Source organism: Chaetodon auriga, chromosome 12, assembly GCF_051107435.1.
Source record: "Chaetodon auriga isolate fChaAug3 chromosome 12, fChaAug3.hap1, whole genome shotgun sequence".
NCBI classification, from domain to species: Eukaryota; Metazoa; Chordata; class Actinopteri; order Chaetodontiformes; family Chaetodontidae; genus Chaetodon; species Chaetodon auriga.
The window spans coordinates 18,596,293-18,854,995 of record NC_135085.1 but is presented as its reverse complement, the minus strand read 5'-3'; the positions used below and the strand labels follow the sequence as shown (position 1 = coordinate 18,854,995).

The 258,703-nt window shown below is 41.6% G+C and overlaps 11 protein-coding genes across 18 annotated transcripts; 5 read left to right on the top strand and 6 right to left on the bottom strand.

Moving 5' to 3' along the window:
* Positions 1–1,003: 1,003 nt before the first annotated feature.
* LOC143329264 (MAM and LDL-receptor class A domain-containing protein 1) lies at positions 1,004–16,366 on the bottom strand. Its single transcript, XM_076745075.1, has 29 exons — positions 16,339–16,366; positions 15,637–15,765; positions 15,258–15,386; positions 15,042–15,135; positions 14,695–14,869; positions 13,539–13,602; positions 12,517–12,648; positions 11,645–11,791; positions 10,697–10,965; positions 10,007–10,097; positions 9,547–9,630; positions 8,730–8,855; positions 8,341–8,474; positions 8,084–8,255; positions 7,570–7,689; positions 6,202–6,356; positions 6,017–6,112; positions 5,819–5,909; positions 5,593–5,712; positions 5,404–5,506; positions 5,169–5,319; positions 4,809–5,028; positions 3,616–3,721; positions 3,105–3,234; positions 2,941–3,019; positions 2,680–2,835; positions 1,569–1,694; positions 1,247–1,462; positions 1,004–1,143 (listed from the first exon to the last, which is right to left on the bottom strand). Exons 1-29 carry the CDS (start codon positions 16,364–16,366, stop codon positions 1,004–1,006), a joined length of 3,783 nt encoding a protein of 1,260 aa, XP_076601190.1.
* A 2,871-nt stretch (positions 16,367–19,237) lies between these two features.
* Positions 19,238–35,117, top strand: mrc1b (mannose receptor, C type 1b). Its single transcript, XM_076745573.1, has 31 exons — positions 19,238–19,417; positions 19,894–20,250; positions 20,690–20,860; positions 20,979–21,134; positions 21,597–21,707; positions 22,464–22,601; positions 22,710–22,886; positions 23,245–23,399; positions 23,928–24,041; positions 24,306–24,421; positions 24,873–25,021; positions 25,117–25,316; positions 25,975–26,090; positions 26,756–26,828; positions 26,943–27,093; positions 27,519–27,557; positions 28,021–28,184; positions 28,327–28,388; positions 29,071–29,171; positions 29,313–29,455; positions 30,166–30,271; positions 30,430–30,557; positions 30,714–30,758; positions 30,966–31,068; positions 31,406–31,638; positions 31,978–32,143; positions 32,451–32,615; positions 32,701–32,817; positions 33,430–33,585; positions 34,263–34,292; positions 34,497–35,117. The coding sequence occupies exons 1-31, from the start codon at positions 19,315–19,317 to the stop codon at positions 34,742–34,744; spliced, it is 4,293 nt and encodes a 1,430-aa protein (XP_076601688.1). The 5' UTR covers positions 19,238–19,314; the 3' UTR covers positions 34,745–35,117.
* A 4,934-nt stretch (positions 35,118–40,051) lies between these two features.
* LOC143329263 (macrophage mannose receptor 1-like) lies at positions 40,052–54,216 on the top strand. Its single transcript, XM_076745074.1, has 30 exons — positions 40,052–40,310; positions 40,616–40,786; positions 41,069–41,224; positions 41,559–41,678; positions 42,433–42,570; positions 42,701–42,880; positions 43,306–43,460; positions 44,207–44,320; positions 44,952–45,067; positions 45,235–45,383; positions 45,475–45,674; positions 46,305–46,420; positions 46,825–46,897; positions 47,020–47,173; positions 47,347–47,385; positions 47,544–47,707; positions 47,840–47,901; positions 48,617–48,717; positions 49,409–49,551; positions 49,833–49,938; positions 50,479–50,603; positions 50,713–50,739; positions 51,026–51,128; positions 51,379–51,611; positions 52,101–52,266; positions 52,595–52,762; positions 52,852–52,968; positions 53,114–53,272; positions 53,814–53,849; positions 53,941–54,216. The coding sequence occupies exons 1-30, from the start codon at positions 40,052–40,054 to the stop codon at positions 54,198–54,200; spliced, it is 4,110 nt and encodes a 1,369-aa protein (XP_076601189.1). The 3' UTR covers positions 54,201–54,216.
* Positions 54,217–60,102: 5,886 nt separating this feature from the next.
* LOC143329494 (macrophage mannose receptor 1-like) lies at positions 60,103–79,815 on the top strand. Its single transcript, XM_076745412.1, has 33 exons — positions 60,103–60,223; positions 60,565–60,921; positions 61,306–61,473; positions 62,533–62,688; positions 64,646–64,756; positions 65,679–65,816; positions 65,934–66,113; positions 66,648–66,802; positions 67,153–67,266; positions 67,515–67,630; positions 67,749–67,897; positions 67,988–68,187; positions 68,913–69,031; positions 69,259–69,331; positions 69,436–69,589; positions 69,776–69,814; positions 71,070–71,233; positions 71,337–71,398; positions 71,805–71,905; positions 72,043–72,185; positions 72,365–72,470; positions 73,835–73,962; positions 74,084–74,104; positions 74,302–74,325; positions 74,548–74,583; positions 74,921–75,023; positions 75,884–76,110; positions 76,348–76,513; positions 76,750–76,920; positions 77,026–77,142; positions 77,695–77,853; positions 78,044–78,070; positions 78,160–79,815. The coding sequence occupies exons 1-33, from the start codon at positions 60,160–60,162 to the stop codon at positions 78,420–78,422; spliced, it is 4,311 nt and encodes a 1,436-aa protein (XP_076601527.1). The 5' UTR covers positions 60,103–60,159; the 3' UTR covers positions 78,423–79,815.
* A 2,556-nt stretch (positions 79,816–82,371) lies between these two features.
* On the bottom strand, positions 82,372–119,530 carry cacnb2b (calcium channel, voltage-dependent, beta 2b). Of its 6 annotated transcripts, none has more exons than XM_076744575.1 (14): positions 118,742–118,923; positions 95,521–95,586; positions 92,565–92,687; positions 92,263–92,402; positions 91,221–91,282; positions 91,092–91,117; positions 90,495–90,575; positions 90,291–90,349; positions 90,081–90,190; positions 89,061–89,069; positions 87,894–88,045; positions 87,642–87,737; positions 86,867–87,040; positions 82,372–85,194 (listed from the first exon to the last, which is right to left on the bottom strand). In XM_076744575.1, exons 1-14 carry the CDS (start codon positions 118,787–118,789, stop codon positions 84,436–84,438), a joined length of 1,905 nt encoding a protein of 634 aa, XP_076600690.1. In that variant the 5' UTR covers positions 118,790–118,923; the 3' UTR covers positions 82,372–84,435. The 6 variants fall into 6 exon arrangements, with proteins under 6 accessions (XP_076600690.1, XP_076600692.1, XP_076600694.1 ...); XM_076744577.1 differs by lacking the exon at positions 118,742–118,923 and adding an exon at positions 108,287–108,794; XM_076744579.1 differs by lacking the exon at positions 118,742–118,923 and adding an exon at positions 102,450–102,584.
* Positions 119,531–123,106: 3,576 nt separating this feature from the next.
* On the bottom strand, positions 123,107–127,414 carry tmem236 (transmembrane protein 236). The gene is made up of 4 exons (XM_076745742.1): positions 127,161–127,414; positions 126,270–126,342; positions 125,340–125,463; positions 123,107–123,747 (listed from the first exon to the last, which is right to left on the bottom strand). Exons 1-4 carry the CDS (start codon positions 127,412–127,414, stop codon positions 123,107–123,109), a joined length of 1,092 nt encoding a protein of 363 aa, XP_076601857.1.
* A 1,227-nt stretch (positions 127,415–128,641) lies between these two features.
* On the bottom strand, positions 128,642–139,630 carry stam (signal transducing adaptor molecule (SH3 domain and ITAM motif) 1). 2 transcript variants are annotated; one of them, XR_013077905.1, is made up of 15 exons: positions 139,229–139,630; positions 136,273–136,357; positions 135,935–136,010; positions 135,636–135,731; positions 135,371–135,517; positions 134,934–135,024; positions 134,573–134,768; positions 134,251–134,345; positions 133,444–133,532; positions 133,131–133,218; positions 132,931–132,985; positions 132,665–132,818; positions 132,340–132,461; positions 130,542–131,925; positions 128,642–130,509 (listed from the first exon to the last, which is right to left on the bottom strand). XR_013077905.1 is itself a non-coding variant. In XM_076745959.1 (14 exons), exons 1-14 carry the CDS (start codon positions 139,266–139,268, stop codon positions 131,694–131,696), a joined length of 1,566 nt encoding a protein of 521 aa, XP_076602074.1. In that variant the 5' UTR covers positions 139,269–139,630; the 3' UTR covers positions 128,642–131,693. The 2 variants fall into 2 exon arrangements, 1 of the variants encoding a protein (XP_076602074.1); XM_076745959.1 differs by having other exon boundaries at positions 128,642–131,925.
* A 733-nt stretch (positions 139,631–140,363) lies between these two features.
* Positions 140,364–169,517, bottom strand: colec12 (collectin sub-family member 12). The gene is made up of 10 exons (XM_076745956.1): positions 169,051–169,517; positions 166,143–166,193; positions 148,790–148,912; positions 145,227–145,313; positions 144,074–145,117; positions 143,197–143,796; positions 142,952–143,094; positions 142,704–142,813; positions 142,446–142,588; positions 140,364–141,666 (listed from the first exon to the last, which is right to left on the bottom strand). Exons 1-10 carry the CDS (start codon positions 169,055–169,057, stop codon positions 141,647–141,649), a joined length of 2,328 nt encoding a protein of 775 aa, XP_076602071.1. The 5' UTR covers positions 169,058–169,517; the 3' UTR covers positions 140,364–141,646.
* A 2,607-nt stretch (positions 169,518–172,124) lies between these two features.
* Positions 172,125–176,444, top strand: clul1 (clusterin-like 1 (retinal)). The gene is made up of 9 exons (XM_076745960.1): positions 172,125–172,226; positions 173,532–173,673; positions 173,834–173,982; positions 174,061–174,231; positions 174,728–175,166; positions 175,285–175,407; positions 175,493–175,707; positions 175,910–176,088; positions 176,258–176,444. Exons 2-9 carry the CDS (start codon positions 173,571–173,573, stop codon positions 176,271–176,273), a joined length of 1,395 nt encoding a protein of 464 aa, XP_076602075.1. The 5' UTR covers positions 172,125–172,226; positions 173,532–173,570; the 3' UTR covers positions 176,274–176,444.
* A 763-nt stretch (positions 176,445–177,207) lies between these two features.
* yes1 (YES proto-oncogene 1, Src family tyrosine kinase) lies at positions 177,208–203,052 on the bottom strand. Its single transcript, XM_076745958.1, has 12 exons — positions 202,666–203,052; positions 191,792–192,082; positions 190,016–190,115; positions 188,327–188,425; positions 187,084–187,187; positions 186,738–186,887; positions 185,294–185,449; positions 183,315–183,494; positions 182,105–182,181; positions 181,165–181,318; positions 180,640–180,771; positions 177,208–178,600 (listed from the first exon to the last, which is right to left on the bottom strand). Exons 2-12 carry the CDS (start codon positions 192,072–192,074, stop codon positions 178,392–178,394), a joined length of 1,644 nt encoding a protein of 547 aa, XP_076602073.1. The 5' UTR covers positions 192,075–192,082; positions 202,666–203,052; the 3' UTR covers positions 177,208–178,391.
* A 5,048-nt stretch (positions 203,053–208,100) lies between these two features.
* Positions 208,101–214,286, top strand: adcyap1b (adenylate cyclase activating polypeptide 1b). 2 transcript variants are annotated; one of them, XM_076744607.1, is made up of 5 exons: positions 208,101–208,538; positions 208,951–209,055; positions 209,998–210,132; positions 210,496–210,600; positions 211,207–214,286. In XM_076744607.1, exons 2-5 carry the CDS (start codon positions 208,952–208,954, stop codon positions 211,388–211,390), a joined length of 528 nt encoding a protein of 175 aa, XP_076600722.1. In that variant the 5' UTR covers positions 208,101–208,538; position 208,951; the 3' UTR covers positions 211,391–214,286. The 2 variants fall into 2 exon arrangements, with proteins under 2 accessions (XP_076600722.1, XP_076600723.1); XM_076744608.1 differs by lacking the exon at positions 210,496–210,600 and having other exon boundaries at positions 208,241–208,538.
* The last annotated feature ends 44,417 nt before the right edge of the window (positions 214,287–258,703 follow it).

The window sequence follows — 258,703 nt, the reverse complement described above, 5'->3', positions numbered from 1 at the left end:
CACAGTCAGGTGAGTACCAGGAATGACATAGTGACCTGTATGAGGGAATTAGTCAATATACTGGAGGATTAAAGTATAGCATTACTGATTACAGAAGAATCTCAATGAGAGGACATCAACCACCTGCTGAGCAAAGCTATTCTAAGTCGAGCAGCTCAGAGAGTCTGATACCTGCTGCAGAGTTTTCGGTGTGATCCCTGGGAGGTCCATGTTTGGGCCAGGCGTCCTGTCCCTTGTCACGCGTCCACTCAGCTCCAGGCGTGTCCACTGAACTTTCCGCCCAGGAACACAGGCCTTGCTCAAAGCTGCAACGCTCCGTGACACCATGTTGCTCTACATTGTAATGGTTATCAGGTAACAGGCAGCAAGAAACAGATGAGTTACAAACTACTAACCAAGAACATTAACCGGCAATGTGTAGTTATTTTAATTAACAACTAATCTGCTGATTATTTTCATGACTAAAAAATTGATCGGTCAGTCTATAAAACAGCGGAAAACATGTTTTGTGTCAGACCAACAGTTCAAAATCCAAAGATTTTCAATTTATTCTGTTGTAAAATGAGCAAATGCAGCAATCTCTCCAATGTGAGCAGCTGAAACCAGTAGATGTTTTCCATCACTTTTGTTTGAAAAATTACTTAAACGATTAGAAAAAATACTTTAATTTTCTTTCGATTTCGATTCAATTAATCACATAATGGACTAATTGTTGGAGCTCCACAAGTGTGTAATACAAAAAAAGCCACATGACTATGCAGAAAAATTCAAATTAGGATTACATACTATTATGTTTTCACTACAAAAATCATATGAATCAGGATAAATCCTCTTACCCAACATCAAAATATCAAAATTTACTTAACGCATACCCTTTTTAAGGGAAATTATGAAACAATGTTCAGGACTAGGGGAAGTACACTGGGAGCGCCTGTTCTGTGTGCAGGGACTTTACATTATGTGAATTTACTGCAACAGTGCACTCAGTAACATGTTCAACCATTCAACACTTGTGATGCTCACCGCAGCTGTTCTCATCAGACCAGTCGCCACAGTCATCGTTGAAGTCACACACTCGGCTGTGCTCTACACATACACTGCTGTTGCACAAGAACATATTCTCTGGACAAAACGGCTGGGGCTCTGATAAAGACACCAAAGATATTTTATGAATGTAAATCAGCTTTAAAAAGAGGACCAGCTGCAAAAAACATGCTGAAGTTTGCAGGTCGAGCTGGTAGTCTACCAGGCAGGCTGCAGTTGGTGAAATCTATGTCATCAATGGCGATGTGTCCAGGCTTGATGAAGGTCCTGGAGGCTTCAAACAGGATGGTGAAGTCCTTAGGCACTCGACTGACCGTTACCTCACCGTGATGCCACAAATCTCCATGGTTACCAGAGAGCCACCACAGTGTTGAGGTCGTAGAACCCTCCTTTAGCACCACATTCAGCTCCTCCGAGTCTGTAAAGGGGATGCAGACACATTCATGCTACGTATACGTACAAAGGGAGCGAGAGCATGTGATTTTAACGGCTGCACACACACGTTTTCACATGCAAAAACATACCGTCTCCAAACATGTTGTAGTAGAAGTGTAGCGTGCAGGTGGCGCTGGCCTGTGTCATGGTGGGACTCTGCATGGCAGCAGGGCTCACCTGATCTCCTCGGTCAGACTTCACTGCCATGTACCAACCTGGAACAATCAGATAAGAACCCCAGGACAACCCAAAGCACTGCTCTTTATTCTTTCTATACACAGTCAGCAGTGCAAAACTATGGTGGCAGAAAGTATTGAGACAGAGTGGAACAGCGGAGGCAGGAGGTTTTATCAAGAGCAGCTTGAACATAATAAACTTGAAATGGAGATTAGTCTGAATGCAGGTAATGATAAGATGTCTTTTGCACTGTTTTCTTGCTGTGCTCTGAGGGACTGATTATTCTGGCTTGCAAGCACCATAATTCGTGGATTTACACTGTTCTTTGATGCCTTTTTCAGAGATGTAGGCAACATAAGGACATGTAGTACTTAAGGATGGTGGTGCTAAATAACAATTTGAATTATAATATTAGGTGTGATGGCAGTTCAACTAAGAGCATAATTCAATACCAAATCACAGAGGAGCAGATATCATGTTTAGCATTAGCATTAAAATCAAGGAAGCCCAAGGCAAAACAAGGATGGGGATGTAGAAACTGTGGGTAACACTACCCATAGACAGCAGTGGTACCATACTTATTGTAAAAGGGGAAACACAAGAGGAATCTCACTTCCATATTCAGCCTCTTTTAGCCTTGCAAAAGGCATTTTATTATAATTCCTAAAACATCTTTTTATGATCGAAAATATCTGATAAGAATGGAAACAAGATGGAAAAATGAACTCTTGTTGTCTCTCTTGTCTCTGTAATAATGAAGGGGAATTTAAGTATTCTATGCACACAGATTATTTTTGCTGTTGTATTTATTTGATTGCAGTGGAGCGGCAATGATTCTGGTAACCTCTGACTTCTGTTGCTGCCAAGACAAGAGGAAAGCCATTTATTTGAATCTATATAGTCTGAGAGAGTCACTGTGTTCGGTCACTGTGCTCTGCACAGCTATAACACAGTCAGGATGTTCGGAACCTATCCCATCATTAATAAGGGCAGGGTAAGAGGGGTTACTGTGTGTGGGCTCACCCAGTTCAGTGCCCACTGTGTGGTCCACAGAGGGTCCGGAGGTCTCAGACGTATTCCTTCCTCTCATCCACTGAGACTGGCCAACACTGATGTCCTCCCAGTCACATGTGCCATTTTCAAAAGAACAGCCCACAAAACCCAAACTTGTTTCATTTACTACAAGAAAAAGAAAACAGTTTTATTTATTATTTATTTCATTTGCATCAAACACATTTGATGTGTAGTTTTAATAAACTATAGAAATAAAAACATTGTCAGTACCTTGACAAAGGCCTGGTGTGACACTGATGTCATCAATAGCAATAAATCCTCTGTTGTTAGATTCTGCTTCAATCAGCAGCTGAGCATGAGATCATTGAGGGTATCAATGGATATATCTTGCTGATGTTATCATTAGTTGCAGCACAGAGCCTGTTTTGGGTTACCTGGAAAGGTTCATTCCTCTCGACAGACTGAGAGAACCTGGTCCAGTCGTGTCCACTGCTGTCACTGTTGAACATCAGATCCTCCTCAGAGGGCCCTGATCGCATGTACACCTTCAATGTGCCCGAGTCGCTGTCAAACAACAGACAAATGTCATGTTTTCCTTTAATCTAGCAAAGGAAAAATCCTGGATGTTGACACAAACATTGTGGATAACACTCTACATGGACCCTATTTTCAGGCTGTTGCCAGTTTTTTGGTAAAAATTGATCTGAGGTCTCTTTCATACAACAGATTTGTGCAAAGAGTGAACTCTGCCACAGAACATTCTTCGTCTTGCACAAAGTGGAGCAGGTGATTCATGTCTAAATGACATTTGTGCACACTTCCTGAGGAAGTCAATGAGGAAACTAAAGAGGATAAAGTGCATCCTCTGCATTGTCACATACTGTATGGTGTGAAAATGGTGGTGATTTGTACTTTTCTTTTGCTGACCTGTTGTTCATATGGTACCATAAGGTGAGACAGGAGGTGGCATCTTTTGGTTGGATCCATTCTGACAATATCTGTGCTACACTTCTGTCGCTCTGGTGCAACGACGAGCTCAACAAGAACCAACCTGAATGCAAAAATGAGGATACAAACCAAATGACAGACTTCTCATTTTCAAGCAGTTGTGAAAGCTTGTCAATGCTGCTAATTTTGGTTTCAAACTAAGTGCAGCAGGATCAACGTTAATTAGACAAAGATGTTCATTTTTAATGACTGAAGCTCTACAAACTAAAATAAGGAAACTGTAGCACAGGCAAGAGGATGTCAGCAACAGGACATAAGTTAGGGATAAAACGAGAAGTTAATCAGTAACAGTCTGTGTCAGTTAAACAGCAACTACAGTGGCTCATCTTGATCATAAACTGCAACATTTGCAACTGTTGAGCTAATTCGTCAGCAAACTTTATATTCAATTACTTCATGAGGCTTGTCACATTGTCAAACGAGAAGTAAAGATCTGATCTGTGTCTTGATGCATGAATAGTGTCCTTGACTTTGGTCATATTCATTGTGCTGGAGTTGTATTTCCAACAAATTAATTAATATAATACCTCTCATCGTTTTGTGCCCTCCAGTTATTGCCACCCTTAAAGGTGCTGTCACAGCTGAATGTGGAATTTTAAAGCTGCAATAATTTGTTTGTTTTGGCCACTTGGGGGCTGTGTAACAAGCTGTAAACAGCTAAAGTTTAAGTTATTCTGGTGAATGTCTGGATATGGAGCATCGTTCAGAGCATTTGCGGTCGTCTTTCTGGTCACTTGATGAATTGCTGGAATGAGCTTACAAACACTGAAATGCTCCGTCGAGCTGAGAAGAACTGTGGATTTGGGTGACAATCCTTTATGGGTTTGTCAGTACCCCTCTTTCACACAGTCATTTGACCTTTTAACATGAAATAATGACTAGTGCAGCTTTACAGTCACCCACCAGAGTTTAAATCATTACCAACATATTCACTACGTGTACTCCTGAGATGCTGCTGGGTACACTGTCAAGACTTCTTTGTTGATTTGTTTGTCTTGAAATAGTATTTTACTGGGGCTCAGTGATACATATAATGGGGACATCCTTCCCTGTGAGTGGGATATCTGGGATTTCTACCTCAGTGGCATGTTCATGTTTATCTTATTATACAGATATATCTAAGGTTGTACCCTCAGGGGTCTGAGTGGTGTGGTCTGTTGGTGGACCCTGGAAGCCCCCACGGGCCAGCACCCAGTCATGTCGATCTTCTTTGGGGATGTTGACCCAGGTGCACTGTCCGGACTCAAAGTCACAGCTGCCTGGAGGACTGCAGCCCCCATTCCTGATAGAAATATCATCTAATCTCACTGTAGAGTTAGTGCCTGGCACATGGACTGCCTTAAACGCCACCTGGTGAAAGACATGAAGCATTCTTATAGGAAGCAGCCTAACAATGAATGAAAAACAAGCAGTTTGATTTCTCACTACAAAAGAGACAGTTGGTTTGGCAGAGAGAGTGAAGACAATGTGCACTGTGAAAAACAGCTTACGCGGAATTTTGGAGGGGAAGACACAGTGACCTCTGCCACCTCCCAGCCTAAAGAGGCCTCTCCAGATCGCTGCCAAAGTGCATGACCCAGCTCTTCACTCCGCAGCACATGCACAGCAAGGATGTTAGAAGACCCCGCAGGTAACCAGTACCTGAACAAATACAGGAGATACACAAACATTAAAAACGGCACCAAACCACAGTGTATAAACGTGTGCTGGCAGGACTGGACTTACCAGAAGCGTACGCATATCTCTGTAGGTGAGGTAAACTCAGCTGTGAGCAGCTGAGCTATTTCAGTCTCCGTTGAGTTTGATTTCATCACAGTTGTGTAGAAACCTACAGCAAAGAGTGAGTTAGAGCTGTTTGCTCTGCTCTTTAAACCAGCAGGAAGTTGGTTGGCACAGCAACAGTTTTCTGCTCACCATTTTCAGTCCCATAGGTGTGATCGACCTCATGTTCTGTCCCTCTCTCACGAACCCAGCGACCACTGTGACTGACATCGTTCTCAAGGTCACACAAGCTGGATTCGAACCCACACACGTCTGAAATGGTGTAAGAAAAAAAAAAAAAGGTTAAATTGTAATAATCTCAAGGCTGTTTTGACTTCCTGTGAACATCAGGTAATGGTGGGTCCGTGTGTGTGTGTACCCTGATTACTGCAGGCGCCTTCCCTCACTGTAATGTCATCAAGGCCAATGAATCCTTCACTGTTGGTGTTTCTATGGCCAGTGAACATCACCTGTGGACAAACACTTTCAGCATATCCGATTTTTTTTTTTAACTCTAACTAAATATTGATATCCGCACTTAGTGCAAGCACAAATATGTGGTTGAGTTAAAATTTACCTGAATTGCGTTGTTCATGGTGATGGTTACTTGTGCATTAATCCATTCTGGATCCTGAGTCCCGCGGCGAGTCCAGATTAACTCTTCAGAAGATTTCTAGGACACAGAAAGTCATTATAACTGAAAAATGATGCAAGCGCAGCCTGTAACAGATGGTTTGAAATAGTATGAACTGAGATACATACTGTCTCAACCAGCAAATCCAGGGTGGACACTGAAGGTCCGAGCATGTGGTACCAGAATCCGACACAGATATGTGACGTACGAGTACTGACAGGAACAGAGACCACTGCTCTCTCCCAATCCTTCGATCCAGATCCATTCAACAGTAAGAAGAAACCTTTGTAGACAAAAAAAACAGAGACGCTGCCAGACTGTGAGGCAAGTCATTGAACACCACACGACACTAGAGGTGAGGCAGTGCTTCCATTCAACTCAGCTCTGGTTAGTTTTTTAATACTGACATCTGCTGTATAAGCCAGCTTTATATGGTTTGGAACAGCAATACAAAACTGATAATGTGAGGGGCAGCAGCTATTATTTTCATTATCTGTTACAAATTTTATTTCAGTGTTGATCATTTTAGTCTCTTAAAGCTACAGTAGCCAAGATCGAGAAGAGAGCAGACTTTTTTTGAACCAACACTAGTTCCATGTCACTCCCTCTCCGTCTCCGCTGCACTCATGCCCTGCCCCCAAGCGCCTCCTTCCTGTGGTGTCTGCACGGCTGCCGTGACAACCAGTAAGCCTTAGCATCAGAAACAAGCTAAACTCTGCCCGGCCGCTACATCACAGTCGCTAACATACTGTACGCGCTGGAGTGTTCCTGTAACAATCACCATATTAGCTTTATGGTTATTTGTTGTCTTAGCCATACATGCTGTTGTTGGCAGCGGCGGTCTGGGCAGTTTCTCCTTTGCGGGTGCTTGTTGTTCCGTCAGAGCTTTCACTAATCTCCTGACGCCACTCACAGAGCTGTCTGACTGAGCGGTAGCCGGCAGCATGAGCAGAGGAAGGGGCGGTTCGCAGCGTGTGCGAGTAGTGATTGACAGATGTCAGACACTCCCTCAGAGGCTCCTCTGGCTCTGATTGGCTGTTTTGTGTCGGGCGCGGTGGATTCTTGCAAATCGCAGTAGGAGCAGTAGGTGGGACCAATGGAGCGTTTTTTTTTTTCCCCACAGATTACACGTCTCATGTACTGCTGTCTGGGCATAAGGACAGTTTTAGCAAGTATGACTAAAAATTACTTTTATATAAGTTACCAACTGCAGCTTTAAATGTCAGAAAACTGAAAAATGCCCATCACATTTTCTAAGAACCAAAGGCAGTGTTTTTAAATTACATGGCATTTGAGGAGGTGGAATAAGCAAATTATTGATTACATTTCTGGTGATGTTTCTGCATCTTCACTAACAAAAACACACAGACAGTACAATGATCACACAGACTACTGATGTTCTTTACAAACCCACCTTCACTTCATGTTTTTAGGTCAAGTTTTTTTTCCCAGTTACTCCTTGTGTTGGTGCTTTTACTATCATCAATAGTCAATACCTTGGTTATTTCCAACAGTATGATCATACTGAGGTCCATCCCATGGCTGCTCCACATGAAGTCCACTACTGAGAATCCAGTTCAAATCATCATTGACCTCCTGGACCCAACTACACAGCCCTGTTGCACAAGACATAAAATGAAATCTTAAAATACTGTATTTGCAGCTAGTGGGATAAATAGACAGGTGAACATTTACTTGAAAGTATGCAAAGATCCAAATGAAAATGCTGTTTTCTTCTGATTTTATATCTTTATATGATCTGTTTTAGTTTGCTGCCTTATAAATAAAGGCTGTAAATAAAGATTAAAACTCAAATATCCACAAAACAATCGAAAGGAAGTTCACATTAATAGATATATTCAGATGAAGTCTGAATTAGGCCACTGTAGCTACAACAACATGCCGTGACTTTGACTCATGCGGCTGGAGGTTTCACTTTGTAATTCTCCTGAGGCAGGCACAATATTTTTGTGAGTACTAAAGAAATGTATTCACAATCCACAGTCTCACCTTGTTCAAAAGTACAGTCCATGGCAGAGGAAGGAGCACTAGTGGTCACGGTTGCAGGGTTTGGTGTGGTGGTTGGGATACTGTCATCACAGGACCTGTCCCTCATGATGTGGATGTCATCCAGGGAAAAGGTTTCTGTCCTTGGGTTTGACAACTGGGCTTGTAAAATAATCTGTGATGATGGATGATAGTTCATTAAGAAACTGGTTTACTCAAGAGCAGGATTTATCAGGGTCTATTACTGTATGAAATGATACCTGGTGAGGCCCTGATGCACTGTAGTCCACCCTGGCTTGGATCCATGTGTCATTCAAGTATCCAGTTGTATTCCACACAGGACGCAGTCCAGCAGTCTCCTTCACAAACACTGTCAGTGTAATGACTGTGGGCCCTGAAGCAACAAAACTCTTCATCAAAAGACATTTTGATGAACATTCATTTGTGAACATTTGAAAAAAACAGACTGTGTATATATATTTATATTGTTATATTTTTTACTTTTTAATAGTTTATTTTTAGAAGATTGTCATGCATCAACATCACCAAAAAAAATTCCTTGTATGTGTAAAATCATACTTGGCAATAAAGCTTTTTCTTATTCTGATTCTGATCCTGATTCTGACACAGTAGAGAAGACTGTACTCACTATCGTCTAACCAGCCCTTGCTGTGGTGCCACAACTCCAGACAGGCTCGGTCTACCGCCTCCATCATCTCACTCTCCAGTTGAGCTACACTTCCAGACTCAACAGGCATGAAAATTGCAAAGTGGCCTATTGAGAGAAAAACATAAAATATCCAGAATAACTGTGCACCCTGCACAGGTGCATAACTCCACATTCATTGTGACTACAGTATATTCAGTTACCTGAAGTCTGAGCAAATCCAGTAATCACAAAACAGAAATTTTAGTTAATGAAAAGGAGCATCTTACACATTTGTTTATTTAAGTATTTAAAGATTGACTGAAGAATATTTAAAGGATAGATTCACACTTTCTCAAGTGTGACATATAAGAAATAGTCAGGCGGCCATATGATCACTGCAGCAGGTTGTGCTTGCTGTGATAATTCCTCCTGTTCATACTGGCCATTCAGAGTTAGTGAAAATGATGAGGCACAGGATCTACGGCCTTGTGCAAAAATCTATTTAAACACTGATCTGAAGTGAATATGAAGCTATAGCAGTAATGGCCAGAATGAACAGGAGGGATGACTGTAGACAACCAGAAGTGCTTTCTGACCAGAAGTGCCACCTGACTATCATTTTAAGACACACTAGAAACATTGTGAACCTGTATTTTAAGTTAAAGTAATCTATCTCTGATTCTTCTGTCTAAAGCACAGTGCTCCAGAATGTCACACTCACTATGATGCCAGTAGTTACAGTATGTATGTGATGACTTACCCAAAGCAGAATTTGTGGAGGCGTCCTTTTGTGGAACTAACTGACCATCACTCTCACCTGAGAGCCAGTCCCAGTCCACTCCGGACTCTGCTGGAGGATTGTTCACCCAACCACAGTAGTCCATTTCAAAGTCACAAAAACCTGCAAGGGATAATCCAGACACACATACAGTCTGCAATCATACAGTATCTCACAAAAGTACTCACTTTTGTTGCCAGCGGTTTAGACCTTAATGCCTGTGTGTTGAGTTATTTTGAGGGCACAGCAAATTTACACTGTTGTACAAGCTGTACACTGACTACTTTACATTGTATCAAAGTGGCACATCTTCAGTGTTGTCCCATGAAAAGATATAATAAAATATTAACAAAAATGTGAGGGGTGTACTCACTTTGTGAGATACTGTACATGCACACATTGAGAACAACCTCTTGCCCAAACACACACACACTCATTTTCATCTTTCATCCGTTTTCTTTTCCAGCGTTAAAGTTTGAAGATTACAGCAGCCACTAACCTGGCGGGGGACAGGCACCATTCAGGACAATGAGGTCGTCAATGGCGATGTCTCTTCTTGGTCCATTCCCAACCACTGCCTCAAAAATCACCTGTCAGAATGAAAAATCTCAATTTATAAGATGACCCGTGTTATTTCCACGCAGCTTTAGTGAATTTGATGTCAGCAAGTTGGTTGATTCCAACCAACGAGCTGGTTCAAGGGCAACAAAAGACTGGGAAAGTTGTGTTTCCACAGCAACGTGTGTCTTTGCTAAGCTGCAGCAGAGGAATACATTAGTATTTCATACTAAATTGAATGCAACTCTTCACCCATTTGATTTGTCTAACTGAGAGTGCTGAAACTTCACATTAGCTTCAACATTTCTGCACAGAATGAGGACCTCGGACTTTGTGTATCATCACTTAGACTGAAACTGCTTTAAGAAGGGATCTCTTTGCAGCCAGTGTGGACAGGAGGAACAATTAAAACCAACAGTACGTTCAATTGTCTTTGTGATAACACTGTTATTGATTTGATGCAGCCACACTGACAGTGTTGTATGCCACTACATACAACTGACCTTAAAAAATATTATGTCTACATGCATCTGTTTAATTGTCCTGTTAGTAAGTAAACTTTATTCATGGTGCGCTTTTCAAAGCTGCAGTTATAGAAGGAAGAAAGTGAAGAAATGAAAAAACACAAAACCTGATAGGGGGTATCGGGACTGTCAAGCGTCACTCTTCCGTGCCTCCAGTGCTTCCCCTGATCTCCACTTCTGGTCCAGAGCTTGGCAGAGCGTCTCTCGCTGTCAGGAGTTTGAAGGTAAATGCTTAGTTCCCCCACTTCACTTCCCTCCATGTAGTACCAGAATATCAGGCATTCCTTGTCAGGAGGGGTGGGCTCCATCACTGCAGTCATCACTGCACATCTGGACCCCACAGGGTGACTCCACAACTGGGCACTCAGGTAATAACCTACACATGAGGGACAGTTATGCGCACACTGACGTTATGTGAGAGTGTGTGTTTGTATATGTAAGTTTGTTTATATGCTGTTTTCAATAGCATGAGATCAGGTGCAGTTATCAGCAGTGACTAAATTGATCATTTATTGCATCATCTTCAAGAGAGGGTGCTTTTATAAACAAGGTGGATCATCTCTCTTGAACACTGTCCTTTAATTTTTTTCATTTTGTTGCTCAGACGTCCTTCAGATGAATCAGAGTATTGTTTTATAATAAAAGAATATAACCTCCAAATTGTTAATAAGCAATTCATAACAATTCATAAAAATATTGTCTTTTCAAATTATGCAATCCTTAATATATGAATTAATGTACGGTGTATCTGTTTTTCAGGTTTAAAACTCGAGACAAATTGAGACTGGTAGTGCCTGATGTCACACTTAACAGGCAGACCAATAGAGCCCAATGTGTAGTCTAGTCAGCCTTAAGCCCAGTCTTTCCAGTTTCTTTGTTAGGAGGAACTCAAAGCCTGAGCAAACATCCAAGAGCCGACATGAGATAACCTATATGCTGATGACTCAATGATTTATTCAGCTATAAAGGCAACAAACAAAAAAGCATGTCCTCTCTCTAGTTCTGACATGACATGAAGAATTCACAGCAGATCAGTCTGCTGAGACTGTATCAACCTTGATCTGTCCCCAGAGTGTGATCTGTGGCAGGGCCTGAAGAGTTGGCTGGCTGGGCTGTCCCCGTGATCCGGCTCCAGCTGAAGTCTGCCGATGACTGGGGCAGCATACCACAGAGGGAACCCTGGAAGGTGCATTCTCTCTCAGCTGGACAAGAGCCAGACTCACTGCTGGACACCATTATGTTATCAATGGCTATGTAGCCTTGTACTCCACCCAACACTGCTTCTATAATAAACTGGAGAACAACACAAATTAATTGAAGTGTGGGGTTTAAGATGGCAAAGAGTTTAACCTTCTCATGAAACACATTTACTGACACTCCTGTTTTTAAATGGCTATGGAAGTCGATGAGAAACAAAACCAAATGTACTGCAAGTGCATTGAAGCTAACTCTTCATTAGACTTCAACAACAATTAAAAGAAAATGGTAAAACATTATTAGCAGGAAGAAACACTGAGGGAGAAACAGCTTAAATTCTTGGCTATCATCGTCTTGATAACTGCTCTATACGATATGGCTCTTTACAGGAAATTAAATGTCTTATTTTTCTTTAAAAAATCCTCTAAAAATCTTTGCTGTGATCAGCAGAGGAAAATACACAAAGGAAGCTAAAAGAATACCTGGATTGGTTTGTCACCGTTAAAGGTAAGATCTGCAAATCTCCATTTGTTTCCCTGAGTGCCGCTTCTCATCCATACAACTGTCTCATCTTCACCCGAATGCTTTGCAATAAACTTCAATGAACCTGACAGTAATATCAACATCAATATCCATGGAACTTGTGCATTTGAGAAATGTATGTGTATTGAAGACAAAATCCTAAATTTGGGGTCTTAAAAAGTGCTGTAAAGTAGCTTTAGCCACGTACCGATGCTGCTGCCAAATATGTAGTACCAGAAGCTCACACATATGAATTGACCAGCAGATTGAGGGAAGCTGATGAGTCTGGCTGCTGATGAGACATCTGTGTAGGCATTAGCACTTACGAGCATGTAGTAGCCTGCGGAGAAAGAAAAAAGAGCAAAAATCATCAGAAATGTTTAATTTCTAAATAATCAAATACAAATTCAATCATATATGACATAAATAATATTTTGTCAACAGCATTTAGTATTAGAGAATGGCTGTACCTAAAGCAAATTCTATAACCAAATAAACACTTTTTCTCTGAGATGTCGCCGTAGTCTTGATTAACTATTGTTGGAATGATTAGCTGTCATGTGTTTGTGCTTCTCTGGCACACTGTTTACCTTTATTTGAACCATTTATTGTTATTATTAACAGGTTTCTGTTATTGATTTGGTTGGGCTGCATTAAGATCAGCTGCTTGTTTTATTTATCATCTTCTTTTTTGTCTTGCTTTCATGGTTCTATTTTGACATCTTTCAGTGTGCGGACCTCAGGAAGATTAGCAGCTGCTATGACAGAAACTGGTGGGGATTTAATCAATAAAATAAACAACAATAAAACGAACATGCTCATATGGGTGTATAATAACATGTAAGCAGTGCTAAGTTGATTACAAGGCTGGAACTGCTCCAGACCTTTAGGAGCCCTGAAGGCTCCAGGTTTACTATGTGGCAATTAGGCTGTGGAAAATTAACACCTAAGCACCACTAATTCACATTATACACCGAAATGATATTAATACCTGCATTATTTCATAACACTGAGTTTTGCAGAGTGTCCCTAAATGCAAATAAAGTTAAAAGGCCTTTGTGCTTACACTGGACATTTCACAAAATAGTGCTTAATCAAGGTGTTACAATGTAATTGCTAACGCTAAATTCTTGTTTACTGTCAATAAGATACTCACCATCCCCAGATGGATTATAATAATGATCACTTTTTGCCCATTCCCACAAAAAGCTGGCAGTGTAGTCATTATACCATGAACAGGTGTCCTTTTCAAAATCACATGAGAGTTGTTCTGATCCTGCAGGTACATCTCCCTCTACACAGTTCACAAAGCAGATATCATCCAGCATAACGTCCTTGGTTTCAAAAACTGAAAGCTGGTATGACAACAGCAGCTGTGAAAAGAGGAGTGTTTTACTGTTTGTTCTGAACATCAATATTCAAAATGACTTTCCTTCTTTTTTTAACCTCTAAAGAAGCAAAACTGGGGAAAGAAATGAAAAATTTGCCCCTAGCGCCCACCCTGTGCCCTACACTCAACTACAAAGAAGCTTGCAGACTATACGTACATACCAGCTTCATTTTGCCTTCACTTTGTATGGCAACGCAAGTCTACTGAGGAGTATGTACCAGGTTCAAGTAATGTCAAGTTATGTAATTAATCCAAAGGTGCTTTATTGATGTTCTAGGGGGAAATTAGTTTTTATGTATCTACAGGAAACAGAGCAGATAAAGAACCAATAAAATGTAGAGGGTCAATAAAAATTTACACTGAGATACACTGTGAATCAAAATTAAATTAGAGCTTAAAGCTCTGTCAAGATAGACAGTAGATACTAAAACTATTTAAAAAAAATCAGACCTTACTTCTTCCTTCTTCAGGGGTACTCAAAGTCTGGGCCCCCCATCAACCAAACTTATGACAGTGTGGGACATCTTGAACGCTGTTTTTTTCTTTTTTTGCTTTTATATTGAAGAAAACTTAAAGCTGTGATGATCTTTTTCCATGATTTCTAAGCAGACTGATGGCCATTTATTTGCCATGGACAGATGGCATAATGATATCCTCATAGGGAGCAAGTCTGAATCTGAAAATATGTGGACTGTTTCATGTATGTGTGCACAGAGTTGACTGAGTTATGACACTGCAAAGGAGTACAACTTTTGACATAAGTTCTGGCAACTGAGTGCCAAGGGTTTTAAAGTACCTTGTTTACCTACATGAGCTGCGTGTCACAGCAACTGCTGCAGCTCTGCGTGGAAAAGCGGCAGTAATTGACTACTGGTTGTCTCTCCCTTTGTACTTGCTGTGCCTCACAGTTTGACCACCTCTACTCTGAGTAAACAGTTTTAGAATACTTAAGTATGCCTGTGTGCAGTCTGAAAGCACTCTGCGTACTTCACTTACCTTGTATCCTCCTGGCTGATTACCGAGAAGGACTGTGGCTTTCTCCCAACCGTCTGTCTCAATTTTAGAAAAATGCATCAAGCGAGTCCTATCAGTGCCTCTGACCATTGTTACTTCAAAGTCTGACAATGATGATGATGATGATGATGTGTTATCATAAATATGGTACCAGAAGCTGAAACACATTGAGAGTCAAATCACAAAAACAGGCAACAGCTTGCACAGGATATACAACAAATGTGAAGTCATTCATACACAGCGTCAGAAAAGTGTAATGGGAATTCTTATTATTAAAAGAACATCTATTTGTAAAAGACATACAAAAAATGCACAAATTGTATTAGTACCTGAGCTGGCATCCCAGAGCTGCCTGCTTTTCAACAGAATACTCCAATGTAGCTGTGGAACCACGTCGTTTGCCATCTATATGCATGACATGTCCTGCATCCAGCAGACAAACATCCAATAATAAGATTATCATCACATGCTAGATCTTTCCGTTTTAAGTGAATTATCAACAAAGTAGTGACACAAATGGAACATGACTAAAGGTTCATTTCTACCTGTTGGACTTCCTGTGGTATGGTCCAGTCCAGGTATTGAGGTGATGTTGGCCATCTGCCGTTTCCAGTTGTAGGAGGAAAAACTGGTGTCATTCCAACCACAGGAGTGATACTCAAAGTCACACGATCCTTAATGGGGAGGGGGACCATAGAATAAAAAATCGAGTCAGAAAGTATTGAAATTCACAGATTTAGTGAAATAACCTAAAAGCATTATTGTTCCCAGTATAATTTTGTTTATTCTGTTTTGTTTAACTACTTGTATTATATTTCCTATTTGTTTGACTAAGTTGATAAAAGGTCTGATGTTCTTTGGTGACACAGAGTAAAAAATAAAGTTAACTTAATTTGACAATGTTTTCCTGAACTGTCAACATACCACAAAACGCCTTGTCTGAGCTATTTGCACAGTCCGTCTTAAAATCACAGACGGACGCAGCTGGAAGACGTTCTCTAGATGTGCAGTTGAAGTCCCCATCAGGACAAGAGGACACAATGACCAACAACACTGTAAAGAGAGGTTTATTAAAACGAGATAAGAAGAAAAGAGGCGGCATGGTGGCGCACCAGGTCGTGCGCGTGCCTCACAGCAAGCAGGTAGCCGGTTCGATCCCCAGGTCGGGTGGGGGCCTTTCTGTGTGAAGTTTGCATGTTCTTCCCGTGCATGCGTGGGCTCTCTAAATTGTCCTTAGGTGTGAGTGTGAATGGTGTCTGCGTATATGTGGCCCTGCAATCGACTGGCAACCGGTTCAGGGTGTACCCCGCCTCTCGCCCGTTGACAGCTGGGATAGGCTCCAGCGGGTATAGAAGATGAATGAGTGAAGAAGATAAGAATCTGAGTGATTTCCATCACCAGCAATCTTTCTGTTTCCAACATCTCCATCTCCAACATCTTAAAGCTTGGAGATAACACATAAACACAGTACAGGCATTCCACAATCACACGCACGTTTTCCAAACACCATTGACACTGCACACCTCAAGTGACGTCGCCCTCATCTTTACACCCTTATTTAACCAGCATGCACATTAAATAATGTACAAGACCTCAATGATAAATGATACTTATGAAGACTCTTACCTGCCACCAGAACAAAAGCCTGCTTCATGACTGATGAAAAAGGACGAAGAAAAGAAAATCCAAGGATCCTTAAAGCATGATTGCTACCTAGCAAACCCTCTGAGTGCCTGTATAACTGGAGTGCAACTTTTACTACAACAATCAAGCTAAGGATGTGAGTCCTTATCGGTAAACCGCAGCTTAAAGTCCAGCATGTACTGAGTGAACTGCATCCCATTTCCGTTGCTTGTCTTTATGACCCTCATTGCATGCCTCACGTCTGTTACTTTAGAACAGCAGAGCTCTGATTTCCAACAACATTACGTACTGCAAATTCTCCAGATGACGGCACAGATCCAGATTTTTGTAGTCTTTAGTCTTGTTGGTAAATATTAATGTGGGTAAACTTTTGCCTACAATTAAAAGCATCAACCTCATTGTGAAGTGAATATCAGCTAAAAGCATATGGAAGAGCATCAGTTTGGATTTTCATCTTAAAAAAAAAAAACTCTTTCAAGCGAATTCAAACACATAACACTACCTAAATGTATGTTATGATTTCACCACAAACATTTATATTAATCTTGCATAGGATCAGCTCTCATTTCTGTCAAATAAGGCTGCTTATCCCGTGAAGTACCGTATCTGTTAAAGGCCATGCTTTGCTGATCTTATCTGACTTATGTGGGAGATAAAAATACCTGTGGTTGCAGAAAGTGAGGTCAGCAAGAAAAACAGTCAAGTAAGTAGCAATTAATTTCCACTTAAACAGCCATCAAACAATTCAGGTGCTAGAGTTGTAAAGTAAGGACTTTTGAAGGGCTCAAATCCTCAGAAATGCCTTGACCCAAGACAACTTCAAAGCAGTTAAACGGAGGCAGCAGGAATGACGCTGAATCTCAGCTAATAATCAAACAACAGTGGCTGGAAAAGACGCGGCACTAAGCTTCCATTTCATCTTGTGCTGGCAGAGACATTACAGAGCTGTTTACAGAGTCTAACTGGATTCAGCCACGACAGGCCATGTGACATATCTTTTTATTAGTCTATATTGCTTACAATGCTCTTGGTGCCTGTGGTATTTTGTCTACTTGCCATACAGAGCCATCCATTCAAGTCATGTGCTGTTTTGCATTTGTAGTTATTTGGTGTTTGTCGAGTCTCCTAAATTGCAGTAGTTCATCTACTGCAATTACAAATTCGGGGAGCACACAAGGTTTTGACAGCAGGCACCAGTAGTACTCTTGTAAGGACTCTGAAAGTAAAGTGGGTAGTGCTATTAACACGTCGGTGGTGTTCTGAGGGTAACAGCACAGCAGTCCACTGTTTGTTCACGATGGTGAAGTCATGATACTGTAACTGTAGTTATGATTACAACATCTTAATGAATTCTTTACACCATTCACCATCAAAGTGAGAGTGACCCTTTGCATCTAGAACAAAGCTACACAGAAACTACACTTACAGACCTTATAAAAATAATCACTGCAGGCTCAAAGGTTCATATTTCAGCACAATCCTCCGCCCCAAAAAGGAGAATAACCAAAGAGGAAGTGAAAATACAAAATGCTATGATAGATGTGGAGGAAGAGTTGGAGAACAAACCTCAACATCTGAATGCCTCTGCCCCAAAACAGGATATTGTGTTGCTACACTCAGGATGCACAAAATTTTCTCTTCATCAGCAACAGTGCAATATCACTCTACTCTAATAACCTCACAACAGCCTCCTTCCAGCTACCATAGTACTTCTAATGTATAGACTATGAGTAAATTATTGTTTTTAGCATTCCTTTTCGTGCATGCTTGCTAAAGCTCACTGGCTTATTGCTAGCTTCTCATCTGAAGTCTGAAACTTGTGTGTTTGCACTGAGCAAATAATCTCCATACTCTGCTCTGATTGTACAGTTATGTCCTCATGTTGCCACTGTACCAGGGTACAATGAAGTGGTTGATTTCCATAGCCATGCACACCAGCAGTTCCTTAAAGTCATTTAATAGAGAACTGGAAAGCCACTGATTGCGACAATCTTCGATTTTATTTGAAGTGCTTCCACAAAGTTGGGCACAGAAGAAAAGAAGTAAGGGATTTCATTTCATGAGGGAACCAAAACGAAGGCAAGTGATTGTCACCAGGCTGGTGCTGCCATTCATCTGAGGACTTTTGAATTAAGTTGAATCTTTCTAAACTTCAAAATGTAATACAGTTTAGTGCGTTTTAAATTTAAGAAGTACATAATCATGCAGTGGCAGTGTGAATCAGATTGAATGACTCTGTTCAGATCTTGGCATCCACATTCAGCCCACCACACTGAACCATACTGTAAGTGTGCACAAGGGCAGGAGGTTGCAACTAATCAAAATGTGCCAGGTTATTAGTTGATAAGATCTCATGTTTTCTGTTCATCTACTGGACATAACAGACTACACCACACATTAGTGATTATGAAAATACATGCACATAACCAGGCTATCAGTGAGCAGAGTGCTTGTCTGCAGACTTATATCTCTTTCGGTGTTTATTCTCTTTATTGTTTCAGACCATCCACGTTGTCCCTATTTGTTACATTATAATGCGATGAAAAGTGTCACAGTGGGCAGGTCCTGAGTCCCTGCAGACAGATACTGTCAAACTCTGGAAGGCTGGATGCTGCACAGGATCATCAACTCTGATGAGTCATGTTTAGCATAAATCACTTACGCATCAGTTTTTTTCCAGGACGGGAAGTGAATGGGGCCACTTTTTGCCATTTCTGGAGAGTGATATCCGTGCAAGCAAGAAAGGGTGTGTTTGTGTGTGGGTGTTATTGTGTATGTTGCCCCTACTTCCCTCCCAACCCCCCTTTTTACCAGTAGCAAAATGTTGAAATGTGGCAATCTGAAACATGACACTTTCTCAATGAAAAGAAAAAAAAAAAAGTCACAGTGTCAGTAGTATTAAGATTCCTTCCTTTTCATGTTCATGCTCATAAGTCCTCTGCTTGCAATGCATGGACAATGTCTGCTGCTCTGAGACTTATCAGAAGAATGTTGACCCCAAGGATAACTCTAGCTGCCTTTGTGCTCTTCATCCCAGCATCTCAGTGCTTAACAACAAATGGTACAGTATGCACTCGAGTTTTCTTATGTGACATATTCTGTTTGTGAGGCCTTTCTTCCAGATACGTTTGAGAGCTGTTAGTATGTCTTGGTGCTGATGCAAAGATCAGCAGTTCTCATACATTTGTTTGAATAGGTATTGTACTAGAATCTCATTCGCTTTACTACAGGATCGTATTTTGTAAATTATGATTGTGATTAAGTGGACATGTCAATGTAGCCTTATTAAAAAAAACTTTCAATTTGGGCAAAACAAAAAGCTGGCACAGCTACAGCTACAGACTGTATTTCAAGGACGCTCTGAATGCATTTGTCAGAGTTAAACAGGAAACTGTGTTTTAAAGGGACAACGGCTCCAGTTGAAATGTACAAAGTTGTTCTAAATGCTGCACTCAAGAAAAGTCCTACAAAGAATATGCATGTGCAAGAATAGAACCACATGCAACATGATCTCAATTTTTTTCCATTTCCCTACAGATTCCCCATTCGCACTCTCTAACAAGGCCACTGGTTTTTGTTTGCTGAAAAAATCTACCCGCTGCCTTGAAGTGCGCTGGACGACGGGCGATAGACTTTTTGTTACCACAACCAAAAAGTGCCTGGGAGCGCAGGGTAAAAGTGTGGGGAGTGAAGTAAGCCTCTATGATTGTGACGACAAGAGTGACCTCCAAAAGTGGGAATGCAGGAATGAAACACTGCTTGCCCTCAAAGGCCAACAGCTCTACATTGAAGTAAAGCCTGATGAATCAATTGCTCTCTCCAGAAACGTTGGGCCGAACAACCAACTCACAATCACAGGGACATCCAGCGGTGCTTGCTCGAGAACATACAGAGGTACAGTATGAAAACCTGTGCTCCGAAGTCAATTGTCATTGAGAACCTCAAACTGAAGAACAAAGTCCAGCAATTAACTTTACAGCATTGAGAGCACTCTTCCTTTAAGCTGACTTGCATCATTGTATGGCTACTATCGATCACTGCTGCTGGTGGGCAGGTTGTTAGTTGACTTGTCCTGATTTTTACTGGGATTTATCAAACACCTAATCTCAAAACCTATTGACTACAAATGTCAGCTGAAGTATTGTCAAGCAGAATGATGCATCACGTTCCTTCTCATGAAATTTTGGTTGTGCATGCCTGGAGTATGGAGTATGGTGAAGAAAAAATACAAATGATTTTGAGCAGCCCTGCAAAAAATGTGTAAAACAATACATACTTGCAGCCAATTCAATTTTAGAAGATTTCATTTGATCAACCTCTTTTTCCCTTTCAGAACTTTATACCACTGAAGGAAATGCGTTCGGTAAGATCTGCATGTTTCCCTTCCTGTACAAGGACCGTTGGTTTGGAGACTGCACCACGTACGACTCCTCAGCGAAGCGTCTTTGGTGTGCAACTGGAACAAAATTTGAACACGAACAGTGGGGATACTGCCCGACTACTTGTGAGTACTGCATTTGAGAGCTCTACACAAACTTTCAGACAATTTCATCTGGTTTCACAGCACACATTAGATAAGCCGTCCTGAAGATTTATTTTCCATTTTCTGTACTGATGCACAGCCACAGACCACTGGGCGAAAAACCTTGTAACTGGAGCGTATTACCAGCTCAACACACAGTCAGTCCTGACGTGGGCTCAGGCTGAAACCAGCTGCAAACAGCAGAGTGCCTCCCTGCTCAGTGTCACTGATCCCCACGAGCAGGCTTTCATCTCAGGTAAGGTGCCAACTGGTGGATGTTTGCTGGCACTGAAACACTATTTTTGACAAGTTTGTTCTGGAGTGATATGAAGCCTCTGCACTTCAAATCTGAAGGTCTCATCGGGGCCTTAAGGGTCCCAACAATCATCCTCAGTTGATTTAGTCTAACTTCATAACACATTATTAGATACACAGATACATGCACTTGTTTATTTTGAGTTCAACTGCAAAAGATATTAACATCTGATACTCATTAGGGACATTAATCTAGCTAGATTTCTCTGCACAGCATATTACTTCACTTGTGTTTTCAAGCATTTGGACTATGTCCCCGTGTTTGTTTCACTGATTTTTGTCTTTTTGTGGCATTTTGTTATTAAGCAATGAAAAAGAGGAACAACGTGGAAAAGAGGAACAATTTCTTTACTCCTTTTCTGTTTTGTCCCTCTCAACCACACAAACACACATAAACACACAGCACTTCTGGGATCTGGGAAACACAAACTTTGGATTGGGTTGGTCCTGGACCCAGAACATGGGTGGCAGTGGTCTGATATGAAGCCCTTCCGTTATCTGAGATGGACAACAGGTAAGTCGCTCTTTGTATGTGACTGAGGTTACTCATACTTTGAAACCAGAGCCAATACGGTTCACCTCAGCTCTTTCAAGTGTTTTAATGTCCGCTTTCAGATCATTGTGTTAGATTTTATAGCCTGCAACTTTACTGTTTCATTTCACCATCATGGCACTCACCAGTATTGTTTCCAGACACTTTTTAGAGGAACAGCTCTAAAAACCCTCTGTACGCTACCTGCCCGACACCAAAAGCCAGGCAGACAAAGTTAGCAACTAGCTGGTGAACACAGTGGAGCATGAATAGCTTAAGAGCCAGATATTTCCCACCGGTGTTAGAGGAGAGCAAAATCAGATAAAAGGAGAGAACACTGGACTTGCGTTTTGCTGTTCTTCAGAAACACAAATCCAAATGGATGGAAACATTGCTTTGTATCTGCCGGATGTATAAATAAGCAGCTGCTCACCATATCAACTATAAGGCCCAACATGGCAGAGTTGTGGTTTCAATCTGTTGACACTGACCCCAAGTGGCTAACAATCAATTAATGCAAGTTAACTTCTTTTGAACAAGACATTTTCTTTCACCCTGTCAATCATAATTAGTATTTTCTTTCTGTGTACTTCTGTTAGGTCTTGATCAGATCTTATTAAATTTCAAACGGAACATCAGACCTTCTGATATGTGATATGTAATGATTTGATGAAACGATGGATGTGGATCTGCACTAGTAAAGAAGGAATCTCAAATTAAATCATCCTCTTGTTTTAGGAAATCCACTTCCTAATCCGGGACACAACTGTGCATTTCTGGACACTGCTGGGCAACACTCTTGGCAAAGTTCATCCTGTGGCAAGAAACTGGGCTACATCTGCTACAAAGACGGGGCTCCGCCAACTCATCCACAAAGTACATGGAAATATTCTACTCTCCGCTGCAGTATTGTTTCTTTCGGTAACACGTTCACTGTGTGATAGCAGTCATTCAACCCCATATTTCTTTTTGTTGTGTTGTCAGTTGAGCAAGGATTTTGTTCAAACCCTTGGATTCCCTACAATGGCCACTGCTTCCACCTTTATCGTAGTACTCAAACATGGTCTGATGCTCAGAGAGAGTGCCGCAAAGAAGGAGGGGACCTGGTCAGCATCCGCAATGTGGAGGACCAAAGCTTTGTCATTTCTCAACTTGGATACGGTACGTGAGGACAACAGACATGAAGACGGTCTAACCTTCCCCAACGACTGGGACTGTACTGGTCTGTGTTTGCTGTAGACTGGTTTTAAACCATAAGCTGCTTTTGTTTTCAATATGAGAATAGGAAGAAGGGGCACATGAAAACACTCAGACTGCAATAACTGTCAATATTATTGTTTTCATCATGCTAAACAATGGCTACAATTTAATTTACAAACTACTTGCCGACAGATTTTATGGTCTACAACTGTCCACATTTACCAGTGTTCAGATGGTCCCAATAAACCAATTCATTTCAGTGTGCAGAGCATGTTAATTGGTTAACATGGGGTACATTCTTAACCGTCCATGTCTGCAGCGTCCACCGATGAGCTCTGGATTGGACTGAATGACATAAGGACGGAGGGGTTGTTTGACTGGAGTGACCACGCTATAGTCAGCTTCACCAGCTGGGAGTCTGGGAAACCTGCCACATCCACCGAGACAGAGGACTGCGTTCTAATCAGGGGAGAGGTAAGATGCACCATGTGGACATGATGGTGCACATACAGTATATCCATACATGTGCAGTATAACTGGACACATCATGCATGCTGAAACACAGGTGGCCATTGATTTGTGCAACAAATATTCAACTGCATTACCACAGAGAAAATCAAAAGTAAGAAAACGAAACAAAAATCCAAATATTTCTGTGCAACATTCATGAAACATTTGAATGCACAGATTTTATCTGAAATTGGGTGTACAAAGAAGAAATCAAGAACTTTTAGGATTAGTATGAATATGACATTAGAGATATTATGGTTTGTGAAAGGTTCTACGTCATTAAGTAGCAAATAAATCACACCGGACTGCAGGAAAATACAAGCTATGCCGACAACTGTGAATAGTTCAAGAACAAATCGGTTGCTATGGTGCCATTATTTATGTCAGGTTGTTTTTAACCAAAATACTTACAAGCAAAAGAAGGAAACATAATCTATCCAGTACGTTCAAGATGTAAGTACACAGGTGTTTTACAGAGATGCTTTCTTGCAGAATGGGAACTGGGCAGATCGCTCATGTGATGAGAAACATGGCTTCATCTGTATGAAGCAGAGTGCCACTGAAAGCACCGGAGAGGAAGTACAAATGGATGTCGGCTGCAAAGCTGTGAGTGAAGTTTACATATAACCTATGAAAGAAAAGTATCTGGCCTTCATAAACGTCTGAATAACCAGGGTGCATGATTTAAACCCAGAAATTAGTCAGGTAAGCATGTAGAGCCAAACACTGTAGATTTTGCATTGGAAGCAGATAAGTAAGTAAATAATAATAATAATAAAACGTGACTCTTTGCCTGTGAACTGCAAACAAATGTCTTTTGTGAACAAAATGTATAGGCAGCATTTCTAACCAGAGTTCTGTTTCTCACAGGGTTGGAAAAGGCACGGCTCTTACTGTTACTTTGTAGGAACGGACACAAAGACATTTGATGAAGCCAAAGACGACTGTAAGGCCTCAGACTCCTACTTAGCTGATGTTTCAAACGGGTGAGAACATTTTGTGTTTTTGCAATTATGATTGCTGTTAACACTGATTGCATGTGAACGGCTGAGCCCTACGGGGGTGCCCCTTTCATTCCCAATCATGATACTATCACCTGTTACCAATGAACCTGTTTCCCTGTGGAATGTTCCAAACAGGTGTTATTAGAGCATTCCGCAACTTTCCCAGTCTTTAGTTGCTCCTGTCCCAACTTGTTGCTGCATCAGATTCAGAATAAGCATATATTTACAAAAATCAATGAAGCTAATGTCAAACATTAAATATATTGTGTTTGTACTGTTTTCAATTGACTATATGTCACAAAGGATTAGCAAATTATCACATTACGTTTTATTTACATTTTACACAGCGTTTCAACTTTTTGGGAATCAGGGTTTTGCTGTATGGTATATTTCACATGATTCAACGAGACAAAACTTGTGCAAATTCTTCCAGGGTGGATAACGCATTCCTCATCAGCTTGGTGGGGTTGAGACCAGAGAAATACTTCTGGTTAGGCCTCTCAAACCAGAAAAACATTGATGAATTTGTGTGGACCAAAGGAAATGCAGTGAGTTATACTCACTGGAACACTCAAATGCCAGGTATGGAGAAAGAAGCAATTCCACCTTTGAATTCGCAGGCATGAACTGCAGCTCCATCATTTAAATTTGACTATTTTTCCCTTGAACAACTCAAGGTTACGAACAGGGTTGTGTTGCCATGACAACTGGGATTTTGGCCGGACTTTGGGACCTGCTGCCCTGTACCAATACAGAGAAATACATCTGCAAACACCTGGCAGAGGGGGCAGTTTTGACGGTTCCACCACCCACTCAAGCTCCTCCCAAGTGCGCAGAAGGCTGGACTCGAGTGGGAACAAGAAATTTCTGTTCAAAGGTACAATCAGAGGTCAACTTCCACCGACCACTGCTGAAACACACTACCTGCTAGTAACAACAAAACAAGAGGCTCTCAAGCTGTCCAGTGTCCACCCACCATGAAATATTCAACATGAGCACTTAAGCTACTGCAGGCAATCCAAATGATGCAAACACGCCAATTGTGATAACATTTAAGCAGCACCAGTTGTTTCTACAACCTAACATGCTTGTATCCACACATACAGTACTGCTACCTGTAGTGTCAATTAATGCTGGGATCAGACCATATGACAGTTTTGTCTTTGACGATGGTCACTACGTCAGCTCTAATGATCGCTGTGCCATTAACTCCATGTTCATTATCACCTGTAATTCTTCAGCCAGGAGAAATCATTTCAAAATCCGATTTGTGTAGTCTGATCCCCCATGAGAGGCTATTGGTTTTTTATCTTCAAACATTTAAGGATATAACTACTGTTATTTTTTCTTATTGTCAACAATTCCTATGAATAGATTTAAAATGAATGGTGATGTTTAACTACAACTTGCTTTTGCCGCCCCCAAGTGGTAAAAAAAAAAAAAGCCAAATAAAATTCTATTCAAATTATCTAGTCGACTGCTGTACATATGTGGTCTGCTTTAATCTGACATTCACTTCTTGTCATGTGTTCAAGTTTTTCACAGGGCCTCGAGCTCATGAAAAGACCTGGTTTGAGGCCAGGGATTACTGCAGGGGCATCGGAGGAGACCTGCTCAGCATCCACAGCTCTGCAGAGCTACATGTGGGACGGTATGAGTTGGTTAAATGCAATTTTACTTAAAGGTCCAGCACCAGACGTCTGAAAAAACATAATTCTTGCAGCATTAAAGATGGCAACTATTAACATGTATCACTAGATCCATCTGTATGTCAGAGGATTGTAAAACACAAATATTGGTACACAGGGGGATACTCAAGGGTATTCCAGTCAAACAAGTCTACATTCATGTATTCTTTCTTAGCAGTGAATATATAAAAAGCTAAATGGAACAGAAGAAAAACATTTACTCTGCTATCCAGACATGTTAATTGCCTTAAAGACCACGTGTCCTGATGGTCAGAGTCTTTCAGACCTGTTCAGAACAGATTCAACATGCTGGAAGGCTCACGTCTCACACCCTGGTTGCATTTTCATACAGTGAAATCTGAAGCATTAATCCAGTAGTGAACCACAGACTTATTTAGCTCTAACCTCTTCTTTGTAATGGCTAATTCAGCTTCAGCTTCTTTACTGTAGTTCTCATCACTTCAGTAACTGCTTGCCTCTAAATAGCAACAACATGGATTAAGGTAGATATTTTAGTGTACAGAAGAGCAGCGGGACATAGCAACATCAGGGAACTGCAAAATTAGACAAAAGTATTTTGAAATAAGGTTGGACAAATGAATCAATAACGTGATTTTGTGTACTGCAGACATGGAAGAGCCTGGATTGGACTTCATGCTCCTGACCCGAGCACTGGTTATACATGGAGTGATGGATCCGCGGTTAGTTAACTGTGTTTTACTTTTTACCGCTAATCTGACTCCACAAATAATCTTGTGGAGTTTTTTGTTGTTGTTTTTAATAATGTTATTTATGTTGATTCTTTTTGTCCACAGCTAAACTTCCAGCACTGGCAGGAAGGAGAGCCAAACAATCATAATAATGACGAATCATGTGCTGAATTCACAATGTATTGGAATGAGGGTGGATCTTGGAACGATGTGAACTGTGAGACCTATAATGACTGGCTGTGTCAGATCCGAGCAGGTACAAATGGAAAAAATGACACTGAACATTTCTCTTAAGTCTTATTATTTTCAAACTTCATACATGAAAATCTGGCTTGAGCATGCACTCTTTTTCACGCTGGGTTTCAGTTTCAGTGGTGGAGTGGTTGCTTTCTCCCATGCTGCAAAGCTTCCCACAAGCCAGATCTGTCACAAACAGCAGGAATAAAGAGCTGGTGTGACTTTGTTACAGACTGATTTGTTACAGACAAGCTTATTTCTCCAAGACTGGAGAAATAAGCTTCATTTCTGTTTTGGTATAGATTTTGACAATAACAGACAAAAAACTGTAGACTGTTGAGGAAACAAATGAACAAATCAATTAACTGAAGACAATCCAGTAAAATGAGCAGGTTTGTTTGCTTTCTGTCTACAACAACCTGACATTCATTTGTGACCTTACAGGAGTGACTCCAAAACCACCTCCAAACAATACTGTTGTGGGTAAGTTGTATAACCACGTACCACAAAAACACACACCATGGGTATCAAAAACATGAAATGCAACATATTAAGAAAGTAGGGACCGCTGGTTAGAGTATAACTTCAGCACGTGACATTTAATGCCTTTTGATGGGTTTGGGTATTAATCCAAAGTTTCCCACTGTTCCCACTGTACTTATGAGCATCACTGTTGTAAGATTGACAGATCCGTATATGTTTTCCTAAACCCGATATGAACAAGTCTCAGTGAAATGTGAATACAGAAATGCATTGAAGGCTCATAAAGAGCTTTTTGAAATAAAAATGAATCAAAAATCTTCAGCAACACAAACAGTGACAAGCAGGTGATTGAAGTGATTTTCAGCTAGAGCCATTACAAAAAATGTTGTCTAACCTTTCATTAGACAGACAGTCAGAGTGTAAGCTGTGAGAGATTTATTTATCAGATCTAAAACCTTTGCAGATTATAACACCACTGCAGATGGTTGGCTTGTGTGGAGAGGGAACCAGTATTACATTAACAGAAACTCAATGGCCATGGAGGAAGCTCGTCACTTCTGTCAGCAGAGACACGGTGACTTGGTATCCATCAGCAGTAAAGATGAAAATATCTTCTTATGGAAACAGGTGGGTATTTTCATGTTAACATTCAAATTTTGCCACCACTGAAAGACGGTTTACTAATTAGAAAAATGTGTCTTTAAATTTAAAGTGTGTACTTCTGTGTGTGTGTGTGTGTGTGTGTGTGTGTGTGTGTGTGTGTTGACAGATTTCCAGAAGCTATGGGTCCTATTATTTAGGCTTGTCAGTGGATCTTGATGGGTCATTTTGGTGAGTACCAATGAACACGTTACAAAATGTAATACAATGAACCGTTGGTTCTGATGACAGACAAAGAGCGTTAATGGTCCTTACAGTAGAGAGGCTGATAGACTGAATAGCATCATTGATTTATTTGCTTCAGTATGACATTTTGTACACAGCCCAGTTTATTTAATCCTATACAGGTAAGTATCTATCAGTGCAACAGATTTCTCAGTTCATTCAAACAAGGATATTCAGCGTCATTTATATAGTGCTCTTCCAGTTTGACTACCACTCAAAATGCTTTTACAACACAAGTCTGCATTCACTCATTCACACACACATTCGTATGGTGGCTTCGTCTTCTGTCTATTTACTATGCCCCCCCCCCACATCAGCGTGGGCTTCCTCCAAAGTCCAAGTACATGCAGCTTAATTGCTAACTAGAAATCATCTTTAGGTCTGAATGTGAGCGTGAATGGTTGTTTATGCGTCAGCCCTGTGATCTGTCCAGGGTGCACCCCACCTCTCACCCAGTGAGAGCTGGGATCTGCTCTGCCACCCTCCAAAGAGTAAGAGGTTATAGATAATGGATAGATGTTTATTCACTATGCACGACAGCAACAAGACGGAAAAAAGGTGTCATGTCAAGCAATTATTGTTAACATGATTACACTTTTTAATTCAACTAAACTGTTTGTGCTTCAAGGTGGATGGATGGTACTCCGGTGGGGCTACAAAGATGGGATGAAAATCAACCCAATACCAATAGCTTTGATGAGAACTGTGTTAGTATGACTTATTATATGGGTGAGTAATCAAAACAAATAAAACAAAGCATTAACCTGAGATAACATGTTCTGGATAAGATTAACATGATGCTCTAAATTAAAAAAAAAAAGTAAAATGCTGCTGATGAAATCTTTCTCATTGTGTCTCTGCTGCTTCCAGGCTTCTGGCAAACTTGTAATTGTGGCCAAACGCACCAGTCCATTTGTAAACGAAGAGGCTCAGCACCTGTCAACACCACCGCAGCCCCCACAGTTCCTCCTAAAGGTGGCTGTCCAATCAAGTGGTCCAAATTTGACTCCAAGGTAAGAGATCAAACCTAAAGAGTTTCAGTTGCAGTGCAAAACCTTCTTTGACACTTGTCGGATCTAGGGTCTATGTGGGATTGGTCTGATTTTTACAGTGGCTCTCATGAAAGAAGCTTTGGAACTAATTTACACACACACTGCAACTATTGGGGTCTTGCAGAAAAAGGAAGGCTTGTCACAGTTTAATTTTGGAAACCACACATCCATAAATGGCATGATGGAAAAAACTAAAGATGAATCAAAGTTGCTGGGCTTTACAGGAAGTCCTACATATGTAGGACCAAGGACTGTAATGTCCCATCCTCCAGATAAAATTTGTACTTTTTAATTTTAGTTAATACTTTTGCCACCAATAATGGGTAGACACATCTTTGAAAGTATAACTAGTAATAAAATACTAATACTAATAAAAATACAAAAAAGCACAAGTCAATCTATCATATATGGAACACCAAACAACCAGAATACTGTATTTATAAATAGCTTTTATGCAACATTTACACAATTCTTCACAGTGCAAATACTGTGTTGATAAACAGAAAAAGATTACACTGATTTTAGGCCTACAAGAAATGTGAAGTGACCAGAGTTTGGTAGAGAACGTATAGACGTTTTTAAGATCACATCAAATGGTATCAAAGATTCACAAAGGAAAGCTAGTGTTTGTTTGTAGAGTGAAAAATCAGCATTTCATTTCTTTTCTGTAGTGTTACAATATCATTAATGACCGGGCGACCACCTGGGAAGAAGCAAGGAGACAGTGCATTACCATGGGAGGCAATTTAGTCTCAATTCCCACGAGGCGTGTGCAAGGTTTGTTCGACTGTTTATAGATATAGATTTTTCAAAACATAATCATAATCCTGTGTACAATGTTAATAAACAGTAAACCTGTGTCAATATTATGTTGGAAATGTTGCCAAAATTAGGAAAAATGGAAATTGCTAAATTTCTACTTTTGAAATTTTCAGCATTTTTGATCACCAGAATGGCAGCAGCACCATCTTCAGACCTGTGGATTGGTTTAAATTGTTTAAAACAAGATGGGTTTTACTGGACCGATGGAAAACCAAGGCGATACACCAACTGGGGCTATTCTGTAAGGACACACAATCTATGTACATCTGTAACATATCACATACATGAATATCTATCTATCTATCTATCTATCTATCTATCTATCTATCTGTTACATATAATTAAATATCCCTTGTGTTAATATTTAAATTTAAAAACATCTTGTTCTGCTCTTCAGAAACAACGACGCCGACCGGGGAGCTTTTATCAAAGATGGAATGAGGTAACACTTACCCTAACAATGATTTTAAAGTAATAATATAACTCCTTTCTGGTTTTGTCATGACATCAGGTCAAAATGTCATTTGCTAACAAACAAAGTGTTAGTCATCAAGTTAGTCAGTCAATCAATAAATGAAACACCACTATAAGTTCAAATTAGTTTTAAAAAGATCTTGAAATCCCAACCACTCCCACTGTCCTCCACCAGGAAGACTGTGTTGTGATGAGCACCTCTCCTACCCTTGGCACTGGTAAATGGTTGATTAAGTCCTGCAATGACACCAATGGATTTATCTGCCATCGGAATCTTGGTGAGTTCATCCTTTTCTCTTTTAGATATTGTCTTAGTCTTAAAAATGAATCAGACAATATCTTGTTTGAGTACAATATGCTGTCTTGCATTAAATAGTATATTAAAAAAAAAAAATATATCAACCCATAATTGCAATCAGTGCACAGCCCTGTTCTGCCCAAACAGCAGTTTTCAAACCTCATGTGGTTCTTCATTGTATACAGAACATGGTAATAACTGAATAGTCTGCAGTACTATAAAAACAGAATTTGTCAATAAGGGGCTTACAGTAGGTGTGACAGTAATGATGTCTGTAATAATGAAAAGAACGAACTGATTTTATTTCTTCTCAACAGACCCAAATATCCAGCCTAAACCAGATCCAGTAATTCCAAACATCTATGTAACCCTGGGAAATGACAGCATCAAGCTTGTGACAAAAAATCTGACGTGGGAGGATGCCAAGAAACACTGTGAAGGTGATAAAGCCAACCTGGCAAGCCTGCGAAACGACTGGACACAGGCCTATGTTGAGCTGCTGGCTATGAATCTTAAAGCTCCTGTTTGGATTGGACTGAACAAACAGCAGGTACAGGGCTGCATTCGTCTGACATCACTGTACTGCAGCACAAAAACTTCTACAGGCTAGTCCAGGGAAAATTGTAAGCTCAAAAAATACTTCAGTAAAATTTTAGGTCAGATATTAGACAGTTACAAATGACTAATGTACTATAAATGAATAGTTTTTATCCGTGACATACAACATGGGCCCTTCACAAAGTAGCTGACCATCCACTCTTACAATACCAGGGGTGCTTAATCCATTTGGTGGTGACACATTTTGTTATTGCTATTGTTGAATTTAAGTAATGCTGAATAAAAGTGTATATTCTCAATGCAAGTAATTGTGATTCATTCTTGCTTTCAGACTAACGGTTACTTTCGGTATATTGATGGCTGGCACCTGAACTTTGCCGGCTGGGCTGAAAATGAACCCAGCAGGGACCGACCGTGTGTGTACCTGGATGTGGATGGAAAATGGAGGACAGCTATCTGCAATCAGACCATGAACAGTGTTTGCATGCAGACTACAGGTAGGACTGTTAGCAGGCAATGGAAACGAGCACAGTCAGATGCACACAATGTACACGACAGGACTATAGCACGACTGATGCTGGATTGTACCGTAAACTGAATTACAGTCCATGCTGACACTAATAGCTGGAGGCCATATTGCATTGTGTCATTGTTGTCGTCGTAATTCAGGATCTGGATCAGAGCAAGGTCTTACAATCATCAAGCGCCCCAGTATACAAAGGTTTTATGCTCTCTGTATTCAATGTCACAGTAGGATATTTTGCAATTATCTGATCCACTCATCACTGTCTCTGTCACTCACAGATGTTCCACCAACACAGTCAACCAACTTCCCAGGAATCTGCCCTGAAGACACACGTGAGGAGTATCACGAGAGTTATTCCTGGCTGCCATTTAAGGGTCACTGTTATTTGTTTGTCACAGATGAAATTGAATGGGCTGATGCAGCTAGTAGCTGTGTGAGACATGGTAAGAGACACTCCGTTCAGAGAAAATAAGACACCAAGTAACGTGTTTCGTAATTCTAACAACCAGACTGATTGTTGCTGTAAAGGTGGAGTCCTGGCCAGCATTGAAGATCCTGAAGAGCAACAATTCATTAAAAGCAACGTGGAAATATTTCAAGACAGTCTCAACTCTTTCTGGATTGGCCTGTACAAAACTCATACAGGTATGATCACACGCTCCACCTCTGAGCAAATTAAACCAAAAAAAATGTCCCAGACAATGAACTTTTTTTTTTTTATTTTCAAATATTTTTCTGTTTTCAAATGAAAAATACATTAGTGATAAATAAATATTCATTGGGACCAAAAACAAAGAGGTGCTGCTGGGTGGACTCACATTATTTATCTATGTGAGTTTGCAAATTTACCTTCTAGCAGGTGATGCTGCTATCTGCTGATTATTGCTGGTGTTAAACTTTTAACTACCTAGACTTTTTTCATTCATAAGGTTTAGTTACAAAGGTTTGTTTTTTGATTTCCTGTGGATAAAAGTTTTTCTATTTAAGTGCACTGCAGAGTTTAGATCTACTTCAGCAAAGAGACAATGCAGACAAACATTACTGTTAAAGAAATGTTCATTTAGGTTCAGCAATTGTGTCTCATTTGTTAGTAATATTAAATTGCAGTATTTTATCAGATTTAAAAAAAAAAAAACATGATAGCATTTTGTATTGGCATTGGCCATCTGCTCTGTAAATATCGCCATCGACCACTGGAAAAACCCATATCGGGCGACTACGAGAAAAAAGTAACACTGAATTTTTACTCGGCTCTAGGGACATGGAAGTGGTTGGATACAACAGTCATGGACTACACCAACTGGGCTCTAGATGAGCCCGAAGACGACTATGGAGAGATCAACGCCGCAGATGGGACTTGGACGACAGGTCGCAGATGGCACGACAGAGGATACATCTGTGAAACACCCAAAGGTAAGATGTTCATATCCATGTAGCAGGGCTCGAGACTGCGACCAAAATGGTCGCATATGCGACTTTTTTTTCAGAGTATGCGAGTAAGAATTTCATCTGGTCGCGTTCGTGCGAGCGCATCAGTTTTATTGCTCCGTGTTAGACATTGTGGTTGAAAGTCATCCTTTTTTTCACTGGTTTAGTCAGCCGCCTCCACCTGCACTCTCTATAATTGGTAGATTTTCCCCGACATCCTCTAAAAAAGGTTCTGACATCAGCAACAACCCACGTAACCTTACTGTAAACATAGTAATGTCAGTATTTATATTGCAATACATTATAAATTTAGATTTTAGACTAGAATTTAGAATTAGACTACAATGGTGCATGTGAAATAACTGATGGTTTGGTTACAACTAGTCAGAATGTATAGAAGCAAGCTCAAAAAACTCTTTCATTACTACCCTCCCTGGAGTTTTAATATAATACAGTAGTATATAATAAGCATAAATACTTATCTGCACAGTGCAGTCATATGTAACAAAACAGTTACTTTGTACCAGCTTCTAGGACCTGTGGTCCTTTTTATTAACAGCAACCAAATTTTACAAGAGTAAGGGGTGAATGTGGAGCAGATAAAATCATACAGTTATATTCCTGAAAAGAGATTAGAGTTTTCTTCCTTCTTTTCCCAACAGTGATGCCCAATGATGCAGAGTCAAAAGCCGGTAAGTTACATCTTTTTATCTCCTTAAGCTGTGTAGAATTTGAATCATTTAATAATAATGTTTGAAAAAATGTTACATGTAATGCTACACTGACGGTGATATAAAACTTATGACAAAGTATAATAATAGCAAAAAGCAAACACTGCAATCACTTAAATTTTGTTTTGAATTTTGATCACTATGTGCCTGCTGAATGTTGTGCAGAGCCTCACGGAGGTCAGAATCCTCACAGTCGTGCCCACTCGAGTCTGGTAGTCGTGCTGATCATTACTGCCATTTCTACGCTCATCGCTGTTGGATTCTTCCTCTACAAGAGGTCTCCTCGTCCCTTGCCGACATTTGACAATCCACTCTACTTCGACAGTGAACGATCGCAGCCCGATGTGGTCGATACCAATAAACTGATAGAGAATGCAGAGGCAGAAAACCCTGAGCCGATAATAACTCTGTGATTTACAAAGTCGCAGAATCTCATGGGACATTAACTGTAACCCAAACTGATGTATTACACTTCGATGCTTCATTTTTGCTTTGTTATTTTTACTATATACGGTATATATTCAGTTATTTAACAATATGTCACTAAGTGCGAGTTTCAATGGAGTTGGCAATGTCCGACCTCATGGAACAGAACAATTCAGGCTCTAGGATGTCTCAATGGGAATGATTGGTATTTGATTTTTTCTTTTTATCTATGATTGAATGTATATAATTGTTACACGTTGGGCTTGTGCTCACTAGATGGTGTTCATTGCATATATTCTTGAATTGTGTAAAAAAATCTCATTGCCTGTCACTGTTAAATAAACATTAAACTTGGCACAAAATAAATGGTCATTCAGTGAGTTCTAGTATCTTGAAATAAAATAACATGAGGCATCAATTTACTTCCCATCATCCTCCCTTTCTAGCTGTTGTGAAGAAATTTTGTCACCCCTTTAGGTTCTTTAGAAATCATTGAAATCACATAACTGGATACAAGTTATAATTTGTGGACACAGAGGACGCTGACATGAAAATCTTACTGCAAAATGTACAGTCTGAGTTTACAGCAGTTTCCTTCTGTCTTTATACCAATTAACGAAAACACTCCCATACCCATTACCAGCTCAATCTGGTTACTGTACACACTCGACCAAGGTCAGTATAACAGTGTCTGCTGTCTCTCAGCAGGACAAAACAAGTTTATTCTCACATGGTAGGCACCCTGTCAACAGAAGGCAAGCATGTCTGCATCATGTGATAATAATTCAGTGAGCTTCTGTTCTTAATAAGCAATCAATAAGCATAAGCACGTGTTGATAACTCCTGACCAACTGCTGCTTGCGCTTGTTTATACATGGCAGGCACAACAGACTGACTAAAATGCACACATGAAATGCACTAAAATGCACATTGTTGTAGGCTCAGTTGAGTATGGTTGTATACCCACAGCAATAAACAGTCCTACAGGCTTGGCTATCGCTTTGGGAAGGACTCACCTTCCAGTCTGTTTGGGGGTGATGCCATCATAAATGAGAATCCCTGAAGAGTTTCCACAGATACTTCAACTGAACAGTCTGGCACCAATAGTTGTCAGTTTTTGCTGTAACTAAGCTACCAAAGGGGAAAGGAAGTGGGGAAGGTTTAATGGCAATTCAAAAGTTCTGCTCAAATGCACAGTTAGCAAGTAATATTGCTTCATGTAAATGTGCAGCCTCTTCCTATTTTCTTACTCTCTTCTCTGAGTGTGTCCACCACACAGTTCCGTGGAATAGACTGATTAACAATCTTGAATTGCTGAACTCAATTCTGTCAAGTTTCACTTCTCCGTTACAAATTCTGGTTAATGAACATTACCAAATACAAGACGGTGATGGTGAAAGCACAAGTATCAGGTCTTTGTAGACATTTAAATAGACTGAATGTATTTCTGCCAGTCTAACTTGGTCTGTCAGACCAGTTTTGATAATGGACTTTCATTTATTTTGATAAACACTGTTATACAGAACGCCACTTAAGTGCGGTAAAATGCTATGAAGCAAAGGCTGTAAAAAAGTATTAATGTGCATTATTATTGAAAGCCGCTATTAAATGTGCAAAGGTCACACTCCACAGAATAGAAATAAGCTTTTAAATTCAATCTTTTTACTTAAAAAAAAAAAAAAAAATGCATTTTCCAAAACCTTCTTCTTCTTTGACCATAATACTACAGGAAGCTTTGGCATTACATGATATTATTCAGTTTGGACAACAGGTGTTGGGAGGAGATGCTTTGGCCAGACTGTGCTCGCACAGACAGAGGCACCTACGAAGCCACTCATCATCCCACAACTCATCTGTTGAATGCCGAACATTTTATTCACCACAAGTGTTCTCAGTTTATTTCACAGATTCACACAAGCCACTTCCTGTTTTTGTACTACGATCCCCACCAAGGCCAAATCATACTCTTTCCTGTCAACTCTGATGGCAAAACACATCCCATACAGTAAAACACTTCCACTGCAGAAATACTTACTCATCAGTAACTTGTAGTCAGTAAGTATGTCAACATCAAATCATTACTACTACACTAAAATCACTGCTTTAATCAAAGTGTCATCTGAATATATGGTTCAGCATTAATGGTGCCTTCCAAATGTGCAGGTTACCCATACCATGTGTATCAGTGCACCCCCATACCACCACGGATGCTATCTTTTGAACTTTGCACCTATAACAACCCGGATGGTCCTTCTCCTCTTCAGCCTGGAGGATGCTAGAAGTTAAAATTTTGGCTTGTCAGATCTCAGGACAGCTCAGGACCGGAGAAGGTGGCGGCGTTTTTCTGGATCTGGTTTATATGCGATTTCCTCTTGTTTCATCTCGTATGTGTGGATGCAGTGACGAACTGTGTTCACAGACGATGGTATTTTGAAGTGTTCCTGAACCCATGCAGTGATGTCCTCTACAGAATCGTGTCTGTCTTCAATGCAGTGCCATCAGAGGGCCTGAAGTTGGCAGCCAGCTAATACTGGTTTTGGGTCTTGTCCCCTGCATACAGAGATTTCTTCAGATTCTCTAAATCATTTAAAGACATTATGTACTACAGACAACGGCATTCCCAAACTCTCTCTAATTTTATATAGAGAAACATTATTCCTTAGATTGTTGCAGTATTTGCCAGCAAAGTTTATCACAGAGTGGTGACCCCCTGCTCATCTTTATTTCAGAAAGACTCAGCCTCTCTGGGATGCTCTTTTTATGCCCAATCACGTTACTAACCTGTTGCCAGGCAACCTTAATAATTGCATTTCACAGCTGTTCCAGTCTTGTGTTGCCACTGTCCCAACTGTTTTGAAATGTGTTGCTGGAAACAAATTCTAAATTAGGACATAATTAGGAAAAAAAAATTATGAAATTTCTCAGTTTCAACATTTGATATGTTGTCTTCAACTTTCAATTAAATATGGGTTTCCATGCAAATCATCACATTCTGTTTTTTTTTACATTTTACACAGCATCCCAACCTCTTTAGGAGGAGCTGTCCCTCGTGTCATCTTCTTGAAATCCTCGGTTGAGGTTGGCTTAGCGAGTCAGGACCTTTAGCCCTCTGGATTTGTTTGCCTGGTCAAACTACCTCCTTTTGTGAGCCTGCACTTCATCCTTGTTAATTTTCTTTTGATCAAACCTGTATTGGTTTCTATGAGCTGAGTGTCATTTTAGACTGTAACGACTGAATTACCAAACAAGACATCTCATAAATGTCCAAGAATTATAGTACTTACACAACTCGGGACTTCATGCCAATCAGTTCCTATGAAGTTTGTGTTCACTCACAAAGACAAAATTGAAGGACAGGCCATCAGCATTATGATGGCTCCCTCTCTGTAAATGTTGCACAATACTTCATGCAGTAAAGAATGAAGTCAGACAGCCAAAACACTCTTTTCTCTAGAAACCATGTGAATCATGCCTGGCTTTCACACCTCAGTTTTACTCACATCTCCCTTCTGTCTAGGGAAAAAAAAAAAAAAAAAAAAAGTGTAGATAGCAGATACTGTAAATTGGCCACTTTGTTGTTCTTCTGATGTTTTCTATTAACATTTCCTCTTTGACTGAATTCTTGCTTGTTTGATATTTTGACAAAATGTCATTATTTCATACGCTATTCCCCACATGCCTTGTTGGAAAATAATCTGTAGGTTTTTGAGAAGATTAACAATAACAGCCTAAGATTTCGCTGAGCTATTTCAAGTGGGACACTTAATTAAACCCATGTGTTTACGCAGCCTGTGTAGTCAGCTGTATTGATTGTTCCATCAGACGAGTGTGAGACAGAAGATTGAAGAACATGGCTGAAACGTCTCCTGTGTAGAAATGCATTTAGAGCTAGGACACAATAAATCACTGGCTGAACAGTGTTTGTTACTGTTAAGAAAATCTAAGACATAAGACATACAGTTGCATAAGTTGAAATATAACGGAACAAAAATAAAATCAAATATTGTGGTAGACTGGTGTAAACTGCTAAAAATGAATAAACTATAATGTAGACAGGTTGTATATACATAAATAATGTGCTGTGTGCAGGCATATACTTATACACATAGAAATGCAAACAGGTCGTAACAAAGAAATATAGTATGCAGGTGTACCAATGCGGTGTGAGTAAAGTGACACATTAAGGAGATTCAGAGCTCAAGAGTTCAAGACTGATGGCCAACAGGATGAAACTTGCAAATTGTATTTTGGCAAAAAAGCAACATCGTACATTCCTCCTTTTACTCTTCTGGACTTTGTGCATGATTACTAGATCATTTACTGTGTTGTACCTTTTATGAGAACTAGAGTGTGGACACCTAACTCGAGCCCAACAGGACCCACTGGGACCTGACAGGTTGGGGTAGGTTCAGACAGAAACTGCTAATGTCAGCTGAGCTAGCCTCCTTGATATGGTGCTTTCAAGTTGGTGACACGTTAGCACAAAGTGTCACTGGTGACATTGTGTTTCTTCCTGACATGAAGCACAAAGTAACTAATTAGACAGCAAGTCTATATTTTTGTGAATCCAGCTCTCTTGTAACTGTACCATCTCATTTTTTAACTCATTAAAAGGTATAGTACCTTTATTTTAATTCTTGTTGCTGTTACTGAACTTGTGCAAGACAATTGTCACAGTTTCACAATTGTCACAATTTCTAAGTCAGATTCTGTTCAAGGGGAAAAAAGACTTACAGTAAATTTGCTCCTCCCTGTTCATCTGAAGTAAGTCTGAAAAATGAAGATGATTCATTAAAAAAGAATGAAAGAAGTCATGATGACATGACGTGTCAGGGTGGACCAAGTGGTTTTAAGATGCCCATCGTTCCGCAATCATTTACACACGCTTTAAATCCTCTGTTTGTGATGCATGGATAACATCTTCTGCTGTAAGACCACTAATGATGAAGATAACCTGTACAGCCTTTGTGCTCCTCATCCAAACACTGCAATGTCTGGCCTCAGATGGTACAGTATATTAATGTTGACTTTAAAGTTTCTTTGCAGGGTTTTACAAAGTAGGTATGTCTTGCAAAGTGTTTGATATATCAAATATATCAACTCTGATGATAATCTGTACCGTTTTTTAGATCATTTTCTGATTTCTGCTGCATTCGATCGTACGAACTGTGTATTAATTCTTATTCTTCTCCACAGATTCACCATTTCTTCTAATTAACAAGGCCACCGGTTTTTGTTTGGTTAAAAAATATGACTTCTGCATGGACATACGCTGGACATCTGGTGACCGAATTATGGTTGACTGGATAAGCAAGTGCCTGGGAGCACAGGGCAAAAGCGTGGGCAGTGAAGTAGCCCTCTACGATTGTGACGAAACCAGTGAACTCCAAAAGTGGGAATGCAAAAACGAAACAGTGCTCGCCCTCAAAGACCAAGAGCTTTACATTGAACTCACTGCAGATAACACTGCAGTTCTCTCCAAAACAATAGGACCCAATAACCACCTCACAATTTCAGGGACATCCAGTGGAGCTTGCACAAGAACATACAGAGGTACAGTTTAAAACACTGCTGTTTGTCCAAACTCTTTCATAATGAGGAATTAGTGTGGCAGCTTTTGTAAATCTTTTAAAGAACTATAATTTCATGTCAATTGAGAATGTTGTGTGAATCCAAGTGTGGAAAAATATAAAACAGACTCACTGAATGGACTCCAACTCGATTTGAATTATTTTGCATCACAAGTGGTGAAGTAATGTGTCATGTATGCTCTTTAAATGTAAATTACTACAGGTACAGACTCAAAATACTCAAGCTGTTCTTTGTTTTGGTCTTTTCTCCTTGTGTTGGCCATTCAGAACTTTACACCATTGGAGGAAATGCACATGGTAGGATCTGCATGTTTCCCTTCCAGTACAAAGACCAGTGGTACACATCCTGCACAATGTCTGACTCCTCACAGAATCGTCCTTGGTGTGCGACTGAAACAAAATTTGAACATGAACTCTGGGGCTTCTGCCCAACTAACAGTGAGTACTTCCTGTGAGAACTAGTCTTATTGTATTATACTGTAGCGGGAGAAGGGCATAGTTGTAGTGCACAATTTTTTAAGTGTACACAGTCTCTGAAAATGATGGCCGTATAAGCAAGAAATTATTTGACTGATAACCTGCCATTTGTTTGCATTAAAGTCAGCCTCTAACATTCAATGTAAACAAGGTGCAACTGAACATGCAACTTGAGGTTATACGAAAAAATAATTTCATCTGGAAAAGCATTGTCATGTGTTTGCTGTTATGTGTATTTCACAGCCAAAGAACATTGGAGCAAAAACACTGTAACAGGAGCGTCCTACCAGCTCAACACACAGTCAGCTCTGACTTGGTCACAGGCTGAAGCCAGCTGCAAACAGCAGGGTGCCTCGCTGCTCAGTATCACTGATCCTCACCAGCAGGCTTATGTCACAGGTAAGGTGACACTGACTGCACTGGATGTAGTGATAAGTGGGAGCATGTGTATGCCACCAAAGCTGTTCATCATCTGTCATTTCTTAATCATATAAAAGTAATCTAGTCTGTACAAAATAATTAGTCTAAAAGGGACATCAATAGGCTAGATTCAAACGTGTGCACGGATACTTTTTCTTTCATGACAGTAGTCCAGTTAGTGGTTAATGTTTGAACCTCACCCATCATACTTTCATCATCTTTGTTTCCTGCCTTTTTTTCCCTTTCTCTCTCTCTCTCTCTCTCTCTCTCTCTCTCTCTTTTTTTTCTTAAACACACACAAACACATTCACAGCACTACTATGGACAGAAGGCAGGAAACAGGACAAGCTTTGGACTGGGTTGATCCTGGATCCAGAGCATGGCTGGCAATGGTCTAATGGGAGGCCTTACCGTTACCTGAATTGGGACTCAGGTAAGTTTTCTTCCCACTTGCTATTCTGACAATGCTCAGATTAGTACACCTCTGATATCTTCCATCTGTCTTTTATACTTTCTACCTTTTACAGCCCATGTCACAGTCAGCAGTAAAACTGACAATTTTGATTATTACACCTCTACTTTGGAAGTACACTTCTGTGTGGTGAGAAGTTTGGATTCAAGACTTACATTACAGTAACTTAATTTGTCAAATGGACATGATCCTTTCTGTCTGCATTCAAAGCTGGTCATCATAATGTATAAAATAATGTGCAACTCCATTTCCATTGAAATTTAGTGTGTTTAAATCTTAGCACACTACACAGTGGCAAAGTATATGAAATACATTCCCAAAAACACCTGCCAACTAATTTTATCATTCTAATTATTTTCGAATCCAATTTATTTTTCATGTATCATGTATTCATTCATTACAATAATGGGTTTAGATGCATGTAAACATAAACTCAACCAAAGTCATGTTTAGTTTTTGGTTCAACTTTTGCTATTTCTACTCATATTGTTCCTTTTATTGTGTCTACTATTGTTCTATACCACTAACTTTACTATTTGTATTATTATTTTTAGGCCGACAATGGTGCTGAATTTATAATGATGTCATTTGATAATGCTGTAGTTTGTTTAGGTCCTACAAATAAAATTTGTGTGAATTTGAGGACTCTGAGAAACATCTGAGAACTGACAAAGAGTGTCTCATCATGTCAAGTTTAACCATTGTTCTGTTTTAGGACATCCATTTTCTAATCCTGGACACAGCTGTGCAATTGCTAATGGTGCTGTCCAGTTCTCCTGGCAAAGTTCACCATGCACTAAGAAACTGGGGTACATCTGCTACAGTGAGGGAGCTTCAACTCCTCCTACTGAAGGTAAAGTCGAAAATCTGTTTTATTCTCTTCTGCCTTAGCAAAGTTTTCCGACACTTAATGTATTGTCTTTGGTTAACTGAACGATAACAATAACTCAGAAATTAGACTTCTTTTTTTTTTTTATGATCAGAGGCTGAGACAGGATTTTGTTCAAGACCTTGGATTCCCTACAATGGACACTGCTTCTACCTCAATCGAACTCAGAAAACATGGTCTGATGCTAAGAAAGCGTGCCGCAAAGAAGGAGGGGATCTAGTCAGCATCCGCAATGTGGAGGACCAAAGCTTTGTCATCTCACAACTTGGCTATGGTATGTGAGGACACAAAAAGAAAGAGACCACTAGCCTTTCCTCTGGCGCCTTTCCTCTGGTGCCACCCTTTGGCAAATTGTTAGATAACTAGTGGTATGGATCTGAGAACAGCAATCCATGCAACAGTTTCGTTTCCTGGTATGTCATGAGCATTGCAGTCTCAGCCATCTATGGCACCAGCGTGGCTGTTGACTTTTAGTCCTGTTTTTTTGACATGTGACGAAAGGATTTCCCCAAAAAACATTTTAACACAGGCCCCGCTGGTCAATATAAAACTCCTGACTAAATTACACCTGATGACCAGCGATAATCTACAACCGACGCACAAAACAATGGACAGCATAATGAGTTGTGCAGAGTGCCACAATAAGGAAAAATGACTGATAACTGAGGGAAAAACTATTTCTTCTGCCCATGTCTGCAGCGTCCACTGATGAGCTTTGGATTGGACTTAACGACAAGAAGACAGAGGGGCTGTTTGACTGGACTGACCACTCTACTGTCGGCTTCACCAGCTGGGAGTTTGGGAAACCTGCTGTCTCCACTGTCCAAGAAGACTGTGTTCTAGTCAGGGGAGAGGTATGGAGCACCATAACCTTCTTGTAAAAGTATCATAAGAGATGAAAACTTAACTGCTTCAAAGCAAACCTGCACACTTGCGTCACTACATATCACACTTCAATTCATACCCTTTTTGACTAGAGTATATGGAAACTCCTGTCAACACACTTTTATGTACTTGTACTCTGGAGCTGTTTTTCATGGTTTGAGCTCGGCCCTGTAGTTTGAATCATGGGAAATCTCGATGATGCAGCAAACAATATTTTAGACACCAGTGTGCTTCCAACTGTGTGGCAACAGTTTGTGAAAGGCCCTTTCCTGTTTCAACATGTTAACGCCCCTCTGTACAAAGCAAGGTCAAAGAAGACACGGTCTTCCGAGCTTAGTGTTGAATAATATAACTGCCCTAGACGAAGCCCTGACCCAGTCCTGAACAACATCTACGGCCAATCTCACTCATGCTCTGGTGGCTGAATGGTCATCAAATCCCTGCAGCCAGGTTGCAAAATCTCATAGAAAGCATTCCAAAAAGAGTGAAGGCTGTTTTCAATATCTTTGGTTTTGGAAGAAATTCAATCACAAAGGAGTGCAATGTTTGGATGCCTATATATTTATTGAATTTAAATATTTATCTATGATAATAACGAATTTATTACATATTTAAGACAACAGGCTATTTGTTTGATGACATACACTGTAGTTTGCCTATCTGTCAGTACATCCAGTCTCTACACAGAAGATTTTACTGTGCTTCTTCCTTGCAGAATGGGAACTGGGCAGACCGTGTGTGTGAGGAGAAACATGGCTTCATTTGTATGAAGACGAGTGCCTCTGAACCATCTGGAGATGTTGTGGAACAGAATATAGGCTGCAAAACTGTGCGTGAACTTTACTCCTTCTAATTTATGAAAAAATGTCTGTATCTCTTTTATAATGGTTTATTCACCAAAGCTGAAATGTTGTCATACAAATCTGGGTTCTGTGCTTCAAAACTTTGAATGGGGCAATACAGAAAGTCAGGTCTACATGCTTGATTAAATTGCTGGTTTTGTTTCCTTTATATTGCATTTTGCCAAAGTTGTTGCGAAAGTACAGTACTATATACATTTCAAAGTAAAGCAACTGATGATATTTAGTGGCAGCTGGATCACACAAGATCAGCTGATCCAGTTTAAATATCTGGAGAGGACATCTTATATGTGCAGTATATGATACTGAACAATGCAACAAATTATGCTGAAATGCGATTATATTTGAATCACTGAAGTGACTGAAGCAGGATGCTCATTGTTTGCTCTAAAGAGAACACATGCTGTAAGGTGAAAGCCAGATATCTCAGCATGTGAAAGATTCAGTCAATGAACTTTTAAAAGCAACCAGGTCAAATCTCTGCAGATGTATTATGGTCATTTTGTTTTGTTTAACCTTTTTCTCAGAAAATCTATCTATCACACAAACTGGGGATGACAACCTAATGATATTTTCCCAATTTTGTTTTCCACAATCCAGGGTTGGAAAAGGCACGGCTCCTACTGCTACTTAGTAGGGACAGAGACAAAGACGTTTGACGCAGCCAAAGACGACTGCAAGAGCTCAGATTCTTACTTAGCTGATGTTTCAAACGGGTAAAAACAATTGTTTTGAGTCCAAACAGATTACACAAAACTAAAAATAAACATATTGGATTTTAGAAGTTCAAATGTAACGGGATCTGTTGGCTGATTATATAGACTTGTTACTGTCCATCATTCACTGATGTAAGAAAACCTGCAATCTTACTTAATACTTTCAGGGTGGACAATGCGTTCCTTGTCAGCTTAGTGGGGTTGAGACCAGAGAAATACTTCTGGTTAGGCCTCTCAAACCAGAAACACATTGATGAATTTGTGTGGACCAAAGGAAACTCAGTGAGATTTACTCACTGGAATGCTCAAATGCCAGGTATGGAGAAATTAGAGTTTCTCTCTGTAGGATGTGTCAGAAAGTGACTTCCCAATTGACAATTTTAAAATTTCTCTCTTGACAATGCAAGGTCACCAACAGGGCTGTGTTGCCATGACAACTGGTATATTTGCTGGCCTCTGGGATGTGCTGCCCTGTACCAATAGGGAGAAATACATCTGCAAACACCTGGCAGACGGTGCAGTTTTAACCCCTGCACCGCCAACTGTTCCCCCTCCCAAGTGTGCAGAGGGTTGGAGTCCTTTGATATCAAGAAAATACTGCTATAAGGTAAGAGCCAGCACAGTTTAACGTAAGTGAAACATGTACAGCTGCATTTCTGACATGCGCCAAAGACCAATTTTTTTGTCCCCATTCAAATAATAACAAAAAGAGCGTGGGCTCCCCCTCACACGCAATCGAGACAACTGCTGCAGAAGGAGTTTCAAATATAGGAGTTCAAATATAATCTAGTTTGGGGGTTCCCTTCACCACATCTCTGACATTGTTGATTTAGCCCCTGTAGTTTCAGCTATTAGCCAAGGACTAACTACGACTATTACTGACTAACTGCCCATTGATCTTAGAACACCAGCGTACACTTGTCCCTCTGTATGCTATGAGTTTTTGTGACCACATGATTGTACAAAGGATGCAAATGACTGCATTCTGTTTTTATTTATGTTTTAGACAGCATCCTCATGTTTTTGGAATCAGGGCTGTAAGTTAGTTTGAGTTTGTTTATTAGTTTGTTCTTGCTACCCAACAGTTTTTAAATATCACTAATGAACCAATAAATATGGATTTCTGAATTAATGAGTTACTATATAACACCTTTTCCTCACCAAACCACAAAGTAATTCAAATGAAATTGTCATTGGCATTTTCACCAAAATAACAAGCCCTTGCCTTGTGTTTAAGTTGTATGTACAGCCATCAAACAGGAAGACCTGGTATGAGGCCAGAGATTACTGCAGGGCCATCGGAGGAGACCTGCTCAGCATCCACAGCGCTGCTGAGCTTCGACTGAGAAGAAGGTACAGTCAGGCATGGTTTCATACAATTAGGGCTGCACTTGGCAAAATGTTCCCAGCCTAAATGAATACCTGAGCTCCATCAAATAAGACCATTCTCATTCTTTCAAATTAAGGTATCAAGGTTTAGTCATTGTTTTGCACAACACAAGGTTGCAATAGGAAAAGCCAAGCTGTTGCCCTGTCATGCTACACACACATAGAATATCTATGCAAATAATTAAATTAGAATAATTTCAATAAGATTCAAGGGACTCAAAAAACAAAACTGGGTGCTAAAAATAATGGTTTGTTAACATCCAGCAGTGACAGTGCATCATCAGATTAAATATAAAGTTAGGTTTGTTCTTGAAACATTTTACACAGGTTGCATATTTAAATCATTAACACGCATTTTTTCACTATAGCTATGACAAAGTCTGGATTGGACTTAGTGCTCCTGACCCAATCACTGGTTATGTATGGAGTGATGGATCCCCAGTGAGTAAACTGTTTTCTCTTTCTGCAATGGTTGAGTAATCAATCAATTACAGTTTATGCAACTCAAATAAAAATAAATCGCTTTTCTCATCGCACGTTTCATCGTTTCCTTTTGTTTACAGGTAAATTTTGTACACTGGGAGGATGGAGAGCCAAACAATAAAAACAATGTGGAATCTTGTGCCGAATTCAAAATATATAAATGGGAATGGACAAAGTCTTGGAATGATGTGCACTGTGAGACGATGCATGGATGGATGTGTCAGATCCGTGCTGGTAAAACATGGTCATTTGGTTCCATGGGTTTTAAAGAAAAGCATGTAATTGGTTTGTGTTGAGTTGTCTTCTTCATGTGTGTTCAGGGTGTATGTAATTTCAAACCAGAGGTGCTGACTATCACCTCAATAATGTATTCTACATATAGTTATCATCTGTCTATATCCTCACAGGAGTGACTCCAAAGCCACCTCCACCTCCTGCCACACCTGGTAAGTGGGATTGCATGTTTTTTTATGCTACATCATACAGATACAATCTGTAAATTACATTATCTGTGCTCTCTTTTGAAAAATAATTCTTTTTGCTGTTGAAGTAGGAGGGCATGGTGATATAACTAATCTTCATCATCTTTCTGACATGCTTTCAGATTACAATAAGACCTCAGACGGGTGGCTAGAATGGAAGGGAAATCAGTATTATATCAACACAAAACCGATGGCCATGGAAGAAGCTCGTAACTTCTGCCAAAAGAGGCATAGTGACTTGGTAACTATCAACAGTGAAGCTGAAAGTATCTTTTTGTGGAAACAGGTAAGCAGTGACATGTATACTTCATTAAACAATTAAAGCAAAGAACATTTAAAATATACATGGCATGTAACTTAAGCACAAACTGCAATGTAAGTACAGCTGGTTTTACCATGTACCTCTGTCTGTGTTTAGATATCCAAAACGTATAGGTCTTACTGGATAGGTCTGACAGTAGACCTTGACGGAACATTTGAGTGAGTATGAATTAAAAAATAGACTTCTTGGAATAAAGACATTTCAAAGCCTCATGACTATAAAATGCATATAACACATATGTCACCAGCTAAAAATACATTGATAACATCCCTGTAATTTTATTGTTGATTTTTAAAATAGCTACTGCAGCAAGAAGTAACATAGTGAAGATCCACACTGTCAGTTTTGTGTGTTCTTCAGACACACTGCTCAAGCAGCAGGTGCACAGGAATTTAGCCAGTGAATTCTTTTGATGTCAAATCAGTCTGTACCACAATTAAACAGCCTGCACTGTCAAAGACGTATATAGTCATGATAATGCAATGACAGATATCGTATGTGCCAAACTTTGGAATCAAAGGCCAAAAGGTAAAGCTCCAATTACAGTGTTACCAATGAAGAATTCAAGTAAAATGCACTCGCTGGATGTGTGTTTCATTGAGGATCTGATGGAAAAAGGCTTTCACTCTACATAGTAGAAACTAATGGCAGTTACTAGTCACAACATTAAATTGCTCCGTATCTTGTTCCAACATATAGCAAATTGGTTATTTGTCTTCAACACCTGAACCGGGAAGGAGAACAAACATAAGGCAGTTTCAGCCTTTAGACTTGAATCAGTATGTCTTAGACTTAGACTGAAATTCTTTATCATGCTAGTAATATTTTCACGAGTTTTATGGCAAAATCTCAACTGATTTGTGTTACATGAAGGTGGATGGACGGTTCTCAAGTGGTGTTTCAAAGGTGGAATGAAGGCCAGCCTGATTTCAAGAACTTTGATGAGAACTGTGCTGTTATGAATCATTATACCGGTGAGTAAACAAAAATATGATTAATACTGACATACAAGCAAATGGAAAAGTAAACACTGCTGAGGAGCTGGAGGTGTTCAACCTGTTGCCTGCAGTTCTTCATCTAACACTCTGGCTGCTCTTGTTCCATTACTGACTTGCAACAGTAACACATGATATGATGACAAAAAATGCCAAAAAAAAAAAACAAAGAAAAAAAACTACCTTCTCGTTTTGTAGATGCACTTTCATGAACTATATAGCGATCAGCAATAACTCCAGCAACAGATATGTTGTGTTTGGTGTGGCTGCTTCACAATAAAAGTCACCCAGTGTATGCCACTTGAACAATTTTAATGTGAAGCAATGGCAGCTGGATATTTAGGTTTTGGGAGTGCCTTAATGTAGCTCTGATAGGGTGAGAAGACAAGAAACAGTGAGGCTCTCAGTGAGAATGCACTAGATGAATCTCTCGTTCTTAAGAATAAAATCTGAATGAAGCGTAGATATGGAAGACTCTGCCACTACAAATAAAAACTATTAATTACTGAGAATGAATACATTGAAAGGCTGACCATTAATAGAATTACAAATAGGGTTTCATTATGTTATGTTAAGGAATTATGACTTTAACCCACATTTGATGTAAAATTTAAAAAAGTACATTGTATTTGCTAAAGTGCTGATTTTCATATCTTACATTGGTTCACAGGGTTCTGGCATGATTATAATTGTGGGTATGAGCACATGTCCATTTGCAAACGCAAAGAATCACCACCTGTCAACACCACCGTGGCACCCACAGTGGCCCCTAAAGGTGGCTGCCCACCGCACTGGAAAAAATTCAACTCTAAGGTCAGAGGTTATGTAGCCTTTAAGCATGTTGTGTTGATAAATAAATCCTGGCAGAAAACAGATGTAGTTCTTCATGCTTGCAATGACATGTGTCTTTGATTTGAAAATGCTGATCTTTTAGCATATAATTTCTTGCTAATGAAATTAATGCTCTTTTGAGATGTCACATTAAGCTGTTTTGTCACGTAAAATTGGTATTGATGTACTACCTAGGACACTCTCAGAGTGACTGTATTTGGTACATTTTCAGGAGTTGTAAATAAAATGTTTCTCACCTCTAGTGTTACGGCATCGTCAATGACCAGAAATTAACATGGGATGGAGGGAGGAAACAGTGCCAATCTATGGGTGGAAACTTGGCCACTATTTCGTCAAGACATGTGGAAGGTTTGTTTCACATATTCCCCGGTAAAATATCCACTGATATTCTCAATTTCTTCTCCTGTTCGTGGTTGCACGGTGAGGTTCATTTATAGCAGAACCCTGTTACCAATTAGATCAGCTGAGACAGTGCACTGCTTTAAAAAACTTCTCCAACCCAATTTCCAGTGACTTGCCTTCCCTGTAAATGGGCTGAAATGTATTTTTATTTATATAGGTGTATTTATAGCTGTATGTTCATTACTTGTCTGTATCAGTATCCTGTGAGGTACCCTGTAACTTTGCTTTAAAAGTTTCCACGTTAATAAATCCTGCTTATTTATGACTGATCAATAATCACCTTACAGGAAAACAGTTTCATTGGGGAAATAGTTTTAAAACGTTCAAAGCTCAGCTGGTGGTTGCTAGAGGTGATGTACTGAAAAAAAGGAGTCATTGTATATGTGTTTTATGCCTATTTTGGTAAAACAAACAAACAAACAAACAAACAAACAAAAACTTCCATTCAAACATCTGATCCTTCAATCATTATCTGTTAATTTTCAGTGTTTTTGATGACACAAATGGCTGACAGACCTCTTTCAGACCTTTGGATTGGCTTTCGCAGTTTAAATGGTGATTTTTATTGGACTGATGGGCAATCAAGGCAATATATCAACTTGGATTTTAAAGTAAGTAGACACTGAATTGTGTTTTACAATGTGATGCAGGCTGTGGTGTAGCACTCATGATAATTTGTGTGTCTGTATGAAAAAGTGACACTTTGTTTCTCCATTGTAGAGCCGCCGCCATGGTTCAACTATTTCGGTAATGTTCAAATTTAACATTATTTGAGGCATAACTGTGTTCAAGAGCGTAGTATGCATCAAGTGACACAATGTATAGACACAAGATTAACTTTGTCTATACATGGATGAGATGGCCTTAATGACATCATTTGTGATGACATCATTTGTATAAAAGGGGACAGCAAAAGTATCCTCCTATTTCTTTTTTTCATGGGACAGTAGCTAACAATCATGCCTCTGTAACTATGTTGGACCCTGACACAGTTTTCCCTTTTACTCAGTTTGCTCTCACTGTGGTTCCACAGAGAACTTGTGTGGTGATCAATACCAATCCTTCTCTTGGTGCTGGGAAATGGATATCAAAGTCCTGCAATGACACCAATGGATATATCTGTCATCGAAATGTTGGTGAGTCCATGCTCTGACTCTGTCTTTGATGCATTCCCTGTGGTATAAAATGATTTTACAGTAGTGGAGTAGTAGTAGTAGCAGTTGTAAGGACCAACATGTTTGCAATATTTTTACAAGACAAGACACTGAGTCGTTCTCAGGAAAACTGAAAAAAAAAAAAAGTAACTCTTAAGCATCTACACAACAAAGTGCTTGACCTTAAGATGAATGGAGAAACTAAACTGGTGTATTTTCTCACCCTGAACAGACTCTTCTCTCCCAGACTCTCCTGCACCAACAACTTCTACTGACTATGTCAGAATACTTAATGACTCTATCAAGGTTGTTCACCAACAAATGACCTGGGATGCAGCCAAGAAGCACTGTGAAGATGATGGTGCTAAACTCACGAGCCTGAGGAATGAGTGGTCACAGGCCTATGTTGAGCTGCTGACTTTGAATCTCAAAGCTCCTCTGTGGATTGGAATGAACAAAGTGCAGGTACAGGGCAGAAAGCCTCTTAAACAGCATATACCAAAATAACACACTCACCCCTGTTTTTTTTTGGTCGGAAACCAAGAAGACATTCTAATTTTGACCTGACGATCACACTTTGATTACAAAGTGATTACAACTCATCCTAATCCAATCCATCAAACATTTGTTCATTCACAAACACAAATGTCAACTGCAGTGAGGAAAGTCAGGGGATCACCAATATTAGTAAAATTCATCCTCTGGGGACTGAATGGCTGCACAAATTTTCTATTCAATGGTAATTCTTCCAATACTGTAGCTGATACAATATTTCTGTCTGGACAGAGGTTGTGGACTGACTGACAGACCGAGATTTCAATTCGTACATGCATGCCGCTACCATGGCAAAAAGTTTTCATCGTTTGTTGTTTTAAAAATCCCCAATGACACATTTTCTTGAAAAATATATTGAATAACAAAGTTGAATGCAGTTTTATCAATCTCTGCTTTCAGACCAATGGGTATTTCAGATTTATTGATGGCTGGCACATGAGCTTTGGACGCTGGGGTAAAAATGAGCCAAGCAGGGACAGACCTTGTGTCTACATGGATGTGGATGGAAAATGGAAGACCGCCCACTGTAACGAGACCATGAAGAGTGTTTGTATGAAATCCACAGGTAGGTACAATAACAGACTGGACTAAATGAATGTCACTCATCGAGATATCTCAACTTTAATTAGTATCCTGTGAAGGCCAGAATACCTCCTGTGCTCAATTGTTTCCACCACTGTTAACATCAGATGGTTTTAAGTTACTTTTTAATCATTGTTCAGAAATGTTAATTGTATAGATTGAAAGTCTTTACCTTAGTACACTTTTAGATGTGAGTTTCATTCAATAAAATACTGCAAAATGCAGTAAGTGTTTTTTTCAATGTACTGGATTGGAAAGTATGAAAAGATCTTATTAGTTGAGCCCTGTGTCACTGTCTCTCTCATTCACAGATGTTCCACCAACAGAGTCAACTCATTTTCCAGGGGTTTGCCCTGAAGACCCAGAGACACTGAATATAGGCCAGAGGTATTTCTGGCTACCATTTAAGGGTTACTGTTACATATATTTCACAGAATCAAAAAACTGGGCAGATGCAGCTGCCAGCTGTATAAGACATGGTAAGTTCTTTCCGTGAATTGTGTAAGATACTGCATTTCTTTTAACTAAAATGCATGTAGCTCTGAGTATGGACTTTTCTTTTGTGAAGGTGGATCACTGGCCAGCATTGAAGATCCCTCTGAACAAGACTTCATTCAAAGAAATGCACAAATATTTAAAGACAGTCAGGCCTTTTTCTGGATTGGCCTGTATAAAACTCTCAGAGGTAAAAAACTTGAATGGTTTCAAAATAATTTTTGAATTATTCATTTTCATTGTTATTTTTGATTGTTCAAAAAGTGTTATTGTTACTGTTGGGTTATGCACATCAAGAGACTGACTAAATACGAAAAAAATCTCTTTGACTCCAGGGGAGTGGTTTTGGTTGGACAAAACAGTCATGGACTACACTAACTGGGGTGAAGCTGAACCCAATTATGGCAACCACGGAGGGATTAGTACTTCAAATGGGACATGGAGAACAAGCAAACACCACTACAATAGACCATACATCTGCAAAACACCCAAAGGTAAAATAAGTATCCTTATCTGGACTCACTTTGAATCATAATGATGTTATTATGTCAAGGTCAGATTACATTATATTTTGTGGGTATGGGTAATATTTGGCTGACTGTGTTAGACTGGCAATCACAAGTTCCTGCCATCACTCAGCCAAGAGACACGGCAAACTACACACTGGTGCCTGACTATCCATAGCTTTCCGGCTTTCAAGACTTGCATGATGCATATAAATGATCAATAAGGTGCCAGGGACCATTGTTACTGTTCCAAGTGACACCGCTGACAACAAATGCTTGGATATGTAATTGGAGTTTCATGAATGAACCTGGAACAGTTCTTAAAAGTGCTGGGTGCTCCAAATGGCCAGTGTCACAGAGCGCTGTACAGAGAGAAAAGGAAGGAGAAGGAAAAATTTTGACATGATTGTCTGGAAGTCATGAGGCTTCCCAGATGCTGCGTTGGTTGTCAGGTTGGGCTATTATCAGGCTCATACATTGTAGTCAGTTTTTGGTGTACAATTGTCACATGTCCTTTGTTTCTCTCTAGTATTACCAACAATGACATCACCATCATCATCAGGTGGTAAGCAACACCTCTTTATCTTCTTTATTTCACTCAAAATTGTGACAAAATTCTTCTGGCAGCTCATCATCTGTTTTTTTATTCTGTGCAGTAACTGATCATCATCGTCGTCGTAACCACATCGCTTTGGCAGCTGTACTGGTCATGACTGCAGTTGCCATGGGGGCAGTCATTGCCTTCTTTCTCTTCAAGAAGAACAGACATCGCTTCACCATTCCTGACAAGTCCACCAACTTTGACAACCCACTGTTCTTCAGCAACAAGCAGTCCCAACCTGATGTGGTTGAAAACAATAAACTAGTAGAGAAAGCAGAGGAAGAGAACACTGAGCCTGATACAGCTATGTTGTAACATGCCCTCTGCACCACTTGTGCCCCCTGCTGTGTAAAGTGTAGAGTTGTAATGTTTAATTAACACTGAACAAAGCAATAAATAGAGATTATTACTTTACACTACTGTATTCCATCGTGCTTAAAGTTATATAAAACTTGGCTTTATCCATCTGGAAATCCTGTCAACATCCTAAGACAGGTCTTGCTCATAAAACAATGTTAAGAGAAAGAGCAAACAGTATCAATGTCTTTCAGTTTTGGGTGGCTTGGAAGCCCTCTGGTTTTGAGCTATTGTAGCCTGGCTTGTAGCTGTTAATATTTAGGCATGAGGAACTCTATATTTTCCTTATGCTGGGATCAGACTACATGATTTTTTTTGTCTTTGACGATGGTCACTGTGTCAGATCTAATAATCACTGTGCCATAAACTGTTGCCCTGTCTTTGTTGGGTGACTGGCAAGACGTATGACCGTGACTAATCACAGCACGTTTTATTTCTTGATCACACACAAGTTCAGATGTCATCAGGGAAGTGGGTGAAGCAGCTGTCAATCAAACTGACAGAAGCTTGTGTGTGATGCTGCCAGTTTTGTGTAATTTTATTTCCATAATTATTAATTCAACAAGGACCACACTGGGTGGTGTTGGCCACATCAAACAGGCTACTTTAACGTTTGATCTGGAATTAGTGATGATAAGTGCATTCCCACAGTTAGGCCCGGAATAATATTATGACCACATAGCCAGTTCCTCGCCAAGCTGCTGAGGTGCTTCTGCTATTTCTCACCACCATTTGTCTTTTTTGACTCGATCATGCTATTCCTTCCAGGAAACGTCAAATAGGGGTACTGTCCCAACAGCTCAATGAACTTTTCCTCTCTTTCACTATCCCACCTGACAGGAGCGACCTCAGCATCCCTCCTCTTCCTTTTCGCCATGGTTACCTGACTGTGCTCTGGAGAGAATACCTGTTTGGTAAATGCTCAGAAACATGTTGTGGGAGATGAAACACTAGGCGTGTCAAGACAAAAAAATTCTGATATGCTAGTCTTTTTAAGAAGAAGAAGAAGAAGAAGAATCAGGGGGAGACATTCCCCTTTATTTGTCACACACGTACATGCAGACACTGCACACGAGGTGAAATTTATCCTCCGCTTTTCACCCATCCTGGTCGTCCTTCCTCCGCGGCAGACCAGGAGCGGTGGGCAGCCAGACCGGCGCCCGGGGACCCATCTTCTTCGTCACCATTGGTCAGGTGGTGATCTTCTTGCATGTTTTTAGTGGGGGTATATTTTTGCGGAGGATACCCCAGGTGAACACGGAACATGAGAACATGCAAACTCCACACAGAAAGGCCCTCCTCGAGCAGCAGGCACCGAAGCATGGTGGAGGACACACCCAGTGCCCGCAGCGAGATTCGAACCCGGGACCTTCTTGCTGTGAGGCGACAGTGTTGCCACTGTGCCACCGTGCCACCGGTGGGGTGTCGTGGAGCGTCCCAGACGCTGCATGACAGGCTGTTACACAAAACACAGTTAGAAACTGAATACAATTAGCTGATAATTATCCTGATCAGATACCTTCAGTAATCTATACAAACACACATTATGAGACTATAAACCATTTATCAAACTAAAAACTAACAGCAGTCAATGACTGTCTGACACTCTTATAACCATTAAACAAACCACTAACTAACCACAATCAATGAACATCAGACAGCCTTGTTATACTTTAGCAGGTACCTAATGCTTCTATGGTGTTGACAAATCATTAAGTACAGTATACAGTGTCTGCAAAAACACATTACTCTAGGAACACAAGATAAAAGGTGTCATATGTCAACAATCTTTTTGTCAATTCTGCATCAATATAATCCATGAAGATAAACTGCACTGTATGAACTCAGATTTTGTTGCCTCAGCTCCTCTGTTTACAAAGAGTGGGAAGAATCTCGCACTACTGTGATGACAGAGACACTGGGAAATGAGTTTGTTTATTTGCCATGTGGTATGTAGTTTCAAATAGGGAGATCCGCAACTTTCTTTTAAGGGCACAATGACCAGCCATTGTGGAAAAAGGGCCATTATGACCACACTCTGCCCTTCCAATGAGAAAACATATATATATGTGTATATATATATATACACACACACACACACACACATATATATACACACACACACACACACACACACACACATACGTACGTACGTATATGTGTGTGTGTGTGTGTGTGTGTGTGTGTGTGTGTGTGTGTGTGTATATATATAATGTATTAAATGTTAACAATATTAGGAGTCTACCGTCAGGCTAGCTAGACAAATCTGTGCTTTCAGATAAACCCTAATAATAACATCAATAAAAATGAGTCTCTTTGTCCAAAATGATTACGCGCCAAAAGTAGTGAAAATGAAAATGTAGTGGATTTGTCATTCAGAGTGACAGAGTCTAGAAGTATCTGCAATGAAACTGCTTCCTGACCAGCTGCCCTCTTCAGATCTTAGATCATTGTTAATACTGCATTCAGGCAAGACACTTTATACAATTCAGCCAAAAGAGGCAAGAGATATATTTGGAGGAAATGCTTTGGCCAAATTGTGCTTAAACAAGCAGAATGATTTAACAATGATCTACGAAGGATTGCCAAACCCTCAATTTGAATTTGATGTTGCCCAATTGCTTTGTCTATGCAGCAATTTATACATGCACACCTGTTTACTTTGTGACCCCTTACTGACCACAAGTGTTTTCACAGCTCACTTCTCATATTCACAGAAGCCACTTCCTCTTGGAACAACAGTATTTTCAAAAAGGCTCACAGGCACATTTAATTTGGTCCAACTGACCAAATCATTGTTTTAAACCAGTACTAATGATCGCTGATGACACATACAATGTATAAACCAATTACTGTAACTATCATTGATACGTGTGGTTGTAAGTTACCATTTTAACGCCATATGGCTTCTTTAATAAAGCATGTTTCTCTCCTTTACGGCCATGCATGCAAACCTACTTCCTCTGCTGCGTCTGCAAGCCGAGGGTTAAGGGTGTGGACCAGTCAAGAGAGGTTTGTAACGTTTTTTGCCACTCCAGGAAGTGTTACAATCTTTTAGCACACAGAAAATATTGGCATGGGTTGTGATAAACTGACACTGCATTTGAAGTGCATGACTTAAACACTGGAGGCAGTGGGTGGGTGGACGAGTGTATGGATAAGGGATACAGACTGTAACCAGACTCCATCTTGGAGACAGTGCTACACAATTTTATAACTAGGAGCACCAGGGTGGCTTGCAAACATTGTTTATTAGATTTGTTTATTGAACAGTAGCACTGTAAATAATGTGAAGCTCCAGGAGCAGCGTTTCCGCTGGTAAGATTTTGCCATGACAGGCTGCCACAGCAGGGGGGGGAAAAAAAAAAATCACAAAACAAAACATTCCGCTTTCAATCATCTGATCCACTTCCCTAATACGATTCAGATGTTGTACAGATGTTACTGCTGTGCCATGCGTTTGTTACTCCTAGTAACCCCCTAGACCAATCTGCCCCAAAGTGAGTAAGAAGGAGTGAGTCGGCACCTGGACAGGGGCTGAGAGGTGACCCAGCATAGTGAGGATACAGCCAATTCATACATGAAGTGTGTCTAATGCAGACCAACCCATGCTTATTCAACTTGTCATGGATCCACTTACATGAACCAGCCATCACTCTGTTTGTCTGATAGTAGAGAATGCAGTCTGCAATGCAGTTCATATACTTAACAGACAAACCAGAGAACTGTAGAGTAACATTGGGCTTCGAGGGTTTGTGTATCACATGTACATTTCTGCTGATAGACGACCATACCCTCTCGTCCACGTGAGCACTCTATCCCTCCCAGGGTGTACAGTATGTTAGAACATTATTAAATGGATACTCTGACAAGCCTCCACACACAACCTCTAGTTGCAGTTCCTTATGAACTCTCCAGGCGCCTGTCTGTCAAACAGAAAAACAAAGCTAATCCTCTTCCCCACCACAAATATGAATACACAAATACACAAATATGTGTGCTACATGTGTAACTTGTATGCCGGCCTCCATGGAAGAGGACCCACACCTTCTGTAGATACAACAAGCACATTGAAAAAAACTAAAGCACAATCACTCTTATTTTTACCTGAGTCCCAGATCCCCCTAAATCTTACACACTGGCCCTTTAAAGTAGTACTTTTTACATTTTGTGACTTTTTCCTTAAAAATAAAACAGCACACTGTTGTGTGTTGATAGTAGTTATTCTTACATTTGAACTGGTGCTCCGAAGATGTATCCATCTATCCATCTATGTATCTATCTATGGGTATATGGATGCTTTTTTCTCATCCTGTATGTGGGTGGGATTAAGCAACTACAACATTTTGGTCAAGGCTGGCAACCCCGTGCTGATACAGATGATACTGATACTTCTAATTAGCAACAGCAAATGTGTTTCAAGCAAAACATAATGCCACATATGTTTGGGCACTCAAAGCACTTGTTTAAGGTCAGGGAGAGACCATTGTCTTGGTTAAACTTTGAAAACGTCAACCTGACTAAAAGTGCGAGTTGTGGCCTTTATCAGTGGATCAAATGTATTCACTTGTCATGCAGATGGTTCAATGATCTGAGCTTGGAATCACTGTCACATGATAACAGCCACTTGTTATCATGCGGCCACGTGATAACTGATTCTCAGCTGAGCAAACTCCATCTGCTGATGAAGACCAAAGCATGTTGTGCTTAGTTAATTTTATCACTTTTGTAACAAACATTAGAAGGTCTCGTTTTGAAGATATTAATAGTGTTATACTCAGTGTTATACTATACTACTACCTGAAAAGCAACAAGAATGAAAAAGGAGTGCCAGAGAGAGAAGTTCACCCCTGGCTCCTTCCTCAGCTCCACACTTAATGCCGATTCACATTGTGCCTTCAGTCCTTGTAAAAGCAGTTTTGTTTGTTGTTGTTTTTTTTACCACACCTGTACAACGGGCTTTTGTCTGCTGAGACGCATTCTATAATGTAACCATTAAATGATCAAACAAGCCATTCTCAGAAAATCAGTAACTTATGTTCAAAAGTTATTTAACCACAAAAAGACTTGGAAGAACTTTCTGGAGAAGGTCCAGCAGTCACTTTCGGTGACATACAGAGTCAGCATTATGATCGCTTCCTTGTTGTGAATATTGCACAATACTTTCTCTCGTGAAGTTGAATTTCCAAACGGCCAACCACAATGTTCTCTAGAATCTGTGTGACTCATGCTTGGCTGCTTCAACCGTGATTTGTATCACATCTGCTTCTCTGGCTTTACTTATGATAGCATGGATATCCTGGAAGTCAAGTTAACTGCATTCATATATAAATAATAAATGGATAATTAGAATGTCGAATAACTGGAGTTTACTTAAATGGCAACCGATGGGAGTGTTAATAAAGAATGTAAAAATTAAAAAAACTATCAAAATCAAAAATCAGGTTTGTTTCGGTGTTCGGTTTCTGCATAGACTGACTGTGATTTAAAAGGTCACTTACTGGAGCATGGTACCAGCACTTCCTGTTCCCCACATTGTCTGTATATTATGCAATGGCATCCATGTTGTACTGTGCATGTTGTTCTGGGTTTGCAATGTGTATGACAATAAAACAGCCAAGTGTGCAAATACAAGCGTTTGGGTTCCGTTTACTTGAAAAAAAAAAAAAAAGGGGGGGGGGGGAGACAATTGTTTGCCCCTCCTTGATTGTCTGAAGTAAAATGTTAAAATGTTGGAGAAAAAAAACCTGAGACAAGACAAAAAAAAAAAAAAAAAGTCATGACGACATGACGAGACAGGATGTGTCAGTACTATAAAGATTGACTTTCAACAATCATTCACACAACTCTTAAATCCTGTGTGAGAAAGGCATGAATTACGTCCTCTGGTGTAAGATATCTCAGAAGAATTCTAACCATGAAGATAACTTGTACAGCGTTTGTGCTCTTCATCCAAACAATACAGTGCTTGGCTTCTGATGGTACAGTAATGCAATATTTTTTGTTTTGTGTTTGTTTGTTTTGTGACTTTGTGTAGATGTGCACTCTACTCTGTATATGAGACTGTTGTGTCTTTTACCATGTGTCAGCGTGCACAGATCAATATTGAGGTGACTTGTTATACTTTTTCTATCTATATTTTACAGACATGGGATGGTTGTCACTTTGTTTGTTTATTAAATCTATTTGTTTTGTAAATATTGTCAGTATTATTGTCGAAGTAATATCAAATTTTATTACACGATGTACAAATAGATGTGAGAAAGACTTTCTGAATCCTTCTGAAATAAACAGTCAAAAGTGCGTAATTCTTTCTCTACAGATTCACCATTTCAACTGACTAACAAGGCCACTGGTTTTTGTTTAATTAAAACAAATAACCAATGCAATGACATCCGATGGACAACTGGGGACCGTATTCTGGTTCCACAGAGGAACAAGTGCCTGGGAGTCCAGGGGAAAAGCGTGGGAAGTGAAATAGCCCTCTACGATTGTGACGAAAAGAGTGAACTACAAAAGTGGGAATGCAAGAATGCGACAGTGGTCGCCCTCAAAGACCAAGAGCTTTACATTGAACTCACTGCAGATAACACAGCAGTTCTCTCCAAAACAATAGGACCCAATAACCACCTCACAATTTCAGGGACATCCAGTGGTGCTTGCACAAGAACATACAGAGGTACAGTACCAGTGTTGTTTTAAAAACTTGCACTGCCCAAACTAAATCCTAAGGATTTTCATAGTGCAAAATTGGAATAATGAAGATGACAATTTCAGAGATGATGCTTCAAAAAGTGTGTGGTTATGTTAAAACTAATATTTACATATCAGGTCCAACAGAAGATCAAACTGGTTAATAGCTACTTATTTACTGTATAAGCCATATTGTCATAAGTGTTCTTTGATCTTCATTTGAACTGTGGATAAAATAAAACATGTATATTCTCAGAATGCCATTACGCACAAAATACAATTGATTTGTTATATTTGTCGTATGTAGTTAGAAAGGTATATTGCTGCACCCACAGATGTTTTGAAACTAATTGTTGTTCTCATCTTTTAGAGATTTATGCCATAGGTGGAAATGCAGCTGGAATGCTGTGCATGTTTCCCTTCCACTACGAAAACAAGTGGTACTCAGACTGCACAACAGTTGACTTTGGAAATCAGCTTTGGTGTGCAGTTGAAACAAAATATGAAAATGAACGCTGGGGCACCTGTCCAATCACTAGTGAGTACTGCCTGTAAAACTGTGTTTTTTCTATAGTGCAGTGAGAAAGGGCCATATTTACAATGTCAGTGGAAAGTCATTAAACTTTCAGGAGCCAGTGTTACCAACTACTATATCATATCACTCCTACATTTGCATATAATTATGCCACAACTTCATTTGCATAAAAAATATGTCATAAAGTAAGAATATATAGCTAAACAGATCACTCTTGCAAATTCTGCATATTTGAGAAAACTGAAACTGAAGTAATCAAGTTAAAGCACCAGTGTGTATGATTTAGGGGGATCTATTGGCAGAATATGGTAGAAATGGAATATAACATTCATGTATGTTTTTATTAGTGCATAATCACCTGAAAATAAGAACTGTTGTGTCTTCATTACCTTAGAAAGTGCTCTTTATATCTGCTGAGTCCACCATGTTTCTACATTAGCCCAGAATGGTGCTCTAGTGTTTTTTTACAAGTTTCATTGCCACCTTAGCTTCTCCTACAGGATTGATAAAGGAGGGGTGAGATAGGCGTATTCAGTTTGTTGCAATTTGCAACCTCACTGCTAGACTGCACTGAATCCTACACACTGGACCTTGAAATTGTTAAGAATGAAAATAAAGGATATGAAGTTAACTAGAGGATTCGTGATGGGTCATTCAGTGCACACATTTATGTTTCTGCCTGGCTGATGACTACTTAGCTGAACTTGCTGCCCACCCACTGCACAGACAGTCAGTCTAGAGAGCCACAGCCACATGAGGGCACATTTGACACATAGTGGCCACTCTCTTCAGGACAGTGGAGTTAAGATTTCCCCCTTAAAGTTGCTAGATTTGTTGAAAAAGAACAAGAACAAAAAGCTGTTAAAGGGGTCTTAAAAACCATCAAATCTAGTAAGAAAGTCACTAATTGTTGTTCTCATCATCTTTTAGTCACTGTCCGAAGCTATCATTTGACTTAAACTAATGGTATAGTTTATGGTTGATTCAACCACAATCATTAAATAGAGACATAATAATACAACTTTGGGTTCACATGTCCATATTTTCTATATACTTTCATAGCCAAAGCAGGCTGGAATATACACCCAGAAACAGGAGCGTATTACCAGCTCAACGTACAGTCAGCTCTGACTTGGTCTCAGGCTGAAACCAGCTGCAAACAGCAGGGTGCCTCTCTGCTCAGTATCACTGATCCTCACGAGCAGGCTTATATCACAGGTAAGTTGACCGACTCTATACTGAATGTAGTAATAAAGGGAGCATGTATTTGACTACAAACAATAATTATGGACCAATTCATCTGTTTTCTACAAATAACTTCTTTCATTGCTGGATTGTATTTATAATATCAGTCTCAGTGTTTCCCACCAATTAAAGAGACTGTGGCGGCCCTCCACAGTCTCGTTTGGGCCCGCCACAGTCTCGTCCCCACCCCCCCGCTTTCCACCCTCCTCCCCACCTAAAAAATAATAATAATAACCAGATCCGTCAGTCAGCCGATTACACAGCTGTAGCCTACTCTACTCTATAGCCCGCGAGCGAGAGCGCGCGCGTGAACACACACGCACGCGCCAACAGGTCGCGTTCATAGACGGTCCTACTGTCTGCTGCATTTGGCGCGATCCGGCAACACCGCATCCATACAGTCGATGATCCATACATGACAGCAGGCCGGAACGGCATTTCAAGATTGTGTGACTTTGCTTGGTTTACGCTTCTGCGTCGCGGCGACGGCGTACCTACGGCGTACACCCTACGCCGTTACTGAGCATTCATAGTTCTGCGTCGAGGGAACGCGTTGCTCCGCAATTCACCGCCAAGCCGCTAGGGGGGTGCGGCTGTGTCTTTGTATGGTTTCGGGGGGCTCTTGCTGCCGCGAAGAGGAGTTGTAGAGGTGGTCGTAATTGCGTACCTCCTTGATAATTCTTTCTTCGGCTTGGTCCAGTTTTTCTTGTAGCTCTCACCACAGAAACTTTGAAAATGGCGGTGTTGTTGTGCTGCGACCATAGGACCAATCACAGTCCTCGAAGTTCACGTCAATACGCGTCGACGCGACGCGTAGTCAGGATTTTTTGGAGGTGCGCGTCAGGCTACGGCGTAGGGTCTGCGTAGGGGTCTGCGTCGACGGCGTAGGTACGGCGTCGCCGCGACGCAGAAGCGTAAACCACTAGCATAAAACTTCTCTTTTGGGCAGGTATCAAGTTCGATAACGGAGCAGTGTCGGCCATGTTGCTGATCTCATTGCACCAGTCAACTTCTAACATACCAAACAGAGTCTAACTTTCCGCTATCCCTGGTGCTGATTTCCCGGTAGCTAGCTACTTGTCCGCTATTTCTCCCTCTCCCGCTCGCGCTATTTCTCTCTCTCATCCCTCTGTCGTTTGTGCTCTCTCTCTACCCGTTTATAAAAATTAACATGAAATTAATTATTTAATATCTCTCGTCGGCGAGAAAGAAAAAGAAAAGAAAAAGAAAAGAGGGATCCGACAGCACTGAGTCAGTGACTCTGCCACAGCCTTATCGGTGAAGAGGGGTGAGGTTATGGCTTAAAAGCTGTAGCGGAGCTGGCGGGGGGGGGCAGAGGGTGCGGCTGCCCCGGGCCCACGGTTATGAGGGGGCCCATCGCAAGGCTGATGCCGAAAAAACAAAAAGGGAAAGTCGGTCTCTTACTGCTGTATTTGTAAAGATATAAGTGTAAAAAAAAAAAAAAAAAAAAAACGGGGAGAAAACAGTCTGAATCAGAGCGTTTCTGAAGATTAAGAGGACATGCCACCTCTCTTGCACTGTCTGGCGATCTCTCTCTCTCTCTCTCTCTCTCTCTCTCTCTCTCTCTCTCTCTCTCTCTCTCTCTCTTTTGTATGTTCTTAAGGATGATACCAACCTGTTATGTTCATATACAGCAATTTATATTACATTCAGTGGTCTCAAAATGCCCTAAAGAGATACATCAGGCTTGAAAACGTACACACACACCCAACCCCGAGGGTCAGAGACCCTGCCACCACAGTCTCCTAAAATCCTGTGGGAAACACTGCAGTCTTTATGAAAAAGATTATTTTTATGCATTAAATGTGTTACCTCTTGGTTGGATACTAATGTGTTTTTGAGCCTTACTAAAAACTACACAGGGAAAGTCTCATTATTTTGCCATTTGTGTTTCCCATGCTCCCAACAGCACTACTAGGGGAAGGGGGCAGTAAAATTTGGATTGGGCTGATTCTGGATCCAGAACATGGCTGGATATGGTCCAATGGGAGGCCTTACCGTTACATGAAATGGGACTCAGGTACATTCTTCCTCCACTCTGTTCTGATATATTACATATATTTACTATCAATAACTGCAGGGGCAAGCAGAGGGAAGCCGGCTGGTATAACATTTGCTTTAAACAAAGTAGAATCATGTGTGTTGAACACCCGTGACTGCAAGATGTAATTTTTTTCAAGCCAGCCAGCAGATAGAGGAAGTTGAAACTTTTTCTCCCTCATGCTCAAATTTGTACCAGGAAAATATGTACATTTGTGTAAGAGCTCTATCCCGTGTTATGTGAGTTTTCTCTACAACTTCATAACTTTAAATTAATACAGAGCTTTAGTTAATTTACAATCTAGTACATCTTCCAATGTCCTCTTAAACATTCATTGGCATTTTTGTTCTTTACAGTGTGTTTTTTTTTTTTACTTCATCCATTCATTCAAAGATGATGTAATTATGAATTCAACTTAAAGATTTATAGATGATGTTTTTTCTACTGTATTTCTACTTTGTTGTTCTTATTTTAACATTTGTAATCCAAACTTTTTATATGAGCCTGCAGCAGTGGTGAATTGATTGTGAGGTTACTTGGTGAGGTTCTTGATTAATAGAAAAACACTTCGCTTTCTTGCAAAGACTTAGATTAAAAGATTGATACCACTCTCATATTTGTCCATGATAAGGTTTCAACAGCCAGCAGCTGGTTATATTAGCTTAGCATAAAGACTGGAAACAGGGGGAAACAGCTAGCCTGGCTCCGTGCAAAGGTAACAAGATCTTCCTACCAGCACTTCTCAAGCTCATTTGTTTGTTTAATTCATCCAGAAAAAAAAGGAAACATGACAATTTGTGGTTTTGTGGAGGATTAAGTGTGAGGCTGACAGTGAGACAAATCTGAGAGCTGATTGGTTGTCAAAACCAACATATCAAGTATAACCATCATCTTGTTTTAGGACATCCACTTCCTAATCCAGGACACAACTGTGCAATATTTGATCCTGCTGTACAGTACTCCTGGCAAAGTTTACCTTGCAGCAAGAAACTAGGGTACATCTGCTACAGTAAAGCAGCTGAAGAAGTGCCTACACAAGGTAAAGAAAAATATCTATTTCTATTCTACTTTACACATCCTCAAGGAACCGTATACCAACATTGTACATCATATCTATCACTAAGTCCTTATATTTCTTTGTTCTTTTCATGATCAGCTGTTGAGACAGGATTTTGTTCAAGACCTTGGATTCCCTACAATGGCCACTGCTTCTACCTCAATCGGACTCTAAAAACATGGTCTGATGCTCAGAGAGAGTGTCGCAATGGAGGAGGAGACCTAGTCAGCATCCGCAATGTAGAGGACCAAAGCTTTGTTATCTCTCAACTTGGATACGGTATGTGGAAACAATAAAAACAAACAGAAAAGAAACTGTTACAACACAACATCCCTTTCTGTGATCAGGCCTTTCTGCCAGCTTTTCTTTCAGTGCTGTGATGCCCTGCTCTGATTAACTGCTTCAAAGGAAATGTACAATCTACAATCATTCACCATTATGTACTGAGGCAACTGCAGCAGGGAATATCATGAGTGTATTAGGAGATTAATGATAAAAAAGTATACACCTTCATAAATAGGATTGGCCGCTAATAGCAGTCTGGTAGCCAAACAGTTTTAAAATGAGACAGCAAATGGGAAGCGTGAATAAAGCAGATCTCAATCAGCTAATCCAAACGCTACTTCAATGCTGTGCCTGATCCAATGCTATCTATGAATGACACAAAATATAGTAGATGAGCAAAGTAAGTTGAAAGCTCCACAGGAAGGACATATGAATAAAAACATGTGAATGCCAGGTGCAGATGTCTGTTATTTATTGGTGACATTATTGGCAAATGGAAGGATCATTATCTTATGTCCATGTCTGCAGCGTCCACTGATGAGCTTTGGATTGGACTGAATGACAGGAAGAAAGAGGGGCTGTTTGACTGGATTGACCACTCTACTGTCAGTTTTACTAGCTGGGAATTTGGGAAACCTGCCACATCTTCTGCAATAAAGGACTGTGTTCTCATCAGAGGAGAGGTAAGAAGCACCAAGTGGATGTGGTGTATAATTACTTTTCTACACTATAAAAATTTACGATTTGTAAATACACATTCATTGAGCAAAAGTGGCATTGAATGATATCTGTAACCTGAATTATTAGACAGAGAAAGCAGCTACATATATTTCACAGCTTACTTAACTGCAGTGTGTTAAGCTAAAAACATACATCAACTACTGTACATGTCTGTATCAAAAGTATAATACATTTGTTTACAGTTTTAAGAATGTGAAATTTTAGTTTGATGTTCGATTTATCAGTTAATTGATTGTAATACCTTCAACAGCACTCAGTCTCCACATGAAAATTTCCTGATACTTTTCTGCAGAAGGGGAACTGGGCTGACCGTGTGTGTGAGGAGAAACATGGTTACATTTGTATGAAGATGAGCGCCCCAATACCCACTGGAGATGAACTGGAGCAGGGTGAAGGCTGCAAAGCTGTGCGTCAAGTCTATTTAAAATAAAATGTTAACTCTAAAAGACCTCACAGAAGTATTTAGGCCAAGTATAGATTTATATAAAAGTCACGTGATTGGAGTGATTATAGCATCTTTCAAATGTTCTCATATGGCATAGGTTTGAAAAGTTATTGAAAAATGAGACAACCATGAAAGCTGGTGGAATGTGTTGCTTTCAGCCCCTTCATTATCATAATCAGTCGTCACTTTGTTGTTTTCCAACAATCCAGGGTTGGAGAAGACATGGTTCGTACTGCTACTTTATGGGGACACAGTCCAAAACTTTTGATGATGCTAGAGATGACTGCAAGAGTTCAAATTCTTACTTAGCTGATGTCTCAAGTGGGTAAGAACTTTAATTTTTACCCCAAATGTTCTGAGCAACACTACATTTCGGAAGTTCACATGTATTGGGAATTAGTGACACCAGATTCCTATGATCCTAAATGTGTAAATATCTACAGGGTGGATAACGCATTCCTTGTGAGCTTGGTGGGGTTGAGACCAGAGAAATACTTCTGGTTAGGCCTCTCAAACCAGAAACACATTGATGAATTTGTGTGGACTAACAGAGACTCAGTGAGGTTTACTCACTGGAACGCTGGAATGCCAGGTATGGACAAATCTAAAGCTCAATTTCTAAAATGTGAGAGAAAGCAGCTTCACGATTGCCATTTCACAACTTCTCCCTCGACAATGAAAGGTAATCAACAGGGCTGTGTTGCCATGACAACTGGGATTTTTGCTGGCCTCTGGGATGTGCTGCCCTGTACCAACAAGGAGAAATATATCTGCAAACACCTGGCAGAGGGGGCAGGTTTAACCCCAGAACCACCCACTGTCTCCCCTACCAACTGTCCAAGTGGCTGGACTCGAATGGGAACAAGAAACTATTGCTCTAAGGTATTCAGCGTTTACAAAAATAAATACGTATCAGCTTGAAGGATAAATTAAATTTTTTATGTTTATCTTAATACACCATACATACACCCAGAGATAATGGTCATTAAAGTAACTGCTCCTTAAGAGTGCATCTGCAATACAGGAAATGTAAGACATGGAATAAAATTGGAGGACTTAAGCAATTGGATTTCTCCTCTCTGTTAGCTTGATGACTCAACAGACATAAATAAATATATAATAAATATGTAAATACACATAAATGCACAATGTCTGGGACATATGAGATGAATACTGAAAAAATAGATTAGTGGTTCTCAAAGTGAGGTCCAGGGATCAATAGAGGTCCCTGAAAGCCCAGGCCTATTAATAATTGTTGTTGTAAATAAGTGGTCGGGGCCCCCCTAGTGGCTGGGGGCTCCAAGCAACTGCCTGGTTTGCCTGTCCGCACGGCCCGCCCCTGCATCAGCCCTCAGATAGCAAGCAATGGCTGGCCCTGCTGAGATATATTAGACATTTCAATTACCATGGTTCAGATACATCCAATCATAGAAATATATATACACTTGGGCCATTATTTATCAGCAAAACTCCAACTGGCACACATACATATGATGCAACGAGGGACAAAAAAGAGAACTTGTCCTTTTAAATGACAGATCACTAATTGTTGTGAAGCAACACTACAAAACCATATTCACCATTTATCTCTTTGTCTCGTGTTTAAGTTGTTTTCAGAGTCTTCAAAACAGAAGACCTGGTATGAGGCCAGAGATTACTGCAAGGCTATTGGAGGAGACCTGCTCAGCATCCATAGTTCTGAAGAGCTAGATGCGCTACCAGATCGGTATGACAGTAGTAGTAGTAGTAGTAGTAGTAGTAGTATGACAATAGTATGACCTGGCAAACTGAAAAATTAGGAAATACTAAACTGGTTGCAGCAGAATATGAAGGTCGGCCAGTGTTCAGCAGAGCTCTAAGACAGTGCCTCTATTGATTAATATTAAGTTAGGAAGAGATTTGTTCTTTTAACATTAAAAACTTTAATCATTAATATCACTTTGTCCACTTCAGCTATGAAGTAGCCTGGATTGGACTTAGTGCCCCTGACCCAGTCACCGGTTATGTATGGAGTGATGGATCCCCAGTAAGTTAACAGCTTTCTACATTTATACTTCATCGAATCATTTTTAGTGTAGTAGACTCAATTCAAAAGGTAAAATGTTTTTTATTGTCTACTTTTGCTTACAGCTGCAGTTCCAACACTGGGAGGATGGAGAACCAAACAATAAAAACAACGTGGAATCTTGCACTGAATTCAAAATACATAGACGGGATAGGAGTGGGTCTTGGAATGATGTGCACTGTGAAACGTATCATGGATGGCTGTGCCAGATTCGTATAGGTAAAATGAGGAACTGCAATCCTTTCTTTCTCTCCTGTTTGGTTACTGAGCAAGCTTGGCTTTCCAAATATGTCTTCCTCAAACGCATTTCAGTGAACATATTCTTAACTCTGTGCTGCCGACTACTCCAGTGCTCTATTCAGTGTTGTGAATAAGATTATCTTTTGTCTATGAATGTCCTTACAGGAATGGTTCCAAAACTGCCTCCAGAACCTGCTGCACCTGGTAAGTGGCCATTTTTCTATGCAGCTACATAGAAAGAACCACATATACGCCTTTTAACCCATTCTCTGTGGGTTGATCCACATTTAAAATTTAGTGTTGCATGTCCAAATGTCCAAACTCATAGACCAAGACTAATGATGAGCCCACATGTATACAGATATTTTTTAAAACAGGGTTTTTCCTCCTTTATTCAAAGGAAAATTCCATCCAGACAAGCAGTTTTCTAAAAATCTCCATGCATATGAAAATGTAAAAACAGAACTGAAGTGCTGTTATCAGCATGTCAAACCAAGGGGTAGCAACATAACCCTAACCCTAAAGGTACATTGGCCAATCACAAAACTGAAAAAAGCCATTACCAGTAAGCTACCTGCAAGCAGATATCCAAACAGGTCTCATCAAAAACCGGAATCATTGGCAGTAGGTTCTGTGTTGTGGGAGTGATGTACTATGTAGCAGTGACCTATGTGTTTCTTAAGTAACTGTACATTTATTTACAGCAATATTCAGCGATATTCTGGCCACCAGTGGTGCATCACAAGTCAAAAACCCTGTTTTCCTCATCTTAACATCAACTCTGCAAAGAGAGTTTCTAAATAACTTCACACTAGAAAGAGTTTTCCAAAAGGTGCATTTTTATAGTGACCTAAAACTGCGTTTGCGTGTGGATGAAAGGCCAAAACGTACAAAAAAAAAGCTATGTTTTGAAAAATACCTGTGTAAATGTTGACTACGCAAAAGAGTCTACAGCCTCACTAGCAGCTCTGTAAGGTTGTACTTAAGGTAAATGTTATGCAGACATGTCCACGATAACAATGCAAACATGCTGATGTTAAGTACATATGTTCACCATAGTCACCACATTCGTATAGCATGTTCGCATACTAATATTTGTAATTTAGCACTGAACAGGAAGTACAGATGAGGCTGATGGGAATGTCATTAGTTTTGCATTTGCATGTATTAGAGAACACTCATAAACCAAAGAATCAGAGTTCTTTTGACCTGAAGGGGACATGAAGATCTGAAACAAAGTTCAATTTCAATCTTCCAGTAAGACTCAACCTCTGGAGATCAAGTATCTGTACAAAAGTTCACATAAATCCATCCAGTAGTTCCCTCTAGACCAAAGTGGTGAACCAGCCAACTGATAACATTGTCACCCATCAGGCCATGCCGCTAGCATGGCTAAAAAGATACTGAAAATATGAACCTATGTACTAAAATATATTACATATTTCTAACATGGTTGAAGACTTCAATAAGACCTCAGACGGGTGGCTAGAATGGAAGGGAAATCAGTATTATATCAACAGAAGGTCGATGGCCATGGAAGAAGCCCGTCACTTCTGCAAACAGGGGCATGGTGACTTGGTAACTATCAACAGTGAAGCAGAAAGTGTCTTCTTGTGGAAACAGGTGAGCAGTGATATTTACACTACATTACTCTTTACACATGACACTTAAACTCAGAACATCCTACAATAATGCTGGTTTTGTGTGCCTCTGTCTGTGTGTGTAGATAGCCAGAAATTATGGGTCTTACTGGATCGGCCTGAACGTAGATCTTGATAAAACATATGGGTAAGTATCATGAAATCATTTATCACGGATTAAATAAAAATGAGAAAAGAGGTCAAAGAAAAAAAAAATCAAGATTATGTAAAATATAGATGATGTGAACAAGTGAATGTTGCTTTGTTCACATTTTTTTCTACTCTTTTTATTAAATTTTCAAACAAAGAAAATATAAAGTTACAAATATACCAACCACCCAAAAAATGGACATATGCAGTATATAAAGAAAATACAACAGCCATTTCAGTCATACCATATGATCACATAAGCATACACTGTATGATAGTTCCACATCCAATGATTAATGCAGCAAATGGGCAAGTGCATTAAAAAAACAAGATGGAAATCAAATTAAGAGTATGCCATGAATGCATCCTAAATTTTCAACTGATTTGTATTGTGTCCCACAAAGGTGGATGGATGGTTCTCCTGTGGTGTTTCAAAGGTGGGATGAAAATCAACCTCATTTCCTGAACAACGATGAAAACTGTGTTGTTATGACGGCCTCTATGGGTGAGTAACTTAAAGTTGATTAATCTTGATTTCACTTTCATACAATGAATTTAATGAGGAATGAATCTGAGATTAGATTTCAAATGGTCTTAAAACAAACGTCATGTTGTTTTGGCTGAAATATTATTGTCTTACAGGGTTCTGGCATGATTATGGCTGTGGGTTTGAGCACAAGTCCATTTGTAAGCGAAGTGGCTCACCACCTGCCAATGCCACTGTAGCACCAACAGCTCTGCCAGTAGGTGGCTGTCCACAAAACTGGAAGAAATTTGAATCGAAGGTCAGAGGTCATTTTCATTTTCATACTTATTTGACAAGATGGGAATACATGATATAGCGCACAATTAAATTCTCATTGTCTATAATGAAATGGGCCTTCAATCTGACAAAGCATTGATTGGTGGATAAAAAATAAGATATTGCTCTTTTGAGATATGACACAAAGTTTTTCACCTACAGTGTTACAACATCATTAATAGCCAGAAGGAGACATGGGAGGGAGCGAAGACACAGTGCAAAACAATGGGAGGAAATCTGGCCTCAATTAGTTCAAGAAAAGTGCAAGGTTTGTTTTATGATGATTTTCAGAGAATATTATATTCCAGAAAACTGCGTATCATTCATCTTTTCAGAAAATGTAAATGTCTGCTGCATGTCTAAATGAAGTGGGCCTTTCTGAAAGGCCACATTTGAAGATGTTTTACAAGTCAATATTTACATTCAGTAATACAGTATTTAGGGTGGCTCTTTGAACATCAGGCATTACCCAATAAAGCCAAAATCTGTGAATGATAAAATGGAATGTACACTATTTATAACTATTTATAGTCCTGAAACCTCTCACCAAATCCCTTAGGGAGTTTTGCAAACTCAGAAGCAGGCTTTTGTTCGTGCAGAGAAGGAAAATGCAGTGTTACCTCTTTCCAGTTGCACTTGCCACAGCTTTAATTTCACTTCAAATGATTTCAGATTTGAAAGCAGAGAGCTGAGAAGCTGGCTGAGGCTTAAAGTTCAGCTCTGAGAGGTATTTGTTTAAATCCAACATGAAGGCCAAGTCACAGAGCTGCCTCAATCAAATGTCAGCTGCTTTGCACTGATGCCGAGGGTAGCCCTAAAGTACTTTTGCATGTGTGCCGCAAGCTCACTATGAGCGCAGGGGTTCAGCACCGCAAGCAAAGTTATTAATTGCTGTTGTTGATGGAATGTTGTTAATTTCATCCTATTTTGGTTGCGAGAACTAATATTATGTCCTTGGACTATTCTTTATTTACCTTAGGCTACCCACTGTATTTGTACTAAAGTTTTATATTTGTTGTTAATATATGCTGTTAATGCTGTCAACATTTGTTATTCCGTTTCTGATGTTGTTCAGAGCATAAACCTTGATCATGTATCACATTTTTGTTGTTGTGTAAAAATAATAACAAAAATAATAGTAATAGACTTTATTTGTATAGCACCTGTTATACAAGAAATACAGCTTAAAATCCTTTACAACAAAGACAATGCTTCACATAAAAGAGACACTGAACATTAAAAACGTGTTAAAACGTTATTGTAACATAAGATGGAAAAAATCAAAGCTGAGGTGCAATGCAGCCACTTTGTGGCAGGAAATGGTATAGCAGCTATCGGCGGCTCCTTCAAAGTCCTTCAATAAGATTTCTAATCTATTAGTTATACCGTGTATCAAAAATTGGATACCGCCCAATGCTACTGTTTGGGACATTCCACAGGAAAACAAGTGAGGATGGGACAAGGTTTACCACTTTGTGAACACATGATTATATAAAGTATATTACTACATGGGCTCTGGAACACTTTGTAGAAATGTTGTTGGTAAACACAGTTTGTTAGCAAATATACATATACATATCGACACGGACACACACTATAAACTATAAATCATCAATATGTGTTACTTTTCAGTGTTCCTGACAACTATGTTGGCAGAGGCACCAACCACAGACTTGTGGATTGGTTTACATAATGTAAATGGAAATCCATTTTACTGGACTGATGGGAAACCAATGCGATACAGCAACTGGGGATCTTCAGTAAGTGGACACTTTATAATTTAAAGTAAACAAGTTATGTGCTGCACTACTGAAAAAAAAAACATTTGTTTTTATCTTTATTTTTCATGAAAATGTGACACTCTTCTTTTTATTCTTGCAGCGCAACTATGATGACTCCATGGTAACATGTTTAACCTTTACTGTATGAGTTTACTTCACTGTATATGGTGTGAACTTAGCGCCTTAATAACTTAAGTTCTGCCAAGTCCACACAACCTTTATTCAGTATTGTGATAAATTATATGCATCTGTATTGTTTATAATACATTTATTTGCTGTTTTGCTAAAAATTTCTGACAACCTGATTTTCCATTGCAGAGGGATTACCATTTCCACTATGAGGTAAAAATTTTTTGAAAGTTTGATTGTAATGTGCAATACCACTTCATCTGTCTTTACTTGGAGGCAAAATAATCACAATTTTATGACATGCTGGAGTTATGGCTCTGGTACATACAGGCTTAGTTCTGAATTTTGATAAATTATATGCACCTGTACTGTTTGTAACATATTTTCTGTCTGTGTATTCATACAAATTTCTAACATCTTACTTTTCCACGGAAGATGGATTATGACCTGGTTATCCCATTGAGGAATAAGGTAATACTTTCTTAACACACTAAAACTGTAAGCACTCTAACTAGCTAAAAAAATGAATTTCTAATAACTGTGGAAGTGTAACAGGGGACAATAAGAGTACAAATACAGTATCACACTCTGTTACTGTATGTTATCTTCATTCACCTACTTCATTATTTCATTTAGTTTTGATATCAATTCAAATATTATTTGCTGTCAGTCACTTGTCACTGTTGGTAAAGATTCACAACACTGGCATAAGAGCAGTCCATTTCAAGCAATATTTCAGCAGGATTGCATCTACCTGCAAAAAATGTATCATGACCCCCGATCTTACCATAGTCTGCTCTCTCACCAGAAAGAGTGTGCTGTGATGACAACTGATCCCAACATTGGTATTGGGAAGTGGACAAAAAAGTCCTGCAATGACACCACTGGTTACATCTGTCTTCGAAAAGTTGGTGAGCTATTCTCTACCCTTTCTCTTGAATGTATTTGCTTTGGCCTACAGTAGACAAGGACAGACACAATATTATCCATTTGTATTTGATACATAAAAGGACTGCCAAATCTTCATTGTCACGAAGGTGTGTGTGTGTGTGTGTGTGTGTGTGTGTGTGCGCACACACACACACACACACACACACACACACACACACACACACCTTTACCTTACAATACCCCAACTCATTCTTGAATACTATGCACCCTACAGCTATTGTGGGTGCTTGCACTTTTGCACTCTTTCACAGGCACATGCTACATTGCATGACATAGAGAGCAACTGTTGGTGTATTTTAGAAGAAATAATTGTCAGTAATAAAATATGAGAGCTAAAATTCAGGATCCATTTTTCAATTGTCTGACTATAGACACTAGTTCTATTCCATGCAAGGTGTTTGGGGGCACACTGATTGATGAAACGAAGAAGACTAAATTGACAGTGTTTGAAAAAGACTCTTTGCATGAGCCTTAGTGGAGTACTGACCAAATTTCAGTGGATGAATTTGCTATTTTGGTGTCATTCTACCTACAGTAACACCAATCATACTAAAGCAACTGATGATTTCTTGTGTGACCATTCTGTACTGTAATCAATATTTCCCAGTGATCAACATTCTTATTTCAATAACAGAAACTTAGGACACATTGTACTGTATTTAAAACATCGGCCTATTCAAACTGGACAGCTTCTAAATTGAGTAAATCATTGCTCTCTGGAAAATGGAAAAAAAAGTAACTCTTAAGCATCTATATGACAGAGCGCCTGACAGTAAGATGAATGGAAAAACTAAATTTGTCTATTTTCTCACCCAAACAGACTCGTCTTTCCCAGACTCTCCTGAACCAACAATTTCTACCAACTATGTCAAAGTAATTAATGACTCTATCAAGGTTGTTACTCAACCAATGACCTGGGATGCAGCCAAGAAGCACTGTGAAGGTGATGGTGCCAATCTGGCAAGCCTGCGAAACGTGTGGTCACAGAATTATATTGAACTGATGTCTCTGAAAGCTCCTCTGTGGATTGGAATGAACAAAATGGAGGTACAGGGCAGACAGACTCTCAAACTGCACATAGTTAACACGACTGCAAATATAAGGAAAAACATCAATAACTGGCAACAATGACTTGATGAAGTCAACATTTTTACCTTAAAAACTTAAGAACTAAATATTACCAAAAAAAAAAATCTAAAGGCTGACAGACTTCTTTGAAAATATAATATGATTACATTTGGAATTAATGATGCTGAATGCTGTTTGATCAATCTTTGCTTTCAGACTGGTGGATATTTCAGATATGTTGACGGCTGGCGTCTCACCATAACCAACTGGGGTAGACGGGAACCAAACATGGACCAATCTTGTGTGTATGTGGATACGGAAGGAAAATGGAAGACCGCTGACTGCAATGAGAACAAGGCCAGCGTTTGTATGAAGTCTACGGGTAGGGCTCATGTAAATTTTCAGAATAATCATCCCAAATGGTACCCTGTTAATGTCAACATACATCCTACCTTTGCCTGTGAGGAACATGGGTACAATTGTTACCACCGTAATTTGTTTTAAATGTGAGTTTTCTCATTCTACATAATTGCACTTACATCAGTGCATTGGATTTGAAAGCATGTTCTATACATTCAGTAGCTGATCCAGTGACATCAATGTCTCTCACATCTACAGAAGTTCCACCCACAGAATCAAGCGATTTCCCAGGATTTTGTCCTGATGACCCAGACAATTTTGGCTACAGAAGCCAGAGTTCCAGCTGGCTACCATTTAAGGGTCACTGTTACCTCTTTCTCACAGAAAGGATAGAGTGGCCAGATGCATCTGCTAATTGTGCCAGGCATGGTAAGGATTTTCTAGGGATGGTCTAAAACATACTCTTGATCTCTCAGATATGTTTATCTTTAACTTAAGACTTTTATTTATTTACCATTTTGTCTCTCTGTGAAGGTGCAAGTCTTACCAGCATTGAAGATCCCTCTGAGCAAGAATTCATTCAAACAAATATCAGAGTATTTCACGACAGCGTTAGCACTTTCTGGATAGGCTTGTATAAAACTCACAAAGGTACAGTGACACTGTCTGCTCTTTCATGAATGAAACATGAAGTCACATTTTGTTGAGCATGAAGACGGAAATATCTTTTTAATGCCAAAAACAACACAAAATATCCATTCATTCAGAAATCCGAAATTATTTGTGGGAACAACTATGTGGCATTGTTCCAAAACATGAGTCAACCTGTGTGTTGTTGCCAGGGAAACTTCTGACACGATGAGCGCACCAGTACCAGTGTTCCCACTATATTCATTCTGCAGCATGAGCACCACTGTTAAAATTTCCCATCATCATTAATACTGTCTGCTCTGTGTGTTTCACTGAGAGTGGAATAAGCCCCTCCACATACAGGAAGAGAAGAACAGTATAATATTCTTTTTCACATTCTTTTTATGTTTCACAACAGAAATGCTTGAGATGCCAGGTTACACATCATACAAGCACATTCGGACAAATTCAATATGGCAAAATCTTGTTTTCATTTACAATAAATTGGGTATAAAATTATAGAAACTTGTGCAAAAAGTAAGAAAGAAATACTGAATTTCTATTTCTCCTCAGGCACGTGGCAGTGGTTGGATAAAACTGCCATGGACTACAATAACTGGGCTGACAGTCTATCTCAAGACAACAGTTATGGAGCAATTAGAGCTTCAGATGGGCGATGGAGTACAGGCAGCCGGTGGTATGACAGGCCATATATCTGCAAAACCTCCAAAAGTGAGACCATCATACTTATTATGATTCCGTTTGAATTAATGTTTGTACTATAACATGAATATGTAACACATAGTGTTGAGATCCACAAATTAAATAGAAATTTTGGTAGCGTATGATGTCACTGAAATGATACACCTTTTGTCAAGTTTTTGTGATCATGTTTGTCTTTGTTTTTGTTTTTTTTTTCCAGTTTTACGAAATGCGCCATCAACATCTCGTAAGTAACATTTCTTTATCCTTTTTTGTTTGACTCATTATGACAATTTAGTTCTTCTGGCTCATCATCTATGTGTTGAATCTACACAGAAAAAACTACAGTGGAGCCTCAAAACCGTGGACACCCCCTTTTGGCAGCACTGCTGATCATTACTGGACTTGCCGTTGGGACAGCCATTGTCTTATTTCTCTACAAGAAGTCTGGCCGGCACTTACCTATCCCTGAAAAGTTAACTACCTTTGACAATCCACTCTTCTTCAACAATGAGCGGGCTCAGCCTGATCTGGTCGACACCAATAAACTGGTGGCAAATGCAGAGGAAGAGAATGCTGGACCTGTTGTGAATGTGTGACGTAAATATCAGCAGAATCTAATGGGACATTGGACAATGGACAATGTATACATATTAAGAAGTTCTACTGGGGCATACAATGTATCCTGGCCAGAGGGATGATGGCATTCTTATTTGCATGACCATGAATTTGTTTTGAAATGAGAGAGGTTTCAATGCAGTTGGCAATAACTGGCCTTAATGAACATAACATTTTAAGCTGTAGGATGTCTTATTTGACATACAAATTTCTATTTGCAAGAGATTGAAATTATGATTAATTGTATATTTTGTAAAAGCTAAGACTTTACTGATTGATTGAATGTACAGCGGGAATCTTAATTCATACCGTATTTTACTGTAAACAACTATACCTGCTAAGGTGTTCCGACTGGACCATATTATAAGTTAAGACAAACAGCATCACCACTGCATTTCATCATCCTTGAAGCTATTGCAGATGGCATTTTATCCGTGTAGAAATCTTGGTGACCCCTGAGATATGTCTTGCAGGTGAGAATTAAAGCAAATGTATTAAAAGACATTGTAAATAACAACCCATGGGCATCTACATTTAAGTTCAGGAAACACTCAAAGAAAGTTCAAAAGGTTTATTGAAGTGCTTAGCTTTACTTTGCTTAAACATTGACTGTTTTCCACTTCTCAGCCAAAATTCTTGTACTTTTACATTCATTCCACTTTTCTGCTGGTTATGGTAAAAGTTATACTTACAGGTGTTACATGAAAAATCAACACTGAACATTGATTAATCTGTTAAATTTATTGTTGGGTTTATTTTTAACCGTGCTTGGTTTACATGCACAGGAGTAAGTCTCCTTGATGATGTCGATGTCGATGACTGTGCCCTGTGCTGTTCAAACAAAAACAACACCATTTTTAACAAGGAGAGGTTGTAAATAACCACGTAATGTCATGGTAGATAGCGGTTTGAGAGATTTTGACAACTGTGAATTTACATAAGAGATCCCTCAACACCCTCACCAATAATTTTCAGTATGAACAATTGCTGCAGTTGCTAAAAACACATCTATGTAGCAAGTGTAATTTTGCTGCAAAATAATTTCTAAACCAATGAAAAGAGCAGACACTCAATCACAGAAAGTGGAATATCACATGCATGTATACAACATTATTCAAACCTGCACTGCATCCCACATTGCACTCCTGAACCAGCATTGAGGTCAACCAATCACAGCCCTCTGACATCATCAGTGTGCTGCACCTGTGCTTCTCTCAAAGTTGCTGTGCTTTGCCAGAGCTAAGTTAATTTTCCCAAAAAAGAAAATTCTCAGCAAAGCTGAATAAAATTCTTAATTGCATGTCTTTAAGTCATTCATTCTTAATCTTTATAGTTCAGGACTTGCCTAAATGTGCATCTTGTGTGTTACCCCCTTCTAAGATCACTGTATTAAAAGAATTATCTTATTCTCCATCTTTTATGAATAATAATTGAATAATAATATTAAAAAAAAAACAAAAAAACATTCCAATAAACTGCTGTGAACAGCCGATCTTAAGTTGTTAGGGAAATCCTGCTCAAATCAGATCAGTCTGAAAAAGCAATTTTCCACTTGTGGTGATACAACCTGACAATATGATCAATCGCATCACCCTATAATTTCATTAATGTCAACAGTGGACAAATTAATGAATATCTAGCACAAGGCTTTGCAAATAGCATGTGCAAAAAGAAACATCCCAACTTCACACTCGCTCACTTACTACTTGTCCACTGTGGGATTTTATTAAATAGGCAGAAGAACATACTAAATGGTATGAAAAAAGTAAAATCCAACAGCCTGAAAACAGACAAAAATGACATAACCCAGAATTACAAACTTATACTTGGACACAAGTTATGCTTAGATATTAGTGAATGGTGAAAAGACCAAAAACATTCAAAAAGCATCAATGCATGTATCAGATACATGGCTTACACAATCTTACACACTCTCTTGGCATATCAACGAGAGCCTGCAAGCTCTGGAGTTTTCTAGTCTTGGGTTTAAGCTATTTATACACAGGACAGCTTTAAATCAAAAACAGAGGAGGACGCTATCATCATTAGCAACTCACAGACAGTCTGAATTCTCCGCACCAAGTAGCTGAACAAGCAATAAATGCAAAAACTTGAGGAATTCCTAAATAATATAAAATCCTACAGGCCCCGTCACTGTGATTATATCTGAGTACACAGCAGTTGAAAGACAACAACAACAACAACAACAACAACAACAACCAAGTCCAGGCGCACAGAACAAACTATAACCTTCTTAACATCAATATAAACACAGCTAGGGGTTAAACACACAGAGGCAGCCATGGAGACATTAAACACAGCGAGCAGAGGAATATAGGTTGACAGACTGACAGACAGAAAGAATTTATAAAATCTTTTGACTCACCATATTTGACGTCCGAGTCCATTCTTCCACCTGTCACGAAAGTGAAGTATCCGTGTAATCCATATAAACGTCCTAGTACACTTTTTTTGCTGTGTTGGCCATGGTTGAAGTCTCCCCATTGCCTGTCTCCATCGCTGCTAGCTAGCAAAAAACACGTTGCGTTGCCGATACATCATTAGCAACACTGGAAAACAAGCTAGCGTTAGCTCGACCTGACGTTAACTTTCCCGGCTCTTTCGTTACGCAATAAATTAGCTGAGTGATTGTCTTGACAATTCGCTTAAGAGTTTCCTTTCCAGAGACAGTGGTATGACTCCGTCTGGCTCGCTGTTTGTTGCGAATATTCACAATCAAACGATGCTAATCTCACCTGTGATTCCTTCAGGTACTCCGCACGCGCTTGATGACAATTACCAGCCGTTACATCCAGGGGGCGCTGCTTCACACATTTAAGGAAATCCGTTAAAAAGAGAAGAAGACATATCCGACAACGTATTAAATGACGTCTGCAGATTATATGTTTTAGTAGACAGGGTTGACAGCTACATTAATTCACTGAGGACTGGATATATGGCTACACTGTGGTGTTGTGCATGGATTTAATGTGGGAACATATTTTACACTAACAATGTACAATGGCAAAATCAATTTGGCAATCTGAAAAGGGCTCTCTCCATGTGATGAAGAGAATTACCACCACTCATTGTCAGGTCTGTAAATTTGCTGTTGTTTCACAAACACTGGTCTCATACCATTGTTTTCATCTTTACAAGTGGCTGTTTTCGAAGGGAAAAAGCTTTCACAAACCACTGTACACGACCTGCTCAGTATCAAATAGCAGGCAGACACATTTAGTGACTAACTGGTAAACAAAATGGAGCATTTAGTGGCTAAAGAGCCAGATATTCCCTCAGGAATTGGGAGAGACCAAAAACAGCTGAAAAAAGATGGAGGATATTGGATTTGAATGCATCCGGTGGCCAGATGCATGACTCCAAATGAATGATAATGCAGATCTGTAACTACTCGATGGATACATAAGCAACTTAAAAAGTGATGATGTATCAGTACTGTGCTCACTGCTTGTGACCAAAATTGGTTATTGTACATTTAAGTCTGGACTCTGGACTTTGACTTTTTTGCTGTAAACTGATTTTACAAATGAGGAAATGTCACTCATGTTACACACACGGTCACCCCAACTACTAATTTAATTCTTCTCAGGCTAATGGAAATTTATGGGGAAAAAACCTTAATGCTTCCCATCTAATTTCTTCCCCAAAACAGACCCTTCTCCTCCAGACCAACTCCAACCGACTGTGTCAAAATAGTTAATGTTTCCATCAAGGTTGGTACTCAATAAATGCACTGTAATGGAGCAAACAAGTACTGTGAAGGTGATGGTGCCAGACCGGCTTGCCTGCGAAATGTGTGGTCACAGAATTATATTGAAGTGATGTCTCTGAAAGTGGTTTGGACAGTAGGAAGTGAGGGAGGTGCTGACATCTTGTAAATAAAATGTCACTTAACGCTTCCTTTGTTTTACATTTTAATGGTTTTCAACAATAGAATGCATATTTGTTGAAATTAACTTCTGAATGATGTACAAAACAAAAGAAAAACAAAACAAAACAATTCATTTTGAAAGGAGTCAATTCAGTCTCAAACTCAACTCAAAGCAATCATACACAGTCGGTCAACTTCTACCAAACAGTGCAACAGGTGCTCTGGTTCTCCTTGCATTTACCTAACAAGGCAATTATGAAGTATGTACAAATGCATAGAGATTGTATTCAAGCAATATATTTTATCACAAGAAGATGCATAGAGTATCCAGCATATAGCACAGGTCAGTGTCACCAAAACGTTTTTCATGCTTCCAGACAGAACAAATGCAAGTCAATAAATATGCTTGAACAACATTTAGAAAAGTAGGAAGCAAAGTATGACTTCCCTTTAGAATCATGTAGAAAAATAGTTTGACTTTCCTTACCAATGTTTAAAATAAATTGTTGGCTCTTGAAGATACACCAATTTCAACACATGGGGCAGGGTCAGACATGACACTGAAACACACAAGTCTGTTGTTCCCCACAGTTATTGGATTATTTGAGAAGACAAAACCTCCCTCTCTGTAACTTTGTAGAAAGAAAGCTGATGAAATGCATTCAATGTATGGAAGCTGAGACCAGCCACTGTTTCAATAATTTCATCTCCTCGGGATCACAAGTGAAATACTTCATTATGTCAGGATAACAGAGATGTTTTCTCATGATAACCAGTTCTGGGCTACAACTCGTCATTATTTTCATTATCCGTTAATCTGCTGATTAATTTATTGATTAATCAAATAAGCAGTCAGTGTATAAAATGTCAAAAACAGTGGAAAAACGCCCATCAGAGGCCAAGGTGACATCTTCAAATTGTTTGTTTTGTGCGATCGACAGTCCAAAACCCAAAGACATCCTATTTACAATGATGAAAAACATTTAAAGAAAAAACAAAGTCAAATCTTACATTTGAGAGGCTGATACCAGATAATGTTTGGTATTATTTTCTAGAAGATTTCATGATTATAATTACTCAGTTCCTTAAATATTTGCTGATTATTTTTCTGTCAATTGACAAATTTTTTAAATTATTATTTTGCCATTTTGGGGGGAAAAAAACTCTTTTTTTGGAGATATCTCAAAAAAAGAAGCTCTTGTTCTTCTTAGTTGCCAGCGTTGGTTCATCTGATCAATCATGTTGGAGGATGTAGTTTGTGATGCTGTTGAACTGAGTTTTGTCCACCTCATTTATAACAAGCACAGACTAAATAACAGTGTGAAAAGGCCCCCTCTAGTGGTGACTTTATCACCAGTTCTCCCCTACTCCCCACCAGAACTCGGCCTCACTCTTCACAGGCTTTGGGCCAATCAGAGCTACACCCAGATGTCCTCTGGTGTGAAGTATGTCTATCAAGTGAGAGAGTTTAGAGTATGTTTAATTGTTGTAAGTGCCCTAAAGACAGAAATAGCTGTCAGTATAATGCAATACAATTAAACAGCACCACAAAATAAAAGTTGATTTAACACCTCTACAGTTTCCATAAAAACTGAATATCATCACCTTCACAAAGGCAGGATTTATTGCAGGACTGTTGCATTAAACAGCATTAGGTTTTGCTAGATGTACCTGATGAACCAGCAACTCTATTTATCCCGTTATCACAAGAAAACATGCATTGTATCCTGAGATAACAGCGATCCTTGGTTTCCGTGCATTTGCATGACCAATGCAAAATAAAAAACTTTAGAACAGATGCTGCGCGAGCGCACCGGTGTGTTTATCTTGACTAATGTTTGTGCAAAGAAAGACACAGGTAGACCCAAATGAAACAGGTGATAATGAGACGGACAGAAACCAAGAGGTCTGGATAATTTGGGTAAAGACCAAGGGAGAAGGACAAAGTGTGTGAGTGGCAGAGAGTAAAAAATAAAACATGGCAAACAATACGAGGAGAAACGTTGTTTACAAAGATGACACGCCACTCTGCGCTGTCCATTAGTGCATTTTAACTTGAGCAGCATAAAACAATGGACAAACGCACAGAAGAAACAACACAGTCACTGGTGTATGTAGGAATCTCTGTGCCATTGTCGTGCATCTCTGTCTCTATCTCTGCCTCGATCCCTATCTCTGTCCCTATCTCTGTCTCGTTCCCTGTCTCTTTCCCTGTCCTTGTGTCTCTCTCTATCTCTATCTCTATCTCTGTCCCTGTCCCTGTCCCTGTCTCTGCCCTGGTAGTGGTGGTAGTTGTGACGATTGTGCGCAGGATAGTGATCCGTGTGGTGTGTCCGTGGGGGAATATGCGGGTGATGCCTGTGCTGCCGGTTGCGTTCATTGTGCTCCTGCTCATAATCTTCCCCGACGTGTGGCTGGCTGTTCCCACGGTGATGTTGGTGGTGGTGATGGTGGTGATGGTGGTGGTTGCTGTTATGATGGTGGTGGTTATGGCCCCGGTGGTTATAGCGAGTCTCCTCCTCGTCCTCCTCTACCTCTTCCTCCCTCTCCTCTGGCAGGTGCCTGCGGGGAGGCCTCTCGCTGTAATCCCTGCCTGACTGCACTTCCAGGGCACCGGATGTTTGGTTGTGCTGCGTGTGGCTGTGATGCTCCATCCGGCGGTGGTGGTGGTGGTGATGGTGATGGTGGTGGGTGTGCTGGGGTCTCTTTGGTTCAGTCCTCAGGAGCCGCTCTTCCTCGTCCCTCTGGCCCTCCTCAGCCCTCTGTTCCTGTGCTGGGGCTGGAGGGGGCTCTTGGTCTAGATGGTTCTCTCGGGAACCCTTCCTCTTGGAGGCAGCTGACTTTTTGTTTTTCTCCCCATCCTGGCACAAGAAAACGCAACATAAAGATCACATACATGCATGTGAAGGACACACATATGTAGACAGTTTACTCGCAACACAAGCACATACTTATATGGTGGTGCACACACGCTCACACGTGCACACACACACACACATACACTTGAGTTTTGTCCTCATAAGGAAGGTGAGTCCCCACAATGAGACTCTGTAAACAGATTTATGTCCCCACAACATGAGTAATACACATCCACATCCACACACACACACACACACACACACACACACACACACAGCTGCTGTTGAGGAGGCAACTGGCCCTCGAGTGCCTAAACTGGCAATCACACCAGAGGCAGTCTGAATATTTTTGGATGATAATACTCGGTGTTGTCATGGGACTTGAGGCCACTCAGTGCAGCCTTGTGCAATTACTCACATGGAAACAGACACACTTGCTGCCTTGGGCTTCTCCACATCTGTTCTACAGCTGGTGCGACTGCTGTTCATTTGAACTATTAATTAATTGATCTCACTTTAAATTTGTTTTGTTTTTTGATTACCTGATAAATTATTTTGTTAAAAAAAAACAACAAAACAAAAAACACATTTCATACAAAAATAATGATGCATTCATTTCAGTCAACCAAAAGTTAGTTGTGATAATTTGATCAGCAGACAGTCTCATATCTGCAACACTGTGATCAGTTATTCCTATTCTAATCAACTGTTGGTAATCATCTATCGTTTTGAGGTTTTCAAGCAACGTCACTGTGAGCTATGCTCGTGGGCACATCTCATCACGCACCATAAAGCACATCATAAAAACCAGCATTGGTTTTTATTCATGTACAAAGCTTTAATACAGATTCTTCCACCCTATATTTCATCCCTTTTAAGTCTGAACTCATATAATCCTGGAACTCGCTCACAGATGAGGTTGTTGCTCCACATTCCATGAATCAAAAGCGAATTAGGAAAAATGTCATTCTTTCGTCTTATACAAAGAATAACCTGCAAAAGGCTTTAAACTTAAACTGTTAAAAGGCCTCACTTCAAATCATATTTTAGTTGACTGTAAATGTTTTTTGAGTTACTCCTTAGCATGTTTATTATTCTGTATTTTAATTTTATCAATCATTCTTTGCTGTTTTTATTGTTTGAAAGCACTGTTTCACATCTCGACACCAGTGTAAACAAGGATGCCTCCTCGGTGGTCTTTTGAGCAAATAAGATGAAGGCTGAAAACAAACGAGAATGATTTAGAGATTATGAAGCCATCAACCTGAGGACTTTTTTATGCCATAAACTGGAAAGTTCATGAGTTATCTGTGAGAGAGTGCTGAAGGAACGCCAGTTTTAAAGTAAGAATCCAATCATTTCTGGAGAAGTTGCCAGTGTAACTCATCTCCATTGCTGCGGTGGAATGGTGGCAGAATGTGAAGGCATCTCACTCACCAGAGGCAGACCTATTTCATTTCTTCAACTTTCCAAAGGAGTGGGATGAGGAGAAATGAAATGAAAATGTTAGATGAATAAATGGAAACAAATACAGAGGCAGCATACTGTGATTCTCAATGTGTCATAGTTTACTATGTAGATCTCTACATTTAGCAGACTCTGTACAGGTGAGATGAGTGGGATGAGATGAGATGAAAATGATATCACCAATAACTTTTTTGTGTATCTCATGTACCTGTATTGCTGAAGGACTGGCGGGCAGTGTGTTCTCAGCCAGCTGGGCCACCAGTGCGTTGTCAGACTCCATCTCTGGTGGATGAGTGGCTCTCCAGTAAGACTCCAGATAATCAGCAATGTGCTCACAGGCATCAGTTAGCTGGTTCTCATCTAAGATGACATCAAACATTTCCTGCAGGAAAATGAAAATAAGGACAGTAAAAGACCAACAGCAGGGAACAAACAAAGGACGAGCCAGCAACAGAGACAGTAGATTAATATAGACACTGTGACACAACTGATAGAGTTACAGAGGTGTGGGTGGGCTTTACAAATAACACTTCTGGTAATCACGCACGTCTACAATTAGGTCTTGCATTGAGATTCAGATAAGGAGATGTAAGGAAATAAGGTCACCTCAAAAAAGGGGCACCTGTGTCAACAGTAACACGAGCATTCAGTGAGGATTTTGAATTTGGCATCAGGAAATTATATGCTGAATTTGGCTACAGCACTAATTCTGATATCTGTAACAGCAGGATTTTTAGAAATACTGAGGTCATTTGTGGTCACAAATCTCTGAAATGTTTCATATTTTATTCATTCTGTTTTCTGTAAGTTTCATTTCCCAACATGAAAGTCGAAATGCTGTCTCAGTGCTGCCCTCCCTCACTTCATATTTTCCCCAATACTAGTAAAATTCAAATGGAGTCTGAAAATATTCTGTTCAAGATCAAATGTTGTATTCCTGATCAGTACCACTACACCAGTTTCGGACACTAGATGGCACTCACCGGCGGGCACTGGGCAAGCTTGTCTGCTGCCACCAGCTGTACATTAAGATGTTTGGTCTGTGACTTCCCTCGAGTCTTGATCAGTCGTGTCAACACCTCCAAAACAGAAGTGATGAAAAAAGATGCAGAGAAAGAAACAATCAAGGTTAAACTGGCTGATTGTTGCAGGACCGTTCTCCTGTGGAGTCCACACTCAATGCAAACTGGTAAAAGAACTGGGGAGCAGCCAGTCCAAAAGAAGATGATGCTTACCTTTGGTGAGGAGATCTTGACATAGACTAGGATTGGTGCCAGGGAGGTCTTGGACACCTGGAGAGGGTGGTTGACTGTGTCTGCATCTAGAACCACCAGCTGCAGGCTGCGGGCGAGCTCAAAGATCCTCTCCACCTCCCCCTGGATCTGGGCTGCAAAGGCACAGAGTGAAAGCATGACTTTGATCCTTAAGATGCAAGAAATCCATCAGTTGTGTGCATTTCATTTCTTGTTAAATCTAAAACAAGATACCGCATCTCACAGAAGACATTTTCTTATCATTGATCTGTAGCTTTGAATTGTAATTTCACAAGTTTATGATCATATATTTGAAACACCTACGTTATACCAGTGAGCGTAATTTCAAATTATTTCATATATATTTGCATTACCAGTAAATTAAGATCCAGAAATGAGGAGGTAAGGAGGTATTTCTCACCACAAGGTCCATTTACTGTGATAGCTGTTGTCGAGCTTTCAGTGGAATCACACAATCTTCCTCAGAAGAAGATGCTAACACGGATAAGAAGTCCTTATAGCACTCAGAAAAATGGAAATTCTACAATCTACAATTCCATGATAAATGGGAAACTCCATCTACTGAAGAAGACCATGCGGTGCAATCAAAAGCTCTTGAACAGCTAGTAAATGGACCTTGTGGAAAGCTTGAAACAAAGATGTCAGTTTTGTAACTATTAAACCTTTTTCTGCATCTCAACACAACAAACAAAAACATCATATTCTTATTTCTACTCCAGAAAACAAGACGAGTCAAAAGGACAGACATGAAAAAAATGTATATGTCCTGTGAAACTGTGCTTACTTAACGTGTCTCTCTAAATAAGTGATGTATGTTTTATTTTCCTGGGCAACTGATCCATTAAAAAGAAGAAATTCAGAGATTGGCCACTAGAGAGCAGGAAAGCAGGGCATGGAGGAGGAAGCCGCTGAGGCTGTTTCAGCCCCTGAAGATGTCATACTACTCACAAATACCATAAGAGTGAATTACATCTTACACATCTGATAAACAGCAGAGGACATCTGCTTGTGCCACTGTCTGTGTATATATACACACTGACAGTGTTGGTATTGACATGAGGTGATGAGAGGAAGGAGGGTGGAACATTCAAACAGACATGGACTACCAGTGCTTTCAGTCATACATACCGGCAGCATCTGGAGAGGAGGAGAGAGCAATGAGAAAGACAAGAGTAGAGAAAACCAAGTAAATCTTATCCTGCTTCTGTTTGACAGCCATCTTTTCTTTCTGTAACTGAGGGGGGATTCAGCCTACTGCACAGTGTTACTGGGGCAAAGACAGCAAATGCTCAGCAAATATCCAGTGAGCATACTGACACAATCCAGCCACCTACGCATGTTTTAGATGTCAGCTGGTTTTTCCATCTAGGGATATTCCAGCTGTTTTGCTTTCTTTCTAGAGTTAGAATAAAAGCTTGATACCACCCTCCAAGCTGAAGCTAAACATGAAGCTGCAGCAGAGTTGCTGAGTTTAGCATAACGACTAGAAACAGAGAGAAATGGCCTGAATCAAACACACAAGACATAACATGTTGGTCAGGGAGCTTCGGCGGTGCTCGTAGGCAGATTTTTAAACCCTTTGACAGAGCCGGACTAGCTGTTTTCCCATTCCCCCCTTTATGCTTGGCTAACCAGCTGTTGGCTGTAGCTTCATATTTCGGGTACAAACATGAGAGTGGTATTGATCTGATTGATAAACTTATCCTCCAAGATGACCAACTATTCCTTTCATTACGTGTATTGATCTCTATTGTGGTGCATGCAGTGATCTTTAACATTATACTGTCCTGTTGAATAATGGGCCGTCTATTCAGCGTGCGCACTAAAATTCTGCCCCTAAATAACTGCACAATGTTTTAATGAGATTAAGAACAAGTGAAAGTCTGACATTCATTTCAGACCTGGGTCTGATAGTATCAGTTGCTTGTTTTAACCTAATTAGGGTTGCAAGTGGGTGAGGTTTGCCACAAGGGACAACACAATGAGAGCCAGAAAGCTAAGACAATTACTCGAAGTTATTTTAGAATTTAGTGTACTCCTCTGTTACTGCTTCTGTCTGAGCTAAACTCCAACCCTCTTACTCTTAGATAAAAGTGGGGCCAAAGATAATGACTGCTGGCTTCAGGTTGGGATGATAAAGCTGTGTACCTAAATTGGAGCGGGTGTTCGACCGGTCCATTAAGGCCTTTTTGCCCGGGTTGTTGAGGATGGACCGTTTAGCCAGAGAGATGTCTGCTGTGACCCGTGTAATAGTAATTCTGGAGACAGAGAAACAGAGATTGTTACACAGTCGTTATTTTCATTTGGTTTAACTTCGACATAAAAGGTGCGACACTGAGGACTTAAATCAGAACTTACCTGCCTTCAAATCGGTGTTTTAAAAAGTCAAATAGTGCTTTTTGCATCATATCTGTAACCTGGAATTTCACAGGAAACATGGATGTTAAATGAATTTCCCCGCTATTCAACACAAAATACCAGTATTTATTTCAGATTAGGTTTCTCATCCTTACAGCGTCTGAGGCCCTTCACGAGAGCCTATTAAGAGTGTGGCTGACTCACCTCTAAGCCCTTCAGTGATGGTCCCATTAGAACCACAGGACGCATTGTAGGCACTACATCATACATAGACACCTGCTCCCCCTAGACAAAGAAACACAAGTTGAAATCAGTGCATGAAGGCCTGCGAATGCACATTTACATACCAGCATCACAACCTCGTCATCAAAGCCAGGCTACGATCCCTGTGAACAGCAGAGCAGCTGCACCCATCACCAAATAAATGGATCCATAAACGAGCTCGGAGTTTGACGCCGGATGATGAACACAAGTTGAACTCATGTTTCATACTGGACTGTTTGACACATCATTCACCCAAGATGCAGGTGCAGAACGGTGGCTCAGCCCTCAGAAATGACAGCTCATACATGAATATTAAATGTTCAGCCAATTAACCGATTAGTCCATCAACAGAGAATCAATCGGCTATTGCTGCTATTTTGACCACTGATTGATAATTTCATTTCTGTTGGTTCAATATGGTAGTGAATTGAACATATTTGAATATATTTTTTTTATCATGGGTAATTTTTCACTGTTTAATGGATATAAAGCATAGATGTTGAATTATATTCAGTAGCTCTGGTTTCAGTTACTTACCGGTTTCTTTTTCACCTGCTGATTGGCTGTTCATACACAAGGATAAGAAAGCAGTTGAATGTTAACTCACCAATCATCAAAAAACAGACAACATAAAATATTTTTACACAATTCAGCACATGCACTGACCCTGTGACGGAGGAGTATACTTCTTTGAGTTCATATCTTGAGCTGCTTGAGATGCTGCTTTGCTGAAGTGAGAGAAAAGTCCTGAATTAGCTCAGATGTTTCCCACTAAAGATGGAGACAAACAGGCTCGTCTTTACTGCCTAAATGTCAGTGATTCAGTCGTGGTGAAAGCAGAGCACTATGTTTCATAACAATAACATAATTTGTGCTTACACACTGTATATCCACTTATATAAGACACGGCTACATGAAGCTTAGAGGGTAAATCCCTTGAAGTGATTCAGTACACACAGTCGCCAAATTTCCAAGATCCTCTAGATGTGTTTCTTTCAGTCTAACTGGGTCAAGTCAAAATCTTTCAGTCTGTAGTGGATCTTCCTGCCTGCCAGGCTGATTAGAGTAAAAACAACCCACTGACTGAACAAAAGGGAAGCATTGCTACTTTTTCATACTAGTTTCACATGTTTGACGGGAAATTTCACACCAGGCTGAAATAAACAGCAACCAATGACTGTAAAAATGCTGGAAAATGTATTAAAAAAAAGAATAGCTCTGGAAAAAGCATTGATTACAGTTGTCAAGTATTCTTCCAACCAAGACCTTGGCTGAAAATCAAAGCGCCTAACTTTGTGCATTTGTTTGGGACTTCTGTGCACACAGTGGAAGAACAGGGGGTCGCTCGGGGCCCTCAGCTCAGTGTTGCCACAGTGCACCCTTGCAGTTTTTCCAGTCATGCTTGCTTTGTTTCTACCCACAAAACAATTCCTGGAGTGACCCTTTCACGCTGGCAACACCTCTCTGGTCAAAATACAGTTTGACTAATCTGTGGATGTTTTCAAAGGGCATCAGCTGAATGCCTAAAATGTCATCTAATCCTCTGCATTGCACTTTGTAGTGATGTTTTGCTTGTATGTGTGCTGGACCAATAAAGATTATTATTAGGATTACAAGATAAATCATCCCACCACTGCGTGGGCTTGTGTGCTGGTTTGTAACCACGTTGTACTGAAGCCTGAGGAAAAGAGACACAGGCAGCACGTACTTGGCTAAGGCCTTGGCAGCTTTCCTCGCCTGGACTTCTCTTCTGATGAGGATGGTTTCCAGGTTGACTGGACTGGGGATGAAGCCCACCACACCATCCTCCTTCACCGGCCGTCCAATCCACCAGTCATTGTTAAACTTCTGCTCATTGAAAACAAAATAAAAAAGGTAAATTCAAGGCTTGATCCATAGGCCTGGCTCACATTGGTTTTTACTCTGATGTTTATAACTCTACTGAGAACCTGTGTTATTCCATTGTGTCGACTGCTCAGTAATGTGTGTGTGTGTGTGCTTGTTTCAAACCTCTTTGACATGGAGGAAGTCTCTGGCCTCAAAGGTGACGGCCTGGCCCGGGACGGGAACGTTGTCGTCGTCTGCTGGCGTGTAAGAGAAGTTGCAACGTACCGCGAACGCCACAGGCTTGTACTGAGGACACAGAACAGGCGTTCACACAGTATGCTATTACTAATGGGTGTCTGGAATTTCACACACATACACATCTTTACGCACACACAAAAAAAAAATCACAAAAAATGCTTTATAATGAATCCACACATTGAAAACAATCTTTATCACAATCAGGAACAAATAATTTTGTGTTGGAAAATCAATGTGAGTGAGCGTGATGACGGCACAAACTCTCACACAATGTTCAACACTGAAATCTGCCTCTTATTTTTACTAAAGTAAAAGATCTGAATATGTCTCCCACATTTTGTTGTATGTGGCTGCTCTGTAAGTAGCTTAATGTATTATTTTATTTTTCTTTTTTTATTGAGCACTGTGCTTTTCCCGACTACCACACTGGGCCAAAACAGCTCTGCAGCTTACTATTAACAGCTAGTAAATTATAGCATTTGACTACATATTTAAAGGAAGATTAATAAATAATGCAAAACTGTTTAAGTAGGAAGTATTTGGCAAAGATATCAAAAGACACTGCAGATATACAGGACCTAACCAGTGTCAAGGAGAAAAAATGTGCTCTGGAATTAACTTTTGCCCAAAAATGACTAGTTTGTGCTCTAAAATGATTAATTTGTGCACACAAAGCAACAAAATACAGCACAAAACTGTGTAATTCACATATGTGGGACACTAGATAAAAACACATTATTGAAGAGTGTCAGCAACACTGGTCAGGTTCAGCTGTACAGCCAAACGTAGTGCAAAATGAGCATTTGTCTGACCACAGCAAATCTAATCTGCAAGAGCCTTTGTTACAAACCAGATTTTGACGTGAAGGAGAAGCACACGTGTAAATAATAAACATCATGATCCCATTCAGCTGCTTCAGTCTCAGACGGCTGGTACTCTGCCTCACTGTCACGGCTTAGTGGAACAGAGCTACGGTTACTGTTATTACTGACACCTGTTCCTGCTTCGACAAACCAACACGATGCTGTGAAAAAGCTCTATTGCAGCTTCCTCTTCGCTGCACAGTCGCTCCTGCATGCTTCCCTCTGACTGAATGCCTGTTGGAGTTGTAATCCTATCAGAGTCAAATGTCAGTGTCATGCAGATCAAGCTGCTAATTACTCCACTTTGGAAAGATGAGGCTGTGGTAAAGGCTGTGGGGTCAGCAGGAGACGGGCCGAGCGAGGGCCGCCTTAATTACAGAGCACCGGTGGGAGCACATTAAATCTGTGGGGGAGGATTTAATTCAATATTCAATGGGACGTGTATCAGCAGGCGCCGCTTAGGAGAGGAGAAGAGTTTGATGTCAGCTGTAATAATATATTTGTGTAGTGACCTTCGTGGTCAAAAAACAAAAACAAAAAACACACTAAACAGTGTGAGAGACCGGGGATGGCACATTTAAAAAAAAGTCCTGAAAATGTATCATTTCGATTCGCTAAACTCAAACGTTTCAAGCATCAGTGATGTAACTTTGGGCCCGGTCCCAAAGAGCTGTGAGCAGTGACAGCAGGGTCAGGGCTCAGGACCTGAGGCAGCACAACGTCTGCAAGCAGCAGAACCGGAGGCCAAGCGATCGGCCCGTTCCAAACAGGCACGTTTTCGCCGGGCGCTGTTCTAGTTTCTATAACTTTCCCCAATCTGACATTCACACCCACTTCACGCAGTGATTGGCCAGCTGTGCCAAGGTGAGAAGTAAGTCAGGCTCTCCTTTTTCATTCTTGACACAAGCATTCCTGACACTTTTTTTTACGGTGAACAGCCCAGTGAAACGCCATGAATGCCATCCAGGAGAGACGATCAGAAAAAATTCTTCACTATCTCCATTTCCAGATCTCCCCGCTCTCTATGATGGCAGGTTCCTAACAGCTATAAACACTTTTGATTTCCCACAAAACGTCATTCAAACCACTTTTTCTTGTAGTATAACCTGGCCCTAATGCTAAGTGTACGGCCAAACAGACTCTTAAACTTAACAACACCAACAAACGGTTGGAGAATTGATCGGCTTTTAGCATCAACTGGTACACAAAGGTTGCAAAATAAATCTGACTGGTTGCACTGTGATTGTTGGGAAAGGAAAGAAGAAGGAAAAACATTTCTGCTGCACAAAATAAAACAAATTCTGATATTTCTCATATCTTTTTTCCTTTTCAAAACCATAAGAATCAAGCAAGCAGAAGAAATCACTTTTTGGTTGAACTGATCACAACTCATGGACGTGTGCAAGCTGTGACGAGGGATCACGAGTAGGCATGAGATGACTGTAAAGGGTCAAAGCCAAAGAGGCCGGGAACAGTGTACTGATAAATAAGTACATTATCAAACTAACACTTAAAAACTCTTAGAACCTTGAATCGTATGTGAACAAATGTTTTATATGGTAAAACTTCAAATGGGATAATGTGACTTCCCTCACCTCAAACACACACTGGACTACAGATTACTGTACTCGTATATCTTCATAGGTGCAAATGCTAAAACATTTATTGCATTTTAAATTACATAAGTCGGCTTGTTGAATAGCAGCTGCATTCGACTCGGTTTCTCTCAGTGGAAATATATGGCTCCACTGCTATAAAGCCGTCGACGGAACTGAATCAGCAATAATCAATATCCTTCATTATTATCCTTCTCCAGACATGGAGCACATAAAGGGATGACAAGGAAGAAGACTGCAGTGACTCATTTTAATAGCAGGATATTGCTCTGCCAATCCGATGTCCCGATGTCTGTGTTTCCTGTCTGTGATGTAATCACGTCCTTGAGAGCAGCCTCTCTGAAAAACGAGCCTGCGAGGGCCGTGGCGGGTCGGCCGGCTGATGAGAGAGTGAGAAAGTACCTTGGCCTTCTCCAGCTGCACCTGAGCGTTTCTTTCCTCAACGGCATCCGAGTCCTGACGCTCTCCCTGCAGGAGAGAGAGAGAGACAATGGTGACGATTAGTTTCATCAATCCTCTGCATTGATTTCATCGTTGTGCATTTACTGTGGACTCACTCAGATCAGTCACTCACTCTGAATTTTATTGAAGTGTGGAAAATGTGTTTTTGATGAAAAAGTAAGAAAACAATGAGAGACAGAGAAAGAAATACATCAGTCTCATAGATAAAAAAGATCCCAATTATAACTAATACGTCACTTCTGACTGATTGAAGCTAAGGTTGTAATAGTCATCAGACAGAATGTCAAAACTGATGCAGCACAAATGAGGATATCTTCATTTTTATGGGTCATACTCCATAAACACTACATCCTACACTTCCCACAATGCCCCCAAACAGCACCCTGTGTTAGACCCTCCCTGCCTGGTTTCCACACCCCCAGCTGTAATCCATAATTTGTTTTTTCAGTCAAAATCTCCAAGTCCAAGCCACAAGTACACAAGTGGGTCACTTGTGTAAATTTCTCAGACACGACAAAGCTCCTCCAGAGCCACAGATATTATTCAGCTGTTCCCACGGGCTGAGGGAACGATTGTGACTTCCCAGCCACAGCAAGCGGACAGACAGACAGTATTTTGGAATTTGATTCACACAGATACTGAATTGTTTCTTCTTTCTATATGTTTCCCAGTGAGCTACAAAACAATTATTTGTATAAATGAGTCTTTGAAGCATAGAACCAAATTATTTGATGGAATTATGTGACTTTACATTTGATCTTAAGACATCATTATTGTTATTATTATTGTATAGGTGCCCTTTTTGACCTTGGCTGCTTGTTAATTGATACACATCATGCTGCTGCAGGCATTCTCTCTCTTATGTTTTTTTCTGGTTGTCTGCATTTTGTATTAGCTTTATAAGGATCAGGTCTCTATTCCTGAAAATTAATTTAGAGCTCGGGCAGGTTTTCCACTTCTGTTCTGAATTGATTCCAACATTTGGACCTGTGAAGACTTCAACCTTTCATGCAAATGAAGCTGTAGGATGGGCCAATGGACCAATACTGACTATAATTATTGACTGAAGACCGGTTTTGATTAAATAACAATAAAGATCAAAAACGAGGTATGTTTTTGACTAGCTTTGCATGTTTTTCTGCGGGATTACAGAAAAACTAGTGGCCCGATTCTCATGAATCTTGGTGGAGGAGTGTAACATAGGCTATGGAAGAACCCATTCAATTTTGTGGCAGATCCGAATCATGGGGTGGATGCATTAATTATTGTTCGCTTTTGCTAATGATGCGAGAACATAGCAGAACAGATGCCATAACAGCGGCTTCATGGAGGAACCGCTACAACTATAACAACCCTTTTTTCCTCAAACATAGATGTGGCTTTGGAAATGTAAATAAACACATCATGCAACTAACTACTCTTACTCACACTGAAATGTGAAAAAAACTCCAGCAGAGACATTAAGGAAAAATGTTCGAAGTACATAAAAAATGCACTCCTGAGGTGATGAGGTTTCAGCTAGGCACAACGATCTTTTGACATTATTCAACAGTTTTGGAAATATATCCAGTATATATATCCAGATATCCTCTAACTCAAAGTGACTGAACACTTCGCCATTAAGCTTTTGACTTCATAACATATCCAAGACATGTCTTCCCATTTAATGTCCCTTTTCCCAGAAACCATCCTGCCTTTGATTGTCAGGAAGTGTCGCAACCGATCCCTCCAGGGACGCTCAGGTTTATGTGCCATGTGTCCCAGAGATTAGATTGTCCCCTCAAAGACATGGTAATTAATGCCCTCTGTGTCATAGCCAGGAGGTGGCACAGCCCTCTGCGTCAATCTGGCACTCAAGATACACACTTGCATCCTAAAGTCACAAATCAGCTCTCCCTCTCATTGGAGACAGTCTGCTTAGTCTGATGCATTTTAACAACACAGGGATCCTGTGAGTCCTCTGTGACTTCCAGTGTGTCGAGTCAATACTCTCAGGTCTAATCTCAAATTGTTGCTCTGCATATTAATGACAAGAAACTTTAGTAAAGAACAATATTTTGCGCTATATGTCATTTTTGTGCTCAATAGAACGTCAGGTTATTATGCTGAAAATAAGAAAATGCTCTCTTCAGTTCTTGTATCACTTCAAAATGCAAAACAAAAGTACTGCAATAGAAAGACATCAGAGTACAACAGCTCCTGCTAGTGAAGCATGGCAGAGTTGACTGCACCCCTCTGTAGCTGAGCCTCCTCAACTCAGCTGCAAATTACAAATGCATTTTGTAGGAGGCACTCACAAACTGAAATGTTAACATTTGTTGTTTGGAGTTATGTGGCAGAACTTTTGGCATTGACTGTTTGCAGCTTCCCACAGTCTTGTCATCACAGTGAGGTTTGGTACCATCGTGCCTCTACTTAAAGGTCCAGGGTGGATGGGTACACTGCTGTTAGATGAGAAATAGTTCCAGCATGTAACCTTCTCTGAAACCAAAAATTCTTCTCTTTACATATCTGCTTGTGTACAGATTAAACAAATGACACACAACATGTCTATCAGTGAGCTTTAGAGGTGTTGGTATGTGTATTTTTGACCTTGGATGCTAAGATAAGCTAACTATGTCCCAGCTCCAGCTCTGTACTTAACACACAGGCACGACCGTCTCATGTAACTCCTGGAAAGACAGCAAATCTGTCTATTTCCAAAATGCTGAACTATTCACCAAACATTTTAGAAGCTTAACAACATGGGACATAAACCATTGTCAAGGCAGCAATTATGTTTCCTCCAAAACATCTTTGGCACAACAAACCATGAGAATATATTTTGTAGGAGACAGGGTTGAAGTCGAAGAACACACTGGGTGAATATCCAGCCTCATGCTCGACCAGCAGAGAACAATTTTGGTTCTCCTTTATGCCGTCTGCTGCTATTCTCTGTGTTATTCCTAATGAGTGCACACTGCGCTGCCTGGCACTACTGAGGCACCCTAACTCTGATGCTAGTAGCCAGCGTTTGCAGCTGTGTGTCAGCTGCAAAGTGTGTCAAAAATACTTAAGTGCCAACACTGTCTTCTGGCAGCCATGTTAATGGAAGAAACCCATCCAGTGTCAAAATTCATCTTAACTGCCAAGATAAAAAAAGAGCTCACAAATGTCTTAAAGAGAGCCAATAATATCAAGCATGTTAAAACACTAAAAAAATATATTATACACAAAAGCACTAACTCCACTTTGATCACAAAATTCAAATGACGTATGGCTTAGTTACAAAAACTGAGCCAAAAGAATCACTAAAAAAGCAGGCAAAACAGAGATGAGAGGCTCAACTGAAAACAAATATGTCCTTAAACAAAATTAAAAAATAATACAGTCTCAAATAATGTGAGAGAAGGACATGATGCACGTATTAACAAGGTGGGACAGTGCTGGTAATTGGCAGAGAGAATAAGTTGTACAGAAGCAGGAGGGTGCAGTGGAGACAACATCAAGAAAGAGAATTCAACATGATGAGGAGGGAATAAGAGAGAAGGAGGAAGCAAATCTCCCCGGGGCAGAATTATGCCCAGGCATGGGTTTTTGTTTACCCATGGCTGGTGTAGACATCTGTTCGCACAGCACTCGCCTCTCCTGCAAGCCAATGTCACCCAGCCAATAGTACAAAACGCCCCCACTGAATTATTAAACAATGTTGAGCTCGTTGCTGCAGGTGAGTAGAGAAATCTACTGTCTGGGTGAAGGAGAGGGAAGCAAAAATTCGGGAATTACATGAATGATTAATTATTATGAATTTTTTCTTTTTTTTCTGCTTTAGTGTTGATTTAAATATTTACTCGAGGAGGAAGTCACATCATTCAGATACGATTAATTACTGCTGAGGTGTGAGTCATCTGTCCGAGGCACCACAGGGATGGTATACAGACAAAAGCAAAAATAATACTTTCAAATAAAGGGTCCGTTTACTCAAGCCTTTAGCTGAAGCCATGTACATTTTTAATTAGAACCAAAGTGATTAATTAATTATTATAATCATTAATAACAGAGAACTGTAGAAAACGGCAAATATTCTCTGATTAAAGCTTTTCAAAAGTGAGGATTTCGTGCTTTTCTTTGTCATCAGGGAACTCAGTATTTTTCAATATTTTCTGAAATTTTATGGACATTATGCTGCATTGTATCTGAAACTAATGATTAGTTGTGAGGCTAGAGCACCTTTTGTGACAGGAAACACGGGCTTTGGTATGAATCACAGAACATTTCAGGAATCTTCCTCTTTATTTACCAATAAATTCCTGAGCTTTAATACTACCGTACAGTATTCTTTAATTCTTATCCATTTATTTTTTCTTATGTCATATGCTCTCCTATTCAAACTCTACTTTCATTCATCCTCTCTTCCTTCCTTCCTTCCTCTCCCTTTTCTCTCCCCACTGCTCCTCCCTGTTGGACAGCCAACCCAGCCCATTAACGTGATGAGGAAGGTGGGCAAAGGGAGTGTGGAGGACAAGGATGATGGGAGGGTGGGTGAACAAGTTGAGCCACATTCTCTCGCGAGCTACCTGAAGGTCACTCCTTTCCCGCTCAAAAGCGTCTACACAGCTCTTTTGACACGTGCCAGGGGAGTACATTAGGCAAGGAGCGCCTGATTGGGGAGATGGACTCCATCCCTAAACTGAAACAATTGGAGCCACTGAGTCACCAGGAGCCAGCTGGCTGGCCTGGAGCACTGCGATTCCCTAGAGGACAAACTGAACTCTGGACCGGGTCTTCAAGAACTGCTGAGATGCAGCTTATGTTCACATTCGAGATATTTCAAGCATATTACCTCTTTATTTTTTTTTATCTGTTGAGAGAACGAGTCTTTTCATGTTAAGCTAAAGTCACACAGAATAACGAACCTAAACTAAGATTTCAGGTTGCTTGGTCTAATAATACAAGATACACACAGCATGTGTCCATATGACAATTGTTTCAAAGCCCTGAGTCACTTGAATTTTGCAGAATGGGCCGAAACAAAAGTGAACACTGTTGTGTGCAGAGATGTAACAAAGTGAACGTTCCCACACAAGCTTCAGACCAAAGAAACACCTGAAAAATAACGTTCAAATGCTTTGAGGAACTTTGATGTTACACTCACACCTCTGAAAAACTCATTCAGTTTGTGTGAGTGAGACATCGTCATAACCACTGTGTGAGAGACCGTCCGGGACGTTTCCAGTTGAAAGCTGTGCACTGCTCTTCATCCAAACCAGTTCCCCCTCATCCTGGAGGGATTTTCTCTTGTAAAACCAAAACACAGAGTTTGAAAACACTTGTAGTGAGCCTAAATCTCAGCTTTGCGTGTCTTTTGACAAATTTGGTTTTCAGTCCATCCAGAATGGTTCAGAAAAAGTGTCTCTTTAAGTATAAATTCCAGCCAAAGGTGAAAAATATACTTAAAGGATGACGTAATTGGTTTGGCATATGTGTGCTAGGTTAACATCGAGAGCGCGCACATACAGCTGCTTTCCTTGATTCCTTTTCAGTCAGACACTGCTTTGAAGTCAAGGGCATGCAACACACGTTTTCAGACTGCAAACAAATCCATATTTCAGCCAATCAAAAATACACCTAAAATGTCCGTTTAAAATTGTCTACTGACAAACAAACTGCCAAATTAAACCAAGTGGAAACTAACAGATGCTTAAAAGGTGGTTTGTCCAATAGGTCTAAACTGTTTACAACCTGTGTGGTTAACAGACAGCTGCTCGTGCTGGTCCTCATTGTAAGGCGTTCCCCTAGATCGTATCTCAGCTCTCATTTTGGTGAATAAAAGGTCATCATGACCAAGAGGAACGAAGGCCAAAGCTACAATAAATAAGATAAAAATCTGGAAAAAGTGCTTGGATGCTATTTGGAGCTTTAAAGGGCATTTAGTATAAAATAAAAAGCCTTGACATTGGTGAATGGGTAGAAATGGTAAAAGGTATATAGTAGAAGAAACATTTGTGATATAATCTCAAAGAAATAAATATCCATCCATCCATCCATCCATGAGCCTGTGGTTCAGCTGAACTGGGCTGTTTTTTCAGTTTCTTAATTTAGGACACAATCCATCTTCTCCACTGAACAACATCCTGAGTGAAGTGCTCTTGGACAAGACACCGAACCCGTCTTTGTGGAGCTGTGGCATGTGAGTGTGTGTGAACAGATGAGCGTGGAGCTTCGGATGGAAAGGACCGGATCGCTCCTGATGAGCAGGCTGGCACCTTGCATGGCAGCCTCTGCCATCAGCGCATGAATGTTGACGTGCTGTAAATACTTTTGAGTGGTCTGTAGACTGGAAATGCATTATACAGACACAGTCAATTTACCGTCCATTTACTAGGGATACCAGATCCTGCTGCACACTCCCTCATGTTTCCATGGCAACCATTGAGAGAAATATGCCACCTAAGCATAAATGACTCCCACTGATGAAAATACTGCTCCTATCGTAAGTTGCATGCTATAATCCACAGAGAAAAAAAAATCATCCTCCATACCTCCAGCTGCCTTCCAAGCATTTAGTGAAATTCACTCCATCCTCATTGACTGATCAAAGGCACTAACACTCATTGAACAGCACATTAAAATCAATGGGAGATCCATAGAGAAGCTATTGAACTGACAGTTAAAGCTCCACAGAGAATAACTGAGTCCACTTGGCAGTGTTCAATGCCACCTCTACTGTACTTCTCACAGTCTAAGACGTCAAACATCTAACGGTTAAGTGTCATTCATGCTGGTTACATGCCAGTCACATAAATAAATAAACACACACACACACACACACAGAGGAACAGAAAGGGAGATGATCTAATAATAAACAGTAGCAGCAGATTCTGTCTTACCCTGCATGGTATGTGCATCCTTCTCACACAGCGCAAAGTGACCAAGCATCAATGCAAAATTTAAGCAACAAAGAGTCCACATGGACGAGATGATGTGAAAGTCTAACTCCACAGTGACTGAGAGAGGAGTTCACTGCACTCGAGTCTCGATGGAGAGTGGGTGGCAGATTACAGGGGTGGATGTGTGAGCCTGCATGGTTGAGTAGATGCTGTTATTCTAGTTGTTTGGAAGATCAAGTGTGAGTTTCTTACTACTTTCGGGGACACATTTCAGACAAAAGACCAGTTAACTGGGGACGTCCCCAGCTGGGAAAAAGCCAATTTTTTGGTCAGTGGTTAAGATTAGGGTTAGGGAAAGGTTAGGGTTAGCCCAGTCGTCGTTCTGGTTCTGCTTAGGGTAAGTCTCCAGGAAATGGATGTCGGTTAATATAATGTCCTCTGAAAGGATGGAAACTATGTGTGCCCGTCCTCCCCAGGTGCTGCCACTATCAATGTCTCATTTGTAGCTACGAAAAGACATCTTGGGTTGAAAGTTTCCACCACAGCAAGCAGCTGCAGGATGAGCGGACCTGTGACGCCCTCATCCCTGTGGCAAATGACTATCTTGTAACCGAAGGTCAAGTGACAAATTTGTGAAGAATGGTGAGCTCCAGAGCTTGATAGTGGATGGTGTGTGGAAACCCCATGACTCTTGGGCCATCCAATGCCCTGCTAAATAGGTTTATCACGCAGGATTTTATTTATCTCAACTAGTAAAGGAAAAATGTACATGCAAATACATACAAATGTTTGCAAGAATAAAGCACGGTGTGGCCAAAGAAGCAAAAATGACCTAACAATACAGTAAATCTGAAAAAATAAAAAAAATAAACAAAATAAAAAAATGCTGACTGCTTCTTACTTCATTCATGTCTTGATGTTATAATTGATGTGTCTGGTCTCACATACTGTTCCATGCCCAGCCCGTCTGTCTCATCCGTCTGTGCAGTGCTTGCACAGTTGATGTTCTGTCCTCACATGAGAACTCGGAGATTCAGTTTCAACAAAATAAGCTAACTCAGGATTTGCAGGAAAAAGGTGTCAAATAGCAAACACATATAAAGTGTAAATTATGCATAAACACCCCCTGGGATGTACAGATAACAGAGTCAGCCTGCCTTCAACTGCCAGTCCCCTAAAATCGCCCATGCAGCAAATAAACAGAACTTTTAATTCTAAAACCATGGACGGCAAATTTACTCCTCCCATCCACATCTCCACTGGAGAGCAGCCTGTGGTGCTTGACTTGTCAGTGTGGTCCTGACTCAAAGTGTGACATCCAGTACCAAAATGTGCTTTTACTGCGAACGCTCAAAGCACATCCGCTGGTTCTGGTTGACAGAGTATTAAAGCAGACCTGGTTTGTGAGTTTGTCCTCTCCCAAAGATGACATAATCTTTCATGATACAAGATCAAAGCTGTAATATGTTTATTCATATCTCCGAATATTCAAGTTGATCTGCAGAAACATTTTGGGGTATTAAATTAGTAAGCTTCATTAAAACCTTGCTGGTGAGCTTCAGTAGATAGAGTCATGCATCAAAAAGGACAAAAACACTGTCTGCATCCCAAACAGTCTTTACCACAGTTCATTGTTGTCTGTGGAGCAGGTCACTAATCTAATTGTGACTAATTTCCTGTCAGCCCACCAATGAGCTGCTGGCGCAGAGCCCAGGTGTTCAAAATTCTCATTTTCACCTGTAAATATTTTCTCGTATTGGCTCTTTCTGCTGCTGAGAAACAGTGAATTTAATCTGATAACACCAATCCTCTTGCAATTTAGCTGCTGTTCATTTACTTTGATGTGTTATTCCACATACTGCGATGATTTCATTGCTACTCTATCTCGTCTTCATTAACAGCCCAGTCGTTTGCATGCAGCGTCTGCTCCAATCCAGTTTTCTCCAAGCCCTGTCTAATCAGCTGCTTTGCATCATCTGTCTGAAGGAGACTGGCTCCATGCCCTCTGCCTGATGCTACCATGGAGCTGATATGGCTGGGCTGGCACCGCCACCTTTACTTTGGCACGAGTCTCCGTCTGAGGAGTTAAAGGCTGCATCACGACTCTTTAGATATCCAATTACAGATCAAGAGTGGCAATGAATCTGTACTGCACTAAATGTAATTTATGTCTATACAGTATGTTAATATGGGTTTGATTACTTGTGGTGCCAATTTGTGGTTACAAATTAAAGAAAGACTTTAATGTGGAAATTACCTCAATTAATTGACTTAGGCCCACCTCCTGAGCTACTGTTGCTACACCTGTTGGTTTTTCCTTTCCCCCATATACGCACATATGCAGTTTACCATGACAACTCTGGCAAATTTACCTCTCAATTGTCACTTATTTTATTATTTAAAAGCAAACCTCTCATTTATAGCTGATGACTGTGGATACTGTAGGCTGAACTGACATCTATTGCTGCAGATTTCATCAGCCGGAGCGAACTAGCTAATAAAGCTAAGGTTAGCCTTTGGGTTGAGAGCACTGCCTCTGGCTGACTTTTTAAAGTTTAAAGTATGAACCCTATTCAAGGGGCCTTACATATGCGCTTGGACACATGATATCAGGCCAAAAGACTGAGGCTAAAGCTGCTCCTGCTCTGCAGTGTAGGGCTACTTAGTCCTATTGTTAAGTATGATAAATGTAAGATCAGATATATCATTCAACACATAATGTGGTAAGAAATGCTGCAGGCTTCGTAGACAGCAGTTAGCCCGCATGCAGACGTTTACAGCTTACATTGTTTAGTCCACTCTAGGAATGTCAGTTTGATAGCGTGCCATCCTTTAACCTGTGGCTAACATGTTCATTTTGACCTCAGGAGCATTTGGACTGCATCTCCCAGTCAGTACTGACGGTAGCTGTGATGTAGCTTTCATTTGTCAGAGCTGTCCAGCAGTCAGTGGTCAGAGCCAGCTAGCTTGACCTGACAATGCAGAAAATATAACTGCTGACCTGCCTAATGCACTCCTTACACTTTTGTGTTTTTGGTTTTAGGTTGGGTAAAACAAAACGGAACCACTATCCCATCTCTTTATGTACAGAGTGTTGCTTTGATTACAGCCTCGTGCATATGGCCTGAAGCTGTTTTCAGTGGGCGATTAGCAAACAGTCAATTCCTACTTGATTCATTTCTTTTTGTGTAGGATCAGGGCTTACCCTGAATCTAAAAGTAATAATGCAAGAGAATATTTTAACATCACATGCAATGTTCATATCATTTTGCAGTTAATAACTACCCGCTCATAGCATTTAACTTCTACTACTGAGAGAATCTGCACATTTGAAGGAACATCAAAAAGGAAAAAATGATTTGCCTTGAAGAAAATCATGGCACCAAAGACTAAATTGGAAAAAAAAAAAAAAAAAAAAATCATTACAAGGGAAAAACCAATGTGTATTTGAGCTCCTCTCTCTCTCTCTCTCTCTCTCTCTCTCTCTCTCTCTCTCTCCCTCTCTCTCTCTCTCTCTCTCTCTCTCTGGGTCATGATTGTCTCTGAGTAAGGAGATTAAGATAGCATGCGTCAATCCAGGATTTAGAGAGAGAGACACAAATGCAAACTCCTCACAGACAGCCAACGCTTCTGCTTGGACTGCATGTGCTCGAGCTCCCTGACAGTCATCAGATAGAGATACAATAGCTGCATTAATATTATCTATACAACTTAATTTGTGGCTCGCTCGGCTCCTGTCACGGATACATTTCATCTGTAGGACATAGATGGGAAGTCTCTCTGCTCCTCTGCATTGCACTGCATTATGATGCAACATGATTACTGTTGGTGTAAGGAGGGGTGTGCATGTGTGGGGATTATAGAAAAAAAAAAAAAAAACTGACAATCATTACTGTTATGATAATTTGTCACTTATTGCACTGAGGCATTTACTGAACCACCAGTATCACTGCAACTGTCATCTGCGTCACTCATCTGCAGGATGAAAGATATTGAGAGCATTTTTGTCAGGTTAAGCACAAAAAAGATGGATGTATAGTCAGGAAAAATGAAAACAACTTGGAAACCATCCTAATCCAGGTCTGCAGAATATTCCTGTGGAAGGTTCCAGACAGCTCTGCCGCCTTATTGCTCCACTTCCTGCCTGGAAGGAGAGCAGGTATCTGGATGTAATGCCCCTGTAACAGCCACTAAGAGGCTTTTCCTATTCTAAGTAACAAGCAGTGGGACAGCACTAACCAGCACACTGTAATGCCAAGACAGTAGGCCATCCGGAGGCTAAGAGGTTTCCTCAAGCTCCAGTTTATGTGTCTCATTACACTCATGCCAAAGATCTGTTTTTCTGAAGAATACATACCCAGAAAAACCAACAAGGTTGTGTAACATTTACTGCTATTCTGAAACTATTCAAAGAGTCCTTAAATCTAAATGTGCTGATTTTTTGGGCACTCCAGGGCAGCACAAACAAGCCATAAACCCAACACCGACATACTACCACGGATCAAGTTACTATGGCAAGCAAGATAGTAAACATTTGCTTATTTACACATCCAGCAGATATGGAGTTATGTTTCTGGCCACTTGATGAATGGAAGTCCAATAATAACTCATTTTAACTCTGTTTTTGGGCTCCACTGTGTTCACCAACCAGCCGCTAACTTTTCTGTTTGGTGCTGGGCAGGTAGCATATTGCGGGTTTTCAGAGCCTTTTTACTGAAAGCTGCTGCTTTCTGCAGCCAAAAATGAGCACAGTGAGAGTGAACCAAAATAGATGAGTTGCATGGCTGGAAAGTCCCTGCTTGTTTTGAATGAGGCAATGCAACAAAAATGTTAGCCCATTATTTTGTATGAAAACTAAAATAACCTCAATTAACATCAAAATAGACAAACATAACTGATTACAAAGCTGTTTGATTTTGGTTCATGTAACTTTTTTTTCTATCTTTTTTTGGATGAGAAAAAAAGAATTGCAGTCTTATGCTAATCTTTTTTATTGTGCAGCAGACAGAATATTTTTCTATCCAGATGGTCGGAAGAGGCTTTAAGGATTCTGGAAATACCTCCAGCGCAGCACTAAGTGTTGTTAAACAGCCCCCTGGGTTTTTCAAAGACTGATGGCTGGATGCTTAGCTCTGTGACTTGAGCATAGTGGTAATGCATGAGAAGGACAAAGGGGTAGGTGTCTTCTCTCAGTCTCACCAAGTCTGCACGTGTGACTTTAACACTAATATTTCAATCGTAAGTAAAGTACTTTTTTCAGGACAATGATGAGAATGATGTAGGTTACTAAAAGACTAATAAAATCATGAATTGAATTTTTGTACTCGGGTGTCCCTGTATGTGCATTAATGGCTCGAGGATGGAGACTTTACTACACCTGCTGCTGTTGTACAAATATAAATCTTTCACATGTGGAGTGAAAATAGGGCTGAACGCAGTTTCAGGAGCCTGCATACAATGTCACACAGAGTTCACAGCAGGTCCAAGAACCACAAGTAAAAGAAAGGGCAAGAAAAGAGCTTTAATCCACCTGATCTTCCCAGGCCATCGGTTATGCAACTCTCTCTGAAGCCTGAACATATGACAGGGTACATGCATGTGGATATGCATCTCTATCTCCCTGCGCATTGTGACTGTTTTACTGAGTGCAATGATGTGGAAAGGCCTCGCACAAGGATTAACGCGCCCGGTGCAACAGATGGTGCATTCTCCTACCCTTCCTGCTCAGCGCGCGCACGCACGCACGCACGCACTGGAACACACACACACACACACACACACACACACACACACACACACACACACACACGCAAACAAAAATATATTGCATATTTTACCTTTTTCTTGGGTGGCATGGTTGTTCAAGCGGTCCACCGGTGGTATTCCGCGCTTGCAACGACCAGATCAAGTTATCGCTCACCTGGCTCCGGTAAATGAGACGTGGGCAGATATTCCATGAGACTGAGTTTACCTCTAAAACAGGTGGGTAAATCCGACGTTCAAGGCAGCAAAGCGCCGCTTTTGTGCGTAAATATTTCCCAAGACACCGCGACGCGCAGGACACCGCCGGAGACACGAGTGAGTGGCGTGAGGGGTTTCACTTAAGTCTGTGTTGTGAGTTGAGTATAGTTACCCCTTCCCGAGTCCTGGGGGAATTAAAGGCTTATTCCTCGGTGCGGCATCTGTTGAGCCGCACACCGCTCAGTCTGACCTCAACCACCGAACAAACGAGAAGGTGTCCGACCCGACTGCACTGTCCACGCTAAACAACGCAAAGTGAGGAGCGCTTCATTTATGTGGTTGACCACAGTTGGCTCCGTCCGCTGCGCGTGATGCCTGATTAGTGAGTGTGTGTGTGAGTGTGTGCGTGTGTGTACATCCAAACAACTTCCTGGGGTTTGGCTGCACAAATGGGAGTATTATAATGGCCTGGCTCCAAAATAGAAAGATGAAATTAAAAAGCTCGCACGCCATAATTCCTTTGTGTGGCCGATTTACAACACAGTCCTGCAACTACATCCAGATCTACTACTCGCTTTCCCGAGAGCGAGTCATGGTCATCTTTCACCATAATTAGTTCAGGGTCATTGTGCCACTACTTAAAACTATTTGCAAAGTATCAGGCACATGCAGGGACTGCCCTCCGCACATCTCTATGGTTGGACTCTTCTATCTTAAAGTTACCCTCACACTGTGTGGAGCTGCCTTCAGAGGGGCACAGCTTATGCTTTCATCTACGTGTTAACGTTAGAAATAGCCTAAAATTCCTTTAAAGCACTGTTTCCCAACCTGAGGGTCAGTGCACCTCCAGGAGCTGCTGAGGTAAAACTGAAGCGTCTCAATGCCCTCTACAAATCCATCAAATAAAACAACTTGAGGAGGAATAATTACTCTTGAGTTGAACTGCTCTCAGTTCATGTCTGCACTGAGGCCATCACCTGTGATGAGGGGTCACATGTTGACAGGTTCCCTTTGCACTTTCAGGCCTGTGCTCTTCTGCCTCCACCCAATATGATGGAGATAAGAGGAATTTTACCTCAGTCAATCTTTGAATGATCTTTACTTGCATGCATTTCTACACTGCACTAATCTTAATACTTCCTCTACCTCCAGGCCAGTGTTTAGCCTAAAGGTAAGTATCTCTGCATGGTCCATTTGTCACTGTGGCCTGTAACCCAGGCAGCCAGGCAGGGGACGTCAGCAGATGGGCGATACAGTGAGGTACCAAAATCTCCAGGGAGAGCTTTGGGAGGCGAGGGACACAGATGAGAGTGTTACATAACTGAAAATGGAAACGAATCATGCAGGACTGGCGTCAGCTGGGCCAGGCAGTGACAGTGTGGAGCAAGAAGCTGTGACACTGACCTCTGGGTCAGACACACATCTGGACCAAGGATACACACAGCTGCACACACAAACACAGGCTGCAGGTGCACACATAGTGTCCTTATCAATATCTCCACTGTTGGAGTGTCACCATTAAAGGTCAGAGCACTGTGATCAGACCAGCTGTGACAGAGACAGAAAGAAATAAATGGAAGGTCCCAACATTTAGCCCATGACCTGGGACTGAACCAGACTTGGAGCTTTGCTAAATCTGCTCCATGACACCTCAAATATCCTCCAGAAGGAGCCAGCTCTCCACAATTGCCAACAAAATGCTCCAACAGAGTCCCTGCTTACTTTGACTCCCACTAAGCACATCTGTGAAGTTGTTATATAAGGCGGCCAGATCGTTCCTGTGCTGCTGAAACGAGCTACCCATGGAAAACACGAAGAAGCTGAGATATGCTTCACACCCACTGAGCATCTATACACTCTGTACATTAGCGGTATGCACCCTCCAAGGATGTGAGAATTTATATCTGATCCTAAAAGTTCAAACTCTTTCAATCTTTGAAAACTGTAAAAAAAAAAAAAAAAAAAAAAAAAAAATTACATTAAAAAAAATCTTTTTTTCATTGCAGACACAAAAGACACGCAGTTACAGTAAGTTCACAGTAAATGCCTTCAGCACCCAAAAGTGGAAACTGCCACATACAAGGATGCCATATTCACGGTCTCAAGGAAAACCAGCTTTTGTGCACGTCTCCTTCATTACTGTTCATGTGGTGATTTGCAGCAGTCCGGCACTAATGTGCACTTAGCAGAGGCAGCGCTGAAAGTTCACATTTGTTGAAATTTGACCAACGACTGAAGGCCACTGCTTGCTCTTCAATTAAAGATGGAGGACAAATCAATAAGGAGTATTTCATATCATACTGAGACCAAACTGAAAATGTTTTCTGTGTCAGATATCAGGCTTTGGATTCAACTACACGAGTTTGTCACAAACATCTTGTTTGAGTCTACATAGCAGTGATTTAAGTGATGTCAACAATGTTTGAATACAGTCGTCTTTGTCGCTGGTAATTAGGTAACATCTTAACTGAGATTATGACATCCTGACCTGGAGCAAAGCAGCATGAGCAGCAGAAACACTTTACTTTTCTGCTTTAAACGACCTCAGAATGAACATGGTGTGAACATAGCTGGTTCAACAGTGTCACAAAGCCCTTGTATTAGAAATCTCACTGTCCCATTTGATCCTAATCTCTCCCTTGAAGAACAAATCAACAATATTACAAAGACTGCACGTCTGCTTAGGAAACATTGCCCACATTCACCTCATTCTTTTCATGACTGATGCTGACACACTTGTTAATGCATTTATCTCTCTGGCTTACCTAAATCAGCCATTAGCAAACTACAACTTGTACAAAATACTGCTGCTAGAATATTAAGTAGAAAAATTTATCATGCTAGCCCTGCTCTTACTTCTGACTTCGAGATTCTACTTTTAGCTCGTAAAATATTGCAGGGGCTTGCACCATCCTACTTATCACCTCTAGTCACTCCTCACATACCTGCTCGGGCTCTACAGTCTGTAAAAGTCCGTCTCCTGACTATTCCAAAAATAAGTAAAACATCAGTGGGTGGATGGGCCTTCTCTTACCAAGCCCCTCTTCTCTGGACTCGTCTTCCTACTCATATTTGACAGGTTAACTCAGTCGACTCTCTCTAAAGTAAACTCAAAAACACACGTTTTCACATTTGCCTACAAGTCTGCCTTAAATACTAAACTACGACTATCCAAATTCTATGTACGCATGGTTATACAGATGAACTGTATGTCACGTCTGACACTGAATTTTGAATTATGATAAAGAAAAAGTGCAAATCAAATTGTGGACAAAGATAGATCAGGCCATTTGGATAATTTTCATTACACTTGTCCAACAACCTGACTCAGTTTCAAGCACATTTTTGGTTAGAAAGATGTAAAATACATTTTAATCTCCTGATGAGGAAACATGCAGTTCAGTTGCTCCTGCATCATTCACAGAGCCTCTATCACACAACCCGTCAGTCATCTCACTTCCCCCATGCATACACAGCACACATGTTCATGTACACATGTACATAAACAAACATCTGTCCCTAAGCTTCTTACAACCGGAATGTGTGTGCGTGTGTGTGCATGTGTGTCTGTGTGTGTTGTCATGCTGGGGCCACTAGTGCAGGGCAGGGCTGCCGGGGCAGAGATGGATGGCACGCACAATTCCAGGCAAAGCTCCAGACCTCGGCCTTCCTCTCTGCCCTCCACTGTGTCCACACAGCTAGAAACCACACATCTGCCCCGTCCTAAAAAAAGACTCCAGAACTCATTATTGCTCGCAACCAAAACGTATTTTCATTAAACTGCGGTCGAGCAAAGTCAGCACACGTTAGCCCTTCCCACTTCGCACTCATTGATTTGAGCCTAATCATCACCTTTTCTTTTTTGTTAATGCTCTGTTATTTCTCAGCTGGCTGAGCAGGATGGTGTAAAGCAGGCCGGAGAGCAGCGCAGTGGGCTTTAGGATAGTTTTGACCTCACAGCTGTTGGACACATCGAGGCAGATGTGCAAAAGAGCAAAGACAATGGTTTTATCTATTCTGTTCCCTGTCTGGAGTCCTAAATTAAGACCATAAAACATGCTCCTTCTTTGGTCCAAAACAGAACAACTGTGCTTTGGACATCAAACTGCTGTATGCTGAAATTCCTAAAAATATATATGAAACATTCCTTTTAAGAAATTACAGCCAAAGATAACAAATTCCCAAGCAGATAAAGCTGACAGAAATGAAAAAGCACTCAAAGTGAACTCTTATAATCCACTAACAGCCCCCCTCCGCCACCACCCCCTCTCCAATCCTCCCCCCATCAAGCAGCCACAGAAGCAGTACTCACCCAGGAGACATTTTTATTCTTGGGCACTTTTGACATGGCTTGAGGGCGGCGAGGCCACGGGCCCGACTCCCGAAACACTCAGTGTCCTCACACACACACACACACTCAGATCCCAGTCCACCTTCAGCAGCAGCAGCAGCCTGCTCGGAGATGGAGACGGGCTTTTCATTTGACGTCCTCCACTGTTTCCCCCTGTGCCAACAACCCTCACCAGATTTACATCTGCCTGGAGCGTCGCCCTCCAATCACACCCGACTAAACATGATCCAAAACTGACTCAAGAAGGAGGAGGAGGAGTGGGAGGAAGAAACAAAGACAGGATAACTCCAAAAGTGCCTGTCGGAGGCAGAAATAGAACATGCAGGAAAGTTCCTTCAGTCCTTCACCTGAATCCTCCTCTTCCTCCTCCTTGTCAGTGGCTGTCTGCGCTCTTCAGATTCAAAAAGCTTGTACAGTATGAATATGCAACCCAACATCTGGCTGATGCCCCTCCTCCGTGATGCCGGAGGCTGGGGCCAGCAAACGGCCAATCCTGCCCTCCTAACATCTGGGAGATGAGAGATTGAGAGGAGATGGATGGAGGGAGAGAAGTGAAAAGGAAGGAGGAGAGGAACATGGTGATAGGAGGAGAGAGAGGAAGGGGAGCAGAGCTGAAGAGATGGAAGGTTGCTGAGGAAGTAAGGATGGCTGAGTGAGGGTGGAGGAGGTGGAGGAGGCAGGACAGACGACTGGAGAGGGCCAGTCAGTCGAGGGCACACCAGGCCGACACAGACTGTCGGGCAGGTTACTGATCCCTTACATGAGATTAAATAAAACAAAAAACATGTTACATTGAATTGGTTGTTGTGAATATTTCTTCATAACTTGCCCTTTAATTTCCCACAAAGACAGTTAAGAGACAGAGACAACATGCACATTTGTAATTCTGCGTACTCCTTCTGTTCATGTCATCTCGCGTGTATGTGTTTGATTGTAATCGCGCTGCTGAGCTCCACGGCAGTGATTGGTCAGAGAGGACGAGATGGATTGACAGAATAAGAGATTGATGGTATTATACATGAGTGTCTCTCTCTGCCAATCCCAAATCCCAAACTCAGTGTTTTCATGAGCCCCTTGATAATGTCCTGGATATACTGCACTCGCAGGAACTGCGAATTATGCAATACATGTGTTTTTAAAGGAGCAGTTCAACATTTTGGGAAGTTCGACTACTAACTTTCCTTATGAGAGTGAGATGACAAGATCAATGCTGTTTCACATCTGCTCTTAAAGCTAAGCTCGGGGGCCAAGAGGTGATTAGCTTAATTTAGCATAAATGCAAGCAGAGACAAACAGCTGGCTTGTCTCCCCAGAGGTCAAAAAGTGTAGGCTACACATCCATAAACAAGCAGAAATCTGAAAACAACATGTTTTGGGTTTAAAGGGATTTACACGTTGCAGCCTAACACAGCAAAGTGCAGTGAGTTCGCAGAGTCTTGTTGCTGGTTGTCTGTTGATTGAATAGATGGATCGTTAATTTGTTTTTACAGTCGATCAATCAAACAAAAAAGTGTAAACTAGTCAATTTTGAGGGGTTGGTCGGCGATTTTCTGAACTTCAGAGAGAGCCAGGCTAACTGTTTCCCCCTGCTTCCAGTCTTTATGCTAAGCTAGGCTAATGGCCTCTTTGCTCCAGATCCACACTTTAAGGACCAGTGTTTAGGATTTAGTGGCATCTAGTGGTGACCCTCACCTCAACCTCCCTTCCAAGCATGTAAGACAACCGACGGTGGCTGCACAAAAAAAGGAAAAAGCCCTCTTGGTGACAATGTTTGGTTTGTCTGTAAATACATAGAATTCATTCTCAGGTAATGAAAACCCAACATTTCTTATTTTCAGGCTATCATACACTAACGAACACGTACTTATGAAGACCTTTAACACACAGACAAGTGTGAAAGACATCGACTGTTCCTTTAAATGTAAAAATGGATTCAAACTAACAGACTCTAATTACTTTGATTGATTACTCTGATTGATTATAGAAAATATATCACAACCTAAATGCATCTTCTATTCAGACATTTAATTCAAGAATTGCAACAGCTTATCTTTTTTCAACTTTATAAGAAATTAATGTAACCCCCCCCCCCATGCAACCCCCCCACCCCTTTACTTCTAATGCACTGCAATTTTAAGAATAAATAAATAAATAAATAGCTGAGGCAGAGCAGCCCTGAAGAGCTTTTTTGGTTCTACACAGATACTCGTCTGTGATCTACAATTCCATCGCCTCCGGTGAGGCAGGAAATAGCGGCGTGTGAGTGTTGAGTGTGGAAACAAGTCAATACTGAGCTTGCAGCGTGTTTACCAAATCCACAGGATTTTGATTCAGCGTTATAATCAATGTCCACCTCAGCACCGTATGGATCTGTGGTCCTTGTAGACTCACCCCGACAGAAGAAGGCTACAGGAGGAAAGGAATCACAACTACCTCTGCAGCATAAAAAATTCAAGGGAACACGTTGCATCCTGCACATGAAATAAAACTGGAGGCTGAAATGTGCTACCACAGCCAGAAAGGTCCAAAAAACACTGGACGTAATGGTGTGAGCAGAGCTAATTGTATTTTCTGCAGGTTAATCAAAACTCTATGAGAAGGCGAACCTTTTCCACACGTCCTCTCCTCTCCACAGTTAAGACTTGATGCATCTGATGCAAACAGTTGAATACACATTTCAGTCGTCAGATTTTAAAACTATTCTTCGGGTAAAAACAGAAACTCGCTGTCACTACCTCTACGCCTCTCCCAACAGTCACCTAAAGTGATGTCCGATTGTTGACAAACTTTTTAAACCTGTTCAGGTGTACAGCAGGTGAATCCAGGTCAGGAACTGTGTACAGGAACATACACATAATAAAAGGTGGGGGCATTTGTCACATGCCATTGTTCCCCTTCCCCTCTCTCTCCCCGCATTTCCTATCTGCCTCTTGACTACAAACACAATCAATCAAAAGCAAAACACCCAAAAAATGAAAGGTGCATTTCCCTCCTTGCTGCAGCACATCTTCATGCAACATTTGCTGACGTCTTTTGGCAAAAGCACTTGCAGGTTTCACTGTCTCATCTGGCTTCTCTTCGTTAAAATGAGACGGACGCCAAACAGAAACAGTGACAATCAACAACCACATGCGACACTTGAAGATCTAAGAAACTGAAGTTTCTTCCTCTGAAGCATCTTTGCTTTGTTTCTAAGGTTTTAACAGATTTAGACAACGTGGACGGCGTCGTCCCGCCCTTCACCTGTTGGCCGAGCCGTCCTCACACTCAGCGTTATGAAAACAGCAGCAGCTAAGCAGAGAACAGTAAGATGTCTTAAGCTCCTTCTAGAGCCAGGCAAGCACTTAAGGTAATCCAGCTCTGTTCTTTGCCAGCAAAGGCCACACCTGGAGGAACACCGCTAAAAAATATGGATCTGAAATTACAAGCGGTAAAAGCTGTGCTGGAAAATAAGAATTTGAACAAAATTGATGTAACTTCTGAAAAACATTTTGATGAAATCTGAAAAATCAGGCACCAAATCAGAAATGTCTCCCAGTCGTTTTGGTTTCTGATCCTCTAAATCAAGAGTCACATTATTGATCAGTTGGGGGTCTCAAGGACCAGCCAGAGCACATTCAAGACGTCTGTTATTCCCTGTGCCATACAGACGTTGAACACAGAATGACTGCATCAGGGAACATGTGTTATCTTATTAGACTGCTCTCTGGTATAATCTATGTAACCTTTTGATTTATTTGACCATTTGCACCTCTGTATATTGTAATTTTTTTTATGTATCTATATATTTCTTTATGCCTCCACGGTGGTGCCAGCTGTGGCCAGGGGCATGATGTTTTTGAGCTGGCTATCCGTCCATCTTTACCTTCTCAGGAATGCCTTGAGGGAATTTGGCACAAACATTCACTTGGACTCAAGGATGAACAGATTAGATTTTTGTGGTCAAATGTCAATGGTGCCAACGTTTTTGGCCATAACTGAAGGATTCATCAACGCTAATTATGACAAAATTTCACACAAATGTCTCATCGGATAAAAAGTGATGACATTTTATATCCAAAAGGTCAAAGGTCATCTTCACTGAGACATAATATGCTGTAAAAAACACTTTTCTGGCCATTATTCGGCACCATAACTCAGGAACAGAAGGGGAGAGTGTGACCATATTTCACATTCGGTCAGATACTGAGTTGGTGACACTAATCTTGGGTGTCCACCTTGAAACTGTGGTGATTGTTTAGATGTGTGTGAAGCATCCACGGTTACATTTAAAGCTAAAATTTGTAGCTTCTTTGCAGCAACATCCATTTTTGAAACGTTGTAATTCACCACATTGATTCTGCTGATATTGAGCTTCAGGTGATTGTTTTTGCACCATGAGATGAGGCTTAAACTTAATACCTCAATCCTTCAAACTTTTCACGACATACATTAAATGAGCCTGGACAGACATGGTTGTAAACAGCAGCTTGACTGGTTGGCGGAGACAAACAGCCATGAGGTGGCAATTCTAGTTTAATGGTGTGTTGTGCTATGCCTAGTGTATGTACCTCTGCTGTACTCGGGAGAAGCCCAAGACAAATTTCCACTGACGTGGACAATAAAGTCAATTAATCATCTCGTTTAAATCTCCTTCATGACTGTGTTGTCGGAAACACAACACATAATGTGCTGTAGCAAACGGACTGAAAATAAAGGATGAGTAATGCACTTGCACCACATGAGGCAGAAAGGCGTTAACCATGTATCATAAGCTTTTCAAGCCCGAGTGCATCAAAGCAACACATGTTGCAGATTTTCCGTATATTTACATGCATTTTCTCAGCTCAGGGTTTTTAATTTCACTAAGCTGTTGTAAGCACATGCAATCATTGACACTACGCTGAATGCGGGCACCAGGTCCCACTTCTTGATACTGCTTTTAGCCGTGTGTGGCTTTTCGATCCAGTAAGTTTCTTTCCCAGCTTGTTGCTGAGGTGGGCACACATTGCATGCAGCAGCACAGATTGTGGTAATCTGTGAAGCTCTGCGCTGACAGCCTATTGAGTGTTGAGGGCTGACAGTAAGCCTATTTCATGTAGGAATGTGGTTACGATAGGGTCCTCTGCAGTCAGCGCCATCACACAATGCACAGCTCTGAGGCTCTATTGCCTCAGCTGCAACAGGACTTAACAGAGGTTGGGGCAGACACATGAAGGGAAAAAACAACAATGACTGTAGTGATGAACCAGCAGACAGACTGGGAGAAAGACTCACAGAGAGGAGAGGAAAGACAGGAAGAGAGAGCCAGAGGGAAGAGAAGAAGAAATAAAGAGGAACAGGTGGAGGAGAGGAGTGAGACTGTCCTCCCTGCTCCTCTCTGTCATTGAGAGGACAGTAAAACCTGGCCTGTAATGAGATAACTGCACCTGTCTGTCCTCCCCCGCTCATCTCCTCCTTCAGACAGCTCAGACAGGACAGATGATGTGAGGAGAACAGCTCTTCCAAGCAGCTGTCATGTATTTAAAAACCACCTTATCGCTGGTGTGCAAAAATAAACATTTTGCATGGACTGTTCACTCACTTGGTGAAATCAAACTGTTGCCTCACAACAGTGGAAAACAAACCAGGTGGTGAAACCATCAGAATTCCGGTTTATTGGCTTTAAGGTAATGTTCTCATGGTCCTGTAGTGGGATCAATACTGCGAGCTCTTTGACAATGCCACCGTCTGCCCTGATAAACTGCAGCCCGGCTGAAAACTCACACAGAGCGTCACTGAGTGGTGAACCCCTTAGCAGAAAATAACAGGTTGGAAGAGTCACACTCACTGCCAGTAGCTATGAATGCGAATGCATCATCAGCATTATTTGTAAAAGTGACTGCACACACAATACATGCAAAAATCTGCCAGGGCACGTGTATCGAGACAAGACCACTGTTGCTATGGGATCAACAACATGGGGATGGGTGCTGCAAGTGATGCTGCGATGGTCACTTACATAGGTGGACTGCACTCTCCGCCAGTGTCCCAGCCCACAGCAATACATCAAGACATCCAGTTGGGGGAAGAGGAGGGGACAGGCCGATCGAGCCTCCGGGGTGGGTCGTCTCAGGCCAGGCTCAGACACAGGATCCTCATCGCACAGGTGATCCACCTGATCGCCAGCTGTTCAGCTGAGTTGGGGGATCCCGCAAAAAGAAAGGGAGTTTAATCTCTTATGTCCACAGGTTTTCGCAGGAGGGGGGGTCACCTGGGGGTTCAGCGCCTGGTCTCTCTCATGAGTTATGTCCTCAGCCGACTCCAGGTGATCCGGACACCAAAAACGTCTCACGGCGTCCTCAAAGTCCTGCGCTCCTGAATCCGACGGCTGTCCCGGGGACCAGGCTGATGTGCTGAGGAGTGTTTGAGGTTCCTATGTCTTCTCGTGTTAATGTGTGTGTGTGTGTGTGTGCTCACCTCATCTCAGGACAGGTGGCTCATCTGCCATCCTGTGTTTATTTACCCTCCCACTACCCACCTCACCCCTCGCTCTCTGTCCCGACTCACCCTTTCGAAATAAACCTCCCTTCCAGCCTCCCCCGTCTTAAGCCCCCCGAATAGTCTTGCTACAAAAACTAAATGTCATTTTCTTCTCTCTGTGTGTGTGTGTGTGTGTGTCTCTCAAGTCTGTTCGGATGTATCCAATCAGAGCTCTCGCATCACTCCACATCCGTCTTGCCTGTATCCCTGTCTATCCCTCCCTTGTGAGCCCACCCTGGGAGTCCAGATACAGAGATTTTCAGGTTCTGTGCAATTCCTATTTTCTTCCTCCTGAAAAACCCCAGCTCTATAGCTCCTCCTCCTCCAGTATCTCTCCCTCTCCCTCCACCACGCGGCTTCCTTCTCTCAAGGGTCCTCTCTCATCAGGAGCGTTCCTGCTTACCTGAGTCACTCCTTGCACTCCTGTTGTGACTGTGTATGCACGTGTGTGTGTTTTTGTGTGTGTGTGGAGGCTGCAGCTGAAGCTCACCACTCTCCCCCTCTCTCTGTTGCCATGCTAGAGCAGGTAACATTCGGCTAGCGCAGGAGACACACAGCCTGAATTCAAATGCGCCTCCAGCCTCGCGGATTTACAAAGCCTCCACCCATCCTTAACAGCAGCCCCCATCTCTCCCCTCCTCTCTCTATCTGTCCGCTCTTTTTTCTCCCTCTATCTCATTCTCCTCATCTCTGTCCCCAATGTCTGCTCCCTCTCCCTCCACTGTTGCTTCCTTTCATGTCATCTCTCCTCTGTGCCGTCGCGCTCTTTCTTGTTTTTCGTGTTACCTTGAGAGCAGGATGAGGAGACACTGGGGGTAATTCTGCTTCGGCTCAACGCTGCAAAAAAAAACAAAAATAAGATAAATAAATAAATAAATCTGTCTTTTCAAGCCATTTCTGTCAATAATTTAGTCCAAAAATCTTTTGACACAAGTGAAGAAAATCTGTCAGTGCAGTCAGAATATTCCAACTTCTTTCCAAAAGAAATCAGCTTCTTTGTAAAAGTACAGATGAGTGTTCGTCATATCTTTATGATTAAATTTTATCTTTATCGGCAAAGAAGACTAAGAGTCAACAGCCACTCTCGTGGCTCTTTGAGGCTGCACCTATGCACAGTGATGCCAAAATGCTAATATCAGCATGCTAACGTGCTCACAATGACAATGTTAACATGTTAATGATTAGCAAATAATGTTCACATCACTGTAGTTAATTAGTAATTAATGCTTAAGTACTTTTTCCAAATATAGCAAAGTTTATTGTTATAAAACAAAGTATTTGACATTAAAACTTCTCACCTGATGATGGATGGTGGGATTCATCATCTGGGGAATGTTTGTGCTACAATTTGAACCAATCCATCCTGTAGATGAAGGCATATTTCACAGGATAAGTGAAAATTTCAACTTGCTGTTGAGGCTAGATTAAAAGTCAGGGGATCCCCAAAATCGGTACGATGCATCCTCAGGGCACCTTGGATTAAGGGATCAACAAGTCTGACGATGTTTGTCTGAACAGGATATCACGTCAATCCAACAGTTGTTGAGGTGTTTCAGTAAAGTCAAACCAGCCTCATGGTGGCAGTAGAGGAAAAGTCAGTTCGTTAGGATTCATCCTGTTCTGACCACCAAATCTCACAAAATTTCTTTCCAAAATTTCGATCCAATAATTGAGACCACACTGATGGTCCAGACTAAAATAATTTATTGCTATCCCAAGAGCCACACAGCTAAAAATGTTACAGGGTTTGGTTGGTAGCTACTCAAAAACTGCCACATGCCACATATTATGAAAGTCCTGGCCATGGCCCTGCTGTGTGTTGCAGAGATAAAGAAAAAGGCAGGTTGCTGCTCTTGAAAGTACTGGAAATAAATTGATGAAGTAATCCAACAGCAGATTGTTTTACATGATTTAAGAAAATGGAACTTAAAGGAGTAAATTTCATGAAAAAAAAGAGTGAGTGAATATGAAGTTCTAACTGGGTGAATGAATGCAACGCTTCTCTAAGCATGCATGAAAAGTTCATTTGATGAAAAAAAAAGGGAAAGCAGTGAAAGCCTCTGCCTCTTCACAGCTGAACGTGGATCTCACAGACTCAGATAAAGACGGACAGATGCAGACTGTTGCTTTTTCCTTTGATCATCCGGAGTGTTTGTTCACGGGAATAAGAAAAAGTGCTCTGCAGTCTGCCAACAAGACATACTGTAAAATGGCCACAATAACTCAGGCTGCACTAATGCTTTCTTGCAGATTAGAGTATGAATCATTAAGGAGGAGGATGATCGTGGCTATGGGGAAATTAAGGGAAGTTAATTTTAGTTTTCACACCAGTAAATGAAAGCAGGCCAGCTCTGGTCCCTCCCTGTGAATTACACTGATTGTCTGGTGTCCTGTCACTGGCCGTGCATATCATTAATAATGCCTGAGCTGATATACATTTCTGCTTGATATTCACCCAGTTTATCACCACAGATGCAGCAGGATGTTTGCTCCTATTTTTCAGATTCTCTCATTTTTTCCTTCCTTTTTTTTCCATTTGAGAGACAGCAGCCACCGATTTGGCAATTCCCTTTAACAGTTTGTCACGCAGCCCTGGCTCATCCATCAGGCGGACAAAGACCAAGTGCTCCACGGGGTATAATTCTGTCAGACTTGTGCGGGTGGAGGACTACCGATTATACACCAGCGTCTCTCTGTGGTGCCACTGTGGCATTCTGTATCGATACACACAAACACACACGCCAAGGTTACAAAACAAAGACTTATATGGCCATGAAAAAACATAAACCACCATGGTGCCTGCACCACAGGCAAAAGACGAGGGCGAGGCGCTAATTTGCAAGAGCGAAGGACACAGCAAGGAATTAGAAGCCGCAAGACACGAGAAGAAAATCTATTATGTGCTGCTTCTGTGATAGAAAATTACAACTGGAATCATGAGAGAGACACAGATAATACATGAAGCGCTGGAAGAAGTACTCAGAGCCTTTACATAAGCAGTACCACACTAAAAATACTTGAATTAAAAGTATTCATAGTGCACAAAAATGGTCCCTGTTAGTGTTTTTTTTCTGTAATAAATAATCAAGTACAAGCACCTCAAATCTGGATTTTTGTTCCAGGCAAAAATCTGCAGCAGCTAATTAAAAAACGTGCATTTATTAGCTCTTATTTCAAACTTCTTTACTCAATCTAATGACGTTTTTAACTGTGCTTTTTCTATTTATTCTATAAAGTATACCTCCTCAAGTCCATTTGTTTCATATATGTTTAAGCAAAAAAAAGCAGTTTTTTGACAGTTAATTGTGTTTGTAAAGTATATTATAATAGACATCGTTTATTTACGTGATACTTATCAATATTGTAATATCTATTGTTATTTGACCAACTGTTACTATGAAATATTGTCAAAATGTTGACACCATTGTTTAAACAAAGGATATTTATTCCACGTTCCATTTAGTAGTAAAGGTTGTTGAAATGTTTTAAAATCATCTGTTTACAACAAATATATTTTTTCATGGTTTGTGGTTAATTTAAAAAAAAAAACGTAGCAGTAAACGACATTATCATCAGTATCAATAAATACATTTGGATCTGAACTGTGTCACAGACTGTACACTCCAGCCTACACGCCTCTTTTTGGTTGACTCATTTCCACACGCTGATTTGGATGAACGGCCTTTCAGTGCATCTGCAGCCATTTCAATTCAAATCATGTTGTTCTTCATCATCAGTACCAGCACCATGTTTCTCTGGTGCTGCTGCCCACACATAAATACAGCAGCTGTTCACCATGCACAATCAGAGCAGATCTTTCAGTAACTACAGAACGTGCCGCTCCTTAAAACATGCTGTGCCTCCTGAAAATCCTCAGCCTGCTCAGGAATGTAAAGTAGAGAAAAGTCAAGCTCACCAGCACATTTTTCAGCGGGTACAACACAGGAGTTACAAAACCAAACACAACGATCAGAGCGACTCGAATGACAAAGAAAGGAAGGTCCTGCAGAGCGAATCCAGCAGAGGACAACAGAGGGCTGCTGGGAGTGATGACCAGGCGGAGGGTCGACATGAAGGCGAGGATGTAGACGGGGAACACCCAGGCGGAGTAGAAGACCGATGGCTCTCCTGCCACTCTCACCATCTCCACGGTGTCCAGCCAGAACATGAAGCTATCTGCAAACACCTCGGCCCTCCCGTCCCTCCTCCACAGGAAGCCCAGGTGACCGGAGTAGGACCGGGGGCGTGAGGATGAGGAGTACAGGTAGGCAGTGCTGGATGATCGTGAGCTGAGCGCTGAGGGGTCAGGTGAGCCGGAGAGGTCCCGCCATCTGCCTGAGCTGCTGCCATTCCTGGCCTCCGGGTGGCCCGGGGTCAAACCGTTCTGGCCTTCATCAGTGTGCAGCTGGCCGGTTATCGTGGTCACACGTTCCAGGTGGGTGAGGACGGGGCCCGACATGTCAAGGTCAGGATCCAGACTGTCTGCTGCAAATGACACGAGTGCACACAACATCAGCTGTTCTACCACGTACCGCATGACGTGAGAGGGCCGAAGTCCGGCCAATGGTGAGATCTTTGCTCATCTTTTTCCATCATATCATCAAATTATGCAGAGGTGTTATTTCATCTGCCCTCCTTGATATAAATAATGTGGACAAAAGAATAGGAACACCTGTATGACACAATTCAACAACAGTAGAACTGCAGTTTAATCGATTACTTGTCAACCACTAAATTAACTACCAGCTTCTTAAATGCACCACAAACGAGCTGAATCAGTGTCTTAAACAGTTTCAACAGAACCTGACCTTTATAAGCTTAATGAAGGGGGGATTTATTGCAGGACTGTTGTATCAGACTGCAATAGTTCTGGCTTGGTGTACTGGCAACACCGTGTCTCGCTGTGCACCATCAGTCATCAGCAGCTGGAGTTTCTTTCTTTAACTACTGCAGTCTTGACCTTCATCATATAGAGCCAAAGAACAGCCAAACAATCAACGTCTGCTCTCTGGAGGCGGCTGAGGTTCAGGAGGTAGAGCGAGTCGGCCGCTGATCACAGGGTTGGCGGTTTGATCCCCAGCTCCTCCTGTCCTAAAAGTGTCCTTGAGCAAGACACTGAACACTGAATAAAGCACTTTGGATAAAAGTGCTGTATAAATGCAGCCATCTATGTAAAGCATGTGTTTTTCAGCAGATTTACAGCTCGCTCTGTAATATTATCTTCATTTGGCACTTTTTAAATGTTTGCCGGCTCACTGTGGTCCCTGGACAAATATGCATGAAACAGTAAAAGTTGCAAGTGGAGAATAAACTGAAAATCAATAGACGTCTCATTAAAGAGGCGCCAGTGCGTGAAAAATATGTGCTTTGGAGGCTTTCGGGGGTTTGTTTTCAAAGCGCTTGTTCTGGAATGGTGCTGTAGGATTGTACAGGAGAGGCACATCATGTTTAAATGCTGGCTGTCGGCACCAGATTAGGAAAAAGTGAGCTGTGAGACCCCCCAAGACAAACATTCCCCAAACTCCCAGAAACAACCACTGAGTCTACACTGGAAAAGCACCGCGCTCCAGGTTCACTGACTCCAGTTTTGACTCAACACAAATTTGTTTTAAGGATAATTATGCACCATGCAAGAATAATAAGTTAATGCTAAAGTATTAAGACTAGATTCAGTAACACTTTTTGTTAAAGTACACATATTCACAATTAGCTAGTTGCTTATTAGCATGCACATTAGTAGCACATTGGCTCTTTATCAGTCATTTTGAAGCACTTTTTGCATTATTCTGTTCATGTTAAAGGTCACAGCAAACATTCTGACTTGTCACAGCAGGACAAGCACAGGTGTTACAAACAACATTAACAGCTACTGATGGAATAAATGGCTCTGTGCTATAAGACAGAGTGACAGTGAGCCAGCATGTATGATACCAGGACCCTGAAGCTGAGGCAGCTAAATGGAATTCAGCCATAATTCATTTTATTATCTACACCCGCGTTTTTCTGTGACATGCCAGAACATCTGCACTTAAAATGCAGAATAATATTCAAAAGTGGCAACAACTTCAAAGACTTACATTTTCCGAGGAGCCTGCAGGGGCGAATCCTCTCTGTGATGTCCACACAGATGAGGCAGACAAGCACCAAGGAGACGGGCAGCTCAGCGAAATGGTCGAGCCTGTGTCCGCTGTCCACCTGCACCTGCAGTGCAACCCATGACATTAAAAATAAATGTGAATTCAATAGCAGAAAGAGCTGATCTGCCACTGAGAAATCATGAAGGATGAGTCAGGAAGAAACTAAATCTGAACTCTTCATCATGGCATTTGGCTGCACAGACAGAGGAGCTCCTGGATTCCAAGTTTTATGAAGCCATCCGATTTTATCATCCCACCATTATTATTATTAAGATGCTCCTGAACGTCCTTAAAATAAGATTAAGAAATATTAAATGTATGAATGCATCTGACAAGTCTTTGTGGCCACATTCTCTTATTTATGTCCTTGATTGTATAGGAATAAAATAGTTGAGGAGGGTGTCACGTGTGAAAATTCCAGTCTTTCTTCGAGTGGTGGGAGGCATTAAAGTTTGGGTTAATGGCCAACCTGTTATGCTCACTGGGAGTTACTGAATACCCCAGATGGAGAGTTCAGTCTCGTGACAGTGGACACATTTCCTCCGCCTTTTCAAAGTCCTCCTCACCACACGGTGAGAAAACATTTGGACGCGGCTTCAGAAATCTCAAGAGACTGTGCAGAACTGCTGACAGGGAATCTTTTTCTTTCTCTGTGGCGCAATGTGCCGTGTCAACCATCACTCAGTGAATAATCATCGTGCTCTAACACGTTCTCTCACACAAGGGGGTCATAAAACTAGTTTGTACCACAAATGGACTGTTTACAACAACAGAAAAAAGGCCTCTTCAAGGACCCTGCCGGAGCATGACGGGACAAAACATCAACAGGTGCTTCCCGGTGACAAGAGCGATCAGTCTCGATGACATTACCTTGGAGCTGGCTATTAAAATAGCAAAGCATGGTAATGTGCACAGGATGATGTACGCCAGCGCTGTCGGTCTCCTGAAAAACAAAACAGGTTGATTGAGTTAACATTTGCCCATCCCAGTATGATGATGTGCTGGTCCTGGTTTCAATGTAAATACTGCTCTTCATCATGAAGATGTCAGACTCACATTGTTCCACTGCAGGATAAATGCTGCACTTTTCACAGATAATGTTCATCTGCCATTTACAAGTAACTGTATACATTAAACTGAGACGTTGTAACTGGCTGAAAAAAGGCTGCTGCAGCCACAAGTTACACTGATGGGGTCATGAAAAATGTCGGTGCAACAGTACCAAAAGCAGAAAATAGTCAGAAACCAGCGACTGGACTCAGTGATGTCTGATATAAAGTGAAATCTGGCTAAACTTTGCTACTGTTGGCTAACATTAGCAACCGTAAGTGTACTGAACTGAGCAAAGCTGCTTTTTGTGGCTTCTGAACTAAACTTTTCATTTGACTAAACATATGAAATGTGATGCTTTGTTAGAGATTAAATAGCAGAACAATATAAAGCTGGTAGAATTCACTTCTTACATCAACCAGGTACCATCTTAACTGCAGGGGTCATTTTGCATTATGGCTATTTTTACTTCAGTATACATGCAGGATGTATTTGTAACACAGTATTTGCACCTTATATTGTTGCTGCTTGTACAAGTCAATTCTATTCACGTTGCCCAAAATCCCAAATTTGCCTCAAAGACTTTGTGTTGTAGTCATCCGTTCTCTCATCCGTTCCATCTCTCATTGGTTTAAGGTGAGGTGCTTTATCTGGTACATGTCTACGTTTTAAGATGCATTGACTGAACTACTTCCCAACAGCTGTACTCACCACTGCGTGAACTTTGAGGTGGACCTCCGCCGCTTCAGGATCAGGTATTTCAGAGGAACCCACACCAGCAGCGTCGCAGAGGTCACGTAGGCGATAGAGGCCGCCACCACAAGCCAGTAGGCCGTTACATCCTGTCCTTTCACACCTCGTATGAGGCTGGCAAACCGCTGCATAACCACAAAGATTGGCACGCTGAGGGCGGCAAACTGCAGCACCTCATACAGGATGAACTTGACCGTCTTCCCTGAGGGCATGGTCTCTGAACACCGGTGGCTGATCAGAAGGTGGAGGGAAAAACGATCGTGTCCCACAAAACGAGCCAGTCGAGCCGATGGACTCTGCACACTGACATTGCTTACACTGCACTGGTGACTGTATTCTTTTATTGCTGAGGCAATGAGGTGGTCATGCTCGCCTTTTTATGGGCTCACAAAGAGGAGCACTCCTATCCCATAATTTCAAGGAGAAAATTACACTGAACCTACTGCTGAACTGTACACAAGTTCTGGAAAAAGGTTTAACAGATGAACAATAGATCAAAATATAAAATACACAATATTGGAATATGCAAACTTTTGTAGAATTGCAAAAAAAATAAATAAATAAATAAAAACGCAGAGTGAAATTAAACAATTGTTAATAATTCAACGTGCAGGTCCCTGCTAACACAGTGACATGCTCCACGGTTACTGAGGAAAAGGGTTCTGCCTTCTTCTGTTGGGCACTTTACAAATTTCTTCCATGGAGCCGTCAGGTCTCATATTCACTGGTCTCCATCTAGTGGCAGGGGGCAGGACAATGTTTTAAAGCTCCTGCTGTTTAACACTCATTTGCCAGTTTATGAGGAACACCTTCCTAAAACTGATGCAGGCCATTATAGCAGTCCTTCCTTTATGAAGGTTATAATAGGCAGCTTTTGTTGAATCTGTTCTGAAGACTTGTTGACATACGTGTATCATCATTATTTTAGTTTCACTTTAGCTCTTAACTAGCTATGACTGTCCTATAAAGACCTGAAACTCCACTTCTTCTGCATCTTATTCTACTTTGATTTTCTATCCCTGTTTCTATGTTCCACCTGTCTTTTGGTTCATGTGATTTCTTTGTTGTAAAGCACTTGAGAGGTGCTAAAACAATAAAGTTGATTATCATCGTCATCATTTTGGAGCTAGCTGTACCTAATAAACTGGCAACTGAGATGATATTAAGACTTAAAATACTCAAAATACTCAGTCTGCTGTACCAGGACTATGTGGGTGTGGTTTGATCAGATGTGACTGACAGGGGACTGGCAACGCAAGCAAACAACACAACTACAACAACAGGGTGTTCATTTCAGACCCCATCACCCACTGTGAAAACTGAGGGGGAAAAAAGGTTTTCTGCTGAAAACACCTCTCATCAGTGACAGTCTTTACGAAATAAAACACACAAAGTGCTCCAACAACAAGAAAAAAAACAAGAAAACAAGGCCATTCATGTTATTCTGTACATTTGGCCTGGTTTTATTGTGAATATCAATTAATAAGTATGGTTAAAAGAATACATACAAACAGCAGGGTACAAGTTTAGACAGAAATTTTACAATAAAGATGTCTTTAAAACTTAAAAACAGGCAGCATCTCAATCCTGTTCAATGAAGTTACATCAGGGCTGCAGTCCAACACTGTGGTGCAACAAGATGTCACACTTGGATGATGCATGATGATTAACTGGCTCCTGGTCCCGTGGTCCCAGAATAGCTGCTACTTTTTCTATTTGACATTTTCAGCCCTCTTTGATCCAACAGATTAACACTACTTCACTCTTGCATTTAGAAAGAACGAGACTTCTCGTCTCTGAATCGACTATATTAACGCTAAAATCAAAATGACCTCTTGCTCGCAAAGTCCCAGGTACTGAGCTTAAAGTTGTGAGTCGCTGTATCGTTGTTTTCTCAAGGCGGCACAGGGGTGACGAGGAGGAGCACATTTGAAACGCAGCATCTCAAGAGAGGTTGACGCAAATTTACAGATCAGCTCAACACATCCAATTTGCCCTGCAATTGGAAAATCTAGTTCAGCACATTAAAAACGGCTTTCCTTCATGTAGCATCAGTCCGTATTATACAGATAAATAATTTTGCCATTTCATCAGCTTTTTGCAATTCAATCAGTATTCGTAAACATCAGCTCTTTCCCGAAGACTTCACGTGTATGGAAAGTACGGCATGAGGAGTACACTTCGTACAATATTCCATCTTGTCAGTGTACCTGAAAGCTCGATAGAGGCGTTTACAAATCCTGACTGTACCTTCCAGAATCACAGGAACCTCATTTCAGTTCAGCTTCAGGTAGAACTTGTTTTAGTGTTAGACAGCTCTGAGAAAGGACAGGTGTGAAATGCAAGGGGAGGTCTGATCAGTTTTTCACATTACCGTTTGACCCTACAGTACAATAAGCATGTATCAAACACAGAGAGAAACGTCCATGTTCTCGTGTGAGCCATTTAAATATACAACTAAGTCAGGCAGAATATCACATACTCCGCTGTTCTCTGAATACATACATCCTGCACTGCTTCTCCGTTTAAAATAGCATAACAATAATCAAAACATAAATTAAAATGCACTACAAAAAACATAGTCTTCATTTGTTTTTTTTTTAACACTGACTAAAGAGATGCTTTAAAGACGATGGGGGCCGCTCAGAGTCCGGCCCTTAGTAGCCAAGTCTGTGGTACCAGTCTGTTAGTACAGCCCCTGAATGGAGGCAGAGCAGACCCTACATCCACCGACACGGATCTAGAGCTGCTCACTGTGAAAAGGAAAACTCTGCAGTGGGAAGTGAGGAGTCAATTGTGCTAAGAAAAAAGAAAAAGATCTTGTTTTCTGGCGTGTGAGCGTCGTTTCGCTTTGTTCTCTTTGGCTTTTACACCTTGAATTCAGCATCGTGGCTGCAGAGTTCACCTTTAAGGCTGAGAGAAACACCCGGAGCTGTGCTAACATACAGCCCACCCATGAGGTCATCATGTGGCTTCACTACTAGTTCAGTACAGTATATACAAGAGTCATGTGCATGCTTAAATTCCTCTGGTTTCTTTTCCCTCCGAAAAAAACAAAGTGGCTTCAGTTTTCAGTACGACACATACAGGATGTAGCCTAAGGTTTTCAGCATCGCTAATAGTCCTTTTCTGATTAAAAAAAAACGTGAAAGAAAGCTAAATGTAAGTCGACTGCTGCCCTTTTTTTGTGAAGTGATTAGCCGTTGCTGTAAGTGGGTGAGAAGGCTGTGGGTTTCTCTCCATGTTAGTGTGTGAGTGAAGGTAAATCATCACATACCGCTCAGGGTGTGTGAACCAACTGGTGCACCTGTGTGTGTGTGTGTGTCCACTGCTGTGCACCTGCCTGTAGTGTGTTTATCATGTGTGTGTGTAGCTCCAGTGTGCATGTTGAGGGGTGGTGTGAAGGAATGCCTGTGCGTGTTACACACTTGATCAAATAGTAATTGCATATGTTTTTTGTGGTTAGATCGAAGAGGCCAGTTACACTTGTTTTCTCGAAGGAACGTTGGTAATACTTTATGTCACAGGTTCGTAATTTCCTCATAATTCCTGAAAATTTCCGGGAAAAAAATATGGAATTTCATACTAAGTATACATAAAAGTTCTGTAGATAAACTGTTCCATTTACTTCCAGTTAATTCATCCAAATTGATTCCTTGTGTGAGCAAAAATAAAGTGATAAGTCTGCACAGATATATAAAAAAATATATGTTGTATGAAGTATAAAGTTTCCACTAATTTCTAAATTAGTAATTTATGAATATTTACTTTATTTTTACTACTTCTCTTAAGGAAATTCATCTGAAATCAAAAACTGCTTCTAGATTCATCTAAAGCCCAACTAAAAAAAACTTTTCCTCTCATTTCCCCTAAAATAACATTTGCTACCAAATTATGTGATTCTTTCCAGGAAGCTTTCTAGGAAATGATCTAAAAATTACGGACCCGTAAAATAACGCATTACCACAGCTTTTCAATAGTCCTATCATAAAAAGGAAGCCATAAATGTCCGGTCTCATACATAAAAAGGACGATGTGTGTATTGCTTTCAGATCTAGATTCGGAAATGATCAGGCGTTAACGATGACCAGCACTTCAACAAGAGCAGCTGGAGATCAAAGTGCAACTGAAAGCTCCTCCGTGTCTTCACATCTGCGTCGTGTAAAGACATGAAGAAGAAGAGTGTAAATGCAGAATAATAAATTAAATGCAGTCCGACACAGAATGTCCATTTTCAGATTACTTAGTGCGAGCTCTTCAAATCAAACCCTCGAGATCACTTCTGAACCTGGAGTGAGAAGTGTGACTGTATTCATATTTAAGAGTGTCAAATGTCGAGGTTAGTCTACTCTACTCGGATTTTTTCATCCATCTGGTGCTCCATGATTAAACTAATTATAAAACATAATAAAAGAAATGATCTACGACCACTATTTGATCAGGTCTGGTGTGTGTGTGTATGCGTGAGGATTACAGTGAGCTCAGGGGGCCCTATAGCAAGGCTTTCTCCGAGTAGGGGGCCTGTGAGACGTCTGAGGAAGGTGCTATGCTCGAGCCAGGGGGGGTGCTGTAGTTTGGCGTCTGCGTCATGCCTGCGGGGGTCGTGCCTGGTGCGGGGCCAGAGACGGTGGCTGGGTTCTGGTAGGACTGAACGTCTGCTGGGGCCATGCTGCCTGGAGCTGCAGTGTAGACTGGCGGCTGGCCCATGTACATATGAACGTCACTGAGGAGAAGAATGAAGCAACGTTCATTACAACAGTGCAGCAAGGTGGAAGCATTCAATACGAGGCGGAAGGTTGGATTCATAGTCCAGGAAACTCTCTAATAAAAGCCAGTATGCAAACATTGGCTCAAATCATGCTGTACTCACCAATGTGCTGCTACGAGTGTCTCTTTTTAAACACAAATACTGTTCATATTTGTAGTCACAAAAAGCCACTGTGCTGGTTTTCGAGTTCATTTACTGTAGATAAAACTCTGTCATCAATAGTACCTGATAGTTGCCGTTTTAAAATGGAAAGACTTTGCTTTCTTCCTTGTTAAATACAACATATCAGGACGATGTGTAGCAAATTTTGATAATGTCACCAACTTGTAACGTACCAGAATATCAAAGCACTGGGGTGTTGAAACTCACCTGGGAGCTGGCTGACCAGGGATGGGGGTTCCAGCTGGAAGCTGCTCCATGGGAACAGTGTAACCCTGCACCGCAGTGCTGCTCATGGCATATGAACCGGATGCAGGCTGACCAGGGTAGACCTGTGGTCACAGAGCACATCCTTGGAATGATTTGAGGCTGTGACTGTGGTTCAATCTAATACAGTGGTAAACAATGGCCCAATCAAAACCATCAGTCCTTTGGTTGTTCTGTGTGTGATAGAAAGCTTTGACTTTTATGCTTGTAAAAATGTTTTTTCAAGGACTGTCCCTGGTGGGTCACATCTGTGACAGGCTGACTGTACCTGTTGTGCTGCGCTGGCAGGCTGCTGCATGTAGTACTGTTGGCTCTGCAGCTTGGCGTACATGGCGTAAACCGGGTCTTCATTCATTAGCTTGGCATACAATGACAGAGCCTCCATCACCTTCACGTTCAGCTCTGACAGCTCCGAGTGCTTCCTGATGACACGAGCCCACGCACACAAAGACTGTTAGATTTGCGTGACTTGTTATGGTGTGTTGAATTAGTCAGTCGTGCTTTACGTCTACCATCTATAGTTTCTGTGTGTACCTGTCTATATCCTCCAACTTCTGGTCAATGAGGGGGCCCATTTGATTACAGGCACCTGATGAAAAACACAACAAATAGTAACGTTTTTAATGTGTCATCAACAACGATCCACGTTTGCATAAAAAAAATACCAGATTACTTTCTGCATACTGACATTGACTTTTGCCTCATTAACATTAATTTACTAAAATCCAGTCTACCTTCCAACTGTAGTAGCTCTACGCTGTCCGACTGGTTGTCTGTGGGATCTGCACTCTGGATCATCTGCAGCAGCTGGTCCATTTTGTCCTGAAAGATTGCAAAGGTTTCTGTGGTGACACTTTCCAGGTACGTCTTATATTTTCACCCCAGTTTGGAACGAAAAGTCTGAGTCTAAGGTCATTTTGTCAGCAGGTAAACAAATCCTATTTTGGAATAAAACTCACAAACAAAACTTAGTCTATTGATGTAACAGTGAGATCTCAATGAGGCTGAACAAGCTTCCTCAGAAAGTGTTGACACAAGGGAACTCACCTCGTCTATATATACAGGCTCTTGTTCTGGCTCGATGGTCTCCACCTGGATGTCCTCACTGAACTGTACTGTCTTCTTCTCCGTCTTCACTGCAGATTCCCAAGTAAGTGCGGATGTGGCAGCAGCAAGATAATACACAGTAGCAATCAGTTACACATATATAAATAAGAGGTCACGGTGCGCTGACTTGACATGCAGTAACGGCCCGATTGGAGGACTAAAGATCGGTCTGGAAATTTGAAGTTACAACCTGAAGGAAGCGATTGACACATCATCTTGAAATGTCACGTCCATATTGAGTTACGTTTTGTGCAACCTGTTGTAACAAGTCGTAAGCTGTCATCAGGTGTTTTACGCAACCAGAGAAAAAATGCAGAAGCAGACTGCATGTGAGCAGCATGAGTGTTTTGAGGGACGACACACTTGCAGAGCAAAGATTTGGATGTGACTAAGCAGCGCGGCAAACTGTTGTAAACTGAAAATGTTGTAAAAAGCTCTTTCTAACAACAAGAAATCTGTCCAAAATGCCATCAAAGCAATTTTCATATGAATTCCCCAAAGGAAGGACAGGCAGTGTTACTTTTACTGCACGTGATAAACCACATGATCATTTTTGGTCTGTGCAAACAGTGTCCTGTTGGTACTGCGTTCTTTGTATTCTTTCACCAGCCGTGTTTCAGAGATAAAGTGTTTCCCACTCTGGGATCAATAAAGCAATATTGCTAATGGACTAAGTGGGCTGTCAAAGGACTACAGATGACATAAGTGGATAAAGGGTGTGTTCTGTGTCTGTGTGTGTGTACTCACTCATCTCAGGCTCTGCAGTGAGGTCAGCTGTGACAAAGTTAGAGGGGAACAACCCCACTCCCTGGTATGTTTCCCCTTTCCACCAGTTGGGGTCACTGAAAAAAAGGGAAAAGAAATCCTCAGAAACAGATGTTGACTGCTGTCTCTTCAGTGCTGCATTAAGATGTTTAAGATTCACAGAAAAGACAGATGAGCAGATTATTTTACTGCTTCATTTGCAAACCTTGAAAGTTCTTTAAAACATCAGGATATATATTCTTTTATTAATTCCTGAAAAGTCACTTTAGAGATTTGACAAATCCGCATGTGCTTCAAAATTCACCTGTCGTCCAGGATGGTGATGATTTCTCCTGACTTGAAGGTGAGCTCATTGTCCTCAGCGGCCTCAAAGTCGTAGATGGCGCGGACTTTCCTGCCGTCGGACTTGTGTGAGGAGAGCAGGCCGGAGGTGCTCGGGTAAAGGCTCGACAGGGTGGTCTGCGGCTGCTGACGTTGCTCCTTCAGCGACAGCTCAATAGCTGCACACAAAAGAGGCAGATATGTGAAATTATGTGTTTGGCCTTGAAAGTCCTTAAATACTGCTGAGCATCTGCAACGCATTAATCCGGCGATAAGTGAATTATGCAAACCCTGTCCAAATATATTTCTCCACTGACACCTGAGGAATGTAAAAGCCTCCTCACCTTTGGCCAAGTCTTCTTCTTCTTTTTTGTTTGTTGAGGTGGAGGGATCCTTTGCCACCAAAGCAGGGCTTGCTTTCGCTTGCTCAGCAGCCTGTGAAACAATGAGAACCGTGTGCTCGAGTGAATCAACAACTAGCAGAATAAAAGTACAAATCCAGGTGTTGATGTTTCAGCAAAACAACCTCAAATTCACCAAATGAATTCAACATTTTTTTGCATTTTGCCTTCATCAGATAGTAACAAGCTAGATATGATATGCAACAAAGGCCCTCTGCTGGAATGGTAATGGAGATGTTGCAGATGTATGATACAGGTCTTGACCAGTAGTTCACACCTAAATACAGCAATTTAAGATTTTACCTTTTACTTCAAGTATGCGAAAACAAAGAAAACAAAAACAGATAAAAACATCTGTCTATTCAAACCTAAACACCTACCTGGGACCCTACAGCTGGGAAAGTGACACCCTGCTCGCGTAGATTCTTGATCATAGCTGAGATCAGACTGAGTTGGGGATCGTTGCGGAAGTCCTCCGCCCACTCCACCATCAGGGCTTTGAGCTTCTCACACACTTTAGGGTGGCCCTGGGGGACATCATTAAAAAGGCACATTGTGTGAACAAATAACTGGATGCAGCATAACTTCACTTCAGACAATTAGAAATAACTACTGGGTCTGTAAAATAAAGACAACATCACATACCTTGTTCAAGACGTTACTGACTTCACTGGCAAACTCTCTGGAGCACACCTCCAAGTGAAATATCTTCCCACAGTTTGAGACACAAGCACCAAGGAGCTGTGAGAACACAGGGACAAACAATTCATCAGACTCACAATTTAATCCAGAGCAACATGTCGAAGAATAAAGCCAGAAACCACCTGCCCACATGTCAGTGACATGTTAATTAAGAGTAATTGACAAGTAGACTACGTGATGCCTTCATGTACTGAACAATCACACTTATACCAAACATGGCTGCTTGTTGACACTTTGCTTACAGTGAGTGCCTGCATGGCCACATGGGGATCCTTGTGGTTCACTCTTCTCATTATAGAGCGGAGACATTCTTTAGGCCTGCAGCAGAACGGTAGAAATCAAAAGTTTGAGGAGATTAGCTGTTTGGCAAGGACCAAAGAACAATCCAGCTATGTCAAGTCAAACATGTCACTGTAGAGGTCTTTCTAAACATAAAGGTATCAGTATTTATCTTCAATGTCTCCTTGTACACTTGGTGTCCTTGGGTTCTATGTCTAACCCTTGGATACGTGTGTTTTACAGCTTCATGCCTGATAAATGTGTTTGTGTGTCAGGTTTAGTGTGAAGACAGTTCACTAACCCAGTGCGTGACTGCCCTATCTTATCACATATGTCCAGAATGAGGCCCCAGTCCTCAGCCGTGTTCATCTCACTGGTTGCTTTCTCTGCAGGAAAGAAGCACAAAGAGGAAGTAGAACAGTTAAAGATTGCAAAAGCACTTTTTTCATGACTCATTCTATCAGACAGGAGAGGTGAGGATCCTCCTAAGATCAGAAATAATAAAGCTTCTTGAAACAAATTGGTGTTGCAGGCTGTTCGTGTGTTTGAGACTCTCTCTTTTGGTCATTTTATTGCTTGTTAATTATTAACATTAACATCAGAGAGACTGAGACAAAATAACAGAAGACCCTGACAATACAACAGCCTGTGGTAAATACCACTCTGATGAAGCTCATAATGTTTGGTTTGTGTTTAGACTGTCGGAGGTATTGATTTAACTTGAAGTTTGTTTGTGATTGTAGTCTGTTGTGCTGTTAAGAACATATACATATTAGTGTTATTGATTTGATATTGGTAAGCGTTCCTCTTATGTCTGGATCAGACGACATGAATCTAGCCCGATTTTGAGGCGGTTTGTCAAGGCTGACGAATTATCAGCATCATGGCTGATCGTGAACGACAATCAGGCGTCTGCACTCATGTAGTGTGACATGTTGAACGACCTGATGAAAAGACGAGCATGTCAGAATTTTTTGTCCTGACACACCTCGTGTCACATCTCCCACCACATGTTCCTGAGCATTGACCAGTCAGGCAACCATGGCGAGGAGGAGGAGGGATGCTGAAGTCAGGTGGAACAGTGAAAGAGGGGAAAAGTTTTTTGAGCTGTGGCAGCAGTACTCTGCCTATTTGACGTTTCCTTAGGGGAGTACCATGACTGAGTCATAAAAGACAAATGCTGGCGAGAAATAGCAGAAGCGCTTCATCAGTCAGGCGAGTAGCTGCTGTGCAGTCATAACGTCATCCCGGTCCTGACTGCTTATCATCACTAATTCCAGATCAAACATTAAAGTAGCCTGTTTGATGTGGCCAACACAGCCAAGCCTGGTCCTTGTAGAATTAATAACTACGGAAATGAAATTCCTGTATGTGAAACTTGTTGTACCTGTCATAATTGTTACGCGGATGATACCCAGTATAAATAATGACCGAATGGGCTGAAGTTTACTCCAACTCCCGCATTTGCTTTTAATGTTAAAGCAGATCCACAACTGTTGTTTGTTTCTTTTCTTTTTGTTTGGTACACAAGACCGGCAGCATCACACACAATGCTTCTGTCAGTTTGATTGACGGTTGATTCACCCGCCTATATGCATATTCTGAATTTGACAAGAGCAACATGCTTCAAACAAGTTGGGACAGGAGCAACTAAAGACTGGTAAAGATATGGAACGCTCCAAAAACACCTGTTTGGATCATTCCACAGGTAAACAGGTTCATTGGTAACAGGTGATAGTGTCATGATTGAGTATGAAAGGGGCATCCTGGAAAGGCTCAGTCGTTCACGAGTGAGGATGGAGCGAGGTTCACCACTTTGTGAACACATGATTGGACAAAGGATATCACCACGGGGGCTTAGGAACGCTTCATAAAACTGTCGGTACACACCGTTTGTTTGCACATGATTTCACTGTTTTTATTTACATTTTCCACAGCATCCCAACTTTGCTGGAGTTGCCTCTGGACACTGAGAAACTGCACTGGCAAAAAGACGATGTAGTCACAAGTAGTCGGTGGATGATGTGATGATGATGTACTATGTGAAGATATAAATATTATTTATACTGTTGCAGCTACTCGTTCAATATATCTTGGTGTATCAGACCACTGTGAGCAATGCCGCAAATCAATGACAAGGACTTCTTCAGCATCAGACAGCATTTTTAAATACATTTTACATCAACGTGATAAAGTAAGTTGATTTTTAAGGTCATTGAATTGCTGATTATGCCAAAAATAGAAGCTCATGCCAGGTAATTTATTCACTGACAGGTTCTCAATTGTTTTACAGAATTTTATCTATGCCAAGATTCATCAGATTGCAAATACCAAAAATACGGGATTTTTAAATATTCCCAACCCCCACAAGTAGTTAGCTGATCCTCAGCACTGCCGAGGATATAGCATATTTATACAAAAACAGAGCAAACAGCCTGAAAATGACCACTCAAGATGACATAGCACCTGCCAACCTAGACATAGACACATCATCATAGGCTTCAGCAAACTAGCAATTACTGCTGGTTTTGAGCACTACAGTTTTACGTGGTACTGTGAAATAAGGTGTTCGTGTACTTTGGCCACCTCCTGCACACTGTACATGCTAATGAAGTGGTTAACCACTCGGCACGGAACAAAGAGAGAGAAGGAAACACAGAGTGACTAAATGGTTTCATACGCCACCGCATCCTCTTTCATTTGCAGTAACTTAGCCGTGAGACGCCAGACTGATCATGTTGGTTAGCCAACATCCGATATGATACAGCAAAGCAGTGAGGAGGCAGATGGCTTGCTAGCTACTTCAATTATTTGATGACAACTGAGTCCCACGTCTGTTAACAGTTCATCAACCCCACGAATAATATTACTTTAAAAATTAATACAACATGCAGCGTTAACTCTTCAGATGGCGAACTCTGACCGCTCACTGTTGCTATCATTAAAATGTTAGTTGCTGCTAGCTAAATCTCCACATAAGATAAGGTTGCAAGCTAGTTAGCCAACTGTGCTCTGTGGCTAACTGAGCGAATCACAACAAACAGGCAAACGAGACATTTTAATAAAATAACATGGACTACAGCTTGTCAGTTTGTATAGTCTGTAATATATACAGCAAGACAGTCACGTAGCATAATCAATATAGCTCTAGAGGGTAACATTACAGCTGAAGACAGCTGAAGAACACAAACAAAGCTGACTGGTCAAAGCTACTTTAGCTAGCCTGCTAGAAATAGCCTCCAGTCCTGATTACTCACCAACATCTTGGTCAAATGGGTTTGTCGTGAAGAGAGGCATTGCTGGCGTTTTGGCAACAACAGATTTCGCCTTCCCCTGTTATTTTCTTTCCCTCTTCGTCTTATTTCATACAATGAAAATGCATAGTAACGACAACTTCATGAATGTCAAATGTAGCTGGCTGACTCTGTTCTACACAGTCACTCCTTCGCCAGACGGCAACAAGCGAAGCATTCTGGGTAAGTCAAGCAGACAGCGCCGTGTTCAATAAACTGCTGTGATCAAATATAACGAAACACTCAGCCACACAGCTGTAAATGCGACCGTGTTGACCGTACACCAGACAAAATGAACCATAAGCGACAAATTGCCGTAAAAAAAAATAACATGTCATCGTCAGGTGATGGTGGTCACGTGACGTTACCTCATCGCGTTGACCACACAACGGTTAACTGGTGCAGCTGAAACACAAAGTGCTCCTCATGGCAAGTTTCACCTTTTCTTCTGCAGGTACAATGAATTTCCCTGTGGCCTGATGTCGATAATTAAAAATTATCACTGGTGGAAGAAGCAGGAGATGTTTTACTTCAATAAAAATACGACAAAGTAAAAATAGTCAATTCCATATAAAAGTCTTGCATTAAAAATCTGAAGTAAAAGTATTCGGATCAAAATATACTTAAAATACCAAACGTAAAAGTACTTGTTGTGCAGAATACACATCCAGTAAAGTAGCAGAAGTAAAAATACTCATGCAAAATATACTTGAAGCACAGAAAAGTAAAGTACTCATGATGAAGAAGTAGAATAATCAGAATTATATATAATAGAACTGGATTATAATTAGTGATGCATTAATCTGTAAGCATCACTCGTGCTGCTGGTAAAGGCGAGTTTCAGATACTTTAGAGGCTTCCAGTTATCATAATATCTAATAAAACATTATAATTTATTAGTTGATTTATATTTTGTAAATTTTAATGTACAAAGTAACTGATGTCAAATAAATGTAGGGGGTACAAAGTGTAAAAAGTACAATGTTGGCTTCCAAAATGGAAAAGAATATCAAATCTAAAATCAATCACATCTAAACAATGTTACCTTCTAAATTTGACTACATCAGCATTTACACAGATGCCTATTCTTGCATCTTAACCACTGTTATTACATGAGTTTGAGAGATTTACAGACATAATTGTGTGATTTAGGTCACAGCATACAGTCAAAGGCAGTGTTGACAAAATGCAATGTAATGTTCAAAGTCCCAAAGATTTTAGTCCAGAAGATTTAAAATTGTTTGTTCGGTCACACTCACAAACCTGAGCACTTATAATCTTCTTCATTATCTCATCTCAGGCACTGACAATTTCTATGGCTTTTCAAATGGCCTTTCATCCCATATTATCTAAATGCATTTATCACAATAATTCATGATAGAAAAAGCATTGACTCCACACACAGTTTATTTCCCATTTTATTGTGATCCATTGGAACTCTGTAATTTCATTAAGACTTAATGAGCCTTGAGCCAGATTACAAAATGCTGCTCAGTCCTCAAGCATTATATGAATTGGAAAATGTCAATCATACAACAATAACAACTGATTATGCAAATTATAAACATGTAACATATTTCACATATTGTATTGGCATATTGAATAAATCTTTGTATGATGGCTACATTACAAAAAAATGCACATATTGTTAATGTGAGCCTCATACTGTATAAAATTCATATTGGCAGTCTAAAATCTAAGAAATATTGTCCTTCATAAAACAGCAGCACCGCTCACACTGAGCACCTGTTCTCAAAAACAAAACTAAAAAAATGACACTGATATCTCAGTTTGGAGAGAGATTAAATTTACACTAGTTTACTTCTACCTATTGTCTCAGTCATTTGCTGATGGTGAGTAGGCGCTCATCATTTTCCCTGGAGCTCTGAATCTGTGAAGTTCTCGGCAATATAAAAATAGTTCCACTCTATTAACAACATAATCTGCTGATATAGATTTTTTCAAAGTGTAGAGATCGAGAAGGCAGCCAAGAAATAAAACAATATGAAATTCAATCCCAACCAACAATGTATCTTTTGTGAAATATTTACAGATACACCTGTACACCAGTGATGGCACCAAATAATGACTTAGTAGAGCCCAAATAAATGCCTACATTCTCATGTTTCTTCAGTAAAAATACTAAATCGATACAATAGTGGGCTGGGTCTGTGCATGCTCTTTTTTTGGCACCATACTGTGTTGTAAAGTGCCTTTAAGGCAAAGATCAGTCCATGTCTCAGTGATGCTTGACTGAGCTGGCTTTCTCAGAGTCCTCTAGACATCTAGAGCTCCTCCTCATGTCCTTCATTATCCTCGCATCTTCAGCCTCAGCCTCTTTACCGCTCTCCCTGAGGCAGCTCACAATGTCTTCAATGGATGCTATAAAACTGGAACTTTCACTGTGAAGAGAACAACAACAATGAAAGACATGAGTTACATTTTAACACCTTTATGATGTGCTTACAGGCTGATATATTAACAGTTATAGTAAAACATATGTAAATACTGTAATCTGCAACCTCATTATAATGATGAAGAAACAACACACAGCTAAAAATGATTTTAAAAACTTTTCAAACCTAGGTTTATTTTGATTCAATCCCATTTACACCATCCTGGTGTTTTAAATACTAAAGCTCACTAGAACATCGAAAATGTTTTAATCTGCAGCAGAAAATAGTCCCCAACAAATACACAGTTTAGTCCCGTTCAGTGACATTTGTTAAAAACTTAAGTGCCCAGGTAGTTCCAGGATATCTGCTACTCGTTTTTGAAGATCTACATCATAAGTAGGAATGAATGGACTTAGGCCTGAGTACCAAAGACTGAGTAGGAACTAACACATATTTGGTTTTGGTTTTCTTTTCTTTTAATTACTTTTTTGGGCATTTTAGCCTTTATGATAGAGACAGCTGAAGGTGCAATAGGAAAGGGGATAACATGCAGAAAATGAGCCACAGGTGGGAGTTGAACCTGCAGCCACTGCAGGGGACTGACTGCTTCAAAACATGGGTGCACACCCTACCAACTGAGCTATAGGTTACACAGTTCTGATTTTCAATGACAAAAATATAGAACAGCACCAGCCGTATCCTTTAAAACACACACACATCAAATGTGCAAACACTCCAGTAAGATTTCAAAATTCAAAGAGGTCTGATAAATAGAAGGTACTGACAATCAGAGGCACGTTCACAGATGAAACCGATACGGTCAGTGCAGTAGAAATCATTCCAGTTGGCATTATGAATAAGACCAGCACAGTCCTCGCCCTCTTCGTGGCCATGGGTCCAGTTATCAGGCTGGCCAGGCTTCCACCTCCTGATAGTAACAACAAGAACAATACACCAAAGTTCAAGCATCATACAAGGTGTTTGTTGGTTACATTCACTGAAGCTTGTAATTTGCATTATAACAGATGCATATATTGACTCACTTAAAAGCAGGCAAAGTTCCATCCACCCATTTCCAGACATTCTCCTCCTCCCTGTCAGTAAGGCCCAACCAGAAGTAGCCTTTTCCTGCAATTGCATTTTTTACAAATTGCTATGGATAGAAGAGCAAAAGACATTTTACAGGATAGTTAGTTTTGTAAAAAAGAAGATTTGATTTAAAGTTATTTTATAAAATTGTTTGTCAGTGAATGCATCACAGTAACTATCATGGTAATCTAATTTAATGTACCTGTTCCTCAACGTCGTTAATAATGAGCATATGAGATGACATGTTTGAACAAAAGAGGGTGGATTCGTCAAAGTTGAGCCTCTGAGAACCGGAGGAGAAGTAATAGCAGCTGTCTCCAAACCTTCTGAACTGAGGTGGGCAACCTGGAATTAATCATATACTGAATATTATAACAAATACTCGTAAATTCACATCATATGTTGTATCAGAATCTATTTCTGCCCTTATGTAATCATTTAAATCACCAGGTGCTGGAGTGGTGGCCACAGGGGGCTGGACCTGCCGGGACACAGAGCTTTGTTGTTCCTCTATTGGTTTTTGAGGTTGAGGTGGTTTTTGAGGTTGAGGTGGTTTGGGAGGTTGAGGTGCTTTGGGGGGTTCAGGGACCTGTGTGGCCTGAGGAGGTTTTGACAGTGGTGGAGGTACAGGCGCAGGTATCCCTGGTAGCCCCGGAGGCCCGGGAGGACCGATGGGTCCAACAGGCCCACGAGGCCCTTCCAACCCTGCAGGTCCTGCTGCTCCTCTGGGACCCTGTGGCCCTTGGGGTCCTGGCATCCCTGGCTGTCCATCCCGACCAGGAAGCCCCGAAGTCCCAGGGTCACCTTTTTCACCCGGGGTTCCAGGTCGACCTCCAGATCCTCTCGACCCTTTAGCCCCTGGAAAACCCCGAGCCCCAGATGCACCCTTTGGCCCGGTCGCACCTGGAGGTCCAGCAGCACCTTTCTCTCCTTTAGGTCCCACCAACCCTGGCATCCCTTTATCTCCTTTATCACCCTTTTGACCTGACTGGCCAACTGGTCCCTGGGGACCCTTGTCACCCTTGGGGCCTCTTGGACCTGGTGGACCTGAAACATAATAACAGCAGGTGTACGTACTGTTACTGTTGAGGTCTTTACATGTTTCACAAGGAACAGAGCATTTATTTGTTGTGCTTTGTATCAAACTCCTTTCACTGTGTGAGGTTACAGTTTGTAGCTGTTTACCAGATGATGTGACTTCTGAAGATATTACAGTTTTTACAGTACTCAACTCTGGATGTCACATATATTTGGATGAGTGCTATTTATGAGAAACATTTTTGAACATTCCCAGGATTCACACCAGGACATCTTCTGTTCTTACCCTGCAGGATGGTGAAGTTGGTGATGAGCTGTGAGTGCTTGCTATCCACCAGCTTCATCTCCTCCATCACCATTGAGAGACTGCTGACCTCTTTGTCTAACCTGGCGGTCAGCTCATCTTGCTGGGTACGCAGCTCTTTGCTATCTGCCTTGGCTTCTGTCACACTGCTGTTCAGGCCAAGTATCAGGTCTGAGTGTCTCATCACTGTCTCAGCGCAGGACCTCAGGCCATTCAGGTCGGTGCTGATGGCGCCCAGGAGCTGCGTGGCAAAGCTCACGTTTCCAGTCACACGGTCCATGTCATTCTCATGTCGGTCTAGTCGTGTTTCCATCTCGTCAAACTTAGATGAGGTGGCGTTATCGTGGTCTCTCTGGTGGTCCATCAGCTCACGCAGGCTCTGGTCATGCCCCTCAGTTAGAGTTGAAGCATTCTGGATCTGGCTAGCTAGTGTGCTGAGTTGAGCCCCCAAGTCATCCAGAGCTTCTCCATTGGACCGGGCCAGGGCTGAGTTGTTGGCTGCCAAAACCTGGAGGTTCTGGACTTTTTCCTTGAGCCAGTCTGTGTCGGATCGCGTCTGCCTGGCTGTCTGCTGCAGACCCTGATAGTCATTCTTCAGTTTCTGTACTGCCTGGCCTGTGTCTTCCACCGTCTTCTGCAGTGTGCTGAGCAGATTACGCTGCTGGGACTGGGTGATGTTTAGTGCACTGACACTAACCTGAGTCTGGCTCTGCACTTTGACCTGGCTCTGTATCTCTGTCTGGAGCCGTGCAGTGTCTGTCTGGAGGTTGTCAATCATGCCACTGTAGGAGGCCAGGGTTTGGTTGACCCCACGCAGTGAGGCAGTGTTGCCTTCTAGAAAACTCTGCAGGGAGATGTGCCCGTTTTGCATGTCATCTCCTGTGATCCGCAGATCATCCAGCATGTCTCTGTTTCTGGTTGCCCTGAGGGCAATATCATTCAGTTGGTTCTGTAATGCCTCCAGATCTGACTTGAAAGTCTTGATTTCACTTGTGGCGTTAACAGACTTCTCTCCTGCCTGATAATCTGAAGTGAAAATAAAGAAAGTTTAATAAAAACCTCCTCGGACACAACATTCACAGCTACTGAAGGTAAAAACCATCCAGATTTGATACCTGGTGTTACTAAGACTCACCTAGTTTCTTTAAGTCTGTCTCCACAGCATTGATCTTGCCTCCATAATTCTGCATGCCCTCTGTGACATTGTCCATTTTCTGGACCACTGCCAAAAGAGGAGAGAGAAGGTTTCTGATGTAAGTAGATGAGTATACATCACATACGCTTTAAAGGCAATGGTTCAAGTCACTACAAGTGAATAGGGTAGAAACTTTGAACTAATAAATATGACCATGAAACTTGGCCAGTTGATTATTTATATTAAGACAATTAGTTTTTGTATTACAAGTTTTCTGACATTTTGTATTTAATATGTAAATGATGCGTTATTATTTTACAGAGGGTAATTTGGATGTTTTTGTATTGCTCTGGAAATCAGAAAATACTGACATAAAAACAGACTACAGGCCCGATAAATAAACATTTTTCATGGTTTAAGAATAAAATGTAGTATAAATCATCAGGCTATGAATTCATGATGGCCCACATGAAGAAATCCCTCTGTAACACCCATCAGACTATAGAGTGGAATAAAACTGGAAGGTTTGGTGGATATAAGTCCTGCTGAAGTATAAAGTTTTCCAAAACGTTTATTTCAAAGGGAGAAAATGTACACAGTATTGCATCATTTACTTCAGTAAAGAATCTGAATACTTCCTTCACCACTAATCAATCCTTCACATGTAGCACTGATTCTGAACAGCAGGGGGTGCTGCTGTACTCTCTCCTCTGAAGAACTAGGAACTCACGCAGCAACATGACAGAACACAAGATGTTGAACAGGGTGAAGAGTTTTCTCCAGTTTTTTTGTAACCAAGCAACTGTGTATCTACGGATCAATACAAATCTCAGTTTTCAGAGTACATTCATAAATTCCACTTCATGAGCGTAAACAATATCATTCACATAACGAATACCACGCTGTGAACCGTAACCCTGCTTCTCTCTCCTCCTCACATCTGCAACAAGAGTCCATCTCCTCTCCTCCATGGTTTGTTTTTCTGACAGTATGTGGGCGTCTAAAAACTGCCCTGGAAAACATCCTAAATGTTCACTGTTATCATTCCAGAAGTGACAAAAACACGAAACAATAACAGGCACTTGGGACAAACAAAAACACACAAGTTCACTTTCAAAGAGCTGCTGGTCCACCGTCAACAACTGCTTCAGTCATTTTCCATCTAAAATACAACTTTTCTTTATCTTTTTGACAGCTGTATGTGCTTTATTTGTTGCCCATAACATTCAGGCTATATTAATATATTGCTACAGTGCTGATATCTGCCCTTGGTAAAAGAGGCAAAACAGTAACATGAAACAAAAATGGCTGATCTTTCCTCCCTGATGTCTAACATACCGTCTTATTCCCCTCTGTTAATCTTTCCACCCGCCCCCCCCCTCCACAGTCCTGTATTGGAAAAGCATTATAGGTTACATAAGGCTGCTAATTTGAGTAAGGCTTTTCAGCTGCCTATTGTGACCCATGTTATGAGCCATACTTAAGTAGTTACCCAACATGAGGCCCAGCAGATTAATGGTGATCAATGCTACAGGAGCAGATGCAGCAGGTAACACAAACAACGCTTTTAACTTTTAGCAAAATGGGTGGAAGTTTGTGTCAACAGCAGCTCTTTCAGGGGCTTCCTAATATTCACTCAGTTGAAAATGGACTTGCTTATCTTGCATATCTGACATCCAGTTGATACAGTTGTTAGGAAATTAGCAACTTTCTCTGCTATTCCCACAATAAGAGCTTCATTGTTTCTAGCGTTTCTTTTTTATTTTATGACGTATTCAAACGTTCCACCTTCCTTGCACAGTCCATGTAGAGGAGAGGTCACATTTATCGACTGTTAAGCACCTTTAAACAAGAAACAAAGGAGCACCATTTGTTCTCAGATGAAAGACAAACATTGCTCACTTGAGAGACGCAGTATAGTCCCACAATAGTTAGGATTATAAACTTCTATTACAGGTAATTTGAAGGGTTAAGACTAAGATACAGCTGGATTAGTGCAGAAACCTGTGTTTATGTTTGCTGGTAAACTACATTATGTGCTATGTATTGGGTGCAGAAGAGGAAAACAAAGCACAGAACCCTGCCTACGCTGGTTTCTCGCAAGCTCAAACTATTTTGGACACTTGCAGCCATTTGTGAGTCAACCTGTGGTTCATGAGACAACAAATTGCTACCAAGCCATAAAATCTCCTCTGGGCTGTTAAGCCAGGGTAGTCGCTGCATGGTCATCTGGTAGACATTAGAGCCAAACCATCAAAATCACATGAGCTCCACACTAACACAGATCCAAAGCTGGAAACCCAAAACAATCCTGACAGCACTTAAAGGCACAATTCAGATTCAGAGCTTAACTTGAGGACCATGTTTTGAATAAAGTCATTCCCCACTGGGCAATTGAAGTTTTGTTTGTTGGTTGAGGTACATGGCTCACCAGGTTAGGGAACCTGTGGAGCAGGTAGGGCACCCATATTTTGCTTGAGGGTATTTTGACAGGTTTTCTATGATTGATTGGAGCCACAAATGTGCAATGTGTAACTGGACAAAAGTGCATTCCATATCGATGGCGCCTGCAATAACTGTAATTCCTTTCTGTTTCTATTTAACATCACTGCCAATGTTCAAACGAGGAGAAACAGCAAAAATTGGGATGCAGACAATGTTGCACAACAAATGTGTTTCCAATTTCAAGCTATGGCCAATCTCTGAAAGATATGAATTCAGTGGAGAGTAAACAATGGATTCTGTCAAGGGAGTCTCTACGAGTGGTAAATCTTAGGCTGATCCTTCTGACTTGGTTGGATTTAGTTTTAGATTGTGTTGCCAGTGATGTGACCCACTGACTTTCATCACACCTCAGAGAAAAAGGGAAAGGCAGACAGCGATTGAACATGGGAGGCATTGGACGAGGAAATACAGGGAAAATCTGCTAAAAATTGAGTTTACGTACATATTTGCATTGTGATTTTTCATTTATAATGATTGATTTAAAGGAAATCAAAAGAAACAAGAAAACAGATTGACAGTCCATTGATACGTTGAGCTAAATGCTAACGTCACATTAACAGGCAATTCTTACAATGGTCACAGTCTTAGTTTAGCATGCTAGCGTGCTAACATTCATACATTCATACATTAAACCAAAATATTGGGCAAATTAAAAATTAAACCTGATTATGGTGCTGGATGAGAAGTCTGACAAGGACCTGAGGACCTTGAATCTGAATTTAATAGAAATCTGTGCAACATTTGTCAAGATTTATCTGTCTTGACCAAAGTGCAGGGCTAACGACCCACATTTCTATCCCCGGAGTTCAACCACAAGCATGGCTAAAACGACAGAGGGTGATATGGCTGTAAATGAGGTGAACTTGTGAAAGTGAATCTCAGGACTGTGGGTTTAAAACTCACTCTTATTATTGTCTTATTTGATAACTCTGTGTTGAAATACTTACATTTACATAAGGTGACAACAGCTTTAAAATATGCACTATGCAGGTAAAGGTTTGCAGCAGAAATATAAAAAACTACAGCACTGTACAAGAAGAAATTCAGTTTCAACTCACCTTTGTATCCGAGGACTGCCACTGCTATGGTGAGCAGGGCACAGAGCACATAGAGCAGTGCAATGGCCGCCCTCAAGGCCCAGTCATTTTTACACTTGGTGCACTCTGTACCCTCCTGAATTCCTGCAACATACAACAGAGTTTGTGTCACAAACCAGGGTGTAGTATCCAATGTTGAGAAGCAGTAGTAACTCAAATATTGTGCAACTGGAGCAAGGAGTTAATAAAAATACACCAAAGGTTTTCATTCAAAAATGAAATCACAGGGGATGTTTTTTTCATTTCATAACTAAGTTTAGTACTGCGTGTCTGAAGCGGGACACGCTGTGCCTTTCTTCAGCCAAGTATCAATTGAAAACATTTGCCTTCATGAATAGGCAAGAAGACCCACTATGAAACATTGAAACCGCTGCACATGTGTCAGCCATACGACAGAGAAACCAAAACAAAACAGTATCGTTCCACTTGTGCGTCATTCCTCGCTGCCATCCAACTGAAAACCAGTGTGCAGTGAAATTTCTGGTCATTCATGTCCCAGATGTTCCCTTGTCCAACACTGTATCCCAAAAACCACCAACACCATAGATACAATGCTAAACATTAGACTATAGACAGGATGTTTATTTGACTTCATTAGAACTGACCAAGATGCCTCTGGCAAGCAGAGTGAGAGGGCAGCTGGTGTACATTCATTCATATAACAGGCAATAAAGATCTTTCTGAAGGTGGAGCAAACTTTAGTTCAGATTAATGTAAGAAGAGAGAATTTGTGGAGACCTGTGACACTTTATCAGGACATGAAGGTTAGAAAATAAATAGCCAGAGCAAAATGAAAATTGTTTAAAATACACTTTTATTGTCATCACACCAAAACTGGGTAAGAAACACAAGCAGTCAGATGGTCATACAGGTTGTAAACAAGCAAACTGTTAAACTGGAGTAGCTACCACTTTATTTTGGAGGTAAAACCAAAAGTGAGCTCACCTAAAATCCCTTACTGCACAGAAAAACCTGCCTGATCACCTGACTGCTGGTGTTTCTTTGTCTTTGGTGTAGCAACATCACTAAATTCCGAGATCGTAATCAATATAACCAATGGACAGAGCAGTAAACGTAAGTAAATGTTTGCAACATGTTTGCGACATTTAAGGCAAAATCTGTACAAAAGTATCTTTACACTAAGTTGTTTATCCAAGTCCTGGTTTCCAGCATGGCCACGTGCAACAAAAATGTGCTGGTTTTCGAAGGTTGGCATTAAAGTTGGGTTCCTGAGTTTGACCGTTTTCATCATTTTACTGTTTTGCATCTTAATGCTATGTAAAATAAATACATAGTTTATTGATCAGTATGCTTTTGAACATGTTATATAAAGTTAGGCTGAACCCCTGAGCCAAAATTCTCCTTTACTGGACAAGAACAGCGCAGAATGTCTTTGGGTCATGTCATCCTTTAAAGAATGAGGTTCTGGTCAAAACATGCCTCTTGGCATGGTTTGGTCTATTGTTTCCACTGGAGGAAGCTATAAAAATTCCCCAGCTGGACAGACATCTTCATGTGACTTCCTTCCCCTGAGAGTATCAGAGGCCTGGCTCTGTCCCTTCAACTCATGTCACCCCTGATGGGACTGAAAGTGGAGCCAAGAGGTTCCATCCTTCCCAGTCAGGGGTGGGCCAGGACCACCAGAGGGGTACTGGGGGGTTTGGCCTCTCGGCTTTGGACCCACACATCTGTACAAACATCATGTCTGACCACCTCAAAGGGGTCCGGCCGTGGACCCAGACATGGATATGCAGGCCACTGTTGTCCTAATGTGTGCTGGGAGCCTCATGTTGAGAACCAGTGTGAAGAGCTCCATCAGAGAACACCCCCCAACCACATGCTGCTTCAATGACAACATCACACCATGTAAACAAGCAGTCAACTGTCTGCAGGTTCTGGGTCAAGAGCAAAGCAGGGGTGGTATGTCTGTGTTCGTTAGGGTATGAACTCGACCGTAGTGGCTCAATCATATGTGTGTTCCTCATGCCTGTAAGGTCAATGAATTTCAAACAGTTTCTCACAGTCAAACCCCTTTCTAGATGTTTCAATAATTGACTTGTCTACCAATGCCCTATTGAGACCCAATCAGGAAGTGAATATGGGTGTCATCATTTCCAAAAGTCTCTGTTTAGGGCATTTTAAAAAGAAAAAATATCAGCATGGATATAACCTAAACCTCTGCCTGCTTCTTATCTGTGCTAGTGGCTCCAGGCAATATTAGCCACCAGCATCGCACACCCAAAGTTGCACCGTTCAATACCAAGAGTGCTCTTTAAAGACAGAAATTAAAAGCAGCAATAGTCAGGGATGGCCTGGCAAACTATATGAGGGGGCAGCAATGGAAAATGCTCAGTGACCTTTGGATTCTGACTTGGAACATGGATGTTATTTTCTATGTGTCTAAGTGTCTATGGTGGTAAAATCATAACCAAACATGAAAGCGCTTCAACTGTCAGGACTTAAATCTAAATGCACAAGGGCTGTCTTCTCAAACTTCTTAGAGGCACCACTGTCACTCCTGTAGAGCCTGGCAGGGACAGGGTACAAAGCCAGACTCATGCCGTCACAGCAGTGATGCTTCTACTGAACTAACATGGAAGAAAATTCAGTCTGGGCAGAGCAGCCACTCGCTCCTTCCAGGGTCGCAACATTTTCCCACTGCTTGTCACTGGAGTGTTTTCTGTTCCCCTCTCAGGGATTCTGCTTAAACCACTATTCTGTCGGTGATGTGGCACACAGTAATGATGACAGGCAAATGCTTCCAAGGTAATATTCAGTTACAGAGAATCCAGAGAGAAAATAAAACTACACTCGATGCGGGTCAAGCAGTTCTTGAATCCCTTGTTTTGTCATAACTACGTCCTCAGAGGATGTTAAGGAATGTCACGGTCGTCACAGTAATCATGGTGAAGGACAGTAAACATGTCTGACTGAGCTCATGCTGTCCTTATCCTGATGATGATAATCCAAACATGATACAGAGAAGTCTTGAAAACATCATGTTAAATCTTTTCAAATCAAATTCCAACGGTGTACGATGTACCTCATTAGCCAATAAGGGTGTCATGTTTCATACCCAAAGAGCCATTGTGACTTCTTGCTATCGACGCATAAACTATCACAGTACATAAACATGCTGACACATGCATGTCATGAGCTGACAGAAAACACATTGCTGAACCAAATGGCCTGGTGCAGAACACGGGAGGACTGAGCCGGAGAGAGTTGAGAAGCTGGACGGCAGCCAGGACGTCCCAATCAACAAGCTGGAATCCAGCCAGATTATCCCCAAGAGGTACATAAATGCCAGAAAAGCCTAGAGAGAGCAGAGGTAACATGGAGTACTGTATGTTACATATCAATGTTGTCAAGCGAATACCATGTATATCTAGTTTTGGCCTGTTTTTTGTGTTTACATAACAATTTCTGGGCCAAACTCATGGACCACGACAAAAAAAAATTCATTTATCTCAAACCTACTCTTCAGTAACACTAGCAGCATGGCTCTCGGGATGATATTATAATGAGGGGCTGACATTTACATTGACGTTTTGAATAAAATGTATTTACAACTATTTGATGGATTGTCATGACATGTGGTAGACATTAACGTACCCCTCAGGATGAACTGTAATAGCCGGTGGTCCCTTAACATCTAATACCAACAGTAAATCACCATCAAATACCTGCAAAATGAATGCCATTCCCATAAGCCTCGGCTGTACTTTGTATTTAGTGCTAGCATGCTAACAGGCTAAACAAAGATAGTGAGAATGGGAAATGCAATACCCAATAAGCATTGGCAGCTAGCATCTTCATTGTGAGCATGTTGGCATGCATTAGCATTTAGCTCCAAGTACTGCTGTGCAAGAGTACAGCCTCACTGCTAACATGGCTGCAGATTCTGAGTGGTAAAATCCTTTTTGACAGACAATATTTAAAGAAACATTTGCCAGCAGTGGTATGTAACTTGTGCAACTCTCAGCCTGGTTAGATACATTACAGCAGATGCTCCAGAGTTAACTATGACAGTACATGTCTGAGTCATTTGTGGCTCAGCTTTATCACTGTCAATTAGCTCACTGTTGTGAAACTGAAGCACAGATGCAGAGAAACAGGGCCAACAAGAGAAGATGCAGAGAACGAATGATGGGGGCAGTCCAGTGTGGTGTCTGTAAAACAGCTGTATTTCATTTGGACTCGGAGTCAGTCAAAGAAAAAAAAATCTCAACACTTATTCCCTTATTCCATGTACCTGCCATTAGACGTGCCTGCATGCCCTGTCTCACTCCTGGCTGGCAGTGGAAACTTCCATGGCAACACAAAGAAAGCCTGTACAGACTAGAGGCTTTTTGTGTGAAGACTCTTTGTGCAGAGTGTTAATTCTATGTTATATACAGTAACTGGGTGGCGACCACAGGAATCCTTTCACTGCAGCCTTCCATTTTGTGTTATATGAAAGCTGAATATGGTCACAACCCAAGAAAACAGTAGCCACACAGTCAGGCCGTGCCTCTCGCCTCCACCTGGATGGAGTCTGATGGTCACGACTCTGCCAAACGCTGCATTTTTGTCTTACAACTCTGCAGGGAACACACATGTTTTTCTTTTAAGTGGTTACACTACAGTGTGGTATAATGCAAATGTACAAACTGTCAAAACTATAATTACACCTAATTGTGGCTCAAGTTACAGTGTTTAATTTCCATAATCAGCCTTGTACTTAAACAATTTGGTTTAAAATTTGCTTCACGAAACCAAAACACACACAAAAATGTATATGAAACAAGGCTGAGGATCAAATACAATTTTCAGAGGCAAAACAGTTCACATAATAATGTTTTTTTCATTCCTGAGACAAATTAAATTGAGGTAATTTGCTTCATTATGGCAACCCACTTGAAAGAAATTTTTCAGTAAATGTGTAATTTAGTGTGTAAGACATGTAATTCTGCTGTCTTGGTTAGACATACGATTTCCAATGGGAAAACACCCCATGATTCACATGTATGATAGTTGAAACCAGTTCATGCACATCTTGCTTCAGTGGAACTCCAGCATCCCCTCGACCGGCAGTTCAACGAGACGAAGACAACGTAATGTCTACTCGCAACCCCTCATCACAGGTTACGGCCTGAGCTCTGAGCTCTTGGACTTATATTATATGGAGGATGTTTAGAGGCCAGAAGAGGTGACAGCACCAAGTGTTTCATGTGGAAAACAATTTGGGGAAAGGTAAACAAGACTAAGAGTCTACAGAGTTACCAGCGGCTCTGTCAGGCTGTTGCAAACCAGAGACGGTTCGGAAACAAGACAGCAAACTTAAGTCATTTCCTGTATCTGTGTCACATGAGTGAACATGAGCACAGGTCATGATTGATTCTTTTGCCTCACAGTCACTGAAGTGAGCATTGGAAACACTTTTCACAGGCTGCATATCTTTCAAACATTCTGACATTAAAATGACATTTTCCAGACAGGAAAGAAAGAACAGGAGACAGTTTACTTTGTTCGAGACCCGCCTGTGTCGCAGCAGCACATTGTGCAGAGATCTGCAGATCTGGAGCATGTTAAGTTAGCAGATGAAAACAAGCAGAAACATAAGCTGCAACCGTTAAATTTGAACTGTGTCTAGTGTTGTATTGCAACAGTGTGAGCTAAATCATTAGCATTCTTATATCCTCATAGTTATAATGTTAACATGCTGGTGTTTAGCACATATAATGGTTCTTATGCTGCCCATCTTAGTTTAGCATGCCAACATTAGCAAATTAGCACTAAACACAAAGTATAGCTCACGGTGATGCAAACGTCAACTGTAAAACTAGCAAACTATGTACTGACCAAACTGAAATCTTGAACTGGTGATGGCATTAGATGAGAAGTCAGTGGGTCATCAAATTCATCCTGAGGGGGGCGTGAATGTGTGCCCCACATTTCATGGCAATACATCCAAAAGTTATCAAGACATTGAGGACCAAACACACCCACATTTCCATCTCTAAAGCCAGGCTGCGAGTGTAGTTAAAAATCAAAAAATAAATAGATTCCTTCCTCCTCCTTTTCTCTTTAATCATCTGCTGACCAGTTGGGAACTGTGGCTCGAGACAAAGCGATCACTTTATCATTGTTTAGCATTCAATTTGTATTTCACGCCCGTGTTTGGCCCGTGTTCCTTCCTGTAAGCAGATGTGTCCATGTTCTACACTTGAATTACGTAAATAAAGTGACTTAATTGATTGATGGTTGTCTCTTTTGCAATACTCTGCAGCTTGGACTTGAAGAATGGAGATGTGGTTCTTCTGACTTCATTCTTTCGACATGTTGAACCTTTAACTGAGCTAACAAGGTGCTCTGGGGTCGCAGAGTCCCCTTCTGGCCCTCATGGCTACCCCAGTATTAACAGTCGCCAACTGGAATGTTAACAAGTAAACACTCTCCAACAGGGGAAGTTACCACTGAGACAAATTACTAAGACATTAGGGTCCCTGAATTGCTGAGCTAGCCTAGTATGGACTGTGTTTTTTCTTTTCACTTGCTGCTAACAGGTTTATGACACTTTAAATTGGGTCCCTGGTCTTCTCGAACATCTGGACCTTGTTACAGTGGAGCCAAATCAAAGGACGCATGCAAACATTTGATACATCATCCCCTCATGCCAAGCATTGTAAGAATAAGGGGGCTAGGTTTGTGACTTTGCCTTCAGTAGGCTATTTTGGGTGTTTTTATAAGAAACATGCTCAGTGGTGCTCACTTCCTCTCCATGATGAGTAAGGAGATCAGTGGTTTGCAGCCAGAGAGCTGTATGTTGGGGTTGTTAAAAGAAAAATAACATATGGAGGGCTGCATGTCTGAACAGGATGAGATGCCTCTGTTACACATACACACGCACACACGCACACACACTGCCTAAAGCTGACCAAGCTGAACAGTGTCCTTTGAAGGCTTTGGCCACAGACCATAACATAAACACCACACTGGGATATGCAGCACACTGTGGACGGACGTCTTGGAAAACATCCTCTTCAACACGCCATCATTCCTCAAGCCTTCTAGTCTATAAACCTGCAAAAACGTACTTAGGGGCCGTACTCAAATTATTAAGAGGGGTTCAGAGAAGGGGGTCGGTTATGCATTTTTCCTTTTTGCTGAAGGAGCCGACACAGCCGGCTCTGCGACTCGGGCGCTCACATACTCTCATACATTACAGGTCATGGCATTATCTGATCTAATTCATATATACAGTATTTTCATCAAGTGAAATGCCATAAATTTCTCTCTTTCTGTGGCTTTGAAAGACATTTACTTAGCAGCTCTTTATCTAAAAATAAAGTGACTGAAATATTCAGTTAATATATATAATAATACAAATAGATAAAAAATGTGTTCCTTGAGTTAAAAAGATCATGCAAAATCTTCTTCACCACCTGCTCTTTATGCCATCTATAAGCTTTCAAAGAAACTATCTTTCTTTATTTAACTGTAGGTCCCTCAGGTCATCTGGCACGCTTATGAACGCAGGCAACTTCCATGGAAGTTGTGCAACAGTAAGAGAGAAATTCATGGAAATAATGAAGAGCGGTGAATCCCTTGACAGAATCTTGCAAAAAAAGAAAAATTATATCCTTCAAAGGAGTTGAGGGAAAACTTTATGGTGCATTTCTTGTTAGCTGAGCAGGCTGCTGTTTTTTCTTTTTTTTCCAAAGTGCTAAAAGGCACAAACAGAGCCTAATTGGTAGAGAAAACAGTTAGATAGCCTATTAAAACAGGGATTCTGATCCAATGAAGCAGTGAACATGGAGTTGATTAGATCTGGTTTTGTCATCCCATCTGTGCTTTGTTAGAAGAAGACAGACTATGACAAATGGGTCATATATCGTAATCTCAAGAGACGGACTTTTAAGCACGCAAGTGTGCCTCATAAACAAAGCTGGGCCACTGTATTAGGGACACTTTGGCAGGCAGAATTGGATATAAAAAGTCTTTGTGTTCCAGTCAGCAGTTTCCAGTGAAATCTGAAATCCCTGCGTGTGTCTCCCGGTCTCACTGTGGATGGTGAGATTTGGAAATAAATAGTTGGAATCATATATGCGGCCACAAGTTTCAGAAGAAGAAAAAGAAATGATGGACTGGGTTATGGAACACAACATAACCCATAGATCCACCGTGAGCTGGCAGTGTTGGCAGGCAGGATCTTTGAATGCAGCTACACATTAATATTCCCATGGAAAGCTGTAAAATGCAACTCAAACAGCACCTGCATCTACACTATTAAAAAGGAATGTTTTTAAAGCAGGAGCGTGCAAGTACAGTAAGTCCACTTACGCACACTAATTAACTTTATTAAGTTATGATATATTTCAACAGCACCATCACACTTCTCTCGTCACTCGTCACTTCAATTAAAGATTATGCTTCTCTATGAAGACTGATTGCTTTTGTCAGTCTTGAGAGAAGAGACCACTCATCATTAATATACCTTAGTTCAATATAAACATGGTTCTCAGTTTAGCCTGATAATCCAACTGAGCACAAAAGTCCAACATCACTGTAAAATCACCTCTCTTTGCATTGCATGTGCATCTGGAGCATTAGACTTCCAACTAAAGCGCAGAACATTTACAATAAGAAAAAGCGCTCCTTTAAAGCAAACGTTTCCATTACCATCATTCACATCCATGAATTTAGAAAAACATGGAAGCCATAAACTAACTTTATTGGGAGAACTAGAGACCCCGGTTCCTCCTGCTCATGTTCCAGTGTTGGCGTGTTGGAATTAGGTCATTTCAAGTAAACCAGCACACGTGTACCTCAGGGAGGGCGAGAGGAGGAGTTTGGTCATTGATCCTCACTTTCACTATGTCAGGCACATCACATGAGCAGCTCTTCTCTACTCTTTGACTAATGACTTGTTAGTGCACAGCTATGCAGTGAGCTAAACTCGCTCCTATAGAGGCTGAAGAGAGCCGCTGGTCTTTGAGGTTTGTTCTGGGAGCACTTGTCAAGATGTGATAGTGATTACCGATCAAAAGATGATGAGATACAATGAAAAAGAGTTAGACCAAATGTATTACTGATGCAAATGCACTACACAATCAATATCTGCACTATTGTTTAACATACTTTTTGTGCAAGTCATTGCTGACTTTCATTCAGGTTTCAAATTCTCAGGTTTCATCCGTTCATTCACCACAACCTCCTTCAGTCACCTGACTTTCTGTCAGAAAGCCCTGAAGACAAACTTCTCATGAGTGCACTCAAAGACAGACTGGATAAAGATTTTTGGCTCTTACAAACACGACAGGCTTAAAACGATGAGGCAGGAACATCATTTACATGTAGGTACACATACATTTCATGAATGTGTTTTTTTATATTTAGAAAATGGATGTCGAGAAAGACTAGTCTTTGTTCATGAAGTGGATGTCACAGTGTGACCGCAACCATTTCACAACCAAATAAATTGTCAATAAAATGTCACATTAAAAAACAAAACAAAAACAAAGGCAAGTGCATCTGCTTTTTTCACAGCAATAATACGACCAATATTACCTGGTTTGTAACGGAGAGGATCTGACTGGACGTGGAAACAACGTCACCCTCTGGTGTTCAACCAGAACCATTTTTGGCTACGACGCAACGTCACTGGTGTTTTCTGGGTAATACTGTGATCCAAAGGCACAGCGAGTGATAAAGTCTGCCGGCACATGGTTATTGTAAAAGAGTCCACATGGGACAAGCAGTGGCCACTTCAATGACAAAACCCACATCAGATATAAAACAGTTTCCGTCACTGGTTTATGTCATTCACAGGGTTAGCTAAAGTGCACAAGAGGGTCTTGTAAAGCAAGAACTTATGGGAAGTTGTATTTTCGGACTGAAAACCTCCATGAAGAAATGTCCTCATTATTTGAGGACATTAAGAACCCATTTTTGTCCAACTAACTATTACTTAATACCAGGAAAAATGTGCCACACTCTGTTGTGAAGTTTGGATTACATACGTGTGATCAGTATCAAACAAATCTATAATTGTAACCATGTTAGTGTGGAGAAAGGCTGCCTGATTTATGAAGGCTCCCACAGTGAGGCCTCACAGATCTGTGCCTTGGAAAACATCTAAAAATCAGACGCAGTGAGTTCACAACAACATGAACACAAATAAACTCACACACATTCTGTCATGCGGGTTAAGAATATTTCTTTACACCCTCGTGTGAGCCCGAAGCCACTGCGAGGGTGCCAAGCTGAACGCTGGAGTTAACTCCACCGACCATCTGTGCAGTTGGGTTTTTGTGTGGTCACGCCTGCTGGGTGGGCTGCCGTGGAAGCACTTAAGATACTGAATCAGCAACAATCATCACCCCGCTGATGATCATCAGCCTGACTCTGTGCTGTACGCCATCCCATCGCCGCACGCCACTTTCAAGCCTCATCGCCCAGTAGAGCCAATAAAACCGCACAGTGTGGACTCAGCCGGCCGTCCAGCAAAGTCTGGCTTAACTTTTGGGAAAGACGCTGACCGCAGAGAAGGTGGTATGTGACTGCCAGCTCGGGCCGGTGTAGCTGCACTGCGGTCCATGTTTAAACTAGTTATGTAACATTCAACCCTGTTTTCAGAAAAGCTGGGACGCTGTGTAAATAAAAACAGAACGTAATCATTTGCACACAAACTGTGTGTTCCTGAGCTCATCTACTAATATCTTTTATACAATCATGTGTTCACAAAGTGGTGAACCTCGCTCCATCCTCGCTTGCGAACGACTGAGCCTTTCCAGGATGCCCCTGTCATACCCAATCATGACACTATCACCTGTTACCAATGAACCTGTTTATCTGTGGAATGATCCAAACAGGTGTTTTTGGGGCGTTCCACATCTTTCCCAGTCTTTAGTTGCTCCTTCCCAACTTGTTTGGAACACGTTGCTGGAATGAAGTTTATGAGGTGAAACATTAAATATATTGTCTTTGTGCTGTTTTCAGCTGGAGTAAATGTTAAAAAAGGATCAGCAAATTCTCACATTTGGTTTTATTAATCTTTTACACAGCATCCCAACGTTTTTTGAATTGGTGTTGTCTTATCATATTCCAGGTGTCCAAAGTACAAAGGAAACATATCATCTCACTCACTTCTGATGCTATGTTATCATGCAGAGAGTTTGTATTGCATCTGCTGAGGTTTTGAGGTGTCACCTCTCTGATTTTTGTTGCTGTCCAGTAAAACGACTATAAAACGTGTTCTCAAAGCACTTAATAATCAGTCTTGTTCAACACCTCTAAACTGCTACTCTCTGATTTTTCAGCCATTCAAATACATCTGTCGTCGTGCTCATTAGCAGCTGTTTCCTCCTTTGCAAAAACATTGAGGCGCATCAGAACCTTAAGAATGGGGAAGTCATCTTCCTGAGCCAGAAAACGTAATACAGGTTGTTGTGAATCAATACAAAAATGAATAATATGTCTTATATCAGCACATCTTGATCTGACAGTGTATGATTTCTACAGAAATTTTTGAAAATATAGAAAATTTTCCATAGAACACTTTTGTCAAAATTTGGCCAAACACCAAAACTACATGACAAGCTGCATCACAGATGAGAAAATCTGTTTTCAACTAACGTGAGTGAACCGACACTGAACTACTGTACTGCAGTTAATCCTGCTAATATAAAAGTTGCTGTAAGTACGTTCAGGCAGGCCAAGCCGTTCTGATATTTTCCTCTGCAGCAGCTGTACAGATGTGAATACACAAACACATGCCTGATGTGAAACGGTCATCTGAAACACTTGAGGGCTGAGTCAATGGAAAAACTCCACATGGCTGGCTTCTCTGCACAACACGCAGACATTTTTCAGTATCTCCAAAAATACAAGTACTAAAGCATAAACAAGAAAAACACTGAGTGGTGCGCTGGTTCTCGGCCAACGTAATCACAGCCAGAGCGACCGACGCAGCTCAGCCAGGTCTGAGAGTGGGATCGAGAGCAGCGCCGTGACTCACAGCACAACAAAGAAAAATACACATTTTTCATTTGACTTTTCTGCTGTTTTTCAAAGAGAGGAAGCAGCGAGGTTGATGTTGGCCGTCTCTGCAGCCAAAAAGACTGAGTGTAACACTGAGCCATATGTAGAACGTCTTCACCCGGCCTGTCTGAGACAGCTGACAGAAAATGGAGTCAGACACTTCCAATACTTGTGTGTGTGTTAGTCTTGTGACGGAGCCAAAACCTGCTGTGAAAGGAGAGCTTAACAAACATCCATTATGTGAAAGAAGACACCCTATCAGACGACGGTCGGTCGCAGGCGTGTTGTTAGCATTGGCCAACGCATCCCTTGGGGACACGTACTGTAGGAGCGGTGTGAAGCAGTTTGACGAGGTGGTTAAGCCTATTCCGGTCAAAGCAAGCACGGCCGTATATAAAACCACTTAGTGACAGGAACTCCACTGCAGCTCCAGAGCTGTCATGTTTTATGCCTAAAATCTTTTTTCATTGACATGCTGAGTTAATAGCAGCTCCTTCTATAACGTCTGCATAGCAATGTCTGCACTGGATTTGTCTAATAAGTGGCTGTTACAGAGGGAAGTCAAGGCAGCTGGAACACATTTTGATGTCCGAGCTTGATAACAAATGGAGCCATGCAGTAGTTCAGGCAGGGACTGAGGGAGTCACATGTTTCATATATCATCCAATCATATATGAAAACTTTCGTGTCTGACACCAGGCGGCCCAAATTATCACTCTTTAATATCTGCGCACACCAATGCTGAGCACTGCATCCCTGCTGCTTCCCGCACATGTAACTCCCTCCACCTCCCAAACTGCTTCTTGTAGTCAGATTTATGTCAGTGTTTGTGCACGTTAATTCAAATGTTGCTTCAGGCTCTGCCACGGATAAGATATGGTTACAGTACAGTCAGTGTGGTTGTGGTTGGGTAACTCAATTATGGTTATGACTGAAAAAAAAAAAAAAAAAAAACCCAACAATTGTTGGTTAGCAACAGAGCGCTAACTCTACTCTCCTACAGGAAGGTCAGAGGCGCTACAGGCCCAGGCACCACTGTGACGTTCACACCTGTACACCCTGTTCACACGTATGGCCTCAAACACACAGTGCAAGTTAGTGTGAATTTAGACAATTTGCTACTTCTACTCAAAGACTCAAAAGCCAAAAAGAAAACTTTTTATGGACATGTCCTCTGGCCTGTGGGACCAAACACTTCTACTCCACTCAACCACATAAAAGAGCTCAAAACAAAATGGAGAAAAGCTGATTTTTGAGATAAACAACATCCAGATTCTCTCTGATATAACTTTATCGACCCACAGGGAGTTGAATGAGAAAAACCAAGCGTACAAACATAAAAATAACTGCCTATCGTAGCCGAGTATGTAAATTATGTACATGCTCCTGAGAGACGGCAGTGTGTGGACGCACCGTTCCTGTCAGCCTCAGTACATCAAGGCCACATTGCTTCCTGCTTTGGTGCCTAATGTTGGCAGCAGACATAAATTATGCCTGACAGAACTGTGGAGTGTGAATATAATTCATATAGGTACCGGGCTATGGAATCAGTTTGTCTGCTCTTTGATAATGAAGGATGTAAGACTGAAAAACAAAACTGATTTTGTTCAAACTCTTTCATGAGCTCATGTTTAGTTGCATGTATTGTTAGATCTCAGTTAAAAACATGCTGATCTGCACTGAGCTTCCACCGTGTGAACACATGCCTGCGCTGACTGGTACGATGTGCTGCAGCAGGCTTTGCCTTATCTTTATCACCGTCTGTATTTCAGTCATTATCAGCTGCATCAGCCCGAGTGTTAAACAAAGAACTGCTCTTTGGGGTTTGTTCAGCCGACCTGCAGCTGACCTGCGCCCGCCCCCCCCGCTAACGCTCTCAGCACAAATCCTCATGGCATGCTTTACGCCGGCCCCTGCTGGGACGCAGTGATTTGTGTCGTGTCTGGGATGCATTCCCGCCTGCCTGTCATTGGCTGATCCTGGATTGACCCACCATCCTTTCGACCAGTTACAGATCAGTCCTGCAGACCTCGCAGGTCTGGGATAAGATCAACAACAAGTCAAACCAGCAGTGCTCTGTGTCGTTTTATCTGTCCCTCCCTCTGTTGTTAACTTTTTTCTTCTTCTTTGTAAACCTTTAATGTTTTCTCCCTCTCCCCTCCTTTGACTCACTCTGCTCTTTATTGAAAACATGAGCGCGTAATCTTTCATTAGGACGACATGCATGCATGCGTGCCCTGGAGGGGCTTGTAACAGGCAGGCATTCTGAAAACATTCTTTTCTGGTAATAAAGTCCCCGTAAATTAAAACCACTTGCTGTTTTGCTCCCAAAAATAAGTCGGGCAAGGAATGCGACTCCTCAGCTGAAAATAAAACTGTTGACAAATGTTTCCCCTTTGAATCAGGAAAAAGTAAAGCATATTAATAAAAGCAGAAACAACAACTGTGCAACACCGAGATAAAGAAAGCAGTTTATCTTTGTGAAATCACCTCCACTTGAGGCTGTATTTTCCCTTTTGCCACCCCCCCCCCCCCCCCCTCTCTGCTGACACAGCACAGCCCGAGCATGGACCCTAAAGGCCCACAATGCCCACTCCCTCTCCGCCTCTCTCTCTGAGTATATAGGCCTGCACTGAATAAACTTCCAGTAGGGACACAGGAAGTGGCTCAGCACCTTCTCAGGTTTGGACATACTCCCAGTGGAATAATAGACCTCTTGTGGAAAGCAGATGTCAAAATGAGTCAAGGACCTCATTCCTCTCCGCACATACAGAAACCAGGACAACATATTTCTCTGCCAGGACGCAAGTATGTGTGGAAACTACAGACAGATGACAAACGGAGGGAATAGGTCAACATTTTGGAAAACACTCTATTATTTAAACTATTCAAACTCTCATGACTGTATGATCGCTGGAGCCAGGGGGTGATTTTCAGCCAGACTGACTGTTCAAAGCCCCACGAAAGCTCACCATCTGACACCTTTTATCTTGCCTCTTTGTTCTGCACTGAAATATTTACACCTAGCTAGCTGTTTCTATCTGCTTCCAGTCTTTATGCTAAGCTAAGCTAACCGCTTCCTGGCTCTGGCTCCATATTTAACACACAGACATGAGAGTGGTATGAGTCTTTCTCTTCTAACTCTCACGATGAAAACCAATAGACATACTTCACAAAATGTTTCTGTTCCTTCATAAAAATGACTAAATTAGCAGAAAAAAGACAAATACAGATGAAGCCACATCGGCCACAAGGAGTCAATGAATGGTTTGATGGGTATGAATCATACGCCATGGCCTTCACAGTTACCAGATCTCAGGCGAGCTGTATGCCGAAGAGAAGCTGCTGTTTTTGTGTAGCCCGTCTGTACCGCAGTTCCATTATGTTCTTGTTGTGTTACATGAGAAGCAACGTGACACTGATATGTTTTGACATGTGTCAAGTCCTCCTTTAAGCCTCGCTCCTGTGCAGCTGCTCAAAAACTGGTCAAGTAGCCGAGTAAAAAGCACAGATGTTACAAATAAATAACATGCTCTGTAAATCTTGCCTGAATTGCAAAAATTCTTTTAAAAAAATCTGGTTTGCAACCCAGAACATTGTCCAAACTCTCCTCCTCTGGTAAAGAAAGTCAAATAAACACAGACAGGCGGTTGTAAGACATGTGCACATGTATAAATTGACCGTGATGACACACAATGCCGACTCCTACTGCACCCACACATCCTGACATACGACTGCTGAGTGCCTGGATGACACACATGCTCTGAAACACCTCTTAAACCAGAGGAACCGCTGTGACCATTTCAACCCAGACTGTGGAAACTTGATCTCTGTTCTGGGACAGAAGCAGGAGAAAGTTATCAGGAGACGCTAATACATCACACTGAAGTTATGGTTCTTCACAGCTACGCAATCGAAGAAAATATAGAGCTGCAAGAGCAAATGATTCGGTTTATGAGCACTGAATTCAAGCAAAAGGTCAGTACAGATGGTGTGGTGGATAATATAGAAAATAAAGAAAAGGCATTTCAATTAACAGGTGATAGTGTCATGGTTGGGTATGAAAGGGGCATCCTGGAAAGGCTCAGTCGTTCACAAGCGAGGATGGAGTGAGGTTCACCACTTTGTGAACACATGATTGTATGAAGGATATGAGTACATTGGCTCAGGGACACTTTGCTGTCAGTGAACACAGTCTGTTCGCAGATGATTGCGTTCTGTTTTTAATGTTTTACACAACGCCCCAACTTTCTGGGAGTTTGGGTTGCTTGCAGCTTTAAAAAATGCAGTACTGAAAGCCGTCAAAGACCAAAGGGCAGTGCAGAATGCTCAATCATTCTGAATCATGTTTACTTTTCCTTTGATCAGACATTGTCAGATTTCATTTCTCACATTATCCATGAATGCATTCCACAGAGAGACATGGATTATTTTGTTAAATCTCTCTACAATAAGCACTCAGATATTTGTGCCAACATCTGAAAAAATAATAACAAAAATTTAAATACTTTATTTATGTGCGTTGGACAGAGGCACCTTCAGGCACATCAATCATACTAAGTGGAAAGTTGGCCTCATCTTGATTGACTACTCACGCTGAACGGTCTTTTCAGACTCAGTTTAACATCTCAGAGAAAAGTTTTGGATTAGTTTTCAAAAGCGGGTTTTGCGTATTTTGCTAAAATCTCTCTTGGAGGAAATGACAGCGTCAGGAGATCCGCTTCAACTCAAGGAATGTGTTAATGTAACATTTCTGAATGTGCTGCACGCAGCTGGGGAGTGACCAACATCTGGCCGATGTGTATAACTTTTACTGCCTGATGAGTGGGTGAGATTGTGAACCTGTCTGGAACATTTGGATGTGAGAACCAGAGACACTGAAAGAAATCTACTCATTTCATTTGGTTTTAGACCAAGCTGTTATGTGTCGTCTTGTTCCAAGTGAAACAAAAGTACACTGAGATGCTGATAAGGTTGCAAAGTCAGTGCACTGGCCAGGAACACCCAGGATGCTGCGGTTACCCTTTCCACCGTACCCCACTGCTGTTATAACAGAGGAATAAAAATGAAAGCAGCAGCCAAAAATAAGTTAGTTTCTGGGAAACGAGGTGTGGCCTTTAAACCCTGCGGATTATTGTAGGTGGGTTACAGCCAAGCAAAATACCATACATCAAGAAAATACTCTTTATGCAATAATGCAGAGAATTGACGTCACATATGTGTCATAGGGGATATGACCCGGTGGTGGTGGTCTTTTAAGTTCACAGCTGGAAGTCAAGAAGACACTTACCAAACCTCTTATAGCCAAAGGACTGCACCTCCTCCTCATCAGCAAAGTCGTCTGGAAGGAGACAGAAATGAATGGATGAATCATGAATCACATAGGTGTTTAACCATTTAAATGATTAAAATTCATACATAAAAAACATTATTTTCCGGAGCTCTCGCAGTCTTCATCAGCAGATGGAGTTTGCCTAGTTTTCTGCAAACTCAGCAAAATGTTTCTGCTGATGAAGACTGTGAAGTGCTATTGAAAGCTCCAGTGAAATGCTGGTAAGAGGAACTTGAGCTACTTTATATCCAACTACTGTTCCCAGGTAACCTTACGCCATCAGTTTCTATCCTGTTCGTCTTCTTCAAATGTTGTATTCTTTTTAAAATACCAGTTTTTCAGAGTTTGTATCAAAAAACACAGCCGGCCTCGCTCAGATCAGCTCGGCTCTTTTATATAAACTGTTTTTTTCTTTCACTTGGTGGGATTTGTCCCACCTCCCATGGCCTGATAGGCCCTGGGTGACGTCTCCTTTTGAGCAGCACTTGTGGGAAAGTACTTTGCCAACATCAAAGCTTTTTTTTCTGTGTCATTATCCATGGCCAGTGAAAATAAAGAAAAACCACATGTCGCAAGGATCTCCAGAAAAAAAAAATCTCTTCATCTGTAATGCCAAAATCAAAGAGGTGTGGCAATATGAGAGTAATGGCTGCCTACCAGAGTAGTTTGGCTAATTATCATGAAAACAGGTGAATGAAAGCTAATGAGTCTCGTCTTTTTCGTGGTGGACTGCACGTGTCTGCCTGAATTAAATACGTAGTCTGGAGATGCTCAGAAATGACTGTTCCTGGGGCTGTAAGGAAGCCCAGTGACAGGAAGCAGAGTGAGTTAAGAGGTAAGAACGATCCAAACGTTTGCAAAAAAAATCTGAAAGCACATGTTATGAGAAGAATTTGTCTTTCCCAATACCCCCAATACCCTGTTTCCTGTTGTGTTTCTAAGTAACATGATGTCCCATCACAAAGGTAATGTTACTGTAAGTATGTCTGGCTTTTCTAGAGCTATTCCAGGAAACAGAGTCCATCACAGTTTACCCAAAGGCTTGAAAACTGACCGGATTTGAAAACAATATGAAAACACATGAGTCAGCCCCAGTGTAATTTGTGTAATTTGGATTTTGGGATGAATGTTGCTGTATGGAGCCATGATACTTAAAATTGCTCAACATCGCAGGAAGCGATCCCAGTGAGTACTGATTTGGTGATTGTGCAGGTCATGGGGTGTCAAAGCATCTTGGGTAAAACTGGGACAGATTTTACTGAAAACACTTTGTAGATGTAGAAGTTAACTCGTGGTTAGAAAACATTTTAATGACTGTATTTTAAGGTACACCTGCTCTACACTGAAAGGCAGTCATTGAAATGCTCTTGAAACAATTATCATGCCTGGGCAGCAGACATCTAAGAGACCAAATTTAGCTCAGCTACACATCTTTTGGCCTGTAAATCACTAAATAGGTGCTGGGATTGATGACACACTATGATAGGTCACCATTTTTAGGATAACTGCTGCTAACTGCTAACTCTTTTAGTGTTTGTCCTTGTAGTGGCCATTTGTCCATAATGAAAAACACACACATTTGACATCAGAAGGCCACTGACAGACCAGAGGAATGAGCAGGCAAAAGAAGTCCACTGTCCATACGTGAAGTCTCTCCAGTCTTAACAATTCTTAGAGCAATGTCCTCTTTTTGTTTTTTCCAGTACTTTTAGCCACATCTCAAGGTTTTCATCATGAACGTGTTCTATCTACAGGGTCATTCTATCTCTCAGGGTCAAGTTTTTTTGGGTTACTCGCCTTCCCACACTTATATAAGCCTGAGGTGTCTGCAGCGCCACCCAGCTTTTCCAAAACAAAACAAAGCACTAAATAAAGAAAACACCAGAAATAGAAATAAATCAATCCCACGACGGTCCTTGAAAAACAATAACATGATGGTGCTCGTGTTAAGCCCCATCGCCTCTCACTGCAATTACAGTAGCAACAGGAAGTGGTCAACATGCCAGTCACATCACAGATTTAGTGTGAGGGCAGAGAGCTGTTTACACTCATGCCCACAATGCGGAGCTTTGTGTTCGTGTTCTCAGATGAACCACAAGGTGGCAGGAGTCATGTAGTGTTTACACAGTGTGACAACGGGCCTGCGTCTTGACCCCACAAGTGCCTTTGGAAGTGGATGAGAAAGCTCACTTTGCAAAGTTACACAACAGAGCATCACGTCTGAGCAAATTTTGTATAAAGCTTTATTTAAAATGATGAGTTGGTGCCCACTGATCACCATGACGCACGCACTTTTTGGTCTGTTATTCCGTGTAATGTGTTGAAAGGCTGCATGTCATTGGCTCAGGAGTCCACCACAAGAAAGCAGTTCATGTACGGGAGTTAAGCCTGACTCAGTATTTCCTTCTGAGACCTTGAGTTTTTTAAGCCAACACAAACGTTTGATCCATTACGCACCAGCGCAACATAAAAATGAAAAGAAAGCCGTTTAAAACCCACCAAAAATAGATTTTATGACAAGCAGAGGCTGGCTGAAGTGGCGCTCTCTTAATCAATCTATAATCACGCGTTTTTGGCTCTGTTGTGAGCCGTTCTGTTAATGTAGGTTAGTGTTTGATGCGCAGCAGAGACCAGATGCAAAGAAAAAAAAATCCCAAACAGTCCTTTAATTGAAACCAGATGTCAGACGCGAGTTGTGGCCCACGCATTCCTCGCGTCTCAGACTGAGAGAAAGAGGCAGAAAAGTGACAAAGAAAGTGCGAGAGGAATGTTGTGCGAGCAGAAAGTAGATCAAATGATCATCAGCGCCACTGCGGTGCGCGCCTCACATCATTTATGGCTAATTTAGGCGCCTGAATGAGCCTACCTTTCATTGTGGTTTACAGGACTGTACCGTTGTGAAGCTCTTGTTTGAAGTTACATCCACAGCATCGCAGTGGCATTTGCCCAGAAGCTCCCTGTGAGCGCACGGCACCTTGGATGTGCGAGTATGCCAATATCCACTGTTTGTGTTGGAGTAGTAAGAAATATCAAAGCTCCATCCGTGACTCCTTGCTCTGCAGACGGTCTCCTACAGCGCAGGTAACTTCAGCGTCACACCTCAGATGCTGCGGCACAAAGAGGGACTGAACTTTGTTGCAAGCGGGGAATGCAAGTGGGAGTTGCAAAAGCCAGAGGAGGAAAAAAAAAACTATCTTGTGATTTATCTGGTAGTTGGGAAAGATGCCGAGGTGAGGGTGTATCCCAGTCCAGCTCAGCACTCCGGTGGTACCCGCAGCGGTGACCGGAGAAACTGAAAAAGTGTGCAGGAATCCAAACGTGAGAGGAAGTGGTGCGCCCGTAAGGCTGCTTGGAGAAACCACGTGTTCCCACATCTGTGCGCACCGTGTGCACCCCTGGTTGCCCTCTCTCTCTCCCTCGCTCCCTCTCTCCCTCTCTCTCTCTCTCTCTCCCTCTGTGTGTGTGTGTGTGTGTGTGTGTGTGTGTGTGTGTGTGTGTGTATGTGTTTAACATTGCGCACAATTACGCCGAATAAGCACCAGTAACAGCGTCGGTGTGGACTTTTATAGTATAGCACTGCATGACAAATCAAAGATTATCAGACTTAAGTGAGACCAGGTTTCAGCTTCATCATCAGCACGTGGTGCTGTGGTGGGTGTCAAAGTGAAAGCAGTCATGTGTTGTGTTCTTTCACATTCACATCACAACTACACACTGGGGTATTTTCTTTAGGATCTTATCAGTGGAGGATTAATTGTCATAACTTCAATCTGAATCTTGAATAGAGGGACGAGTCGGTTCACAGGGGCGCCTAAACCTGAATTTTGTTCCCTCCTTTGTAGATTTAATTTTGATTGTCTGGGTTTGATGGATTAGAGTCAACTGAGTGTAATTTAGTGTTTAATGAAATGTTAGTTTTGGTAACTATTCCTCACAAAGAGGGGTACTTTTATTTTGAAATTTGGCTAATTTAAGTTTGAATTTCAAATACATGATGATGATTTATACACAAATATGCAATTCCCACTACCAGACTTAATCCTAAAAGTTCTTGCAGAACAGGCGTACATTAATATTTTTGTGAAGTCGACATGATGAACATGCCTGTTTACACATCGAGCAGACAACATTAACATTAATTTGGAGCCTTGTTTCCAGCCACCTGCTGAATGTAACCCAATATTCACTCTCTTTTAGCTCCATTTTTGGTCTCCACCAACTAGTTAGTGCAAAGCAGGTTTTTAGGGCTTTTTCACTGAAACTGGCTGCCTGCTGTCCAGCTGGAAACAGCACTGATAAGAGGAGCAGGAGTGAACCAGAACAGCAAAGTTATGAGCCGTAAAAGCAAAACAATGAGCTGAAAGATCCTGGTTTCCATTTCTCACACACTTCTTGATGCTCGTTACTGGGGAAATATCTGCTATGCATCCTCTATTGAGCTTTGAGCTGCACTAAGACATAATTTACATCAATCCTGTTCCCTCAAACAAAAGTCAGCGCAGCTCTCAGACCTGCTGGTTCCCAGCTCTTAACTGTTTCATCCATTACTTCAGGTCTCTGTAAAGCGGTTTATCCTCAGCACCTGTTTATCTCTTCAGTTCAGGACTCCAAGCTTTGATCGGCACCACTAAACTTAACACAAGCCCACATTGTGAGCTGGTTATATGGACCTGCTGCGACACTTTGAAGTGTATAAAACTCTCAAGATACTCAAACATGCACTCGCAGAGATGTTGATCAAACTAACAAGTATCAGTTCCTAAAGACCAGCATGTGCAGAGTGATGACTGTGATCTGTCAGTGATCGGGTCCTTGTAGCCTCAGACCTTGTCATTGTCAACTGCTTTATGTTTAGGTCAACCATGGGAGAACATGGGATCAGCGTCTCTCCCTGCAGTGTTATGGGAACCAGGTGCTGAAGGTGTCAGAGGGGCTGCAGGCTGAGCTGAGCTGTTTTCCATTATCATCTGGTGAGGACCCTATTTTCTGGGTCACAGCATGCAGAGAGGGCACATTTTTTAGGTAGATGGGGCACCAGCGAGGAGATGGGGACAGAGGAACCCTTTCACCCCGAGTCCCTCACATCCAATCAGGAGCGGAGATGCTAACCTGCTTCCTGCTGAGACGAGTGTTTCCTTTGACTAAAAATACTCTGGATTCACATCTGGGTATAGATCCAAGAATATCTGGTGGTAGTTCACACATAACAGACTGAGGTTACCGAGCACTTCAAAATAAGGGCTTTGAGTTGGGTTGGTCAAACATGTTAAAAGGAAGCAGCTCTGCAGCAGTTAGCGCTCTTATGAGATCAGCACACGGCTCCGGTCGAGCAAAACAGTCTCCTCTGATCCTGCGATCTGCTCTTATCTCTTCTCAAGTACATCATAATAATCCCACTGACAAAGTCCCTCGATCGAACGCCAGAAACAAAGTGAAGCACAGCTCACTGTGATGACGCCACTGCTGTGCATGTTAGGGCTGTGTGTGTGTGTGTGTGTGTGTGTGTGTGTGTGTGTGTGTGTGTGTGTGTGTGTGTCCTTAAAAAGTATGTTGAGTCTTCTATGAATCTTTAACTGAAATATTTTTGGGACAAATAGTACATTTTTGTACAATAATAAAAAAAACTTCTCTGCACCTCATATGAAAGACGAGTTGCATCACGTCCATTTCACTTCTTTCCCTCCTCTATCGTACAGCTGAACCTTCCTGTATGATGATAGTATATCTGATCTTAACTGTGCACACTGGCCTCTGAACCCGTCTTATGCGACGTACGCTGGCACCACATATCAAACAAACTCACTTTTCCCACGCGTAAACAGTAGCCTGTGTCTGACATGACTAAGCAAACTCTTATGCAAAACAAGCGTGTTGAATGCTGGATTAACAGGCATCAACATCAAGCAAAGACTGTAATAGGATAAAGCTCGAGTGGAAAGAGCACAAATAGACTTGGCCTGATCAGGATAACTTCACAACTGCTGTCCACACGGAGCATTTTGTTTATTCCTGCAGAGGAGAAGCACCGCCACTCATCTACCGGTGAGTTTCTTTGTTTTGACGGTCACATTGGGTCTTTTCTGATTAGGCACAACCTTGAACTTGGTATTTTACTACCATTGAATTTAACATTTTGATCAACGTCGTGATGGGATGTTATCAGAGTGAATATTAGATCGATAAATTGATGTTTCTCCTCATTTGAACTCCTCATTATGTTTGTTTGCTACTTTAAAGTCATATTTTGGATTAAGACTGAGAGTTTCATCAGTTTGTGCCTCCTTAAATGTATTTATCGTTCATAATAATGCATTTATGTGTGTTTAAAAAGCTCTTGCTCTCACTTTAGTTCCCATTAGAAACAATAGATAGGTGTGTTGTGGAATAGGATATAACAGAGCTGAGTGTCGCAGCAACTTAAACCCATAATGAAGTAAGTCAAGTGAGTACATCCCCATTTACTGCAAATCCCTGCTCGATGCCAACTTGTGTAAATCCTCTGGGGAAGGGTCTCCTGTTCAGTGAGGCAGGCGGGTTTATCTTGTTTACGGGTTACCAAATTAACATGTAAACACACGCTCTGATATGAGAAACCTCTTGAGGTTTCTTGTGATGTTTTTGGGACTTGGTGGAGTCTGACCTCCTGACACAGCAGATGGTGCAGACACAGCTTGCCAAGTTTTCAAGCTGAGGTGAGCTCTGTGATGTGTCTTATTAGGTGTCTCACCCCCTGCCGCTGACCTCCTAATGGTATCGCTTAAGGTCGGGCTGCTATCAGTCAGTCTGATGAATAACAAATGTCCACAGAGGAGACCAGAGAAATCTTTTACATTTTAAATCTTTCACTGAAACTTTGTCAGACATGGAGGAAAAAAATGCTCCAGCTGTCCAAATATTCACCTCAGAGCCACAGAAACCTGTTTTAAAGTTCACAGTATGACATTTAGTTTCTACTTATCACTGGTTTTACTGCACATTAAAGGCTTTGCCGAAACACATCTTTGTCGTCAAACTACGTGTCCCTGGTCTTGTTATCCTCTGACATGTGAAGTATGTGGGACATATGACACTGGGACATGGTTTTCAAGGTCCAGGCAGATGTGTAGCACCACCATGTGGCAGACCTACATATGGCCATGTGCAGTATTGTTGATGTTTAATCATGCTCAAGTTCAAATCCTATTAGCCTTCTGGGCCAGAGCTGATAGCACCTGTTGTTTTAGTTCCCCTATTTAAACACATTCTGCGTATGTGTGAACTTGTGTAAGCGCTAAGCTAAATGTGTTCATCCCAGTGTGCACGTGGGATTCCTCACCAGTCATAACCGCACGCGTCATGTCTTTTCAGACTGAGTTTTGACGTCCAAGACACAGACTGAGCACAAAAATGAAGCTCCTGCTCGGTGTGGCGGTCCTGGTGATGACACTGGGGGTCCTTTACTCTGCCCCAGAGGAGCAACCCTCAGGCATCTCAGAGGACACCTTAAAATGTGAGTCAGTCAGTGTCAACATGCAGCTCTTGATTGTTTCATTGAATTATTTTTTGCTTTTTGAGTCAGTCACTTTTTCCTGTTTTTGAATGTCAAGAATTTGACAATTTGACAATCTCACCCAGTTGTTTCCCTCCTCCTCCTCCTCCTCCTCTCTCAGTGCTGTCGATTAATGGTGAGAAACTCGTGGATGAGGAGGTGAAGAGAGCTCTGTATGGTGTGAAGCAGATGAAGGAGGTGATGTGGAGGAACGAGCAGAAGCATGAACACCTCATGAAGTCCCTCCAACACAGCAGTGAGAAGAAGAAGGTAAGACCAGTGTCCGCCGTTCCTCAGAGAACTGAAAGAAAAGCAAGCAAATGAAAATGTTTCCCTTTCTGCCACCAGGGGGCAGCCCAACTGGCTAAGGAGGTGACTGAGAAGCTGGAGGAAGCGGAGGAGCAGTGTAAAGACTCCCTGCAGTCTGAGTGGGAGGAGTGCAGACCCTGCCTGGAGGACGCATGTAAAACCTTCTACACCTCCACCTGCCGCAGGGGATTCGCCACCTTCCATGCCAAAGTATGAAAACTGCAGCTCCAAGCTCTGATTTTCTTACTCTAACCTCAACAAACTCTTGAAGCAGCGTTGCCAAAAATAACAAAATTGTATTCTCATCAGGTGAAACATTTTTGGAAACGAATCCTTTGCATTAGTTTGTGCTGTATTCTGCCTGTTTATATATAAGATCAGCCTAAATAAAAAGTTGGAAAGTATGAAATGTAATAACTGAAAGGAACTTAAAAGGCATCGTTGAACACAGTTTGAGGAACTTTGCACATCAAAGAGCTCTTTCTGAACAGGCTGACTGACAAGCAGCTTGTCTCATTCTGCCACAGCTCTGTGCTGTGTTAACGAGGTGGAGGCTTCAGACAAGCACCTCCTGTCCAATCAGCTGCTGTGAAGCAATGAGCTAACTCACTGACTTTCCTTTCTAACAACAATTAATGATGAAACATGACTGAACTTGGAGGAGTGAGCATAAAATAAACTTACCTCCGTACTTTTCATGCTGCAGGTGGAGAACTTATTCCGCAGGGTGTCCCGGCGCTTTGGCCCCCGGGAGCCTAGCATTACTGCAGGGGACATCCTGGTGAATCAGGGCCCTGACAGCACCGACTCTGAGGTTATCCGCATCGAGGATTCCTTCAACCGCCTGATCAGCAAGGTGGGAACGCTGGTGGACCGCAGCATCGCCCTAGTCTCCAGGATGGGCACCAAGCTTGACAAAGTCCTCCAGAGTGCCTTGCTGAATGACACCGACGTCCTGACGGAGGAGAACCCCACTGATATCTACAACCCCAGCCGGGACTCAGGCTTCCTGCAGGGTGTGGGATTGGAGGAGGTGCTGGACTCCTTCTTTGACTTTGGCAAGAGTGTGGTGGACGAGTTTGGCGCTGTGGTGACCCAGGTGTTTGATGACCTCCATGAGACGGTGGAAGAAGAGAAGAAGAAAGGTAGGAACAATGCAATAACAATAAGCAATAATAAACATCTTAAACAACGCCATGCAAAAACACAAACAAAATAAACCTCCACTAATGTAATCGTTAAACTTTTTTCTCTTTGGTGCAGTGAGGGAAAATTTCCCACGTTTCCTGCAGAACAGGAAGTTGTGCCGAGACCTTCGCAAGCAGACCTCAGAGTGCTGGCGGCTGCAGAGCCAGTGTGAGGCCTGCCAGGGAGCCCTGCTCACAGGTGAAGCAGCACCACCCTCACAGCTTGTGCTTACTCCACCTTTACATACAATAGCTCATCTGACCGTTCCTCCTCCCGTCTCCAGAGTGCCCCAGTGTCCGGGAGCTGCATGTGGAGCTGGATGAGGTTTCCCAGCTGCTGGATGTGTCCAAGGAGCAGTATGAAGAGATCTTGTCCATCGTCCAGCGTCACACTGATGAAACAGTCAACTGGCTTAGCAGCATGGCGGCGGAGTTGAGCTGGGTGGCTCAGGCTGCGAGCAACAGCAGCATTCCTGAAAACATCTTCCGCATCACCAAGGTGAGAAACGAAGGACTGAACGCAAAGTCTGTGTTTTATCTGTAGCAAATATGAAGCTTCAGCAGTCAGACAAACCTAGTGGGGATCTGCCAACGTTACCGTCTTTTTAATACAAAACTGCTTCAGACAAGTTTAAGAATATGTTTTCATCCTCCATCATTTAATAGAAAGGATGAAAAAAATGACTTCTTTCGCTCTGCAGGTGGCGCCAAAGAGCCACGATGAACAGAATGTCTCTGTGACTGAGACCAGGGTGGAGGTAAACATCCTGAACTCCCCCCCACTCATCCTGTCTGTTCCTGGGGAGCTGGAGCTGCAGGATCCAGCCTTCATCCAGTATGTGGCCCAGGAGGCTCTGAACAAGTACAAGGAGATGGTCAGGTGAGAACTGAACGACCTCCAGAGTACCAGAACGAGTGGTCCCAGCACAAAGGACGGGTGTCACACTTCCTAAACTTTCTGTCCATCTACTGTAGTTTTATTTTTAAAACGATGTCATTAGATACTGATCTTCTGACAAATCTGACATTAACACATTCTGTTTTTTCAGGTATGAGGACGAGTGAAACTCTTCTTCGTGAGTAGAACTAGATTTTGTTCCTCAATTGTAGCATAATCCTGATGAAATGTAAATACTGAAGCTGAACCATGTCAATCACTGCTATTTATTGACTGTAAAAAGAAGAAATTGTACTTTGTACCCATAACACTGGTGTAAATAAATAAAACAAATAAAATAGAAGTAGGAGTGACTTACTTAAAAGTGTCTAAAACGATGAAATGCAGACGCGTTCCACGGGAGTCTTGAATGATCAGTAAATGCTTCGCTGGGCTTCAAAGACGAGAAACACGAAACTGAATCTGAGCGAGGATCATTTTCAGAGAATTAAAGGAGAGCTTTGAGTAAAACTTTTATTTTTTCTGTACAAAATCATATTAGTTACCATTCTCATTAATTTCATTATCTTCCCACTAGATGAAGCCCCATCAACAATCATGTTAGGTTCTCGTGAGTGACGCACACAAAGAAATACAAAAAAATGTTCACATCTTTGTCCAATCCTGAAGCTTACTGACTGAATGAGAAGATGCCTTTCACATCTTTTCAAATGTCCCCTCACGAAGCGCCGGACAGACAGTGGAAGTACCTCTAAGAACTTACGATTGGACTTTTGGAGTCTCAACACCTATGAAAGCACTAACGTCGTGACCCGACCACAGAGTGTTTGTTCTGTCTGGTTCTCATTACTTCACTCCAGAAGCGATCCATCATCTCTACAACTGGGAATCCAAATAATAATAATAATAATAATAATAAAAAAACAAAACATAAGAGGAGCTTGACACAGGCAGAAATCATTTGACACTTTCTCATTTCATAAAACTTCATGGGTCGACTTTGCATAGTTGCATTTACAAATTAATTTTTTGTCTCGTTGGCTTTGGATGAAACTTTCCCTCCAGCAGACACACAAGTGAAGACATTGAAGGCGCGTTCAGTCACAGGTTGGTGGCATTTTACTGAGGAGAGGAGAAAGAAATGCTACAGCTGCATGGATGATTTACATGATGTGAACTCAACACACAGATCTAACAGCTTCCTGGACCATCTACTGTGAGATTACTCATCTACTGCATCTCAGCCTGTGCAGACGTGTGCAACACACAGAAATATGTTAGAGTCTCTTACAGCAATCAGAGTTGTGCACCGAACAAAAGACAAGACGCTAATTCCCGACAGAAACAAACTCAATCTGACTTAAATTTCACAGCTGAAGTGTCCATTTCGAAACATTTATAAAATGTTAAACAGGAAAAATGTTTTTGCACTTGTATATTATCAAAATACCTCTTTATGATTTCAAGTCCCTGTTTAAATAAAAAAAAAAAAGCGTAATAAATCGACATGATTTTCCATTCGAGTGACCGTGTTAAAAAGAACCGTGCAAATCACTTCTCATGTTCGCATTCATCCACCTGATCACACCTGCTAAAAATACATCTTTATGCACATACTGTATGTACATCCTCTCCGATCGCACAGTACATTCCTGCATCCATAAACTACACCCCTGTCTCTTACTCATCTCATCGTTCTCCAGCAAAGCTTTACAGTCACAGCACATACTTCAACCACAGTCGCTGGTCACTTATAAAAAAAACATACTTACCAACCTACATATTCAAACCAAGCTCATGTACATAAAAGATCTTGACTCCAATATCAAAGAATTGTGATGTGAAATAAAAAAAAACAAGGGGGGAGGGGCATTTATCGTTTAAAAAAGTGAAAAAACAAACTGCACCTGCAAGTAGCCATTAATTTGAAATTAGGAGGAAATCCCTCTCTTTTTGATCACAGTGTTGTGGCCAGTCTGTACGGATTATTCTGATCAGCAGGGTTCCCAGAGCTTAATGTACCAGCACCAATCTGCACAGATGGACACCTCCCCATACATTTGGTCACCGGGTGCACAAGGGACACACCTCTACCTCCCAAAACATTTGCTTCTTGCACTTGCAGATATACCAGTGTGGTTGTGGACTGGTTTGTAGCATTAAAACCTCTTTCTCGGCAGCCTCGTCAAGGCTTTTCTCGTTTGCTGAAGTTCTGCTGTCCCAAGCTTTGATTTCCACTGATGTACCTCTGTATGACCCCAGAGTTCGCCCACAAATCCCCCAAACTAGAGGTTGTCGCCTGGCTGGTACTGTGGCTCCGTGGCTGTGAAGTAGTCTTCCAAGAAGGACTGGATGTACTCGAAGGTCGGTCTTTCATCCGGCTCCTTCTTCCAGCACTGCCTCATCATCTCATGGAGGGACTCGGGGCACCCCTGGGGGCAGGGCATGCGGTAACCTCGTTCTACCTGCTCAAGTACCTCTCTGTTCACCATACCTGTGAGAAACACAAGAAATACGATGTGAACGGACTGCATCGGTACAGCAGATCTACCCAGAAGTACCTTATTTTGAAAGGACTGTGGTCATGCACGCAAAATGGAAATAAATGTTTCAAAGACATGGCGAATTGTCAAGATGGTGTAAAAATGCATTTCGAGACTGACCCATGGAATTTCACCAATGTCGGGGTGCATGCTCTGGGGACGAGGATTAACCAAAACCTGAAGTGCTGTATTGATTGTTGCAACCTGCCACATATTTGCAGATAACTCAAGACGCCTTTGAACGAACCTCATTAAGCTCACTAAAGACACCAGCTGCTATCTCCTGAACATGGTGACAGAGTTTCGCTCAAATCCGATGACGGGGGGACAAAACTTTGAGGGCGCAATTATTGAAGGCTCCGTGATGATGACAAGTGTGTGCTTGGTCTCACTTCCTGTGTAAACAGAATAAAACTCGCTGAAGTGACTTCTGAAGCCTGAAGCCTGCTGGTTGCTGCTCGTCACGGCTTTATTTGAGAGAACCTTTGGCGAGTTTTCCGGTCAAGAAAAATGGTGCAGCTTTTGATTAGGACACAACCCAGTTTGCAGCCTGAAGCCGTAGAAAATGATGGCACCATGCAGCTGACAGCAGCATGAAAATGCAGACACAAACAACTTGTGAAAAAACTCAACCTCGGTGGAACAGGGGTTGTTATTTCCTCTAAGAGTCATCTCCAAGGTTAAAACACAGGGCAAAAATACTGTAAATGAAATGTAATTCTAAATGTAAGATGTCTCAGCCGTCTCTGGCTCACATACGAAATGACAGGAATTCCTGTTTGTATCTAATGAAATTTTTATTACTCATCGACTGCAACAACGTCAAAGAGAAACCAAACAGAAGTGCTTCATCTTCTGGTCCCTTCCTGCCCTGTCAGAGCACCAGCGCCGTGGATTTCTTCCCAGGACAGGAAGACAGTGATCTGAACCCTGTGACATGGCTCAGAAACGGCCCCGTGGGGAGCTCAACTGCAGCTAAAAGAGGTTATGACACAGAGTCAGTGGCACGGTCACAGCCGCATCCCCCCTCCCCAGCCTCCATCCCTCTGTGGGAGAGTGGGGATCAGGTTATCTCACACTGGGACAGAGGACAGGCCCAGAGCAACTGCTGAGACCAGGATAGTGGAGTGTCAAATACTGAGGTGTTAGCGTGATTTATGTCTTGGATCTGAAAACCTGAGGCTCTAATAACACGCCTGTCATATATCTGAGTGAGTATATGTTATCTATATATACACACACAGGCTAAAACAGAATAAAGATGATGTGTTCCCATGCAGGATGCTTGGTATGCAGTCTTGGTATACCTGCCTCACACTGCCGCTACGCTATCAAGCTAGGGAACAGAAATAGAGCTCCACAAAAAGACTGCAGCACAGCAGGACAAGAGCCACAAATGTCTGGTGAGTCATACTACAATTTTGATGTAGGGAAAAGAGGGGGGGGGGGTTCCAGCCCCCTGAATGTGCAGCTCTGAGGTGAATTAATTAGACCGAACGGTTTGCACTGAAACCAAGAAAGCCACAGGAGCCAGATGGCCCTCGACAAGAGATGGTGGTTAAGTCTGCCATATGGTACGCTCTGTAATCAGTGCCAGTCCAACAGTGTCAACACCAGACGCACTGCGGTGCCGCTCTCAGACAGCAGGGGGCAGAAGCGAGACGACAGGAAGGGCCAGACGTGCATGAGAGAGTCAGGGGTACTTTCCCATGCACTGATAAATAATCAGACATCTGCGCTGACCCACATGAGCAACATGCAGTTCTATTCTGATCCGCATGTGTGAGAAAAAACTATTAAAAGCCTCGAATGATGAGGAATCAGACCAGCGTGGTGGAATTATCCTGAGGCAAAAATGAATGGACGATTCCCGTTTTCCATGAGGGAAACCTGAAAACACTCCATTCATGTTCTTTGGGAGCAATGTACTCAAGAGAAGCAGGAAAAGGCTTCCTGTATAAGATGAAAGGGAGCGCAGGAAACACATTACCTGGGTACGGTACTCTGCCCTTTGTCACCAGCTCAGTCAGTAGTATCCCAAACGACCAGACGTCCGATTTGATGGTGAAGCGGCCATACAGAGCTGCTTCAGGGGCCGTCCACTTGATTGGGAATTTAGCACCTGGAATAAAGAAAATAAAGGGTCAAGCAGGAGGAGTGAGCCTTAAAAAAGCTGATTATTTCTACTGTTTTTTTCATTATTGACAGCTTTTTCTGCCCAACCAACAATCCACAGCTCAAAGATATTCAGTGCAATCTCACATAAGACACAGAAAAACAACAAGTAAGAAGCTGGAACAAAAGAACGTTTGACTTTCCTGCTTTGGACTGATCAATTAACTCACTGTTTTAAGACCAGTGTTTGTTTGCAGTTCTGCCAAGAGATGAACTGAAGGTTCAGCGTCGGCGTTCAGGCCTCAGAATACATTTGTAGTCTATTTGTAACCAATCAAGTCCTCTGTGTGTGTGTGTGTGTGTGTGTGTGTGTGTGTGTGCGCGTGGTCTTAACACACACCTTGTCTGGCGGTGTACTCGTTGTCCTCGATGAGCCGAGCCAGGCCAAAGTCAGCGATCTTGCACACCAGGTTCTCAGCCACCAGGATGTTGGCAGCCCTCAGGTCTCTGTGGATGTAGTTCATCCTCTCGATGAAGGCCATGCCGTCTGCGATCTGAGACGGGATTGGACGGGACAGACAGGAGGGGTAAAAAAAAAACCAAAAAACAAACCCATTGCATCAGGATGCAACCAAAGAAAATTTCGGAATCTTTTGCAAATATCACTTGTGAATACTACAAATGAAGAGGAGCTGCAGTGAGCTGTCAATCCAGGAAAGACACACTTGACTGATCTACTGTTTGACCCAGATTTTAATGCAGGATGAACAATGGCAAAGAAGAGAAGAGATCATGTGCAGCTGCGACAACAGTCGGGTTAAATCTTTAACACAACTATCCAACATCTCCTCACTGTGGCTGTCAGCTCCCCCGGGGGAGACTCGAGGTTTCATCCTGCCTCGCTCTCATTCTCAAACACTTTTCCACTCGGCTGACTGAGGAGGAGAAGAGGGGGCCTGGGAGCGTGGAGAGTGGCGAATTAAGAGCAGATCACAGTAGGTGACCAAACCAGCGAGCTCAAGTGGCCTCTGATGAGCAGCGTTTAAGTGCTGCAGGCAGTTAAGTGGAGGAGTGCGAGGGGAGGCACATACAGCGAGGAGGAGGAGACGTCAGGTAGCATTGTTAAATAAATATGACAGCCAGCAGGAGGACAAAGTGAAACCCTTACTCACAAGGACTGAATATTTGAGTGACACACTCCTGCACACACCCTGCCCACATCCAGCTCTCTTTGTTTTATTGCTGAAGCATGAGGCTCCTTCCTGCACACAGAGTTCAAACAGCACCTGGGCAGGTAAGGTGAGCTGAGGCGAGTTTCTGTGTTCGTATTCAGACCCTACCTGTGCAGCCATGTCCACCAGCTGGGGCAGCTTCAGGTATTTCCCATCTCCCTCCTTCAGGAAGTCCAGTAAACTACCTGTTGAGAGCAAGGAAGAGCACAGTCGAGCAGAATCAATACGTCTGTCTGGGCAAGACCAAAAATAAATGTAGCACCAGTTCAGCATCAGAAAACATTAAAACAACCAAAAGCACTTGAAGGCAACGTGAGTGAAGATCATGAGTTCAGTTCTGTTCGATGTCTTTACTTCACCGTCACATAGACTGTCTTATTCTACTTCTAATTCGAGCTCCAGGCCAGTTCAACAGGTCACAAACTGTTTCTACATTAAAGACTTTTCCTGTTATTATATACAGATTTAGCTCAGATGATTGAAGAGGACAGTGATGACATCTGACTAAACTGCAGAGTTTTCAACAGTTTCATGTTATCTGGCAAACCTTCAGTCTCCCTCGCTGAAGTTAAAGCAGCTGTGATGCAACGACTGGATGTAAAAACATATTGTGAGGCTGGAAAGTAAATGTGATTTTCAAAGGCTGCAGAACTGCTGATGATACGGTGCTGTTAGCTAATCCCAGTACGCTGAACTGAGGTCTGTTTCTTTAATATGCTTAGAGGGAGAACTAAATAACCAGCATTGATCTATTTATGTACAAAGCACTTCTTGGCAAACTTCCTGGGCATCTTATATGTATTTTTAACTGTAGACTCACACTGAATCTATAGATACAAAGACATATTCACGCTGCTCTAGGTCCCAAGACTATTTGGCCCTTGCGTTAACTCTGAGTCAGGGAAACACACACAAGTGGAACGATCTGCAGAAGCTTGCACGATTAGATGAGCCGATCTCTTTTAATCAATTTAAATCCCTTTAAAGTACACAGAGCTGCGTGAGAGCATGCGTTTTCCTTTATGATGATGATGTCCTGTTTGTTATATAATTTGCTGATGTGTACTGTAACGTTTGGGTGCTTTTATTGAACTGTAAACAGGGCGTGCTCGAAAAGAGAGCTGGCCTTCAATGGCCTTTCCTGTTTAAATCGAGGTTATACTGATAAGAAATCATTTGCATGTTACTGGATATGGGGCTCCAGGGATTCAACCTGTGTGCTGGTTGGTGACTTTATTTGGCCACAGCCCTGAAGGTGGGTGTTTTGGCAGAATCTGCAGGTGAATTAGCAGAAGCGGGTGCGTCCACCTGTCCTTACCTTTGCCCATAAATTCTGTCACGATGTAGATGGGCTCCTCGGACACCACAGCATAGAGAGGCACCAGCTTGTCATGTCGGAGTTTCTTCATGATCTGAGCCTCCTGCAGGAAGGCCTCTGGGGACATGGTGCCCGGCTTCAGGGTCTTGATAGCCACCTTAGTGGTGCCATTCCACGTGCCTGAATGAAAACCAAAACGATCACTCATGTTTGAAATAAACCAGCATCGCTATTTGAAAGGTGCTATTGATTAAATAAATCATCTCAGACATTTCCAATTTATTAAGTGACACATGCTGTAATGCCAAAACATCGAGGTACATTTAAGACTTTTTGACCCCTTTTAAGTGATTGGAAAAGTCAATCCTAAAATCAACGGCCGTGCCAGTGATCTCTGGCTCTGTTCCCACGTGCAAGAAGCCGCTCGGGAGACAAAGAGCACGACAGCTTAAATAATCAGCCACTTCCTGGTCGAGAGCCACTTACTCACGCCCTGCTTACATACAATGAGCTCGACTGCTTCCGTCATAAGGCTGACCTTCATGAATCATGCTGAACAAACTGCACGCACACACACAAGCTGAAGGATAAAGTAGGGCAATGCTAACATCCAATAATAATCACATGCGGTGGCGAGGACATGGGAGAAAGACGACGGTCAACCAGTGAAACGCAATGTATTTAAAAAACGAAACGTCGCCATGGAGGGAGTTTCGGGAGAAAGTTGTAGCTGAGCAGAAAACCATCAGGAACAAGCAGCTGCAGGGAGCGACGGAGAGGATTCCTGGGATTGCACAGCGGAGGCTCGCAGGTCGAGGCTTGCTGCAGGCCGGGCTTAATGAAAGACTGAGTGATGAAAGAAGAGCGTCGTGCTCGCTGAAAGGCCCCCGTCTCACATGCAGGCCCGAGAAGTGAAGCGTAGGAGGTGACCTGTGATTACTGAGCTGTGTGTGTGTGTGTGCGTGTGTGTGTGTCAGCGTGCAAACCAACAGCAATCAGTAATCAGCATTTACATCAGTATGTGGGCCAGTGTGGCAGCTCTTTACTGAGATCAGTCCCACTCAACTTCAAGCGAATGTGAATCATTTCTTTAAACTAACTCGGTTTCGGAGCATCTGCTGCTTCTGGGTTATTTTACATTAAATTTACATGAGTAGTAAATAATGTAGAGTGGATGTTTTGTTTCTATATGTGAGGCCTAATGGCTGCGTACGTATATGTCCATGCTGTTGTTTATGTTCTTTATTAATTCATGATCAGTGTCAGAGTCAAACATTAAGTGTGCTGTTGACAGAGGACTAATCTCAGTGAGTCCTGACAGGACAGATCCTGAATCTACCTTCAGCAGCTGCTAACTAAACCAGCCACACCTGGTTTTCCTTATTTGTTTAAGTTCTGCTGACAGATTTCACACAAATCTGATTCAACCTGCACCCACGTCATGAAGGATTCATCATGGATTGAATTTCACACCAAAAAGTCTATTTCATTTTCTGTTTCCGTGGGAAACTACTGCAGACTGCAGTGGTTTAACCCCAACTTCACGTATCAGATCAGTGTGCTGGGTACCTCAAAAGAAGGGTAACTAAAAAACAGGATGGAAAAATATCTGGTAAATAAATGCTCTAATGTGCAATGAACTGGACTGACCTGGACTGGACTGCTTGGTGAGAAATGTGGCTTAAAAGGATCTACAATAAAGATGCAGCCTGGTTTGCAGTCAGCTGTTAGAGAGCAGTAAATGGTACATATACCCTGTTTTCCCTTCAGTTAACTGTACTGCAGTATTGTCCATTAAGCTACAGACAGCACAAGTGGTCACTACGCCACCAAGCTTCCAGCTATTACTAATAATGGAAGCATTTGTTGGGGGCAGGTTCTGTGGCTCCGAGGCTCATTCATAAACCACTTTACAACACAACATGCACAGCAGATATGCACGTATGTGTGTCTGAAACATAGCAGCAATGGCGCCTCACCCATCCAGACTTCTCCGAAGCAGCCCTGGCCCAGTTTGACCTCCAGGCGGAGGGACTCTCGCGGGATTTCCCAGGCGTCCTTGGCTAGTCCCTGAGTCTGAGGCTTGACGGTGGGGCACACAGTTGTCAGCCTGTAGCACAGACCATCTGCATGCTCTGGAAACACAGGAGGAAAACAAAGTAGGAGCTTTAATTAAGACACAATCACCGAGTAGCGTGGAGTTAATACACGATCCGAGCAGTAAGCACAGCCGCGCTGCAGCAGGTGGACTGTGAACATGTGATGAATAAAATATCAGGACATGACAGCAACAGCAAACTACAACCAAACCACAGCAAAGCAAACACACAGCAGTGTTGACCCATCATTTCCACAGTCATTCCTCACAGAACAAACCGTTATTTTTCCCTTTCAGAAATAATCAAATTTCCTGCTACTTTCACCACAATGACGTGAACCGCGCTGAACTCAATTTCATTTCAATTTCAGCAGCAAAAAGATTGAGGGGCTGTTTTTGGTATCGAAGCCTTTTCAGGCACAACGAGAGCCGCCAGCAGCTCACAGCAGCAGCAGCCGTCATGTGAAACATCCCTTTTGAATTCTGCACACAGAGGAGGGCAAAGCAGTGAAAACCAGGCTGCTGTATTCAAGCCACTGAACAGGTAAGATGTTACAAACCTTTTCTGCGTGTTTGGGGTTTGAAGGCTACACTTACAGGAGCATAAAGGAGCACAGAGCTTTGAATTTACCCGTCATCAATTACTAAGAGCACCGCAGTTAGTGAATTACATGAATTATGGGAAATGAGCAGGGCAGGGTCAACAACACTAGACCTAAAATCAAATGTCAAGACTCAAAAAGCATCCTCTTCTTCATGGATTGCGCTGCTTCTGGGAGTCTGACTGCAAAGTTTTTCATAAACAGCTTGTCCTGCATGTGTTTACATCATCGCCACGCTTTCTTGTGACAGTCCTCTGGGGATTTTAGGAACAGCTGCTTATCGATACTGTGCAGATTACAGCTGGCTTAAGACTCTTTTTTATGGGACATTTTTATATTCACGGCTCTTTTTGGCTTAACATGGTTTTGCTTTTTTTTGGGGACTTTGTCGTGTTTACTGATCCACAGCCGTGTCAGTGAAAGCACCGCTTCAGAATCACCACAGGAAGAAATAAATAAATAACAGCTCTGTAAAACATATTCAATACATATCCCAGCTACAGACCAGCAGCTGAATAATGCATTTTCTCCTGAATTTTTCAGCTAAAATATCAAATGACACAACAGCAGAGCCTACATGTACTGCAGAAACACTTCAAAAACACAACCATATGCACAAATGACGATAATAAGCATCGGCATGTTTGTCCAGATAACTCAAACTTGCTCCAAGTAAGAATGGCAGTCCAGCTGTAAACAACAATTTGTCTGCAGGCTGCATACCTGTGTAGTGTTTCACCAGCTTCTGTAGTGTCTCAAACTGGGCCCGAGTGGTGATGTAATAACCGCCGTTGTCCAGCTTACGGATCTTGTAGTGTTTGACGTTGTCTCCCTTCACCTCATCCCAGTCCCGGATAGACAGAGAGTAGGCCCCTTTAAAATCCACAGAGATGAAGTTAGATCTCTCAAATCTGCCATGCATCTCAGACTTTCTACACCATGACGGATATTCTGACATGTGTGACTTTTCTAACATCTGGTTGCAATAAAACCACAGTTATCAGCTCGCACATATATGAATAAGAACAAAAATGTATTATCATCAAGTCTTGCAATTAAATCTTTGTACCTTTGGTCGTCTCACTCTCTCGTGCCAAGAAAGTGCCCCGCTGGTTCCCTGGAAGCAATAAGAGACGCTCAGCATCTTTGCGGCCCATTTTACCAAAGTACCATCTGCCAAAGGAGAGAAAGTCAGACAGTCAGATCACAGGAGGAGCCCTCAGTCTGCTATCCTGCACAACAAGTAGCATGTTCTCATCTGTGGAGTAAAAATATGGCTCCGGTTTTCCATCAGTCTTAGAAATCCTTTCTGCAAACATATCGTCTTTGTACTGTTTTCAGTTGAGCATATGTCAAAAAGTTATCAGGTTCTGTTTTATTTATGTTTTACAAAGCAACTAGACTTTCATGGAATCAGGGTTGTAAAATATATTCACTGTTATTTTACATTAAACATCAGGAAACTATATGTGGTTCATATGTGGTTCCCCTCAAAGACAGACTGACGCAGCTATATAGCATGAAATCTCATTTTAGTCAAAATAATTCAGACCATACAACTATAATTACAGGCTGTTATTAACTTTGCTCCGAGCGATACATCTTTAGCTCGTTACATTGAGGGGCGCTTTGAAAAGGTTCGTTCCCGTTGCTCTGAATAATAAAACATTTCGCTCACAGCTGTAAACAATCTTAAAATCGAGCTCGCCTTTGTCTTCTTTTAAAGAGCACACCATCTATTCCGAGGCATCATTACAAGTTCAGTCATGTTGAATTGTCTCACCTCACAGGCATATTTTTTTTTTTCCAGACTGAAACTGAGAAGGATCCAACAACCCCCCCCAAAAAAAATCCTGTCGATCACTTGCTGTCACTCTTTTAGACTAAAGGCAAAGTTAACTGGCTGCTTCACCCTATTTTTTTTTTTTTTTAATGAGCTGTTTAAACATCGAGTATTAGTAAAATGTCCGTCAGCCAATCAGAAACCAGGTCAAAACTGTCTAAAAGCAGCACAGTCCCTGAACGTTTCTGTCACACCGGATGAACAGCAATGGGAATGCCACCGGCTCTCGGCGATCGCACAGGCCTCCATTGTTTCGACTCTCTGCCATGTCGGTACATGACGGGTTAGTCACAATGTGTGACCGCCCAGCCGCATCATGTCGTCGTAATCAGAGGAGGAGAACTAACCGGAGCAAGGCAAAAAACACGAAAGGAATGAGGAGGAGAAAGTAAAAGTTTAAGAAAAAAGAAACGTGGGAGGATGACGGAGATGGCGGCAGACAGAGTTAGAAAAGGTAACGAGCTCTTACTCCTCAGCCTGTATGGAGTCGGCTGGAGCCACGTAGTTACTGGGGATGTAACCTTTCTGTCCGGTGTTGATGGAGCGAGCCTCCCACCAGTCGCCTTCCCTGAAGAGAGACGCACATTAGAAATCAGAAACACACAATACAGAATCAAAAGGCATGAAAGGAAAACACAGCTTGTCTGAAAAGAAGACTGAAGGTGTAAAAGTGACCGAGGAAAGAAAAGGAACAAGGTCAGAGCGTGCGTCATTCAACCGCGTCAGTTATCCAAGTCATCATATCGGGGGTGCGGTTTCTAAGCCGCGTCAAGCAGTGAGTAGCTGTAGCGACATTATACTGGAAAAACAATTTTTACAAGTGAAAGTGCTGCATTCAATATCGGACTTGAGTAAAAGCATATTAAATATCAACCAAAGTCCTCAAAGTAGGAAAAGGAAAAGCACTTGTTCAACAGCCCTCGACTGACATGTATCAATGGATGAAATGAACACTGATGAAGCAATGCATCTCTGATCTTTGAGAAATATTGGATATTTTTATCTCTTTGGGCGACATGATGGATGTTTTATCAGCCTAGTGAGCCTGAATCTAAAAGAATCTGGAAACTACAGCTGTCAAATAAACGAGGTGAATTAAAAAGTGTGATATTCCCTCTGAAATGAAAATGATGCGCAAGTACCAGAAAATGGAAACACTCCAGTACTAGAACTTCAAATCTGTACTGAAGTACTATGCTTGAGTAAATATACTTAGTTACATAATTTGGAAAAAATGTCCCTGAATTACTTTAAAATATGCTCAGAGCTGTATGATATGAGCTCAGTTTCCGCTGTTTGAAAGCTTTCTAGAGCTCTGCAGTCACAGGAAGCACACGTGCAGCCACGGCGTCTGGTAGGCTTGACAGCAGTTGTTCAAGTTGAAATTCAAAGTAGATGATCTGAGGAGTGGGTAAATCTGTCTCCTGGCCCCTTTGAAAAACTGAGCAAACTGGTCCTCCTCCCACCTCCTCTCTGAAAGCAGATGGCAAAATGACTGTCTGAAGACATGTGCGATGAATCTGTGGGGCTCTTGGAGCTCTGCCTGTTTTCACACCTGTGCACGACGGGGAAAAAGATAATGCTGCAGCAGTGGGTGGAGAGGAATGAGTGGAGGAGAATGTCCTTTTTCATCCTCATTTATTGTTATCTGCTTTAGTATTATGATGATGAAATGCACCTCTGGAGATAAAGGACCTAAATGGCAAAAAACAAAATAGAGGAAAATTGAGGCTTTAATTTTTGAGGGGGATAAAAAAAGGGACCTTTTTTGACCTTCAGGGACATTTTCAGTGCACTGTTGGAGTCTGAATACAGGATCTGTAAAAGTTTCATCATTATTAACATCTATTTTATCGTGTGCATTGCTCTTATTTTACTGAATGAACGAACGTTTTATACTGTAACCCAAATGTAATACCTGAAACTAGGGGAATGATCTGAAAAGCGATGGGGACTAAACAGATGGCCCATTAGAGGAATCCATTAACCCAGACAGATTTCAGCCTTAATATCAGACCTGAATACAATGAGGGATTAAACACACACACACACACACACACACACACACACACACACACACACACACACACACACACACACACACACACACACGCGCGCGCAGCAGGAGCCTCTCAGCGTAAAAAGCAAATGCACTCACGTGTTGTTGATAATCTGGAAGCGATCTCCTTTTTTGAACGACAGATCATCTGACGTCCTCGCTTCGTAGTCGTACAGCGCTACGAAAAATGTGACGCCACCTGAAAGCATGAGAAACGGAGCGTTGATGGAGTTAGCAAGTGAAAACAAATGGAAGCAGAATAACGACAAAAAAACAGTCATTTTGATTTCCCCCAACTATTCTAATACAAATCAAGACTGAATCAGAGAACAAAACTACTTTCTGTTCGAAATATTCCACTTCCTGCCCCTCAGAGCCTTGACTGAAAACACAACCAGCTCTCTGAACACCAAATTATTTTAAGGGAAACACAATATTCCTTTCACTGTTCCCAAACCCTGCGGCATCGCCTCAAGTCAGTCACTCCAAATTGGTGCCACTTAATCTGCTCTACATAATGAGAAGAGTTGATTTGTCCACGGTCTGCGGTGGCAGAGTGCAGCGAGACAACAGCACTCTGATATGTTTATCTGGAGGAGGAAATTGAACGGGCAGGATTAGATCTGCAGCAGCCCCTCAGGCCAGATTATCCTTCTTGAGAGAGTGGGACAGGGGATGTGTGTGTGTGCGTGTGCGTGTGTGTGTGTGTGTGTGTGCGTGTGCGTGCACTGGGAGGAAACATCATTCTTTGCTGTGTACATTTACTGCATAATTTAGCCATCCAATCTATGATGCATTAACGACCCGGAACCGCATCATTATTTTTCACGTCAGTCTTTTCACTAACAAATCCTTAATCAAAAAGTTACTCTGAGTCAAACTGTTATTGAATAGAAACTTTTAACGTGCATGGCTAAATCCATTGAGTTCAGTGGATGGAATTGTTTTCTCTGGCTCCGGAGACGCCACGCCTGCTGCACTGCTTCCCATATTACAGACCTATTTTGGGTTTCTCTTTGGCCTTGATGTTTTGGCTGACTCATTTCCACAGTCTAATTTGCATAACATCTGCTGCTCATAACGTCCTGTGCATAAAACATGCTCAGTGGGGTTTATTCTAAAGCTGTACACTGATTTGCACTTAATGACAACAGAATGAAATGTTAGACGACGGAGGGAAATGTTTCAGGAGTGTCAGGTTGTTAGTTTTGCTAATTGGTTCATTTATATCGAATCTCTATAAACAGATGAATCAGAATCTGCAGGCAAGGGACAAGGTTTTGGTATTGGACGTGTTCTGTTTGTAGTTCAAGTAGTGTTGACCAATCATGTTCCAGTGGGCTTTGGTTGCATGCACTTAAACAGTCCATGTGGAGAGCAAAAAAGGCTGATTGCATTGCCCGAAATGTAATCTCAGAACCAATCTGCTATCGTCTGAGGACAATTTACCTTCTTATTAGTCAAAACATTGTTGTCGAGATTGAAAGTCAAGTTGTTGATCAGACTGTAATCAATGACCTGCACATGGAGGAGGAAGTCTTGGCCCAGATAGCTGTCATCTTTATATCCGCTGGCTGCACCACAAGCCCTCAAACACTGGCTGACGTCCCCGGAGGCTAAATCATTGTGAGACAATAGCCGATGGGTTCTGAGATTGATTTCTATCCTATTAAAAAGCAGCACAGCTTCTGCATATCTGTTTGTTCTCTGAAGGGGCTCGAGGACACAAAGTTTCACGAATTATTTTGAATAATAAAAAACATTTCATTCATGCTGAGAAACTTTCAAAGCCTTGTATTCTCAGATATGCAGATTCCCTCGCTGCTGGTCCCATGAGTCTCCCTGTGAAGCCTTAAATCCTCTCCACAAACTGACCTGTGATGACGCTTGGGAAGGGGCTGCTCACAGCCACTGAGGTGAAGGAGGTGGAGGCCCCACCAAACGGCGTCATGACTGAAGACGCTCCACCGAAGGGTGTGAGGGCTGTGGCGTGACTGTTGTAGCTGTTGTTGTGTGTCTTCATAGCTGGTGAATGACCCATCAGGGTGGGGTCAGGCCCGTAGTGGCCCAGGTGGGTGTTGACCGGCGTGGCATTCGAGTTATCGGGTCTGTACTTCAGCGCCGGACCCTTGTCCTCTTTACTCCTGACACATCCCATCGTCGAGCCTGCAGGGGGAGAAGGAAAAGGAAGATTTGATTAACAATGAGTTTTGGCAAATGAATGCATGCAAATCAGGCACTATGATTGAAGTAAGACTGGAAAAATAGTTTCCCCATTTTAATACAGGACGTATGCAAAAGACGCCTGTTGTACAAGTGGTTTAAATCTCTGAACAGAGAATACTGAAACCTGCAAAGACGAGGCATCCCACAGATTTCTTAAGTCTTTAACAATGACTTCAACTCACTGAACGACAGGTAGACTATGATTAGAGCTGCGCCACTAGGTAGCTCGCAAAATCCTCTAAGAACACAAATTACATCTTGTTTATATCTTGTTGCGTTGCTATACCAACACAGACACAGAGAGCCAACACAAAGTCTGCTTTCATTCATGCTGCACGGACAGGGCAAAGAAATGGAGGTAAAATAGTGAGTTCCTTTATGAACAGAGATCCATGCGCCACAAACACCCTCACAGCTCTGCATAGAGAGCTGGAGGTGAATCAACTTCACAGGAGCAACCAAGCTTTTGTACTGTTTGTTCTCGATAATGGCCTGGTTTTGCTTAAATCATTATATTTCCCACTATGTGATGTTGTCCAACCAGCACCAACTGGTCCAGCCTGGCACAGGCCCAAAAATCCCAATGTGAGTCCCAGCCTTAAAAGGTTGCCAGCAACCTTTCAATGTGATCTCAACACTTCAAAATAAATTGGCATCCAAAACTCAAAGTGGTGTTTTGGTGTGTAAATGAACAACAGAACCTGAAAGGCTGGATCTCTTGCTTTGTCATGAGGCTGAGCTCGTGTCACAAATGGAGAAAAGTAATTATGATATTGTTCATACTAGCCTGGAGCTCTTTGGGGGGTCTTGGCACAACCCTGCCACCCATGAAACAAAGGCTGCAAGCCAACGGATGACCTCATATGACTTTACAAGTCTCAACAAAAGCCTGTCAAGCCAGCCGAGCTCGAAACTAGATCCTATTACAGCCTATGGCCATTTTAACTCTCTGTGATCCCACTATCACTGACACAGATTTGTGAGAGGCAAAAAGCCCGTCGGTGTTAAGAGTCAGTGCTCTCCCCTCCTGAGCTTTCTGATATATGAGACCCTGTGGTGTATGTGTGTGTGTGTGTGCATGCGTGGTGTACTTAGAGGACTAAGACCAGATTACTTCACATAAACAGAAAGATAAGAAAAATTCTCCTCTGAAGTAATGTTTTGGCTCAGGCACTGTTTGCCTTCAAGCAGGAAAGATGATGTTTAATGTGTTGAGAAGTCATTCTTGTGAGAAGAGCATCCAGTACTAGATGAATGCATGTCAGTTTATGAGTGTGTGTGTGTGTGTGTGTTTTGAGCTGACAGGTCCTGCTCCGTTTGCTCGTTTTTCCTGTCACCTTTGGCCTCTTTATCAAGTAGTTCTGTTTGTCTTTCCAGGTGTACACAATAAAACGGGCTGCCCCTGCACGACGGACCAACACTAAACTCCAAGACTGATCCGCTGTCAGTGACTCACATCCTGGCATTTGTAAAATGTTACAGCATAGTTTCAAATGTCCATCAGCGGCTGGTATCTGTAACAGAGGTGTGTGCTGCTGTCATTCATACAGAGAGGGCAAATAAAGCCAAGACAAAAAACAAGAGGCAGATACAGGACACACTTCACAGCCCTGTGGCCCACAGTGGCCATGTCCCCTGTCACCTATCTACTACCACAGGTAAATGTGTGTTCTATCTGGGATTGCTCTTACTTTCAACCGAATGTGACCATATTTCTATGTTGCAGTCGCCTAAATCTGATGTTTTGGTTATTACCGCTGCCAAGGAGGTAGACTTTTCAGTACAGTTTGGCCTGTTTGCCTGTTTGTCAGCAGGATTACTGAAAAAGTGCTCCTCGTGAAACTTGGTGGAAGGGTGTAGCAAGAATCCATTAGACTCTGGAGCGAATCCAAATCACAGGGTGGATACATGAATTATTCTTCACTTTCGTTAACACTGCGAGTTTGGCCTTGGCTGAATAAAATACATCTAAAGAATCTGGTAGACGGTAGTGAAGTTCAGTAGTGAGAAAACAGCCATTTGTAGAAATATGACGACTGCGTGTTCCTGTAATGCTTTTGGAAGCTGACACACGTAGCTGCTCAAACTGCACACAGAAAGCAGTTGTTACAGAGCACTCGGGGGTAATCTGCACATCATGCAACTACTCTAATAGTTTGGAAAGACATCCAGATACAGTGGATGCAGATATGCTCTCCAAGTGCCCTTCTAGTTTCCTTCATGCTTAACTTAATGTTTTGACATGTTTTGTCTACAAATACTGGATAATATTTGAGAGTATCTGCATGTTATGTATTTCATTTGCAGCTTGATTTTGTCTCATGGAGTAACAGTTTGAGAGCCTCAAATTTACAAGCATGTTGACTCTGCCTCAGTAAAAAACATTTTGGAGCTCTCAGTGTTGTATTTTAAGGTCAGTGTGTTCTGAAAGTGGTTTTCTGTGCAGTGGACTCTGGTTTGTTTCTGACATTAGCTGCTTGAGCTAATGTTAGCTTCTCAGGACAGGACAAATTACGTCAGAGACCTGAATCACAGAGGTGTCAAATTCGAGGTGTTGAGCTTAACAACAAGATGATGTGCTTTACAGTTTAACTGAGAGATTTCCACACTGCTCACTGCCCACCAGTCGAGTAGGCTGACAGCTAACGCTAACTGTGAGAAAAGGATGTGAGCCCATCAGCTCGACTCTCTCTGGTCTTTTTAACAGCAAAATGACACATTAATTGCATATTTCCAGACAGCAAACTGATTCAGAGAGGTGTTTTTTAGTCAAGGAGCATAAATACTGCAGGAACCCCAATGCAGAAAGCATATTAACCAGACTGCAGCCAGCAGTTCTCATTTTGTAGTTCGGCCAGCTCACAGTTCTCATTAATTAGCTCCGGCTCACTAAGTTTGCCAGCTATAATGACAACTGACTGTTTTTATGACCACAAAGTTGATGTTTGACATTTAACTTTTAGCAAATGTCGTTCAGCTTGTTAAGACGTGAATGCTTTAAGTTCTAATTAAAACTGCTTGTGATTTGAAAAAGACACTCCGATAGCAATTTGATATAAAAGCAATTTACCGTTAAGCCCTTATTAATGACAGCATCTTTGCGTCCATGGAAACACAATCAACAGTTACTAAAGGATTCATTAAAAACCCAACACACAACTTCCATTGTTGACATTTTTATTCATATTTGTTCTCTTTGGGGTTCACTTCTAACGTTCTGTGTCATAATTTGAACTCGTCTTCACAGAAAACATTTGATCTGTCACTCTTCCACAAGCTGAGTGAGGGCCTAAAGATGAAATCTGTGATGATATATTGATTTGGCAGTTCTTTGTTCTGTCAAACTGGATCTAAAACTAAATCCCCTGGTGAAGAAAACAATTCATTTGGCCTCTCCTGAAACGAGGAGCTTGGCTCTGTGAAGGGCGGCGCTACAGCTAAACCTAATGACGGTCAACAATCAATCTATGGATGTACTCTTTTTAAAACAGATGGTGTATTGACTTCTTCCCATGAACAAATGGCATTGACAGAAAGCCAATGCTGAGGTAGCGGAAACAGACAGTAGGATGAAAGATGGGGCGAGAAAGCTGGCTGGAGATGAATTATCATAAAGGGAAACGGGGAAATTTAAAGAGCAGGAAGGACAGTCTGAGAGGCAGACTGACGCTGCACCCAACAGTCATCCTTCACAAAGACGATGAACAGTCGCCTCAGTTCAACAGCTAAATAAGACAGTCAGTCTATTAGTATTTTTGCATTTAACTCTGTGTCTGCACGTCTCATATAAACTGTAAGAGAGGTGAATGAAGGTGAGATTTGAACAAATCCAAGCACAATCTGAGCATTATATTGAAATCGTGTCCACTGGCCAGCTAACTGGTCCACAGATTACAGCCACTCCGGAAACCAGACATCCTCCGCAGGATTGCTACCACACACAGGATAACCAATAACAGCTGGTGGCAACAGCATGCGACCTCTGCGAGCACAGCAGCACTCCTGGCCTTTTGTTAAATCTGGATAATATGCGATCCAGCATGGAACACATCTGCAAGACTGAGAGCTGCAAAGAGAAATGTTGCGGGTAATGCAGAGTGCAGAGAGGAGTTAAGTGAGTGCTAAAAACAAGTGTCACATCCATGCTGAACATAAAAGAAAGAAAGAATAAACCTGGAAATCTCAGAAATAAATCCTAGAACTAGAACAACATCAACAATAAAATACTAAAATGGGTCATCTGGGTGCTTTTTGCCATTTGATTCTTTGTTAATCTGACACCAGCGACAATTAATATTCTTCACAGCTCAAATCATCGCAATCACAGACCCCACGGTTATTTGAGACAATACTTGTCTGAGAAACAGTTAATGAAAACAAGTATTAGCTGCAGCTCAAGTCAAGTGCTTTGAACTTCCTGGTGCTCACTGTATTGTGCAATATCTCAATAAGTAGGCTGAGCTAATCCACAAATATATGTTTTCCACATCATCGTAGCTGGAGCCACGGATATCGGAGCAGAAGCCAACACAAACATGAGCTCCACCTTTGACCTCATCCTGTCGACCACATGTCAACCATGACGTGTTTTCAAACGCCACAAACACTTAGTGCCCGACCTTAACGCTAATGCCACAGCAAACGAATGGTGACCTGAAAGGAAACACAGCGGAAGAGTGTCAGCCGAGTTTAAAGAGGGTATCAATGGTTCAAATCCTCCACCGTGTCCTGGAATCAAACACTCCAGGCGGGGGCTAATCCTGATGAAAGCAGACTACTGGTGATCACGATGACTGTAAGTACACAGATTGTGTCCCTCAACGTTAATACTATGTGGAATATCTGCTTTAAAATTAAGCCAACTATCAGGATCAACAACTAGAGTGAGGATCAAGGCACCATGACTTGATGTGGATCAGCGTGTGGGCGACTTCAAAACCTGTGTGGACGAGCAGAGTCAGTTATCAGCAGTTTCACTTTCTGTTCAGGGACCCAGATTTCTGTCATGTAACTACAGCCCGGATAACGGGATAAACTCCATTTTCCTTCATGATTGGCCATTATGCACCCAGAGGATTTTCCCTTAAAATGTCCATGAATGATGACATGATCTGACATAGTTCAACACTCAGAAGTCTCACTTTGGATCCCTTCCTTGTTGGCTCAAAATACAAACATGGCCTACAGCCAAACCCAGAATCGATGTAGGGAAATCACTTTAGACTGTGGTTTGTTAATAATTCAAAAAGGATGCCATTAATAATAACAAAAAAACCCCAATAAGAACGTCTTATTTTGCTGATATAATTCACTTTCTTGCTTCTACAGAGATCAAACAGCTCGTTCTTTAAAATATAATATGCATAAGTATGTTTTCTGTGGAGTATAATCATCTGAAAATAAGAACTGTTGCGAATGAGCTCTTCATGTCTACAGAAGGAGCAGGTCCTGATCCAGAGTCTGCCATGTAACAGCGCCATGTTTCTACAGCAGCCCAGAATGGACAAACCAAACACTGGCTCTAAAGAGGGCCTTTCGCACTTTTATTCACTTGGTTGCAATCTGCAACCTCACCACTAGATGTCACTAAACACACTGGACTTTTGGGGACAATTGGGGATGTTAAAGAAGAAGACTTTTTAGGATTTAGGAACAGTGACTGACATGATGCTGGTGTCCACAACTGATCCCAAAATCGGATCAATACCCAGTCTCAAAATCTCCAAAATACCAAACTCGCTGTTTCAAACCATCTCAATCCTCAAGGTTCTGGTTCTGGTCTGTCAAAAGTAATGTTCGAAAAAAGAAACGTTGATGTACAATTTCGATTTAAACAACAAAACATTTCATAGAGCAAATCGCTTTTGAACCACCAGTGGAGAACTGTGCTCTGAAGAACAGAAAAGACCACCCCTCCTGTTTAGCACCACTAAGAAAGGCCTTCGATTTATTCTTTTGTCAGTCACATCTACCTTTTGTTATGGAGAGAAGAGAAAGTACCTTGTGGCGCTCCCCCACAGAGCCCAGCACACTCACAATCCCCTGAACTATACAACCCCATACACATGCTAACACTGAGCAACACAAATGCTAATCAGGGCACAGACACACTGTCCTTACAGTGGTGGAGCCAAAAAAAAAAAAAAAAACAGTAATCAATCAAACCAACAGTTCCAATTAAATATTCAAAACACCCAGATGCCTCAGTAGACAGGGACAGATTTACAACCACAGCTCTTATGAATGGACACTTATTGTTGCAGCAACTAAACACAATCACAGCAGTGAGCAGCATATGTTGTGTTACAGATAACTTCATCCATACACACATTTGTAGCATTCCTCAGTGGGTATCCACCACCCCCAGTCCTGTCTGAAAATTACACGTCTGAGTGCCGGAAAGAAAAATCCTCCATGACAAACATTAGGCTGAGAAATAAGAGTCTCTGTGGTGAAGACGATGATCACCGCCAGTGTTTCTTCTGTTATGACAAATTTACCAAAACTAATGACGGCTGAAATCGACTTTACAGCAAATCAAATTACAGGCAGATTACTGCATCCGCTCTCTGATGGTTTCCTAAATGAGGCTGTTAGATACACAATGAGATTAGTGGGAAGAAATGTGCCATTCTTTTGGTGGCTCCGAGGGAGCACAGTGAATACCACCTCAGGCTCATCAGATGTGGGTCACGGGTCCCACTTAAATGAACAAATGAAAATTGCTAATTAGCGTGAGCTATAACTTTACATGCTTACAAAAACAAAACTGTATTTGAACGCCCTTTGGATGGGTTCAAGTGCTCGCAATTTCTTTAGCACCCAGGAGACAAACTCTATTTGGACGCTAAACAAGCTGCACTGAATATGACACGAAATGCAAGTAACGTCACGCACATGCTCCCCCATGTATCTGTGAATAACTCTCCTCCCAGCATTACTGTATGAGAGCGCACAAAAGGCAGCGGTATGCCTCTAACAAATGCTGGAGCCAGACCAGATCCAAGGACATGTGACATGTGGGGCTGTGTTCCAGACTGCCAGTGATGCCGTGTCAGATTAAGGAGACACAGGCTGCTGCTTCCCACAAGGCTCAATACAACAATGCTGGAGAGCTGCAGGAGGGAAGCTTTTGCTGTAGCTGGCATGCAGACACCATTCAGGAGAAGAAATCCCAGCACGACACGTAACCAGCCCAAACTGTTAACCTTAAGGGGCCAGCATGCTCTGTCAGAACCGCAGGCCTGATGGTTGAATATCTTCGGAAACCGTCTCACGACACACCATTCAAACTTGGGATATTTCTGAAACTGACGATCTGACATTAACACTTAAACTGAGGGGCAACCCAGTCCTACAGTTCCACTCTCAAAGAGCTTTGCAGGCCTGCATTGCATGAAGAATTGACACCCCTCTTAGGAGAAAATGAAAATTTGATTAAAGTCTGGCGTTCCAAGAGGAACAATGGGTGCAAAACAAAGTGAAAAGTTTCAGAATTGTCATAGAAAAGCATGTTAGTAGCAAAGAAAATGTCTACATGAGAAGAAAACCTTCACTACACAGTGTCCAATGAGCCCGTCTTCATGTACTCCTTCTATACTTGGCTTATTTTTATCACACGAACTCCAGAGTATCTGCTCCCAACAATGGTTAAGTATAGTTCCGATGGCAACAGTATGTATAAACGGGAAATCTGTGACCACCGTGAAGTCTGTGTAAGGAACAGGAAGCAGCTCTTCACTCTCGCCACCGTTCTACCAAATCAGACAAGCTGCAGCTCTGGAGTCGACTGGGAGAGGCCCTTCGACCTTTGAGCCTTGTGTAACCTTTGCAGTCAAACTGACGCACTTGTCCAGGCTGTATATTCAGTAACTCCAGTCACGAATTGCGGGGAGTTTTTCCTTCATCTTGTTAGTCTTCAGGGCATCAAGCTGGAAATCAAACTTGAAACAAACAAACTGAAGTGCACTGAAACATCATCCAGCAAAGTACCTGACCAACCAAATATGTGAGCGCACCACCTGTTAACAGAGGAATCCCTGTGAGGAACGCTAAAATAAGTCACATGGTGATAAGTTTCCAGAGCTGTAAAACCATGTCTCACGGTGCTTTCATTTCAAATGCATTCATCTGTTACTCTAGCTGGACTTCTTGATTCACCTTCCTCGTGTCATCGCTACCTGAAGCAACACGCCTCCATCAACCCAGCCCTGCGCATGCTGCACATGCAGGGATATTTCTGATCTCAAGCCTGTTGAACCCTGGGCCATATTCACCATCACAGCTGAGTGTGGTCACATCAGGTCACACCTGACCACATCCAGCTGTGATGTAGCTGTAGCCACACTACTCTACATCACCGGGGGAGGAAAAGGCCTGCTGGGCTCAGTTATAGAGTCTAAAAAGGCATGTTGATATCTCTCAGAGTAAAATAAATAATCAGTATTGAAAGTCAGGTCTCGTATCAGCACTGATATCAAAGCTTTTCTAAGGATATTGAACCCGATGTGAAGCATGAAAACACTAAAAAGCAGGGCTGAATCTGTTTTCATAGAAAACGTTTTATTGATTAATCTTTCAGGCTGTAAAATGTAAGAAAAGAGTGAAAGATTCCAGCAAGCAGCACCTTCAAATGTCTTGGTTTTGTCTGACAAACAAGCCCAAAATCCCCAAATCTTCATTTGACACTGATATAAAACAGAGAAAAGAATCACATCTGAGAAGCAGAAAGCAGTGAGAGTTTGGCATTTTGGCTTGACAAATGACTTCAACGGTTTAGCGATCACCACAACGTTGTTGATTTGTTTTCCATTGATCACTTCCGTGCTACGAGAAAGGCCATCGGGTTACTATTGAGCACGTGCATCACGATGTTCAAAGAGGTTTTCTTTATTCTTCTTTTTACATGTCTTAGGCAAACAGCAGCGCGTTATCTCTACAGGCCGAAACGCCTCGCGCTATGAAAGATAAATCAAGCGCAGCAGCCTGAAAGCCAAGTTGGCGGACTTGCTCCGTAAACAGTGGTCACAAACACGGGGAGACGAGAAGGTACCCGGGGCTGCAAACCATTACTGAAGCGTAACTCAGTAATTTCCCTGGCACACTCTCTGAGGCACAGCTCGGTCTTATCTTCGGGGCAGCCTGCCATCTCTGCCAATCACGGCGCGCGGAGGGGGTCGGCGGGGGGAGGCCAGAGAGAGGCACTTCCTTCCGAATCCATTCATGCCATGGAGGCCACCTGCTGTGACTGTCAAAGGCTGGAGTGAGGCTGGGACAGAGAACGATGCATCCTCCAGCTATAAAATAGAAGAGCTTGTTCTCTGTGCCCACCCGAAATCTGAGGATTCTCTTTTTTGCCTTCAGAGATCCGAACATTCGTTCAGTCTGCCAACATGAGAGCGTGTCGCGCTGTGACTTTGACCTCGCTGCTGAGGCCTAAGAGATCTGGAGCTTCTAATCAGCAAACTGTAATGACAGTGTAGAGGCTCGTTCATGCCGTGAGGACACTCGAGGAGTATGCGAGGATCCTTCTTGTCTCCAGTTAAACTCAAGTCCCTGAACCCCGGCCAACACCACCTGTTGGCGCTCCTCACTCCTCTGCCAACAGCCCTCTCCATTCCAGCTGTGTGTGAGTGAGTGAGTGTGTGTGTGTGTGTGTGTGTGAGAGAGAGAGAGAGGGAGACACGACTGTCCAGCCAACTGGGTCTGTACTAACAGAGGGATTACCGTGGAAGAGGATTACTGTGGCACCAGAGTATATAAGCACACCAACAGACACATGCACAATCAGGGACAGTGAATATATGAGCGCGCGCGCACACACACACACACACACACACACACACACACACACACACACCAAACATGACAGTACAACAGCATTCCTGTACTTTAGATCTTCTTACACACATGAATTTTGTTGAGTGTGCAAATATGGGAAGTACGGTTGCACCAGCACAATAGGAGCAGGCGAGAACATGCTTGGAAATGATGGCAAAAGGCCTAAATTACAGAGCTTTTGTCATCTTGTAAGCTGTTGTAAGACAGTGTGTCTTGCAATAAAGGCCTGTAACAGCTGAGGCCTGCAGCAGCTGATTGTGTGTCTGTAGAGAGAGACAGAGATTGGGTGAGGCAGAGAGAAAGGGGGTAGGTGGTTAACGTTAAACTTGTCTGAAAGGAACCCGAAGGTGAATCTGAAACGAGGCTACACGAGTTAAAGAGGTGATCTGATGTGATTCTGGTGATTTCACGGCTAAAACGGAGCAAATGTAGAAATCTCGCCTTGTTCCAGGACGTTTAGGAAGTCTTTCCTCATTGTTTTCGACTGATACAATCAAACCATCCCAAATCCTCAAGTCCTGGTTCAGGGTTAACAACCAGTCAGAGCTTCATTACAATGTTAACACACCGAGGAAACTCTCCTGATGCATTTCCCCAACTTTCTCCAAGTGTCACAGCACCACAAGGCCCCGATCGCTCACTTCCAGGACCAAATGTGACTTTTTCTGGCGAGCTCTTCTTACCTTAAAAGCGACCTTTGCAGTGTTGTACTTCGGCTACATGCGTGCCTGTGGTTTTTTTTCTCCCCCACGTTTTTATTTCACGTCGACAATCCAAAGAAGTGGAAACAGCCGACACAAGCAGTCTCTTAACGTGGAATCTCAGTCTTCCGTCTGTCCCATACCGATTAACTACTTCACCAGCCCAAAGTCCTCCGCTGGGATCCTTTATATTCCGTTAAAACGAGGACACACCGCTGACAAAGACCGCTTAATATGGCGGTTTAAGAGCCGAGCAAAACAGTTAAAATATCCAGAAATCACCGGCCGCTGATAGGTCGGGGTTGCCCTGAAAGACACACAACAATAGCCGGACCAGGACCGAGGAGCCGACGAGGCCAAAGACGGAATGATGCGGCGTTCGGGTACTCAGATTAGACTCGTACATCCGGCTTCTCAGCTTCAGATTGATCCAAAAACACAAATTATCACAGTGACTGCAAACCTTTCTAGCTTTTGACTCCTTAAAATAAAGAAATGTCTACTTGTAAACCCCGTCACCAGTTACATATGTATACTAACTACTACTACTACTACTACTACTACTACTACTACTAACTACTAACTAACTATATTTAAACCAGTTGAATTCCCTGTATGTGAACACACACTTGGCCAACAAAGCCAATTGTGATTCTGAACTATCAAAAGCGAGATTACAAGAAAAATTACAAGAAAGTCTGACAAAATTCACACCAGTTTGTGTACCTGGGGGGAATTAACTGTAAACCCAGACCTCAACTTTGGGAGTCACTAAACAATAGCAGGTCTATAAATAATAAATATGTCTTTTGTGGTTGCTGCTGTGCTGTATAAATTAACACTCCTACTAAAAACTATTGCCATCAGTGATGAATGATGTAATGTTTGACATCTTGCTTTAACAAAAATATCAAAAGAGTGGCCAATTATTGTTCTGTCAATCGACACATTGATTAGTTGACTGAATGTTTCAGCTTTCGTATAAATTACATGATACTTTGCAATACAGTGGCGTAATGAAAAAAATATCAGTCTGTACCCTTTAACTGATGATGTGGAAAACATTATTGAACTAAAATAATTCAGTAACACTTCACGAATAGCATCTTGAGAGCCTTGGCGTCTATAGAAGTTCGGGCATAATTTTTCTTGATCTTTTGTTTCGTACATGTCGGTTCACGTCGGCAAGTTGTATCATTTCCTACAACACTTGAACGTTACATCATCTCCCATTGAATGGTTTTCCCTTGTGTCCAATATGGCCGACATCATAGGCTCAGATTGAGAGGAAAACACACCACCTGGCTCAGTACCAGCCAGATAAAGATGCTCCTTTCTTTCCTCGTTTGTATCACTTAATCAAATCATGTGGAAAAAAATATTTAACTTGTGTGATTTAGACATAAATTGCGACGTTGTGTCGTGACGTTTAACCTTTGAACCTTATTCATGAGCAGGCATCTGGCGCCCTCTAGGCTGTATGAAAGGATGAATGGGTTAAACGTTATGTGCTCATACTTCTGTGAACGTTAAATACAGGCCTGCAGTTGATGGTTTATGATAGCCTATTCAATTTACTGTGGAATTAGTGCCATAACATTTCCAAAGAAAGAGTGGATCTCTCGTTTCGTTATGGACAATTCTGATCACAAAAGGCTATAAAAAGGTTGGTTTTTAGGGGTCATGTTGAGATTGCATCTTAACTCATCTTGTAACAGCTAAAACAATAACTACACTATGACAACACTGATTGCAAGAAAGTTGGAGAAAGTAAATAAAATCAGAATGCAGTCATTTGTAAATAAACTGTGTCTACAGACAACAGTTTTACGAAGTGTTCCCGAGCTCATGCAGTAATATCCTTTATACAATCATGTGTTCACAAAGTGGTGACCCTCACCCCATCCTTGCTTGTGAACCACTGAGCCTTTCCAGGATGCTCCTTCCATATCCAATCATGATACTATCACCTGTTGCCAATGACCTGCTCCTGTCCCAACTTGTCTGAAACATGCTGCTGCATCAATCTCAAAATAAGCAGATATTTACAAGAATCAGTGAAGTTGATGAGCTCGAACATTAAATGTATTGTCTTTGTGCTGTTTTCAGTCGGAGTAAATGTCAAGAACAATAAGTAAGTTATCACATTCTGTTGTAATTATGTTCTGCACAGTGTCTCATCTTCTTGAAATTGGCCTTGAACACTGAGGGTTCAGTATCTTTGAGGTGTTGTGCTGAGAGCTTTTTTTAACTGATTCTGAAGGGCTTTGCTGACCCCTACTGACTCTGACTGCACCGTGCGCAGGCGGCTCCGCAAGTTTCCCCTGGGAGGCGTCAATGAAGACACACACACACACACACACACACACACACACACACACACACACACACACACAGAAATCCTGTTGTGACTTTTGTGACTAAATCTGTCACCACTGATCACTATAATTCCCATTTGCCATAAAACTCTGCTGGTTTGTGGTTCTATGTACTTTAAAACATTATATATCTGTGATAAAATGCCCTCAGTTTTTCCAGCTCTTGACTGTATTTTACAGTCTTTCTCAGTGAATGGATCTCACTCAGGCGTCAGGTTGGATGATTTTATCAGAGATGTATTTCTATGACATCAACACTAAACATTCATGCTCCTGAAATACATTGTGCATGCCTGTTGACTAATTAAACATGCACAGGCTACTACAAGATGAAGGTTTTGGTAGGATAATTAGATGATTTCAGATCCTTTGAGTGGTACCTGAGGTTAGTGTGAGCAAGGTGTAGATGTAGCCATATCAGTGGTTCCCAGTCTGGGGGTCGAAACCTCTCCAAGGGGTTACAAGATTATTGAACATTTAAAATGGCAAAAGACAAAACCACTTATGGCATGAGAAAAAAGGTTGATGGAAATGGAAAAATTTGAAAAAACTTCCTCAGTTTCACAAAAAAGTCTGCACACTCACTTTGAGGGAGGTTTTGCTTTTTCTGAAAAAGAGTTAATGTGCTTAAAGGGAGATGGAAAACTCTTTTTTTCTGATGTCGCGAACAACAAAAGAAGAAGTGGAAGAGGAAGAGGGGTCCTCAGAAATTACTTCTGCTGTCAAACATTTCTGAGGACCTCTCTCCATCTTTTTCTTCTTCTTTGAGGTTTATTGCAAACAGTCAGGTCTGTTTTTTGGTTCATGACCTCCTCTCACTCTACTCTTTTTTGTTACATCCATGCATAACACAGCCTCCTTTGTTTGCTCCAAAACAGCAGATGGAAACGAGCCTAATCTGCATTTCTTTTTCCTTTTTGTAACATTTCATTTTTGCACTACCGTGTCATAATTTACTGAAAAAAACATTTCTTCATCATAAGCATACACTGAAAAGGAAATACACATTACTTCGGTTTTGATTGGTTTTCATTTCAGCATTTTAAATCTTCCATACGGAGGATAAATGGGACAAGAAATTAAAAAAGTGGTTCTGCTACACAATTTAATGTCCACTTTTTGACTTTTCTTGAATATTTATGCGAGATACTGAAGGTGCTGCCTCTGCAGATCTCTTCAATGAAACAAACTGAGATGTTCAGGGGGGAAACTCAGACATCCAGTCTGTGGGGAGGGGTCACAACGCTGCTTCACTTCAATGGGTCACAAACAAAAAGGGTGGAAAAACCATTAAACCAATAAAGATCCATTTGCTGTAATTTTTCTCCAAACAAAAACTCCCACTGGAATAATTTATAAAGATAATATGATCACACAGTGGATTCTACACACAGATCTATCTTGCAAATGAGATCTTGATGTCAGTGAGATCGCCTGATTAAATAAAAGTTAGAATAGAAAATACTTCAAATATCTGTAAAGAAATCCAATTACAATATCTTGTCAGATGAATGACGACAATAAGGAGAAAGCATGAATTATTTCTGGTTAAGGCTGATCACCACAAATCGACCAGACGTGAGCTTATTCACTCATCTGCTCCTCTCTCCCTCTGGGTGCCCTGCGGATGATGAATGAAGCGCATGTCTCTCTTTTCTCCTCATGATGGCGCCGTTTGCCCAGGCTACTGAGCCGCATCCACACCTGCCGTAACAGGCCTAATGTAAGCGGTCTGCTCCAGCTCACGCATATGGGGTTTAAGTTGTGCTCTTCGCAGGAATCACGCCCAACGAAGAGGAAGATGAGGATAGGCCCCTTCGCACAGTGACTGGCTCTGTTCGTCATATTGCGTCAGAGTAAACAAAACGCTGACGTGAGTCTCTCTGCTCTTTGGCAAACTCTTCAACTGCTTGGTGAGCTATAGGTCTGAATCAGTGATGTGCAGCGCCAAATCAAAAGGTGTGCTGACCTCGGCTTGGTGACTGTATTGAGGGCCAATACAGGATGACGGAATTAGGTTTTCACACAGGCGCCCAACCCTCCAAATTAAAAGCCTCAGAACTGGCATCCTGCAACACTCTGCTGCAAGCCATCAATCTTATATGCGTATTAATGCCAAGTTTATACTTCACTGCATATTTTTGACTGGATTATTAGCTAATAATAAGGAGCACATTACAGAGAAGTCGCAAGCGTAAAGAGGTTCGAATGAATGCCAAAAAATGCGCCACTTTATGCCTCATCAGCCCAGGAAGAATTAGGCCCGACTGCTTCCTGATTAGCTGCCACATACAGCACAACCTAGTCACAAGCCTTTTCTAGTCTTTTTCGTTTTAACGTATTTATCAGCAAATTATAATGATACACACAATTTCAGAACAATGTTGGAAAAATGGGTGAATGGCTGATAAAGCCACGTAGGCTGCAGCGCTCTGAAGCGGCACCATGCGTCACCAGCCCGCGTTCAAACCAGACTACGTGCGTCCTTCTTATTTCAACAATCTAATGATTAGGCCGAGGCCTTTAGCACTGTCACTGCACGGCCATTAACCCCCCCCCCCCCCTCTTCCAAAATCCAGCGAGCAATTATTGGAAACGATTAGAAAAAGTTACTGTAAGTACAGAAAGCCGCAATTCGAGACGAGTCGTTTCAGCACCGGACAGCTCCCGACTCCCCAGAGGCCTTGAACTTGGTCAGCGGAAGCCTGATCCGCACTCTTCCACCCAAACCATCCAGTCACACGAAACCACCACCAGCACCAGCAAACATGATCATTTCCCAGCTCAGTCATAATCATAAAAGCCTAATTGGAGTTATTGATGACGCGTTGGAGGGGGGGGAAGCCGAAGCGGTCGCGGTGAGGGACAAATTGATTTGTACTGGCCGTCACATCGTCCTGGGCAAAAGTTCATGAATTCACGTGTGCTTTCACCGTTTTTTTTTTTTTTTTTTTTTTAAATAAGAAAGTTTGGAAGTAAACTTCCATCTTAGGGGGGAGGTGGGGGGGTGAGTCTGACGGATGCATTGATGAGGAAGGAACTGTACTTTTATATTCCGGGAGGCAGACTTGATGACGTCTATAGCATCCTTAATGTGACTTATTGGAGGGAGGAGGGAGGGAGGAGGGTGGGGGGGCAAGGCTTACGATGCACGGATAAAAATCCAAGGCAATCACAGCACAGGACAAAAGTTTTAGAGCAACGATATGTAGACGAACATACGTCGCACTTTCCCACCGAGTTTTTTTGTTCGCCTGTGCGCCTGGTTGAGTCTTATTAATTGTGTCTAAAAGTGAGATAGGCTGTTCTGAGGGGAACATAAGGAGACGACGGAGGCGCTTCAGCCAGGAAAGAAGTGCCGTGAGAAAGATACCGTCTCTCTCTCTCACACACACACGCACACACACACACATCCTTCCACAGCCGCGCCCGGATCGCATCCTACAGCACAGCGCTCTCCCTGCTTCCCTGCTATAGGTATGTGCTTTATCTGCGGACTGTCTTAAAACTCGGAGAAATTCATTGACGGAGAGCGAGATAAAGTAATGGAAAATCTTCTTCTTCTTCTTCTTTTTAAACCCTGCACTGCACGGAGATCTGCTGGTTTTAATTACTTTGGCGCTGCATGCCCAGGATTCGGTGTCACAGTTAAACTTTTGTGAAATGGGACGAAAAAAACAGGCAGAAATGTTTTTGGTGTGTGTGCAAACGGACACTGTGCTTATTCCAGCTAATTTCAACAGGCTCATATTCGATCCAGCTCTGTAGTTTGTAATAAGAGAAGTGGCACAGCATGTGAATTTGATAGAACAAAGAGCGAGCGTGTTGTTTCTGTAGGAGTGACTAACCTGTTTAATGTTACCTGTTTTTTTTCTTCATTCTCTGACAGCATGGCCAGTTCGAGTAAAGCGACTTTAATCTTGCTCATCTACGGAATCTTAATGCACTACAGCGTCTTCTGCACACCTATCGGACTAAGTTACCCTAAGATCAGGTAGGTGTATGCGCTTTATGCATCTTTAAAACCTGATTGTATTTTTTAATTCATTCATGTTAAACGCTGCTTAACACCATTTTTGTTCAATGATGCTACTGCATCGTGATTAATGAGAAAAATTTACTTAAAGATTTGGGTTCGGGCACTTTTCTTTCAAATAAGTGTGCGTAATTGCGCACAAACTATGCGCGAATTTTTTAAATCGCAGATTTGAGAGCCATTACAAAGGGACATACAGTAATTTCAGCACACACAAATGCAAGTGTTGTGTGGAAAATGGCAATGGAAATTGCGTAGAGGTATCTGTCCGGTGGGACGGTTCGCAGAACTCTCCTTATTAAAAATGAGAGTGCAGTCAATGCCATGGATAGCCCTCGGGATGACGGTGGACTGGCGTCACCAAGGAGAGGCGAGGCGAAACGAATAGGAGAGCTCCATCCACTTCAGATTTATTCTCTTTTTTCTATGAAAAGCATATCCGTAATTTGGGCGTGGTTCGTACTGATTGTAATTTTTCGCTGCTAATTTCAACATTCTTTTGATAAAAAAAATGTCTCCTCGCCTACACTACGAGTGATCATTTTCTCACCCATTGTTTCGATGTTTAAATAATTAATGAAGCTGTAGCCTCCGTTGAGAGCAGCAGCATCAAGTTGGAATTAAGAGCACATTTTCCCGATGGGGGAAAAAAAAAAAAAATCAATTTAAAGAAAAAATAAAGATGCACATATTTAATATTTTTTGTGTCAAATTGAAATAATTCGTTTTCCGGTTTTATTTACAAACACCTTCAGCTATAATATTTTTTTCCCTCCTATCTGCAATGCATTTAACCTCCCACTGCTTTTAGAGACAGATGCAGACATTTTGGCATTCTCTCACTCCTGCGTCCCACTTGTGCACAGATCAGATTTGTGATGAATGCTCTCCCTCTTGCAGACTTGAAAACGACGCCTTCGATGAGGATGGCAATTCATTATCCGACATGGGCTTTGATAGCGATCAGATTGCTATACGAAGCCCACCATCCCTAAACGACGACGCGTACACTCTCTACTACCCACCAGAGAAGAGGTAAACATGCTTCCACACCACAGCCAAAGCCTCGAGCTGGATTCCATTTTAATGACTCTTTTGCGATAATGTTTGCTTGCTTTGTTATTTTTCCCAGAGTTCCTCATGTTATTTGTTCAGTGTTATTTTCATACGGAGTAGCCTAAAATGTGGGTTGCAAATACTGTTAATAATCAAGAGAAAAAAGGTCGGCAGATATGGAAGCAAACAGGCTGTGTGGAGGAAAAACAAAAAAAAGTAACAGCACCTGATGTGATTGTGGAGCTGCGGGTGGGTGGGGACATTTTAGGCTACTTTTGATCATTTTGTCTGCGCTTTTTTAGTCACTGATGATCTATGTGTTTTGGCGTTTTATCATCTCAGATCAGAAAGGCATGCTGAGGAAGAATTAGATAGAGCCTTGAGGGAGATCCTGGGTCAGTTAACAGCGAGACATTATCTGCATTCTCTGATGACAATTCGTGCAGGGTAAGGGCATTTCTTATCAGCGTTCACCTGCAGTCATCATCCTTTCTGTTCCTCCGCTGCACAGGTCCGGGCTGCTGCATCCCTGTCTATCATTTTATGTGCGTGTTTTATTTATTCTTTCAATCTCTCTGTGTCTAAAACGTCTCGACATTTTCATTTCTTCCTCTTTTTTTTTTTTTTTTTTTTTTTTTTTTGTTTTTGGTGGCGTGGCACTGCGTTCATGATTCGTGTCCTCCCCTGAGAAAACAGGGTCAGCTTTCTGAGAATAAAATAGTCCAATACGATTTATATGACATTAATCCATAAATCGATTTTGTTTGCCCTAACGAAAAACCATGCGTCAGAATACGCAATGGGCTGCAAGTGAATAATTCAGAACTTTTTTTTAAAACGCTTAAATCACTGTTTCTTTGACACTGTCTTGCTTTGCCGCCGATTAAAAAAAAAGGATAAAAGGCCCATAAATGCATTATTAATGATTGCAGGCAACTTTGCATCATGGCAAGATGAGGAGGCTGTCCAATCAAACACGAGCAGAAATCTGTTGAGAAGAGACAGGCTGCAGCTTTAACTAATGTCTTTTTTTTTTCTTTCTTTTTTTTGCAGCGAGGACAACAGCATGGAGGACGAGTCAGAGCCCTTATCCAAAAGACATTCAGATGGGATCTTCACCGACAGCTACAGTCGCTATAGAAAGCAGATGGCCGTGCAGAAATACCTGGCAGCGGTTCTGGGAAGAAGGTACAGACAGAGAGTTAGGAACAAAGGACGCCGACTTGCCTATTTGTAGCGTTGTAAAAGCGCCCAAACTGCCCTCCTGTGTATATACATCCAGTCGTTAAATCAAAGTCATTCAGATATATCTGACCAACCAGTGGATTGCGCCTGTGTTCTTTCAACATGTATTTATGTATGAAGTAAAGCCATTAAAATGAATATTTTAATAATAATATCGTTTTTTTTCTTTTTGTACAAAAGCACTTGATACCGCACAGTTATACTTTGTGGACCAATATTTTATTTTCATGTTAAGATGTTGAAAACAAAACAAAATGACTTAAAAAAAAAAAAAAGAAATCAGAAAAAAAAGATAATTGTGCACCTTCAACGTTATGCGCTTGAAATCTTTAAAGGTCATCTACATATGCAGAAAATAAATAGATTTTAAAAAGACAATCAAAGTATTGAATGTTATACTTATTTTTGTAACCAACGTTCTATTTTTTTAGTGTTGTTTGTTTTCCAAACAGGCCCAAAGAAGCAGTGAGCATGCTATGTGAGGCATATCCGGCTTATCCTAAATGATAGATGTTGCCCTTGTCCACCCTTCATCTCGCTCCCTTAATGGGAGCTCTGTGGGTTTGTATAGCTTACTGCCCCTCCAGGGGAATTCAGATGGCTTCTGTTGTGCAGCCTCTCATTTGATGGATAACTGATTGGCTTACACGGTCATTCATGTAACTGGTGGTAAAATCCAACCCTCTTTTAAACAGAAATTTAATTGCAGGCTTCTGCAAGGGCATTATTGCCTTTACTAAAGATAAAGAAAGCACTCAAGTTGCTGTTAGGAGTATGCGGCAAACACTGCTTGCTCACTTGCCTCAAAGTCATTTACTGCAGGAGACAGATCATGCTCCATAGGACTGTGTAAAGAATGTTCCATATGTGTGTGCATTATGTACAGTATAGAAACTACACACTGCACATATTCATCTCAATGTTGTCTGTGTTCAGTCAACAGAATTATTTGGAAAAATGTGCTTCAACTGTTGATTTGGGCAACCAATATTCAGAGTGGACCCAGGACATGTAAGATGCGGGAAATGAAGCATTTCTTTTTGATGAGAGGAGAGGAAAGGTAGCATCTGAGTTAGAGTTAGGAATATTTATCTTATTTCTTATCTATTGGTGCATGTGGAAACGGACACCTTGCTAATTTTGCTTAGAAACTGCATGCCATCGTGCTTTTTTGGATTGTGCTATTTGGGAGGTGGGCTGTGCTCAGCCTATTTCAGCACCACTCCCCCCCCTCCTCAGATGTGTTGGGAATGTGAACAAGGAGGGCTAGAGGTGGTGGAAACTGGTACTGCACTGACTTGTTGAATTTTTACCTCCCCTGCTGCTGTCATTGTGGATATCATAAGATAAGACACTGGACCCCCTTTTTGCTGCTTGCCTTTGTCCTGGTAGCGGTTTTTAGAGATTCTTTTGCTTCTAGATCGCCGTGCTAAATAGTTGATTTGCCAGTGCCGTGGTTCATTGTTGAGACGAAGCCGATCTGTGTTAGATGTCTACTGGGGTATGTGCAGTGAGGGTGTGATGAAGAGATGATGTCAGGTGAGAGATATGCATGGAGAAGAGGAGAGAGCAGGAGACAAAGAGAGATGATGTGTGCGTGAGAGAGGATGCAAAGTTATATAAGAGACAGCAGCCACATGTCTGAGAGAGGCTGTCGCACCTGGATGCAGACACAAGAGGCGAGAGCACCGGCGCCTGTCCTCACCTTCCAAAGTGAGATCAGGGTCAATGAGTCTGATAGGAAATATCAGATGTTGAATTCCCTTCACTTTGGAACCAACAGATGGAATAACAGTATGTGAGCGAAGCTGGACGAGGCCCCTCTGAGTTCACCTCTCAGACTACAATTGAGCCCTCCAGCAGAGGGATCTTCCCACTGACTTTTATTAGGGAGATATCTTGTGTATTTATTCAATATTATGCAAATGCAGCTTTATGTGCCCCTGCAATCAAATCAGTGGCCTGCGTTTCCCAATAGAAACTCTCAATCCACTCCTTCTTCAATTTGGCTTTATCCTACAGGCTCTGTGCGAATGAGTGTGTGGATGTAGACGTTTGCAGATCAGTGCGCATTCGTGTTTATGTGTGTGTGTGTGTGTGCGCGCGTGTGTGTGTGCATTTGATGTTTGTTTGTGTGAATGAGCGAGCGAGTGAGCGCGCATGCGGAGGTGGAAACAGCTTTTGGCTTTGGTGCCTTGCTTCGACGTGAGAAAAAAATAAAAAATAAAAAAATTCGCCACAAGTGACAGATGGCAATTTTAGTGGCCCTACAATGCTGCAGTCCATTAGCTTACATTGAGACTTCCTTTTACTCTGTTTAATCGCTCGGCTTAGTCTGCCCCAAGAGTAGTAGAATTAGGCTTTCTTTTAAAGCATGGCCAATGATTCATTGATTAAAAAAAAAAAAGAAAAAAAGAATAGAATTTATATGTTGATGGAGCAGGCAATGTGTGTGTGTATGTGTGTGTGTGCATGAGTTTGGGGTGTTCAGTGTCTGTGAGAGTTGTGAACAATGACCAGTGTTTGTTACTGTTGATTATGAGGTGTTGTTGATTATTTTGATATTGGTCAGTAATTTATTAATCAGAAAACAGCCCCAACATATTATTTACAACTATGTGCATCACTATCTAGAATAAAAGGGTTTCAGAACATGACAGAGATGTTGTTCAGATCATAGAAAATGCCTGTTGTTGATATTTCTGAAAGCGCCAAACGCCTTACTTCAATGTTTAATCTCTTATCTATCTGAAAACAATGTGTTTTAAAAGTGAACCTTAGTACAAGTGACATCGTTATACACACAGGAGTCCTTATATGGGGTTTTACGTTTCTCAATGTTATGAAAGTGTTGTAAGATTTGTATGAATAAATTTTTGTAAACAACATTTTCTAATCAATGTCTAATCTTTGAAATACATCATTTTTGAGGTGATACATGTGCAACAGTATAGTGGTGGCCTCGCCTCACATCTTGACTGCAGTCTTACATCCCAATCAAGCTTAAATCTAGCTTCAAAAGTTGAGTTTCAATGATCGCCAAGGGCCACATATTTGACCCAAACAGCACAAAGTTCAAGTCATGTTGCAGAAAACAGAGTGAAACATCCTCCAGCAAACAGCCACTCTGCTGTTCTCCAGCGGGTTATGACGACCTGAAGTCCTGTCGAGTTAGATTTATCTTTCCAAAGCCAGAGCAACAGAAATGAAACAGAAAATCTGAGATGTGAAAACACTGGCGCAACGTGCAGAACGGACCTATCAGCAAGAGGAACCAACGCTGCATCATGAGCAAAAAGCAAAGTGAGGTGCATTTGGTGTCTTTACTGATCAGTCCTCACCACATGATGACATTTCCAGGTGGTTTTAGAATTTCGAGATACAGTTTATAAAATGAAAACAGAGGTTGAAGTGTGATTCAAACTGAAGAACCGTCCAACATCTCCAAAGAGACCATCGAGATGAAGTGCGAGGCTGGACTGAGCAGCAGAGCGCTTCCCTCCTCCAGAACAGCCGCGCCTCGGCCTTGGAAGTGCAGCTGTGTCCCGTGGGAGAGGAGGATGGGTGTGGCAAAGGACTGTGTGTGTGATCTGATCCTCATCAGCCAGCAGGAGTGTGTGTGTGTGTGTGTGTGTGTGTGTGTGTGTGTGTGTGTGTGTGTGTGTGAGAGAGAGGGAGAGTACACATGCACCAGAGCTCAACTAACCCAATCAGAGAAATGTTGCATGGCAACGGTCCACAAAGGGACACGGTTATGTATACGCATGTGTCAAGTGTGTTTGTATGTGTGGAAAGGGAGTGAGATAGAGAGACTGTGTGTGTTTGTGTGCAAGTCCGTGAGTGTATTTCGCTATTTGTGTGCTCGACACAAGCAGACCTTCTGCAGGCTCTGCATTACGCCTGGTGCACACACAAACACACACACACACACACACACACACACACACAAACACACGCACACGCACACACACGCTGCCTGCAGAACAGAGGAACCACACACACTCTCTCACACACACACACACACTCTCACACACTCACTGTTATGTCTCTCACAGATACTGCAATAACACCAACAGTCGCTGGCACAGTCAGACACAGGTGGTAAATATGATTAATGAAATTCTCCAAAATGAATTAGCCACAAGAAACTGCCACACACACATTCTGAGACGTACATCTTTGTTTCTTCCCCGCGAGGATGTTGATTCATGGGAGCTGCCCTGTTGCTATGAAAAGGCTGACAGATAGTCGATTGTCATGGTTTGAGCTACCTGTGTGATATATAGGACACCTCTATTCTTTATTTATCTACCCCCCCCCCCCTCTCCTCCTCCTGCCTCCCTCATCAGCTGTCAAGAAGAAGCAGCCTTAGTCCTCTTGACAAGCAGAGATTCTCAGATTTCTCCTGTGACATTTTTTTTTGTTTTTTACAAAATGGGGCAAGCAAGTCTGAAGAAATGAACAGAATTTATTCCTAAATAAATTGAATTTGATATTCACGACCTGATAGGCCCACAAGTGGATATTGAGACAAATTCTCAATTTGTTTCCGCAGCAGCAGACTTCACATGAGGGGCCACCCTCAACAATTAGTACATAATGTACATTAACGCCTGAATCAATAAAATGGTGGCTCCTCCTCCCTCATAGCCTCGCATCATCGCTCCTCGATGGCATGCATCCCACCACTTCTTATCTCCCCATTAGTGTCTTCGAGCTATTTTACAATTGAGCTTAATTTTTCAAGAGTTGCGTCCCTTGGCTGGTTTTTGTTGGCAGCTTCTTGGAAGGAAAATTGGGAGGATCTACTAAAAGCTACAGCTGCAAAATCAGCCCAACTCCCACTATTTGGAATCATACACAGCTTTTAATAATCTTCCCTCTGCCCTCCAATGCCTCCAGACATGTCTTAATTATGTATAAGGTGTTAGAGGGGGGAGGGGAGGTTGTGTTCAGGGCTTTTCCAGTGGGGATACCCTTACTGCACCCACGCCTCCAACCCCCACAGTGCCACAACCACACCCAGACTTCTTTGTCGCCATGTGTCTGACGAGCGTGTGAAGCCAGGAGTGTGTATGCATGCATAATACTGATTTATTGTTTGTATGATTAACATTTCTGCCTTTACTTCAGCTGTGTGTGTGTGTGCGCTTATTTACCTACAACACAAACACTGCCCCCCCTTCTCCCCCATCATCTCTCTTGCGTGTCAGGGTTAAGAATACAGCACTCACAAGAGAGGCCCAGACACAGCAATGATGCAATCACACACCTCCCTCCCTCCCTCCCTCCCTCCGCAACCCCCACCGTGCATTTAACCTTATGAATCATTCAGCGGTCAGGTTTTGGGGGGACGCTCCGGTCATGCCTGCAATGAAACCCGTGACAGTGGCAGCCCTAAGTCCCCAGTCCCCCTCTCCCTCAGATCCCATCTTGTGGTGGGCTCTGTCACATCTACCATTAAGCAGGAGGCACTCTGCGGTGAACAGCAGCCCCTCTGGGAGCAGCGAGAGGGAGAGAGAGAGGAGGCAGGGAGGAGGAAAACAGGAGATGTGGGCGAGGGTATGTAGACATGGACCACTGATCAAGAGTTGCTTCTGGCTTAGAGGGAAACGCTTTACCTGTGCTGCATGAGCAACCATGGGTAACCACAACTATCCATCATTTATCATGAGGCTATATGGCCAGGAAGGAAAACGACCATCTCAAATGTCATTTTCTCAGCTTCTGTATGTGTGTGTCTCCAAGCTAAGTTTGAATAAGATGAGTGCCCTCGAACTCCATCCTGAGACTTTGCCCTTACGGAAGATGCTCTAGATATCATGTGCTCTGTCCTTTCTGACAGTTACATGATTATTTCTCAAATACGCCGAAACAAATAAAGAAAAAACATGAGACGTTATTCCTCCTGCAGGAAAATTTTGTATAAAAGATGTGCCCTACACATACTAAAGTAAATGACATGTAGTGAAATGTACATACACACTGAAAGATAAGACAAGCCATATTTGCCATATGTTGAAATTAAGTGGAGTTAGTAATAAAAATCAAAAGAAGTTGCAAAGTACAAATGATGCAATGTATGAATGAAAGTGAGGGCTACTGGTTACAGATTTAAATCACAGCTAATGAACTGACTAAGAAAGATGAATTTTGTTGCTAAATTACAGACAAGCAAAGAAATTCAAAGTATGAATCGTGTCAGCGTGACTGGAAAATGTGTTCTATCATGCTTTGGCTCATGTCTGCACTTCCATGAAGAGAAATGTGGAACATAATAGAATAATTGCAAAAGCTGTGATCCAAGTAAAATTCACACCTGCATGAATAGATTTTTAATTGGGCGCAATGCAACAAGCTGTTAATCACCTCATCAAGATGATAAGGAAACTGTGTTGGCGGCACAGAGCAGCATTTGTATGTATCTCAAATAATGTTTCTTGTCACCTGATAAATTTTACTCCAAAATTCACTCTTTTTAACTCATTTTTGGTCTCCACCAGCTACTGAGGGAAAAATCTGGCTCTCTAGCTGCTATATATAATCATTTTCTGTAGGTTGTACTCCTTTCACATACACAACAATTTCATCTTTTGTAAATATAAAAATACTGATTATGACAGCTTTAATGATTCTGGACAAGAATTAACATCCTGGTCACTGAAGTCTTTCCTCTTCGGCTGCTTCGACTATCCTGCAGCTACTTTTTATGCTTGTGTTTAATTTACGCAGGTGCAGTTTGCTTTCTGGGACAATAACATTTTTGCTTTAAAGACAAAATCCCCACAGTGTGTAATGTAAGTGTCAGCGACAGCTCTGACACCATTTGAACTGTCCAGGGGTAAGTCCTATCCATCTAAATGCGAGCACAAACATGAGCATTACGAACAGTTTGCAAATACGACCCTTGGTTAAATAGTATTTGCGAGACTTCCCTCCCATGTAAGTCCATTATGACTGCGGATGCCAGTGCAAACCCTCATTTGTTAGCACACATTTTTAACAGGCTTATCCTCAGATCTCTCATTCCCTCTAGTCAGCGGTACTTAACTGGAAAAAAATCCCCCGAGCTTTTGGCTCTGTGTTTTTAACATCAAACAAATTTCTTTAAAGCCGTCTTCTCCCAGTGTGGTTCTCCACAAGGCACCGACGAAGAACTGTTTGTGTCCCATGCGCTTCTCAAAAATTTCTGTCGATAACAATGTCAGTGGGGGTGTGCCGCAGCAGGTGGGCCCGCCGGCTTTTGAACTTACTCGAGTGTGTGGTGACTTGACGTCAGTGGAAGTTATGTTTTCGCACGATTCTCAAAAGTCATCTTTGGCAGCTCAATGCATTGTTCTTTTAAAAATCAGACCATGCACTACATCATCCAAACTTGACACATGCTGACCTTCAGAGTTCAGCGTGAGGTGAATAGACAGACACCTTGCAGCTGAACCACATCTCTTTGTCTTATAGTCTGCCTGTAGCTCATACACTCACACAGCTCATTCTGGTCTGGGCGAGGCTGTGCAAACACTGAATAATGCATCATTGCTGGAGCAGTTAGGTGTGAAAACTCTGTGTGAGATTAGTGAGAAGAACCACGTTCATGCTCTTTTTATTCTCCTCCCCGTCTCTCTCACTTGCCTCCACATGAAGGAGAAAGACACCCTATTACTCCGTCCCCCCTGCAGATATCCACTGTTGCATCCCTTTCCACATCGTTCACCCTCACTCCTCTAAAGTTGTGATGGATTTCCTGAATGAGGAGAGTGTTAATGAATGGAGAACAGTTGAGGGTAGTTCAGGCTTCATGGCTTATGCTCATGAGAGTCAAACTTACACGCTGACACACAGCTCCTGGTTATGCTATCTTTCTGCTTTACTTTATTGGCAAAGACTGTATAATACAGGATGCAACAGTAGTGTTTCTAAGGGCACAGCTCCAAAAGTAACAAGTTCTATGGACAATGAAACAAGTGTTTGAAGTTCCTTTTCTCTGGTACGCAGCTTGAAAGATGCTACATGAAGACTTCGACGTTATCGCAGCACCTTTTGTTCATAATGGAAGCAGTTTCTTGTTTTAACATTCTCGCATCACCTTTGTAAAATGCATCTCCTCCGTTCTTACCAACTTCTCACACTTGAAAGCGTTCACATACAGAGATCCTAGAGATTGCTTTATCCCAAACCTCGCATGCATGCAAAAAGGGTAAGCGTTCAGTTTGAGAGGCGGAGGCACAAAGCAGGCAGAGGCTTTTCCGTCTTTTCACACATATTCCTAACAAAAGGTACTGCCTGTCACTGAGCGACGCTAACTCATCGGGAATTGTCTGTGGCAGCTCTATAAAAAGTGAGGCTGTGTGATAGGGAGAGAGGTGTGAGTGGAAAACATAGGGAGGCAAGGGAACCAGCCAGGCTGTTCATTCACACCTGTGAGCAACATCCTGCGCTCCCTGGGCAACAGCATCCGCATCGCATACAGGGGAAACAAGTGCTACCTGTGTTTCCCGCAATTTCCCTTTTGTCTCTCTTTCCTTCTGTTGGAGGGCTCCCCTCCCACACAGCTCTTCCCATCAGGGATCTTTTGTTGCATTGACTGACACATTGCTGAAACAATCGTGCACCTAAAGCAGTAATCCTCTGTAACTGACTCGTATACTGATTCAACCTACACACTGTGACCTGCATTTGCTGATCCAAACTTGTCTAACGGTACCGTATCTGTGCATTGCTCTGTGGCGGAAGTTCATCTCAAGTGGGACTGGCTTACAGCTGAATCTTTACATCATGCAGGAGTTGCAAGTTGTATTTTTCCTGCTTTTATGGTGGAAATACATATTCTAACGGTTCTGACAGGAAAAGCATGGATGGTTGGATTCATCACAGTCGGCAATCATCCCTCTGATGGATGAAGGTAGTTTATGTGGATGTTATTTAGTCACAATATTATCCTGAAATTGATTATGAAACATGGCATAGATGTGATAGTTCTGGATTAGTTTTTGGACATAATTTGCTGATTTTCAATTAAGAAATATCCAATCCACGACTGAGCCCGTCCTCACCAAAAAAAAAAAACAGCTGCCACAGTTAATATCCCATGTGAAACCGAAGGTCCACCTTTGTTTTACCAGCTTGTCGTCACCAATGGTGATCTATGAGGTCCTCATGAGAAATAGATGTTTTTGGTATAAACAGTGGAGCTTGATGGATGAAATCTTAGATTGCATTTTCATTTTGCATTTAACAAGGATGAGTGGTACAGATTATTAGATGTACATCAGAGTTGTTTTTCTTCTGAAGTGACAGCTTCTGTAGCTGCCATTAGTCACAGTCTAGACTGAGTACATTTATTGTGTTGGATCAGCAGCTACAACGTAAACATCTTGTTAGATCTGATGCAAAAACACTCATGCAGGCATGGTTTTGTCATACTAAAGATACTGTAAGCAGTCATTCATCGTCACTTGCTGTGAATACCAAGAGATAATGAAAATAATGCATTGACATTCATATCACATCACATCATAAGACACACTTGAAAATGGTGCAGATATTCTCGTCTCTGCAGACGTGGTCACTGAGTTAATTTCTGCCGTTCTGTTAGTCTCAGTAGAAAGACTCATGCCTGTCTATTTGGGGGTTTGGCAGCTGCTGTCAGTCTAGTGACATTGCGGTACTGGCACAGTGATTACTGAGAATGCAGTGAAAACAACACTGCTTAAGATGTCTCCAAATAAAAACAAACATACTGCAGATGATCATGATATTAAGCTCAGCGAGAGACACAAATGCAGCAGATGATCTGATCACTGTACACCGTAATCAACCCAAAGAGACTGCTCATAATAACCACAAGTCAACCAAACATAAGCCCTGTGCGGATTGATCACACGTTTCCAGGCAATAATCTCTGAAGGGTTTATGATAAGTCGGAAGTGTTATAAATGCATTTGTAAGTGACTGATAAGAATCAGTGCCAATGTTGTGTCATGGTGAAGCCATTTAACAAACAACAGAAGCTTTCCAAGCTTTATACCTTTGAGATTCCTCGTCAAGTTAATGGCTCAATTCACAACGCTTTTATTTCTTTTTTTTATTTATACTTAAAGATATATTACATATTATAGAATTATATTATTTATAAGACCCTTTATTTGTGCAAATAAATAAAATCAAACAACAAAAGAGAAGAAATATACAATAACATAAAAATGCACAAGTGGGCTGAACAAAAAAACAACTCTGAGGGCTTTTCAAAATAACCCATGACCTAACACTGGAATTAAAGGCTGCTGCATATGCTTGTCATAAATTTGCAGAAACCATATTTTCAAAATATCAAATAATACAATTTCCATATAAGAAAGTAATGCAGTTCTGTAGAAGTGACTACATAGATGATCATCAGATCTGGTGTGGTAACAGTGGATCTGACAATCTGTGAACGGAAACAGGAAGTGAATTGTTTTTGGGTTTTTTTTGTTTTTTTTAATTACTGAGCTGAAGTTTATCAATGTTGAATGTTACTCCAAGGTTTGAACAAATGGGCCATTTTAGCAAATTCTCCTTGGTTTTATATGTGCTTGCCCAAACTGTATTACCATAAATCATACAGCGATTAGTGCGTAATTACTCCATAAAGTGATTTCTGTGTTGCAAAGGTGCATTTGTTGTCTGAAAGGTGATATCTTATCATTATTATCATTCAACAGATCCCAATCATTAACCTATTTCTTGTATTCCCGCTGTAAATTTAAGCAGTGCATTGCTGTTTTTCCATGTATGAGGGGATACATTTGGTCCATTAAGAGCAGTGCTGACAAAAGCTGAACCACTAGCAGATGTTTAGGATAAGGTTTACATCCCTGTCTTCTGAGAAGAGAAAACAGGTAGAGTAAATTGGACTAGAACTACTGAAAACGTAATCCTGAAGACAGAGTCTTCACTTAATGACCCACTTTAGCTCACTTGGTTCAGGACTGCATGTGGTCGTGAGGGTAAATCACTCTTTACAGACTGTCTGCTCAGATGGTTCAGATGCTTTAAAACCTTGAGCTGAGCTGACTATAATTCATGCAGGTGAGGTGCACGCAGCCATCTTTCATTATAAATAAATTCCACTTTTAAAGAGTTTGACAGCTAACATCTGCATAACATGATCCAGTAGTGTATCTTGGCAGAGAGCCTCTGTGCATTACTTTTGTAGCTATGACTACAAACTGATTAGACTGCTTTGAAATGCCTTGTACAGCACGTATTGAGAAATAATTGTGAAGTCAGCTGCAGGAAAACAGCAGAACTTAGTGGGTTTATTTTTAGTGTTTGTACTTTGAATATTAATCTTGTTTGCAAAATCAAACTGTACTTGTCAAATCCATAACAGTTCTTTTTAAAGAACAACATATCACCCAGTCCTCTAAAAAACAAAATCTGTACGTATAGTATGCTGACTCTCACCAGGTCATTATCAGTTAATGATACACCAAAGGGTGTGTGTTGATGACATCACATCTGTGATTAAGCTTTTCTTGCCAAACCTTCTGCCAATCCACCCTCCAGGTCATTTTTCCTGATCCGCTGCTGATTGCACAGTAACTGGAACACATACTGAGAAACAGCTGTCACTCAGTCGAGTCTCAGAGGTGTCCATCACAATGGCTCGTGGATCCAGAATATTCACCATCTGCTGCTGTTTTGCTGGACGTGTAGCGTAGGCCCATATCACTTCCACTGTTTGGTGGAGGAGGCATCTAGTCACTGACTGACAGCAGCTTGTGAGCATGTTCGGAGCCATATGGGGAAAGACTAAGTGCAGCATGTTGGCGTAAGGCAAAATCATCAGTGTATAACTCTGAGAGTGTAAAACTCAGCACTGTGCTGGACAGATGACATCTATCTGTTCATTTGGGAGCTACAGTTAAAGTTTCACGCAGCCGCTGCAGAGGCAAATTACCACCACGAGTGCACGAGAGTATGGACTGACTCACTGTCACAATTAACTGAGAAGTTGTCTCAACCCATACAAGATCGAGCTTCGACAATTCTGCAAAGCTCTGCACTTTGTCCAGTGCATGAATACATTGTAAGTACTGGACTCCAAGATGGTGTCCATTCATTCCACTTAAAATCACCCAAAAAGCAGACACGCCAAGACAGTTTTCCTGGTTTGCCCCAAGATTAACTGCAGGGATGAGTCCTAAAACCCGGAGAGGAGTTAACACTGCTGCAACCTGGTTCCTTCATCTTGAAGTCAATGGGTTTCTTGAATAGATTTTTGGTTCGTCGCCTGAAATAAGGTCTATGGTTAACACAAGATAAGGAAAGTTTCCCGTTTTGTTCTGCGACATAAAACGTGATTTAATACATGAACTTTGAAGCTTTTAGGTGTTTTAAAAACTGTGGCTGCTCAAAGTTAAATGAAACTAGAGAGGTTGTTTAGGACATTAAACATCATCACGCCGAACACCGCAACACATCCCGTATCACATCTTCTATCCCTGCAGCACCCTGTTGTATGGCCCACTGCACACACTCATTAATGTTTCTCTCCTTAGCTCCACTCGCTACATAACCTTCACACTGGGATTAAATCACACACATACCAGTTTCTCTAGGCTCAAGGAAATTTGCAGTCATAAAACATGTCATGGTTTAAAAATTCATAATGCAAAGAGTAATACTTGACCTTATTTGCAGTTCAAGGTGTCCTGTCAACAGTTTTACAGACATCTTATTTATGATGGAGGGGGATACATTCTTCCATGCGTTATCACTGTGATAACTTAGCATTAAGGTCGACTGGCGACTCTTTTAATACATCCAAGGTCCAAAGCCAATGTTTTTTAAATTCTTGTTTCTACAATATCTGCACATGGCAACGACAGTATGATTAAGGGAAAGGGGAAAGATCGGCTACGGAAAACAACGGTGAAAGCATTTCTAACTTCAACAAACTCAAGCCTCATGCATGAAAATCAGATGCAGACTCATCAGCACACCCTTATTTCCCCCTTCCTACATAAAGAGCACCCTATTTCCTGCGTTGCCACTGAACGTTGACACTAGATGAGAATGGCGAGGTGTGGATGAAATTCATGGGTATACAGGGCTTAGTTGTCAACTGCAACAATGAATGACTGTGAAAAGTGCTGAAACCATTTGATTAATCGTCTAGTCGCTGATTGACTGACGATTAATCTGCAGTTATATTGTAAATCAATTAAGTGTTTGAATAATTTTTCTAGCAAAAATTCCAAATTCATTCGTTCTGCATTCTAAAATGTGTTTTATTTGTGATATATGATGGTAAATTGAAGATCTTCTGTTGTTTGGACAAAACCAGCAATCTGAAGGCGTCACCTTGGTCTATGAGAATTTTGTTTGACATGTCATAGACTAAACTAAATTATTGGCAGACTAACCAATAATGAAAATAATCAATACTTAGATCGCTGCCTGTAAATGCCTGTTTCCAAGGCAAAGTCCTTACTGACTGTTGCCTCAGTCTGCATAATTCCCAGGTAAGCCGACTGTGCGTCCTCTGCAGTCTTTCAGGAGTAAACTTTGTTATAGTCAAACCACCATCTCTTAAGTCAGAGCACGAACAGACAGGAACAGGGAAAACAAAATGCGGCGCTCAGAAACATGCCTTCGGCTTAAAGCGGGGGGCGAGTGAGTGTATCGATCTCTGGTCGCAACAACTTCCTCTGTCAGCAAAATTCTATTTCTGGATCCACCGTATCTCAGGAAGCCAACGAGACCTGATTTGCAGTGAATGACATTACATTACCTTGTCTCTCCTCCGGTCCCAGTGATCTATTTCTATCCAAGCACTCTAAAGCATGTTGTCATTTAAGTTAAATTTAGGTTAGATGGAGAGACAGAGGGAGGCAAAACCCCTTTGCCATGTTGTTATTGAGGCTGCTCCAATGCCTGTTAATTGCCTCGCCCCTTGGGTAAAATCCCACTCCAAGCAGTCTCAGCAACCCACGTGTCACATTACCTACCTAGCGTGAATGAAAGCTCAAGGTAATGAGCAATACTTTTCCTCATGTCAGCACACATTCATGAGCAGTCTGATAAAACAGAAGCCGGCAGCGCACACCCCGACAATTTGGACTGCTTTCACAAACAAAACTACTGCAAGCAAGTGTCAAAACCTCCCCGCCAAAGCTGGTGGTGCAGTGGTTTCTCCCATCAAGCGGGATCGGAGACTCTCGGGGGCTTGTGTGCGGTGGCAGTGACAGGTGAGTCTCATGAGAGGAAGGGTCTCATGTTCGTGCACTTGGATCTCCTGTGTGTGCCGCACTTGGTGACGAGATAAATTGGACAGCGAAACAAACAAGTTGCTTTGCTGCTTTAACAAAGATGCTCTATTCAACTCGAGTGTAAACGTATCCACCCACAACAGAAACGGAGGGGACTGTTTTTGCTCAGCCAACAAAAATCCCTCTCTGGAGAAAAGCTCTGGACAATCAATGAATTCTGATTAGATTGACAACAGCGACGTTGAGGCCGCTGCAGATGAGACGCTCCTGGTCTGCGGGGTGATGCAGCGTGATTCATGACAATCTTGAGAGTCATTCATCCCCCATCAGGCAGTCATCGTTCCCAAACCTCTGGGTCAGCCCCATAATAAATATAGATGTTGACACACAGATTCTACCAGTCACAGGAGCAGACAATTCATGTTGTGGGTGGACTGAATCTGGCCCCCGTGTCCGCACCTGACACCCTCCAATTATATGTGACAGATGCTTGGCGCGTGCACACGCACATTAATACTCTGCAGCGCGGAATGAAATCTCCATATCTGACACTGGGCCTTTCTCTCCCCCCTCTGCCTCTTCCTTTTGTTCTCTGGGTGTATGTGACCAGATGTGGCCCTACTACAAATTTAATAAAGATGCCGAGATGCAACTGTGTGCTTGCCTGGGTGTGTGTCATAGACTTTGAGGCTCCGCTTGAGTGTGAGAAAAACGCTGTTAAGGCAGTATGCACAGATGAAACCATAAGTCTGTTTGTGCGCGTGTGTGTGCGTGTCTGGTGTGTGTTTCACGTGCATGTACTGATCCTATAGATGGGCTTCACCGAACTGCCTTATTAGCAGGCTCCATGTGTCAGTGGTTAATCCCTCAGTCTCTCAAGGGACAGCCCCCCTTCTCCTCCTCTCCTCCTCCCCGTCCTCCTGTCACCCCCTCATCACCACCTCCACAGATGGGTCCTTTTATTTCCCCACAGAATACTAATAATGGCCATTGAAGGATTCCAAAGGGGCTGGTTCACCCCCTTTACACCAGCACCGGGGCTGAATGGTGTAATGATGCAAGCGGTGGCCGAGGGAGGGAAAAGGGAGGATCCTACGAGCAAACAAACAACGGCTAATCCAAACAAAGATTTTCTCCACGGATGTTTAAGTGCTTCCTTTTGAAGTCATGAAGTGCTTGTATGTTGACTGTGAAAGTCACCAAAACATAGACGGATCCGATAAAGCTATCAACATGACAGTTTTATAGTGGGAACACTGTTCTCCTGTAATAAAACTGTGGACATTATAGAGTCTACTTATATGTTAGGTAGCCATATGGTGGGAAAACAGCTCATATCATCAAACCAGGGACACAGCCAACAGCAACCAGAGAGGAATAAAGAGGGGAAATGAGTGCGCTACTACAGTTTCTAATTATAGAAAAACATTATTGAATGTCTTGTGATGGTGCAGTGTATAGCAAACACAGCCTGGAGTCAAGTCACTTTGTCTGTGAGGCAGGGAGAGAGGAGGAGGAGGAGGTGGAGGAGAGGACAGAGCTATAGAGAAGGTGAGGAGAGCTTTTAAACAGCTAAGGTGTCCCACTGCCAAATCGACTGCTACTAACTCTCAGTTGGACAAAGCTATTTTCGTGATTCCTGTAACAGCTCACAACACAAGCCAAAATTAAAAGACACATAAGCTGTCTCAGGAGAGAGGAGAAAGAAACAAATGAAAGCTGCACGGAGTAACTTTGCACGCTGGCTGCTCCAGCTGGCAGCAGTGACGTTCGGCGCCAAGACGCTGCCAACAGCTGCGTGAAATGTTGTCAGAATTAGGACTTACTGTTGTGTTGGGGGCACAGCTGATGTGACACTGTCATTCCGCCACGACAAATGTTAAAAATCAGCCTTTTAGTTCAGACAGGTATGTGAAGAAAGGGACAACTACACTGAAAAAGGCGAATAACGGCAATATATGCTTGTTTTTTGTCTGACAATATGTTCATCTTTTTACCAGGCAGGTTTTATGTTGGAGCATTTCACTCATTTCAAGCTTTTTTTCACCTTGATTATCTTAATAAGATATAACTACTACTGACTGAGATTGTATTTTGTGAGAAACTTAATGTTTGAAACTAGAACTTCCAGATATATAAAGCTGTTTGATCAACACTGACAAGTACAAAACAGCTTTGTCAAAGTCAGAATTTCTCTGTATGCCAACAAATGTACTTGTTTTTAGTCTGGCTGCACTACATTTATGATACTGTGGCTTCTTTGAGACAAGATGTTCTCACTTGTTTTAAATATCTATTCTCTTGGCAGATAACTTTGCTTATTTTAAGTAGTATTTGCCACATTTTATCACTTTTTTCCTTGTTCTTGAGAGCTGAGTTTTTGCAGTGATTTGAAGCCAAACCAGCTTTATTTTTGACAATATTGTCACATTGTCACCATGTGTATATTGTATCATACAAAAGATCTATTCTGGTGTGTTGCAGTGTTCAGTGATCCCTGCTTAGGCTTTGATTTGCAGTTCAGGGTCAGATTTCACCCATTGAGAGCACACGTGTCTCTCATTATCAGGCTGTGCTTCTGCTTTTTTACACATCAAAGTGACAGTTTTCAGTCTTTCACTGCTTTCTTGTAACTCGATTAAATATGAAGCTATAGCAGAAGTTCAATAAGGAGGATCCTTTATTCCTCTATCAGTGAATTTCACGTAATTCTTCTCATTCTACTCATCTCCATCACCTCAACACTTCAAATTCTTCTTAATGTTTCTAACATTTTCTGAGCCAGCGGGTTGTTAGATGCTTAAATATCGCTCAGATCCTGTCATCTTGTCTACTATACCAACATGATCCCCAGATTGTTCCCTTAAATTCAGCTGACAGATTTCATTTTTCAACCGATTCGCTCCAAAACCACCAGCGTCTAGACATTGATGAGATCCTGTCCGATCTCCTGTCTGTATCTATCGGCCTATATTGAGCCTCTCTCTGTTGGTATGTCAATAAATATTATTCAACATATTGGTTCCAACTGATATCTCCTTACTGAAGTATGAATATGACTATGTAGTAAGAGCTGTGCCTTACGTAGCGCTAGCAGAGTGCAACCTTGTGTGTTGAATTTTTACATAAGTGACACAGACTATGCTTTCAGGAGGGAGTTTAACATTGTTTTGGATTAGATCGAATCACTTTTTAAATCTAACTCATTACAGACCAGGCTTTGCATGGCCAGCTGCCAGAGTACATCATGTGAACATCTTACTCTCGACTGTCCTAAAAGGCCTCTTAGGTCTGCTGGCTTCAGCCTTTTAGCTGTTCAGAGTCCAAGCTGAAGTCAAAGGATGATGGAATTTTCGCTGTACTGGCGCCTCAGCTTCGGAAAAGCCTCCCAGTTTAGTGCTCGGTCAGCAAGCACTGCCTCTGCTAATAAATCCTGCCTTAATGGGGAACTCCACTGATTCTACACATAAAGTTCAGTTCACTTGCCAGCCCGGGAAAGAAAATGTACGATCTAGTGTTTTAGGATCTTGACCCATACTTGGGCTATCTTGGCCTCTGCTGCTTCGATTTTGACAATTCCACTTTCAATATGTCTCTCATGAGCCAAAAACCTTACAGAGGTAAAACAATAAATCTCTGAAACACCCCGTTAGAACACATTTTTATAGACTTGCCATCTTGTCTGTCTGCCAGATTCACTTATTTGCATAAGACAGATCTGTCACGCCACCTCCGGATTTTATGTTCTCTTTATTCTCGTTGATTATTTATGTGTCAGATTTGTTTTCTTCCACATCAGGAGTTAAGCAGCACACTGCATGTTGTTGTCTTTTATGCTGCTTCTATTACCCTGCGCTGGAAACAGGTATTGCACAAATAGAATTGATTATCTTCTCATCAATCAACATTCAGTGCTTTCAGAAAGCATCATATACGCATATTATATTTCCCAAGAGGACAAGTGTTAGCTTCCCTGCAATGCAATTGGGTTGAAGGTCAATGTCATAAGGTTAATAAAAACAGCAACACAATGAAAAAAACAGAAAATTGCAAAATTATAGGCTGCATGCATTGCGTGGTTGTCTTGTTTTTTTTTTCTCGCCATTTCATTCTTTCCAGCTGCATTTGCCCACTAACATCAAACTGTCCATTCACAGTCCTGCATGTCCCTGACTGATGGAGAGCCTAAATATGAAAGCATCATGTTTATCTGAACAGAAACCCTGTTTTTCATCCAGTCACGAGGCTCTAAGGTAATTATCTTGTAATGTGATTACTTCTTACATGTATAGTTGATGGCCACATACTGTTGGCTTCCCTGTGAAGTGTCCTTTAAAAACATATGTTCAATGCAAGTTTAAATGAGCCACTCCAAATATACTTGGTGTGCTTTTACATAGACCTCCTGGCAGGTGCTGTCACCAGCTGAACTCTAACCGATACCTTGTCTTTGTGAATCTACTCTCATGTCCCGTAGTCCACTGTGTCAGAGGAAGTATGTGGCATCCTCTCAGTCCTCCAAGGTCCTGAATGAAACAGAGTGGGACATTTGTCTGTATGAATATTACATTTTTTTCCTCCAGTCCAATGCAAAATTATTGAACAGAATGCACTCTGGAAAACAGTCTTTGTGAGGTTCACAGATATTGCAAATTCTATCCTTTTGGGTCCTTTCTTATTCTTTCGGTGTAAAAAAGACCTCTGCATGAGCTTGAGAGATGGAAAGCGTGGTGGAATTCCTCCCTGCTGGCTGCAGCACAGGCCGACTCGTCTGCCTGCAGAAGCAACAGATGGCCATGGTCTTGGGTTGCTAGGAAACTGGTAATCAAATACTTTAATTCAGATTGATTTGGGAATCTGAGGTTTATTAAAAGCAGGGTGCAGTCTTTTGTTATTCAGATGGCAAGATGTCTGATTTCTCCTTCTTATTTTGGTTGGACTGCCCTCAGAGTTGGATATAGACTTGGCACTGGGCTCTGGACAGGCTGTGGTTGTGTATGCGCAAGGCTGTGAATTCGAATGATTGACAATGTCTAACAGCCACACTGGAATGAAAGGAGTGGCAATAAAGACAGAAATATCCGACATGTTTGCCGGTGAATTTATAGCCAAGGTAATGCTGGTTTGTAGCTTTGTTTATTGTCTTAATGTCATGCCTTGTGCCTGCGTATATGTTGTGGTCTGCTGGGTTACATTTGTTGCCCTCAGGTCTATCAACACATAACTAAATAAAGTCATAAAGGTGAAAATGATCCCAAAATTCAGTATTCTTAAAATGTGAAATCTGCAACTCTCAACACACTGTTGATTTCTGGAGAAAAGGTGAAAAATTTTGGCTTGCAGAGGCTTAGTCACTTAAAAAATGAAAATTCATCAGCCAGCAATGTGTGACTCTTCGGGCCTTAAAAAATAAACCTAATCTGCATTTACAAACAACAAGTTGAATTAATTAGCAGTAAAACTCACCATTGCTCATTAATAGGTTTGGCTGCTGCAGTCTTACTTGGTCTGGTATGATCAGTAGCTTAAGCTAATGTTAGCTAATGTTCGCAAAGGTTTTGTTGATACTGCTGTGTGACTGACACTAGTTCAGACTGTGGCTGTCTGCTTGTGCTACTGTTAGACGACATTTAGCATTAGATAGACACAGTAAAGTAAAGCACAATGTAAGGACTCTGCCTCACCAGGAGACGTGTTTGCTTCCTGCCTGTTATCAATGTCGTATGAGAATTGGATACTGCACTAATGCTCTTCATTTCACTGAAAACTGCTCACCCAGAGCATAAGCCAGGTTTTCTCTCCACGTTGTGTGGCCCGATCATAAGACTTTGCATTAGCATGATGGAATGATCTGCGCTGGGAGAGTTCACCAATATAAAACCCTCATGGATTAAAATCACAATATACAGCGTAACACAAACACATCCAATGTAAAAGCAACTGATATAAATGATGCCAATTTGAGGACCAGTTATGAGAAGGCATCATCTACAAGCAATTGTAATATCCAGATCAGGCACCATAAGGTCATAAAAGCTACCTTATTGTAGTTTTACTGGGTTAGTTTTTGAGACTTTTAATTAAACCTGAAGAGCAAATGGCAGCAAAGACAATCAAACATTTTCAACAGTACACAAATTAATAACTGAAAAAGAAACTGAAAAAGAAACTATACAAGCCAGGATTTTGCTGTCGGTTTGCAGGAGATCATTTTAACTTCTCTTCAATGATGTTTCCACAGCAAACATGGACCATGCACTATGCACAATGGCAGTAAGTGACCTGACTTAACCGCTTTTAAAGATCTGAGGGTTTGGTCGCTTAACAGCAGCCCAAAGACTTGTCACGATATAAAGCAAAAACAAGCTGAAGAGTCTGAATTAGGCCTGTGCGATATGACGATAAAGTACCGTGAAAGACGAGGAGGAGTGGAGAATCGCAGGCGATCTAACAAATATGAGAGCTCGTATAGATCGCCATACCGCGCAATGTCTTTCTGTTTAAGGCTGGTTCCCGCCGATGCGGCAGACGTAGGCATAGAACTGTCCAATCACAGCGAGCTGTGCGTCTTGACACGCTGTTGTGTTTGTAATCGCCGCGTGGACAACCATGGCTGAAAGCCAAGCCGAGGAGGAGTTGGTTAAGAAGAGGAAATCCACCTCTGTAGTCTGGAATTGGTTCGGGTTTTCTCCCACTGACGAAGAACAAACGTCCGTGATATGCAAGATATGCAGAGAACCCGTGAAAACGTCCGATGCCAGTACAACGAATTTATTCAAGCACTTGAAAAGTAAGCACCCCAAGGAACATGCCGAAAGTGAAACGATGCGAGCGGCGGCGCCAGCCACATCAAAAGCTGCGGCCTCGGTGGAAAAACCAAAGCAAACTACGCTAACCCAGGCATTTCAAAAAGGCACCCCGTATGATAAGACCAGTAAGCGGTGGAGAGAGGTAACGGACGCTATTACATACCATCTAGCTAAGGACATGGTCCCTTTCGCGACAGTGGAGAACGAGGGATTTAAACGCCTGATCAAAGTCCTTGACCCCCGCTATGTGATACCAGGCAGGAATTTTTTTTCCAACACTGCAATGCCACGTTTATACACGGAGTGCAGAGAGACGCTGGAACACAAAATCCAAAAAGTGCAGTTCTTTGCAACAACCAGTGACCTGTGGTCTAGCCGCACATCCGAGCCTTATTTAAGCTTGACCATTCACTTTATCGATAACTGGAAGCTCTGCAGTGCGACTCTGCAAGCAACGTACTTCCCAGATGATCACACGGGGGAGCTCATCGCGCAAGAACTGAGAGACTCATTAGAAAGTTGGGGACTCCGTGAGGAGAACATGACCTGCATGACTACTGACAGTGGGACCAACATGGTGAAGGCCCTCCAAATTAACGACTGGACTCGTCTTCCCTGCTTTGGGCATAGGCTGCATCTAGCCATTGGTGAGTAGAACTAAACTTAATAAATGAATAACGCATGTCTGTTAAAATGTTTTCAGTATTTATCTGGAACAGATTATTAAAAAAAACTGTGGTGGGATTTATGATTAAATGTTTCTTCACATATGATAACAATACAATTATTATTATTAACATGTGATGATGATGATGATGATGATGATGATGATGATAAATAAATAATTCAGAATGAAAAATATGAGCATTGCAACACTTTCATGTTAATAATTAATGGCAGATTAAAATGTTGTTATTTTGGTTTATTTCTGTCATTGCATCTGGGCTGGTTTTTAAAATGAAATATTGTGTGCTCTTCTTTTGTAGAAAACAGTGCCAAAGACCATCGAGTTGTTCGTGTGACATCTGTTTGCAAAAAAGTAGTCAGTGCATTCTCCTTCAGCTGGAAGAAGAAGAGAGATTTGGCTAAAGCCCAAACTGAGCTGAAACTTCCACAAAAGAAACTCAAAACAGAGTCACCAACCAGATGGGGATCGAGACTTGCCATGATGGAGAGGGTGTTAGAGCAAGAAAGTGCCATATCCCAGGTCCTCAAAGCTGACAAGAAGACGCGGCAGTTGGCTCCATCATGGCAAGATGTTGAGGTGATGGAATGTGTAAAGAAGGCCCTCGGCCCTCTGAGGGACTTCACTGATGCGCTGTCTGGGGAGGATTACGTGAGCGTGTCATATGTGAAGCCAGTCCTGCACCTGCTCAAAGTGAACATCCTCGAGCCAAATGAAGAGGACATAGAGCTGACTAACACAATGAGGACAACAATCCTGAGCTACCTCAACGACAAGTATCAGGACCCCACCACTGATGCACTGCTCGACATGGCTTCGCTTGTTGACCCCAGGTTCAAGAGCCAGTACATTGTTACAGAAAAGACGGAGGAAATACAAGCCAGAGCGGTTTCGGAGATCGAATGCTTATTGAGCACACAACAGCATTCACTTCCCACCTCCACTTCACAGAATGATCCTGAGGCAGAATACCAACCCCCACCAAAGAAGGCAAAGAAAAAAACATTAGGAAGCCTTTTCAAAACCTCAGGTTCTGCAGCTGACACAGCAGGCCGTCCCACCCCATCTCTGAAAGAGGCAATCGAGGCTGAAATGAAGGCCTATCTTTCCACCCCAAATGCAGACAGTGAGATGGATCCTCTGGAATGGTGGAAAGTCCACGAGGTAAACTTTCCCAGAGTAAGCAAACTAGCACAAAAATACCTGTGCATCCCAGCCACAAGCTCTCCTTCGGAGAGAGTGTTCAGCACAGGTGGCAACATCGTGACTTGTCAAAGGGCTACTCTAAAGCCAGACAAGGTGGACAAATTGATTTTTCTGTCAAAAAATCTGTGACGGGGGAAACTGAATTTCCCCTCTTTATCAGGAGGAGCACCCTGATATTTCTTTGCACTAGAGTGTTGCACTAACTACAGTTACCTCATTTTGCTTTTGACATTTTAAAAAAAGCTATTTTGTTACTTTGATAATAATGTAAGTTGATTTTAAATCATGTGAATGTAGCCAGCAACAGTTTGTGTACTTGAAGATTTCATATTTTACTTTCTCTTTTCTATTCTAAGAGAATGCACTTTCAGAGTGAGAATGTTCTTTTTTATCAGAATGATGTTTATTTTTATCAGTGAGAATGTTTACTTCATCAGTTGGGATGTTTAGTTTATCACAGTGTTTCTCACTTTGTCGCAGTCATGTTTACAGACTTAGTAGTCTTCACTTTTCTTTTGTTGTTCTTAATCATAATCCAATAGTGCACTTTATCAGTGTTGTGTGTTTTTTACATTTTATTTTGTTTACAATGATTGCAATATCGTTCATTAAAATCTTCTGAGAAAGAAAGCTTTGTAGCCCCGATTTTTTTTTTTTTTTAAATATCGTGATAAAATATCGAAATCGTGATCTCATGCAAAAATATCGTGATACAATTTTTTTCCCATATCGCCCACCCCTAGTCTGAATGACATAATATTGGCAAACACAGCGGTCTCCAGATGTTGACCGTTTTGCACCAGAGTTTCTATCAGAGAGCAGATTTGTTGATTTGGCCGGCTCTGGTGCAGGAACAGTTAAGCCTCCTGTGATGCTGCAGTGCTGCAGCCAGTTCTTCAGTTAGCGGGACAGATCAGACCTGATATAACATTTCCCTGGTGAGTTCATAAATAGTGCCAAACAGAAGACAAACCTAGAGGAAAAATATACCCACTGACTGTTGGTGTTGATGCCGATTGTTCAAAAAGCCACATTTGATGTGTTATTTTCTCTTTCATCTAAATATAAACATAAGATGGTTTTCCTCAACCCTCTGTTCTCTTTTTATTTCCTGTAAGAGGCAGAGAGATGAATCATTTGGGGGAGTGAGGAGAGGAGGTATATGCGAACACACGAGCAGTTCCATATGCAAATGCATGGCTGCATACGCACACACTCACAATCTGTACCATAATGCCACACACAGACAAAGAAAAGAAAAAATTCACATCTGTCTTTAGTCTACCCACAATTGTGACCTACACCCTGAAAACCTTTCTACTGAGGCTGTGTCCTTACTGCAGCAGCCCGGGTTTGATTCCAACCTGCGGCCCTTTGCTGCATGTTGTCCCCTCTCTCTCACCCCTTTCCACTCTGTCCTGTTCTGTCTAATGATTCAAAAAGACATCCTCTATTCAAAAAATCATGTCAAAGGTCTAATGTAGGTAATAATGAAATACTAAACAGAGTGATTATGACTGTAAACAGTCGAGTCTTCACTGCAAGTCTGCCAGAGCCAGCTGGAGCTCGCACTGAAACTACAAATGGCTTCAATGAAAGTGAATGAGACGGAGTGAACATTCACAGAAACTGGTGTAAGTGTGAGTTAAGTAAACAAAGCATCAAGCAGCTTTGAACACGGACACGCCAAATATATAACCGGAGATTTGTCTTTTTGAAAGAAAGAAGTTGACTGAGTTAACTCTGTGGCCCTCTTCCCAAAACTCTCCATCACTGAGTCATGGGGAAGGGTCAGTCTTTCCAAATCCCCGTCATGATCTGGTAGATACAGCACAGACGTACATGTTGTCCCTGGCTATAATGGCATGCACCCTGTCTTCACTGTCATTGCAAATTGCTGCCTCATGTGCAGCAGTATTGACCTTTAGTCTGCCCAACATAGTCCATTCCACACAGACACTCAGTGCTGTTACAGATCAGACAGCTAATGTTGTATTTTTACCTTTAGACGAAGGGAAAAAATACTTGTGTCTCAGAGGAGTTGGATCAGTTGGATCTACCTGCCAGGGTTGGACAGCCAGGTCGGCTTTAATAGGCTTAGTCACTAAACTGTGCGCTGTATTTTTTAGAGATCTGGATGTTCTAAAAAAAGGGAAGAGGATGAGGTGAGAACAGTCTCCTTTAAGTGTTGCATCACTCTGAATAACATGACAGCGTCTTCCATATGAATACGTTTGATTTCTGTGTGGAGTAGCTGATATTTCAGGGTGCAGCACACTTGAAGTGAGAACTAACTTACTATCTGCTCACCAAAAAAATATCTTTACACCGCGTTCTCTGCATTGTTTTATTTCATACATTTTTACAATTATTTGCGAAGAAATAATTTGATTTGTGCATCTTTACCAGAACAAACAGCCATAGCAGCTGAACATGTTCATTAATTGTGTGATTTAGAAATAAAAGGAGTAAAATTAAGAGCATACAAGAAACATCCCCGGCCAGAATCAGACTGGGGGTGTTACGATTATGTGTTTATCTGGGAAATGTTACCACTTGTGCACAAGCAACCCGGAGGATTGGTTTACCATCACCTCTAAAATGAGGGAGAAAGAAGGCACAGCCAAAGTGGCAGCATTTCCATTGCATGGCCCAGTGAGAGGGAGAGGTCGTAAATAATAGATTACAAATCAAAGTGACTAACGCATATTTGAGATCTACTTTTCTCTGATAAGAGAAAAATGAAATAATACCTGGGGTTTAATCATCTCTAACATCCTTGAATTTCCTCTGCAGAGCCGGAGCTTTAGAGATTAGATTTCCTCTCTCCTAAGAATAGATTTGAAAAGTTTGTCTCAGGGTGATTTCATTCTCATCAGAAAGCATTAGACAGTATCCAAACCACATGTCAGATATTTGCGTCTTCGGAGACGCTTCCCAGTGGCAACACGTCAACAACCTGGTGACACATCCAGTCCCCATCCGCCCCATTCATGGACCAGTAGTCCATGAGGCAGAGTTTCAAACCGCACTGAATCTTTGGAATAAAACATGTCCTACAGATGAAACAGCAGAGAGCCCCTTTGTAAATAGAGGACAAAAACTCTCCCTTCAAGCTCAGGATACGGCTTATAAATCTCACATATAAAAGCCACAGAGTAAACTTCAAAAAAGGGCCGTTCAAATATGATGCATTTTCAGTGAAGCTCACGGGGTGTCTTAGCGTCTCCAGCCTCATGATGAAGAGCAATCTAACAAAAAAAAAAAGTACCCAGCGAGGTGCAGAGGCAGGAAGGTCACACTGCTGCAGGCGTCTCATGGCGGCTGGTGCAAAGACACTGAGATGACACTGGCTGACAGAGTATAGTATGTAAATGTGATCTCACATAAGGGAAAATCAGCACGAGGGTGTCATACATATGGGTGTGGGTAGCCTCAATCCTCTTAAGAAAATACCACATTTTTCATTTACCTATGAATAAGTTAGAGTCAATTTTAACAGTGTTTTAGTCAAATACTTTACTAATACTAATGCCTGACTTTCTTCCTCAAAATATTCAGGTTTTTGCCAGAAAGGCCTTTTTTTTGTACTGCTTATTTTATCAAGGATAAGATGTTAAATTCATCTCTCCATTTATCCAGACAGATTTATCTGTCTCTTAAATAGTCTTTAATTAGTATCAAAATGTGCACACATAAAGATCCAGGTGCATGCACCTGAGCCGAGCGCAGAGAACAAGAAATTATCCTCGCCAGGAGCACTTCTAGTTTGCTCGTCAAGATGACTTTTGAGATTTTGGAAGCGGTGATGGATGGGTTTATGGGTTTATGGGTGATTTTTAGCACCCAGTTCTCAGTCTGTGGCAAACTTTTGTAAATTACTCAGCATTTAGTTCACTTGGTGAATGATGGAGAGGCTCCACGACAGGTCTACAATCAGCGCTCTAGACATAAGCTAATATTAGCCACCATTAGCTACCATTGCTGATGGTGAAACTTTAAATCACACTAATCAAAATGATCTATCACTGAACTCTGCATTTGCATCTTTGAGCTCATTGATTTTGTTTTTTTCCAGTCGCAAATTCAGTTTTTGGTCCTCAAGCTGCTCTCATAGGCTTCATCTCCAGACGCAGCGGGCAGCCATCTTCAGTGAAAAGCTCTGATAAGCCTCAGGAGTATGACTGTTGAATTTGTGTTTTCCTTCCGGCCAGAAAAATGACTGCTAATGAATGCTAATGATGCTCTGTGTCTGTTGGACTTGTGAAAAGGCGAGTGCTTGCTCATATGTTAAGCATGACAGTTTTCCAAGGCCGTAATATGTCAAGTGTGTGTGAGATGATCTTAACCTTGCGAGGCAGCTGGATTGACAAGATCAGAAGATCACGCCAGAATCCATCATGCCAGCTGCTGGGAGTTACAGGCATGGTTTCGGTGCGATGACAGCAAGAGAAGCAACTGTTTATTTGAAAACAACAATGGCATCTCCTACAGATGTTAGCATAGATGCTGCTAGCATTAGTTACATCAGAACTGGAGAGTATTTCTTCATTGAAAGAAGAGCAAAGAATGGCACTGAAGGCTTTTCTCCATGGAAAAGACGTTTTCTCTCTTCTCCCGATTGGCTTCATGCGGTTCGCTGATCTGATTGGTTGATGTTCGCCTGTGATAGATGGTGACAGACAGATGGTTCCTCCAATCACATGCCAAGTATTTTTTGAAAGTGTCTGACATTTTCCAAACAGTTTCCAAGGATGACTTCTCATTTGTGTAACAAACCATCTGGCACGTCAGGTTAGTGATGTCAGCTTGTTGAAGATTTCTGAGAAAAAAAAAAGCCTAGCCAGTAAGCTAACACGTCATAGTGTTCAGATACCTTGCACGCTTTATTAGCTGCCATAGAGGCAAACAATTTGACGTTTACGGACTGCAGTTAAAACACACCACTGGCAGTTCCTTACACAGTCAGTAGGGAAAAGCAAGATACAGCCAAAATAACAAATCAGTCAAATTCTAAATGACTATTTTTTTCTGTTTGACTGATTCAAAAAGACACCATTTCCCATTTCTCAAAGTGTAATCTGATTACAGTTTTAGGCAGTAACTAACACAACGCCCACTGAGACGGGCTGTCAGCTTGATGCTGCACACCCTATTAATTTAGACACACAGCTGTTTCATCTGCCCATCTGTTTCAGCTGGCACTGCACTACTGACAGCACTGTATTGTGCTGTCTGAATCTGACGCATTGTTCCCTCCATGAATCCTGGGACTTGCTATTAGTTCTGGTGATTGCCTCAATGCATCCAGCACTGGCAAGTTAACTTTTGGGATCTTCATGTGTCCTCTGTCATTCTGTATTTGAAATGCACTTCAGCCATTCGGTATCACATCTAACAGGTCATTGAGGATGCATGACGATTGAACACAGACTAAGCGAAGCTCCAATTTCATGACAGCATATGGCACACGCTGCACTGGGCTTTGTGGCAGTGAACTGGCATTTTCATCGCACACACAAAGGCTTTTTATTTGTTCTGCATTTTGCTGACTCACTGTGGACATGAACTGTGCCGACGTGGGAGGAGGGGCACAATAAGGGGGTGTGTCAGTTGTTATCAAGACGACATGGTGCAATTTTAGTGCAGAGGACCACTGGGAATTGAACTCAGGTCGGGTCAAAGGCACATGTTTCATTACTTTATCTTGCGTTTTACATGACATAACCCCTCCGGCAAGGCTCCATTTATACTAACGCGCCACACTCGAGGCTCCTTCAGTTTTTTTTATATTCCCCTTGTTGTTTTGGTCTTAATTAGAGCCCAACTAATGCTAGACTTGAGGCTGATAACATAGGTATTAACTACATTCAAATTCAGACAGTAATGCATCAGCTGATACATAAAGACAAAACATAATGGAAGTTGAAGTTGACTGGATGTCTTATGTTTTCTGATTCTATAGATACATACCAATATCTCTGTGACAAGCTACAGTAATATAGGCTGATATCTATGGGGCTCTAATCTTAATAGCCAGACAATCTCTAAAATGAACTTCATCAATTGATTTTCAGTAGAGCTGGGGTTCGAGCCAACAACCTCATCTCCTCTCTAGTTTTGTTTTCATTTATCTTTTTTTTATTTTTGGCCTATTTTTTCTGACAACCTGTCAATGGATATGAATCAATGTATCATTGTATGGTGCCATCGGGTGTCCAAAATAACAACAGATGGAAGACATGCATACCTCTTCAAAGCCGGATGACCAGTGGGAACAGCATGAGCCTGACTGGGTTCTGCACAACACTGATTCACTATTACATTAGTCATATCAGTGGACTGAAAGGAAAGCAAGACGGCTCGAATCGCTGCTTTTTTTCTTTCAGGAAACAAATGCAGTTCACGGTGCTGTGAGTCCCTGTCAGAGACAGAGCTCACAGTTTGGACAGAAAAGATCTGCATGTGCTTATTGGCAGTCAGCACACAAAAAATGACTGGCACATTGTTCCCTGGGGTTTCTATTTGAAGTTAATGTTGGAGTTAAGGTAAGAATTAACTTTTTCCACTGGAAGAGTTTCTGTTTTGCCAGAAAGTAACTCTACCCACAGCTCCTGATTAATTGCATTGTTAACAGTAAGCCAGACCATGAAGAAAGAGAGTGGACGGGATAACAAGGTCTGAGCTACTGAGAACCATGGTGATGGTGATGGTAGGAGATGACAGCAGTGAGAAAAGTCATTATCAGCCGCAACATTTAGATTTTGCCTCATTTCAAACTGTTTTTCCTCACGTGCAAGAAACACGGATTTGTGGTGTTATTGAGTTCTTGTAAATGCCTCTTTTTGATTGTGTATATGTGATATATTTATAGTATAACGCCTTGCTTGCTCTTATATCTTCCACCATCTCGGTTTGAGCCTTTGTCCATGCATTTCCGTCTGCACACTGTCCACATGTGTAGGCGTGTTAAGTCCCTGTATATTATTAACAGGAATCTGAGGGAGCAGGTCGATAAAGCCCCTGCCCACCAGTGTCCCCCTGAAGTCCTACACACCATCTCCCAGCTTTGCCCTCCTATAGTCATCTATGGTAATCACTGGGATCACATCACAGCACATCCTTAATCATGCTGGGGGCGGTTCTGGGAAGCCAAGTACGCAGTTAGTGAACTGCTGACCTCTGTGGACTACCAACTTCTTTCATCTCGGAGCAACAATTTGTACTTTTTCTCCCCCAAAAGTCTAATTTAGAACACATCGTTCACGTCACAGCATCACTCAAATGAGTTTCAAAGAACTGGGTGCTGATATGAATGTTGATCATACGAGGGAAACTTTAAAGCTAACATAAATCCTGCTCTTTTTATGCCTTTTTATGTTGGTATAGAAGGTGGAGATTCTAGTTCTACAATGTGTCTGTTTGCAGTGAAGGAAAAACGAAGTGCGTGTAGTTACTAAGTACATGTACTTGAGTATTTTTATGTTTTGCTACTTTATGCTTGGAGTTACTAGTTCCTCTTAATACAAAGATTTTACATTAAAAACATGTAGGTTTATGAAATAGAATGCATTACTAAAGATTAAAGGTGCAGTTACTAACCTTTTTGGCTTGTGATAAAAAACAGTGTCTGGTCAAGGATCCTTGACTAGTCTTCCCCTCTGAACTTCTCAGATGGTTTCATTTGGATAATTAGTACAAACCCCACTTGGCGCATTTCAGAAGCGAAGCGTTTTGCCTGCCTGATTTGTTAACTGCCTCAGATTTTGCTGATTTGGTCATTTGTCCTTGCTATTCGTGCTTCTACCATGGGTAAATTGGCTTTGTAGGTTTCTTTTTTTTTTTTATGTCTGTTTTAATTGCATTGATTGTTGATGTACGGAGTCTGCACAGGTTTTTATTTTGAAAATTTACCGGACTCTCTGCAACCGTTCCTGTGTCTGACTTCCTGTCTGGCTCAATAGGCTCTGTGCAAATTGGCATTAAAACTAGCTCCATCTCAACCAGATAACAACAAGGAAATGCAGTTTAAACATTGATGCATCAAAATTAACCAACAAATTTCACATATAACAGTCACAGGGTTGTTTCCTGCAGAACAAGTACTTTTAGCCATTAATACTTCTGCAGTTAGGTACGAATTTGAATGAAGGACTTTTACTTGTAATGGGATATTTTAACATTGTGGCATTGGTACTTTTACTTAAATAAAGGATCGGAGTACCACCACCGCCTGTTTGTTCATTTTTGTTGGTGCACCTGCAGCCATATTGACAAATGGAAGTGTCTCCTTTCCTTGAGACAAACTTCTGTGCCGATGTGGAGATCCTGTTAAGCTTCAGTGAGCCAGCCAATGTGTGGTCACCCAAACTCCTCTCCCACTTAAGCCCAAGAGCTTGAAATCCTACTGTCTGATTCTTTCATCACAAAATCTTCAAATTTGATTTCCAATACAGCCAGAAAAAGTGCCAGCAAAATAAGAAACTCAAATATTGAGTCGACTCATTATTTGCTGCATGCAGGCAAAACAATGAGCACAAAACTGCAAGCGCCCTCACACAGGAAAATGTGAAATGAAGGTGATTGTAGCCAATAAGGGCTCCAAGCTCCTGATGTATGCAAAATAGAGAGATAGAAGATAATGAAAGATTAATGAGTAAATCTCTGCCCATGAATATTTGAGGAGGGGAAGTCTGTTTAATACATGATCATCCTGTGAAACGCTTCCTGTACATACCAGCGCCTCATTCACCGATTCAGAGAGGATGCTTATTAGATTTTCAGGCGGATGGCATTTTCATTGCCCTACTCTCCAATGAGCCTCTTTCATAAATCATTTTATATCGCTTTATATTTGGGTTTTATTCCTAGACGCGATATATTCAGAGGACAAAAAAAAAAAAAAAACTGTCTTTAGGCTTTAGAGAAACAGAGGATGATAAACGATGTTTCCTGGTGGTATTTCATGGTTTTCTTGCTCACACTGTCGTCATAGACAAACATATCGTTAATAAAAGCGTGCCTCAGTCAGACACGTTATTCACATTGTGATGAAAAGGTTCATTCGTTATTACAAAAGTGGCTATTTCAATCACACATCCTCTTCCTCTGTGTGCCACACACACGCAGCCATCATTAGACCATTTGCATCCCAAATTACTTTCACACTATGGATCTCTGAGACTTGAGGGCTACACTTGACATAGCATAGCTCTGCAGCTCATAGCTCTAACTGCTTTTGTGACTGACACACGAAGAGGGATCAATGGATTAGTTTCCATGAGATGGGTGTTCTTGGGGGCCGCGGACGTGCCCGCACATGCTAAGAGTGGGATTACGGAGAGGCAGACAGGAGCTCTCTGGTCCGACGGGCGCCTGCCGGCCCATCTCATGGCTCGAGATGGTGACAAATGGAGAGCGCGGCCAGCAGAGTGCACTCACATCTCCAACTCAATCACACTGAGTCAACACAGGAACTCACACTGTCAATCAGGCTCGCCCATTTATGCAAACACGCGCAAATCGGCAAACATCAGCGTACACAGTCAGACACACCGTGAACTTGCCTACTTTTACATCAGAGTTTCACACAGGCATTCATTCCTGGAGCATTACCTTTGTTTGTGTGTGTGTGTGTGTGTGTGTGTGTGTGTGTGTGTGTGTGTGTGTGTGTGTGCTTGTGTAATCCATTCGGCTTAGCTGTATTTCTATCATGACGTTAGACTGACAAAAAAAATCTCTATGATGGAGGATCAGCCATATTCCTTACAGCTGCAATCTCTATCAAACCTAAGCAGCACCAGACTTTGAGAAACATGATGTATGAGGGACACACGTTTTTCATTTTTCCATCACATCCGTTGCCTTGTCAGACAGTTCAGATTATGTAATTACCCAATAATGTACGTAGACATATTTTATCCAAGCTGGTGGTTAGATTTGTCTCTGACAAAGCCTTAGGAGGGTGTTTCACCATGAAAGATATTTATAGTACAGAGGAGAGCTGTGTTTTTTCTGTTGCCTGTACAAGGGAAACCCAAAGCTGTGAGGATGATGAATGGTTTTAATGAACGTATTGCATAAATGCAACACCAGAGGGAAGGGGAAAAAAAAAGAAAAAAAAAAAAAAAAAACATTAAAGAAAATTTGATCATCCGCGCTCATGCAAACAGAAGATCCAGCACACACATGCATGCATGATTTTGTGCGCGCACAAAACACCCCCCCACATACATGTAACATTTACCCTCCCAAATCTCACCGCCCCCACGTAAAAGCCCCCCCACACACTTGCACAGTCTCATTTATGATTCCTGTGTTCAACTTCATGATCACAGCAGCTAGGAAAGCAAAGGTGACAGCAGATGTAAACGTTGCAGTGAGTCTTTCCCCCTTCTTTGCATGTCATCAAAGTGGTGGTCGGGGCTTCCAATTCCCCAGTCTCCATAGCACAGTATGAATAATGCAGCAGTGCGGGGTTGCCTGCCTGACAGAATGACTTGATAAAACAGCTGGGGGAGACCGTGGGAGACGTCACTACCAAAAAAAAAAAAGGGACTGCAGCAGCTAAATATAAACACTGCCAAGTCCTAGTGGCATCTTGCATTCAGAGACAAGGAGTGAAAGTGTATGTGTCAGTTTTTGTAATGCAGGTAACTATATTAAGTTTGTATGCATGTGTGTTTGTGTGTTGGCAAAGTGCTCTCCACCTCTGTGCCGATGCACACACCCGGAGTGATCTGCAGCCACTGGCACCCTATTCGGCAACAAAGACTTAAAGAATGGGGACAAAGAGGTTGTTAAACCAGCAAAGGGTGTGCAGAGAAACCATCACAGTATGCTTAGCAACTAGAAAAGTTGAGTTATTAAACAGATGCATGTATGTATTTGCCAACTGCTGATTCAAAGTAGTCAGCTGCAGTTTTGGATTATTGATTCCATTCAAAGCAATATGTATTGTAGCAATCGTGTAGTACAACATTTTGCCTTTTGGCATCTAATCTTTGAGAAATTCATTCCTCTGCCCACCCAAAGAAAAACAACCAGGATTGAAATGTGAGACTTTTAAGATATCTGATTTCCCAAAAACACATTTCTTTGCAATCTCTCTCCCTTCTCTCCTCTCCATCCTTCTCTATCTCCTTCCAAGACAGAAAAAATAAGCGATGTACATATTGTTCTGCATGCAGGAATCTTTAACTGCTTGGTACTGAATTTCAGTTTCATTATTTTTTTTTCTAAAATGAATTTTTTAGACACAACATATGGAGTCATGCTCGTATTTTCCTTCAATCACAAACTATACGCTTCACAACTTAAGTCCATCATAAGTAGCTGACTAACGGCCTAAAGCTCCATGTCTAAAAAAACATCTGTCTGAGCTCCAATTAAGGTTTTTCATCATTCCCGCCTTCAGGTATAATGATGTTACTCTTGCCAAACAGGAGTGACATTTCCCCTGACTGACACCCTTGTCAGGCTCAGTGCTTCAGGGTGTGACGGCACAACTTGCTGCGAATCCCAGTTTTTCAGAGGCAAGCCAGTGAAATAGGTAAGAGATACTCTTTAAACGCCAGGAGCAAATTGTACTCACTTAAGTGTGACTTCTTTTCAATGGCATCATCATGACGGTCTATTAGTCACTCTGTAATCCACAATAGAGACTGCGAGGAGCTTTAGACGAGTACATTGACAGTACAGCTGACAACACCTGACCTGCAGCTCTGTCAGGGCAGACAATGGTGAGGGCAGTCATGCGTGAGTGCAGTCTACACGTGTGTTCTGCTCTCATATATATCAGTGGGCGATCACTGTACAGGAGCTGAGAAGGTAATTAGCACGTGTTGAAAATCCACAGTGCAGTTTAGTGAAACCAAATCAACTGTAATGATTAAAACAATGTGTGCATGCTGCATGTAACTGTCACTTTTGATTAGGCAATCGGCTTCTTAATCATAAAATAACAAGTTCACGACAGACGATTTTAAATCATTCATAAAGTGATCATATTAAACTCGGATTTTTCTGAAACAGCATCGAGTCAGATGACTCACCTGCCACCTGTAGCCCACTGTTTTGGTTTTGCAGTCCATACACTGACTCTTTTGGTTCATTGCTGTCACCAAATGATGTCTTCACAAACTTGCTTCTCTCAGCACCTGATGAATCGAAGTATGCAATTCACTTTACCAAGTCCTGGACGGAAATATATGATTCTTTAGCTACTAAATGCTCCTCTGTGTTCACCAGCACATCACTAACTATCCATCTAGCTTTTGGTGCTGGGCAGGTAGTGTAGCTGAAAACACAGCTGATGTGAGGGATGAGACTGAACCAAAACAGTGAATTTTTGAGCTGTAAAACCAAAACAACTGGCTAAAAGATCCTAAATTCTCCATAGAATGAAGGGAACTGCAGAGTCAAGTGATAATTCTGTGGATTTGTCCATTGTTAATACAATCATATTGATTAACACAGCTTTAAGATAATGGTTTAATTTACTATCAAGCTATCATTTGGCTATAATGTTCCAAGGTAGAGATTCATGTATTTGTTGCATAATATGACAGATAATGTCTTCTAGCCATATAGAATATATGACCAATCAGCACTATAGCCTCTTCTTTAGTCTGTTGTGTACAGCACAGAGTGGGACTGTGTTGTGTGCATCAATTTGGACGATCTAAGCCTTAGTGTGACCCCCTCCAACACACACACACACACACACACACACACACACACACACACACACACACACACACACACACACACACACACACACACACACGATCAGACGGAGTGGAGAACACATGAAAAAATCAGTCGCCCTGCTGAATAACACAAGGCATTTGTAATGTATGAGACAAACGTGCCGTGAAAGGCATTTTCTCAAAGGTCAACCCGAGTGTCACAAATTCACATTTCTCTGAGCTACCTTGACTGAAATACCTTCAGCTGGCTTTAATTGGAAATTCGAAGAAGTTGATGAAATTGGCACAAAAATAGCCAGCAGTGAAAACGTCTCTTCCTGAGACACCACATCGTAGGTGTGTGTGTGTGTGTGTGTGTGCGTGTGTGTGTGTGTGTGTGTGTGTGTGTGTGTGTGTGTGTGGTGAGTAACCTTCCCCAGTATTAATTTCCTCCCACACAAAACAGCTAATGCTCATTAATTATTACTTGTGTGTATTATGTTTTTATATCGTATTTGAAATGCAGTATTTTTATAACTCAATCGATTTTAAATATAGCAGATCTAAAATAATTATTACCCATTTTAAATAGTTCATATTGCTTATTTGAATATATTTAATTATAAATTTTGTCCTTGTCTCTGTCTTTCACTGACTGCCAAATCCATCATTATTGAATCTGTGGGATTTACCTGGTTTCTGGTTGGTTCTTGAAAGTTAAAGGGGTCATTGCAACTCAAAACTCCTTGCTAAATTAGGCCTCACCACACAAAGGTGACCTATACTGCAGTCCTATTCTAGTGCCATTACTTATTCAGAGATACGGCTGCTTATAAATAGCTGAACATCACAAGTTGGCTCCCGATTGTCACGGAAGCTATGATCAAAGACAGAGAGCTTGTAAAGTTAAAATAAAAAAATCTCACATTTCCATCGTGATTTGTTTCTTCTCAGCTGTGCAGCTGAAGTACAACCTGAAAGCCAGACAAGACTTATAGTATTTCTGTTAGCTGGAGTGACGATAAATCACAATAAAGCTGTAGAAAAAACTGCTTTAATTATCAATTTATATTCATGACAATCCAGAGTTTTTACACAGTAAACATATTCATCTGTTGCAGCACTTGTTTGCTTCCTCTTAATGGAGAAGGTCATTTATCTGCTAGAATAAATAAGATGTGGTGGGATTAGTTTTGCAGCGTTCACCTTGCACTTCCCTCTCAGCTGAGACACCTCAATGGGGAAATAATTAGTGTAAAAATCAACCTCTAGATTACTTTGGGGCCCCCTCTAATCTCACAAGGCTCTCCATTAGAACTAAATTCATGCCGGTTATATTCATTCATCTCCGTGTATACAATCTTGTGTTATGAAGCAGGTTACTCCAGTGTGCCCGAGGTATAATAACCATATAACAGCTATGATGTACAGCATAATGTTCCTGCACAATTGAGTATCGCTCTGAAGCTGAGAGAAAATAAAGTTAGCCAATTAACTGCTACACACGAGCTACGAGTAATCCCAGACCAACAACAGCATGTTAATATTTAGGCCATTTTCAGACCAGTTCGATGGGGAGATGAAATCTAAGAAGTCCATTTTGAGTGATATGTTCAGGAATTAAGAGACAAAATGGTTCATAGTACGATGACACTCTGGAAAGTGATTGCGTTATTCTGCAGGGTCGAAGGCGGGCAGGTACGCTCAAGCTCCAGGTGAGCAGTGGAGGGGGACTATTTGCATATGGACTGACCCACACATAGTCATTGATGGTAAAGATGCATCATGAAAAAACAAACAAATAAAATATAATTTTGATGAACAGAGACAAGTTTGTAGGGGTATAATCAGAATCAGGACAGGCAGGTAGCAGTGAATGCTAACTTTCAGTCCAGTTTTGGTAATGTTAGCTAACTGCAAATTAATGTGGTCGTCACTTAGAGTGTTTCAGTACGGGTGAACCACTACACTCTGATGAAGCACATGGAGGAAGCCCCGAGTAACAGCAGTAGCCGGATTCAACTTTTCTGCTGGGGAACCCCCCTTTTTTTGTGTGTGTGTGTGTGTGTGTGTGTGTGTGTGTGTGTGTGTGCGCTCACGCGCATGTGTTTTGTGTGTTTGTGTGCCAGCAACCTTCACTCTGCAACCCCGGCTGTGTCAAGTGCCAAGCGGTCTCACTGAAATGTGCTTTTTGATGCAGAGCTCTTTTCATTCTGAACCTAAACCTAAAAGGACAAAATGCATGTTGCCAACGCTTCACAGGGGCCCGCAGCACCATCGACTTGAACTTGCTTCTTCCATCAAAAGTCAGTTGTTCCTTTGGACACAAAACCTGATGACATGGTGTGCGGCAAAAACTGGCTGCTCAGAAGTCTCTTTTAGATGTGATGTAGTGTAATGACAAAGCCCAGCCTGTCACGAGTTATTGCTGAGGTATATACTGTGAGTAAAGCCTCGAAGCAGTGGGAAAAGTAGTGTGACAAAACACACATGTGGAATATATTGACCTCTTTCCTATTTGTTTCCATGCAGGGCCTGGGACCTGCTCCAGTCAACTCGCACGGTAAACACTGCTTGGTTACATAATCCTCTCTTCTCTCCATCACGAAATACTGTGCAAAGCAGCAAGCTACATTCCCTGAGTCATCTCTTTTGTTACATATTAATTCAATATTTGTATATTCATATTTTATAACATCTTGATCCCGGATGCTGTGAAAAGGCCCTCAAGTTAAATTTGTTCCAGTTCATTTGACTTGTTCGCTGTGCACTGAGCTTCGCTGAGTGTGTGCGTGCACTAAAGAGACAAGAGAGAGAGAAAAAGAAAAAAAAAGACGATTGTGAATCCAGCTGTCGCATGAGCCGGCTAATGTGTGGTGTTCTCCTCCTAACATCCATACATTCCCATGTTAACTCTCACCTGCAGGCAATCCCACAGCTCGCTCTCCATTTCCACAACCATCTCTCACTCTAATGTGCGCCATTCGTTTTATTGCAACCTCTCAATTATTCAGTACTGTCAGCTTAATCCATATGTGCATGTGCGCATCTCTGCCAGCATGTGTGTACACATTTTGTTTACGCCAGCGTGTGAGCAGATGCAGCGTGTGTGCGGTAGACAAGGAATGAAAGAGACACTGAGAAATTGAAGGGTGAGGGTACGCTTGGGTTGTATTTCCATTCTTGGCTGAGCTTTCGCAGTAAAATATTCATTCCACGGTTGGACTTATTTTTCCCCATGTATGAGAAAGAGACTTGGACCTCATCTGGCCCCTGTGCACAGAAACATACCGCTATAAAAGCATGGCTTCTATTACAGCACTCTCCTCGTCAACAGGATTTCAAACAACCGATGGAGAAGTGGGAATATAAAAATGGCCGCGGCACACTGAACTCGCAGCAGCTTAAAGGTTAGAGGGGAGAGAAATCTAAGCAGGTTGCAAGTTAGAATTCCTGAACGGGAAAATCTTGACAGGAAAAGTGATAAGTAATGCTTTTTTTTCCTTGAGCCCTCGAGGAAGCCGTTTCGTGTTGAGAGGAGCTGCTTCTGCATAAGGTCGCCTGATGGTCAGCAGCAGTGGTGGAATAAGTATTCAGAAGGTTTACTTAAGTAAAAGTAGCAGTACTATAGTGTAAAAGTACTCAATTACAAGTAAAAGTTCCAAATTCAAAATGTTACCTCATCAGAAGAATTATGAACAGAATGACCCTTTCCAGGGTGTTGCACTGTCATACATCGTAGAATTGAATTATTATTGCTGATGCATTAACTTGTAGTTGATCAACATGGACCAATGTTTAAGTAGTTAACTACTACAATGGATCATATTTAATATGATCATTGTATGATTTCTATGCGGAGTAACTTTTAATTACAGCTGTCACATTGAGTAGTAAAAAGCCTATTGTTGGCCTCTGAAATGCTGTGGAAGTAGAATAAAATGGAAATACCCAAGTAAAATACAAAAACCTACAAAACTGCACTCAAACCTGCAGTAACAGATTCTTTTGGCAGCTTGGGGACAGCTGCAAACATGTTGTGAACACAATACTGACTGTCTGCTGTGGCTGAAAATGTCTCTACAAGAATAAACCAAAACAGTGAAGTTAAAGCGTAAGCAATGAGCTAAAGCTCGCTAAAGTTCCGTAAAGCCGAGGGGACGTGCAGATTCAGCCGACCAATGTTCAATATCAGTGTCGGATCAGTGCACCTAAACATAACATCAAGCTTTGAGGAAACCTGATACAGACAGCAAAGGCCACATATTTAAACCATCATGATACTTTAAGCTTTACTGAAGGCCTGAAACACTGAACATTGGTTAGTAGTGAGGTTATTGCAGTGTTATTGGCCAGCTCACAGGCGTAAACGTCTCTTAATGAAAAGAATGAATGGAGTGGTTGATATGCAACCATTTTATGTAAATCCATTTCCTTTCCTTATATGAATGACATCTTAATATCTTAGCTGGTGGAAGAGGTTTACTTTCAGCTGACGATTCAAATGCAGAATAAAGACTGTTAAATTTGATTTATTCTCCACAATTTCCACACAAATTATTCTACATAAACAAATTATTTTGAGTGAACATTTGAAAGGGAGCCAATAGAGACAGAGCTTCATCTACGGTTGTATTTGGGCATCGCAGGCAATGTCACAAATCAGTGAGGAGAACTGCTTTATGGCAATGTTGTCACTATTATGATAATGTGATGACATACATTAGTAGACTAGCCAGAGCAGACATTGACATCTTGTTTATTTAGCAGTTTTGTTATTTAAATTTCAGGAAAATGGCCCCAATCCCAACACATATTCTTGGAGGCTCTATTAGCGAGTGTCTTTTTCCATCATATTTAAACAGTCCAAACAAATAAAGTCTATAAACAGCAAATATATCAAATTACATATATCCTGACAGAGAATCCTGCCTCCAGGAGCATCAAATCAGCATCAAATCAAAGAAATTAGAAGTTTGTAAGCACACTGTTGCCCTGTAAAAATTCCCATTTGTCTCAGTATAATCTCAGACCTGCTGTGTTTATGAAACCAGTACAAGATCATTCTAGACGGAGACATGGCCACGGGCATCTGCATACACGCTTGTTCTTCACCTCCAAATGCAGTACATGCAGCAGATCCCACACGGGAGACATCTGGCCACGATGCTGAATGCACAGCCTTATTCATATATTTTCAGCGAATGCTTCGTCAATTATTTAGCCACGGTGCTATTTATGGGCCAAATGTGCCGTCTTCAAATATGCATGACGTTTCTATAAAGGATTTGATGTCTCCTGGCCTCTGTCTGAGTGGCAGAATCGTGTGACAGTGGGCCACAATGGGAAAGACAACACAAATAGTACCAAGACAACAGTGAGGTCTGTGTGTCAGGGTCTTGGTTTATTTCTGGAAGAAGTGTCGTGGCTTGCATGACCCGCGCAGCACACCGGGTGCTAATGGAGCTAACGTTGCAGACAAGGTTCGTAATGTTCTGAAAATTTGGAGTGCACCGGGAACTGAACTGAACCAGCTGGGTAAAGCAGATGCATTATATCTGGAGATTCAGCACAGAGTGGGAAGATTATTTGAGGGGATTACAGCATATTCTGAAATGTTAGTATTTTAACGCAGTAGCAATATCAAGCGACAGCAGAGCCCAATGGCTGTCTTAGCACCTCGTGAAACATCAGCACATCATCTATTTTTCTCAAAAGAAGAGATTGAGAATATATTATCATGAGGTTATTCCCTTCTTAATGCATGAAGTGATTTTTTTTTCCTTTTGTTTCATCCTCTCTGTAGTCTCCTCCACTTGTTACAATCCATGAAATCATTATGCTAACAAATTTTACTCCCTATTACAGACTGGTAACATGCAAAATAGATTCAGCCTATTTCCAGTTTATGAAAGATTTCTCATATTTGCAGCTGCTGGCCTCTGGCAGTGTGATAAAATGCACCCCCCCCAAAATCTTTCTTTCTTATCTTTCACTCAGTTGGTTTAGATAACTTTCCTATCATGGCATTTTGGGAGGGTTTTAATTTTAATATAACATTATCATAACATTGTAAAGAACAAGTATAGGATATAAATGTAACCAAGGAAGTTGTTTTTAATGTGGAGAAACAGCTTGTCTGTGATCTTATTTTCTCAAACTGTCAGAGAGGGAAGGTTGTCATGAATATGAGAATAAACACATGCAGAAATGTCAAAAATGGACAAACGCATTTTAGTTATAGAAATCTCACAAAAACTCCAAACTAACTCTGCTCTACTCTCACTTGACCATAACAAATTCTCACAATACAAGTCACAATGATTTGGTGAGTGATCTGTTGCAAGTGTAGCCAAAAAAACAGAACACCACAGCAATGACCACTTACCACCACTTGTGATGTTAAAATCAATTGAACATGTCCTGGATTTCCAGTTTGCTGTAAAGCTTTTCTCACTTTCTCAGCAATAACTCCTTGCTGTGTCAGTTAACTCACACCCACCTACAGCATGTATTAATATTCCCAGTGATTTTGTCACATATGGGCACTCACTCCAAGTGTGTCAGAGGGACATTATTAGTAATTTAACCCGTGTTTCATGCATATATGCTCCATGACTGACAACAGAACGTCATTATCAGATTTCTTGAAAAAATAACTCAAAGTATTTTTGATCTAAGTTTCATCAGAATAGCATCATGTCATGTGACTAGCCAGGCTTAGATTTCACGTGATTATCTTAAATAATACTACAGTCACATGTCAATGTGATAATGTGGAAATATTCCAGGGAGACAGTCAGAGGAAGCAATGACTTCCATTTCCTGTCTTCCTGCATCAGTAAACATGACCTGCAAGCTGCATCACAAGGACATAAACTGCCTGCCTCATGACTCTGAGTAGGTGTATGGGACGCTGCGGGCTCGTGAGTCATCCACAAGTCCATCTGAAATGCCTGACCAGGTTTCTCCCCATCCAGAGGCTCCATCTGTGGGCCCCATGGGCCAGCTGCTGGCCTCTCTCACGCTCCTTCAGCCCAAGCTGCTCAGGCACGATGCTCCAGTCATAATCCTTCCCCTGCTGGCTGAGCCAGGCAGCCATCTCCTCCTCTCTCCACTGAGCTTCTACCCCTCTGCTTGTTTGCCTGACTTCCCGCATGCGTGGATCCTGAGCCTGGAAACTCAGCTATGGACAGACATCAGTTAACTCAACAGCAAGCCCACGCGAACGCAGCCCCTGCAGCGCAAACATTTGGAGGACAACACGCACCTGTCTAACTCAGTGCACCTCAGAGCAGATATGGGAAACGAAGGAAACAGCACAGTCTGTGCTGAAAATATGGGCTTCTGCTACAAGCTGATAATTGGGAAAACAGAGGAAGCCTTTTTTGAGCTTTGCGCCTATCACGGTATAACGTGAACATACTGTGGCATTACATAAGGTTGTTTACTCATTGAGGGCTAAATATAAGCCAGGCCCAGCAACTTTAAAACGTATGCTGCAATTGTATTTGACCAGTTATCAAAGAAAAAAACCAACAGCTTCCATTGGGATAGTTTTACCTAAAAATGTTATGTTCCAAATTAGCTTCAAACTAGATGAAATGACAGCAATAAACTGCCCAATTTTATCCTCCTGAAACAGTAACTTGCAGGACTTGCATAGTGTCTGAATTCCACCGTCTGTCCACCAGAAAGTGCTGAAAAGTTTATTTCTTAACTGTTAAATATCCAGCTCAGTACACACATTGATCATTGATCATCATTGTTCTGTTTTGGTCTCGTCCAACTCCTGATGGAAATATCTGACTCATTAGCTTCTGAATGACTGTCTTCACCAGCTTGTTGCTAGTTGCTAGTGTCTAACACTTGGAGTGACCACTTTCACATTAGCTATAGTGGTTTGATCCATTAAGTGTAAAAACATTGATTAGAGCAGCTTTAAGAACCAAATATTGGGGATCCTCCTCAAAATTATTATCATCCTATGGCAAAAGAGGAGTATTAGCTAATATCAAAAATCATTAATCTGCTCCAATATTGAATGGCTGAGTGCCATTGTCATCTAAGAAGAAAGAACGTGGTCCTTAAACTCCCTATTCATGTGTTACTGAACATCAGCCCACACACTTACGAAATAAACAACTTAACTTCTTAAAAGACACAAGTCTTTAGCTTCAAAACATTTTTCCGACTGGGACAAACAATGACGTATGCCTTGCTGGGGTTAGAGTCTGATAAGGCAGATTATGGGGCACCCATGAATCATCAGACCTGACAGTGACACCATTTCATCTGCATAATGTTTCCTCCTTCGCTTGGGACCTCCCGCCCGTTGACTGTCACGACTTATCACTCACCCCGTATTTACATTTGATTTCACTTTGTAATTCAGTCTCAAGTTGCCGTCCCTGAATTAGCTCTCAAAGATGCAAACGTTGATTGCTTGTTTATTTCTAACGAAGCAGCAGCACTTGATTCCTTCCTAACTAGAGTATCTTTGCAGTTGCACAATTACAGGTCCTGCTTTACACCCTTGTGTGTTTGCTCGGCCCATCGATTTTGAAAGCATACTGAATGGCAAGCGCAGAGGCTCGCTCTGGCAAAGTCAGCAGGGCCTGACCCTAAATCGATATGAAAATTATATCAGAGGCCCTACTGAGTGATTTGTGGGCTTGTTCCTGGCTGTGTCCATATCCTACAAGTGGGAATTCAAATTTCATTTCATGTGCTCATCGTTTAATGCGTTAACTCCTCATCAATGGTGATCTTTTTTGGGGAGAAGGAGGGGAATGGTTTGCCCTGCTTTAAATGTTTTAATAATTCATCAGTGGCATGTCCCCAGGAAATGAGTCTTTTTTAATATATTCCTAATGGCCCACTTAAAGGTTATGTCTATCAGATGGCTCTAGCTGGAGACACTCTGGCATTTTAATCAGCAGAAGAGATGGTAGACTTTGTTTTTTTTTAATGAATTTCCATGTTCTATTGATTACACTGAAAATTTGCTTCTGTCTTGAGCGTCACTACACAGAGCTGTTTCCAGTGAAGATGAATCACACAAACAATCAGTTTTATTACAGTCATTGGCGTGAATGTAGATCAGCATGAACTCATGCACATACCTTTACACAAGTCACAGATTCCAACTTTGTCTTTGGGATATTACGTTTATGTGCTACAGTATGACTTTACAACAGCAAACACATTGAGAGAAGCATGACGCTGCCTGAATTAAGTTTTTTATCAACATGGAAATATTTTTAACTAACTGATCTGCCAAGTTGCAAAAATACAGAAAAAAATCAGCTAAATATGCAGTGACAATGTATCTTGTTTTCCCTGCAAAATCTATTCTTGCTATATAACATCTGCTCACAGCAGTTAAAGCGTGGTATATTTTCATGATTATGTTTAGGACATTAAAGCACTTGTTCATGGTCAAAAGTGACTATGACTTCCATATGGTACAAAAACACAAGTACTGTAGGTCTATGTGTGGATGCACAGCACCTACATGACATGCCTGTTACTGTCCATCATACTGCCACTTCCTACACCAGCCTCATTATGCTGCTTTCACACTGGATGAAAAAACCACGAACACCCACTAACATCCGGCTTTTGCCTTCTTGCGTCTTTGGTTAAAATAGATATTATAAATAAAAAAATGTATTGTTCAGGAATCAGTATCAAAGTTATGGCATTGGTAACAGTATGGAAAACTTTGACGGTTTAGGGTCAGGGGGTGCGTCATGCAGTAAAGTGGGTGTTTTGTGTAGTCTGCCAGACTGCAAATGGACCCATCTCAGACAATGCAGCACTTCTGTAAGACAAAAAAGGTTTCTGATGAACTAGGCCCAGGTTGTATCTTAAAATGATATCTGTGATCCCTCAGATGTTTACTTCATGTCTAGGGTAAAATTGTAAGAAATAGTTTTTACTTTTCTCCTAAGTTTAGAAAAGGATCAAGGAGTAAAGTACTCCTGTGACCATAATCCTCGAAGAAATTAAGCTTCCTGTAAAACACAACTGGCAAAACAAATGATTAGCTTCTAAATGTATTTTTTGGGAGACAATGGTTTTCACATGAGCTCATGCATATACTTGTACACAAACATTACACACACACACATTTCCCCATACTCCCACTTGTAATTATCAGCAAACTCTCTCACACACACACACAGTATGTATTTCTTGGTATTTGTGGGTGTTCACCATGACCGTTCAAGAGGAAGTCGCCATATTTTTTGCGGTTAATGAAGGTGCTTATTATTCCCCATGACTTTCGACATCACCGCCATTATTGTCATCGTCATCCACATTGTGTTAACTAAAGTTCCAAAATTCTAAACTTTTCACCGTCTCATTATTATAGTTGAGTTTGTGAACTGCTCTGTGTGTCTGCAGGTGGTTGTTCTGATGTAGCGACCAAAGTCAATAGGGCACATGAATTTGTAATGTCCTCAGCACCCTCAGGACTGTGATAATGTCAGCCGTTTGATGCCAGGGTTATGGCGGGATGAATCAAGGAATGGTGGTGGTGATGAAAAATACATAAGTGTCTTGTAACGGATGACCTCTCTGAGAAAGGGCGTAAGAAAGCCCTCGTTTTTGACGATTTCTGCATCTTGGGGATACAGTATGTGACAGCTTGGAGATGCCGGGGTCTTGACAACAAACACCTAATTTGCATCTTCTGTGCTTGTAAGGATAGCACAGGTGTAAATTATGCTGAAGAGTTCGAGTCTGATAATCTGGTTATTCTGGGGTCACTTGCTACATGCTGTAAGAGGAGAGAAAATGTATGCACTTTATATTAAGGAGAGACTCCTTTTGTAGGGTGGAGTACAAAGTGGAGAGAAATCCCAGCAACAAAGCACTGAGTAAGACCAAGGGACAGATGAGGACTTGGGTGTTATTCAGCTCTTTCACCATCTGGTTCTTCCAGACGGGTTAAGGCATAGGCATATGGAGCAAGATGTGAGGATGACGTTGTATCTGAATTGTTAATTCTAGCCCGCTCGGCCACCTTGTGTGCTAATGACACCGCTTCGATGCTTGAGTGCACTCCTTTACGGCAAGGATGGCAAGTTAACCCACAGAGCTCAAAATTTTATTGGGTGCCAGGAGTAGCTTCGCAAGAACAATTGAGTGGCTGAAGGAAAATACAACAAAAGCAGTTTGCTGGGAGAAATTTCACAAGTATGGGGTGACACATCAGCAGAGGATCCACATGTGAAAGAGTAGCTGAGGTGACAGTTAATCTAAAGGAGTAACAGCAATGGCATGTTGAAAGGTTATGTGTACTACGACTTCCTTCCCCATGAGCCACACTGACATGGACAAAGCACTTCTTCTGAGAAGCCCATCACTTCACACAGTGACAAATCAATGGATGTCAGCCGTTTTCCAACAGTGAAATGTTTCCACCTCTGTCACATATTAAAATATTAATACACACATCCCACCTCCACCTTGTGCAACCGAGCTGACAGAATGTACTGTATGAAGAAAACACAAGAATCTGCATCACCATGCAGGAAATGTTTCTATTTTTTCCCCAAGGTGTTTCTTAAAGGCTACAGAAAAGGTAAACACCAAGAGTCTGAGAGGCAAAAAGACCATTAATTAACTGGCATGATGGCTGTGCTGGCA

Coding starts and splice junctions, on each gene's coding strand:
- cacnb2b (XM_076744575.1), bottom strand. CDS start 118,789: ATGTATTGCTGTGGGCTGGGACACTGGCGGAGAGTGCAGTCCACCTAT. Junction 92,688..95,520: donor TGCAGCTGGAGAAGGCCAAG/GTACTTTCTCAC, acceptor CTGTGTCCTCAG/TACAAGCCTGTGGCGTTCGC. Junction 91,283..92,262: donor GCTGCCAAGGCCTTAGCCAA/GTACGTGCTGCC, acceptor CTCTCACTTCAG/CAAAGCAGCATCTCAAGCAG.
- adcyap1b (XM_076744607.1), top strand. CDS start 208,952: ATGGCCAGTTCGAGTAAAGCGACTTTAATCTTGCTCATCTACGGAATC. Junction 210,133..210,495: donor TACTACCCACCAGAGAAGAG/GTAAACATGCTT, acceptor TTATCATCTCAG/ATCAGAAAGGCATGCTGAGG. Junction 210,601..211,206: donor CTGATGACAATTCGTGCAGG/GTAAGGGCATTT, acceptor TTTTTTTTGCAG/CGAGGACAACAGCATGGAGG.
- LOC143329264 (XM_076745075.1), bottom strand. CDS start 16,366: ATGAAGCAGGCTTTTGTTCTGGTGGCAG. Junction 12,649..13,538: donor GAAAAGGACACCTGTTCATG/GTATAATGACTA, acceptor CTTTCTCCGCAG/GCTACTACATGCTCGTAAGT. Junction 5,320..5,403: donor GAGATATGCGTACGCTTCTG/GTAAGTCCAGTC, acceptor GTATTTGTTCAG/GTACTGGTTACCTGCGGGGT.
- clul1 (XM_076745960.1), top strand. CDS start 173,571: ATGAAGCTCCTGCTCGGTGTGGCGGTCCTGGTGATGACACTGGGGGTC. Junction 173,674..173,833: donor CTCAGAGGACACCTTAAAAT/GTGAGTCAGTCA, acceptor CTCCTCTCTCAG/TGCTGTCGATTAATGGTGAG. Junction 175,708..175,909: donor ACATCTTCCGCATCACCAAG/GTGAGAAACGAA, acceptor TTCGCTCTGCAG/GTGGCGCCAAAGAGCCACGA.
- stam (XM_076745959.1), bottom strand. CDS start 139,268: ATGCCTCTCTTCACGACAAACCCATTTGACCAAGATGTTG. Junction 136,358..139,228: donor CCCATTTGACCAAGATGTTG/GTGAGTAATCAG, acceptor TCTTTCCTGCAG/AGAAAGCAACCAGTGAGATG. Junction 132,462..132,664: donor CTGCCAGCGCAGCACAACAG/GTACAGTCAGCC, acceptor CTGTGACCACAG/GTCTACCCTGGTCAGCCTGC.
- colec12 (XM_076745956.1), bottom strand. Junction 145,314..148,789: donor GGCAGTCCTCGGATACAAAG/GTGAGTTGAAAC, acceptor CTCTTTTGGCAG/TGGTCCAGAAAATGGACAAT. Junction 142,589..142,703: donor GGAACTTTGCCTGCTTTTAA/GTGAGTCAATAT, acceptor TGTTACTATCAG/GAGGTGGAAGCCTGGCCAGC.
- LOC143329494 (XM_076745412.1), top strand. CDS start 60,160: ATGAAGATAACTTGTACAGCGTTTGTGCTCTTCATCCAAACAATACAG. Junction 69,332..69,435: donor TATGGAGTGATGGATCCCCA/GTAAGTTAACAG, acceptor TTTTGCTTACAG/CTGCAGTTCCAACACTGGGA. Junction 74,584..74,920: donor TTATCCCATTGAGGAATAAG/GTAATACTTTCT, acceptor CTCTCTCACCAG/AAAGAGTGTGCTGTGATGAC.
- yes1 (XM_076745958.1), bottom strand. CDS start 192,074: ATGGGATGTGTCAGGAGTAAAGAGGACAAGGGTCCGGCGCTGAAGTAC. Junction 188,426..190,015: donor TTCCAGATTATCAACAACAC/GTGAGTGCATTT, acceptor GTCTCTCTTCAG/GGAAGGCGACTGGTGGGAGG. Junction 180,772..181,164: donor CGAGTACACCGCCAGACAAG/GTGTGTGTTAAG, acceptor TCTTTATTCCAG/GTGCTAAATTCCCAATCAAG.
- mrc1b (XM_076745573.1), top strand. CDS start 19,315: ATGTCTGCTGCTCTGAGACTTATCAGAAGAATGTTGACCCCAAGGATA. Junction 20,861..20,978: donor GGGATACTGCCCGACTACTT/GTGAGTACTGCA, acceptor ACTGATGCACAG/CCACAGACCACTGGGCGAAA. Junction 32,818..33,429: donor CCTGTACAAAACTCATACAG/GTATGATCACAC, acceptor ACTCGGCTCTAG/GGACATGGAAGTGGTTGGAT.
- LOC143329263 (XM_076745074.1), top strand. CDS start 40,052: ATGGTTGACTGGATAAGCAAGTGCCTGGGAGCACAGGGCAAAAGCGTG. Junction 42,571..42,700: donor TTCAACTCCTCCTACTGAAG/GTAAAGTCGAAA, acceptor TTTTATGATCAG/AGGCTGAGACAGGATTTTGT. Junction 52,267..52,594: donor TGTTTGTATGAAATCCACAG/GTAGGTACAATA, acceptor TCTCATTCACAG/ATGTTCCACCAACAGAGTCA.
- tmem236 (XM_076745742.1), bottom strand. CDS start 127,414: ATGCCCTCAGGGAAGACGGTCAAGTTCATCCTGTATGAGGTGCTGCAG. Junction 126,343..127,160: donor ACCTCAAAGTTCACGCAGTG/GTGAGTACAGCT, acceptor TTTGTTTTTCAG/GAGACCGACAGCGCTGGCGT. Junction 125,464..126,269: donor TTTTAATAGCCAGCTCCAAG/GTAATGTCATCG, acceptor GTTGCACTGCAG/GTGCAGGTGGACAGCGGACA.